Raw genomic sequence first — 288358 nt, 5'->3', positions numbered from 1 at the left:
GCTCTGCAGTTGTGGTCACTGGGGCTGTTCCCCAACTTTTTTCCTATTACAGGAGCAGGAGCTGTGTGGAAGCTCAGCAGTACAAGATGCTGTAATGTCACTTGTTTCTACCCACATGGATTTCATTGTAGCAGCTGCTCATTTATCAATGTGGATATCAAATAGTGCTTGGTAATACAGGCATAGCAAATTAGAAAAAAAAAGACAACTTTTTGAAAGGCTTTTATATTTAATCATTTTTCTATCTCTTTAAAGCCATATGAAAGTCAAGGTTCAATGGAAGTTTCCTCAAAATGTGATTTGCTCCTATAATAATATGGATCTACAAAAAAGTCAGACATGTTTGTTCCTTGGGTGTGAGTTAGCTCTGTGTCCAGTTCTGTGGCTTCCCTGATGAATTATCCTGGAGTGTTTGTTAAATAATAGGTTCCAAAAGACCTTTACAAGGTCACCCTGACAGATGAAGTCTAATTTCATGCATCACTGACTGATTAGTTCAACAGGAGTGGATACTTAGGATATAGAAAAATCTCTCTCCCCCCCAAAATAAAAGATTGCAGCATTTTTTGGAGGTAGGGTAATTTCCACAATTAGAAACACCTTATCAGCTTTCATGAAATATGTATTTCTCTTTGCAAATTAAGCTTTCCTTGCAATCAAGCCTTGTCTTAATTGCTCTACAGAAAATAACTGCCAATAAACAAAAAAAGAATAATATTTAAATACTTCTGTCAGTAATGCTTGCTGATCTTCAGAAAAGAGTAAACAGTTCCCTGTGAAGAGCTTGGTTTTGCCAGGAATTGCTCTATGAGAGTAACTAATTGTTGGTTTGGGGTTTTTTTTTCAAGATACATGCTAAAAGTTTCCTCTAATTCCGGGTACGTTCAGTTGCTTGTTTAATATATAATAAATCAGTTTATTACGTCAACTTAAACTTGGTTTGGAAGTGGCCGAACACATCCATGCCTGTGTACTCTGCTGGCTACAGAAGTTTAGTGAGGTTAAAATGGATTGTTCCCAATGGATTGAGAAGTGCCTTCTCAAGTCATGAATTATTTCTTTTTTTTTGGGGGGGAAGGAATGAAAAGGGATTAAATTAGTCTTGTTATGACCCAAGAAGAAAGTAATAGGTGGTATTCCTGATGTGTATCCTGCTTAGTTGTGCTTTGGAATAGCCGTGCTGGGTGGCAGCTGGGGAATTGTGGAACTGAGCACAGGAAAGGTTCAAAGCTCCAGGAACCACTGAGATAATTGATGTGTGTGACCTGCAGCCTGAAGTGCCTCTTTTTCAGGCACCTCTGGTAAGCAGATGTGTTCTTGATGCATGGAGTGTCTGTCCATGGAGACACTTCAAAGGAAAAGTGTCACTCAGTCACTGATCAGCCTTTGTTTGGCACTGCAGTTGCTGAAGGTAGGAGGATCCACCAGGATTATTCCTGGGAGGTGAAGCACAGCTCAGTTCCAGGGCAAGGACTGCCGCAGCTGTGGCTCCAGATGCTGTTCTGCAGAGGTTGGTTTGTGGCAGTTTTCTGCTGGGGGTCTGTGGCTCTGTGCTCTGGAGGTGGCGGAGCCGTGCCAGGGCAGCTGCCCGAGCAGGGACAGGGACACGGCGCTCCAGGGCTGCTCTGCACCTCCTGCCTTGCACTGGGCTGGCAGCTGCATCCTCTGTGAAAAAAGACATTTTTGAGATACAAAAATGCTGTGTTCTGCCTTTTCTTACAAGTTTATCTAAAGAGGCAGAATGGAGGTGAGGCAGGGACAAGGAACAGTGATGTATTCCTGCTAGCTGAGTGAAGATGTGGCTCAGCTGAGCTGTCCAAATAAACAGTTTCATGGGATCTCAGTAATTCCAGTCAGGAGGGAGGGGTAGGAAAAGTCCTTTGTGATGAACCTTCCAATCACCTCAATCTGTTCTTGCGTTCTGTGGCCTAGAAAAATAAGAAGTCGCTTGATTATATAAATTGCCAACATAGCAGGGAGAGAGAGATTAATGATAGCAGCTCTCTAATCTACCAAAAACCCCAGAAGCAGTAATGAGATCCAATTATGACAATTTGAAGTTGAATTAGAAATCGCAATGAGGGGATATTAGAAGCAGTTAATAGAATTAAGTGGACTCTTTCTAATGTAATGCTTTTCAGTGGACATGCCAAGCCAGCATCCTGTCGGGGTTTGTTCATACAAAAATGGGTTTCCTCCCTGGCTGACAGAGCTGGGCAGTCAAGGATTTTAGGTTCCTTTCTACTTTAAATTTGAAACTCTGAAACTGAAATAGTTAAAACAAGTACACACTTCAAATTTCAATATTGAACAGTTCAAGCTGAACTTTTATTTTATGGAATTCAGAGCTTTTTCTGTTCCTCTAAAAAGGATATTTCAGTTCTGGCTGTGATTGTTCCAGAATGGTAATTGTGAAAATGGTGAGTTTTTAACATGAAAAAAAGCACAATGAAATTTAGAGAAAGTTGTTAATTCTCCTTTTCTTCTTACACAGTTTATAATTTCAGTAGATCAGAAGTCATAAGATTAAAGGGTATATTAGAAAAAGAAAAAATAGTAATTCTGGCAGCTGGCTAAGAAAATATTGCAAAAGGTCATGGAGTTAAGTGCTCCTTTCTTTCAAAAGGTTGAAGAATTCCCTCAGAAAACTCCTTCCCACTGCCTGGAATCAGCTTCTAAGTGAGCAGCTGGATTTCAGTATGAAGTTACCAATGGTAAATACTAAGGGATTGTATTTGCAAGCACATTTTTCTCTTGACTAACAAACAGCTGAGCTATGTTATGTTGGCCATGAGGTTTTTCAGAAACCATGTTTGGGAGGGAAGGTTTCTGGTCTGTGTGGGATGGCTGCCATGTGAATTGAAGCATTTTGTGTGCCTAGATTTAAATGTGCTTTTAAACACAATATTTTCAAATCTACCTGCCTAGTGAGACATTGATGTTCTTTCCTTAGTCATGTAAATCTGTGGAAGATGCCAATAGTCTACATGGGAAGATTTCAAATTAATAATTAATGCAGGGCATAGTTTAGCACAGGCACCCGGTCTGTAGGATCTGAAAGCAAAATGTGTATTTGTGATTAACCATCTTATAAATCATCTTCAGTGTTACAACCATGGCACTTTTGGAACCCTTTTAAGCATTCTCTCCTGTTCTAACAGCAGCAGCAGCAACAACAACAACAACAAAAGTAAAAAAATCCCAAACAATTTATACTGTTCATTTCTGGTTTTCTGAACTTGCAAACCTGTCAAGGATTTCCCAAGTAGAATCTTTCTGTCCCAGCTCCCCGTCTAGAAGGTCTGCCCATCTCATGTTGCCATTTACACAATATGAGTCACAATGAGCAACTTTTTGTGTTCTCTGCTAGCAAAGCTGCTAAACTTCTTTTCATCAATGCCTTGTTCCATAGAAGATGAAAGCTGCTGAATAGGTTACTGTGTTTCCTACCTGAAACTACATTTAGCAAGTCAAATATATGCCAAAATGACCACTGTTATTTCCTAGTACTTGTTTTAAGAATTAGTAGAAGATTAGGAATTCTTCACCACTTAACAACATTGTTTAGATTATATCAAAGCTATACCAATCAAAATAAGAAATTAAAAAGTGATCCTGGCCTAAAAGGGCTGATGGAGGAGGGGACAATACAGGGTGAGGGACTTTGGCCATTGTGTTCTGGATGCCCCCTCATCCTGTCCCAGTTCTTCTGGCTCTGCTCATCAGGGGTTGCCTTGGTCCCAGGGGAGTTTTCTCTGCTGGGGTGATGGCAGAGGGGACAGGTAGGACAAGCGGGAGGGCAGTGCTGGGACCTCCTCCTGGATGGAACGCTGCCCAAATAGTCATCTGTCACTCAGGGCTCAATTACCTTCAGCATCTGCCCTTTTCAGCAGTGGGTACTAAGAGAACAAGGAACAATTCCTGATATGAAATTAAAACTAAATTTATTATTTAAAAAAATTCAGAAGAATTCAATGAGTAAAATGCTATTTCTACCTTTCTGAAATAATAAGTAGTTTGTATTTTGGTTTTGTCCTCCACAAAGCTGGTTGTATGCAATATCTTGGGGACCAGTTGCATGACATGAGTAATCAAAGTTCATATAACCGAACAAGTTTCCTGGCCTCAACAGTCCTCACTTTGCCACAGAAATATATATAGGGCCAAATTTTATTCTTGACAATTGGTGTCGTGTGGATTAGCAGCAGGAAAAGTCTTACAATTGATTAATTTGGCTGCTGTTTTATGTCTAACGTGTATTCTTAACTGAAGGGACTTGAATGGATCAAAGTAGGTTCTTGATCATAATTTGCATGTGAAATCCTAGGAGTTAAAAAATAGCTAATACAGTGTGTGCCTTTGACAAGTGCCCCCATTTGCTTTATAATATTTTACATCAGTGTTTGTGTGGTGACTTTGCCTATAAAAGTTCATTTTCCATCCACAGCTGATTTCTCACACAGTTAATCCTGGGAAGAGATGATCCCTCTGAGCCTTTGTTAGCACTGAAGCTTCCCCTTTTAGCTTTAGGCTGAATGTTTTTTCTCTTCTTTCCCTTGAAGTCTGCTCCCACTCCAGGCCTGGAGCTCAGGAGTGCATGTGAAACACAGCAGCCTGAGCTTCCCTGTTCACCTGGAGCTTCCTCTCCTTCCTTAGGGTAAATTTCTTGCTCTGTTCTGGAATGAGACTTTACAGGGTCACTCCAAAGACCTGGTGAGGTGGCATGTGCTTTGGGAAAAAATTTGGGAAAAACATGATTCTAGACCAATCACTTCCTCTGCTACATCCTTCCAGTTTCCCTGTCCTGATAATTGTTGTTATAATGTGTCAGTAAAAAATTAATGCAATCCAATGAGCAAGAGGAAACCCCCTCCAAATATTAGGAAAGACAGGATTACTGAAGGCACATAATTATTTTTACCCAAATTGATACTGTACATGCTTTTGATAGGACAAAAGTTGAAGACATCACATTTTATTCTTAAATAAATCTACTGCACAAACCTCTTGGTTCATGCCTGGCTTTAACTTCACAGATGATTTAGAAGAACTTTCCTCCTTTCAGACAGTGCATTTGTTATCCATTCATCTGACTGTACATTGAAGTGATGATAAATGTTGAAAAGTTTCATAGGCATTAATTATTCCATGAAAATGGAAATAATTTGCCTAGTTCCTAACTAATTCTTGGTGAGTTTTTTGGTAGAACTTGGAATAAATGTAATCATTATCTACATGCTTTGTGAAAATAACTTACTTTTTGGAACTGTATAACCTTTCAGATTCTTTATCATGCTGAAACCTTCATAATTAGTATATTATCAAAAAATATTTGCTTGGCTCCTTTCAAAGATGAACTAAGCAACCTACCTGGCTGCTAAGAGACTAAAGAGGTGGCCAAACAGAGACTAAATTGACACTGAGCAAAACTGACTTGTTTTTCCACTGATCCAAACTGTAAAATCTTTATCAAAGAAAACAACTCCATGATCTCTTTCTGACCAGCTCTTAATCTCCCTGATCAGTGTGTGTGTCAGTAGCGCTTATATCTAAATGTCCTGGAGGTGTGTGACACCTTATCCCTTACAGGAAATGGAGCTTTCACACCTCTGTGCTTTTCTCCTGCAGCCCAGGATCTCCTGACTTCCCAGCTCCCTGCCTTTGGCACTTGGGGTGTTTCAAATAGCCACCAGCAGCGAAGGACAAGTGGCTGTAAAACGGACAAACCTCAAAGGCTGGGCACTCCAAAAGGATGATATTCAACACCAGAACCATGTTAGGTTTCATTCCATGTTTTACTGAAGGAAAGTGGCCCGAGGCAGCTGCTCACACCTGAGCTGGTTATCTGAGAATCTAGGTGGAAAAAATCTCTTCAAAGGAGTGCAGGTTTTGGGTGAAATCTGAATGTTCATTTTCCTAGATAAGTGGACTTCCCTTTCCAGAAGGTTCAGCAATGGGATGCTCAGGCCGTGGGTGCACATCTAATTATTTCCAGTTGGTAAACATTGTTCTCCTGTGCAGGTACAAGCAAAGGTCTGCTGGACTGTCAGAGGCCCATTTCCATACCTGGTATTTTGGACTGGATGCAGTTAATTGATAGAAGTGTTGAATTAAGGCTACCTGCTCAAGCTGTGAGTTTGAAAATAAGCAGCATTTCTCTGAGAGTCTTCAAAATTCAAAGTCAGCTTGTATATTTCCCTTGTTAGTTAAGTATTGTTTTAAATTTTGAGAAAGGAATGCTTGAGGAGGTGTAGGACAGGGTCCCTTGCCTGTCCTGAGAGAGGCACATAGAGGGAAAATATAGTTGTTTTATTTGAGTACATAATAATAACAAGCCTTCCAGGTTTTTATTAATTATTATTTATTTGAAATTTGTGTTCTTACTTTCCATAAATAGCTATTCTACCATTATCAATACAACTTCCAGGTGATGTCTTGTCATTTGGTGACTCTTACCTGAGAAAGTAGATGCTTATTTTTTTTTTAATTTTATAAAAATTTTCACAGTGCAAACATATTTTATTGCCAACTAAATTATAGTGCTTTTAAAAAGAATGTTACCATCACAGACAAGTTAATATTTTACACTCTAGTAATTCAGGTCAATAAACCCAATTATTTAACTGGAGATACACAAGATCACACCAGAGAAAGGAAAAGCAATTTTTTAAATTTAAATTTTTAAAAATTTAAAGCCTAAATTTGGAATTTACTTCTTGAATCTGTAAAGGATTAATTGCTTTATTCGTTTTATACCTCAAATCAGTGAGACTGTTCACTTACACGGAAAAGGTGCTACATCTTTACAGCCTCTAACAGTGCAGGCTTTAAAAATAGAAATGGGTCAAATAGGTTGTTTGGAAGCACAGCTTGGTTAAGGCATTCTGTAATTTCAGACTTGCATCCTGATGAGCTGAATGACAAGACCTCCATGGCATTAATAGTAAATCAGATTTCATTTATATCTGCTTCCTGGCCTAATGAGCATGTTGCTGATCACAGCAGAAAATTCCAGCCCAGGGACTGAGACTGGGAATTCTGGGGGTGTATCCTGGGAGTGCCCTATTCCACCTCACGCTGGCACTGCTCTTGTCTGGCTGATGAGAAACGACCGCTCACTTAAAAAATTCTAAAAGGTTTATTAAACCTTAACAAAAAATACAACAAAAGGATTAAATAAGGAAAAATAGCAGTGCTGGGAGCACACCCCCCCACGCACGGCTGATATCCACGTGGCTGGCTCATCTACAGCATGGCTGCCCCACCTTTTCTAGCCGTGGTGTTGCACCAGGTTACCCTGGCCCCTCCTGAAGCCTGTCTGTTAGCTCTCCCTTGCTGTCCATGGTGTAGAGTGCTGTTTGTAACTTGTCTGGAGGTCAGGTGTTGCCATGCCATACCTCTAAGTGACCAGCTGCCCCTTTCCCAAAGGCCCGGACTACTCAGAGCATCCCGGGATAACAGTGCTGGGGGTGTGGGGGGGACACTTGGCAGTAACATCACTATACATATGTAAAACTTCTCTTGACATATATAAAATGTTCATCACTTAACTGTGACAGCCAACCATCTCATTACTCATCTATAACAGGCTCCTGGGAGGTGGCGTGAGAGCAGCCAGGCAGCACTGCCTGCAGCGATGCTCTGTTTTCTCCAGCTGCAGCAGAGAGAATCATCAGGGGACCTGGCCCACCCAGGGGTCACAGCCCGGTTCCTCCCCAGGCAGAGGGGATGTGACAGCTCACTGCTCCCCCTCAGCTTTTACTGGAATCACTTACTCCTCCCAGAGTGACACTTGGCTATAATTGCTCTAATTGCTGCAATAATTGAGGATGAGGTTTTATTATAAGTTCCTCTGTATTTCTGCTGGTTTTCCAGCAGCCTCTAAACATAGAGTAAATCCATTGGAGAAGGAGTAGCAAATTTAAGATGTAAAGTCCACTTAAAAGTCCGTCTTTGTTCACAGGATTAAAGAGAAGGAAAACTTAGTTATTGCTGCACCAGAAGTAAAAGTAACTTCAAAAAACTTTTATCCCCTTTTCTACTGCATTGTTCTTTTCCACATTTGTAAGTACATGGAAAATCTCTGCTTTTTTGTTGAATTTGCCTCTGATTCTCTACTAGTCTCAAAACCAGTCTTTTTGCTGCCTTTGATCTGTGAGTGTCTCAAGGCTGTGGGTGTGCTCTTGCTCTTATTCTCATCCAATACTTAGCAGCTTCAGTTTTGGAAAAGCAGATGACAGCTCACAGACAGAGTAAGGCAGTTTGGTGGGGTTTCATGGAAGTCTTCTGAGGTGCAGAATGAGGTGATTTCTCACTCCATAACTTTATCTGGAAGAAGGAATGTGTGTTCACAGCACAAATCTTGCAGTGACTGTAAACCAAAAGCTGTATGTGTGTTATAGGAGTAGAGATAAAAATTACTTGCTTCTTGGAAAAATATGGTACCAAATATATCTGTGGAAAATCTGAGGGGGAAGATGAGTGTTGGGTAAGTTCAAGGACTGAAGGGTACATGTGTGATGAGGTAAGACAGAAGAGAGGGAAAGGTGGAGGTTTCTAAAAGAAACATGGAAGAAAGCAGTAGGTGCAACACACTGTGAGTTTAGAGATGAGATTGTAGACAGTTCTGATTCCACAGGCAATGCTGCAGTCATTCCAGATCTACAGAGAAATTAATTGAAACATTACAGAAAATTGAATAAAGGAAGAGAAAAATTTTGAGGACTAGAGGGAAAGCAACACTGAAAATCAGAACATGTATCATATCATTAATCTAATTGTCAACATATGATTTCTATTTAAGCACAGATAAAAAACTCAATTTTTGTTTCATGTTCTGCAGTGAGTAGCGCAGTAAAGGAATATCCTTAATACAAGGGGAAAAAAGAGCAAAGAGTTGTAAATAGATGCTTTTAGTGCTGCTGAGTTTCTCAGGGGAGGTGTTACCACCTGAAACATTCCAGCTGAAGTTGGGAGAGCGCTGGGAAATGTGCTGTAAGAAGGGACCCTTTGTCCAGCAGATATAGCTGAACACTGTGGTGTGGGATGTCATCTAGACAGGATGGCAAGAAGGGAAAGGCAGTGGGGGGCCAAACTGGCTTATCTGAGTCTCTGATCATGCTGTGTTGATTTCAGACTCGCATTAGCCCAAGGCAGAGCAGCCTGTCCCAGTGCTGCTCATGGATGTGTCACTGAAGAGTGGTTTCCATGCTTTGCAAACCAGGCTGGCCACTGAGGTGATCTGGTTTGAGCTTGAGAAAAACAGAGTGCTTATCATGGTAGTGTCCAGTACAAACCAAAGGCAGCCCTCCAGGGGGCAAAAAGGCACTGAGCTTTTCCACACCTGCTCAGAAGAATAGGCAATATTGTGCTTTTCTTCCAGTCCTTTTTCAACACTGGGGTAACTGCTCAGTCTGCATGGTATAAATACTTTCAGTTTTCTGTTGGATTAGGGATTTAAAGGAGAAATATGATGGCTGTGGTGGGAAGTAATCAGATTATGGTACAATTGTGTGGGAAGAAACAGGATCAGTACTGGTCTAATTGAAGTCAGTGAAGAGGCTTTAATTGGATGAGGGCTTCAGTATGAGTTTGGGAATGATGAATTTCAAATTGAAAAAAAAAAATTGGCAGAACATTCATGTGACATTTCTGCTGTGGACTATGAATTTAGGGAAGTTAAATTCTGCTGAATGGTGACAAAAATACTTCCTTCTGCAAAGAGTATGAAAACAGCAATAGCAGCTCAAAACCAAACCATCACCCTTGGGGTGTGAGGGAGAATATAGACACAGAAGAGTTGGCAGGTGGGGGTGTTTGCGGGCTTCATTTTGGTGTTGGGTTTATGGAGGTTAAGTTTTTTGATTTTTTTTTTATTGGTTTTGTTTTTAGGATTGGAAGGAAGGAGTTTTTAGAAAACCCAAACTAAAACCAAAATTAAGGAGACGTCAAGCTATAATCTAACCTTGGAAGCAGGAAGAAAGGAAGGTGGTTGAGATGGATGTGAGGGTAGACATCCATCAGTCACAAACATCCCAGGTTGGAGGACTGATGAGCGACCCAGTCTCTGTGGGATCTCAGAGGGGATCGAGGAGAACCTGACCCTCCTCCCAGAGCAGCCCTTGGTGGTGGGGAAGGGATGAAGGAAGTGTCTGCAGCATTCCCTGAAATTCCGAGTCCTGTGACTTCACACATTTTGGGTGGCTGCAGCTAGAGGGTTGTTCTATACTGTGAGTTTTTCATGTATCACAAGGCATTTCCTTTAGACAAATTGTCAGGTTTTTAGACCTTGAAGGACCAGTAGTTTTATAATTACAAGTTTTTTAAGGTCAAGGTCTGAAGATCTGTCCAACACGGGTCACTAAAGCGCATCCTTTTTGAGAAAACAATACTGATTTTATGTTTCTGTGGATACCTGGGCTAAGTGCCCTTCATTAATGCAAATAAACCAAGCTTCACTTAGAAAAGCAGCAGAGGCCATCATGCTTTTCCTTCCCTTAGTCTGTAATTTGAATGCCAGTAGTTTCTAAGGTCCCTTTGATATTCAGAGGTCCCAGAAAACTTCAGGCTTGTTTTACTCAAATCTGTGTAACTGCAGCCACTCCTGAGATTTTGACTGGAGGTGACCAATGTAAGCAATGTAAGGAAAGTGTATTGAATGTGCTCTGCAGGATTTTGACTGGAGGTGACCAATGTAAGCAATGTAAAGAAAGTATTGAATGTGCTCTGCAAATACTGCTTGGACCAAGCTTTCAAAATTGCACCAAATCCCATCAAGAAGCTTCACAGCTATAAGTCTGTCAGAACTGCTGTGATTTGGGGCACATCCAGAGCAGACCTGAGGTCTACACTGATGTGGCTGTGGAATGTAGTAGGTACCCTGTATTAGGTAAAATCTGTTCAGGGGGAGATCTTTCCCCCAAACTCTGAAGGCCATTGGTTCTCTGGTAAACTCAGCACTTCCTATACAAGTGTAACAGTCTCCTACCAAGCTGGCACAATGCCCCCAGCAATCAGACCACTGAAGGGCTTTGCATTTGCGTTGTGGGTTCTTATTGTCACAATAAGAAATAAAGCCAGGCTTACATCAGACTCCAAAGTATTCCTGGGAAGGAAAATAAGCCAGTAATTACATTGTATTTTACTTTTTGGAGCACTCACAACCTTCCTCCTACTTATAATTATTGCAAGAAACTGGCAAAATAAATATTTTACCTCAGTGCACATAGCACTGTTTTCTATAAATTGTTTTTTCCTGTTAATTATTTGCAGTTCTTACTCAAAGGAAAGAAGAAGAGTAGTATGCCAAGGAAGCTGAGGAACCTCAGACAAAGTAGAGGAGGTTCAAGAGAAAGTGTAGCACCCACTATAACTTTCTTCTTCTTTTAAATGGATATTAACCTCTCCATGATCCTTATTAAATTAGCTGAAGTTTAGAACTAATTTTGCAGCTCAAATTTAGATACCAAATTTGCTGATATTAGGAAATTTGATGTAACACCTACTAGAAAATAAACTAGCAACACTGTTAATTTGACCTCGGTTTTAATTAACCCAAGTGTGTTTTGACATCCAAGCCTCCCAGGGCATCCCACAATCTAAAGGACACTGCATAAAAGCTGCTTGCCTTGCATTGCAACTCAGTGCAGATTTTGGAGCTGATCAGTTACTTTTACCTTAAGGCAACATTGATCTGCTTTGCACAAAGTTAGCAGCAATTGCTTAGTGTACTGAAATCATAATGCTTTGTAAAAGCTAATTAATGATGGAACTTGTACAGGCAACTTGTGCTTCTGTTTACTGTGCTTTTGTGAGAATAGCTGTCCTAAAACAATTTCAGAAATGGAAGATTAAAGATAAAAAAATAAATTGAAATTATCTAATTTTTCCCTAGAGAGGAATCTGGTACTGAGGTGGGTAAACTTCCCCATCCCTGTGAATACCCATATTCCATAAATCCTCCTTCCTTCTGTTCTTGGAGTTACATGCCTGAGATCCCTCACTTAGAATGCATTTGCTAATGATAACTCATTAGTGGTAATTACCCTGTACTAATAACTCTTCACAGGCTTCTTTATTCTTGTTATCCTTTTAAACTTTAATCAATATAAAAGGTTCTCTGATCTTGTGGTAACTTTCATTTCTGCCCACCTCCTCTTAAAATGGAGTAATCATTGTACATGCTGCTTTTTTTTTTTTTTTTTCTGTTTTTGAGCTGAGCCTCCTTTGCAAATCACAGACTAATTTTGTGACTGGCACACTGTGCATGGTTTGAATTGTAAAGGGTTAGAGATTTACAAGTGTGCATTTGGACTCCTTGGGAGTTAGAAACACAAAAAGAGAATGGGAGAAGACACTTGAATAACTGAGACTTTGAAGAACTAAAATTTGTATATTTTAAGTAAACATTAAATTCTAAACGCAAATTGTAGACCTATAAATATTAGTGTCTGAAATAAAACCCAGGCAATTTCAAGATAATAGGACTTAACTGTGACCTGCTCCCCAGTAGAGCAGGGGACTAAAACTCCTTGGTGGCAGGGGAATGTATTTGCAATTTAACTTCCCGGTCTGGCCCAGCTTGGTTTTGTTCCATCTGGGACTGAATTTGGCAGATTTAGGCCAGAACTTTGAGACTTGAGTGCTTTGAAATCCAAACCATCTCCTTTTGGTGGATTATGACTGCCTGGGGAAGTCAGGGCTGCAGAAGGTGAGCATGGTCCCTCTGCACCAGGTAGGATTAACTAAAAAAACACTTGAGGAACAGAAAGAGGCTTTTGAACAAGGACTTGCTCAAAGCAGTTGCATCTTCAGGTGGAGCTGCTGCTCAGGAGTAAACTCGTGCCAAGTGCTGAAGCAGTGATGTCAGCTTTGCAGAACGTTTCTAAGGTGATTGCCATTGCCAGGCAGTTTCACAGGAGGCAGAATCTTCCAGTGGCTGCTTTTCCCCTGGATGGTTGCAGGGTATGCAAAGGCCAACATCCTTCGTTTGATGAGGGTGGGATGCCTCCCACCTGCCTGGTGTCTTGGGGGAAGAGGCTCCTGAAGTTACGTGGCTGGGTAGGGATTTCCCCCTTTGTTTTTCCTTCTTACCATCTTCCCTTCAACGACACTCTAATACGTGAGAGGTGGTTGAGAATAAGTTGTTAGCGATTTGCATTTATTCTACCTGTTTCTTTCTGTGCCATGTGACTCAAATTTTTCTGTATTTCTTAGCTTCATTTGCTGGTTGGGATTACAGTTGGGGATGAGGTTAATTAATATGGAGAGGCGATGACGCTCTTGTAGAAAACAAAGGTATTTGACAGCCTTAATGTCTTAGTGTTTCATTGGTCAGGGCATTCAGAATGATCAAATTGATTCTTTGTCTTTCCAGAATAGAATGACTGGGGGTAGTGCAGAAGAAAAAGGAGGACTGGCAAGTACAAATCTACTGTTCCGCATTTGTGTCCTTCTATTTTCAGAGAAAAGAATACTTGGGTTTTTAAACCTTTTAAACCTTTTTGGCATAGCATGATCTGTGATCTATGATCTGCCCATCTTCTCTGAGTACGATATTGCAGAACCACCCTGTAAACAGGTAACGCATTCTGGAATTTTTGCAGATACCATCTGGATCGTTGCCGATGCTTTGTTTGTTGCTGGTGTTTGGATAGTGTGATGTTCCTGTTCCTGCACTGCTCAGTGGAGGGACAGCTCATGCATCTCGTGTTCCCTGTGACTGCTGCTCCCCAGCCCTGCCTGTGAGCAGTGGGATGTGATTCCTGCATTCTGCTGCCAGAGGAAGCTGGGCTGAGTTTGGAGAAATCTGCAGTAAGGGAGCTCGGTGAGAGCCGTGCTACCAGCTGCAGTGGTTGTGAAGAATGCTGGCAGTTATCATCCAGACAGAACTGATTAAAAATGAACTCCTCCTGTTGTTGTACCAGTTGTGTTTTCAGGGAAACAGTGTGATTTTGAAATGTTTGAACTTGCCAGTTTGGATCAAAAGCTCAAGCTTTCTACTAAAAGCTTTTAGTTGGGCTTTGTAGGCATCCTTGTAGAACACCACAGGATAAAAACCTGCTAATGTAGCTCTGTGTTGTTCTCTTTGAACTTCCCGCATGGATTAACTGTAGCACAGAGTAAATAATTTACAGATAATTGTGAACATAAGTTTTAAAAATTATTTTAATATGCTATTTTATACTGGTAGAGTACAGTCTGCTGAGAAATGATGTGCAGAAAGAGAATGGAACAGTTGCTTTTGGTTTTTCCAGTGATGCAGTTGACTCATCTGTACAGTTCTGTAATGGCAAATGCTGCTCCTTGTGCCTCACACAGAGCACATCAAGTTACTTTTCCTGACAAATTCAGGCTCATGTACTGGTAAAGCTGATATAGGGATGGAGAAAATTGCATTTTCTTGCATTACCAAAAGGTGACTTATCCAATTTAAGACAATCTTTGCTTTACTTCATTAAATACTTAATTTCTTGTTGAACCAATTGTTATTTCTGCTGTTAAATTTTTTTCTTTGGAAAAGGCTAAGGAGAAGCCTTGAAAGAGTATGAAGGGTTTGTTCTCTTGGCATAGTGAAGATGGGAGCATGAGTGGTGATGTGGAATCTGCTGCTCTGTAGACTCTTATTCTCTGTTGCATTTGCAGAAATAGCAGGCTCAGATTTTTGAATTCCTCTGTGATTTCACTTGTTGCAAGCTGAACTACAACACACTTTAGAAAGATGATTTAATATAGCAAAAAAACACATGCAATTCTTTCCTTTCCCAGTTATTAGTCATTTATGTATCTATAAAAGTGGCAGGCTTGCCCTTGGGTTTTGGTCATAGGTCATTATGATTTAAAATCCAGTATAGATTCTGTTGTGGCTTGATACAGGGCAGAAAAGGAGAGCCTGAGGTATGAATAAATCATTCAGTCCACTGTGGTAATGCACAGCAGTTTGTGTCACCACTGCTCTGAAAGGCCAACAGTCTGTCTTGCCAGAAGCAGAAAGTTTTAAAGAACACAGCATCCCTGCATTTTGGTCTGCAAAATGTAGCAATGATGGCTAAATGTCTGAAAGTTCTTTTTAAAGATAATGAGAGTGTGAAGTTTCGGGAGCCTTTCAGCAGTGGTTCAGCACATCAGCCTTTCAGATCATCAGTGAAACCAAGAACTAATCAGCAAACTGGACAATTCCTCTGATCAGCTTGACAGAGGCTCTTATATCTAAAATGTCAAGATTGCTATTGTGTCTACTGTAAAGGAAAAAAAGTATGCTTGAAAACCCCCACTATCTTATTTATCAGATAACAAGGAGACACCAGAGGGTTTTCAGAGTGGCATTTATACCTCTGTGCCATCTGTTGATACTGCTGAAACGACGGTGCTCATTGGACTTGTTCACTGGAATTAGTTTTGGAAAAAACCCTGGGTTGTAAACTACATTTCTCTGGTTTTTGCTTAGGCCAGGCTCTGTTTTAATTAACCTATGCACATTTTCAAAACTCAAGCTATCGATGCCTCCAGAGCAGAAATTTAGTGTTTCAGACTTGGAGCTTTCAAAGTTGTTTGAAGCAGTGTGGAAGCATCTTTTGTGGTATTTTTCCATTCTCTCCAATATTCAGTTCCTGACCTTATTATTCTGTAAAATTCATGGGAAATATGATTAGTTTTAGTTCAAATACAAAGAAGTAGGTCATGAGCAGACTGTGAAATGTGGATAAAATCCTTTAAATTAAATTGTTTTATTGAAGAAAATTATCTCAGTGCCTCTATGCTGGAAAGGCTGAACATGAAAGAGATGTTTACTGAACAAATGTATTGATAGCAGTTTAGTATTGTGGTAATGAAAATTATTTCAGTATATTCTGCATTGGCTATTGAAATCATAGCATTATTTTGATTTACACAGCAAAACTGATATAAGACAGACCTGTATCTTGAAATCTTTGAAATTACATCTGCTTTAAAATTAGATAAAATTTTTGTTAATCAGCATCCGATCATTTTATTCCAATTAATATATTTTGCTCTAGACCTTGTCCTTAAAAAGGGGAAAAAAAAAACTGTATAAGCAAAATTATCCATTTTCTGTATCTCAAAGTCTTATCTTGATAAGATCAGAGGTAAACCCTTATCCTCCTAGATCAGCTCTTGTGGAGTGTGCTCACCTGGCTGTTCAGGGTGCTGTGGGGAAGGCTGATACCACTGCACATCAGACAGTTCAGTTTAGCAGAAGAGGACATTGCTGCTGTTTGGTAAGTGGGGATCAAAAGCCATTTACGGGAGGCACGGGGATGGTGTTGTGCACAGTATGATAGAAGAAACAGAAGGATATCACTGGGTACAGCTCGTCCTGCCTGATGGATTTTGCACCCTCTGAGTCAGGCTTACACTTCTTCCAGTGGGCACACACAGAGCCTTGGCTTAGCTGTGGCTTCTGCTTAGGCTCCAAAGACCATGCAAAGTAAGGAAAGGTAATTCCAGCTGAGGCCAGAGCACGGAGTCTCTGGAGCAGATGTCACAACCACAGCCTGCTGTGCTGAGCTGCTGCTCACCCAGGCTGTTCGTGTCCAAGTGTCATCTCAGACACGAGACCAGGCAGCCCTAAATTCACCCCCAGCACAGTCCTGACAGCCCCACTCAGACAGAACTGATTTATGCCACCAGAGTCCATTCCTAACTCACATGGCTTTTGAGTCTGTATTTAACAGTGTTGACTTTTAATGGGTATGCTTGTCACATTTTTTTCCATGTTTAAAATAGTAGTAAAGCTTACTTAATTTTTTCAGTATAATAGGAAGATTAAAAGGTCTGGCCTTGCTATCATTGCTGTGATTCTGTGCAAAAAATGGCTTTTTTCAGTGGGCAATGGCAAGACTATGAGATAAAATTCAATTCTTATCATCTTCCTATATCTGGATCAACAGTGACCTAATTACTGGGCAACCCTCTATTGCAGCTGTGTGAGACACTGAGATTCTGTTGTCTATTAAAATTATGTTTTGGGTTACCATTAATAGCATTTTTCAGGGAATTTTGATTTTTTAAAATTACAAATTACAGTCAACTAGTTCTTTCATATGTGATGGTGAAATTCTTGTGCAGTTGATTCTGAGAAACATATTATTATTTCTAAGTTATATTTTTTTATTCTACTGAATGATGAAAACCATTACAATGTCCCTTTATCTATGTTGAGTTTAACATATAGAAAAAATCATGCTTAAAAACAAAAAGTGGGAGGCTGAAATAATTAGGTGTATCTTTATTGGAAGTTACAGTTGTACCTGAGTATTTGCTGCCTGTGCTAGCTGTGGTATTAAAATTATGACTTTTTCTGCAGTCTTGATTGAATTAGGAAAGGTCAAATGCCTGGAACATTCCAGTGCTGTACTCTGCAAGAACTGAGTAAAGGGGCTGTTTGAGGGAAGCGTGTCTGTATGTCTGTCTGCAAACCTTTCTTGTACGGTGAGGCAGCATCCTGCTGAATCAAAATATGCTGTTTGTACTAGGACAGAGTGCTGTGACCCTCATAATTTAAGCTGTGCTTCAGAATCCTGAAAGGTGAGGTATGGCCTTGGAGGGGAACAGGCAGGAAACGTGAGGTTGGATGGGATACAGGGGTGGGCTGGCAGAAAGCTGTGCTGCTGTTGCTGAGGAGGATGGGGATGGACTGGGAGCTGCTGAACAGGTTCCTGGACAGCAGGAAATGTGTCTGGGGCAGTGTCTGAAGGGAGGTGTGCCTAATTTGGGATGATGATCAGTGCACAGTTAAAGTGAATTTTGTTTGTCCTCATCCCAAGTCCTGCTTGATGAGGTTTCTGTTTTCTCTAGACAAGGAAACGAGGTGTAGCTGATCCAAGCAGCTTTGTTCTCCTCCTCCTTGGCTAAGTGTGTTACCTTACACCTGCCCACTGACTTTGGTACTGGCCCAGACTTCTCAGCTGTTCGATTTGTCTTTTCCTGCTGGGCTCTTGGCAGGTCCTCTGGGTGTGAGAGTGTGCTGCCAAAACTGATAGTTAATGAATTTGTGTGATTATTCTAACTTTCCTGTATGAGCTTTTTTTCCCAGACTGAGTTGACTGCTTAGAGGGCATGAAAATAGCCATTATGTAAATAAATACATTTCTAACAAAAATTATGCTGAAATTCCCTGTCCTATGAAAAATCACTAATACGGTAGTTAGTGAACAGTTTGCAGAGCAGTGGTCTCTAAACAGTTATGGGATTTTCTTTATGAATATCATTACTACTGTTCATTTCTGAATTCAGCACTCTTGAGGGAACAAGCAATTACCCACCACTGAAGGAATTCCATCTTGAGCTGCCATAAGTACATTCTGTAAAGTGATTCAAACACCTCAGAATTGTGAATCTTGTGTCTCTGTCACAGCAGTCTGTGTAATATATGTGTATGTAGAGAGACATATAGAGGTACATTTTTAATCTATTACTATAAATATTTTATTTAAGTGTGAGGGGAATTTACTATTCATAACTAAGACCTTCCTAACTGGGAGTAGGCCTACTGCAGACAAATGCTTTGCGAGCTCTTTTTGTCGTTCCAACAGTTCTTGATGATCTTACCTGTGTGATTTCTTGCTCTGCCTATTTTTCATCTCGCTTCTGTCATCTTTGTAAAAGTGATTTTCAGTCTGCATCACAAGATGCTTTGTATCATGTGGCTTAGTGATGAAATGTTGGGGGAAAGCACAGTCACTGAGTTCTGCCAATTCTTGGGAGTTAACAGAATGATTACCCAAGCTATTGGATTCCTGTGATTGATCTTGTCACACTAAAGCATTACTGGCATTGGCTTGATTATAGTCTAATATCTCTCTGTATAAAATGTTCTACATATAGAATAGCTTTAAAATGACAACAGAAATGCCATTATTGGTAGTAATTTTCTGCATTAATGCAGAGCATTTGGAATTGCTTTTTGTGAGTATATTGTTCCACTGAGAATTCTTACTTTCCATTGTGTTCTCTTCAGGATCCAACCTTCTTATGGCCTTGGAGTTTCAGCATGGTACAAATGCTGAATTTATATTTGCATCATCCCTCTGATAAGAAGAAACATTTTCTGATATGTAGATTCAAAACTGAGGGGGTGATTAGGGTGCCCAGTCTAAAGGGTCAAGAAAAAAGAGTGTCAGAGACAGGTGCCAAAATGTGGTTTGAATCTGAGATGTTTCTGAGAAAAAAAAAGGTGCTTTGGCGTGACTTGAAAGACAGGGATGCTATTAGGAGTTTGTTGACCCATACAAGGAAGATCAAACTGTGATGTGCTGTGTGCCAGCAGTCCCTGATCAGCAGGAGAAAGCTCCCTGCTGTGGTTGGCCCCCAACAGTACCAATTCCTTGCCTCGTTCTTCACCTGGGGATGGGAGCAGGATTCCTTTAGGGCCAGCTTCCTTCACAGGTGAGTGCCTGGACTTCCTAACTGTTGCTACATTTACAAACCTTGCAGAATTGCCATGCCACTTACCAGACAGCAGATGCTACCTTAAATTCATCATGACATAAAGGCTGGTCAGGTAATTGGTGGGGTTTTGTCTGGCAACTCACAGATTTATTGTTAAATTAATTATGTGTTTCTGAAAAGCACTACTTTTTTAACAGGTTTTGGTGTTTCATGCTGTTAAGGTATTTTTGAGAAACACAGCTCTTTGTTCTAACCAGATGAAATCTACTCTTTATTTCTTTATACCAATAGAATACACTGTGATCCACAGACTATCCTTATGGTTGAACTGACGGGGGCTCCCGGGGCAAGTGAAGAGACGTAAATCTTGACTCCATGCTTCAGAAGGCTGATTTATTATATTATGATATATATTATATTAAAACGATATACTAAAACTATACTAAAAGAATAGAGAGAAAAGGATTCATCAGAAGGGTAGAAAGAACAGGAATGGAATCAGGAATGATAACAAAACCTCATGACTCTCAGAGTCTGATGCAGCTGCATCTTTGATTGGTTATTAAGTAGAAGCAACTCACATTGACCAATCATAGATGCACCTGTTGGTAAACATTGTCCAGACCACATTCCACAGCCATCAGATAGTTAATTGTTTACATTTCTTTTCTGAGGCTTCTCAGCTAGAATAGAAAAATCCTAGCAAAGGATTTTTCATAAAATATCATGGCTACATATCCTGACACAACACTGCCTTATCGGAAAACTGTATTGTTCTTCTCTACTGCTGCATTTGATAACTGTCTCCACTGATACTGACAAAACTCTCAGGAGAAAAAACAAACTAAAAGAAAAGGAAAATCTAGTCCATACTATGTGCAAGCATACTGAATTGCCTGTGAAAGAGGAGAACTCTGTGGGAGTGATGAGCACCAAGTGTCCCTTTCTGAAAAGGTGGATGTGTGTCGTCTGGAGCTGTGTGCACTATCTTCACTGGAAATCTTTCTTCACTGGAAATTGAATGTCTGCATCTGACTGGATGTGCTTGAAATTTGGGCATTTTAATAGACCCAGGTGCTTTACATTTTAAATGGATCTGCTGTGCTGCCAGGCGTGGGCTGGATTCCACTCCTCCAGACAGGCAAATTCTGGGCAGCAGGAGTTTGAACCCACCTTCTGTCTTGCAAGACTCAGATCAGCTCTTTTTTTCCTTCTCCTATTTTCTTTTATTGTTAGCCAGCAAAAGCTTTAATCATCCCTTTCTATCCTTATCTGCCCTGCAAGAGAACAGTTGTGAAGATGACTCTGTGCTTCTAAACTGGTTTCTCACTCAAAGGGACCTAATAGTGGACAGATGGCCAAACCCTGGAAAATAGGAAATGACAGCAAAGAGAAAATTCCCTCTGCGAAATATCTCTGCAGCTCATTGGGTGAAGAGAGCAGAGGGGAATATTCTATTCCCATCTCTTAACGTGAATGAATCTGGCAGAATTTCATTTTGTTTGAGTCAGATTCTCTGCTCAGTGTAAGATTTGGAGCATTATCTTTTTTTATCTCTTTCATCTCTTGGATTGCTTAGCCAGGCATTTTGATGAAAATGTGCCCTAGGTGTTCTTTGAGTTCAGGCTGCAGCTACATGAACAAGAAGTGACAGATGGGGCCATTTGAGTGAAATCCATCTGCTATAATAAGAATCCTAAGGGCATCCTTTGAAGGCTTGTTGGAAGCACCCAAGCAGTCCAGAATTCCAGGAGGTTAATGCCTGCACCATTTTCCTGTTAATTCATTTGAGATTTAGAAAACTTCTGAAAGGAAATACTCCGCGATGAAACTCTTGCAACTCTGTGAGGGTGAGATATCCCTGCTATTTTGTGACTTAAACCACCCAGCAGCATTCCTTGAGATGAACTTTTTCTCATTTTCCAAGAGAAGCATTTCAAAATGTACTGTTTTAAAACAGCCCAAAGCTCCACATTTACAGAAATTTACCAAAAATATTTGTTGAAATTTTCATTAATGAACAACTCTGATATCATATGAGATCATTATGCCTGCACTTGATTTGGATGTCATTTTGAGATATGCTCATGAGATCAACAGAGGTGGTTTTTCCCCTATTTTTTCTATAGTTGAAAAAGAGAGAGGGAAGGATGGGAAGAAGACTTGCATCATGATTGGGAAATCAAACTTCCACACAAGTTAGAGGTGAGGACGCACTACTACACTATGTTCAATTGTTTAATACCTCCTGCCTCTACAGTGCTGAACGCCTTAGCTCAAGTGAAACATGCAGTTGTTGCCGCTTCTTCCGTATCCCTGTCCTCGTTTTGCTTGAAATTCAAATTTAAAGAAATCTCCAGAACTTAATAATGTGAATATTGATGTGTCATTGTCTAGGTTCAAGCATTTCTGTCTTTGTTTTGATCCCAGACGATTGATACCTAAAAGTAGAACAACTTGTTTCTTAGTGTGATGATGCATGAAGTCAAATGAACTTTCTTGTTCTGGTTTGTCTGGTGTTTTGATAGTTTACATGTGTGGATGAAACTGGTGGAAAAATGGTTGACTGGGATGTGAAGATAATGCCAGATCATTGTGGCAATGACGATAAGAATTTATTTGGGACTTATGCAGATCCACAGCAGGAGTTTACCTGCACCTGCCTTATGGAAGGAGAGCAACACAATTCTTGCACAAGAAATTCTCCTCAAAGTATTTAGCAATGAAAGTAACATAAAGTGAGCTGGCTAAAGAGCTATAATTTCACTCGCAGTTACTAATTTCTTTGTGTTAAATCTTAATTTGGCTCTATAAGAAATATTTTTTTCATTTTAGTGTATTTATTTAGAAAAAGCAAGAAGTTACTTAATATGCAGTTTCCATACATTGAAACGTTCTTTGCATTCCTCTTTGTTCCTTCAAGACTTGAAGTGTGTTTCAGCATAATCAGCCTCCCAGTGGATTTTAGCATGAAAACAAATCTCACTTTAATTTCACAAACTTCAGTTTACCAAGCAGCGCAAGGAAATTAAATTACCTGTTTGCAAACACAGCCTCCTTTCTTAGGAAACATTTTTACTATCACTTGCAATTTTCATGTAGCTCCTTTCATTGTGGGTTTTTAACTATTATGGTTGTGCCATTAATCAAGAGTACTGGCAGGGGAGCAATAAATGACAGGTTTTCTGCTTTGGGGCTTCATGGTGTATTGTGGGCTCAAGGAAAGGTGGGGTTGATGTCAAACGTGAGCTCAGTCACTGTAGGGTACATCTGCATAGTGCAGTGGTGGCAGTGGGGGATATAGCATGTTGATTTATACATTGTTGTGGGCCTTGAAAGCCATATTATCTCTATGTGTCATGTGCTTAAATAATTTCATATGTATTTTGGGTTTGAATACTCAGAATTTTGAATATGTTCTTTCTCAGTTCATGACCCTTAAGCTGTTTTGTGTTATGCCAGTGGTAGGCACATTACCTTATAGCTTTTTCACACCTTTCAGGCACTGGTGAAAACAATGTTTTAATGAAACTGCTCACCCTTTCAAAGCTAGCCCATTACTGTAGAAACAAATTACCCTTCAGAAGGATATAGGAGAAGGTGATAATTTTTTCAACACAGGATGCTTTATCAGAAATACTGATTTATTGACTGTGAAATTTCACAGGGATATATGCCAGCCTTGATGAGCCTTTTGTGGAGTATTTCTTCAGGTCTCTGATGAAAGTGATAACTTGAAAGAGAAATCCCCTAGAGAAATCCATAGACTAGAGATTAATATATTAGCCTCATATGTGGGATGTGGAGTCTCATGTGACTTGTTCCTTTCCCAGCTGATTATTTTGGAGGCGCCTTCATGCTAAAACTGTCTGCCTGGTGTCATCTGCACTGTTGTCTTGTTTTCTGGTTTTGTTTGGTGGTGTTTTTGTGGGGTTTTTTTTGTGTGTTTTTAACAAATCTTGAAATGCTTTGGCTTTCTAGTGATATAAAGTAGAAGATATTTTTTTCTCTTTTCCTTTACCTGTTAACTATTTCGTTGCCATCTTTATATGGCTCTTGTATCATTTGCTGCCTGGATTGTCCCCCTGCCCCCCCAGGGAAGGGGCTTGTCTGACACTCCAATCTCCACACAGGAAACAATCAAACAAGGATGCAAATAAGTCTTCATGGTAAACATGGCAAGCATGGGAAGAAGTGTCTCAAACATGAGGGGAGTAAATCTCTCTCCCCTCACATTAAGTGCTTCTCTGAATGACAGTTCTTTATAGATTTTTCATTGGGATGATGTACAGCATCCATTATTTTGAAGTACTGCTCTTAGACACAGGTAATCCACAGCACTGGATATTTGTGGCTTTGGTATGTATGCATTAGCAATATGAACACAGGCACAGAATTTTATGGGCTGTAGAGGTGTCTGGGATGGCAAATTACAACTCAGCCAGGCTGAGCAAGGTCATCATAGTAGATATTTTATAGAAAATTATTTGTTTACAGTAAGGGAGTGGGGTTTGGAAAGGGAGGTGTTTCCCCTCTGACTGATCAACCAAAGGCATTTTCATTAAATGCAGTTCCTGTAGGTAGGTGCATGTATAAGGTATTTATGAGGTGTGGGAGTCTCCAACTACAGACTTGGATCTCTGGCTCCTTTGACTAAAAACATCTCTTGCATGAAGTTAGTTATGAAATGGTAACTGATCAAGTTTATTATTACCTCACACTAATGCGTGGGGTGTATGTCGAAATTAGGAATTCTAGAATAATTTTTGGTTCTCTATTCTGGAGCTTACTCGTAACTGTAAAGTAGCTCTATATTTTCATTCTTTCTTTTTAAAGGAAGAAGGGAATCATGTCAGCAGCCTTCAGCAGGGTGCTGAAATAGGACTGCAAGAATGTGAAGATTTCTGTGTCTGTGTCAGTGCAGTGTCAGTGGTCCAGGCTGGGGTGTGCAAAGGAGGCACTGGGGCCCTTGTGGCACAGAGTCTTACAGCCAGGGTGAGCTTAAACAGCTTCAGGCTGTAGCAATTTACTGTTGTCAGACTGAATATAAAAGGGGCATTGGGGTGGGGGGAAAGGCCACGACAGACACTCTCCAGAAATAATTCTCTGTGTTTGTATCAGTAGGAAAGCTTAAAAAAGTTTTTGTTGTGAACATGTGCTTCCTGCCTCTGCATTTTCTTCCTGTAATGTCCTCATTTTGCTGTGCTGGTCTGGTTTTGAAATTTTTTCTGCCCAGCTTTGTTTAGTTTTAATTTTTCTTGAACTATCTAGTCTGTTTCACAATTTCCATGCATAAAATTGTACTGTATGATTTCAAAGTCCTGTGGGTAAAAAATAACACTTTTTCTCTCAGTCTTCTGTATTTTTTTTTTAAATGAAGAATTATTATGGTCCTGAAGAAATTTAAATTATCCTATTACAGTGTGACCTCACAGCACGATGCAGTGATGGTTCCCTGCAGGGGTAAGCAAGCAGTAAGTGCCATATGTACCCAGTTCTGTCCCTGTGGAAAATATGTGTGAATGTGGGGTAGATTTAGTAAAAGTTAACACCCTTCTGCTTGAGGAAAAATAGCAAAGTGTGACTGTGACTAACTGAATAATTGAATGGATAATTGAATTCATTTCTAAAGGTGACTGCTATGAGAGTTAGTGAAGAGAAAATATCTTTCCTCTTAAGATTAAGTCTTTTCTGTAAACCTACTTAGATAATAGTGCATGGAAATGGATTTTAATGTGGCAGTGGTCATTTTTTTGTATTGTTACATCATTAAAATCATGTCTAGTATGTTGAGATCAGAGCAGTTACTCTAATGCTAACAGGTGGAGAGGTCTGAAGACCTGTAGACTATATTGTGAGTTTTTATTTCTGGCTACTTTTTTTTTTGTTTGTTTTTATATGCTACTTGGCCAGCTGCAGATGTGTGGTGTGACTCTTCATAACTTAGCAGTTAAAGAAGAATTACTGAATTATTTTGATTTTTGCAGTTCCCTGCCTGCAGCTTAAATCTGAGCTCAGTGCCTCTGGATTTGTATGCAGCTTTCTTCTCCATTTGAGAGGTTATCCCAGCGTACTCTGTGCAGAGTTTTGGGTAGAAGCAAAGCAAGACACAATCCAGCACAAAGGGCAGCCAGTCTGAAGGACTCAGTACAAATGTTCCTCTGCATCTACTCTTGCTGTAAGAAGAGTTGCTTCTGACAGGCTTCTCTTCTGCATTTGGCACTTTGGCACTTGAGATGGCAGATAATCTATGCAGATACTGATCTGGTAGATTTCTCTGTCTCAATATGCTGAAAATACACAGGTGTATACCCCTAAGTTAATTAACTCACCTTGAAGACTTCAGACTGGAACTTTCACTGCTGAGTGTGTTCTGCCCTCTTTGACCAGCACTATTTAAACATGCTTCCTTTTATTAACTGTGTCTGATATTATTTTGATTTTACCTCTAACTATTGCTGTTTTGTCAGTTTCGTTGGGAATGTGCACCAGAGATGGAACCTGTCCTGTTGCCTTGCTATTACTCCATGTGGCATGGATCTAATTTCCAAAGTATTCGTTTTAAGCTAAAAAGCATCCCTAAATGATTAAAATGTCATTGCTTTTAGTAATTTTGAATGATTGGGACTGTTACATTTATTACATTAGTTCCAGTATATAGTAGATCCTGTGGTCATCTTTTCCTCTGGCTGAATTGTTTCCTCTGTTATAAAAGGGAAGTCAGATCTTTTTGTCAGATCAACATTTCATTCTACTTCAGTTCTATTTCCTAAAGAAAGATGTAGCTTCAAGGCTGATAAAACCTAACACTGACAGACTGATATCCTTACCCCTTAATTAAAAAGTTCCTGCAAGTGCAAGTTACTGCTTTTATTGATCATTCACCCATTCAAAAAATGTTAATATAATGAGACTAAAAGAGGTAATTGTATTTGTACACTTGTGGATTGCATAATCCTGTTAGTTTTGAAAGCACACTCTTACTGCCAGTACTTTCATGTGGCTGTCACTTTGCATATTTCAGCCAGAAATTATTACACCTGAGTCCTTAGTGTGTGGTGCTACCTACAATCATTTTCTTCTTCAGGGGGAATGTTTCTGCACTGCTCTATGAGCAAATGTCTGCTGTCTGTCTGGTTCCTCTGTGTTCCCCTGCCACAGAGGGAGTGGAAACATCCCCATCTTCAGTAGCAAATGGCCTGGGAAGCCAAAAGGCAGGTCTTCATCCATAGCAGAATGGAAGCAGGCAGATTCTTCATCTGCTGGCAAAGCAGTGGTCACAGAAGGGCCCCCGATCGTCTCTGGGTTTTGCCTGTCACACATGTACAGTCTCTGTCTATAGATGAGATTTCATCCCTCTGCTCTTTTGCATCTCCGCGTTCTTTCATTTCGTGCTAATTGCTATTCTGTATTTCACTTCTGTGACATGTCTGTGCCTTATCTGTCACTTTTGGAGCTTGCAGTTGCTACACATTATTAACGCAAATTGTGTCATAACTGACATCTTAATAGATATTTTCCTCATAGCGACACAACTCTACTCTTTCATGTTGGTAAAAAAAGCCATATGAGTGGACAAGTCTCTATACTTTTAATCTTCCGCTTCTCAGAAAAAGCAAATCAATGCCTCTGTTATAACAAATAGTAATAGAATTTGTTTTTCCTGCTTCTTCACGTAACAAAGCAGTCAGTTAAAAGAATAATTTATAAACACCATATATTTCCATAGAATTAAAACTTATGGGTCTTCTGAAGCTAACTGGCATTGTACTCCTAATTTTTATAAACCTCTTTTGTTAACACCTTCAGGCAAATCAAGGAGATGATACCCTAAAAGGCACAAAATTATGGCTACAAATAAAAGCTGTAAAAATATGCTGTCTGAATAAAATAATTTTGAAGGAATATTTGAGGGCTATTGAGTACACGCTTCACCATGTTGCTCAGCATTCTGTTTTCATTGTTGTAAGAGGTGTACAGAGTGTGATATTTAAATTATAAGGAGGTGAGGAGATCTGCAAATTTCTGAGGAGAATGGCAGGAGCTATGAACAGCTGCAAAGCTGTTTGTGCTGTCTTTGAACAAAAGAATAAGCACAATGTGTTTGTACTGAAGTAGGCTGGCTATACAGAGAGAGAATAATAAAAAATAGATTTATACTCTCAATTTGCTTATGTTAAACTTTTAAAATGATGAAACAAAGCTGTTACTCTGTCCAGCCATGGCCAAACACTCCCAAAGCCTACTAATACCTGCCTTTTTATCATTTATTTGTAATGGAAAAGGATCATTCAGCTTCCTCGGGGATTACAGTGGATGCACCTGCCAGTCAGGTTTGGAAAAACAGGAGTCTAAATTGGGAGAGAGAAGAGGAGGAAGAGCCTTTCCTCAGGGGAAAGAGAAGTTCACTTTTTGAAGGAAACAATGCAGTAATGAATTGCGATGGATTAATTTTAATTTAATCTTTTTCTTATTATACATTAAAGTGCTGCTGTGGAGGGTATTTCTTTAGAAGTTAAACATCAGCTGAGACTTGAAAGTGGAGCACACGGGGCAATGTGAGGAATGGGTTGGTTCTTGATGTTTGCTAAGTAAGTAGAAATTCCAAAGTTTAAAATCCAGTCACTGTTCAGCCAAAATATTTGTATCGTGCCACTGAAAGACTCGTACATTTTTCATGCTGCTTTGGAATTTGGAGCAATATGTTCTCAGGCTTTGAGTCCAGCTGTAAGTGATTAAATAGTTTTAAAAACAAGACCAAACCAAAGGCAGGCAGCTGGGCACCTGTGGGGGTGTGACAGCTGCCTCGGGCTGCCCTCAACTGATGGCTCTGGGCCACCTCTGCTTTGCTTTTCTTGCAGATTCTTTGTCTCTTGTCCAGATTTTACCTGTTTGGTAACAGAAATAGGTGAAATCTGCGGCCACATTACGAATTGCATTCGTGTTTCAGGGCTGGGGTTGGGCTGCCAAATTTTGTTCAGTGGTCAGATCCCCACATCAGGGTAGTCATTTGGTGTGGTCACTTTACACTGGTGTCTGCTGAGTTTGGACATATCACCTTGTCTGATGGGTTTGAGTCTGTGCTAGCTCTGTCAGCTGCCAGAACTGGGTTTCTGAAAGCTGGGATGTGGCTCAGACACTTCTGCCTTTCACTCATGGCTGCAGTTCCCTGCTGAGGCAGAAGTGACCCCCTGAACATTCGTGATTTCATAAAGCTTTGGCTCTGCACTGGAATGGCTTGGAGCATTCATAAATTCACACTCATAAATCACAGCTCAAGGGATTTCTTCAAAACACTGAGAATTGTGTATGGTGTTCTGAAGATTGCTATATACTCTTAATTTTCATAATTCAGAAGCTTTTCTATTCGTTAGTGCTCTGTTCACTTCAGCATTGCCGTGAGACTGCTTGGTGTGTTGGATCTGCAGTGCAAGCTTGATGTAATAGAGGTATGGTTATAATCCTGCCTTCTGAGAAATGTCCTAAAGGAAATGATGAGGGAAAGACCTGGAGAAAGGTCTGGTCTGTCTGCAGGTGGCCCCTTATAGTAACTGCTGGCTCAGATGAGGATTCATAAAAGGTATTTTAAAAGCTTAAATATGTACTCATAACTATTGCCCATCCATTTTCTTTTTCAGTGGACCCCTGCATATACTTTAGCCTTTGAATGTGCACCTTTCCCTTGGGAAGGAGAGATTTTTATTGTTATATTTTGTCCATTATATAAAAGGATGCTAAAACTGAAATGAAAAAAAGAAATAACTGAAAATATTGATGTAAAAAGGAAGAAAGAAAAAAAGTAAATACACTGTGATCAATACCAGAAACAGACAAGGATAAGTGAATCCAAACACTGACAGATGTTTGGATTAAAGTTTACTGTCTTTACCATCTAAAAGTTTAAGGCAACAGAAAAAAAAAAAAAAAAAAGAAACAAAGCAAAAAACACCCCAGCTTGTGAGCCTTACTAGTTTTTTAACTTGCTGTGGAATTGTTCTGTGTACACACTGAAGAGTAGCAAAGGTGCTTGTGGCTGTGCACTGCACACTCAGTCCTGCAAGGCTCACTGTGGGGGGGATATTCTCCTGTGTCCTGATCTCTCTGCTGGCATTGTTCTGTTCTAAGTGACATTGTGAACACTTGTGATGTTCCTTGGAGCTGAACCCTGTTGTGACCATGTGCCATCACCCATAATCTCTTGTGTAAAAAGAACTTTGATTTTAGCCTTGTTTGGTTCAGAAAGAAAATCAGTTACACGTTTTGTTAATGTTAATGCTGAGGCTGTCATTGGAGGAGCTTGAAAGCACTGCATTTGAAACTGATGATTAGAACCTTTGTTTTTCATAATGATCTTTCTATTGCAAACAGCACAAGATGACCATAGAATAAACCCAGAAGGTAGGATTAGGAGCTGGAAGAATACACATTGAAAAGCTAATTTATTTATACACTTTGGGTCTTACTGGGATTAATTCACCAAAGATTCTTCAATTCTTCTTCCTATCTTCTTTCTTCTTCAATTCTTCAATTCTTCTTCCTATCTCCAAGCTGTGTGCAAACATGACCAAGGCAGGTCATGTTTTATTGGCCTAAAACTGGAATAATATCATTGACGTCTGTGATACTATTTCAGATTGCTCTGCTACAGTTATGATGTGGGATTTTGTGACACTGTTGCACAGAAGCTTTCTGTATCTGCACAATTCACCAGGTATTTCTCACATCCTCCAAAAGAAATCAACTTCCTAACAGATGCCTTTGCAAGGGGAAGGTGTGTGGTGTGGGAGGATGGCACTATTGTACATTGTTTTGGGTATCTTGGTCTGGGGGTGATGCTGGTATGACATAGTGGCTACAGAAACCCAGGATCCAGTGAAGCTGTTGGAGTAGAGCAGACTTACATTGATTCCAGTGTCCATCAAATTATGACTTGTGTAGGTTGTTGTCCTGCTTCTGGTAAAAAAGCTTCAGTAATGAACATGGCCACAGCATTCCTCTATAGAATATGACTGATTAAAAAAACCCGAAACAAATGAAACAACTGACATGAGTATTTTTACAGACAAATACTTCCTCCCCTTCCTAAAATTCAATGGTTATAATATATTTGATGTGACATTTATTTTCTGTCTTTAAGGGGATTTTTTGGACAGTGTCCTTCATTCAGTGGCAAAGACTAGAAGCTACCAGGGCAGAGATGAGCTGCCTTTTCCCTCAGCCCTTTGTTCTCAGATTTTTCACATAACTGGCAGATCTGTCCCCCCAAAAAGACAGGACCTCTGCACCATGCTGTCTGCACATACAGATGCTGGCATTGCATTGTACTGTTACAAAAGCAGAAAACTTTCCTCTGGCAGTGCTTTTCCTGCAAAGCCTGGAGACTGCTCAAGTTGCTTCTGCTCTGCTAAGCTTTCTGAATAGGCTCTGTCCTAAAAGCTGTGTTCAACAAAACCAACCACTACAGCTTTGACCCATGGAGAAGGAGAAGAAAAAGTCTCAACCAGCTCCCTCCTTCTTCACGCCAGTGCTAGGCTGCAGAATGTTGGGGGGCTCTGGACTGTAGTCATGGGTTGTGGTCCAGGGCAGGAAATGAGTAAAGCAGCTGTGACTTTGTGGGGAGGTCTTGTCAAAACTGATGCACTGAGTTGAAGGTCTGGAGTAGTTCAGGAGCTGATTCCCAGTGGGATGCCAAGGCCCAGCCTCAGGGGAGCAGAGTTACTTGTCAAAAACGTGGGACAAAAGGAATGCAGAGGGCTTTCAGCCATGCAGTTCTACTCTAGCCCTGAAGTATGGCAAACTGTGGAGCTTGTAGTGATTATATACTTGTTACCTTTAAATCAGCTGCTTAAATTCTTGTTTGACTTGTTGCACCAGTGAAAATATGATCTGTGTGATAATCTTAACATTTTCTTTTTTATTCAGTTTTAATTTTATCAAGGAACAGTGAAAGGAAGACTTGTTGCTGGTGTGAGGGAGGAGGGAGCAGATAAATTATTTGGCTAGCATGACTCTTATTTGTGATGTTGCTTAACTAATAAGGGCTATACCAAGCAAATTCAGTGACGTTTTCCATGTTGCCCCTCACAATGATACAAGCATGTTTTTACACTTTGTTATGCAAATGTGCAGTGTAGTATCAATGCTAAGACTGATGAAAATATGTGCAGCATTTGTTAGGGCAGCTTGCTTGTCATCATTCCCCTCTGTCATATGCATCTCGTTAAAATATATGAACACATTAAACACATTGGGATAACGGTGTGTGATGTGTCTGGGAGGGGCAGTGCCTCCCAGGCCATGTTCTGCACAGCTCCATGTGTGTGGTGTGTGTGTGGCAGTGGCTCCCAGGCCACGTTCTGCACAGCTCCATGTGTGTGGTGTGTGTGTGGCAGTAGCTCCCAGGCCATGTTCTGCACAGCTCCATGTGTGTGGTGTGTGTGTGGCAGTGGCTCCCAGGCCACGTTCTGCACAGCTCCATGTGTGTGGTGTGTGTGTGGCAGTGGCTCCCAGGCCGTGTTCTGCACAGCTCCATGTGTGTGGTGTGTGTGTGGCAGTGGCTCCCAGGCCACGTTCTGCACAGCTCCATGTGTGTGGTGTGTGTGTGGCAGTAGCTCCCAGGCCATGTTCTGCACAGCTCCATGTGTGTGCTGTGTGTGTGGCAGTGGCTCCCAGGCCATGTTCTGCAGAACCTTTCAGCTCCCACATGTGTGGGCCCTGCTGTTCCCCGCCCCCGAGCTCGGATCAGGCCCGCAGGGGAATGGGGACGCAGAGCTGCTGCTGCTGTGGGAGCTTCAGAAGCATCCTTGATGTAAAGGCACTCAAAATACTGCTTTGAAAGGGAAGGTACTTTTGAAGGGTTGCCAAGCCCTGCTCAGTTCCATGTCCCTTCTGACAGCAGGGCTGTTCCTCCTTTGTATGTGGGGACTGCCCATATATGAGAGCACTCAAACACAATTGGCCCCCTCTGCCTGTTCCTGCTGAACCAGAGCAGGCCTCTGAATCTTGCCAGGCACGTGACTTTAGTTAATGGAGCTTGTAGATTTTATTACTGACACAAATAACAGAAAATACTTTTTTTTTTTTTTTCCCACCAAAGGCAAGTTAGTCTGGATTTTTAGTGTTTTGTTTTTTTGGGTTTTTTTTTGGCACCCCTGCCTTTTTAATCTCTGCCATAGCAGTAAAGGTTGATAAGCAGTGTTGAAGATGTGCTGATATAAATACAGGCAATTGCCAAATCCCTGCATCAGCCTTGTTAAATTCATGTCTACATGATTATGGGGTGTCATTTCTGCATTTATGTAGCTGCAGGCACTTTCCTGGGCTCCCAAGTGTGATCCAAACATTGAAGGAGCTCTGCTGTTTCTTGTTGCCTTTTAATATATAACAATTTTAGTGTTTTCAAGTGTGATCTTGAATGAATGAAATTTCAAAGTCACAAAAACCCTGGAATTGTGTGGGATTATTTGGGTTTTATCCAGGACAGGCTCTGGGCAGTTACAAATGTGCTTTTAGACTAGATAAAACTTGTGAATGTTGTACAGTTCAGATGAGGACATGACCAGTCCAGACCTTTTTGCTATTGCACAGAGTGACATAAATGCAGGGTGAGGTCTTTAGAACTTTAATTTATTTGCAAAATGAACAAAAAATAAATAAGCCTATAACTGTGATTTAATTCATTCTTTCTATTGTCCTTTCAAGCATTGGTCTCTCCAAATCAGGCAATAAGCAACTGTCAGTGTTGACCCCTGGAAAATACTTATTTTTTGCCTTACCACTTACAATATGGCGTAATTTCTACATTTAAATAGCTTCAGGCGGTTTCTTCTGCATCCTGGCTGACTTGTTTTGTGGAGATCTTGGCTCTTGTCAGGAAAGCCTGAGTGGTCTGGTGTGCCCCCACTGTTTGGGTTCTGCCACAGCTGCCAGGGCTGCACAGACTGATGGAGAAGGTTCTCACCAGGCTGGGGACTGAACACATTGTCTCATTTTGGTCCCTTTTGGTGTCACCCAGAATAAATGCTCAGTCACTGATGTGGTTCAGCTGTGGTCATCAAAGCTTCCTTTCATCCTCTCTTGGCTTGTATTAAGGTGTATCTGGTTTGGTGTTTCATGTGTGCTTGCTCTCCAACCGTACTCATTCCTTCCATGTATTTTCTATTTAACATGCCATATTTCTTCTATCATAACCTATTTTGGAGCCAGAACCTCTTCTTGGGGATGTCAAAAGGAAGAGCAGAACAATTTTCTATTAGCAACCTGTCATGGTTTGACGCTGGCACAATGCCAGTGCCCCCATGAAAATATGCTTTCCCCAGTGGCTACTGTGAGATGTGATCAGAAATAGAGCAAAGCAGGCTCCAACTTAGAATAGAAGAAAAAAAAAAAAACAAAACAACAACTTTATTAACTACAGTATCTAAAAAGAAACAGACACAGAAATCAGAATGAAAACTCTCCAAATACATTCCTGCTCTTCCCCCCCATTTCCTCCACAGCATGAAATAAAAACTTAGATTTTCACCCAGTCACCATCTCTCAGATAATCAACTTTCAGTCCATCACCACCCCTTAAATAATCAACCCTCAAGTCCATCAGGGAGAGAGGAGTCCCCCCTTGCACCACAGGCTTCCCCTGGAAACACAATTGAAACCTCTTGTGTTTCCGTGTCACTCGTGGCACTGCCCGGAGAACATCTGCCCTCGTGACTTCTTCCTTCCATGTTCAGTGCTCTCACCACTGCACATGGACCAGGACTGCTTTTAGGGTTCCCCCTTTAAGGATACCCCACCCAGTTCCAAAAGCAGCAGTCTCTCAGCTCCGGGACACCAGTGCCCCCCAAATTTACCCCCTGGGGCCGAGGGGCCTCGTGAACAGAGATCTTCCTGTCCACTGAGACAGAGAGCATCCCACACCCTCCTCAGCCTCTCTGTTCACACCACTGCTTCACCACACTCTCCTGGCTCCAAGGCACTGTCTCCCCCTAAATGCAGTCTCTGTGTCACAGGAAAAACATGGGTCTGTCCATGGCCATACAAGAAAAGAGTCCAGCCCAAGGCCACTCCATCATCTCCTCCCATCTGGGATTCTTCTCAACTCCACTGACATCTCTCACTTGCACCAACTTTCATCACACTTGCCCATTTCTCTCCTGTTTCATCTCTCTCTCTCTCTCCTCATTCAGATTCAGGAGGATCAGTATTTGTAAGGTTTCCATTATTCTAGAAAGGGGTTAAAATCTTTGCCTCTGTCTGCCCAGAACTCCCACGGGGAGGGTGCTGCATCCCGCACTTCTGGCCGGCCGTGCTGCCAGCACGATATCAAATTCCAAGGCAGCACAGGCACTGGCTCTCTCTCTCTATCTCTCCCCCAGGGGGTTGGGGCCCGATGCCTCTCAGGGCTCCTCCACCCTTCCATCTTGCCACGCCTTCCCCCCTCCTCTGCCCCAGGCTCCGGCCTGCCTCACCCGGCCGCATGGCTTCCCTCCCTCAGCCAGCCCGGCCGGGCAGGGCAGCTCTGAGCTCCTTCCCTGACCGAGACCAAGAGACAGTTCCTGGCAGTTCTTGCTTTTAGCCCCCCCGTGTTCTCAGAGGCAGTCCATACCTTCAGTGGCCAAACCAGGTGCCAATATTCAAATCCAAGCACTGATTGGTTTGACCACAACTTCCCAAAAAACTCACTTCCTTCTCAACCTAGGACACAACCCAAATTTTGTGAGGGCCAAACGTCCTTTGAATATACTATTGAATATATCCAGTGCAATCAATGCAGAAGAGATTCAGATTATCACCAATTGTTTCTGGTGAAAGGAGCCTCACAAACAGAGTATCCAGAGAGTTCTTACTTAAAATTGGAACATAGAAATTGGATGGAGTAGTTGCTTTAGGGAGCACAGAAAAAAGTTCTCCTTCATGTTACACATATTTTCAAGTAATCACTGGCTATCACCAGGGTGACTTTTTGCAATACAAAAAATAATGATTTCTTTGTGAGATCTGAAATACTAGGAAAAATTGAAGTCCAAGTTCATTTCTTGAAAATATGTCCAGGAGCTTTAACCTTTTCTTCAGATTTCATGGGAATGATTTATATAGTTTTATATTTTTATGCCCAAACCTAGATTTTTTAACCAGGTGTAAAAAATATCAGAAACGTGACTTCAGTCAGCTATTTCTTTGACAGCAGCCCTGAAAATTAATGTAACAAGCTAGAAGAGCCTTTTTGAATTTTAGTGTTTTTTTTTTTTTTTAATGGAAACTTGGTTGCAATCTCCTTTCAAAATTCTGTTGCTTGCTCAAATGCAGATATTGTGTTCATAATGAGGGGTAAAACTGACAGGACATGTCTGTCAGTGGAGTAATGAATATTAAATGATCAGTTTGAAATGAATGAACTGTAAAATATATAATTATCATTCAGTGTTCCATACCTTTCACAATAAAAAGCATGAAATGAAATTTGCAATAAAATGTGTCCTATCTGCAGTACTGTAGGACAAAAGCTGAGATGTCACAGGTCAAAATCATATTAGCAATTCATAGAGGTGGTTGGTAATTAGGGTCTGAGTGATGAGGGAAAATACGGTTTGATATTTAGTCATGAGACTTAACCAGTTAACTAAAAAAAACCCCAAATGGATGGAAAATGCTATTTCATTTTTCTTCCATCAGTCAGTCTTTTGTTTGACAGACAAGTTTTTCTGCACTTGCCGGAGCCCTGGAAACTCTTTTTACAGCACACAGCGGTGATTAGGAAATGATCTATTTAATTATCAGGGAATACTAATAAGCAATGAATGGAAGCTTAGCTATTTTTGAGATTAGACAGACAGAAAGGAATTAATTTATATACGTAAAGAATGTTTCTTATGCAAGTACTCTTATCTAGCTCTTGTGAGCAATTAATTATTCCAGTATTATATAGTACTTGTTTTGGAGGAAAACATACTGGTTGCATATAGTGTTCCAGTGTTTCTCAAAATCAGATGTTTTCTCCAAATGTGCATTTTCATTTTTGGAGAAGAAATGCTGCTAAGTTGTCACCTCCTAAGCAGTGAGCGTTCCTTGGGATTGTGCTGCCTGAGAGCAGGAGCTCCTGTCTGGTGGAGCAGCGATTCTGTCACTGTTGTGTGAGTTCCTGCTGGCCTGTAACACAGCAGAATGTTTTTCACCAAGACTCAGACCAGCCGTTCTCCATCATCTTATGATTTTCCTTCATTTCCCTTAGTGCTGTTTGGGCCCCAGTGGGTGCCCATACCTCGTGATCCACGTGTGACCTTGGTGGGCTCCGGGCCCCATTCCCAGGATGGCAGTGTCACCGGGCAGGCAGCAGGGCTGGGCCAGAAGGGAGGAGCTGGTGGATGCCCGTGCCTGCTGTTGGGGACAGCTGTCAAGCAGGAATTACTGCAGCAGATGTCCCTTGGTTGCCTCGCAAGCGAGTGAATATCCCATCCCACAAAACCAGCTGCCTCGTCACCTCCCACGGGTAACCCAGCTGTAGGCTTGATGAGGTTTTTAATGAGGAGGAGGTTTTACTGTGTGGTTTAGTACAGTCAGGAAGACTGGTCAGCCTTGCCCCAATTCTGTGTTTCCTGTGGGGTCCCCTGTACGGTGTGCCTCAATTCTAAATGTCTAAATTTTGGTATTGCCCAAGGAGGGCAGAAACGCAAGCAGGAACTACAAATTTTTGAAGAAGGGGGAACCCTAAAAGAAACCTTGGAATTATATTTATCTTGGCATCTGATGAAAGGCTGTGCAGACCCCAGAACACTGGCTTCAGTTATGTTTTAACTGAAACAGAGGGAGGGGAAAAGGTAAGCCACACATTCAAGTGATTTCTAGGTTTACCTTCCTCTACTTGGACATCTTCTTCCTCACCTGTTTATATGATCAGGCTAACATGAGAGGGACAGTTGTACAGGGAGGTTCTTTGGAGTCAAGATTCAGATTCAGAGTCAAGATTTAAGAGAGCTGGAAAGCTGTCTTACGTTGTTGTGGAATTTGATAGCTTGTTCTCATTCCTAAAGAGGCTATAATATAAAAAGCATCTTAGTGCTGTCACTGGATCCATATGGGGACAAGAATGTCTTAATTGTTGGGGCAAGGCCGTAGTCCAGCTCTGTCTTGGAGCTCTGGGAACTCTTGACTCCTAATGCAGGCAAATTGTGCCACACTTTCACCCCAAGCTCCACCTGTACTCAGCATTTGTTATTTAAATGCATAAATGTGGGTAGGAGGAAAGAGTACTTGCTAATGTAAGAATTGCATTTTAAAACTTGGCTGTTGGCAGTATAATTTCTATGTAAATAGACTGATATGTTTCAAAACATTCAGCAATTAGGAGACACTTGAGGATGTTGAGAGAAGAAAAATAAATAAAAGCCTGTTTCCAGGTTGAAATGAAAAAAAAATGGTGAGGGAGTTTTGAGGGAAGAGTAAACCATTCAAATAAGATCAGTGATAATTTTAGGTTTAAATCTGTAGAAAATGTACTGAGAGAAAAGACTGCCTTGGATAAAATAAAGACTGCATTGATAATGAGGAGGTGCATAAAAATAAATTAAATTAAGCATTTTGTTATAAAGTCAGAGCTATTTATAATCAGAAACAGCATCAAAGCTTAAAAATATATTTCTTTCAGGCAGTTCCTAGGTCTAGACTCAGCTGTTGAAAGAAAACAAATGCAGCAGAAAAAATTAAAGCGTAGCTAGAATATGTCTGAAGAATGCAAAATAGTTATGAAAAGCAGAGTGTCAATGTGTTCACTGTATGGATTCCGTAGCCCATGGAATTAAGACATTCTCTGCCTTGGAGAGATGAAACACAGAGGTCTTGACTCTTACAGTGTCTGGAACAGCCTCATTCCCACTGATTTTTGGGAGGTAGACAGATCATTATTTGTTTTGGAGTGTATAGAAACTTCAGTCAGGACCACCAACTAATAAGAGCTGTTGTACAAAAGTGCAAAGTTGGGCTCTGTTCCAAAACCCAGCAGTTCTTGAGGACACTACAGAGAGTCTGTCAGAAATTACCAGCGTGGATAGAACTGTACAGAATGGTACCAAAGCAGGAGACACTCCAGTGTTACCTTTGTCCTGCCTGTGTCATTTACTGCATTCCTGCCTTCTCCTGGGACTGAGAAGTACAACACCATCAACTGACACCTGCCTTGTGCACTGATGGTAGGAGAACTTAGGCAATCCTTGCTTTATTAATGTGTGGGACCATGTGACAAATGCCATTTAAAGTCATATTCTGAGAGGTTTGGAGTGAGGATGGAAAGTCAGTTAATGGATTAATTTTGAGGTACATTTTGACTTAAGACCTCTGAACACAAAATAAATAATTGCGAATGGACTTCCTGTTGTGTTTCTCTGTGGTGCCCTTCTGGCTGCATTACTGGGAGTTATTTTGACACTTTGTGGTTTATCTGTGGGTTTGGTCCATGGCTGTTGGACAGGTGGTGATGACCCTGTGCCTAGCACGGAACAGAGCTGTGCCACCCTACCTGTGAACAGCTTGCAGCAGAACAGTGGTTGTGGCACCTGCAGCCCCCCTGTGCTCTGCCCATGATGCACAAATGGTGCAAGACAATCAGAGGATATGTACTCAAAAGGGTTCTCATGCTCCCAGCTTTGGATTTCTGTGCATTTTCGCATGTCTCCTTTGACCTTTCAGCTTCATGAACCTTTGCCCACACAAACGTGTCTAGAATTTATCAATTTCTCTCAGTTTCTTGCACTCTTCCTACTATTCCCTCTTAAAGAATTGGAGTTTCTTGCTTTTCATCAGGGAATAAAGCATCTCTTCTGTAGTGCAGTCACAATTTCAAAACCAACATGATTCATTTGGAAGGAGTGGTGGCCATATGAAAGAAAAAGATGAGTAGCTTCTTTCAAGATATGCTGGATGAAGTAGAGGACAGGTAATTTGCAGCAATACCTGTCCTATACATGACCAGCATCTCTCCACTGCAATATCCTTCAGCCCCTGCTGTATGGAAATCTGTAATTTAAAATAATGAAAATATAAACATCAATACTTTCTTCTATTTATTTAAAAGAAACTACTTCTTTAAAATCTGTGGCATTAGGATTTATCTCAATTCCCAAGATTTCCAAATGTCTAGGCTCATATGTAGGAGCATAGGATTTCAATGAGATTAAACTTGTATACTGAGATAATGCTCAAATCTGTGCTATCAAAATAGCGTGGCATGAAATTTTATAAAGGCTACCATTTTTTAAGACTTTTTTTTTCATTTATTTTAGCCTCATAAGATAATAGGGGTTTTAACTTGGAATTTTTCAAAATACTGTTCTCAGCTACAGAGTATTGCTGAAACTCTTGAGACATAATTGCATAAAGCCCAAGATACCTTAATATCCTTTTTTAAAACTTCAACTCAAGGTACTATTTACAAAGGAAAATGTGCTAATCTGAATGATAAGGTGCTGAAAAACCTTTGAAAATCTGCTCAGCCAGTGTTAAGATGTCTCGAGTTCTGTAGTATCTGCAATGTTCACTTTAGAGATGTCATAATTGAGACATTCATAGGAGAAATAGCAGCAATTGGAAGCTCCTGGTGATGGTATTTCAGGCAGTAAGGGGGGTATTACAGATGCAAATTAGTTCTTGAGTTAAACAGGGCACCCTGTAGGCCTGCAGCTCCTCAGTGAGGTCTGTCTTTGGACTTCTAAGGGATTGCTCTTGCTTTTCTGCACAGCCACTGTATTTGATTTGTTTTGCTTCCATGAAAACACACTGTCATGATAGAAATGTTCACTGGGGATCTGTGTCTTCTTCAGAATTACGTGAAATATCTGGAGTATTTGCATGGTGTTGATGTTCAGACAGTGAAGCAGTGCTGGGAGCCCTGGTCAGCTCTGACAGAACCCTTCAGAGCTCACTGCATTCTTGTTTATTTAAGGAATAAGGACAAGAGTCAGGTTAAGTTAAAATGCTCATAATGGAAAAATAAATCCATGTTCTGAACAACTTTCAGCCCAAACGAAAGACATAACATTTGTAAGACTGGGGCAGCTTCATACAGTGAGTGTGGAGTTATTAAATTGTGAAGGAAGTTAAATTAAATTATAGAATGGTTAAATATTGGGCATCTCTTTTATGTCTTTTAAAATTAGAATGAAGCTGTTTATGAGTAATTAATGTTGAATTGAAGATTGGCATTGATAAGCAAGATAGGTGAAATGCTTTTTGAGTGCAGGTAAATACACAGGAAAACACCTCGTTTGTGACTTTTTTGTGCCCTTGAAACATCAATGATAACATTTTTAAGCCATTGGATACTTTCCCCAAGAATTTTAAGTGTGTAATTTTCATGTCTGAGGATTCAATCAGTAAGTGTTGTTAAAGTTCCTGTAGATAGCTGTGGGACACACTCATCCCCTAATTCTGATTTGTTCCTTAGATATGGGACCTGTGTAGCTTCCTGCTCTTAATGCTGAGGCATGGAAACTGGGAGCTCAGATTTCAGGTTTTCATTCTCTGAAGTGTGTCTGTTATGACAACTATCAGTAGATAAATTTATAAGGACATGTGGATGAAGGAGTTGAAATGTCTTTTGTGTTAATTAAAATAACTTTTAAGCGTAAAGGCACTCCAAGGCCCAGGGACCACAACTATGTGGTCCATTCCCTAAAAGAGGGCAATGAGACAGGGTGTAAAGACTAATTCCTGTATGCATATGAAAATTCAATATGTGCTTTTCTGAAATAAGGGTCAGAAGTAAAAAATGCTGCTGAAAGTTTTACATCTCAGTATTGTAAGTGGAGTTCTACAAAATCTGTGGCTAGATTGTTTTTCCTGAACAGCACAGGTTTGGGTTTGAAGTAAATAAATGGGGCAGGAGATCTTTCTCCTTTTTAATGCCTTTATTAAAAAGAATCAGCTCAGGTGGGGAGAAATCAACGGGTCGCGCCCACGCCGCCACTGCTCCCAGGAGTGGCACGAAGTAGGAGGAGGATGATGATGATGATGATGATGCATCTGTGTCCACTGGTCTGCAGGCAGAGCTAGAGCTTCCGTCCTCACGGGAGATTAGGAGATTCGGCTTTTTCGGTTTAACATTTCAGGTCCTTTCTCTAGTTAATATCTTTTAGGTTAGGGTGAGAAGTAAAAAGGATCTTAGCAGGTACTGGATTAAGTTCCTCTCCTTAGACATCACTTAGGTCTCTTAATTCTTTGTTGGCTCGTTGTTTTTAGGGGTTTTCCTGGAAAATTTGGTGCAAAATTTGGTGAAATGCATTCTCATCTGCATACCAGCTCTGATGCCACTCCCCTGCCCTGCTACCTGCAGGGTCTGGTGTCACTCCCTGGCGAGCATCAGGGGGACAATGGCTAATCACCAGCCATTAACAGGTAACTGAAGAATAACTCTCAACAATAGGTGGCTGCAACATGAAGCTAAATTAACAGCAACTGGTTCAACTTGTTTTAACTCTGCAACCTTAAAAAAAATAGATAACTTTTTATTCATGACAGGTTGAGCAAAGCATTCACAAAGTTCCTATTAAATGTGTAATATTAATTTAAAGTGTTAAGAAGTTTCTCTCCCCCACTCACAAAAAACCCCAAACAAACAGATTTACAAGAGAATTAATCATCTTTATGGCTGCATAAACATCTCAACATGTCAGAATAAGTATAGAGTATGCTATTTTACTTTAGAAATAGCCAACAACAGTGTAATTACTGATGTTATCAAGTCTATTAGGCAAGGCACTCGGTACTTTTAGTCAAATTAGTGTGTAATAAGAATTAGCTGCTAACAAAAGAATCTTCCTTTTCGAATGTTGTCCCTTTTTTAATATAAGAACAAATTTTGTTGATGGGAACTGTCATTATTGAAAGGCCTTCTCTCGGGGGCCAGAAAATGTGTTTATGGCAGAAAACTTAGTGCAGTGTGTTGGTGCAGAACAGGTTTTGCTGTGCAGCACAATCAAAGCAGTGCCAAGGTATCCACAGGAGCTCCACTGAGTAATTTAATGTTGCTGAGATGCACTGCCCATAATGTATTGCTCAGTTAAAGTGTTCTCCAAAGAGTTCACATCTCATAATCACACATCATAAATCATACAAATTCTGCTTTAACTGATCTTAATGTCAAAACTCCCATTGCCTTAATTGGGGCAGGAGTTTCATGTTATTATTTTATGTAAAAGCACATAAAGCATTATAGTTTAAAGTTGTCTGTCTAAAAATAAAACCAGAACATAACTACTGGAATTTCAGTAATTCAGGCAATGGCATCACAGGGAGAACAAAGTGTGTGGGACAGAATAAATTTCTTGTCTACAATTTGTCTTTGGCAAAGCATATAAAATGTGTTTTATATCTGAACCTTTCTGGAAAGTTTTCAGGTTTTTTGTAGGTAGGGAAACAGTTCCTCCCGATAAAGCTACTCAATTTTTTTTCCTAATGCTGAGAAAGATTTAATCCTGTAACATGCAAACATTTATTTATTTCTCCTACTTCACAGCCATTTTCAGTTTCCACTTTTTACTTAGCTTCTTTTTCCTCAAAAATGCATGTCCTTGTTTTCTCTGCCTTCCAGAGGAAGTCTTAAATTCTTTCTCAAGCTCCAATCCTCATTTCTTTAGTGACTTAAGCCCCCAAATCTGCCTATCTTCTGAACATTTTTGTTCTTAGCTGCTACTTTATGAGATCTGGGATTTTGCTGCTGTCTTTGGTTTCTATTCCAGGCTCATTCTGGAAATCCAGGTTTCCATCTCAAGACATACCTTGGAGAATTAAGGTCTCCTCTGTTATAAAGCTACACGTGCACAATACGGTCACACGTATGACCCATGTGATGAGGACTTGCTTAGTAAAACACAATCTCTGAAATACCTCTGTGTAGTGACATCTGGTTACCAGAAACTGGAGCTACTGGAGACTCCGGTGAATTTCTCTTCAAGGTTATGAGATTTCAAAACTTCTCCCTTGTTCATCAAAGAATGATCATAGCATGAGCCACACTTTTGAGTCAAAATCATCTTCTGACCTCACCATCTTTCAAGTTTCTCCTTCTTGGTCCAGAGCCAGGGCTGTTAAAGCTCTCCAGAGAGCAGCTCACAGAAACACAGTGGACAAATCATGGTTTTAGTTGCCATTTTCTTTGGAACGAGAAAACGAGCCCGAGCTGTGGCCATTGCAGACCCCACAGGTGTCACTGTGGTGTTTCCTCAGGAAAGCACTGTCGCCAGGGAGGAGTGACCGCCAGGTCAGTGCTGTCCAGGTCCAGGGGCTCTTCCAGCCAGGGGGATTGTGCCTTGCAGCTGTTCCTGTGGCAGCTGCATCCCTTGGGAATTGCTGTGCAGCATCCCCCAGCTGGGCTCGAGCAGCATGCCTTGCTGTTCAAGGGGAGGGCTTGCAGCATGCACAAGCAGGAGGTTCAGTCTGACATTCTGCAGGAGTTAATGGGATTTCCCGCGTGCCTCAAAGGCTTCCTGGGCATCCTCAGTTTGGGTGGTTCCGAGGGGAAGGCCTTTGACACCTCCACAGGATTCCAGCAGGCTGAGCTGAAGATCATTAAGTCAGCAGATGAAAAGGCTTAGAGCTGAAAGAGGTGGTAAGAAGGCTTAAATTTTCTGCCAATTTTTCTGGAATTGACAAGCTCTTTAAGCTAGAGATGAGAGAACATATTATCAACACAATTGAATGGAAAATAAATCCATTGTGCTATTTAGAGGAGAAAAAGAAAACATTTGCTTTCATAAAGTAATTATTAACCATTATAATTTGCTACCTTAGGTTTCAGCTGCCTGAAGTTTAGAAATCGTCAGTTAAATCAACTGACAGTATTGAATCTGCCCTGGTGTCAGGAGTTAAACCTTCTTAAAGTCACTTTTTTTCTTTTATAATTCTTTTATAATGTGTTATTTTTGGATCAGTGACATTTTCTAACTGATTTGAGTCAGAAACCATCTGAATTTTGCAAATACCATTGTAATGTGTCCCTTGTACACGTGCTGCTTCCCACCTACTCCCCCTCTCCCTGTGCCCTAAGAAGTGTCTGTCTCAGCTTAGAGAAAGATGGCTTTGCTCATAAGATGATGGCCTCATACATTTTGTCCTTATTGTACTCCTGTTATTATAATGCTCCTGCACTGACAAATCACAGCTGTGCTGCTCACAGGCTTTGGGACTTGGAAGATTTAATGCACAGCCTGTGATTGCCTTCAGGAAGTGCCGTGCATGTCTTGCAATCTTGAATACAGTGCACAAGGTCAGCAAGGTTTGCGGTTCTAAACATCATCTGGGCCTTTCTCTGTGTTCATCTCTGTGTTCATCTCTGTGTTCACCTCTGTGTTTCCTGTGGGGCTGTCCTTACGCTGACTTTCAGGACAGCAATCCTGGGCTGGTTCCCCAGACCCTCAGAAGGGGTCTGGTTTCCTCGGCCGTGTTCTGCTCGGGTGCTCTCGTGCCCGGAGCGCTTGCAGGGGGAGCACAGAGGGGCCCTTTCCTGACACGGTGCTTCCACTGCATCCCAAGGCTTGTGATCACAGCCTCGAGCAGGACAGACCGGGAAATGCCCTGTGGACAGCGCAGACAAATTGTAACGGATCAGCCTCGAGCTGTAATAAAGGAAGATTAATTGCCTGATCCTAGATTGTATCAATTATTTATAGTATGGGCTTATATGAATGACTAATAAATTGTAGGAAGGGAGGCAAGTTTGAAAAAGACAAACAATCCACAGCATGGGTATCTTTATGTCTTAACTAAATATGTTTGAATTCATGCAAGCCTTGTACTGATTCCAGCTTCTGATAAATGCTTCCAGAGAAGATCTTTTGTGAGGAAGACAAAACCTTTTTTTTTTTTTTTCCCCTAGGTTTAGAGTTAATATCAGTGTGCTACAATTTTATATGCCATAAGAGGGAAAAGTTTTTTTGTATAACTCTTACCTGCTGATTATCCAGCTTATTTGCTCATTTGAGCTTGACTGGCTGTGCAGTGCTCTGCCTTTTTAGTTCCTGAAACTGCACATACAAATCTGTGTATAGATCTCTTCCATCATCTTTACCAAATGCAAACCAAAGAAAAGTAGCTTGTCTATCACTTTGCTTTATAGAATGCTGTGAATTTGTAAGAAATTGTTGAGAAGCATTGACATATATTTTAACCATTCCTCCCTTTTCCCTTTTAAAGGAAAAAATTCCCATCTTATTTAAAGAGAATCCCAAAAAGGATACTTATTAATCTTTAAAATATCCTAATAAGTACTGTATATAATCAAAATTATGGAACTTTTTTCAATAATGTGAATTTTGTTTTTCTTTTCTAGTTAAACATACAGAGTTTCATATGGCCTGAAATAGACAGCATGGTAAAACATTTTTGTTGTGGTGTTTAAATAAATGCAGTGTGGCACTATTATGTTTTTGGAAACCTAAAATCCAACTGACATATCCCTAAGTAGAATCAGTAGCTCAAATAAGGCAAGACAAAACATTTCTGAATTTTAAAAATTCTCTTCTTTTGAAGACACTGCATAGGGATAGGAAAATATCAGAGATTTGAGAGCTGTGTTAACCTGTGGATAAACACTGGCTTGAACCGGTCTAATATTTTGTAGTTGTCCTTTGGTCTCTAAAGTATTCATTGATCATGTTATATGTGAAGGTTTTTCCTTCATAATATATTATTTTATGAAAGCCTGTAGAGTGGTTTCTCTTTTAGCAGGGAGAATATAAACAGCCCCCCAGCCAGAACACCAGCTGCTCATCTCAGGATTAGAGATTTGTTATTTTAAAGCAAGTATCCAAAACAGTGCAAAAGGATCAATAATTTTCATGATGTGAAAATATTTGAAGAGAGATCATCTGATGCAAAAGAATTGCTTTGCATTCCCAAAGAGCATGGATGTTTTCCATTATTTGTAAAATTTCCACACCACAGATCACACAAAGCTTATATAGCCATAGTTTTACATTTGTGGATGTATCTCCAAATGCATCTCCAAGATAAGAGCTTGCAGACAATTTGATATATTATTTTATTTTGCTTTTGCTTTATTGTTCTTTTCCTCTTCCCAATACCAGTCTCTAAGGTCTAAACTGTAGCATTTCTTCATAATGCACTTTTCTTTGCTTTCCCCAATATAATTTAAGGAATGATGTTGCTGCCACTCATTTGAGTGCTGTTATTGCTCATTGGACACCAACTGGAGAAAGCTAAGGCTGGTAGAATTGCACTCACTGTATTCTGAGAGTTCCTTAAGTAAAAGTGCCATCAAAAGTATTCCCTAGGAATCAGTAAGAGGAAAGTTTTGATGCTTTTTTGTTTATTTGCTTGTTTGGGTTTTTTGTTTGATTGTTTTTTTTTTAAGATCTCAGACCCTTAACAGAATCAGGAGGAATGAAAAGCATTTGGTACTTGAAATTTGAGTTGCATAAGGGATTCCCTTTTGATGTGAGCTCGTGTTTACTGTCTCATTATGGTTCAATTGCATCTGCCTGCAGTCAAGGGATGCCCTTTGGCTCAGTGCAGTCTGTGTCTCTCCTGTGAGCCACACCTGAGTGCCACTGGAGCACACTGCTGTGTCTGCATGCTCAGGCAATTCACGTATTCCATTAACAAATACAGAACACTTCAACTGCCCTGCAAACCAGAATCCCAAATGCCATAAAAAGCTCTGAAATTGCACCCATCACTTCTCATTTTTCAACATCGACAAGACTTTTGGCCTTCATCTATTACATAAACTCACCAATCTCTCCTCTGGCTGTACAGTCATTACAAGATAAAGAGATTTGAGATCCCTGTTTTCCATTTCACCTTTCCCTGACACATCCCCAGTTTAATCTTCCTGTTGCTTAGTTATTGCAAAAATGGGCAAAACCAACTACTGTGAAGATAAGTATGCTTTCTTCTGAAAGAAGATCTATTGCAATATAGGAATGAACTCAAAGCTCCGAGATTAGTGCTAGAATATAAAATAATTCAGCTTTAGAAGGATCAGCCTCCCAAGTCCACAGTTTCCTAATGGTTAAACAAAGAAGCAAGAAAGGAACAAAATGAACTTCAATTTGCCATAAATATATTTGTATGCTTTTCCCAAATAGCCAGTGAAAAAATAATTTGTTAATTGCCCACGTTTACCTGTGTCCGGAGCCCTCTGTGTTGTCTTGGTGATTATTGCTGCTTTCTTCACAAAGGGAGAAACTTGAATCTCATTGATGTCTGGGGGTTTTACAGAAGACAAGACATGAAAGAGTTTAGGGATTACATCTGTGGATTTTGTTTGGTTTCATAATTTTTTTATTTATTTATTTTTTAGTTTGGTTTTAGTCTAAGTGTCAACTCTCCATCTTAGAGGTGATTTCTGTTAACTCACCAGGTATTTTCCTCAGCATCTGATACACACAGCTATATAATAGGTATAGAAATTACCTTGCCATCTGAGTTTGCTGCAAGTGGGGTAGATATTCCTTGATGCAGAGCTCCGTCTTGCCTGGGGGAGTACATTCCTCAAACTGAAATTCATTTAGCTGTCACCATTGTATTCCTTATGTAGGAGTTGCAGTGACATAACATTCAGATTGTGCCTGCAGGAAGAAAGCTCAATTTATAACCAGAGCAAAGCTAAGCCTCTTACATTTCCCCCTTCTTTTTTATTTTGCGTCTTCATCCTTTCCAGTCAGTGGGAGATGGATGGTGAGAGGGGTGTAAATGGAGAGGGTTCAGCAATAAGACAATCTGATGGTGTAATGCAGCGTCTCCTTAAAGTGTCTTTTGTGTGATCTTCCTATGTGCTTCAAGATCAGATATCCAAATGTTCAACAGCTGGATTTGAAGGACAGTTTTTTTTCCAGAAAGGATTCAGATCCCCTGGTTAAATTGTGAAGAAGTGTAGACTTTTATCAGTAATTAAAATGCAGACATTTTCTCTATAATGTACAAAGCACAGAAGTAATTGTAGTATTGTTCCAAAAATACAAAGTGAGAAGGCAACCAAGAGTTGAGTGTTCTCACCTACCCTTCTGCTTTGTGTCTTGTCAAGTTGGGTTTCTCAGGATGCCCTTTCTCTTGTGCCTGGGCTTTGCAACTGAAAGTAATTCCTTCAAAACTGTCTCAACCTGTTAGGCTGACAACAGGTCACATTACAATAACACATTACAAATATTTTGCAAATTGCCTTTTTACTTCAGTGTCTTAATTGGAGGGATGTCTGCAAGTGTTGGTTTTCTCATCAGTGCAGTACAATGTGCATGTCATTTTTCTTTTATATCTGAAAGTTTATTGTAGGGATTTTGTTAGTGGCTTTTGAGTAATACCATAAATATTGGAAGTATGTTAAATAATTTCTTTTTGTAGATAAAATGAGCTGAATGGATATGAAACACAAACCAAATTAATTAGGCATGTTTTCTTCTTTTCTAGTGAATAAACACAAACCCTGGATTGAGACGTCGTACCATGGAATCATAACTGAAAACAATGACACTGTGATTTTGGACCCTCCCCTGGTTGCATTGGATAAAGATGCACCTGTTCCCTTTGCAGGTAGGAATGTACATGAGCAGCAGCATTTGAGCCTGTGGACTGCATTTTGAATTTATTGGCATTTGTAAGGAAGGAATTTCCAGTGTAATTTGAAGGGCACATGAAAAGGCTGTGTCTGAGTACTCAGGACCTGACTGTTGGCCCACAGATCCTGAAATGAGGTGTTTTCTACAGGGAATTTGTTGTGAAGCAGACCAGAATAAAGAGAATACAGACGGCACCCACTATCAATATATTTTTAATGAAAACACAATAATTACACAATTACATTTGAATTTGCTTTTATAGAAATTAATCATTGCAATTGCCTGAAGTAATAATACATAATTAATTTTGTTCACCAGTAACAGCCCCTGCTTTCTCTCTTCCTTTTCTGTTCCCTGGCTATGGACAAAATGTGCGACAAATACTTAAAGTTGCTCAAATCATATCTTACCATGTAAGCACTTTATAACTGTCAAGACTTTGACAGAAAATTTAAGGGTGGTTTTGAACATTTTTGCTCAGGTTGCTGTATGATAGATGTATGTCATATACAAGTTTGCATTTGTATTAAGTCTATTTTACCTGACATTTTTACTGTCCTGAGTCCCTTAAGCAGAATATGGGACTTCAGCATATTGAGCAAATTTTCTCTTAAATTCCCTCTTTCATTAAAAATACTTTTTGAAGAAAAGAGAGAATAGTAAAACTTGATAGCTGCTATGAAGATCTTAAGATGGTGCAGTTGTTAAAAAGATGGTATTGCTTAAGAATCTTCAGCTTTTCTAAGGAAAGGAACTGGTAAAGGTGAGTATCCTTGTTCTTGGGGAGTTGTCATGTTCAGGAAGCAGAAGTCCAAGTGCTTGTCTTAAATGGCATTTTACAGCATCCTGAAAGAATTGTTCTCAGTCCCTTTTCCCAAAAGCTTACACTGGCATCAGCTCCTACCCTGCCACACCAGGGCTCCCAAATGGTTTTTATATATTGACTCCCATTTTAATATCAAGATTGTTTGTCACTCGTGGTGCCCAGTGATTCTTGGCTGCATGAAGATCAATTCCTAGTGAAAAAATGCTCTTTTCATTTTATTCCTCTATCACTGTGGGTGTGCCATCTTAGATTTGGTTCTTTTTCCTGCATTCCCTTAGGATCCTTCCAGGGATGTTAATCAAGTGCTGTTGTAACTGACACTGCAAACTCTGCTGGACTGGGAGTTTGTTAGCCTAATTATTTTCTTCAGCTTTTACATTGGGTGAATCAACACATTTTTCATTAAATAGTGATTTACTTTTCCTGTAGAAAATCATCCTTTGAAATACTGAACTTACACAGACATACTGGCTTTTGTGATAAAGGTTACATTAGACAGTAGCTTTATTTTAGCTTCTTCATTTATTGATTTGAAGTATTTGTATTTTGAGAAGTGTCTACTTCTTACAAGGGTAAATACTTTCTGTGTATCTCTGATGTTAATAGTTCATTTCCAGATAATATTTGGCCTCATGATCTGCAGCCCAGGTATAATATTGTTCAGGGTTAGTACTGATTGAATAGTACTGATTCCCTTTATTCCCTTGAAGGGCCTGCATTCTTTATAATTTTGGAAGAACCTCTCTGCAATTTAAAAAAAAAACAAAAAAACAAACAACTCCCGTCTTTTTAAATTGTTGGAGGAATTTACTATTTCTGTTGTAGTTTTTGATTTAATATCATATACTTTTATTTGGTTTCATAATGTCATTACCTTATTAAAAGTTTTTATGGAAAATTAAATTTGCATCATGTGTTTAGTAGGAGAAAACTGAAACAGATACAAGTACAACATTAACAATATTCTGTAGCTGTACATGTAATAGTGTGGTAATGTGGAATGTCTTTTATGGCTATATTTTATTTAAATGTGGAAATTGCAGTTATATAATATATCAGTCTTCAATTGTAACAGAGAATCAGAGCTCCAACAGTTCCTTTATCATCAGGATAAAGGAATAGTTAATATTTTCAGTGTTTTGTGCAACTGTTGGAGAAGAAAGAAATTCTAGTGCTTGGAAAGTTCTCCATGTTTGGTTGGTTGGTTGTTTTTTTAATGGGCTCGGATTCAAGAATATATCAGGGCAGTTTCTGATCTGTACTGAAATGTCTGCTGAGATCTCCTTGAGCAAACTGTAGTAAGACTAACTTTTTGTGAATTCTTTCCCTGCAACAATAGTTGCAATAGACCCCTGCAATAGTTTTCAGGCAGATGATTGGCTCTTCCATCAGGATTTTTGTTACCTTATAAAAATAAACTTTTTTTCAGTAGTACCAGCGTGCATGTGACTTTAAAACACACACACAAAACCTACTGACAAAAGATCCCCTCCAACAAACCAAAAATAATGCCAAATCTCAAACCAAATAAAAAAGACAGCAACCCAGCTGCCATGTAGCCATTCACTGCAGATGGGCAGGAGTTCTACAGGACCAGAACTGGACCAAAACAGAAGGCACAGTGTCAGTTCCGCCCCCACCCCAAGGCTGATGTTCCCAGGGCACTCCTGTAGAGGGACATGGCTGGATGTTATCTGAACTGTGAAACGTCGCTCTTCTTTTCTAGTTTGAAAGCAAAACCAGAGACTCCAAGTCAGAAGTACAATTTATTAGGAAAAGGGAAAAGAAAACCAAAATACATGCAGTAATGCAAAAGAAAAAGCACTGATAAAGTCAGAATACAACCTGACTGACTCTGATAAAGTCAGAATACACCCTGTTGGTCAGGGTGTTGGTAGCAGTCCAGTTGGATTGGTAGCTGCAGTCCTCCTGGAGTGGCAAATGTGGTTCTGTTGGAGCAGTGATCCTGTAGAAAGGGTGTAGTTTTCCTCTGAAGATCGAGTGGAAAAGATGGCAATTCCTCTGGGAATCCAGTGGAAAGATGGTCTGCTCAGTCCCAAAACCCAGATTATATCCAGGTGGGGATGCTTAGCTCCTCCCCCCTGGGCGGAGCATCTCACAATGGGCTGGTATCATTCTCTGAGTCATGCCCTGGGTCCATTAAACAGAAAAGGCTCCTGGAGGGAGTTATGTCTGAGTCATGTGGCAAGACATTGATGGGCCCATTAACAAGAGATAAGGAAAAAATGGGCGGCCCTCCTGGTTTCAGCAATTCTTGAGGATGGGAATAGGAAACATTTTTATACTGTAACCTAGGACGTCTTCTTAATGGCTTCCCTTTGAAGTGTTTCAGTAACAAGTTTAGGGAAATGTACAGGATTTACCACTGTGACAGGTCATGGTAGGGGAAACGCCTATTTATTGAATAAAATTATCTACATTTATCTACTAACTTATACTTACTTATTCCATATTTATATGTTGCTAGTGAGGGTGTAGTTCTTTTGGACATGTGCTTAACTTAGTCCTTGTGTTTGCACCATGCTGGTGCACAGGTAGCTCATGCATTTCGAATTTTTCACCTGGGCAAATAATTTTTCACCAGGTAACTGCTTTGTTACTAAGAATAACCAAGCTGTTAAGAGGCATTTGCTATTCAGTGATTCTTACCTGCCCTTAGTGCTTTGACATGCTTTCTGTACCCATTCCTATGGTATCCGTTTTAGTTTAAATGTTACTTGTGGCACAGGCCTACTCCAAACTGCAAACAGTGTTTTGGTTTTCACTTATGGAAACTTAATTTTTTTTCCTCATACCTCTGCCTTTTTTCATCACCATGCCTACTAAGGTAAGTCTGTCAACCCCTTCTAGGAGTCCACACATTATGGTGCACGTCAAACCTGAGTGGTTACAGGAGAAAATTACTGTAATCTGCACCTTTTTGCACCTCCATCTAATGTTCAACATCAAGAGTGATGACAGGAGAAAAAGGAGTCTTCCATGCAGTTACCTTCCTGACAGGTCTGTGTTTCCAGGAAGGACTAAGGAGAGACTAACAGGACTAAATGTGCCTGTGAAAACGCTGGCTGTCAAATGTGATCAGCATTTTTCATAACTGGAGCACAAAGACTTTCACAAGATTGCAATGAATAGCTTTTCATGTCTCTTTATCTAATGAATTTATTGTGAATAATTGAAATATATGTAAAGTCCTGGTTCTTAAAATTATCATGGTATAAGCATACCTCACTCTCTCTTTTTTACGCAATTGTATTTTTTGTCTCCTAGTTTGGAAGGAAAGCTTGAAAATATCAGTATAAGCTTGTAAGTGTGAGAAGTTTCAGGATCAGCAGTTTACCATATTTCAGTTTTTTAGGTCCTGGCCCAAAAAGGATTTTCACAGACTGGTGTTGAAATACAACTGACCTTTAAAATAACTAAACTCACCATGGTGTCCTGGAGCCTTTTGCAGGATATCAGAGACATTCCCTGACCCTTCTCCCCTCCCCTTGGCCAAAAAATACCCCCAGAAAATGAACCCCTACAAAACCCACAAAGAAATTGTAACCATTCAGGCTTAGGGGTAGTTTGCCTAGAAACAAGGAGGGATCTGCTGAATCAGTTTGTCAGGATTCGGTCCGTAACAAAATGCTGTGAGAGGATGGAGGGCTTTTGGAAGAGACATCTACCTGCACTCCAACTACAGCAACTACGTTTCATCAGCAATGCTGTGCAAAATAGACCTGAAAGGAACTTCAGGATGTCATCAGTCCATGCTCCTGCCCAAGGCAGGCCCTTGTCATTCCTGAGAAACAGTTTTTTGTCCTAATCTTACAGATCTGGAGTGGCAGAGATGCAACAGCTTCCCTGGGCAATCTATTGCACACTTCACCATACTCCTGGTTTTTCATGAAGCTTGGTCTGAACTTTCTGTACAGTGGTTGCAGCCCATTAATTTTAGTCCTAACCACAAGGCAGAGCAGATTATTCGCACTCTTTTTGTGCAAAAGCCTTTTATGTTACTCCCTAAAAGCACTGTGAGCATCCTAAACAGTCTGGTGTGGAGGTGAGTCCTGCTGCTCGTGGTGTTTTCCGAAGCAGAAAAATAGGAGGTAACATTCAGGGCAGTGAGGTGATGGATGTCCCTTCTCACCCTGGAAGAGAAGATCCAGACTTGTCACTGTGCCCCATTTCTGGGCTAATAGTCACATTTGAGTGCCTTGTGTCCCAGCAAGGCTGAGCTGGGCAATTGTACCAGGGTGAGCTGTGCCCATCACGTCTTCAGCTACTTTTATGCTCTTGATAAAATTATAGAGAGCCTTTCTTAGCAAGATCAGAGTCTGGCTCCCTCCAGACAAGTAATCTGCATCTCAGAAGCAGTTCCACTTCACACCTCCTGGGCAGATGGAGTCCCAGTCTGACTGTGTTTTGGCTGTGCTAAAAGCACTGTAAAGAATAAGAAGACAACAAAACCAGCCAGGAAGGATGCCAAAATATTCACTAAACTACAAGATGCAACCACAAACTCTCCAAATCTTCTTTTTTATTTTAGTAGCTCAGAGGAGTGTGTGTTCTCAGCTACACCACAGCAAACTCAGCACTTGTCAGCCCACTTACACCCAGGGACTGAACACAAAGTCCCATTTTTCTGTATCAGACTGTGAAGCTGCCCAGCCTCCCTGTTTGTTTGTTTGTTTGTACTGAAAAACAGTGGCATTAATAACAGCAACTACCCTTTTGGTACAACATTGAAAGTACAGAGTTATTCTAAAATTGTCATTCGGAATATTATCATTTCTACTCACTGTCAGCGAGACTTAGAACATGAGTCAGTTTAGGATGCCCAGAATTCATTTGTGTGAATTATTTCTCTGTGAAAATGAGGTATGATCAAAACAATATGACGTGAAGGAAAAGCCATGGAGCGTTGCAGTTGTTTATAACAATTTTTTAATGATTTTTAATTTCTAGCTTTGAAGCTTACATTTATTACTGTAGCTTAATTAGTTAAGCCTTGAGCCTTCAAAGGCAAAAAAACCAATCTCTTCATGGTGATCCTAATCTAAGGTAAAATGAAAGACTGGTAATAGCACAGTTAATTCTGGGGATGCTGTTTTTGACTTAATGGATACTGCTTACTGTCCATTAAAGCTGAGAGCGATAAACATGCTCAGGTTTCAGATTTAGAATGCACTAAAAAACCAATCACTCTCACAGTGACCTCTGTTAGTCCCTGAAGCTCAGAGATGAGGGCTTTGAGGGCTTTTAAGTTTGGTTATTTTTTGTGATTGCCTTTCTTAGTCATTTTTACAGCTGTGAAGTAATAGTAGGTGACATCAGTGTGTCCAAAGAAGACTAAAGGGTCAGGGATTCAGGCTGCTCTGGTGGAGCTTTTAGTGGCTGCTAAGGGGCCTTCATTGCAGGAAAAAGGGGCTAGGGAGAAAATAAAAATTACATGTTTGAGTTGGGAGTGAATGCAAGTTCCTCCTGACAGATAAAATCAATAATGAATGGGAACGCTGAGATACTTCATTACACCTAAATATGCTAAATTACTTAAAGCTAGAAACAAGCAAGGAAAGTCATCAAGAAATTCCAGTCTGATAATATTTACTTGGACTTTTAAAACTACTTATGGAAAAGAGTGATTTGAGACACATTTGAACTGGCTTTGAGTAGTTTTCTTTATGTACAAGACCTGATCTTTAGAAAAATAGGGCAGGCTACTACAGTGGATTGCAACCCTAGACAATAAGACAGGGACAGAATCAGTCATTTTATAATCCTGAAGTGTACTAAATAACCATTTAAGTAAAAAATTGTTAAGTTAAAACAGATTGTCACTGAAGGTGCCAGGAAAATAGTGAGAGTTTTTAAACTTTTGGGCTATTCAGAACAGAAGAGAGAAACCTGAGTGGGAAGTACTGGAATTGCTAAGCCTATAGGTCCAAAAATTTCTTGCTGCTGTTATGCTTTGAGGATGGATGTAGATTTTGTGTCACACTCCTTTGAAACTAATGAAGCCTTGCTGTATGAGAGCCATTGCAGTGTGCCTGAATCTGCAGCTGAAATATGAAGTCATTTATTTCAATGAACTATAAACCCTTTTCAACAAAATATTTTAAAAGCTGGAGAAAGTATTTATTTTGTTGAGGTACTATTTTGACATTTTTTTCCTGCAATGAAACATTTTAGTGTGAATTAAGATGTAACTTGCTTTTGAGATGTGATTTTTGCTATGGAGTTAAGCATGATTTCTACACTTTTTAGACATTCTCTAAAATCAGAGGTGGTTCCTCAAGGATTTCAAATTCTGAAAGTCACAGGAAGGACAGCATAGGAAACTTACCTGTTTGGGGGTAAAAAAGGATGAGGACTTGTCATCTTCTTTTGGTTTGAGTGATACATGGAGGCTTACCTGAGGTCTGAACAGGCTCATATATTAAAAGAAGTGTTAGCAGCTGAAAAATGTAAAACTGCTCTAGTTATCCCTCATCATTAAAATTGCAGTGGGGATCATAACTGCTTAGCTTCTTACAATTTTAGGTAGAAATGAATGTTTTCTAACATGTATTGATATAAATGAAATTATTTCAAATAACTATGCTAGCAAACATAACTCCAAGCTATGAAGATTTACGGTGAGCCAGTTGAAGCAAACAAGAATGATACCCCGGGACATTTTCTCTTCTTCTGTAGTTTGATTCTCTTCACTATTTGATACTCAAGAAGTAGTAAACTTGAGCTGCTCACTTCTGCTCTCCAGTGTGTGAACCCGAGAACCCAAAATCTGCACCCATCTTTACTTCCAGTGCTGCAATAACAGGAGGGACCCTCAGAGGGAGGGCTGAAGGAACAGAGTGAGGACTCAAAAGGAAGGAACAAACTAAGTCAAATAATGGAAATTCCACTCCAATAACTTCCTTCACACTTTCATTCCATCTGTGGTCCACCCATTAATTCAATTACATCTCTCTCCTTTACATAAATAATCTCCTTTTATGTGTGAATTCCTGTGTTGTCATGTTCCTCGGTGAATGATGATGAAAACCAAAAAGGACTGCTTGTAAAAGCATTCAGCATTCTTTATACAGACTTAGAAAAATAATTTATAATGCCAGGAAGTGTTAGTAATGCAATAAGTGCAATTGGAATATTCACCACTTAAAAGTTTAGTGCAACAAAATTGGCACTGCAGGATTCCAGCTTGCTTTAAAAATAAAATCAAAAGGCTTTAAAATGTGTTCCTCAGAATGGAACTACCTGAGTTTGTGTAAAGCAGCAGGGACAAGCCTCTTGCTTGTAATGGTTTCTAAATATTAAAAACATTTTAAAAGAACAGCCTGAATAGGTAGTTATTTATTCTTTAGAGCTCATTGTGCTTATTGGTTAGCAATTCTCTTGTGGAAAGAATAGATAAGAGCCCCCACTTTTCTTTAAACCTGCTTCTTTCCACTCAGCTGAAAAAAAATTTATTTTCCTGGACAAGAACAAACACTCCACTCAACAGCCTGAAAGTGTTGTTGATCCCTTTTCTTGCTAGGGCCGCCTAAAAAATGGATGTGATGCTACTTTTATGAAGCAAGAAGGGGAAGGAGAATATAAAGAATTCAAACTCTGGACAGGTGGTTTAGGTCATTGATTTTCTGCTCAATTCCTCCTGTTTCTGGCTGTGTGAAATGGATCAAGCCAATTTGTTCTCCTGGCTTGTGGTTTCCTCCACTGTCTTTTTTTTCTGTGTGTTTAGATTATAAAAAACCTCTCCCAAGTGCTTTTATCTCAGTGACTGTGGAGCACTGAGCATCTCTGAGTGCAGCCCCAGCACAAGGAGGATTTGCTGTTCTCAGCTGTTTTCTGTTCCATAACCATTTATGGTACAGGTGTGTTTATAAGGGACATAACAGTGCCACCAGACTGGCACACAGAAATTCTGTTCAGTAATTTGGAAACAACCTCTCCCTTTATAAATGAACTCCAATGCTTCTGTATTAAATGGACCAAGTCTTTATATTATTTTAAATGGTGTCAGATGTCAGGGTGACTCTTGTTTCTCAGACTGAAAGGCAGTGTAGAAAGGACAGTGGAGGCAATATTAGATTTTTTTGTTGTTGTCTCTATTGTAGGGGTGGTGAACATAAACACAGTACTGAGTTCATAATGTTTTGAGAAAACTATATACAATTTGTATCAGATTTTTGCAGTATCACACACTCTGCCACTCCCAGGCTCAGCAGAGACTGTGCTCCTGCCCTGGTGGCAAGCACTGGAGCTGCCCAGTGAATAGGCTAAGGCCATGTTAATCCAGGAGGACATGCTGGGCTGATCAGGTGATGGAAAATGGGCACCCAATCCCATCCACACAGCTCCCATCATCTCTTGGGTGCTGTGATCCTTTCCTTGGAGAGCTGTGTGGTCCCACTCTGGGATTACTGCTCTTTGCCTCCCCCCCAGTGCCTTGTGTCACTCTCAAGGATTTCAGTGATTTGTTTGCCACCCCATGCCACAACCCTGAACCTGAGACATTCTGTGCTCAGTGAAAACACAGGAGGGCGTAAACAGACAAAATATTGGTAGGTATGAAGTATAGACAGATGTGTTACAGGCATTTATGATGCACATTATTGTAAAATTTCCCAGGTGTAACAGCAGCTTTTGGACACAATTAACCAGCATATGCACTTTGTATCCACACGCTTGCCTTACACTGAGTTTGAAATAAAGTATTTCAAATCATAGGTCAGTTTCCTTCACTTACAGCACTGTCTCTTATGTGAAAATTATACAAAGCTTGAGAGAAAAAGAACTAGTTCCTGGAAGTGATTGGTTTCTAGTTACTTCATGGACTGTGATTCCACTTAGTTAGTGTGCAATAACCATGGTGATATAAACAGACTGCAAAACAAACCTACATTACCTTTAAAAATGCAATTTTAAATTTTTTTGTTTGTTTGTTTTTTAAAAATCATTATGTACTCTAACTTACTTGCCCTTTATATAAAGTTTAAAAGAACAGAAAAATAATTTGGGTTAACAGGTGAGAGCAATTGCCAGCCTGTTATAGGAATCCATCTCCATAAAAAAGTGTATTTAAATTTAACTAATTTCCTTTAAAATTATTTCGTTAATTAAATTTTAATTCAGTTCAAGCACTTAAAATTTACATATTCCTGTCACATGACAAAGAAATTTAAGTAACTGTGATTCCGTGGCAGTGGATATGATAACCACAACATGTCAGGCCTAGTGTGTTTTGTTGTTGCTGAAAAGTTTTCAAGTCAGGGTCCCTTTTTAACCACCTGCTCAAAAAATTTCTGAAAGGCTCATTGGTACTTGATTGATTTCTTAGTGCCTGTGACAGATTTAATGGATATTTCTGACAAGACTTCTGCTCCTTACTGCTGCCTGCCTTGGAGAGCTTCCAGGTGTGCTAATGAAAAAAAGTCATGAATGAAGGCAGGAACAGTGAGCGTTGTATTTGGTGTGGCAGATCCAAAGGACAGAAATGAAATATAACACTGTAATTAATAGGCATGCTAGAATTGAAAGGATGACAGCAATTTAACCTCAGCTTTCAGATGCTTTTGGACTAGAATACATTATTTAGGACAGCAAAGCTTCTACATCCCCCCTAGCAGCTTTCCTGGAGCTGGGAGCTGTTCCTGCATGGCCTCTTCTCCCAGGGCTTCACCTCTGCAGCGCCTCACTGAAACTGGACAGAGCAAAGGGCAAATCCTGCAGCTCTGTTGGCTCAAATGGGTGTTTGCCCACTCCTTCCTCAGTGCTGTCCTTGTGTGTGGGAGCTGGGCTAGAACAGCAGCATGAAAGGCAGTGAGAATCGTGTGCAATGAAAGAGAAATCACGTGCAATAAAAAGCCCTGTACGCTTTGTATAAAATTTTTGATTAAAAAGTGTTTCCTTGAATGGAATTTGCCCCAGCTGTTGCCATCTGTCAGTTTTCCATTGCCCTTTAGAAACCACAGCAGTGTTGGTTTCGGTCCATCTCTCTGGGGGTGCTGCTATAGGATGTGCCACATATGGCAGATTATCAGCGGCACTGCAGGAGCCAAGGGCTGCTGGGTGTGGGGCTGAGCTGATGGACTGAAAACAAAACAGTCCTTTGCTTTAATCTGCAAGATTGAAGTAGCAGGCCCTGCCTACTGTTTACTGCAAAGTGCTTTTCTGTGCTGCATGTGAAAGCACAGCAGAGAAATCACAGCTTTGTCCAGAGTCCCCACGTAATTCGTTTGCTTGGTGTGCTTTTACATAGAGGGAAAAGTTAATTTGGTTAGAACGTTTCTTGCCAGTGACTGTGGCTTTATTGAGCAGAATTATATATAGAAATAACCCCCCCTTATGCTGATTTATTTTTAAGTTTTTTATTTCAGTATCATGTTATCTTCATAGAAGAGAGGGAACGAATGCTCAGGGACAAACACTTTCACATGTGTCTGTCCTGATGCTGTGACTGCAGGTGTAGAGGAGGTGGCCTGACTTCCTGAGAGGTGAAAAATAAACAAAAAGGACAATTTCTCAGACAGCAAGAGAATTGTTGGAGTAAAAAACTCCAAAATAAATAATACTGAAAATGTATTTAATGTATTTAAATGTATTAAATAAACTCTTAAGTCAGAAAGCTGTAGACCATCCTAAAATATGTTGTTGATTCTTTTGCCTTGTCTTAAGCTGCCTCAGCATATGGAGGTTTGCTGAGGTCTGAAGTAACACTGGAGGAGGGGCATTAGACAAATAGGTGAGGCATCTGGAGCCACAGGCTGGGTACATTTTGGAGTTTTCAGCATCACTTTCGGGAAGGACAACACTGTCATGGTGCAGCTAAGGTAGTGCTTAAATTTGCACTGTCATTAAACTTAATCTGAATTTTCAGTAACATTTTGCCCACAGTGCAATTTCTGTATGAATTGGCCTGAGACCCATAATAAGGGACTGAAGTACAGCTACTTTGCTTAAATAACATACATTGTTTAAAACAACCTGCAACGTCCTAGGAGTTTTTTGAATTGCTGTACTGAAGATGAAGTTAGTTCCTACACTCAGCCTTGAAACTGAGTCTTAATTGCAGAAGATACTGACTTCTCTTCAGATTGCAAGTTTAAATCATATATAAATAACATCAAATATTTATTAGATCATTCTGGGATACTTTTATTATGAAAATGGGAGATTTTTAACTCTGTTCCTACGATAAAGATGTAAAAATCCAGACATCAGAAGATAAGTGAATGTAGATTTAAAACATGAAAGTTCGGCCTTGAATGAAAAAAGAGAAATCTGAGTCGTTGTTTCCTAAAACTAATGAGAAGTAATTTAAGGTGCTGAAATAAGCAGCTGAAAAAAAGCAGATGTTGGCTTATAATTAACTTTTGAGATTGATAAATCAGAAGATAAACTCTAGGAAACAGAAGCCTGAATACACAGACAGAGAGACATGCTGAGCATTCCAGGTAGTTCTGTGATTGCTACAGTCATAATACTTATCCTGAGTTTGTGTTTGTCTCAGGAAATGTTCAGACTCAATAGTATTTTCCATATGAAGAAGGAACTGCTATCTTTCACCATGATTTATTGAAAACTCTGTTGGGTTTGTGATACTGCACTGTGGTTTTCTGCTTTCTGAGTGCACCAAAGCTGCTCTTGTTGTGCTGGCTCTTTAGTTGCCACTTGAGTAAAACCAGGCTTTTTAGGAGGTTTGCTCTGGTCAGAATCGATCAATTTTTTTTATCTGGAAACCAAAACAAGTAACTTATCACACTTCAGGAGCGTGCACAGAGCACAAAACTAGGGCATAGGAATTAATATTTCAGTGTTCTGCACTTCAGCCTCTACGTGCTGTTTTGCTGACGATAATGGAAGCAACTGAGAAAAGGAGGGAAAGAGAGGAGTGTTCCCTTTCTTCCATTAGTTGTCAGCAAATACCTGAATTGACTAAGGCTGTGATCTGATAGCTGGTGTTTTCACCTCACCTGGCAGCCAGTTTTCCCACACACTCAGTTTATTTTGTTCTTATTTAAGAATTATAAATTTGTATCATTTCTTCTTTGAGTCAGGGTATGTATCTGTAATTGTTCTTAGAAGGAATTAGAGCCCAGAGGACTTCAGAAATCAGAATTTAATACTTTCATCTGACATAGATTTTGGGCAGTCAGTTAAGAAGTGCCCAGGCTAATTGCCATTCATCATTGGGTGTCCATCATCAGTAAACATCACTGGAGAAATCTTGAAATAAATGGCTGATATTAATATAATTGCTGCTGTTCATGTTCCCTGTACAATCCTGATGACTGTAATGTGTACAATACTTCCTTTTTCATATTCCAACATCCAACTGCACTTCTTCTGCCTTGCATTTCCTTTTGGTTTGGAAAGGTGGCTTCTCCCATTTTCCAAAAGCAAGCTTGTTCCAGTTTCAGGGCCCTGTCCAAACTGGTCAAAGTACAGGATGTATGTGTATATTCATCTCCTTGAAGGAAAAATTCTTAGCAACTTAAAACCCTCAGAGAGTTTAATTTTATTTACAATGGACATTCAAAAGATGTAGGTCAGTCCTGAGAGAGAGCTGTTTGCCTCTTGAGGCTTATTGCAAATTCTTTAATTGTCTCACTTGATAAGCATTTAATTTTAGATTTCTTGCCATTTTGTTCATCACAGTCTGTACTTCAAATAGAACTTAAAGACAAAATTCTCATGTGCTTCTGTCTCTCAAATTATTCCAGATAATCAGTGCATTAGGTCAAGAAAATGCAAACTGCAGTGCTGGGCCTGAGCCCTTCCTACAGGGGACAGAGAGTTCTCAGCTATTCATTATCTTTGCACTTCATCAGAGATGTCCAAGAGATTTTACACAAAGGCTTTGTCTATCTCTCTCTCTGTTTCTAAGTGTTCTTAATCACAGGCAATAGAAATCTGATTTTAATTTATTTGTATGCTTTTAAAGTTAAATGGAGGTTGCCTTTTCTGCTGCACCACAAAAAAAATATGTGTGCATTTATGGTCTTGTTCCTGTCTCTTATTTCTCTTGCCACACAGTACTGCAGTTGTCACAGAAATTCTGATCTAATAATGATCTCATCACTAACATTTGCACCTCTGACTTGCACTGACACACATCTGAAGAGGATGACTTGTGTCAGGGCTGCACCTATTGGCAGCTTCTCCTTTCTGCTGCTTCCTTCTTCTGAATGTTTTTCAGAAGGGAAAAATAAAAAGCTTTTCATTAAGACACTCTATTTATTCTTGGCATTGGAACAGTCCAGCCACCATTTGTGCACTTAATAGATTAGCTCTGCTTTATTAAGAAAATGGACACCATCAGTTTGAAATAAGTCAGATTTTCATCTACAATGAACTATCACTGCTCTGCTAAAAGACTGAAGGCAGTATGAGTCTGGGCACACGTGGGTCTGGCACAACAATTATTTTCTCTCCTTCTAATCAGGAAAGTAGCTTTGTTTTTAAAAACCCTTTTGAAGGTATTTGTGAGAGTCAGAAAATTATTTAATGGCTTCATATTTACTATATGATTGACAAGTTTAATAGGCTACATTCTGTGATGTCAGTGAATCCTTTTTTTTCAGAGACAAGTGTAGAAAATGTGTATTTTTAAATTTATTCTTTTTAATAGATCTGATTGCTTGAAAGAGTTCACAGCTGCAATAGCTCAGTTCTGGGGCTAATTAAATAACGTGTCTCTTGGTTTCCAATGGGAATTAATTGCTTCCCTGATAAATAAAACAGTTTTCATGTTTTAGATACTAATGAGGAAAACCCGATAATGATAAAATATGTCAGTGTTCATTTTTGGTCTGTGTGAACTGTGTGACACAAAATATTGCTATTTGGGGAAAACTGACCATCCACCTGCTGTAGAGAGACAGAAAAAGCCAAGAATTCCATCTGAGCCAAAATCCCCAATCACCTTTCGTCCCTCTCTGCTTTTCTTGGAATAGCACTGCATCTTTTATTTCATTATTATGGCCATGTTATTGCAGCAGATAAATGACTGTTAGATCTGCAAATATCAAAAGTGTAATGGATTTAAAATTATACATACAGAATTAAATATTAAAGAGCTGTTTGAACCCACTGCTCTGTTAATGATGGCTCAAGTCCTGGATCTACTTTTCATTTCATTCCGTGAAATGCTGACAGCAGTTCCTTGGCTTTTTTCCCAGTGTCCCCTGTAAAAATGCTATAATTCTAATGCATACCCTTCCTGTGCTCAGCAAATAAGGACTAACCTTCCTGATGGGCCATATCTTCCTAATTTCTAGCCCTTGAGAAATTGAAAAATTGACTATCAAATAAAACCAAGTTACCTATAAAGTAAAATGAGTCAACTGCTGCAGAAAAACAGCCAATCTTTATCATTTCCAGGAGACCAGTATCTTCAGTGTGGCTGAAAATGAGCAAAAGTAAAACTAAAAGAGAAACAACCTCTTTTTTTTTTTTTTTTTTCCCTTCCCCCCCACTCTGTGTTTTCTTCTCATGACTAATTACTAATTCTAAGTGTGCAACCATCTGCTGCAGCCAGCAGTAATATCCAAGGAAGTCTGAGCTGGCATTTGCATCAGGATGAGTGGCAACTGTGTGGCATGGCAATCTTGGGCACTGTAAATGAAATAGTTCTCCTGGTTTGGAAATCTGTATTTAAGTGCTTAGCTCAGCCCTCTGGAGCACACAGGGACAGAGTTCCCAGCTATTCCCAAAGACTCAACTTGTACAGAAAGTTCATTTGTAAATCAGTGTCCTCCAAGATGCTTGGGCCTGAAATTTGCAGAAGGGGTAAATGCTCTTCCCTGCTGCTAAAGATTTACCCCACATGTTGAGGAATTGCTTTGAGTAGAAGCTCAAGATTAGAGTACCTAAGGGAATCAGAACAAATACTTATTCCAAGTTATGAAAATTGGGGAGGAACAGGAGAGGAAAGTCCTGTAGAACAGGTGTTTTCCCAGGGTTTTGAAGGGGGTGGGGTAGTGAAACTGCTGTTTTTTTGTTTTTTTTTTTTTTTTCCTTTTACAAATATCTTCTTGTAGACCTATTGAGCCAGCTGTAAGGGATTACTCAAGAGTCAAATAGTCCTTTACATGTATCCTGGGATGCTTCTGTGGGAGTTTGACTCATGTAAATTTAAGAAGCACATCTCTATTACATCCCTAAAGCAACTGTGTTTTCACTGTGGAAATGCCACGCCAGTGCTGGTTCTTTCTCTCGGATTCTTCTTGGTGCTGAAACCAGCTGTAATGATGTTTGATTGCTTTGGTGGTGGTGGTGATGATCCTTTTACCAATCCAAAAGGAAGTGATTTTGGAAGTGCTGTCCCTCCCAGCTCTCAGGCTGAGAACCTCCTTAGTGCTTGGGTGTGGAGGACAAGCAGGATTTCACTGCAGGGCAGTGGTTTGTGCCATGGGCGCTTGAGGAGTTCCCTTTTAGGACAAAAAGTTCCCTGAGTTCCTCATACCATATTTTTTAATTTCCTTCAACAGTCCTGTGAACTTGGATGTGAATCTGTAATGTCCAGGGTGCTTCCCATTCCTCCCACTGCTTCAAATAACCTATTTCTATTAGCTATTGTATCATTTCTGTCTGAACATAAAACCACTTACTTGGTTTGTAATGTTCTTTATCTCCCTTAGTTTTCATAAGTATAAAATATTTCCCCAAGCATTATGAAAAGATTAAAATTCAATTTGAGTGCTGAATTATGCATGGTTTTCAATTTAGCAATACTCTAAGAATTTTTTGTTTCCCAGCTTTCTAGTGTTATGAGAAAATATCTACTATCAAATGTATTTTTAATAGATATTTCCTGGTATTAGATGACACAGCTGACATTTAATCCATTGTACAAAGATGTCTAAATATTTAATTTTACAACTTATAGCGACCAATCTTTTTGATAAATGGAATGCTTTCATTTATGGCCGTGATTTGGGGGGAGCACGCATATAAACAAAATTACTTCCAGAGGGGAAGAAAATCAGTTCAGTTAATTATTTTACTTAACTGTGCATGGCAATATCTATCAAGCTTCCAGCCTAGGAAAATAACCATCAGCAGAATAAATGCTGAAAAGCACTAATCAAAATTCAGTATGATTAGCATTCTTAATTTGAATAAGGAGTAGGATCCTGAAGATATCCCATGCTGCTGGAAATAAGTGAATAATGGATAATAATAAAAGCCTTAAAACAGAAGAGAAGCTTTAAACACGCAGACTTTCCAAAGTCTACCATTTTTTATCTTTTAGTGTCTGAATTGAAATTACAGACATTTTGTATTTCTGCTTCATTGTAAGTTGGTCTTTCTTTTCTAAATATTCATGTAGATATATAAATGAATGTTCAGAACACAATGGAATCACTTTGCTGGAATTAAAAAATACCAAAGCTTAAGATGCTGATCTCTTTGCTTTTTTTCTTAGATCTTCATAGTTCTTTACATGGAGACCTTTCAGGGGTTGGCAAGGTGAGGTTCCTTATTTCTTGAATAGTACCAAGGAGAATTCTTTAAACATACAGCTTTTCTTTCTCTTTTGTTTTAAAGTGACATTTGCACACAGCCAATAAACTTTGTACCTTCATATAATCTTTTGTAATCTTATCTTGACCTTCTCAGGCTTGCAGAGAATCAAATGAATTTCACTTACTTGAACTTGGTTCTCTAGGTACTCTCAGCATCAGCTGTTTATATACCTATTTGCTTAAAATGCTTGCAGGAATTATTAGTGTTTAAATGTGTGTATTCTTTCTTGCTATAAATTTGACAGAGCAAATTTTATTGACTTTATTGGTTCATAATTTTTGCTTTATGTATGGAATGTGTGAAGCAGTACAGATGGATTTACAACTAAACACATTCATCTTCATGAAATGTGTAGCTGAGGTCCTTAACTCTACGATATTTCTGAACATTCACATAAATGCTTTCATTAAGTAATCAATAGCATTGAGTATTTTTACATAAACCATATGGATGAGAGATGTCAAAAAGTAATAGGGATTATAAATCCATTTTGTCAGTTCTCAGAGTATTAAGTGCCTCAATACAAAATAAAGGTATATAACTGTGCATCCATTTAAGAACTGATAGCTGTAATATTAATACACTCTAGACATGTTTTAGTAATACAGAAATAATTTTTTGGTTATTGAGTTTAGTTAGAAACCTGCAGATTTTGACCCACTGTTGGCAAATTCATATCATACCTAATAAAAATACTTTTAATCAGTCAACTCCTTTATACTTATACAACAATAATTTTTCCCTTTTGTATTAAATAAAGGTTTCCTTTTGTAATTGTTGTATTGTCTAAAGGTCTAAAACATTGAATTAACATGTTTAGTGTTGCAGATCAATCAAAAATGTGCTGGTTGCAAAGGATTTCAGAGTTGGCCACAAATGAGCAGGTATTAAAAGAATCAGTTACAGTAATCTGTGAAAATGGTACTTCATTGTTATTGGAAAATAAAATCCAACTCCAAATTTTATACAGTTCTTTCAGAGGTAATGTTTTTCCAACAGCTGCATAAATTAGGAATTGCTCAGCTGCTTAAGTTACAAGCAAAAGCCAGTGCATAAAAATCCTCCCTTAAACTTGTCTCTGAAATGAATTTGTGGGAGTGGAAAAGTAATGAAGTCAAGAGCAGGTGAGAGGATTGTGATCAGGATTGTTGTGTTGTTGTTATCACAAGGTTTTATTGATGAATACATCTTCCCACAAACAGTTCTGGGAGTGCAGTGAATTGGTCACAGGATAAAATGCTCACCAGAAGTGGCAAAGGTTCTCCTTTGTTGTGCCTGTCCTTGGTGGCACTTGGCTGAAATACCAATGTGTCCAAAGAAAACAGATTCCAGCACGTTCATGTTTGGAATCAGGGAAATCTTTTCATAAAGACAAGCAAATAGAACCAATCAAGAATTCCTGATTCCACCGATCTCATTTAATTACCAGGACTTTAATTGAGAGGAGTGTACAGAACACAGCCTGGAGGTGCAAGCATCCTGTTGAAATTCCCAGTGGCCTTGAATCTCAGGGATAACTTTGCTCCTTCTTGCCATACAACTCTTGTCTAACTTTCATATGCCTGAAAATTTACTCTGATTTCAAGATCATAAATTATCAAATGCCTGTACTGCTCCTCATGCAGGCCACTGATTCCACTGGCTGAACCTTCCTTGGCCCCATCCTTGCCTGTTATTAGATGATCTTAGGCCAAGAAAAAGTCCCTTGGCTGCTGTTCAAAGGGGCTTTAAATGAATTAAATGTGGCTTGGCTTGTAGGATCAAATCTTCTCACTTTTGACTCTCTCCAAATAATTTTCACAAAGAAGATAAAACATGAAAAGACTGCTTTTAATAATTGGATTTTACATCTGTTATACCTTCCTTGTGTGTTGTAAGCATGGGGATTCCTGACTTCTTGCTATGCCCATTATTTATTTGCAGCTCTTTTCTGTGTACACCCACAGAGTCATGCCACACTGTAGGAAGCTTGGGCAGAGATCCCAAGGAGGGACCTTAGAAGGAATTTGGGTTATTTGATCTTTTGATGAGAGGACTTCTGGAACAAAGGAGTTTTCAGGTGCATGAAAGGGTTGATAAGGGTTGTTCTAGTCCTTCTCTGCTTGTCAGAACTAGAACAAAGAATAGTACTTCAAAATTGCAGCAAGAGAACTTCTGATCCATTGCTATTTATTTTTATTTTATGATATCTTGTGGTGTGCTAACAATCATTAACTATTGGACTAGTGGAGTTTTGCACTTCTATCATTAGAAACTTCTAAACAGATGTTGAAAAAGGTTTGGGTTAAAAATATATTTGCTTAGAGATACAGTTGGAGTAAATAGTTCCTTATTACCTCTTTCAGCCAGCTTCTGGTTATTTTATGAAGGATTTGAAATCCACCCTGTTAAAGGGTTAAAAGCATATGGAAGGGAGTCTCCAGTGTGGTGTCAAGCAATGCAGTTTCCATGACAAGAACAGAAATAGCAGTTTGAAGTCTCGCTGTTTTAACAAGTTTTTTAATGGAAAATGTTGTCAGTACATCACAAGAATATAAATACTGCATCCTTCTCTCAGTTTTGTTTCCAGTTTCCCAGATAACACACAGCCTAAAACGTAAAGCATTAAGAAAGACTGTTTGGATATTTTAACATCTAATTGATTGTCCTTAAGATGGATAATATTCCTGTGGTTTAGAAGTGTATAAAATGTCACTCATGTCTCCACCTACACTGTTTTTCTCTGGTGGGTAATCAAATTTTAATGTAACTGTCTTCTGTTTTGGTTATTGTGTTGGCCCTGTTTTGTCATTTTGTAAGAGGAGCTGTTAATCTGTCTTTTTGAGGAGCCCATGTTTTGAAGACAAACTGCCCGGAATACTTTAGCCAAATAGAAATGTAAATAGGAAAGAAAATCCACATCAGTCTTTTCTTTGCAACTTAGAAATTAAAATCTCTTAACCTGCATAAGCATATTCAGTAACACAGTACATACCTTGAACATTAAGTTTTGCCTAGGTTTTCCAAAAGTAAATATTGTGCTTACAGGTATTTTGCTGTTAATTCCTTGATATTAAAACTATGGCTGGTGAGTGCTCTGTGGGCAAGGGAAAGCCCAGATATGCCCCCAAATTCTTGACTGTGACTGAGATATAGTTTTCTCTGGTAGCTTTGGGTCCTTCTTAGGCATAGTCAGTTAAATCTGCTGAGGTCTTTGCAGATGAGAAAGGTCTGGAGTTTATCAGTATTCAGAAAGAGGCTTCTGGCAGTAGAAATCTCTGACATGGTGTGCTCTTAGTGCCTTGTGCAACTGAGCACATCAACTTCACTGGGCTTATTTTCCAAGTGTCAGAATCTTTAAACGTCTTTATTTTTAGGTCTTCCAGAGTGAGAACACCTTGGTATCCTATTTCAAAGGCGTTGTATTTGCTGCTGGTCCACTGGGTCTCCACATGTTGTTTAGGATGAGTTTTTTCTGAGGGGTAGAATGATAGTTCTCTGCCAAAGGAGGCACTGGGTTACAGCACTGGATGTGAGCACTTCAGCTTGACAAGTCAATTCATGCTTGGCATTTATTCTGCAAATATTTATTCCCTTTCCTTTTTGTGCAATAAAGAATGATGCTCCATGTAAAGGCAAGAATTTCTGCCAATAGCAAAGAACTCCGCCTGACACCAGGGCATCTATATGTCTGCCTGAATTCTGATTTCCTCTTACATTTTCTCTCAATTTGAGCAGGGATTATAGTACAGGTATCTCTTGCCCTGGTGACCAAAGTGTCCATCATTTGATGACAAAATGGATTGCATTTGCAACTTCTGCTCTGAGAAGTAGAATTTTCAGGAAATGAGCGAGTGGGCAGGGAGGTGCAGGAAATGTCCAGCCACACATACGTGAGAATTTTGATCTCTCTCTACAGTATCAGTTTCCATTTCCATCAGCTCTTTTGAAAACAGGTAGTTGTTGAGGGATTTTTTTTTTCAAGACACAACCCAATTTTTGTGTGTTGTTGAAAATCTCTGTGCTGCAAAGAGGAGCAGCTCTGCTTGTCTTCTGTACCCAAGGACTAAGGGGGTTCTCAGCCTGAGAGCTGGGAGGGACAGCACTTCCAAAATCACTTCCTTTTGGATTGGTAGAAGGATCATCACCACCGCCAATCAAAGCAATTAGACAGCATTACAGTTGGTTTCAGCACCAAGAAGAATCCAAGAGAAAGAACCAGCACTGGCATGGCATTTCCACTCCTTCTGAGTATGTGCTGAGACTTGGTGAGGAGCAGAGCAAGGTTCAAACAGATCCTGCCAGAATCACAAGTGGTTACCGTGCAGGATTTAAGGAGTAATATGAAAAAATACTATAGGCTCTGTAACAGGGATGTTGTCCTTAAGGTGGCAGTTAGTACCTGGCAATTTCTGGAATTTCTCACATTTATCTGGACTTGAGAATGAGATTTGCATTACTGCATTTGAGTAGAAGAAGTTTCTGAATTATATGTTGTGTTTACTGTAGGCATGTTTCCCTAAGAGCCAGACCACGTGTAACTGGAGGTGGCTGAGAAAAGAGGAGAAATGCATAGGGAGTGATGAATGAGGGCTGGCTGGATGTTGCACCGAGCTGCTTTGGAAGGCAAACACTGAGCAGTTAAAGAGCTAATGCAGTGTGGTGAGAAACTGAGTCATTTTAAGGACAGGGCTCAGTGTAAGGCATGCAGAGGGAGCACAGCAGTGAATTGCTGGTGCCATGAGAAGCCCTGTAAAGCACTCCATGACACACAAACTTTCAGGTTCATGTCCAGGTTTAGAGCCCATCCAGGATATTTCCTGACCTTTTCAGTGGCTGTAGCTAAGTATCACAGTCTCAGGCTTTGGTAGTGTGACTTTAATATGTGTGCTTTATTCAGACATATAATTACCTCTTAACTGCAGCTAAAGTAATTTCCTATGAATAGACTGAACTAATTCCTTTCATAATGTTCTATTTTCTATTTTTATGTTGTCTTATACTTTAGATGTATTTTTTTTTTGCTAACCTTTACAGTTTTTCCTAACTCTTCCTGAACTTAATTGATACTAGTTGGGGAGTTGATTAGATTTTCATTATGATTATGCAAGTGTCTAATCTTTCTGACAGCTGTTAGCCAACCCAGTTGCTTGTAAATTATAATGCATTAGAAATCCCTGGCTCAGAAACCTTTACATATTTTATACAAGAGACAAAAAGAGCAGCATTTCTTCTGTATATAGTAAATAGAGAGGCTACTTTCCCCTGGGGGCTCCCACTTCCATGATGGTGGTTGGCTGAATATTCATATCTGATTTAGTAAATAGGTGGATGATAGCAATCAGGATGCTGCCTGCTTGAGTAATGAGATTCTGATGACAACCAGCTCCCTGATAAGAAATGCTTCAGAACTATTAAGTGCTGTAAGCTTCATGACATGGGAAGAGTGTAGCGAGCCCTTAGTATTTAAAGATTGTAGTAATTGTTTTTTATAGATTTTTTTAAAATTCAAATAAATAAATAAATATTTTCTTTGTCTGTAGTTGTGCAGTTTTTAAATTTCTGAGTTTAAGGATTGGCTGTGTTCTTCTTATCATTGGTAAGGACGTAAGCCACAGGGTTTCTGTATGGACACAGGGGGATCGTGGCAAGGGTATTTGGCAGCAGATCCACAGGCAGCCCACACACCACAGCAGCTTCAGCAGTTCCACACATTCCCTGAGAGTTTTGTTTCTCCTAGTGACCTTTCTGCAGAGAGTAGGTACATTCATATACACATTTCCATAGAGGCATACTTTACAATGTTACCAAAATCAAATATTTGATTCTGTGCAGCCAGCACTAGTGCCTGATTTAGCTGTTCCTTCGTCATCAAAGCTGTTTGTTCAATGAATACCCAGTTTTAAAATACCTTTTTAATGAATAAATGGCAGAGATTGTGATTGTTATATATTCTGCTTTTCTATAATTTATCATTAGAATGCCGTATTGTAACAACTACTGAGACCTAATCCTTTGTAATTTATTTTTTAGGTTTGCCACTGAATTTTTTACTACATTCTTCATATCTGCTAAGCCAAACATTTTAATATCACATCTCTTGGATGTCAGGATCCTCCTTAATTTTCTAGACACTCCGTAAGAACAGAAACAAGCTAAGCGAGAGAGTCCACTTGTAGAAAAAATGTTGGCATGATAATTCTGTTTAAATAATAACTTTTGTCATTAAAATTATTTCATGCTTCCTAATTTGCTGGAATAGAGAGCTTAATATGGTCTTATGAGGAACAGCTATTGTTTACAAGGACTATCAGCTGCTTTCATGAATTTTTGAAGCCTTGCTGATATGGCAGCAGATGAGTTCAGTGGGGTTTAATTAATTTGGGAAAAAGTATTAAATTCCTTTTATGAGATCATTAAATTAATATGAGTATTTAATTCATTTTAAATTCAAAAATTAATAAAAATACAAGTGAGAAGATTGGTGGATTCTGCCATATTTTTAGACTTCATGGCTTTACATTAGGCTGGGCAGTGGACACAGAATGATAGAATACTTGAAATTAAAGCAGGAAAAATGATGAACTACTCTGCTTTAGAACAATTAGGCATATCAGCCTTCCTTTATTTAGTGGAGACATTTTAGAGTCCCAGAAATAAGTTACATCACTGGAGTGCTCCCAGCTTTGGGGGCTCCTGCACTGGTATCTTGTTGTTTAGGTGAGAGATTTCTGTGTGACCTCAGCAAAATATTGTCCTGTGCTGCAGGAGGAGGAAGAGAAATGCTTCTGGGTTCTTTTCCCAGGGCTCTGATAAACATCACCATGGGTACAGCTCTAAATCTGCTGCAGTCTGCTGCTGGAGACATGAGCTGCAGTTAGTAACCTGGTGCTTTCCAGCCTGTCAGATGTTCCTGTACACAATCCAACTTCTTGGGCAGAGCTATTAGTTTGTGCTTCAGAGAAACGAAGAACCAGAACACAGCATCTTCATGCAGATGGCAATGACTCTGCCTGGATGCCCTATTCCTCTCCTTTTTGCAGAGACAAAATTATCTTTAAATAAAGCCACTGAAAAGCTCTCCAACTGCTTATACTTTCAGTGTTCTTTAAGCTGTGTTACTGAATGGATAATCCTTTATTATCAGAAAAATCAAGGGATGAAGGCCAAACACATTCAATATTATATTCAGGGATAAAAGTTTTCTGTATCCCACCTAAAGTCCATGGCAGGAGGCTTGGAACTATTGACTGGTTCAGCTCTGTTTGAAGCATTACAGGAGATGTTTCCTCACAGGAACATCTTTCAGAAAAGCTTCTGCTGGCAATGCCCTGTATCATTTGAGAGACTCAGAGACTTCACTCTTAAGTCTAACTTGTATGCTTTTTCTGTCCTATTTTGCATTGAATACAGAGGATAGAGTCAAAAAACCCTGTAAAAATAAAGAAAACTTGACTTGTCGGCTGCAAGTCTCAAGTAGCTCAGCTTATTTTCTGTCTGAATTCTGGTTTTTAGTGTATTTAGTGTGTTTTTAAGGACACTGTCCTATTTCCAGTTAGTTTAATCACCATATTAATATTGTCAATTATCACCTGTCATAATTTTTCTAATGTAACATTTAGAGCTCACTAAAACACAGACAGTGTTTCATACGTTTTCTTACAGGCTTTGACGTGGCCTTTTAGCCTAAAATGTTCATGGTAACATAATATTGTTATTATACTCCTTCACCCTTCTGTTATGATTTCTAATACTAAACCTGCCAGAAGAGAATAGAGAAAGGCAAAGAAATTGTGCTTCTGGAATGAAAGATTGTAAATTATATATGTAGCTGAAAGATAAAACAGAAAATAAATTTAATTGGAGAAAAAAATCAAGGAGAAAATAGAAAGATTCAATAAAATGGTGAATTGAAAATTATAGAGGGAAGAGATAAAACATTAATACCATTCTAATTAGAGTTGTGAAAACCACCATCTTCCTTTTTTTCCTGTTGATTTGAAGTGAGGGATTTTTTCCTGTTGTTTCTATTGATATAGAGCTCATTGAATATTACACTACTGTGCTCTTGTTCAGGCTGACATTTACAAGAGGACATTGTTGAAAGGAAGAAGAACAACAGAAGATGTAGGAACTTCAGTAGTAAGGCCATTTAAGAGGTATTAATGCTCTGACTAGTTTTCAGGCTGCTAAAAGGCTTTCAGGTAGACCACGAAATCTGAATCTAAATTCCCATTTGTTTTCATGCAGTGAAAGGTTTTAGTCTCCTAGTGGAGGAGCTGGAGTTTTTGTGAAGCAGCTTTTACCTGGCACTAGTACTTGCTTAATCTTTCACATGAAACAGATTTTTAGGATAAGCCATTGTTTTCTAACATGTGCCACTTCCCAGTGAAGATGTTTGAAATACACTGTAGAAAACTGGCTGCAGTACCACCCTCCCCCAAATAATAACAATAGCAACAACAATAATAAATTACTTTGGCAGAATAATAAGGAGATGGAATGAGAAAAGGTTTTAAAAATCTGGTAAGACCAACTGTTCCCCTTCCCCTTTTTCACGTGTGAAAAGCCTTCTAACATGCTATCATGAAGACACTTGGATTACAGAACACTGTCCCCACGGCCCTGCACCCCTCACTGACAAATGGCACTGTATTTTAAGAATACTATTTTCTCAAGTTTTGGCTACGCTACTTCTCTTCTGAGACAAACCACAGAATTGTCACAATTTCTAGGCTCCATCACTTTTTCCCAGGGAACAGCACAGGAAATAACAATGTCAGTGACTAAGCCCTCCCTGGAGCCTGTGACAAACAGCCAAATCACCTTAAACACCATCTTTTCCAAAACAGAGCATAACTGATGCACAGGTACAAACCAAGCAGAATCAGCAGATGACAAAACACAAGTCCCCATATCCAGGCCTCTCAGACAACATCTCCTGCTTCCTGTAGCATTTGCTCAGAGCTCCTGAAGGGATTAATTTCCAAGAATCTTTACCCCCTCATTCTGAGCTTACTCTACACAGGGATCTCTAGCAGATTTATGTTTGCTTTTATAAAGGTACAGCTCTGGGAAGAGTCCAGTTTTCTTCCTAAATAGGCAGTCCAATTAAACAAATTATCTGCCCTTATTTAAGGTACCACTATTTTAGTCTTGGGATTATTATTTGTATCTTCTAGCAGACCCTTTTGAATTAACTGTGCACTGACAGGCAGAACTGAAATGCACATTTAGGGTCATTAAAAATGCAGATATCTGCTTTCATTTCCTGAAACTTTAAAATCACAGTAATATGAAATATGTATAGCATTTAATGCATGATAAAAAGGCCAGTTAACCTACTCACTATGAATAGAACTACTAAAGGTTTTTAATGTTGGTGCCATCTTAGGTTATGTTTCTCGTCATGAAATCAAGTCATTGTCAGTATGACCATCTTAGGCCAGAAAACACAAAATCTTATGGGTTTAAATGAAATTTCACCATTTTAACTTGAAGGAGTAGTAACATAGCCAGAGGCAGTTAAGTGCATTAAAACTCTTGTTGGCTTCCTGAAAGAATTTTACCCTGAGGAGCAATAAGTAGCTTTAAAATATTCAATCCAGGTTTCTGTATGGCTTTGGAAATTTCAGCCTTTGTGTTTACAGTGATGTTTCTACCAAAACCATGCTTGACAGGCATCAAACTGAAAAGTTCCTCTAACTGGTCATAGGAATGAATCCAAGTTTAACAAATGCTACAAAAGATGGGCTGGACCTTTTGAAATTACTTTGTAGCATCCCTACTATGACTTTTGGAAACAGATTTGAAGAATGGGAGATTTTTCCCCCCATCTCTTTTTCAGTTTAAAGGTGTTAGTTTGGTTGCTTCAACCAAATTAAAATAATGAGAATGTTTATTTTAAGTTGTAAGTGCATGAAAAGGCAGGAGTCTTTAGGTACAGAGGAATCTCACATCACCTAGTTCTCCACAATACCTGTGTTTTTTTCCTCTACAATCCATAGCAGAAGGGAGATAGCCCTTAGCAAAGGGTGTGGAAAATCCTAAATTAGTGAAGTGTACTGGCATGGCATGATCTGTGTAACTGCCACAGTGCCCAGCACATTAATTTAGACAGGCAGAACCTAGAAAGGCAAAGTCTGGGGCACATGTTCAGCACAGCATTATTTCCCACTAAATGAACAGGAGTAAGGGTGAAAATAAAATCAATATTTTCCACTCGCATTGGGAGTATATATATATTTTATTAGACCAAGGTAGGGATAGAGCCCTGGTCAGAGTTGGACAGAGTGATGCAGTCACAAAAGCACTGTGTTAAGAGCTCAGAGTTGATGAATTGCTGTCAGATCATTCTGGCAATTTCCTCCTCGGAAGTCCTGGCAGCACCCTGCCACAGCCAAGCTCTGGTGATCCTTCAAATGCAAACGTGCTCAGGAAGGCAAAGCTCAGGCCTGGTGTGGAGAGAGCAGGGTCCAGTAACACACAGCTCCTGCAATGCTGCCATGAGGCCAGAGAAATACAGGAGTACTATTATTTATTTACTTATTTATTCCAGCTAGGAATTGGAGCCTTCTGTATCTTCCACAACATATGGAAATAATGACTGCCAACAAAGAATTGCTTAACTTTTCATGTTGGATGGCCAGGTTAGACTCCAGCACTCGGGTTCTGCTTGAGCACTCTGTCCTGTGTGCCAAAGCCTTCTGGGGTGTGGGAGGAAAGTTCTCCATCCTGCCCTGACACTCAACACCTGGCAGTCACTGATGACTTCACTGATGGAGCGAGTAATATTTTAAGGAGACTGCTAACAATCTTGTCAGCTTGTCTGTGATTTCATGTCTGAATTAAGGCAGGTGCAAAAGTGAGAACTTTTTCCATGCTGTGAATAGGCACCTGCCCTTTTTATGCTACACAGGAAAGAGCTACTTAGTCTTTGCATAAGAAATTGTGAGGAAGGACTGACTGTCCATACAGATGAGGTAATCTGGTGTCTTCAGATGTAAAAAAGCATGGGTTTTTTTCCCTCAGTAGAACATTGCTGAGTGTCAGATAAATCATTACTGTGAAATTGAGATAGCGGTAAGCAAAAGCAAGTTGAGCTCCATCAGAGACCAAGGCCTGTTCCTTCATACATGCCAGAACTGTCTGCTTTAGAGGCAATTCGTTGGAAATTGCTGCCTTTCTACACTGCTTTATTTGTCATCTGAAGGACACCATGTCCATTTTAGAGGTAATTTTTTTAACTTGGTATTCAAGCTAAATTCGTTTAGTCGGTGTACACAATGAATGCAAAGACAAGCATTTACCCACCTTCCTTTAAACCATCATTAAAGGTAGAGCTGCAGTGGGAGATACACATTGTATCAGTACAAAATTGCTCTCGATATAAAAGCACAGATTTGTTACACAAGAGTATTTTTTAGGGTACAAAAGTTTAGGAGAACTGTCTTTCCTGATTTTCCCTTGGCTGCATTCAGACTGGCACAAGGAGGAAGGGGTATGCAAGTGTTAACACATCTGTAGACATTGCTTTAATCATCAAAGAGCCTTTCCTACAAATGGCCCCTTGTTGCCTGCAGATAACCCTGTGTACATACTGGAGATTGCCCCAGCCTGCTCACAGAGGTGATTATGACTGTATGGAAGCTGGAGAGGGCTGTGAGGAATTTATTGCGGAGGCACTGCAGAACCTGTCCTGTGCCACAGCAACAAAACTGCACTTAGTCTGTGTGCTAAAGGGCAAGCATGCAGGAAGAGTAGATAAAAAAAGAACAACATCTACACTTCAGGATAATTTGTACAGCAATAGCAGTGCCTTGGCCGGCCAGCCATCTGAGCCCTCCTAATAGTACCCCACTGCTCACCTGATTCAGTGGCATTTAACAAAGTGTTGCTGGGACGATGTGAAATGATTTCAGCTGTGATCACTTTGTGGGGTTCTCGTCTCTTACACAATAAATTTCACTGAGGTGTAAAAATTTAAAAATACTAAACCCATGAAGACTATTTAGAATATTCATGCTTCTTTTCAATTTATGTTTGCTCACTGTAGTTCTAAAAATGAATTAAATATCCCAGTGTATGTCCTGTCTGGAAGCTGTAAGGTATACTTGGGTCTTTTCAGAGTAGACCAAAGGTAAGTGACACACAGATATTTGAGGAGTAAGAAATTAATTTTATCTTCCAGAGAGCTGTTAAGTATTTGTAGCAATATATAAAATCATTCTGACTTAAGAGTTGGAGAACCTCCACAAACTATGGAGAACATTCACAAACTATGTTGACCTCCTGATGGCAAAATCACTGTTTCAGAGGGCTCAAGACATATCTTCAGTTCTGATTTAATTCTGAAGCAAATGGAACCACTCTACTCGGTTCATCCATGCAGAAATATGTCAGTTAAAGAATCTTTATGTTACATTTCCATGACAGCACCTGTGACCTTTCAGAAGCTGGTGCGTGGCTGGCTGTGAGGACAGCGTCACACAGTGCTGGTGGCCTTGGGCCTGTCCTGCGTGACTCCCATCATGTGCAGCAGTGACATAAGGCACTCCTGCCTTGCCATTTCACGCTATCAAATCATGCTGTATAAATGATTGCAAAATGTACATGCTGAACTTTTAGTTCCCATTCATTTGGAAAAAAAAAAAAATAACCCCCTACCCACTTGGAAATGACAACCAGGTTCATGTCTGTAACCTGAAGAACCATCTTTGGCTTTGCTGTAAAGCACTGACATAGCACATGAAGCAAACAGAATTTTTATGCTAATTCAATTGACTTGCTTTCTGAGAATTTCTTCTCACCTGTTTTCTGGGTGGACTGTTATTAAGTCACAGGTGTTTGCAGTGGAAATAATTGAGCCACACATTGTTGGGTCTGGAGGTTTTGCAGGCAGGGGTACAGGTGTGACTGGGCAGTGCCAGCTGGTGGCAATTTTCCAATTACCCAATTACCCACAGCTGGGGCTCCAGTCCTTGGGTGGGGCAGGGTTTCCTTGTCACACATTGTATGAGGAACCTCAGGAACTTGGACTTCTCAGCATCTTGGGGGTAGGGGAGTTTATTTTCATGTTTATTTTCTAGACTCTTCTTCCTTTGGGGAGCAGCAGCCCCAGGCTGGGCTGTGGGGCAGAATTGGCCAAGCCACAGTGGCCAGGGGCTCCCTGGCTGCAGTTTGTGCCAGCAGCCCCAGTTCAGCCAGGCTGAGGGATGCTGGGGGGACTGGGCTGTGTGGGGAGCACCCAGGCTTTATCAGCTCAGGAGGAGTGTTTGCCCTCAGCTTTTCCCCTGAACGTTTCTTTTAATCTGCTCTCTTAGCAGATTGTTTCCCCCGTTAAAATGCAAGAGAAAATCAGATCTGCTGTATTACTTTAGTTGTACAAATGTAAAAGAAAATCTATCGTTTGGGGAGCTTTAAATATAACATAATTATTACACAGTCATTTTAAGGACAGGAGAATGCTGTTCCTAGATGAGAAAGTCGCCAGTAGTAATGTATTAAGCACAAAGGGAGTCAAAAGGTAAAAGTGAGGGAAATTTGACATGTGTCATTTTTCTATTTTCTTTTTCATCCTAATTTTTTGTTTTATTTAGGTTGATGAAATGGAGGAAAGGGAGTGGAAAAAGCAGCAAAGCTGTTTCATAGTAGTGTTTTGAAGGTTATGAGAGAGTTCAATTTTAAAAGTTGCACAGGGGTTTTTTTACATTTTCTTCAATTTCCTACAGCTGTTATTAAAATGGATGAAGTGCTATATTTGAACCTTTAAATGGCTGCACAGGAAATGTGTCATAACTTTGCACTTTCTTCAGGCTTTTCTTCATCTCACCAGCCCCAGGTTATAGATGAACACAGTTTAAGGAGAAGAGCAATGTGGTGGTATTAAAATACTTTCATCTTTAATGGAAGGAGGAGGGAGAACTGTTTAAAATTATCATAAAATTTTGAATGCAATTTGCAGACCATTTGGTATGTTGATTTAGGCAACAACAGAAGCAGAGATTCAGCTGTGCAGGGGTGCTAAGAGACTTGGAGTTTCCACACCGTGTTGAGCCCGAGGCCTTTTGTGCATGCTGGAAAATTTGGCTTTTACATCTACCATGAGAAATTCTGTCTGGGATTTCTTGTGACCCTAATTTTGGTGCTCTTGTGATACTAATAATGTGTAACAGAATTAACATTGAAATAATTCTATGCACTAGACAGGAAGGTACCCCGGAGTGCTCTGTAATAATTCTTGTGTATATATTGGATGTACGTATTGACTTCATGGGATGCTGCAATTGTTTGTGAGGAATGGATTGACAGCTTTGGACCTTGTTGGTATTTTTCTTCAATGATGAAATTCAAAGCTGGGAGGTTTATTTATGAACATTCTTTGTGTAAAGCATTCTTTGATCAATAATCAATGTACTTAACTGAAGTTCAGGTAAGTACATTTCACAGTCTGAACACTTAAACGTGTGCTGGGGGTGGTGGGGTTTTGTTTTTTGAGTTTTTTTCAGAATAAACTTGTAACCACCTGCAGTGATAGCATGAGTAACTACCAATATTTAATGTAACAGTAGAAAGTAGACAGGGATTTAATATTTCAGTCAGCAGTCCTTGTCTCTCTGCTAATTGCTGTGATTGTTGGACATCTCACATTCCCAGATCCACAGCTCAGTTTACATGACTGCATCTGACATTTCCTCTTCTGTCTCTCATCTCTCCACTTCAGTGATGAAAACTGATAACTTTAGAAGAGCAAGCTCTTGCTGCTTTGCTCTTTGATGTTCCTTTTGACTATTTGTTTCAGTCTTGCTTGTACTGAGATATTTTTGCTGGAATGTGATGGCCTGCTATGTCTGTGGAGGTTTAGGCAGAACAAATATAAAAGACATGCTCTGCTACATCCTCTGAATAATCTGACAACTTCTAGGATTTTTTGAACATTAGAAACTTTGCAGCCCATGGTATTGAACAGAAAATGTATGTGTTTATTTAAATGGAGTGTATCCAGTGCAGTGTTTCCCTTTGGAATCTGAAGTCAAACAGTACGAGAGTAGCTCATTGGTTTTTTCAAGATGTAGCATGGCTCAAGTTAGAGCCATCCAAGGATCCTTCAAAAATGTCACAAAATTGAATTTTGCAGCCTTTCTGAGGAGATTCCGCTTCTTTTGTTCTCTAGGATAAAGAAAGTCAGGACCATGGGAGAGTTTGGATGGTGTTATGCCCCCCTGCCCAGGACAGTGTAGCCTGTGTCCAAGGTGCTGGGTCCCAAACATTCCGCATGGCGAGTCTGCTGGTGCAGACCCCTCTTCCAGCTGGGAGACTGGGCTCTGGGAAGTCCAGCATGGGCTGAGCAAGCTCTGCTCAGCACCGCTTTGTTTTGCCTGTGTGTAAGATTTTACAGTTACAATCCACAACGTGCCCCTTAAAAACTTGTGTAAACATGAGTGAACCTGGCAGAGATCACTGCTGTTCCTTGGCACGCTCCTGGCTGTGTGGGCATTTGTAAGCTGAGCTGGTGGAGGACTTGGAAGAGTGGAGGCTTCCCTCTCCCCTAGTCACAGCAGCAAGAAGGGCAGGGAAGGAAAACAGGAAGAAAATATTTGCCTGTTGTCGTTTGACAATTAGGGAGATTTACATCAGCAGCACTTCCAGGGATGATATCTCACACGAGGCCCAAAGGCTTCCTCTAAGAAGCGTGAGTTTCAGCAGCATGTGGCTCATCATGTGACTGATTCCCAAAAAAACCCCTTCAGGTGCTGGCTGCAGGCAGCAGGTGAGGAGCTGCTTGGCTTCCTTGCCATGAGCTGGGTGTTGGGTGGACAGAACATCCCAGTGAGACAGGAGAGGCAGGAGCTCTGCAGCTGCAGCCACGAACACAGCAAATTTCCTGTACTGAGCAAGTGACTGCCTGGAGTGTGAGGTAAAGCTCAATAAAAGGCACTGAAAGGAAAACATACTCAGATTGCTATAAGCAAGTATATAAATTGAGCTGGGGAAGAATAAAAGTTGGAATTATTAGGATGAGAAGAAGAAAAACAACAAAAATATGAGGTTGCTGAGATTCTAGATCATACTTACTGGCAATTTTTTACTTTTATAATGCACGAAAATGGTAGTAATGATTGTAGTTGCAGGAGTTGTGGAGAATTTGAGCACATCAGGTGTGGGAACAAATGGGGGTGTCTTCAGCGGAGTCCTGTTCTGTAAATTAACTCTGGCACTAATTTAAGAAAAAAATCACCTGGAAAAATAGGAAGGTTAAAACAGAATGGAGTTTTAGGTTTAGTTCAGCTAAACCTATGTACAGTATGTACATGTGCTTTATGGAGTCCTAATGGAATATGTAACTGAACAATTAAAATTATTAATTGTAATTATTTTATTTGTAACCTACCCCTTTTAATACACTTCTCTGCTAAAAGTACACTGCTAATATCAGGAAGCAGTATAAGAGGTATTATTTATATATACATTTTTTTTTCATCCTATTGATTTTAATGCTCTTAATCTGAGAGAATAAATGTTGGACATGAGATTAAGATGCCCCTATGGCAGTTCAGAAAATACTTCATTAAAAAGAAAATACATCTGTTTGGGCAAATTATACATATCTTGGACACTTTAGGTTATTTTCCAAATAATGGATCATTAATTATTAATTTTGGACTTGTGAGAGCCATTACAAATGTTAAATATATAACAAAACAATTAACAAGGATCTTGGAATTGTAATAGTTTGTCTAGTGTATGTTTTAAATTAGGTGTAAAGGCAGTTCCTCAATAGTAGAAGTAGGTTCCCTGAAGCCTCTTTATGGGTTTAGTTATTATTCAAGCCTTATTGATCTGAACAGAATTATGTAAACATATTGTCTATTCTCCTTGAGCTATAGCCCAGATTTACCCATATAATTCATAGTGCTGCTGCCTGGTACTTTAAAATTAGGGAGGAACATTTACAAATGATCTTACAATTTGCATTCCTTGAATTTCTAATGAAGTTTTATATAAATATTTAGTGTGGTGGTGTGCCAGGAGTTGGGTGCTGGTGGTTTCTCAGTGTAACAGAGGAGAATGGGGTTACAAGGGCCTCTTTTGGGTTTTTGCTTGCTTTTAGGGTAATGATACAGGGGTCATACAATACCTATTTCCAGCTCTAGTATTTCTGCACATACCTCTGTACTTTTGTGCCCTGGACATGCTTCAGGTATCTGATGCAGACAATCATATATTCATTCTGTTCTAAAGTCCTGGGGCAAAGTTTCCCCAGGCAAACTACACACGACTGGTTGTGTGATCATCCCCTCACTGGGTGTGACCTGGAACGCCTGGGTGTGACAGCTGGGGGTGCTCAGGCTTTCAGTCCCTCCTGGTTTCAGAGATGTTCCTGTCCCCCTGCTTTGTGACACAGTCACAACTGAATCCCATAATTTAGTTCCTTTCTGCTGTCCCAGGAATGTGCCCAATAAACACAAATTTACCAAACTTAATCAGTGCTGAGGCTTGGCAAGGATGTAGATGGTAGGCCAAATAAGCTCAGTTTGCTGCTGTGTCCCTGCAAATTTGGAAACTTCTTTCAACTACTTTGCAGAGGACGTACTCTTTAAATTGATGTTTGTGTTTATCCCAGAGGTGACTGCGTTTCAGTGAAATGTAGCATGATGCTGACATAATCCTTAATGATCTCTTAGAAGTATTTTGCTGCAGAATCTTAACTTGTTTAAGATGATGTGAAAGGTGCCTTAGGTTAAAGCATCCTGTTGCCCTAACTTGTATTTACTTACTGTGTCCTTCTTCTGCATCTTAGTTTTACTGTTTCAAATTCTAAAGCTTAGTAGCTTAAAGAAAAAAACAAAAAACCCCAAGTATGCAAGCTTGGATTTTTGTATTCCTTTTAAAAATGTGTTGCTGTTTTCTTCAAAGACACTTTATTTCATGCTCTTGATGTTACGACTTAACAGTTGGGCTGTATGTTTTCAAAATAGCTAGGAAATTAAATATATACTGTTAATGTCAGGGAAAATAAGCAAGTGTTATGGACAGAGCTGTCTTCTAAAGTAGAAAGTATCTGAATGCTGTCCATCCAGCAAATACGATGCATCAGTGATGAGGTTGTTAAAATTCCTTCAGTATTTCTTGTAGATCTCTTCTGGTATAGACTTACTTGTGGGGCAAGCATTGGTAAACAAAGTTGAAATGGCAGTAAGTACTGTGAGTTTAGAAGCACAACAGAAATCCTAAGGAAAAAAGCTGTAGTTTGTAACTGTTTTGTAAATCTTATAAAGGATGTTCATATAGAAGAGCAGGTTTTGAAATGTCAGAATCTCCAGTGATTTTCTAGTGACATGGACGCTGCGTATTTCAGGACACGGAGCACAAGGTGTAGCCTCTCCTCTCCAGTTGGCTTGTCATGGAGCACTTGGAAAATCAGTTTGATCTTGGTGTTCTGTGCAGCAGCCCATTTTTTTGGTTTAGGCCTTTCTTTTCTTTTGACAACCTCAATACTTTGGGTGACGTTTTCTTATTTTTGCCAAACTATAATTCTTGAGGACTTCCCCTGCCAAATGCAGAAAGAGGAATATAAACATTTTCCTATGTGTCCAGAAACCTAGAAGTGGTTGCAAGTTTTATATTAACTTTAAAGAGATTCTGTGGAACTGAAAATACTTGCATGCACACATCAAATGAAATGTGTGTGTTTAAAATACTTTTAGGTCAGGCAAAAACCTTGATATTGCTTTCAGTGGCAGCATCTTTCCTAGTTTTATTCTGGTTTTCTTGTTTTGGTCCCCCCCCCCCCCCCCCCCCCCCCCTCCCCCCACTGGTCTTATGTGAATATGTAATTCACATTATTGTTTTATTTTTAATTGGAAATTAAAAATTTCCAATTTGTCCAGGTTGACTGTATTTGAAATGTATGAAACTAAGTGATTGGAAGCATCTAGAGACTGAAACTCCACTGGTGTAGGAGCTCCTGGTGAATGTCAGTTAAACCTTAAAAATAAAATCTTCACTATGGTATAGGTGTATTGTGGAATGCTTTACAAACCGAATTTTTCTACTAAGGAAGCTTCAACCCCAAAGTAGGACCAATCAGAGAAAAAAGGCTCAAAGTGGGTTTGAGAACTTGTTTGCAACTAAACCTAAAGAGAGAAGACACCTATTCTACACTTCCATGATACTGGATGTGAAAGAGTAGAATTTATAATGCAGAAAAGAATAGGGAAATTTCTCTGAGGTTCAAAACACTGGGAGATGAAGATATGTTTCCTAGGTATTCTCTGTTAGTATTTGATTTGTATGTTTCTAAATAGATGTCGACTCCCATGTCTAAATTTTACTAGTGACTTAGCTGGGAGCCTAATTTGTGTTTACTGTGTTTCCAAGTTCTGCATGAATTAATAAATCTGCATGGCTTCTGTGGTGAGAAAAACATGAAAAGGCAGTGCACACCTCAGATGCTGCCATGTCCTTTGTGTGACAAAAGCCATCCACTTTTATTCCTGATGCTATTTGATAAAAAGCCTTACAGAATCGACAGATTTCCTTCAAGGAGATGTAGCATATTTTTCTGGTGGAATAAAGGTTTTCTTTTGTCTTTTTTTTTTTTCCTGTCAATTGTATCTGTGTGACCCTGATCCTGCAGTCGGTCTGAATAGGTGGCGTTAGAAGAATGTTTAGGTCAATTTCTTTGGATCTGAAAGTGACAGGTATGAAAGGGAAGGTCAGAGGCCTTTTTTGAAGCTGAAATGCTGATGTTATTGTACACCCTGGGCACACTTTCAATATTCTGGGCTTAGTTGTATTCTCTGTCAGAGGAAAGCATTCAGCTAAATGCTTCATTCTACAAAAGGCTTGCATTTTTCCTCATATCTCTGCAGGTGGGAGCGCAATTATAAGTTCATAGAATGGTTTTCTGAGCTGAAATAACTAAAATCACTAAAATTAATAATTTTTTATGTTCAAGACCTTAAAGTGATCACAATCCTAAGCCTTCAAAAATCAAATTTACCAAACTGATTAAAAATTTGCTGTTGGCCCTTATTTGAACCAAACATTAAAAAACATAAGTGTGTCCCATTTATTTTTTTTCTTCACATTTGATACTGGCTAACCGTGGGAATAGATGGGACGGAGTGGGGCTGTGGGACGTGCCTGCGGACGCACGTGGCGGCACAGGGGGGCACACGGCGGCACAGAGCAATTGTCTCTGCCTGACCCTGTGAGCAGGAGGTGACACACGACAGAGCCCTGCAAAGAGGAGCCTGCCAGAAGCTGCCAGAGCCCTGAACAGCACGTGAAAAGGACTTTTACAAAGCGTGTTGTGACATGGTGACATGGGATGGATCGCATAGTGAGAATTACGATGTAAGGAAATCCTGTGCCTTGGAAAAGTGTACAAAATCCACTCGTTTCTTTGAATAAATGATTCCGATTCCCTGCTGGGCTCAGACAGTGTCTCAGAGCTAAGGACAGAAGGCCACAAAACAGTGAAACCTTTTTCAAGGTTCTCTGAAAGGCCCCATCATGGGAATATCTTCCAGGATTGATCCCAGTGTACACGGCACACATACAAAGATGAAGCTTTGTAGATCTGGGATGCTGATAACAGACCTTGGATTATTTAAGAGAGAATATCAGACCAGAACATTGCAATGGGATAATGTCCTCCCACTGCTGGATCAATGTCTCAGCATCCTTTGGCACTCATAGAAAATAAACACTGAGATAAAAAGGGGACATCCATTTTCAAAGTGAGAGTCATTTATCCTTCTAGAACATTGTATTTCAGGGACTCTGTTTCCAATATAACAAACAGTTGATAATGGAAGATGTTGTCATTTGATGGATGTTGATCTTGTAGAATGACAGGTGATCTTCCTGTGACTTTTATGCAAAATACACATAAGTAGTTAGAATAAGAGAAATGTTTCCTAATTGTCTTGGATGACAGGTTTGCATTTTGCTTTTAGTCATTCCAAAGGACCTTATCATAATACAGTCAATTTAAATTTTATATACTTGTCACATTGATTGGAGTATACAAGAATCAAAATTTTGTCATTCAGCTAAGAAAAATATTTAACGTAGCTGTAGCAGGTAATAGAGATGTCCTGTCACTTAATGCAGTAGCAGCTTTCATTAGTTCATGAATGGCTTGGGCACTGACTTCATCCAAAAGTGAACTTCAGCCTTTGTGACTTTTGAATCTGATTTCAGAGCTGGACAGGCCATGTTCAGCTATATTATATATATATATATATAATATATATATATATATATATATATATAATATATAGCATTAAATGATCTCCTAGGCAAAGTGTAGCCTAAGTGCTGGTGTCCTAGGGTAGCAGAAGGTAACTCCCTGCAGGGTCTGTCCCAGGTCAAATCATAAGCTGAGTCCTCTCGGAGCAGCATTTCTGGGCACTTGAAAGAGAAGAGGCAGTGGTGCACAGTCAGTGTGGGTTTACCGAGAGCAGCTCCTGCCTCGCCACCTTCCCTGGTGTGAAGTAACTTGGTTAGCGGGCAGGCAGAGACAGTGGCTGCCCTTTACCTGGCCTTGGCAGGGCGTGCCCCAGCCTTTCGCAGCACACGTGTGTGCAGGGTATGCGCAGGCTGGGCCAGGGGGCACTCAGTGCATATGGCCAGGTCAGGCATGTAGTGCCACGTGTGAGCTGGGACGTGTCCCCAGACCCGCAGCAGCACGGGGCAGTCCCTGGGGGCACTCACACGGCGTTTGCACAGGCACCCATACCGAGGGAGCAGCTCTGCTCGGGGCAAGGCTCTGTTTCAGAGCGATCGAGGCAGAATACATTTTCATGCAGGGATAACTCAAGATTTCAACACTTATTAAATATTGAGCCTGTAAAAATTCTTCTTTATATTTTAAAAAGCTTAAAATATTATGTCGTGCTGAACTCTCTGTGTTTGGAGACACAAGGTTTGACTCTATTTTCTCAGAAGGCTGATTTATTATGTTATATATTATATTAAAATACTACATTAAAACTATACTCAAAGAACAGAGAGGAAAGAAAGATCAGAAGGTTACAAAGAACAGGAATAGAACAGAATATATAATAAAATCCTGTCACTGCTCACAGGCTCGGCACAGGTGGATGTGATTGGTCTTCAGATGAAAGGAATCTACATGAATCAATGGAAGATGCACCTGTTGCATTCCACAGCAGCAGATAGTTATTGTTTACATTTCTTTCCTAGAGCTCCCAGCTCCTCAGGAGGGGAAAAAATCCTAGGAAAGGATTTTCAATAAAATATCATAACTATACATAAGTTTGATAGCATGCAAGTTGCTTTAGAAAGGCTACTTTTCAAGATTGTGTGTAATATGCTGAAGGCAAGATAACTTCACTAAATAATTTTTCACTGAAAGCTATGGTACTGCTTACCTTGTAATGTTCTCCTAATTAACATGACCATAAAAAGATGACTGTTGAAATTTAGACAGTAACTCTGATTGTTAAAATCCTAATTACAGTTCTTTTAACAACTGTAGTTTCAGTAATACTCTTTATTACTAATTCCACATCTGAGAATCAGAGAATCAGTTCATTCACATTAATTTCCATGAACTTTGGAAGTGAATGTGTGTATTGAACTAATGAGCCTGATAAAGCATTTTATGTAAGATAACTTGATATTGGACTATCCATTTCTGCTTTCAGTCTGTGGAATATGGTGAGTTTAGGAAAATAAACCAGGTTACCTGGTTTAAATGTGTAGATTTTGCAAATTAATTTACACAGTGTTGCATTAGAGAAACAGCATTGTTTTGGAGGGAGAAACACTGAGTACAAACACAGAGCAAGACAGCTGCAGGTAGCCTATGCCACTGGCCAGCGAAGCAGGGCTTGCAGTTTGAAGTGTGCAGTGGCCAGTTTAATCCCAAGGGCAGTGCGTGACTGCAGGTCTTTTAAATGTATTCCAAAGATGCAGGAGAAAAGGGAATTGCTGTTGCTAACAACAACTGACACAGTCTATTTTGAGATAACAAAAAATGTTCATTGTAGGGATGCTTGGCTAAGAGAGAGTTAATAGAGACAGTTATTTGAGAAGTTATTACTGAAGTCAAGCCTACTTCTTTTATGTGAAAAGGAGACAAATGCAGGAAAGAGGAGAGTAAACCAATAATAAAAGTGAAAAAAAGTCCTTTTTGTTTGTTTGTTTTTCATTCAGCCGTTTGCTATTGTACTGTCTCTGCAGAAACATGGGCTCAGCTCAAAGTCTTACCAGGAATTTTGTGACCTGACAAACTTGAATGAACGTTGAACTGTTTAGGTCAATGCTCTTGACTGCCTCATTGGTCACAAGCTCAGTGAAAAATGGTCTTGTCTGGATAAACCCAATACTTGCTAAGCAAAAGGCAACTAAAAAATAAAAGGAAAGAGAATAGGTAGAGAAAGAAAATTAGCAAAAAAGGGAAGGTAAACCAAACAGGTATTTTTAGGTCTGATTTAAAATTGTGGTGAATATCTAATATATTCATACAAGCGGTTTTGATCAGGGAAATAAAAATTCAGGGGCGTTATGAAGCACCCAACAAGACTAAGGGACTGTCAGCTATGCTGATAAGGGTTTCCAAATGATGCAGAAAGAATTAATGTGTAAATTGCTATATGCCATCTGTGCAGATTGTGGTCCAGTGTCAGGCCTAAATCATAGATACCAATTTGAGATTTCCTACTCTTTTGTTTAATATTGCTTTTGGGTTTCATCTATGCAATATGTTTTTTGCTTCCATTTGACATAGTAACATATGTGAATTTTGATAATTTTGAATATGTTTTTGTGGTAATTATTGTGATAAAGATTCCATAGTATAAGATACCAGAAAGAAGCATGACTGAATTGGTTGAAATGAAAATATCAGTTTGTATGTTTGCGGTTTCTTAAATTTGAAATTAAGCTACAGGTACATAGTGATGCTAGTGGAGGACAGCTGGCAGCAAAGATTAATTTTGCTTTGGAATTTTAGGTCATAAATTCCTATATTGTGTAAGGATCTGCATCGCTAGGATAGCACCTAGGTACTCAGCGGATATAATCAATAATATGGGATTTAAAAAGAGGATGTCCCTTTTGTAAATCTATTCAGTGCCCCCTCCTGAGCAGAAACTTTTCCTTTCTCTTCATCCTCTCAATCTCAGTGATTGTCATTTTGTAAGATCCTTTATTCTGGACTCCAGTGCCACTGAAAAGCAGACAGTATTTAATGACCTTCTGCATCAGTGGTTTCATCTCCTCAAAAATTAGAATTGATTTGTCTTTGATATTGAAAATCTAAAGCAGACCTTTTCTTCCTAACTTGTGTAATAGCTGCAGCTGTATTGAGGAAAGACTGGGGAAGAGGACAAAAGTTCATAAAATGTACATTGAGAATTAAGACTACTTTAAAATAAACTTTGTTAACTAACATGGTCTAAAAAAAAAAAAAAGAAGCCTTGTCACGAGGCAGTTTAACTTGTGTCCCTGAGAAGAATGAATGTTTTGCATGATCTCGGTATTATTACAGGGAGTTCAGTCTGTGTAAACTAAAAAAAAATGGCTTAATATGACCAATTGTTTCTTTGTCTATTCCATAGGACTATTTATTCTTCTCATCCTGTCTTGGAAAGCTGCCAAGTTAACCTATATATGGTTTAAGAAACCCTATACCCCCCTCCTTTAATAAGGATAAATTAGTGTTTGACCTAAAACACCTTACTCTTTTCTGTGACAGACTGTGAGTTTTGGTTTATTATTTTAACAGATCAATAGGTACATTAATTCTAACAGGAAGCTCAGACTCTGCCTGCAGTTAAATTTGCTGAGTTTTAAAATTACTTTTATTCTCCCACAAGGTTGAAATTTCTTTAGGAGAATCAAAGACAGGAAAGTAATTCACTGGAGAAACAGCAAATGATGCAGAAAATGCCAATATCAATTTCCTAAACAAGTCATAACTGGAATGCCAAGAGTCTTGTTTCTGGCTCTAACTCTAATCATATGAGTAATCTCCTTATTGGGAGGCACATTTGACAAACCTGTGATTTAACTTAAAAAGATGACTGAGATAAATTAAACCCTGCTGAGCTGTGTGAGGTAATGTCTTGGAGAGAACCCTAGAGGAACTAATGTTTGTTCTATCATGATTTATATTTTAAAGGTATTATCAACAAGTGTAGATGGCCAGGTGCTGAAGATTTGTTTAGGAACATTCCCAGTTGTATTTCTATACTGTGTAGTATATTTGAAATTGGTGGAATCTGAAAACAGGCCTTTAAAGGGAAGAAACCAGTTAGAATTCCTTTGTGTCTTTGACGTCAGTCAGTTCATACATTTTCCACCTTAGCATCACATTTTGCGGATCTACCTAGAAATTGGGTTGCTGTAATAACTTGTGGCTCAGTGGTAGAAGGAGTATAAAAATACTGGTTGGTGTTGATTTCCTCAAAGACACATGGGGACAGGACATGAAGACAAATGTAAGGTTCCAGGTTAGCCTAAACCAATTTTTTTTCTGCCTATCTTCCACACTCTTCACTTCTCTGTACCTTAGAAAGCATAGGAAATTAAACTTGTGTTCGGGGCTAATCTTGTGGAAAAGTGTGTCGGCAGTTCTTAGCCCGGACTGACTTCAGCTCAGAATGACCAGGGCCATCTTCTGAGGCTCTGTGACAACACTAAGTTGCATAATGTTCTGCTGGTGCTCTCTAAAGGGGTGACATGGCTTTGAGGAAGATTAAGATACCAACAGAAACAAACTGATGATGTAATTAATGAAAAGGAGGAATTTCCAAGTGTTAAAAGCAGTTGGGGGGAAAGTGATTTTCTTCCTGTTTTCTTCCTTGGAGCTTTAGTGCATTATCAGGGATGGATAAAACTTCCCACAGCACAACTTGTATGTGGTGCCTGCCTTTCTCCCACACTGAATTCCTGCACTGTTCAGTCCTACCCACAGCTTCCTGGGCTTCAGCTGAAAGCACATTAAGAGGTTGTTTCTTCTTTTAATTTTTTGATCACCACCTTCCACAAAGTGCAGTATTACTTCTTGTGTGTGGACAATGTCTAAGGGAAGACCAGTTGTCCCAGAAAGTCAGATGATTCTGATCCAGTCCAATTCTCATCCACACTGGTATTAGGGACTATGCTAAAGATAGATTGTTGTATTGTGCTTTTTGTTTTATCAGTGAGTCTATCGTTTGATTTGTGATTTAGTGCTTTTCCTGGTGCTGGTTTTTTCTTTTGTCTCCACCCTTTTCCCAGAGATGTCGTCAGCTAGTTTCCAGTTTCTATTTCTCCAAACTTTACCCATTTCCTAAAACTGTTTTTCTTCCTTGGAAGTTTATTGGTTCGCTCCTGTTATTCCCCGCCTAGGTTTTTACTCCCAACTCTCCTGATTTGTTGGAAGTTGGGTCTGCCCCTGCCTTTCCCCTGAGATATAAGTCTTTGTTGGCCCCTTAGTGGGGGCCCAGGAAGAAAGAGGGGAAGAAACACCATCAAATAAAGTTTCCCTGGGACCCCTGTGCGCTGCCTGTGTTTTATTCTGCGCCGAAACAACTGACAACTGGGATTCAAGGAGCTCCAGGGGGAAAACTGCCGCCCCCACTCTCAACATCAGCTAGCCGGGGAAGCGAAGCGGCAATAGATATATACTGAATAACAATTTCTAAGCTTTTTTCGTTGCTAGAGTGTGTTATCCTGGTCAGCTCCTTCAGTCTGGGCTGTATTTTGGCCAGAGTAGCTGCCTGGCTCCCTACCAGGAGAGGAGGTAGTCTAGAGCTGACTGCACCAGCTCTAGGAGAATAAACCTTTATTTCCTAAGACACATGGACATTGTGCAGTGCAAGTGTTTCATATGAGCAAACCTTGTTGCAATCTTAGGGTGACGTGCTGAAGAATGGTAGTTAATTTTTCTAGTACTTCATGTTTTAAGAGTGCACAACAGACATAGTAAGTAGAATGTGTAGATCAGCCTTTCCTGGATTAGCCATCCAGACGTTGTCTTCATTTCTCATTCCAATCACCCAGAGCAGAATTTAGGAGACATTGTGCTTACACTTGTAGTATTTCAGACTCAAGGGATTCTTCTGTGTTCTAGAAATGTCAACTTGCTATCAAAGGCTTGCTGGTTAGGTAATATTTTTCTAGAGTTGCTTTCCAATCAGTTTTTGTTTTCAATTCCTTCTTGATAGTTTTTCTCTCTCTAGCAGAGGGCCATCATATTCTGTAATACAAAGAGATGTTTAGAGCCTTCTGCTTTTAGAATACTTTTGTATTTCGATGTAGAGGATCTTTATTCTCTGATAAAAATGGCAAAGTCCTTTTTGGGTTATGTTAATCCTTAAGAGTGAGAGAAACAATCCTTTGCTATGAGAATCTGTTAAATACTGTTTTATTTTTCAGTCATGCTATCCTCTAGACACTTACAGTTTTTGGGCTTTTTGGCTCCCAAAACTGCTCACAGCACTAGAGGTGTGGCTTCAGCAATGCAGATTGTGGCAGTCGTGTCCCCTGCCCAGCTGGCAGGGCAAGATGGGTGGGCCCTTTTGTGTCAGGGTCCGCTGGTGACTTGTGTTCAACAGATCTTTTACATGGCACTGCTCTCCAGCAGTGTCCCCCAATTTGTGGTTTTATTTGATAGTATCCCATCCCAGGCAGAGAGGTCTGCATTTGCTCTTTTTAAATGTAATATGGTTGGTGATTGCCCAGCTCTGATCTAGCCAGATATGTGTCCACTAGTAACTTTCAAATTAATATTCTCCCTTTCTTCTATTTACCACAATTCTAATGGCATTAAATCAGTGCAATGACAGATGACAGTTGCTGCTGGAGAATATTCAGTGCAGTATCTAGAAGCACCCAGAAACCCTTTTAGGAATTTATCAGAGCTTAGTGAGGCACTGGATGCAGGCTGCTCATGATTTATTGTTGGAGACCTGACATAAAGAGTTCACAGCTGAAAATTACAAAGTTTTGTCCAGAACTGAGATACTGGCATAGTGAACATCCTTATTTTTCTCTGAAGAGAGTAGTCTCATCTGCTGCTTGTTTTCAAATCTTCCACTTACTTTTGAAGCATCTGATGTAGTTTATCAGAGGGAAACCTAAGTTCATTATAACCCTTTTTTTCCCCTTCAAGTTTGTAAATGCATCTGCTGTCCCCTCTGAGCTCAGTGTACAAACAGAACAGCAAGGTCTCCACCCTGCATGATTTTGCATCTGGAAGTTCATCTCTTTCTTGACCAAATATGGGCATTAGTACAATTTTCTGTCTATACAAATACCACGCACAGATAAATCTCTTGGAGTCACCTTCTGCCGTGATTGTACAAGGCAACATTTAACATGGCATCACAATGCTCCCCACCTAATGCAGTGAAACTAGAGCAAAACTAATGTCCAATAAAGTAGCTTTAAAATGCTTTCTGGTCTTTTCTTTCCTACTTTTTTCTGCTGGAAAATAATGCTTTTGATAGGCTTACTCTGCGTTCAGTAAATCCTGTCTTCTTTAGTAGCATTCCATAAAAAATATATTTTCAGAAGACTCGTAGCTAAAGACAGCAAATGAAGAAGGGAATGGGTCCAATGTGTTTATATTTACAGAAAAAGATATTTTACAAATTATTTTGCATGTCTTGTGCCACTGCAAGGTCTAACATGAGTGAAAAAAAAATCTGAAAAATCTAAAACCAAAAAGTGACTTTTTTTGTTATTAGCTTATAAATTTTGACTTCAGACTTCTGAATGTTTGCAATAAGGAAAAGAGAAACTGCCTTTGTTCTGTTTGCAGTTTTGGACTGTGTCTTAAAGTTTAATCATATTTCAATTTTAAAATATATTGTTTTGATATATTATGTTGAAGAGTCTGTATGTTGGATCTTTACTTTGAAGAGGAAACCATTTATAGATGGCTTCATTATTTTTTCATCCAAGCAAAATGCCTGTAGGTATCTAATGATAACTATTTATTTTTTGTTACATTCTAATTATTGCAAACTAAGTTTCATTACAAAATGGTGTTCAAGATGCTAATTGCTTAACATTATAAGGGCAGCCATCCTATTGGAAATAGATTAGGTGTGATTTATAAAAAGAAAACATTAATAGGCTTTTGGAAAATAATCCTGGTTATATATGTGCAGCAACAAATAAAGATCAGGACTGTAAGTATTCATCCCACAGGAATAAAACAGGACAAACAGCAGCTAATTGGAAGAATTTCTAAGGTGTGCTAGTGGAAATGAATTTTCATTATTTTACAGCTGAAATTCAAATCATGTTGACAGAAACTTCGGTTATTGACTTGCAGCTAATTAGCAGATAGCAGACTAGACAATTAGCTGGAACAGAATGGAGTTTGAGAAAAAAAAATGTAAAAGTTTATAGCACTTATTAAAAACAAGTTTCAGTTTCTAGAAATACACCACCTTAATTGCCAGCATGATGAGAGTGGTCTATGCATCTAGTCTGAAGTCTTTTTTATTAGGGGTATTTAAACCTGTGGTGCAGCTAAGATTTACAAAGCCTGCAACACACTTTCTACACATGCAGCAGAAAAAGTTAGAAGTAACAGAAGTATTCCTTGGGAGGCAGAAATGCAGGCAGTGTCAGAAAGGACAATCCTGGTTAGAACAGATGTGATAGCTTTTAAATAATTAGAACAAAGCCAATTAATAATATTTTTCCAAGGAGGTTTTGATTGTGTCCAGTGTGTGTAATGTTATGAAATGTTAGAGATTGTAGGAGAACTATTTTGTATTTTTTCTTAATGTTAAGCAGGATTTACTGTGAAGTTCAAAAAGTACTGTATTGACATGTATATTTTAAGTCATAGTGTTACAAAAATCTCTCTTTCCAGGTTCTGGTAAAGTCTTTGAGTCTGCCTGCTTGCAGTGAGAAACAGTTTTTCCAATTTTATTATACTTGGATGCAAAACATGTTGTTTTGTTACACTTAGAGCTTCCTGGATTTGCAGAATTTACCCAAACAGTTTTTCCCAGCATGCCTCTCATATGTACCACTGGGACCTTATCTCCATCTCTTGTTCCCAAGAGCTCAGATTGGGCAGGGCCTGCTCGGTTAGTGGAACCTCTGGTGTTTACTAACCATGTGGTCTTTACTAAATTAATCTCCCAGTTCTTGAAAGTCCCCCTACCCAGTGCCTTCAAGGTGGTTTTAAGGAGGCCATTGCGCCACTCAACCTTCCCAGCTGCTGGTGCATGATAAGGAATACGGTACCCCCACTCAATGCCATGTTCCCTAGCCCAGATGTTGGTAAGGTTGTTCTTGAAATGAGTCCCATTGTCTGACTCAATCCCCTCAGGGGTACCGTGCCTCCACAAGATTTGTTTTTCAGGATGGTCTTCTGGGCAGTAGCATGAGACACAGGGTAGGTTTCCAACCATCCCATGGTGCCTTCTACCATTGTGAGCACGTAGCACTTGCCTTGGTGTGTCTGGGGCAGTGTGATGTAGTCAATCTGCCAGGCCTCCCCATACTGGTACTTGGACCACCACCCACCATACCACAGGGGCTTCACCCTCTTGGCCAGTTTGATGGCAGCACACGTCTCACAGTCGTGGATAACCTGAGAAATACTGTCCATGGTTAAATCCACCCCTTGGTCTCGTGCCCACTTATACGTGGCATCTCTACCCTGATGACCCTGATGGGCATCATGGGCCCATCGAGCTAGGAAAAACTCCTCCTTGTGTTGTCAATCTAAGTCTATCTTTGACACCCCTATCTTTGCAGCCTGGTCTACCTGCTCATTGTTTTGGTGCTCCTCATTGGCTCTACTCTTGGGGACATGGGCATCTACATGGTGCACCTTCACAGGTAGCTTCTCTACCTGAATGGCAATGTCTTTCCACTCATCAGCAGCCCAGCTTGGTTTTCCTCTGCGCTGCCAGTTGGCCTTTTTCCACCTTTCCAGCCAACCCCACAGAGCATTGGCTACCATCCACAAATCAGTATAAAGGTAGAGCTTTGGCCACGTCTCTCTTTCTGCAATGTCCAGGGCCAGCTGAACAGCCTTGAGTTCAGCAAGTTGACTTGATCCACCTTCTCCTTTGGTAGCTTGTGCAACCTGTTGTGGGGGGCTCCATACGGCTGCTTTCCACTTCCGGTTCATCCCTGCAATGCGACAGGAACCGTCAGTGAAAAGAGCATAACGTGTTTCTTCTGCTGATAGATGGTTGTACGGTGGAGCTTCCTCAGCCCGTGTCACTTGTTCCTGCTCCTTTTCATCAGTGAGACCAAAGTTTTCACCTTCCAGCCAGTTTGTAATTATCTCCAAAATCCCAGGGCGATTCAGTTTACCAGTACGGGCATGCTGTGTGATGAGAGCAATCCATTTGCTCCATGTAGCACTGGTGGCATGGTGGGTAGAGGGAACCTTGCCTCTGAACATCCACCCCAGCACCGGTAGTCGCGGTACCAGGAGGAGTTGTTCTTCAGTGCCAGTCACCTCCGAGGTGGCTTGAACTCCTTCATAGGCAGCCAAGATTTCCTTCTCTGTGGGGCAGTTGGCTTTGGACTCTCTGTAGCTTTGGCTCCAAAATCCTAGTGTTTGCCCTCAAGTGTCCCCAGGCACATTCTGCCAAAGGCTCCAGGACAAGCCATTGTTCCTGGCTGCAGAGCAGAGCACATTCTTTACCTCTGGTCCCATCCTGACTGGTCCAAGGGCTACTGCATGAGCGATCTCCTGCTTGATGTGGGCAAAGGCTTGTTGCTGCTCAGGGCCCCAGTGGAAATTGTCCTTCTTACGGGTGACCAGGTAGAGAGGGCTCACAATCTGGCTGTACTTGGGAATGTGCATTCTCCAAAAAACTATGGCACCTAGGAAAGCTTGTGTTTCCTTCTTGCTGCATGGTGGAGACATAGTGGTGATCTTGTTGATGACCTCAGTGGGAATCTGATGCCATCCGTCTTGCCACTTTACTCCCAGGAACTGGATCTCTCAGGCAGGTCCCTTGACTTTGCTCTTCTTGATGGTGAAGCTGGCTTCTAGCAAAATCTGGATGATCTTCTCTCCTTTCTCAAACACTTCTGCTGCTGTGTTCCCCCACAAAATGATGTCACCGATGTACTGCAGATGTCCTGGAACTTCACCCTTTTCCAGTGCAGCCTGGATCAGTCCATGGCAGATGGTGGGGCTGTGCTTCTACCCCTGGGGCAGTTGGTGCTGAATGCCTCTCCAGGTGAAAGCAAACTGAGGCCTGCATTCTGCTGCCAGAGGAATGGAGAAAAATGTGTTAGCAATGTCAACAGTGGCATACCACTTTGCTGCCTTGGACTCCAGCTCATACTGGAGTTCCAGCATGTCCGGCACAGCAGCACTCAGTGGTGAAGTCACTTCATTCAGTGCACGGTAGTCCACAATCCATCTCCATTCTCTGTCAAACTTGTGCACAGGCCAGATGGGGCTGTTGAAGGGTGAGTGGGTTTTGCTGATAACCCTTTGGCTCTCCAGCTCACAGATCATTTTGTGGATGGGGATTACGGCATCCCGATTTGTTCAGTACTGCCAGAAGTGCCCTGTGGAGGTGGTAATTGGCATTGCTCTTCCACCCTCAGGAGTCCTACTGCAGATGGGTTTTATGATAGTCCAGGCAAGGTGTTCAATTGCTAAATGTTCTCTGCCTCTACAGCAGCTATGCCAAAAGGCCATCTGAGTCCTTTGGGTCTTTGTAATAGCCATTCTGGAGGAAGTCCATGCCCAGAATACAAGGGGCCTCTGGGCCGGTCACAATAGGATATTTCTGCCACTCCCTCCCAGTCAGGCTCACCTCGGCTCCCAACAGGGTCAACTGCTGTCATCCCCCCGTCACTCCAGCAATGGAAACAGGTTCTGACCCACATGTCCTGATTGTATCAGGGTACACTGCACACCAGTATCAACTAACACTTCAAATTTCTGTGGCTCTGATGTGCCAGATTGTCGGATCCACACCATCCAAAAGACCCAGTTTTCCCGTGCCTCTGAGACAGAGTGGAAATTATCCAGAGTAGAAATCCATTCTGATTTAGGTAAAAAGTACATCTTTGAATTAAGCCTGTAGCTTGTGAACATAGCTGTTTATTCTGACTGCCTGTTCTTGCAAAAAACCTATGTTTGAAGAAACTGCTTCAGCCGAAGGAAAGAGATAAGGGGAGACAGAGAGGCTGCGGGAGGCAGGGCAGGGTGACCCAGGAGTTCTTTCTGTACTTTTGTTAAAAAAATTAGCTGCATGTGTAATGCAAAATCAGTGAATGAATATGTATGAGCCTGTTGTGAAATTCCATGCATATGTATTAGTAAGGAAGATAAAAAGAGATCTGGAGTTCCCAGAAGTACGCATGTCTTTTTAAGGGGAGTGATCCCCACATGTGTCCAGCACTGTAATAAACATAGCAGCTTTACAACTTTCACAACAGTTGTGGAGTTTGTTTCCTTTTCCGCAATTCACCTCCCCAGGCTAGAGGCAGGGCCCCTCCAACCCTGGATGTTATTTCTTCCCTGGCATACATGGTAGAGGTACCTTCAAGGGGACCTGACAGATCATACTCAGCAGCTTGGTCATGGGAGGTTGAGGCTACCTTCACTTTAGTGGAACTCCCTTGGTTAGTGTTTCCCTCCTTGAGCTGATGCACCTGTGCTGCCAGGACAGAAGTGGGTTTTCCATCCCACCTTCCCATGTCTTCCCCATGGTCTGGCAGGAAGACCCACAGGTCAGCCCGTGGGGTGTACCCTCTCTCTCTAGCTGGGGGATGTTGGGCTCTGACTTTGGGGCCTGTGACTCGCACAGGTGCTGCACTGATCTTCCTCACCTCCTCCCTCATCTCGCTCATCTCCTCTTCAAATGTCTCTTTGAGTTCCTTAACCATGACAGAGACATGATTCTCCATCAGGCCATTGATCATACTCTCATAATTTCTAAGCTTGTTGCTGACAGAGCCCACTGTCTCTCGCTTGGTATCGGCATTAATCCTTGCAATGAAGGTGGTGTATTGAGATGGCCCCAGATTTGCCAGACTCCACAGCATTTGCCCTGTGCATCTGATCTTGTTGGAGTCATTGTCATGCTGTCCATCCCTCCCAAAGAGTACCTCCAATACTGCCACTTCTCTCAGCTATTGGATCCCATCCTTAAGGCTCTTCCAGTGCATTCTATGGTGGTGCTCCTGCATTCTCTCCCTGTGGACAAACCTCTCTCTTGCACTCATTAAAAGCCGCTCCCAGAGGGAAAGGAACCCTGGCTCCATTACAAAAATCTCATTCATACCTGAGTCCTGGGTCAACGGTCCCAGATTCCTTGCCTCACCACCATCTGGCTGGATGCTTGTACCCATCAGGTCCCAGACCTGAAGCAGCCAGGTTGTATAACGTCCCCGTTGTACAATGTCTTTGTGCAGATTATGGAGATTTTCATATGTCAGGGACTTGGAGATGATCTCAACCTCTGGCTTCCCTGCGGGTTGCGAGGGCCCTCCATTATTAACCTTATCTGGGTGCTTTGATTTCATCTCAGACTTCCTCATTTCCACAGGGGCGACTGCTGCTGGCTGTGACTGCCCTTGCTGTTCAGCTGGAACCTGGACAGTTGTAACATCTGTGGGTTCCACTGCTGCACTGTAGGACTCTCCCACTTCAAGGCAGAGGGAGGGCTTCTCACCAGCTGTGAAAATGTACTCCTTCAGCATCTGCCCCATCTCAAGCATCTCCTCCACCAGATCCCCTGCCCAGTCTGGGCGGTTAATTTCTGAGGTGGGCTGTGGGGCAGGGTCAGGCTCGGGGGCAGCAGCATTCCTAGGCTCTGGGATAGGTGTCAGGGTGGATATGCAGGTCAATCTCCCCTTACCTCTAAATGCTAAATAGAACAGGCTTATCAGCAACACCAGCCACTGTATGATATCATGAGTATTTAGAGTGGATCTGAACCCTTCGAAAACTGGTGGGGCAGACACATGGATGGTTGAAGGGTTGGGAGAAAACTTCCCTGGTGTAATTTCCTCACAGTAAGTACCCTTATTAAAGTAACCCCAAAAACATACAGTTAGTATGTGATAGCTCTGAATCCATGTGTCTGCCTTTCTGAGTAAGATAAAAATCTCTAGATTCTTCGCATTATTAACCTATAAAGCAAACTGGATAACAGCCACAGTAGCCTTGTTTATAGGACCCATCTTTAGATAAGGGCCTGCAAATGGGAGAAATAGTCACGACCACATGCCACCCAAACCAGGGTAAGGTAGACCACATGGAGATACCTAACGAGGCTTCTCTATCCAGCACACAAAAATGAAGTTACTCAGGAACTGTTATTCCTTTTCCCCTGTTTTTCTCTTGATGTCCTCAGGCCCCACCGTTGGGTGCCAAAATCTATCTTGGTATGAAAGACAGGTGTCTGCTAAGGAAGGCAGAAATTCTCCCTCATGCAGAATGTAAACCCCCTCCCTCTGAATTATTATAATTTTGAAATTAAGGGGCACTCCGGCAAAGATATGGGAATAGGAATAACAGTTCTTTACTAGTGTGTATAACACAGCGAACAAAAACCAGTAACTGTGGCACTAACAACAAACAGAACCAGGGGCCCGGTAACTCCTCTCGACTGCAGGCCCTTCCCCCTTTGGTGCAGTTCCCGTCCCAGCCGCAGGAATGAGCAGAATCCCGGGCTGGTGGGCGAGATGCAGCCGAGGTTTCACGGCGGTCGCTGGAGCTGCGGGACGGTGCCGGCTGCGGCGAGGAGAAACCCGGAGCAGGAGCGGAGAAACAGCGGGGGCGGGACAGCGGGGCCCGGCCCCGAGCAGGGCAGGGAGAGCCAGGGTCGGGACTGGGTCGGGATTGCCGGGCACAGCAGGTTCGGGATTGGGTCGGGATTCTCTGGGGCACAGCAGGTTCGGGATTCCCCGGGGCACACGAGGTTCGGGATTGCCGGGCACAGCAGGTTCGGGGTTGGTTCGGGATTCCCCGGGCACACGAGGTTCAGGATTGCCAAGGCACAGCAGGTTCGGGATTGCCGGGCACACGAGGTTTGGGATTGCTGGTGTTACAAATGAGAAGCTTGACGAGGCCAATACTCAAGCAGCAATTAATTTATTAATTAATCTGGTAAAGTATGAGCAATATAGCGCTGGGTACAGTGGGGGAAATTTTCCCTCCAACTGCACACCGATAGTTGGGGCTTACAGGTATTTATAGGGGTATTCATAAGCTTTCTCAGCAGTTTTTGTTTTTAATTTTTTTATGTCACAATTTTATACACTATTGTGATTTAGTTTTTCTCGGGATGTATCTCAGAAAGGAGTATCCCCAGATGGTGGGGTCCAGCTTCTGAAAGAAGAAAGAAGTCTCCCAGCTGGTGAGGTCCAGATTCCAGATGTGGGTCCACCTTTTAATTGCAAGGCCTATAAATCTCATAACAGTGATGTCCAGCTTCCCTTGGTGGAAACTATCAATCCTTGAGTTGGTGTTCATCTTCTTTTCTCAAGCTGCTTTTCAGTGTTTTGTTAAGGCATCGAGATAAGCATGTTTTCTTTTTATATATTCTAAAGCTATAATTTCAAAGATCTTTACTACAAGCAATATTCTAAAATTATACTTCAAAAGGTTATTATTGCAAAATTCTTTTTAGCTAGAAGCAGAAAGTTTCTGTCATACAGCAACATCCTTAAAGCTTTAATTCGAATGCTACTAAATCAACTTAAGACTTATAAAGGTTAATTGCAAAGAAAGGGTATGTTCAAAGGCTTTCTTCCATGCTTTACTTCCTCAGTTATTTATTAGAATTGTCTTTATAATTGTCCCATAGTCAGTTTGCACACATATCACAATCACAGGTACAGGCCGTGTCTGTATGTACCTGACACGAAACACAGCTTGGTATTTCACACCGGGCACATGAGGTTCGGGATTCCCCGGGGCACACGAGGTTCGGGATTGCCGGGCACACAGCAGATGGTGATCTGTCCCTCAGGGCTTGCCAGTGAACTGATTGTCCCTGCAGTAAGGGACATCCTGGCCGTCTTCCTCCGACAGAGCACCTGCCCCCATCCCTGTCTTTTTATCTACCCCCCATTCCCACAGTATCTGTGTTTCCCCCCTCCGAGAAATCTCCCAAAAACCAGAGGAGTTCCCCCTCCCCACCCTCTCAAGCACCCAGCCATCAGTGCTTCTTACCAACTCAGTGGGAAAAAGTTCCACAAGTAACAAGGAAAGAACAGAAAAAAATAAAGCCCCAACACCCAGCAATTTTAAAAACTACATTTCTCAGAGAGCTGCTATCAGAACTGTGCATTAATGAGCATCTAAATTACAGCTCTTGCCATGTAGAACAAATTAGATTTCTTTTCATTAATATCAAGGAAGCAGAAAACAAGCTGAATCCCAAGTGAATTAAATGAACATAATTATTTGCCATTTCTTTTTCTGCTACAAACCAGTCTTTATTCAATTAAACAACTCGTAATCATGTACCCACTTTTTCAGTGGAGTTCAAAACAGCTGGTGTCAAAATTAAGTATTTTTCCGATATATTGTATACAGGACTTTTGAACTCTGTTACCCTATTCGTGGCAAGTGCTCTAGTGCTTTGCTTTAAGCTAAACAAAACTGCTGGGGGCTCTGCAGAGTTTTTCTCCTACACAGGTCTTTGAAATGCTGTGGTAAAAATCTTTAAAATATGAGTGTTTCTGTGTTTTGTTGAACTTGATTCCAGTTCTAGATTAGGCTGCTAGGAAATAAATTATTTTTTCCCTGAATGTGTTTTGTGTGTGTGTGTGTTTGTTTTTGTTTGAGGAGCTTGATGGAGGAAAAAATATCTCCATCCCCAAAATCCTTAATTACTAACTGCCGATGTTTCATTCAGAGCTCTATTACTTCCATGGTGTCTTTATTGGTCCAATCAGGGCTGAAATTATGATGGTTTTATAAAATGCAGAGCCAAAACCCCTAATACTTAATCCTCGAAGGTGTTTTCTTCCTCTACTTCCAATGACATATTCCTCAGTGGGTGAAGTTCTATTTCATGGGAGACCAGAGAAAAACCTCTCGTTTCTGCTGCTTCTATCAACATAAATGGATTTGTTATTTTTTTGGGGGACTGTTCTCCCAGAACTTCTCATTTCTGCCTCATATCTAAATGTTTCTAGCTGGTAGTTAATTGTTTGTTCCTTTCAGTATCACTCCAGAGATCCCCAATGGATTAGAACTGCAGTGCAAAACATTAACATAATAAGATAATTCTCATAATGATACAAAAGAAAGTGCCCTGAAGTGATGAAAGCAGTTTTCCCTTAATGTTGTTATATTCAGAAGCAATTTATGTTATAGCTTTTTAAAACCATATTCTGCTACCTGTGCTGCAGAATCAGACTTAATTCAAAACGAGCAGACACAGCATTAGGTGAGAGTGAAGGCTTGAGCCACAAGGTGCAAGAGATGAGAAATCTTCCCGTGCCTGGGAGCCCTCCTGAGCAGCTGCGGCTGCAGCACAGCCATGCCCTGGGGAACAGAGATGCCAGAAATTCTGCCATTCTCTACCGGGGTAGATGGGAGGCTCCTCACTCTGGTTGTTCAGAAAGGAGAGAGAGCAAGCGGCTCAATCCTCTTACATAAAATCCCTGAACATTGCAGCATTTGGAAGGAATATAATTTCTTTTTCTTTACAAGCACAATTGGTGTAAAATATTATTGCTGTTGAGATGATGTTCATTGTTCTTGGAACTAGGTTATTGCCTCCACAACTGAATTCCTGGAATAATTCAAATAAGTTTGTTTGGATAGTCTTAGACTCTTGTACAGACCAGTGTTTGAGCTTGTTTTGTTTTGTTTTTACTTGTTTGGGTATTTTTGTTTGTTGGTTTTGGGGGTTTTTGTTTGTTTGTTTAGATGGGGTTTGTTTGTTTGTTTGTTTGTTTGTGGGGTTTGGGTTTTTGTTTTGTTTTGGTTGTGGTTTTTTTTTTTTTTTCCCTTTTGAAACAGTTTTTTTATTTAAGTGTATTGTCAAAGACTTTGGATATACTTCTGTGATGGTGACCTGGAAAGGACACTTGGAACAATATAAATTATATCTGTACATGTACCAGTTCATTAAAATCCAAACTTTAACAACTAAAGGGTTCCAGAGTAAAGCCAGACACTGATCTAGATTTTAACTTTTTAGTTCACATAATCTGCTTTACTGTCATCTGTTCTCTTTCCTAAATTCTTACTTTTTTGGACTTTTTTGTCTACTTCTCTGGCTTCCAGTTAGGTTCAGAAACAAAACAACATCCTGGGGCATGTGCCATCATCAATTTTTACCATCTACTATAAATTACCACTCTCTGAGATTTAGTATAGTGTCATATAATGAAGATCCTTTTTATGTGTGAAAGGATAATTAACTCTTGACTGGAATTGTTTTCTTACGTGGACAGAAATAGAATACAAGGCCATCACTGCAGGCTGGTTGTCTGCTCTTGCGTTCTGCTTTTTCCATAAGGGAAATGCATGTTATTTTTTAGGATGATAAAGGAAATTTTTTAGGAAAGATAAAATAACCTGAAACTGAGTGTGCAGCATTTGATGTGTTTTGCAGACAAGTGCTCTGGGATACACTTGTTTAATTTACAAGTAAAGCACCTCAGTATTTCTTGTTATTTTTTGGTCAGTGCTATAAACTCAGCCTGATGTAAATCAAGCTGTGTTCATCCTGGTTCATGCTCCATTGCCAATAAATTGGCTTGGGAAGTGAATCTGAGCTGGCATATCCTGGGTATTTGAATATGGAATCCAACTCACATTTCCACAGTAGTCCAGATTCTTCAGAGCTATTGCAGTACATGGTAAATATACTTTTTTTACTGTTTGTTCTCTTCTGAGGAGTTCGGGAGGACTCTTGGGCTGACTAATCAGTATTTTCAATATCAAAAAACAGTAAAAGTGCACACACATGAAACTATGCAACAATAGGGGCTAGTTTTATGAATCAAAATCACAAATTTATTAAAATAATAAATCTAATAAAAATAATAGATAGTTTTATGAAAGCATTTTATCAATAACTTAGTAGGTATATTTTTCATTAGCCAGAATAAACTAGTTTCTCCAGTGCATTTGGGAAATTCTGAAATGAACACTGTGTAGGATCCTCAGCATTAAACAGCATTTTGGTTTTTACTTTTTAAAATACCCATAATTTTATCTTTTGTCATTATTCATAAATTCAAAATTTAAAACTGTTTTAAAATCACTTGAAATTCTTGCATAAAGCTAAACACAAGTTTCTTGTAAGCTCATATCTGTGTTGGTTGAAAGAATTTTCTTCTATTTAAATTTAAATAGGGTGCTCCAGTGGCACCCTAGAATTTACTTTATTGTATGAAATTAAAGTGCCACTCAAACATCATCTCAGAGTACCTTTTCATTGAATGATGCTATAAATCAACATAATCAATGTTTTATAATATCAAGAAAACTGTACCATACTTATATGATGACAATTAATTTATATGTAATACGTAGACATTGCATTGAAATATTCAGATGAAAGCAGAATAAAGTTAACAGGAAGTAACAGGGATGGAAGGGTGGAAAATTTTTTCTCCTCTAAATAGAACATTAAAAGGGTAATTGAAATCTTGACTATTCCTGTTAGAGTTTTTCTTATATTCTCATGCTCAAGGGACGTAGAAGGCAAAAAGTCAGTCCTGCTAATGGGACAGAGATCTCGTGTTCTGTACAAATCTGAATGAATTCTCTTGGCACTCAATAGAAGAAGTATTAGTGCAGTGGGACTTGATCTTCTGCATAATTGATGGATTTCAGTAGTATTTTGTTAGTTCATAGGCTTACTTTAATTAATAGGGATATTTGAAAGTATTATGGGATGTTTGAATGAACAGTTCTCCCTTCAGTAGTAGAATGTGACCAGCAGCAGCCCCAGGTTATTATGAATGTAGCACTTGTGGAGTTTGTTCCTATGAACACAAATAGTTGTTTGACTCTGCTGAACTCCACTAATTTGAAGTCCATGGAGTAAATCAAGGTCCCCCCTGGAGTGAGCAAAACTTTGCAGGGCTGTTGCATTTGTTGTCCTGGGCTGTACCTGCCTCTGTTCAAAGCAGACAGGCTGATAAATGCCCTCTCCCATCAAACAGCAGTGCAGCTGGATCCATGCTTCACTTGTTGTTGCAGAATCAACCCCTAAATAATAGCCTGTCAGAAGAGGTTAATTTTCAGATCTGATACTCATGACTAGACTGTAAAGTATCAATTTAAATGTCCAAACATGTAAAACAGTTTGCCCTAGAAATTAAAATTAGTATGTAAACTGACAGAATATGTGCTGACATCTAATTATGGTGCATAATAGGGTTTTGTTCTGCTGTACTAACACCTCTCTTATTTTTTATTTTTTCTAATCTTATTAATCTGGACACGTAAGCTTTTTTTCTCTTTTGGGCTCTCATTTGCTAAGATTCTAATTCTGATTCAAAATCCCATTACGGTTGATTAGCAATTTTTGCTGAAAACAGTTTTCTAGTAGATTAAGTAAGAATGTTATTCAGATTCTGTCTTGTTTAAATTAATTTTAACATCAAAGCCTGAGAGAAATCTTGAAGCCAAGTCTTGGCCATATCCTGTCCTGTGACTCTTTAGCTGCTTTACTCTCTGCTATAATAAGCTTTCAACAATAAGAGATTTATGGTGTCATCTTTTGGTTCTGTTCTTTTCTGAATTTCTGATTGATGGCATTCATGGGAGTACTGACTGCATTTAGCAAGACATCTGCCGTGCTGCTGGGGGTATGGCAGTGTGCTGTGCAGTCTCATTGTCACCTGGGGAGTGTCTGAGCCCCAGTGACATAGGTGTGGTGTCCAGGAGAGCCTGATCTCCCAGAGGTGCCTGCTGCACAGCAGGGAGATGCTGGGGGACCTCATCTCCTAGCAGATGCTGGGGAGAGCTTTTGGGGAGAGGGAAGGGTTGCTGAGAAATCCAGGCTATCCTAAAGGTCTGTACCAATGTGTTTGTTTGCTTTTTACCCTGCTTGGCTAACAGAAACATTGTTGGGCACATGCAAATAACCACACCCATCATGATTCTGAGGACAGAGCAGGGGCCCAGCAGAGTCTTGGAATATGAACACCAGGGCAGAGGCTTCAAGGGAAGTAGAGTTTAATGCCCAGTGTGGTATATCACTTGATTCATCACTTGGTGTGCATGGCTTGAACACTGGAGGAGCTTGAACAGAGGGGCGAGCAACACCACACAGGTTGGGAATAAAATCTCAGGAAAACAACATAGACAGGAGGATATCTGATAGTTGCATTTTACAGATTACACAACAACAACCAAACAAAATACCAAACACAAAAGAAAGGCCAGTTCAGATATGAAAAATTAAATTGGCCATTCGAAAGTGACTCCAAGGAAGTTAAGTGCAGTTGGATATTGTTGGCCAACTGGGGCAGACTGGATTTGGCTTACACTTGGAAGTGGACACAGATTTCAGGTGCAGTTTGCTCTGTGTTCAAAGATGAGTAAAAGAGGGTGTTTCCAAATGTAGTTCAAGAGTTGTAATATGTCTGATTACCCACAGAAATGCAGGTTTGCCAAACTGATTCGAACATTAATGTTTATAGAGAAGCCTACCTTTATGAATGACAATATTTACTTATAAAGTTTGCAGACATTATAATTTAATCAGTGCATTTATTGTGGTCTACAACAGCAAATTAAATTTCCATGTTTTCTATTGACTTCAAGTAAAAGTGGGCTGACTTGTCATTGTGTTGGCTGAAATACTTGCAGTAACATGCCATACTGCTATCCATGCCTGGGGCAAAATAAATGCAAAAACAGTAAAGAAAAAGACCCAACCAGCATTTCAAAGACTATTAAGTTACTGTAGAAGGAACTTATTCTTCTACATATTATCCATAAAAGGAATATAGGGCCAGATTTTATAAAGTGTCTCCTAAAGCTTCGGAACTTGCATAGCTGTAAGTGTGTGTATTAGAGATGTTCCCATTGTGTTGGATATTTCTGGACTTCATTAAATACCAGCCACTCTGTAGCTGAGAACTTGTAAGGTAATTCAAGGTGTGAAATGTTTCTGAGGAACTGCTCCAAATTACAGGCAGTAAAACTGATGCTGGTTATTTGATAGCTGGAGTGAATCCTCTGCAGCCCCCGTCGTCCACATGACTGTTTATGGCTTTCATTTTCTGTTGGGATATAGTCCAGTGAACTCACATGCAACACCAGCTAGAAAAATCTACGTGTTCTTCAGCATGATACTGGGATGTATCAATACAGCTTCCCCATGCTGGGTCCTTAAAATTGCATTCATTGAACCACAAGTTTTATTTTGACCTTGGTCATTCTGTTCTTTATTTCTATTTTTGTTCAGTTTCTCCTAGGAAAATGTTATTAACAGCTCCTCCTTTTTTTTTTCTATTCTGTTGCTTCTTAGTGCTGTGTAGTAAATACAGATTAAATGACAATATTTACAGTTTCTGATGAGGCTTGTAAAGCTGAAGTTTATAATATTTTGTTAAGACTTCTGTTTATCAGTAAAACTGGAAAGAAAAGAGGAAAAATAGAAAAAGAAAATCTTCCCAGAATCCCACTTGGGGTCTCAGAATTTGCTTTCCTTTACGCTATTTTTAGCTGCTAACATTTATGCTTTTAACTCACTTGAAAAGGTCTGTCTTCTGTAGAAAGATTGTTATTAGGTTTACTTGGTTTTCTTATGTGGTTTTGTTAAAAAAAAAATAAATTAAAAAAAAAAAGAAAAGAAAAAAAAAATATAGGGAGACTAATGGTGGTCCAGATCTTTTTTGTTGATACAGAATTTTCTCATAGAATTTTCATTAATTTGAAAAATTAATGTATAAACCTGTTAACTGAAAATGAATATACATATCCATGTATTCTTGTATATATCCACATATTCTCTTCCTTTCTTGATTCAATGGGATTATACATTTTTTTGTGTTTTATATAATACAATGCAATTTTTCCTTTAATCTGTTGCACTTACAAAGGAAGTGCAGCACAGATGTGACCTGGAAGTATATAAAAGAGGATGTACAATAAATAAATAGAATAAATGAATGTTGCCTTGTCTTTTTCGAGGTGCCTGTAAAGTAGGCTCAGTGCAAGGAGGTGTTTGCATGGCAAAGTTCTGCTTTAATTATCCTTAGTCTTCACAGAGTGGCCTTTTCCAGTTCAGAACTGTCTCCCGACAGATCTGACTACTCTAGTTTTTATTATCTGTTTATTATTTTCTTTGTTTTGGTAATTTACATTCTCAAGGTATTTTACCAGATCTTGCCAAATGCTTAATGTTCATTAACATTTGGTTGTTTACCAGATGTTAATGAAATGGACAGAAACCGTTATTTTTTAAAATTATCCTATTCTGCCTACTTCTAGAAATAGTTTAGAGCAGACAGTCCAAGGCTGTTGTAGTTCAGTACTCAGACATCATTTGAGAATAGATAATAGCGTATATCCTGTATTTAGAATTTTTATACATGGGAACAGCAACAACAAAATCATTAGAATATTTTTTCAGTTCCTGTGAAAGGAGGTGTGTTCTGCACTATGGGTAAGAGGGGGAAAATAGCCTGTAGCTCTCTTGTCAGATTGAGGTTGATATGGTTGATATAGAAGCAAATCAATGTAGCCTACGGAATTCTACAGAGTTTTCCAGACTGTGGGAATGCTTTCTAAGTCTTATCCGTATGTATCTAATTGTTCAGTAGCTCTAGATTATTTTGTGCAGATTCATTCTGTGATGGCAGTTTTCTCCTTTAAATGCAATAGTTCCATCAATCTTGAGTTGTCCTTCCTGGTCCCTAGAGGACAAAGCTGTGACTTGAAGGACAGGGCAGAGATGAGCCCAGGCAGGCAGGAGGATCAGGATCAGGAGACTTCCTGGTACGGGAGGGCTCAGGTGAAGTCTGCAGTGTCCAAGACAAGCACACTGCTTGAAGAAGAGTTTTTTGATCACTTTCTTCCCTTCCTGTATTTTGTAAAAATATTGAAATAGTTGTTGGGATGGGAAATTGAACACCTCTCTTCTTCTATCCCAAATAAATGCCTTCACTGGTGGACTGTAGGGTGTGTTTATCTTTCTCTTTCCTGCAGAATCAGCCAAATAAAATTAATTTTAGCAGAAGAATTTATAAGAAAAAAAGAATTACACTGAGCCCAGTGTTGAGAGATTTCACTTGGAGTGCAGGAGGCAAAGTTCAAAGTTTTTCATCTGAGTCAGAAGTGAAATATGAGATTGAGTTATTTGTGCCCACAATTAATATTATGCTTTTTACTCATTCCCCTATCTCTGTGGGCTTTTTTTGTTTGTTTGTGTTTGTTTTTTTGTTTTTGTTTTCCAAAGCATCTTTTTGGTCACCATTTCATCCCTGTGCAAGATAAAGAAAAGTTTACAATGTCCAGGACTCCTTCCTCCTATAGCTCCCTCTGACAGGTTAATTGTTATTTTAATAGGCAGCACACATACAGCTGAGAGTTTTAGACAAATACAGATTTGCCAGAGGAAAGGCTGAAAACCAGGAAGTAGTATTGCAGCATCAGCTTGCTAGAATTTATTTAGTTGCACATGCTTAAAAATGGTTCTTTTTAGATTGAGCTGTGAGTGATATATGATGATTATTTGTGTCTCCATGGGATCTTTTAATTGCTGAGAACCTCAGCAGCTGGGAAAGTAGAAACTGGAGTACAGTTAATATTCCTTGTCATTCCATCCATTTACTCAAACTATGAGTAAAAAATATCCTGTGTGTACGATGTCAGTGTTCAGGTCTCAAAACAGTGCTTTATTTATAAAACACAGCAGAGTTCACATAATCTTTATTCACATTTTTCAGCCTGATTTGAAGAATTAAATGAAAGATGATAAGAAAGGAAGTTAATATTTTTAGAAGTAGCTGTTTCCTAGAGAAGTGTTTTCATTTCTGGATGGACTTTATAGTCTCATGTTCTGTTTCACAGAACTTCTGTTCCTGATGGATATATGCACCTTCCTTCTCTCCTGTGCTATCAGAGCTGTGATACTGAATTGGAAGAGCATTCTAGAACAGTATTTCCAGGTTTTACTCCTGCAGTCAGCTTTGAATTGAGTAAAAAGATGCCACAATATTTTGGAAATGAATGCTTAGCCTAGCCAATTTTTAAACCAGATATGATCACAAATGTCCCAGGAAATTAATAATTCCAGTATTATAGGGAATTAGTATATTGTAGAAAATCCTCGTGCTGCACAATAGTTTGTTTATTAAGCCATCTATTCTTTCTTTAGTATGAACACATTTTGGATAAGGACACTTTACTTGTCATTCCAGCATCCATCACTGTGGCTACTCCACTGCACTAATTCAAGATCAGCTTTATAAAATAAAAATATTTAACATACAAATCTGGAGCCCCCCCTCTCCCTTCACCATGAAGGACCACATGGCAAGAAATTTTTTCATGGATTTCAGTGCAGATTTTTCTTCCCACTTGTTCTTTAATGTGTCGAGGTTGTCATGGGTATAGGGTCTTCAAAGACACAAGAGCAGTTGTTGGTTGTAGTGAAGTTGTTTATTGCATGAAAACATCAGTCTTGAAGGCAAAGAGTTCACAGAATTAAAGTCCATGCTAAAAGCTTTCTGGCATTAAGTCCCAATGTTCTGAGTAACAGCAGCAGCAGCTCCTATACCTTCTTTCTTCTCCTTTTTTTTCCTCTTCTTTCTCCTTACACCCCAATACAGAGGGATTATATTTATAAATCATCCAATCAGCCAAAACTATGATTCTAAAACATTCTTCCTAAACCTATACTAGCTTAATTCTAATGTGTGAAAGTAGTGTCAGCTCTTACACAAACCCTACGTATATAATTGTATCTATTTACCAGATGGTTCTATCTATTCTATGTAGAAACACAAGCAATGTTCTGCTATGTTTTTGATATGTCTGGAGCTAAATTAATTTTTTGGAAGGGAACACTACTAACTTTAAACTAGGCTTTAGGACCTTTTACTAGCTAACACAGTCTCCTAGGGTACTTAATGTATTTCTACTTACTTAAAACTAAAACTTACACTCCTACTTCACATGTGTGTGGCTTAATATATTTTAATTTCTCTAAGGGCTCTGTTCAATCCCTACCTTCCTTTCTCTCTCTGAGGGCCTGAAAGAGGCTTCTACTTCATGCATTCCAACATTAATGTGAGGGTGATTTAAGGCAATGGCACATGCAGTACCATCAGCAGTCTGTTCTCTGATTATTTAATGCAGGCCAAGGCACACAAATTTCTGTGCAGCAGTACCTTGAGTGCCATCTGTGTCTCCTGGGGGTAAACTGGGAGCTGGGGGCACTTGGGATTGTGGCATTCCAACCTCCTGGATGCTGCGGCTGAGCTTTGTTTCCATCAGAGCCACACCTTGAGGCCTCAGGTGTTGTTTGTGCCACAGCAGCTTCTAATATTGAGTTAAAAATTTAACGAGTTTTAGTCCAGTCCTGGAGGTGTTCAGATTTCTGAACTCACTTGTGCAGTGACTACAGAGCTTATGCATCTGGAAATTTGAACTGCTGCAGAGGATCCACATCCTTAAGAAAGGAGCGGAGACCCTTTCTTAGTGGAGATGGGGAAGAAAACTTCAGCACCACCTTTTCACATCCAACCAGGCAGATTCTCATTAGGGTCCCCCTTTCTGTTTGAGCAGCAGATTCTCATTAGGGTCCCCCTTTCTGTTTGAGGAGCTTCCAGGTCTCCTGCCCGGGGCACTGTGCAGTGCTGCTGTTTGCTCCCTGGGACGCTGGGTGCTGCCTGTGGTGATCCCCCTCTAGGTGCCTTTGCTGTTCTGAACAGTATTTCTGTCCCAGCAGATCCACTCTGGGCTCCTTCTCCTCTCCCTCCATGGCACCACTGCTTTTGTGTGCCGGCCTTACGCAGAGTGTGAGGGGAAGGACTGCAGTGGGCTGAGATGGCCTCGTTCGAGGGGCTCAGAAAACATCCCCTGAGCAGGTGCCAGTAAGTTCTACAAGGAAAATCTTTTCCTGCTGCTAAAGTGCACTGATTCTGATGTTATTATTATTTGGAATTTGGTTCAGTCTGATTGTTCATTGAAAGGTTGATCATCTTGTAAGTGTATAAAAATTTTAATGCTGTGACATCACAGGCCTTGTAAAGCATGTTTAGCGATTTTTGCATACAGAAAGATCAGATGATGTTGATTTCTTTTGTTGTCTCACCTTTGCACTGTGAATGAAGGATCCTTGCCTCCCTGTAGAGAGGGAGGCAAGGATCCTGGTTCAGCATACCCTCAATGCACTTGGGGAAACAACCATGACTAAATGTTTTCCTGAATCAGAACCTTACTGAAATAATTACGAATTTTGTCTTACTGGAAGATAAATTATTTCCTGTTGTCTCTTCTCCATCCCTACAAGCTTGCCTCTTACCTCTAAACGTTGCCATCTGTCTTGCGTGTTTTCCTGAATTATGTTCACATTATCATTGATTTGCTCTTTGAGGCTAAACAAAGCAAAGTAGGGCAAATTGTATTGCTGCCTACATGCTTTAATCAATGGTTTTCTTCACATCCCTCAGCTCGTGAGGGACTGCAGTGGCTATGGATGAGCAGAGAATGGACCATTTTCAGTCATACAGATTTTGTGTTCAAAATGTTATGAGCCAGCACATGCCATCCCTGGGATGTGCTGTGTAGGGTGAGATCTTTAGCACAGAACTGCCTAGAAAATGTTAAGCCTTCTTCATGAGACTACACACTTTAGGATTAAAGGGTGAGTGCTCTGACATTCAGATATAAACCAGCTTTTCTTTTGAAGCAATATGTCTTTAACCCCCTCCCCCCATGTTTTAGTAGTAGACCAGTAATTGCAATGATTTTATTCTTTCTCACTACTCCCTCCAGTCATGCTCATTAAAATAAATTAATAAATTAGAAAAAGCAGAATGTAATGAAAAGAAAAAATGGCTTTGTAATTGTAGTGGTTTTGGTTCCCCAGTTTGAGATTTCCTGGCCAATGCACCAATGCATGTGGTGGGTTCAGTGCTGGCCAATCACCAGTGCACTCACTAAGATGTACTCACCCATTTCTTGCTGTGAGAGAGGACCAGGAGACAGGCAAAGCAGGCTCAAAACTTTAAAAGGGTATAAAGAAAAGTTTATTAACAGTAACTAACAGAAAGATTAGTAAGAATCAGAACAAAACCTTCAGGACACTTCTCCTCCCCCGACAACCTTTTCTTTCCCAATGACAATGTAAAGAAACAAAACCTAAAATTTGAGTCAGTTTACCACCTCTAGAAGAGTCTTCAGTTCACTTAAGGAGAGGAGTCCCTCTTGTAAATGTTATGGAGACTTCTCCACAAGAAACAGTTTTCTCGTGGCTCTCTTCACAAATAGCAGCTTCCTGGGGAAATCTGCAATTGTGAAATCCCTCCCATTTTCCACAAGCTTTTCCTGCAGATGTGTTTATCGGCCATGTCAACTTATGGGGTAGTGTTTTAAAAATGAGCTCTTCAAAGGCAAAGGTTCTCATTATCTATCTCTAAAATCATCTTTCATCTCTGGGAACAGAGGTCTTCTTGTCTCCCTGGGGGCACAGGGTCTTTGTCACTCTTCTCTCTCTCTGCTCAAACTTCCCATAGATCACAACTACTTTATCACCTGCTTACTTTGGCATGGAGGCATTTGCTTGATACCAGTTTGAATTTCTTTAACATGTGTTTTCCACAGAGGTGTGTACAGCTTTCCAGTGGCTGGAATCGTTGTATCACTTCTGTAAATGATACACATGCAAAACTGCCACAAAAATGAAGATCATTCTTCTTGGAATGACAGTTTAGTTTTGTATCCTTTGAGACTACACTAGTGAAAAAATGAGTCACCTGAGCTATCTCTGTTTTGCAGCTTTCTGGAATTAGAAGTGGTTCTGGACCTTGTGGTGTGCACGTTTGTGGGGCAGTCCTGAGCCCCAACACTGCAATTTTTTAGTTGCTGGTAAAAGAAATAATAAAAGAATTACAGTGAGAGTCCCAGAAGAAATGACAAAATGATTCTGAGGGGTGGGAAGTCGTACCATGGAACACAACTTGGCTTTTGGCACTTTCAAACCTGCTGTGTAATGGGAACTGAAGCATGAGGAGGATGGGAGCACTGGGAAATTTCTGTCTAACACAGGCTCCTGATGGGAAACAAAATGCTAATATGAACCTAAATTGTACATTTTGAAAAATAATTCCTGCAGCATAACATTCTTCTTTCTAGAATGTGCCAGGAAATTTATTAGAAAATTTTGGTTATTTAATGCTCTTAGGGTGAATTTTTACCTGTTAAGCTTTTCAGACACAGTTGACTAATTGATACTAAATCTTGCTAAAAGCCAAGATTTATCCTTATTTCCTGCTAATTTCAATTGAAAAGAGGCAGCTAAGTAGCTAAAGATAACAAACACCTTTTTCCATCTAGTATTCTGTGAAAATTACATGATAAAACCAAGGTTGTCATTGTTCTGGGAACTCTTCATAAGGTGTGCTTAAGAGACATATTTATTTTATTTTAAACTTCAAGCAAAATTAATTAAATTAACTGAAAAGCTTTGATAAAAAAAAATATCTCATTTTGATACCAGCAAAGTTACATGGAAGTATTGTAAAAATGCTAACATCAGAATGTTCATTGCATTAAAGGAAATTGATCATATATAGTGTGAATCCCATCTTTTGGCAGCTGTTACATTTTATTGGCTCAATGACCCTGAAGAATGTTTATTACTTAACTTCTCTTTTGCTGCCCCTCTTGTTCTTCCTGTTATTCTTCCACAAAGTGTTATTATCATGGTGCAGCAAAGACAGTTTCATGGCAGCAATGAAATTAATGTTATTCCTATTAATGAATGCTGTTTAAATCATTTTACTCAGTAATCGTTAGAACAGATGATTACATCATTCCACTTTGGAAAAATGTGGTAGGGCTCGCTGGTAAATGCAATAAGGTACCATCCATAAAATGGAAAAAGGCTTGTGCAGGGAGCTTGCAGGGAGCATACAGGGAGATTGTACAGTTCCCGCTGGATCTCGCCTGGCAGGATTTTACAAGGCTATGGAGGGGTTTGAGGTGTGGCATTCAGGATGATGTGTGTGTGCTGCTTGGTGTGGCTCAGGCTCACCAGAGTTACTGCTGGGAGAGAAGGGTTTGCTTTAACCAGAGGCATTCACTGGGAGCACTGCTCCAGCAGGGATAGTCCATATTCCCCTGGAAGCTGGACAGATTTACTTTTTTTTTGGGGGAAACTTTGCGGCACAAGGATGAACATCCAGTGGCACAGACAGGTGTAGGACTTTGCCACCTTTTCAACTTTAGCAGCAGAGCACTGACTGCAAAGAAACGTCATGCTCCCAGCACTTTGCTCTGATGTTCTATCCAATAATGCAGAGTTCTGGGGACAAAAGGAAGGCTCCCTTTCTCTGAACATCAGCTGTGTTGCCACCTTTTATTCCTGGCCCAGGAGTGTTCTGTGATGCAAAAGTATCCTCTAGTACAACCTGACCATTAGCAGTCATGGAAACCAAGCACTGAAGAGGGTCCAGCATTTGGGTATTCAGAAGGTACTGCTCAACTGCCACTGAACTACCACGAAACCAGTTTAATTAATGAGGATAATACAAGAAACTCAAATGAAGAGGCACAGCTAGGTGGAATACAGAGCGGCCTTAAATCAACAGCAGTCAGGCTGCATTATGAAGGAGTTGTGAGGTGCTGTTGTTCAAGGTCTGTCAAAGTTTCCTTAGCGAAATCCTGTTTTCAAGGATTTAAAACTAAGTGTAATAGCAACTTTAAAACTTGCAGCTTGAATATTGAGATTTAACCTACCATATCTGGGAAAATACAAGGATACTCAGGGAAGCAAGCATTTTTTTGAGATTTCATTTTATTTTGAGCTTGCCTCATTGTCTCTAGCCTTGATTTTGTAGGAAATGTAAGTCAACCAAGAGCTACAACTGAGAAAACATACCTCATAGTCTAAGAAAGAACTGATTTTCAGAATGAGATTTTGCAACTGACGTGCCTTATACAACTCTGTAAGAATTTGACTTCGTCTAAGTGGGAATATATAATCTTTAGTTAAGGGGCAAATAATTTTAAATAATTTATTACCAGCTTTTAAATGTCAAATTTTATAAGACCCCACAGAGATAAGGTCATGTACTCAGATATTTCCCAATCACTTGAAATATCAAATAATAAATCAGAGCATTTATTTTAAAAGATGGGGAAAATAAAAAAGAAACCCACCTGTTTTCAGTGGGGGTGTTTTGCTTTTGTTTGTTTGTTTTAAAGAAAAAACACATAATTTTTTTTGTTGAATTCATTAAGCATAAGCTTGAATTTCAGTTCAACTACTTATGCTTAGATTTGCATTCCAACTCCATACTTAGTATGAAACACACACTAGCACAAGATTTTTAGTGGGGCCTGTGTCACATATAGAAGTGTGTGCTCATTAAGGTGATCTGAAGGGGGCAGTGTCTGGAACTGCTTCTCTAATGAAATCCATAATGCTGTTTCAAGATTGATGTTACAGTGTCAGGATCACCTGAACAGTTGGAGTTCCTGGAGTTATGTGCTCTGAGTCCCCAGCTTTTGCCTTTATAGTAAGGACGAGCTAAAAGAAGTTAACAAGCACTAATATTAAAGTAATGTTTAAAGAATAGATTCCTTCATACTCTGTTTTACCACAGTGAACCCTGCTTTACTTGTTGGCTGCCTATTTATCAAGGTATTTATTTTAATAACACTAAATAAAATATGACAAAGGCTTATTTGTTTTGTAAACATTGGTAGAGCTTCAGAAGTCTGTCTGTAGTGTGAAGGAGTCCTGAGAGCAGTGCTGCTTAGGTTACGTTCATGTGAACTTCATGAATTGCAGTCTGGTTTCAAACAGATCCTACAGTGCACAGGATGGGAGGGCAGATCTGTGCTGTGGGGAGAAGAGTATCAGATTAAACATAAAGTGGCTTTTGTGATTTGTTTGAGCAAACTAGGTGACTCAAGCTAGTCACCTAGCTGATTCACAGAGGAAATTAAAAGTTTGTTCATATTTGCCCATCTGAGAGGAAGGTGACTGGGACAGAACATCTCTCCTATGCTTTCTTTGAGAACCCTTTTGCACTTCCTGGAAACCAGTGTCATACATTTCCCCTTGGAAAGGCACATTGGAATACACTGACATAGTAATGTTCATAAAGCAATATAAAGTTCTGACCTTAATAAACACCTCTAATTACTTATGGTTTTTGGACGGTTTTTTTGATCCTTATACTAAAAAATGAGGAGAAAAAAATGCATTTATGTTTTGTGGACTTATTAGGAACTTTGTGGCTTACTGGGCCAGGGAACAGCTCCCTAAATCCGCATCATGTCTGTCCACCCACAGTCTTCTGTCAGCCTGTAAACTGAAGCTGAAGGTCACATGTACGTGTTTCCATAGCCTCCCACTGGCCAGCAGACCTGGCAAAAATAATTCAGAGGGTTTTTGCAAGATCACTGCTTCGGGGTATAGAGAAATTGTACTAATCTGTTGAAACATTTCTTCTTATATAATTGCCTTTTTTTTTTCTTCCCTTTCTGAATTTGTCCCAGTAGAGAGCATGTGCTTTAGTCCCCCCTTGATTTTTCTTTTTATAGAAAAAATGTCAGCAGGACACCATTTGCAATTCCCCTTGGTGGCAAAGACAACTTCTGGGCATCAAAGTCATTTTCTTACACATGGATTAACAGGACATTGCGTTTCTGATGCATTTGCAATAGATTTTAATGTGTGGTGGCTCTTTGTGTTGAGATGGTTGTCTCTTCACATTTGTGTGTGTAACTGTGACCTCAGTGACAGCTCCTGGGTCCCCTGCTGTGGTAAATACTGGATCACAGAATGGACACAGCTTCCAATTTCCTGCATTCTGGATATTACCCTTGAAATTTCTAACAACTTTCAGATAAACAATGAATTAATTATTACACTGATCTACTTATCTGCTCTCAAGTATAACATATCCATTTGAATACTCCTCTGAACTTGAAAGGCAGCCAGTAGCTCTGTTTTCTGTCTCAGCTCATTAGTGACCTTGCTTGTTTACAGTTGCAGTTTAATTCCCCAGAACTCATTTAGGGTGCAGCCTGCTGTTAGTGCCCCTGTAGTTACTGGAGTTTGAAGTGTCTTTCAGACGTGGCATTTAAGATTTAACACCATGCTATATAAATATATATATATAAATATATAGAATAGCTTTCCCTATGGCAAATGATTGGAAGTCTGCCCTTGCTACACTGGCAACAACTGGGAAAATCTGATTGGGTTTATTAGAGGAAAGTCTAATGTTTCAAATTCCAAGAGGGCACTGTGCATGCTACAGAGCCTTTAGTGTTTGAGATCTGTCACAACCAGAGAGGATTACATCCTTTGTACCTCTACAGATTGATGGGACCTGGATAACCTAGATAAGATGTTCACCTTTTAATTTGGCTGAAAGGAATGATTTAGTTTGCATTTCTAGCTCCAGATTTTAAATCTGTCTCTCCTTTTTGATATAAAACAGAAGAATAAAGCAAACATATTTTTAATGGACCACATCCATAAGCTGCTTACTGCTCCAAGCTACAGAGATAAGCAAACTGCAGGGAATGCCAGCAAGATGACATTACATGAGGAATAATCCAAGTATATACCTCATTCTTCCATGCTGAGGGAAGCACCGTTGAAGCAACTGCATGTTAATTTGGTTAAATGTGGTGAATTCCACCTTTGTACTACGGTGTCTAACAAAAATTAGGCCTAACCTTTATTAATGGCAAATGTTTTCTTTTACAGACTTCCTAAATTAAGTAGGCCTTGCTGTGGAAATGAAGTACTCCGTAAGCAGAATGTATAAGCAGAGCAAAAAGATAGAGACCCTCATGGAAGCTGCTAAACAACTTTTCCATCCTGCATCAATGAGTGCTCTCATACACGAGTATTCTCTTTTTATTGTAGTAATCACTTATTGAACAAAACCCCTTTTTTCACAGGAACAGTTCTTTCTGCATTTTTCTCAATTTTGGTCTGTTTGCCACTAGTAATTTGTGATGCACAGGTTTGGGAAGAAATGGTACTCATCAGTTAGATTTTCTCAAAGTTCAAAACTAAAATGTTCAAAGCAGCTCCTTAGAATTACAAAGAAAAAAAATACCTTATTTTTTTCCTGCCATAAATGACAGGTTTTAACAGGTACTTTAAGAGTAAAAGTACACAATATTTTCTCTAGTAGAGCTTGGTTATTCCGTTGTCTTCAGCTGTGGGAAGTTGCCTTTTAGATAAAGAAATAAAACAATAAACTGAGACGTAGCAAATTAGCATTTGGAAGCCAAAACTCCATGTATTGTAACAGTGGTAGCAGAAAAAGATAAAAGCAAAATTTTTACTGAGAGGGTTTTGTAGTGGAGCCTCCATTTGTGAATCATTACAATCAGTACTGCTTGATGACTCCATGTATTCAGAACAGCAAAATCACACACACACACAAAAAACCCCAACACCAAACCAAACAGTTTGTTACAGCATTGTGATAGTTTATCCCTGTCAAGTCTCAGAATGTGACGGAATAAATGGATTTCAGATAACTCATGAAGCCTGCAGCATCCCAGGACAGTGGGCTAATTAGCTCGTGTGAGAGAATCCAAACTGACCAGACAAAAATATCTGTCGTTCATTCCTTATAATAACTTTGTTGTGTTTTGCCAGCCTGGCTTAACACCACAACACTGGTGAATTGCAGCTCAGCTAGGGAAAGGTGTTTCTGTTTGTTTTGTCCTCAAGCAGAGAAATCCCCAGTCCCTACTTGAATCACTCCAGAATTTGATGGCATTTCAGATGGCTGTGAGAAGGGGATGATGAAAGGCTGACAGAAGTATGTGGAGCATTCAGCTGTACAACACTCTGTGATAGGATGCATAAACAGACAGAAAGTGGTTTGGGAGAGTACAGTTCCCCAGAGGATTCTGTTTGGAACGTATCGCCTTATTCCAGCTCTCTTAGCGTTTACTTCTTTTCTGTCCAAATACACGTAAAAAATATCTGAAGCTCAGCTTCTGTTTTTCCTTCCTGTTCTTAGCATGTGCTGTGTAGCAGAGAGGGGCAGGCTGGGGAACAGCAGCAGGGTGTATTCCCCGAGAAAAGTGGAGACACATCCCATTGTTCTGGGCTCACACAGGCATGAGAGTCACTTCTGCTGTCATCCACTGTCCCAGGCAGCCCAGACACATTGGGCAGATGCAGGGTGGGAAGTCCAGAAAGCAGAACTGGGAGTATTGTTGCCATGGTACTTCTATTCTTCAATTTCTAGTATGAATCATTAAACTTAGGAATTGCACAAAATGGCAGAGGGATAAAAGGTTGATAGGGGCAATGTCTATTCTTGGGTTCCATTAGTATCTTCAGATAAATGGCCCTGGTCAGTAGGAAGTAAAGGACAGACTAATGCTGGGCACTTGTAAACACTGAGGGCTTCAAGGCAATTGCCTTTCTTTGTGATACCAAGTGTTGTCTGCTAAACTCTGCTGCTGAGGCTGTCTCTGCATGAAGAAGAGGGAAAAATTCTCCTCCAGACTCCCCTTTTCTTTTCAGATGCAGTAACTATTAGAATTCTGGTGGGGCTGGAGGAAACTCATTAATTTGGGTGTTCAGATGCCAGTTTGAGAGAGATACATCTTTCTATCTTTGAACCTCTTCATTCTCTGTGTTCCATGCAGCTGATTTTCCAGTTTTTGCTCTGGAAAATCCCTTTGTCAGCATTGTAGATCATCCTGCAGCTCATTAAATGCTTTACTCTGCAGTAACCCCAGCCTGGTCCAGATACCAAAATTTGACCAAACTCTGTAATCCAGATACATTCCTTGAACTACTGATAAACAGAACCCCAAGTGTAGAAAATTTGCATACAAAATCTGGTCTTCTGTCTCTGTAGCTAAGGCACCCATCAATCAGGATTTTCCTGCATGAATTAGGGCAGATCAGGAAACCTGAAATATTTAATGAAGAATTTACACTTTGAAAAAAAAAAAAAAGGCAAAATAAATACATTAATAGCACGGTGATCTACTGTACACCTGCTTGATACAAAAATGATGTCTAGTCTGGAGATGAAATATGATTGAATCTACCTAGTTTGTGGAAAATATCTGGCCTTATTTAAGAAGTTCTCTGAACTGTTGCTGCTTCTAACTGCACTATCAGACACTCTAATAGCCAATCACCCTCTCTCTTCAAGGGGGAATTCTGACAGTATTTGCTCCAGAAATAGCCTGTGAATATTCTATTCTCTGAATTCCTATGCCTGAAGGAACAGAAGTATTGTCTTGCCATTTTCAAACCTATTGCGGCATTTTTGATATTTGTTTTTCTCATGGACATATATTGCAAGCTTCCTGTTGTAAACAGTAATTTCAAAACTGCTTTGTTTGCTTTTAAGTGGGTTTGTCTGATCTCTACTGTGCCTGAAGGCTTGGAGGGCTTAGGATTCTTCTAATGTAATTTGTAGAAATAAAAGTGCTTCAGTCTCTATTCAATTAACACAGACTGGCTAAGACAGTTAAACTATTTTTTTCTTTTGAATTGAAAACCTCTAATTTCGTCCAAGAGTTTAAAAAATAGGTCCTGTTGTATTTTGGTGTGATTTACAGTAAGTTTATCCAGGCTGTAAAATATACCCTTCTATTCCCTCTATTGTGATGCTTTTTCTTCCCCTTAATGCAATATAAAAATTCTATTACTTTTCTCCGTGTCTATAAAACTCATAATCTGTGTAACCTTGCTGGTTTTTTGCCGTTTCATTCACAGCTCTTCCCCTTGTTCTGTTGTAGATTGTTTTCAGTCAAGGAAATGTCCTTTCTAAAATGGCCCTGGATTAAACCAGGCTTCAGCCATGCCAAAATATAAAGGAAAAGATGGATTTTATTCCCAGAAGCTTTTCAGCAGACCTGTACTTCTACACTGCATGATGTTAAAGACTGAAGGAACATCTCCTTTGGAATTAAAGGTCATCTGTTATTCTCACACTGCTGCCAGAATTTCCAAATGGTCAAAAGATCACAAGCTCTAGCTGAGCGTGGCTCCGTTGATTCTTTAAGTAATCTTGGTGTCAAAGAAATAAGATACATTTTGAGTCTCTAAATTCTCTGTTACCATCCTGGTTTTCTTTTCCCCTGAAATGCTGCCACCTTCTGTTTTGTGGTTTTGGGAGAGGGCATGTGAATAAATCAGACAAAATCCCTCACTATCTCAGGACGTAACTGAAAAGTAAAAATCTAAATGAACACCTACCCAAACATAGCCTAATTTTTTCCATTTGAATTCCATTCATCCAGCCTGACATGATTAAAATGGAAAACCATTTAGCACGTGGAAATTTCAAATGTTGAGGTTGTCTTTTCTTTCTGCAGTATATAATGAAATTAAGGGCTTGCATTTTGACAGTCTGTGTCAAAGCATACATCTATAGTCTGAATGAAAAGAAAAAATATTACAAAAGTTACTGAAAGAGAAAATACTGGTTTGTCTTAGGTATCAGGGATGAATGAGCAACGTCTAAAGTTATGCCTTTGAGGGAATACAGGTGGATGCTGTGAGGACATTTTTGGTGCTGATGTGTTGGGGGTTGGGGTTTTTTTCTGTTCTTTCCTTGTTACTTATGGAACTTTTTCCCATTGAGTTGGTAAGGGGAGGGGTTTTACATTCTGCATTCCAAGGGAGGCTTCTACCTTCCCTAGCAGACACCTGTTTTGTAAACTGAGACATGATGATAACATGGTTTAACATTTATTTACTCATTAATTAATTAATTAAATCATTCATTCATTCATTCATTGCTACAAACCCTACGCTGGATGTTTTTCTTTCCTAGTTTGAGGTTTGTTCCAACCTTCTCCTAATCTGCACCTTGAAGCCTTTGCAATCACAGTCTGAACTTGCTTGCTTTCACTTTTTTACTTCCTTCCTAATCACCTCTGCCTGGAGAAATAATTCTCTGCCTCATATCAAAGCTCCATTGTCTGTATTGCAGACTATGGTATTATATTGTATTTTATCTGCCTTTCTCATGCACAAAAAAAATTTTCTTTCTTGCTTTAGCACCATTCAGCTTTGCCTGTCAGGGATATGGATCAAGTGCTACTCAGATTAAATTTAGCGCTCTCAGGAATGAGTTGTCCTCTCAAATCTGCTGCCAGCAAAACATCTTGTGTTGCAATCCTACCATCCTGTTATTCAAGTATTGTTTTATTAGACATTAACACTTTTCAAGCAAGGCTGATTCATCAAGAGTTATCTCGAGCAAATACTGCAGAAGGCAAGCCTGTAGTAAATAATCATAGAGAAGAAAACTGTTCTCCAGTCAACACGATTAAAGTTACAAATAACTGTTACTGAGAATCCGTAACTCAGGATCTCTCCTCCTGTCCTCTGTCTCCTCCTGTCCATCATGTCTCTTCCTGTTCCAGTATATTCTTAAAGGAATGTGGCAATTTGGATCCACCTTCAGCACATAAATAAATATCTGAAGTACATCTCTGCTCACTATCGCCTACAGTCAATCACTGTATTCTGCATGTTCACCCGTTATTTAATTTAATTACCTTTTTAATAGCCTCTCTATGCAGAAAGAGGAAATTACACTATCAAAGGAAAAACAAAGCCTACTTGGACATAAGTTATTGTCTAATGAAGAAAAAAGCATCTCAAGCTGTAACAGAAGCAGTCTTAGACACGTGTGTTTGGGAGATGCAGGAGAAAATAAACCAAGTTTTGTGAAGACTTCCTCTGCTTACACTCCATCCACAATCAATGACAGCAACAACTGAGAAGGGAGCAAGCCAGTTTACCATGGAGTAAATAAAGCAAACAAATCGCTGATTTACTGAAAGACAAAGGGAACTAGAAATTGTGCATCTGAAACACTGATCTGAGGCAGGATGTAATCTCTTACTTCCAGGACTCCTATCAGCAGCAGAGAGTTCAAAGTCAAGTCCCTTCTCCATAATATTTAATATGGTCACATTCCAATTCCTCGTCCAGCTCATAATGGCCTGCAGGAAAGCTGTTTTGAGCTTTGCAAGCCCTGTGCAACATTAAAGGAGGAGCTATAACTTTCTCCCATCAAATGTCCAAGGGTTACATCTTGCATTTTCCAGGTCTAAGAGCTGAGATAGTTAGACAAACACCATTTTAAATGCTTGGGTCTATCTTCCTGCAAATGCCCAGTGTCAAATAAAGCCTTTTGTGTGCCTTTACTAACGATGGCAAAATCTGTCAGCTGTCTTCATTAACAGACTTATAAAATTTTTATCTTGAGCAAGAATCAAAAGATTATCTAGAAAGTGATGAGCATAAAATTTTTCTGAATGGAAATTCTTTCTTTATGAATCCATAGAATGTTCAGGCACTGGAGTGAAGCGATTGAGAGACAGCAGTGTCTTGCTTTGACACACTCGAACAGACCCCACTTGAAGCCAGAGTGGGAAGATAACATACTCATACAGCAGGAAACAGGATGTTCCAGGACAGATGAGTGAATAAAAGAGGGGAAAAGGCATGTACTGACAGCTGACCTCAGATACCATAATCTCAATAGGGTAATGAGTAAATGCTATGGTAGCAGATCAGTGGAGAGTCTGAAGGAATAAAACAAAATGAATCCAGCCTTGATGCCACCAACATGCTGTGGTTATTTTCTGAACAACCCAACCATCATTAAAGTGCTCTTCAGGACTCAGAGGTAAAAAGGGATGTTTTTTTTCTGACAGCAGCAGCAGCAGAGAAGCTAAAAGATGAACTGTTTATAAACACTGCTGCTTTCATGTCATGGCTTTCAACAGTATTTCACTGTTTTAGGCATGATTCCCCCTTGTGCAGTATGTTCCTGGAAGTGCATCACACTGTGCTCAGCTGGCAGGGGACTGTGATCTTGCTCAGGGATGGTACAGGACCAGCCTGGCACAGGTTAAGCTAGAGGTGAAAATCCACACACTCAGCTGTGCTATTTCTCCACACTCACTCCATTCTGAGGGCCTTTCCCTGACATCCTCAAGTGGATGGTTCTGTTGGGCAGAGGCCTCCTGGCAGGGAAATAAAGAGGGACCATGAAGCCAAACCCTAGAGGAAATAATGGCAGCTGGAGAGGAGCAATGCTCAGCTCATTCTTTGGGATTGTGTCACCTACCTGTACTCTGCAGGTGAATGCATCACACAGACCAAACACACCTTTACTCTAAATGGCATTATCACTTCTGTGGGGGACACAGCATTTGTGGCCCTTGGTTAAAAACAGAGTGAAAAGACTCTGGATTGGTAATTGGAAAGCTAAAACTCTGCAGACAGACATTGTACATAAAATAAAGCCTGAATAAGACAATAGACTAAAACCTATCAAAAGCTGTTAGAATAAACACACAAGCATTCTTTTGGTATTCCAAGACCCAAAAACTTTTTAATTTTTTTAATTTTAAAGACCCAAAAACTCCAGGAAAGAGGGGGTCTCCTGCACACAATCGCAGCACAACATTTATTTCTAAACCTGAGGATGAGAGCTGTATTCAGGGTTACTCAAAACGTGACAAATTAGAATTAGAAAGATAATGCATGTAATTCTTCCCACTGGAGTGGCAGTAACAGCTATATTTAAGGCTGAAGACTGAAATGTATACAGTAGCTGGAAAGTGCTTTTGTTGTGAATAGTGACTGCTGGGGAGAAAGACTTCAGGCTTAGTACCTATAATGCTGCAAAATTTATCATGAAAGGGTGTAGGTTCCTCCATAAAAGCTACATTTTCAGACTGATCAAAGTTTTTTACATAAGTTTTAGCTCATATATATAAGTAATCCAATAGCTGTCATTTATTTGAAAAGAGAATGAAAATAGTACTAGATTTTGTTCCTTTATAAATATTTTTTTAACATTTAAATGAAACAGAATCTTATCCTATTTCTCTACACAAAGGAATAGTGACACAATTTCCAAGCATGTATAAAGATGATTTCCAGCTGTTTCTCATCTGCTATTTGAAGTCAAACCACTAATTCCCTAGGTGCAAGATAAACTTAGTAAAAAAGGTTAAGGCTTGAAATCTTGGAGATGGTGCAATGCTAGAACTAGGTCTGAAAAAAAAGGCAGGTTTTCCATGTAAATCAAAAAGAAGAGAATCAAATATATTTAAAGGAAATGTATCAGATATGTAAATTCCCTGAAATTAGTGGAAAACTCAAATGAGCAGGAAATCAGTAGACTGCTTAGTGAATTAAGTTCTGTTTTCTTATTTACTTTTCCTAATTAAAGCTAAAATAGTAACTTGCATTCTGTGAATTTCTAGCTGTATAATTACTAGGAAATAATAATTGAATCTTTGAAAAAATTGTGGAATAAAGAATCTTTGAGAAAAAAAGTATCAATTTTTTAGTTATTCAAAATGAAAATCCCTTTCTATTAGAATTATCCTGCAATTACTTCTGAATCTTTCTTCCTTTCAAATGCCTAATAAACACAGAGTGAAGTACTCCAAAAGAATACATCCTTACCAAAACTATGTGCTATGTCCAAGATGATGAAAAAATTAGAGTGTTGCTACATTTATGTTCCACTTCAGTTCATCAGTAATTCAAATGCTTCCATCAATGTCAAAGGACCAATTAAGCCAGCTTCAGACAGTTTAATTGACCCCCTCACACACTCCTGTGAAAGAAAAGGACACATCCAAACATCTGAGCAGGAGTTAAGAAGCAGAGTCCCCAACGAGAGTGATGCCTTTGTGCTGAGGGACACCTAGTTAATGGTTCCAGGAGGGCAATAATTACGCTGTATTAACTTTGAGGAGAAATTGATGGTAAATCTATACATGGATGGGATAGGTGGGTCCAGCACACTCAGCGGGTGCAGTCGATAGCATCCAGCTCCTGGCTGACGGCTGCTTGTTGGAGCGTGAGGCCGCTCTGCCCATGAGTGGATAGATACACAACCAGCTTCTCCAAGCTGAAAATGGTGGAACTTCTGCTTTGGACGGGGAGGTTTGTGCAGGGATCCAGCTGCTACCATGTATTTCAGAGAACAGCTATTACCTCAGGCACCCCCAAATATGTCCAAATTGCACATACTGTCATCAGAGCTGCTTGTGACCGAGGCTGAGAGATGAATGGCAGCAAAGGTGCACAGCACAGGACAAAAAGACAATTATCTTCAGCAAAATTAGGGATGCACCCAAGCTTAGCAGTTATCAGTATAATCCTGCATGTAAATACACCAACTCTTCCACTGCATGCTGCTATAGGAATCAATAGAACCACTCTGGAAGTACTTTTTCATTCTTACTTGATGCTTATATGGACAAAAACTGGACTTCACTATTTCATTGCTACCGCCTTCATATTGTTTTTAAACATCCTCACTATAACTAATCACAAAGACCCTGAAACTCTTCAATTATTTAAACTATCAGAGAAGTGACCTTAAGCTGTAGTCCCAAAGTGAAACACTTGTTTTTTAAAGTCTATTTGTGTATCCACTGAAGTGAAGCACTTATTTTATAAAGTCTATGTATGTGCACCCACTAAAAAGTGTCTGATAACAAAAAAAATAAATTGATAAAAGGAGCAAGATAAAAGTGAAAAAAACCTTAACTGATTTTTATAATATTACAGTTTAGATTGAAATCCTCAATGTAAGGAAATTGATGGAAAAGATTGACATTGCTGCTTCAGATCTGCTGATTTGAATATTCTCTGTTTTTTTTTTTTTTTTTTGGGGGGGGTTTTTTTTTTTTGTTTTTTTTTTTTTTTTTTTTTGGTGGGGTTTTTTTTTTGTTGTTTGTTTGTTTTTTGTTTTTTGTGGGGGTTTTTGTTTGTTTGTTTGGTTGGTTTTTTTTTAAGGTATTGTGGGAATGCAGCCAGCTAGGATGAGCAGTGGTTTAGCCTCAGTAGCACATACAGGAGGCATCAACCTGAGACCACGGGAAGTGGGATGCTGAAAGGGAGATACCTGGTCGGGTCATGGCGAGAAGAGTGTGCTCATGGGAGTCAGTGTGTTAATGGATGTTGATGGAACTATTCTAAATTAGGTCATGTTTCTGGCTCTTGTTCTCAGTTCAGAACCTGTCACGTTCAAGGTCGTGTTCTGAGCTTGCGTTGGTGATTGGACCCTCACCCTCAGAATACCCCTGTATCTTGTTATGTTCCCCAGGCCCCCCTGTCTTTGGATCTTGCTCCTCAGATGATGAGGTTTCTATGTTTGTTATTTTGCTATTAAAGTTCTTTATTTTTGGGCAAGTTCATCACACCCATTCCTCTATCTTATGCTGTGCTTGCCCTGCCCGAGCTGGACTAGGGATCCCTGCAAGCCAGAATACAACAGGATATTTTTTACCTATTGGTGCAGACAAGATAAACCTCACATATTAGGTTCTTTTTTTGTTCTGATGCTTCAGGTCCCAGTACGAGTTAGGAAACCTGTGAGGTATTGATGTATGGCAATTTCTACCCTGTGTGAAATGTTACCAAGGATGTGGAGCTCTTGGATAGCATGGAATTCAGAAATGTGGCCTGAAAAGCAAATCTGAGCAAACTCCTATTGTTCTACCTTGTCTCGTCAGAGCACAGCATTTCTCACAGAATCCCATTAACAAAATCCCCATAACAGCATGAAACACAACATGCCACACTGCTGGGAATGCTCTTCCAGCTTCCTGCATGTACAGGCTGTAAAACTCCTTGGGTCCTTGCAACCAAACTCCTGCTTCATCTTTTCTGTGTGGATACCTGAAGATGAGAAGGATGACTGGCTACTTAGGACTGGGAATTCATTTTATTATTTTTTTTCCCCTACAGCTATTTCTTTTCAAGATTCTGCTCTTAATAAAAAGCCACCTCAGAGACACCTTACGCACTGTGAAGGCTCTAAAGAAAGTGAATGGAAAGGGATCAGGTGTGCAGAGGGCTGGGCAGCTCAGGGCTCCCATCCCAGGAAATCTGGCATTATTCTCTTGGGCAGCTCTGAAAGCATCCAGTGAGGGAACTGCACAGACTTCCTACAGGAGAAGTGTCAGGCATGTTTCAGTGTGTAGGCTATCCCAGATCCAACATTTCTGTGGCTGCTCTTTGCTTTGTCTGCAAGAATCAGTTTCAAAAGTCAAATATTTGAGCTTTGTGCAGGTAGTAATATTATTGTAGGTAATATGAATTTACACAACCTGCGTTATTATCAGGGTTTTAACTCCTACGTATTTTTAAAAAAACAGGACATAAAAATGCTATGCATCCAATAAAAATCAAGTCAGGCCAATTTTTAAGTAGTCTGGTGAAAATTGAGGCCAAGATGCCATCTGATAGCAATTTGTACATCTGATGGCAATTTATTTATTCTGCCTATTACCCTGATCATAATACATGGAATTCATTTTGCTTTCTACTATGAATTGGCCAGGGCAGGACCGACCAGAAGAGCAATTACAGTAACTTGTTATAATTAGTGCATTGAGGAAAGAAAACTAAGTCTAGAGGTTTGGTTCAGGCTAAAAGACAATACTTCCTTCTCTTGCCTGAAGGGGGAGGCATAATTGTCAGGAAAAGACAAAAATAAAAGACAAAAATAACAAGCCATCCTTTTGAAAAGCCCTGACAATAAAGCAAGTGAGAGTCCCACGGGGAGCTGTGCACCAAGAGAGAAGGGAAGATGCATGGCACTGTGCCCTGCTTTGCCCCCAGGGCATGAGGAGAACATTCTTCATCTTTTCTTTGCCCGCCTGAGACCAATGTCTCCTATAAGCTTCCAAATGAAGATGAATTAGATAGGTCCTGAGTCTATGAGTTTGTGTTCCAACAGTTTCTCTGTTCTTTCCTGTTCCAGTCAAAGCCCACCAGTTCTGTCCCTTCACCAATTCCTGTAACATTCCTACAGATTTTTGTGTGTTTGCAGACATTTCTTACAACTGTGTGTTTATACACCCCACCCATGGGCCAAAAGCAGCAATGCCATGGAGCTGCATCAATGAACTCCCCTTGGAATAATCCTGGTGTGTTTTCACAGATCAGACTGGACAAGAATTCACTTGCACTGGAAAGCAGGAACAGGTAATAAGGACTCAGCTGGACCCACCATGTGGCAGGGCTTCTAATCCAGCAAGCAGACCAGCACTCTGGAGTTAGTTACTTCTGCTTCTGAAGCTGAGTCTCCTCAAAAGCAATAAGGAAAAAATGCCCTGGAAGTGACTGAAGGATATTTATCAAGTTATTTATGAGCATGAGAGAAAGGTGCCTTGTTCCTGCTGCCTCTTCATTTGCCAGTGTCATTTTTGGAAGTGCTATAGGCCTTTGCAGCAACCTGGCTCAGAAGAAGTGGTTATACAAATATGGAGGGGCTCTCCCCATGTGTGAGAAGCTGCATGTCTTTGAAAGACACTGATATTTCAATATAATAAATTGCTGGTTCACATTTACAGAGTATTAATTACAGGTACCCTGTATTTGCTGACTGTGCATTACAGAAGTATCTAGGCTTGCAGATTTACAGCCTAGCAAACATATTCATGTCTAAGGGTAGGCAGAAAGGAGACACCTCTTTCGTGGCTGAAAACACGAAGGCTGTCCTCCATTTCCAAGCTCTCTAGAGAGGAAAGAGCAAGCCCATGTGTACACACCCTTGGCATAAAAAGTGTTAATTGCTGGCTCTGTGCCTTGAAGGGCAGAAGATTAAAAATGCATCACCATCACTGTTTTACTGGAGATAGCACACAGTAAAAGGTCAGAGAGAAAAAAGCTGGGAGTTTCCAGCAGCCAGTTGATTTTCCTGCATCCTAAAATATTTGCATACTGTAAAATACTATATGAAGAGACATAGCCTATGAACAAGTGCCACTTCTCTTTCCCTGGCTAGCTGATGTTGAGAGTGGGGGGCGGCAGTTTTTCCCCCTGGAGCTCCGTGGAATCCCAGTTGATTCGGCGCAGTATAAAACACAGGCAGCGCACAGGGGTCCCAGGGAAACTTTATTTGATGGTGTTTCTTCCCCTCTTTCTTCCTGGGCCCTGATTAAGGGGCCAACAAAGACTTATATCTCAGGGGAAAGGCAGGGGCAACCCAACTTCCAACAAATCAGGAGAGTTGGGAGTAAAAACCTAGGTGGGGAATACCAGTAGTGAACCAATAAACTTCCAAGGAAGAAAAACAGTTTTAGGAAACGGGTAAAGTTTGGAGAAATAGAAACTAGAAACTAGCTGACGACATCTCTGGGAAAAGGGTGGAGACAAAAGAAAAACCAGCACCAAGGAAAACTACTAAATCACAAATCAAACCATAGACCTACTAATAAAACAAAAAGCACGATACAACAAACAAGGTGAAGGAATTATTGAAATGTTCATAATACCACAGTAGAAACCTGTGTAATCTTTTTATAGTAGTTTTCATGGTGTATGTTAATTATTTAGGAGAATGAGTTCCCTGCCTAACAGAAATACTTAAATAAAGAGATGACAAAGAAAGAAGGAGCACAGCAGTATCTTCAAAATATTCTTTTGCAAAATGTTTTCTAAGCATATTTTTGATAGAAAAAAGTAAAAGCAGACCCTGTGTTTTTCCTACAGCATGTTTGGAAAAAAACACTTAAACTATATTCTTATATTCCAGCCTCTCTGCAGAAATCCAGGAGAGACAATTGGCAGATTGCTACAAACAATATCTTGTTCCATACACAGTTTTTCACCACTGCCGAACAGAGCGCTTTGAAATCCGTCATTAGCGGGGGGCCTCTGTTCTTTCTCAGTCTAATATCTGACTTGTTTTACACAAGCTTTTTCAGTGTCATTCCCAACGGCTTCTGACTCCCCAAAGCAGCGTCTCCAATACCCCTCCTTCTGGAAAATGAATGCTCTCCTACCTCAGAGAGCAGTAACAAAGAGACAAGAACATGCTTTCTTCAGGATTTTTGATAACTCCGTTCTGTAGTGTCTGCCTTCATTTTCTTTCATTATGGTATTCATCAGAGCTTTGGGAAACTACTCAAAATGATTCTTTGAGGCTTTTTCCCCCACAAAAATGGTTGCTATTTCACGCAATTTTACCTCTCCTCAGTTCCACTTTTCCCTAAGATTTGACAAAATTGCCTTCTTATTTTTTGTGACAAAACCAGCAAAATGGCAAAATCAGATTCTTTGTCTTGGTTTGGAATGAATAGATGTTGATCTAATTCTACTGGAAAGCAACCATTCTAGTAGTAACTTAACAATTTAAATATATAAAACCTCATAAAATTTCTTAATAACATGGAGATCCTTTGTCTTCTTGTACATCCTTTAAAACAGTAAATATTTTTGCCTCTTTAGGAAAATATTTTTGTGTTTTAAGAGTTATTGAGTCTCTCTGTGTTCACAGTTTTTTCTTAGTTTCAGAATATCTAGTTCCACATATTTTGTATAAGATATAAATTGCAGTGCAGCCTGGTATAATCCAAGTCCAGGAGGGCTCGTTGTGTATTTCAACTAAGATGTCTTTCCAAGAAATTATGTTTTTAAATAATGAACATGCTCACATCACACCTTGCTGCAGAACATTGCAATATTTATTTTCTCTGAATCTTTTGCTCAGCTCTGCATTATTCCCCCCCCCCCCCCAGTTTCCTGTTAATTATTTTATTTCTGCCCTGATAGTGAGGTGAGTCTTGTCAACACACCTAAAAATTTGATTATCCTCTCTCAGTTCTCAGTGCCTGTAAAGTGCCGTAATATTGCTTTTCTAAGTTGAGATGTTTCCTCCCAGCGATGTAGAATGTCAGCCAAATGTGCATGGAGGATGAATGCCAGGTTAAAAGTGACCACTTCAAGCATTCACATGTCAGGTGCTCTAATCTTAAGTTTTAATAGATCTTGCTGTCTGCTTACCTGGGCTGAACTTCCTCAGTCTGTCAGTGAGGATGATACAGAAACACTGTGGAAAACCTTCCTGAAGGCAAGAGGAACGATGTTCACCCCTCTCCTCTTGCCTGCACTTAGGGAATGAGAGAGGTGACCCTGCAGAGAAAGTTCAAGTGCCTTCTGTGACCAAGGAAATACCTCAAATCTTGAATATTGATTGGAATGTTCAATCAATCCTTCCTTTCTTCCTAAAATGAATTGCATCTAGCTAATGAATGGTGGTGGTGTTGTTTGTTTATTGAAATTAGTTCATTTTTCCCATGCAATGTTGATATTTTAAACCAAGGACTGATACTTAAAAGTCTGCCTTTAACCCAGCCCTAAATATTTTTATAGTGTAACCACTGTGTGTACAGTCTGTGTGAAAACTTGAGGCATTTTTTTAAGAAGGTGAAAAAAGGGGTTAAGAGAACCATATTTGGTTCATAATTTGAGTAAAATTCTGTGTAGTAAGTAGGATGAGAGACTAGATGAAAACCTAACAGCTGCTTTCTCTACTGTAGAACAACACTCGTGGCAAACTTTGGTCTGTATTTCTGTTAGCTTTTCCTTTCTCTCTTCATCTTTATTTTCTGTTGCCTTGCACAGCATATGACTGTGGCAGCCTTTTCTGTTCCACTTACCCTGAACATTTGCATCCTGCACAATCAGCAGGGGCAAGTTTTCTGCTCCGCAGTCTCAGTACATCCTCACTTGAATTGTGTGCCTTGCTGGGGTTACCATTACTGCATTCCAGGTGTGCAGACTGCACGCTTGTCTCTTGAAGGACGGTGAGGCTGTTTTGAGCAGGAGTCTGCACCCCCAGACCTGTCCCACTGCTCCCGCGGTGCCGCCGCAGTGTCGGGAGAGCAGTGGCAGGCTGGGATGGACACAGTCCTGCAGCTTCTCACAGGAGCAAGAGCTGCTTCTGTGGACTCGTGAACCTCACCTCTTTCCAGGCTGGCTCCAAAGTAGGCTGAGAATTGGATTGTCTTGCTTTCCCCCCACAAATCCACTTCCATTTACAGGTGCGACAGTGGTAACCAGAGGGGGAGCAACACAATGGAGAGCATGAAGAATGTTCTGGAGGCACTGGAGCCCCTTTGTGCTGCGCAGCTGGAAGGCTGGAACAGTGCCATGCTGTGACAAGCTCCTTTAATGCACAGCCACTTCAGCTGTGTTATTGAGTCCCTTCTTAATGTCCATGCTGCTTGCCTCAAAAAAGTAAAGTTTAATTGTCAGCTGGACCAGGGAGATTTTGCAGCCTTCAGACAAGACATAAAAATGAATTTTAAATATTTCATTTTTATTTTCATAAAAATGAAAATAATGCCACCTACATGTTTTTAGAGTGTTAGGGAAAATACATTTCATAAAAGTAACCAAAATGGAAAAGAATTTTGTAAGGTACCTTGCAAATATTGTCTCTCTTGATCATATCCCAGGCCCTGCCACACCCAAACTAAAAGTGTCCATTAGCTGAAATTTTGCCCTCTGTTGTTTTATCTTTAGTCTCATAGAGCAATCAGTATAATATTATGAAATAATACCTTAAACTGAGCTGAGTCCAAACAGCACATACTCAGTTTGTATTTAACTCTGAGGTGTTACAGAGCTAATGTATTCAGCACTCTTTGCATTGTGTAAAATATAGTTGAGGTTATTGATAATTATTTTATTGTTGCTTAATGAATTGTTTAAAAACCCTCAAAATGTTTTAGAAAATATTTATTATTTTTTAATGCCAAGTCACATTATCTGAATTTTTTTGGCCAGCTGTAAAAAAAAACGTAGTAGGGGTGTAATGTCTCAAACACAGGAAAAGATAGAGGTTTATGAAATGTGAATGTGTTGTAGTGTAAATTTTGTCCTTAGAGTTGAAAGCTTGAAGAATCTCAGACATGGATTGCACGAGGACTTGAGACCAAACGGTGGCATTCACATTCTCTGAAAACACTCCTTCAACCAGGATTTTTCTCCTGGGAAGCTGAGAAGCCTCAGAGAAAAGGAGAACAATTCTTCTCTCATTTGCTTCTCCTGTGTTTTGCTGCTTTGGAATGTGTTTGGAGATTGTTTACCCACAGGTGATTGTTCCATTGGATTCTGCTGTGAGTTGTTTTCACTCTTTGGCCAGTTGGGGCCAGGCTGTGTCAGGGCTCTGGAGAGAGTCACGAGTTTTCATTATTACCTTTTTAGCATTCTGTAAGTATCCTTTCTGTATTCTTTAGTATAGTATAGTATAGTATTCTTTAATATAATATAGTATTATAAAATAATAAATCAGCCTTCTGAGAACATGGAGTCAGATGCATCATTCCCCCCTGCCACGGGGGTCCCCTGCAAATACAATACCAAACCTTCCACATTTTAAATGGACAGGGATGTGTTGACTTTGGGAGATCAGAGTAAATTCTGGGAATAGATGGGGTGGAATTTTTTAGAAGAATTTTGGCTTTAACGAAAAACATGTGGAATCATCAGGGCCACCAAGCAGCCAGGGAAATGTGTGGACAGACAAGTGACAGAGAAGATGTGGATTGATTTGGTTTGGTTTGGTTTGGTTTGGTTTGGTTGGATCTTTTATGAGCCAAGGAAAGGTGATATGTCCCTACCCTGCAAGAGGAAAGATGGAGACTCCTCAGGCTGAGCAAGCAGTTTGCATCAAAGGACATGATGGGATGTGTTACTCAGGCTGATAAGAGGAGTGGATAAGGAGTACATCTTTGCTTTGTGATTTGTGATGAAAGGGGACAAGGACAGAAGAATAGCAGGGTAGAAAAAGCCTGTGAGATTTTCCTGATAATACAGGAGACAGAAGGGAAAATGTTGTTAGGTATTGTCAGGGTGTCAAAGGTGAGTCACAAAATTGGGACATTTGTCACAGAATTGACTGGTGTGAAAAATGAGAATGGCACAAAGTACTTTTTAAACTGAGCAGTGCACTTCCATTTTGCTGGTTGAATTGAGAAGACTTACCATTGATTCCGTCTATCACACACTGGGCAGCTGATATGTTAATATTGGGTTCTAAGTGCTAAAGGTTAGAAAGACAATGCAGGACCAAGTGATTGTAATATGACTTCCATTAAGAAGACACAACAGGAAAAAATATGTTTATAAAGAGCATAATAACTCCGCTTCAAAATATTACTGAACTTTTTCACTAAGGGAATGTTGGGTGACTTAACATTTAGAATCAAAATTATAAGCTTTTAGCCTATGCTTGTCTTTAGGGCCCCTGTTACTTATTTAGTCCCAAAATTACCCGTGATTGGCACATGGCATGTTATCATTCTGCAGTTCAAAATTGCAGGTGCTGGAAATGGGACTATTTGCACAGAGGAAGTGAATTGCCCATAATTTTGCAATTTCCTGCTTGTATATTACGAGCTTTATCACAGATTGTGTCCCATATCTGTGCCTTGGCAGGTAGGAGTGTGAGGTTGGAATAACTCTGGTTGCTAGGAGCTGATGTTATAAAAGTGGTTGAAAGGACTTCTTATTCCATCATCACAACCCAATTAAGCTTTTTAATACTTCCAAGAAATCATCCTTGATTTCTCTGTATATCAGATAAATCTTCGGCCTTTAGACAAGCCCTACTTTTGCTTGCAGAGTCACCATGATTAAATTTTGCTTTTACTTATGAGAGACAAAATACACACAGATATATTTTTGCACCTACTTGCCATTGCTTTTCTGTGGAGTCCATTGCTCTCTTAAATACTCTGTGGAAAACGCCAATCAGTTGTTTTAAAATTTTAAAAGTAAAATGGTTATAAAAATAGTAATACAAATTAGAGCAATAAGAATTTGGACACTCAGAGTTAGGACAATAAAGGACAACAAAAGCAAAGAATACAAACATTCAGATGCTTTCCTCAATAAAAGCATGACTCACTAACAAAGAATTAACCCTTAAAAGCAATAGCCTGTTGCATGATGCATACATTCCTTTCAAACTAGGGATTTCTCTAGTTATTGTCAACTTTCCTCCTTAATCCTGTTGGTGCTTCAAAGACGAGAAGGAGGTGGAATGAAGTTTGTCTTTTCTGACAAACTTGGCGATTTTGGTGTCTTGTTGCTGTTATCTCTGTGCAATGAATTTCTTGAACTAGTTAGAAAAAGTATCTTACATTGTATAGTTTTTATTTTAATATTATGTTATAGCCTAAAACTATATTTAACACACTACTGAAAATGATTAATACAGTATAACAAAAAAAAAAAAAAAAAAAAAAAAAAAAAAAAAAGGGATAAAAAAAATTAATGGGGTCAGTCTTTTGGGTTGATTGGCGTTTGCAAAGCCAGAGGAAGGTGCTGGAGCAGTGGACAGCTGGCATGGGTACCTCAGAGTGTGCCACAAGGACTCCCAGCCACAGGGCTCAGGATGGGCAAGGACCTGTTGGAGCTAACACCAGCTCACTGTAGCAGTCCACACAAGATGCCTCACAGCATTATTCTCTTCCTCTTTACCCGCCCCCCATTGTTGTTCCTGAGGAAATAGTTCTTGAATTACAATTTGTGGCTGCTTTAAATCCAAGGGCAGTTAGAAAAATAGCAACAAACAACGTGCTAAAGCTTTGTGTCTGTGCTATTTCATGCTTTGTTTCATTTTTAGTGCTTCTCTGAGTCTTTGAATGTTTTCAATGTTCTACACATGAATAACAGGACAAATTCTTGCCAAGCAGTATGACTTGTGTCACAGAGGGTGCATTATTGTAAGTCCTGTGAGGAGCAGCTGAGGGAGCTGGGGGGGCTTTAACTGGGTGTACTCAAGTAAAAGACTCAGGTTTGACAACAACAATATTTTCTGAGTTAGGTTTTGTCTGCCAGTCTCATTTCATGTGCGTGAATCCAGGTCATCTTGAACAACACTAACTGCCTGCTCTGAGTAGTGCTTTTCCTTCATGGATTATATTTCAGCTTCTTTTTTCCCACTATAATTGACTGTACAGTTTGTCGCTCTCCTCACCTGACTCTGCTCCCCAGAGAAGGGCTGCAGGATACTCTCTTTGCCTTTAGACCACCATTACAGAAAAAGCAGAGGAAAAAAATCTCGCCATTCCTTCAACAAGAGGGAGAAAGGGAAAACATAGATGTTACATTTGCTGGCTCATAAAATTATGTGACTATTCAATTGAAGTACCCAGGTTTTGTCTCTGGGGGAAGTGCATTTAAGCACATTTTTTCTTTGAAAAAAGGAGTCATGTTCCACAGGCACCAAGAGCAAATCTCAATTCCTTATTCCTCAAAAAAATGAGGAAACTTTTCTTCTTGTCTTCCAAATAAAAAGACATTAAAAAACCCCTAAACTTTTCTATGTAGACCTGGAAACTAAAAGTCAGTTTAGGTTAGCTCCTGAGATTTTCTGCCTTTAGTTATACATAGATTTAATCTCGGAATCATCAGTGAGATTACAAACCACAGTCATAGTTCTTTGTCTGTGAAACAGACACAGATGAGTGTAAGAGCAAAAGGCAAAGCCCAACCAGTATTTGCTTTTGCTTGGGTGGGTTGGTTGTGGATGTGAAAACAGTCTTAAAAAGGCTTTTCCAAGCCCCTGAGGGTTATGTCAAATTGTGAAGACTTGGCAGTGGTTTTAAGAATTATTTTTAACCCGGCTCAGCTCACAGTCTGTTTCCGAGCACGCTCCCATGTGTATTTTTCTGTGAGAAACTGAGGAAGGGGCACGGTGAGTGTGGGGAGAGAGTGAGTAGTGAGAATAGAGGCTGTGTGTCAGTGGCATCTCAGGGCCTTCCCACCTCACCTGGGCATGTCAGAGAGCAGTTCTGGCTCTTAAAATTTATTTGTCACAAATAAGATGGTGAAATGAGGGGTTGACTTCACTGATTTCACTGATCACATATGCTGGAGCAAGAAATACAGACCCATTAAAGAAATGCCTATACATTTGCTTATTGATTTAGATGCAGGAGAAGGAAAGGCAGAAAACAATAAAGGTAGTTCAGTCACATGATCCTACATGCATGGAACACTTTGAGAGGTAAATAAATAATGCTATTGATAATTTTGCATTTGTTTTCTCATAGTGTTTTGTGAGAGTGTTTTGCAGGTGTTTTTGACTGGTTCAAAAGGTTTTTTTCATCCTCTCTTTTAATTAAGTGCAAGAATGCCTGTTTTGGTTTTCTGCTGTAATAAAATAATGGAAAACTTACTGGCAAGGGAAGATTGCTCCTAATGGTGTTTCTTGCTTACACATTTAACTGAATGTATAATAAAAGAAGAGAAAGATTATTCCCTATCTGCCCCTTTTTATCAATCAGAAAATAGGAACTAAACTCAAAACTCCATCTCAGAATAATTTTCATTATTTCTTGGTATTTAAAAAAAAGTATAATATTACTGTGCTAGTGAGTTGACATTTGCCTGTGTACTCTATGTTTTGGAGTAGTAAATATTTCAGGAGGCTTTTGTGAAATGTATATATCATAAATTTCAAATAATTATTTCAGTTTCTATTTGCGAATTTTAAAAGGCATTTGCAGGAAAACACTGCTGGTCCAAAATGATCAAGTTACTGACATTAAATAATTTTTCCCTCTTACCTTTCATGTTTAATCTCAGCCAGCAACACAAGAGCCAATAAAAGTGTTCATGCTTTATTTCTGCAGATTTTACTTTGAGAAACTGGAGAGAGATGTAAATTATTAGACGAGAAGTATGTGTCAAGAGCTAATGAATTCCAGATGAAAAATATTTCTCCATAATTGGAGGCTGTATCTTAACATTTCTTTTCCAACAACCATACACTTTTTATTTCTGGGCATTGGGCACTCTCTTTTCGTTCACTGATTTTCAGACACCCCAGCAATATTTAAAATAGCCCTTACTTCCCATGGAGTTTTATTCAAGATAAATGGCCTCTTGATTATATTTTTCAACACGAAGGGAACATATCAGATTTGTCAGGGTTTAAAAACAAGTTATATTCCAATATGATTCATTATGTAGAGCCACTGGAAAAAAAACTTTTTCCATGAGTATCAGGTAGGTGTTTTCAGGCATTACACAGACACCTAAAAGTTCTCAGGGACATCAGATCACTGCAGCAGAAACCTTCATGAACCAAGCCACCAGTGTGGCTGGCTTTTGGGTTTTTTCTGGTCTGGGGGAGTCTGAATCAGGGGATTCTAACATATTCTATTAGAGAGCAGTGCCTTGGTGTGGGTTTAGAAAAGGTGAAGGGTGAAACCCAGACTCTCATAGGCTCTAATTAAAATTCATGGATGATTTTTATACTTCCAAATTACTTTTTCAGTAGTACAACAGTTAGAAATGGATTCTATTAAGAAATGAATATTCTGTTGTTGAATACTTTATTCACAAATTAATGTCTTTCTTTCTGGGATTTGAAGTTAATGTTCTCACATGTAAAGGCTTTACCTCTGGGTATTGCCTTTATCCATGCAAACACAAGTGGCAGGGGAAGTTGCATCATGTTGGGGTTTTTATTTTGCTGTTTCTGTTTACCTTTGGTCACCTGGATCCCCCAGCAAATGTCTTTGCTGTGGTGACTGACCCTCCTCCTTTTGCCTGCCCAGGTCTCCAGGGTCCAGGAGAGATGGAATAGTTCCTGTGTGTTCACAGATCGTGTGTGAACTGTGCAGTTCGAGATGAGTCCCTGTTCACAGAGCTGCCACTCCTGGTTGGTGGATAGGAGAAATAACTGTTGGTGCTACATTTAATGGAATGAGATCCCTATTTTTTTTTTTTTTTTTTGCATTTCTTCCTTCATAGGTGGAAGCTGCCATGGCAGAAATAGTAATAGTTTGAGCTGTGTCTTTAGAGACTCTGCCCCCAGAGTGCTCAAGTGACTGTGTTTGAAATCCCCTGGGGTCTTGGGCAGTATTAAGTCTTATCAAGTGTCTCATACAAAAAACACTGAAAGATTTTTCAGTGTTAGTAAAATGCAGTGATCTAGCCCCAGTTGCTGTCCACCAAGGCACAGTGGAGTGGAGTTATCAACAAATCCAGTTGTTTGGGAAAACTGTCTGAGTTTCTGCACCGTGATTTGGTTTGAAATGTCCGTGTGCTTCTGCTGCTTAACCTTTTCCTGCCTAATGGAAAACACCTCAAAGTCACTCTCCCTGTACTGAAGAACAGCCTGTCAATTAAATGAATGCATTGATGGCAACAAAAGCAGGGCCTGTCAATTACTAGGAGCATTAATTATTACATTAATTATGACATAATTTAAATTGTTCTAAAGATGTATTGGACATTGCAATTCATTAGTTTCATTTCAGGTTTCAGCCATGTGTGCTAATTGAATTATATATATTTTGGCATAGCAGAATTCCTATTGTGTTTCTATTCCACCTAGTTCTCATCTGTCTTTCCTGAAAAAAATTAAATGCTGCCATTAAGGACAATCCTTTGAAGCTGAATATTAAAATATGTATTACACTGCAAACTGAACTGCATAGTGATGGAAAAATTCTAATTTTTCCATATTGTAATTTTGAAACTCTGCATATTTTTCCCCTAGTGCCCTGAGTATCATGTCTTTTTTTCCCCATTGTGAAGCATCTAATTAAATAATAAATTAAAATACATTTTTATTTCTCTTTTCCTTTTTTCTATTCTTGTGTTTAATTTTCATAACTCCTCTTTGGAAATTCTGCTTCCTTTTTACAGTAATTTATTTTAAATAGTACCTTTAAATGTGTAATATATGGTCTATATATATAAAGGAGGCCACTGACATTACAGAAGTTTTGTGTTATGTATTAAACCTGTAAATGACTTTTTCCCTCATTTAATGAACTGTACAATTAGGAAAAGAGGTTTAGAATGCATTTAAAGTTTCAGTAAGTGAAAACAACTCCTCATCTGAAAAGGTACTTTTCTTCTCATCAAAGATTCTGTTTGACAAAGAATTCTTTACCATCCCTATTTCCTATTTTATCTAAATACATCTTAAACACCAAGAAGCATTTAAAAGTTAAACCATCTGCTAGACCAGGTTTCTGTCTTTCCAGCCAACATCCCAAGAGGCATCTAAGAAAGCCTGTTCATTAGGAAATAGTGTATCTTTCTCAGATGCTTTCTCTGGCCAGAGATTTTCATAGCACAGCAGGTGAGACCAAGACTTTTTGCCTTTTTTTTTTTTTTTTTTTTTAAAGCATTTGTTCTGAAATAACAACTATCCAACAGCTTTAAAATGCAGTTGTGGTGGCAGCTATTTGGGTAAAATTCACTGTTTCTCTTGTGGCTTCATTTAATTTCAAGTCACTGATGCTGTATTTTACTTCCTATTCTGCAAAATATTGCTGACAGTCTTTTATGGGGAATTGGTATGGGTAAATGGATTCAAAATTGTTTGCTAGGAAAACCTATAGAGAACCAGAAAATAAGTATCTCTATAAGCAGAAATGTATTCTGAAAAATGAATCCTGAGTAGCTGGACTGATCAGATGCATTTACTGCTACTTTAACTGTATTTAGAAGAAAGAATTGAATCATTCTTTGAAGAAGATGATTCTGTTCTATCTGAAGACAAACTCTCAATATATTTCATACTGTCTTGGGTACTATTGAAGAGAACATTAAATCCATACTGTTTGGAAGCTGAAAGTTGGTGAAAACGAAACCTTAAGAGGAATGCTCTTTCCTAGAGATGTGATTTGGTTTTTTCTTGGAAGATCTACACCTACATTCAGTCAAGAATTTCTGTGTACTCAATGAAAAAGGTTTTTAGTGACATTCCTATCTTAGGATTTTTTTTCTGGCTGTTTGGAGATGAAAAGCTTGTTTGGCAGAGTTTCCCATAAAGCAATTTTCATGAGTCATTAAAGGGCATTCTTGCAATAATCCTTTGAAAAGGGGAAACCTTTCTGGGGTCTGCAGATCTCCAATTCCCAGAAGGGGGAGGCTGGTCCAAAGCAGATGTATTGGGGCCCACCCAGCCTGGGAACTCAGTGGTGGCCTGTTGGACATAATGCAAATTCATAGCAAGTATTTAAAAATATTTGAAATATTTTTAAAGCCATGGCAACTATTAAAAAATAAAGGAGGAGGGTAGGGTGCAGCAAAAGAAATACTTTCAAAAAGAAAGTGTCATATAATTTATTTTTCATTTTATTTAAAACTCTTATCTCCACAGTAGATTTTGACTGTGAATGTTATGCACACTGTAATTTTTTTTCACTCTACATTCACATTTCCTTTCCTTTTCATTTTGTTTGTTGGTTGGTTTTGTTTGGTTGGTTTTTTAGGAGAGAAAAAACAACTGGTGTTTTTATTTTCAGAGCTATAATGTGCTTGAATTCTTATTCTGAGCAGGCTAGATTTGTTGAAGGAGAAAATTAGTAATCCAGGTCTTTGAGCTGTGACTGCTTTATATCCCGTGTGTTTTTTCACCCATTTTTGCTTCTTTATTAGCACCTTTCACTGTTGTCAACTCAAACAGATTGAAAAGTAATGGTGAGGTCCAGCTGCTAAGTTAATTCTGACAGAGAACAAAATCATTTTGGAGTAGATAGCTAAATTCTTCTGCAATCTGATTCAGTCTTCTGGCATGGGGGACATTGCTTCTGTTCAGTTCCAGCTGAACTCTGTGGTTTGAATATGAAATACTGAAATGAGTCAGCCTTTGAAGAATCAGCTCACTCCTGAATTAAACTACATCACCCCGTTATTTGTATTTACAGCTTTTAAATCAGCTCTCACAAAAACAGTTGGGGAAAGAAAGCTTCACAAGGTTATAAACAACAGCAGAGGGACTTGAATAATTTAAGCAAGCTGCATGGAATAATTGGATGCCATGCACTGCATATGATCAGCCACTGCAGTTTTTTCCCTTGTTGTCAGTCCTTTGATCCTTTGCCTGACATCAGACAAAGGAGTAACAGATACAGGAAACAAGGTAGCTGGAGCAAAGAGGAATGAGCTGACAAATCAAGCACCATATCAAACAAACTGCCAAAAAACAACAAATCGATGTGTGACTGCCTAATCTATCGTACAGGGAATCTGGGACTGAGTAGGTCCAGTGGGAATGATTAGTCTTTTCCTTCCTCTGTTTTTTAAAACTATTTTTCTGATCCTTCATCTCATCTGAAGGGCTTGTTTTGTTTTGTTTCTAAGGAAGAAACGACGCTCCTTATTAAAGCTTCACTGGCTAACAGGGAGTAGTGTTGCCAGGTCACTGTGACTGTCCCTCACCAGAGGAGAGAATCATGTCTGGGCCGTCCTTATCCTCTGCAAGACTGTAAGAGCAATCATTTATGTGCTCCCAAACTTGCCATAGGACAACATATACTTCCATGAGAGCCCTTAAAGGCAGCTCTGTATAAGGACTTGGGGATTAGTTCTGGCTCCTGACTTTTAAGGTCTTGGCTCTGGCTGCAGCCATGGCACAAACGCTGTGAGAAGTGCTGTGTTCTGCTCCAGCAGGAGAGTGAATATGTCCAGCAGACAGCTTAGATATTTTCACAATGCTCTCCTTTATGCAAAGTCATTTAAAGAAATTTAAGTGTGTCAGAATTAGAAAATGTCATGCAGGGAAGAAGCACTGAACTGTATTTCAGTTTTTGGGTCTAGAATGACCCTGAGGAATTCCTCAGACAAGCTAAGAAATTTCACAGAGCAACATAATTCATTTCACCTTTAATCATCCTGTTGTCACTGCAAGTTTAAACATGCAACAAAAATAACTGTTTAAGAAATACAATGGCTGTAACACTGATTTTTGTCATCAACCTAGATACTTCTTTAAGAGTATTTTAAAGAAAAGTCATAGTGTGAATAATGATGTTGTAAAACTGGAGATGTAGCTATAACGTTTATTGTGCCTAAGCAATTTCCAATCTGAATATGCTGAAGTTTGCAGGAAAAAAACCCAGTTTCTTTTTCTGAAGCAAAACATATAAAATTTGGGTGTCTCTTCTGTGGACAGAGTTTCTAACCTGACAGATTTTGCAGACCAGATGCTGATGTCTGTAGTACCTGCACAGTACTTTGGTCTATAAAATTCTTTTCAGTGTCTTGAGCATCTCAAGCATGTCAAGAGAGCCGTGATGCTCCCCAAGGAGACAGAGAGTTCTGGGTGGGGTACTGAGCTTCTGTAGGGCCTGTTCTGAAAACCTGTATCTCATTCAGAACAAAGCCTTGCATTCTGCCCCTTAGGAACCTCTTGGTGGGAGTGGTGGCAAATGGCCACCTTGCATTCAGGATGTGCAAGATCATTCCATGTGCCTCACATACCCCTATGGTTGCTAAAGTTATCAAAGTTAGAGAAAATACATATGTATATATAGGAGCTTCTAGTTCCAAAAATGTGTCTGTAATCAGGAAATCCTGATGGGTGTAGAATAAACTGTGCAACTTCTTCCATGGTGTATTCTGATAGTTTTGCTGGCTCTGACTATTGAAAATCTGGCTGCTTTATTTTCTTTAAAACAAAGTGATTGCTCAGAGATAAGCTGCACTCATGCCTTGTTTCCTAGCTCCTCTGTCAAAGATGCTTTTCAAGAGACAGGTCTGTCTAACAGCACTTAAACCTGGTGTTCAACCTAGGTGAGGTAGGACTGGCACCATAAACTGCAGATTTCTTCATTTCTGTGAGGTTTTGACAAGTCTGGTTTAGTCACTGTTCTCTCTTTGCTATCAGTCTCTTACAGTGTCTTGCTGGAGTCAAACCTGACTCTGTCTGACCCTTTGTCTTGGTGTGGAATTCCACAGATTAATTATTCCTATGTTACAAGAATAATCCTAGATTAGAATAATAATCCTTCTGGTCACTGGCCATGCTGGGTCTGTCCCCTGTGACAGGGACACCCCTTCTTGTTGCCCCCTGCCCTGCTCTCCATCAACCCCTGCTGCAACTGACCCCTCTGTTCTGGGGACAGGGACTTCTCTGTCACCTGAGGTTTGCTTCTAGGAGTTACAGGTTCATTGACCCTGGCTGGAAGCACAATCTCATTGATAACCTCTTTATTGTTCATCCACAGACACCTCCGGTGTTTCTTTGCAAGGCTTGCTTTCATCATTGTTTAGTTTCTTGTTTTACCTCATCCTGATGCAATTTCATGCCTCATAGAATGATTTTTAAAGAGATGGAGGGAGGAACTTGTAACATTCAGTTGAAATAAGTCCCCATTGTCAAGCATCAGTAGCATTTTCAGTATAGAAACCAGAAATCCTCACTGAATTGTTGAACATATATATTTTTAAAGCTGTATATTTTTACAGAACAGAGTTGAAAACACAGGGAAGATATCAGAATAATTGCTGCCATACTGTTCTCCACCTTAAGCCTGGTTTCTCATTCTACCACTGGTGCCATTCAGTAGAAGAAATCAAACGCATGAGAGTCATTGCAACCACATACTTTTGATACTCTAACAAAACACAGACTGGCTGGTGGCAGTGACCTCTCAGAGTTCTATTCTGGAGAGCAAGAAATTGATGGAATAATGAATATTGATTTTTCTGGCTCTTTCTAGTGTTTTATATGTTCTGTCATCAGTTTTGTGGAAACTTTGTTCTTGTCATTTTGAATTGGTGCTTTCACTGTTTCAAATCTAGCATCAACTAAAGAATTTCTAATTATTTTTGTTTGTTTTTCCTTTATGATCAGAGCAAAGGGATCTCTCATTCCTGGATAGCACAATCTGTCAAACATCCTTCCAAAGGTCCTGTCGGAGTAGTACTGTGGTTGTGTTTTCATATAATCCTTTCCACAGCCTTATTTTACTTCCATTTGCAGGCTAAGAGAATGTAATTCAGGACAGATGCCCTGGATACCATGTAAAAACACCTGTTTCTTCCTCTGTCATGGCCAATAAAATCACTTTCTGGGTGTGATCATATCCATGTATCCTTGATTTATAGGTCACAGTACTAGTGACTGCTAGCAATAAAAATAATTTTTAAATGATACTTTTGAGATCTCCAGTGAATTTACACAGACCCTTGCACAGTTTTTTACACGTACAGTGGATATGCACTATTGTAACAATAAATGTTGGTGTGTTGTTCACAGTGGAAAAGGCATTAATCTCTGGAATTCCTGCCCTCCCCCCCCCACCCCCCCAGAAATACCTCATTTGCAGCTGTCACCGGGCATTATTGTGCTTATTTTGTTCCATTCCAGCTGTAAAAACAGACAACATTTTGCTGAAGTCAGTGGAACAATGCTGTGAATGAACTTATATGAGAGAGATCTAATTCATCATCTAGTTCTTCACTAAAACCAAGAAAAAGGTCATGATCAGTCCTATTACCTGATTGCCTTCTACCCAGAATGTAAAAAAAATAGTGGGGAGAAGGGAATCTCCAAAATGACTGGAGCAGAGTGCAATGGTGTAAGCAGCTTTTGCACCCCAGGGTTCACACATTTGTTTCACTGTGGAAAGGAAAACAGAGGAAGCCACTTCAAAAGACCAAGCAAGCCTGGCACATGATTAGAGTTGTAGTCCTTGGTGTCACTGACTTTCCTGATGTGCAGGGGCAGATAGCAAGAGTTCATCTCCTTTCAAGCCAGGAAGTTTCTGTACGTTTGGGTTTTATTGGCATTTTCCCACCTGCTCTCTGCAGTGCACACATACCCACACACTCTCTTCTCAGAATTCCCTGAATTCCAGAGAAGAGAAGGAGCTGCTGCTCCACCTGAAATGGGCCAAATGTGTTCCTTTCAGACTTTATCACATACACTTTTACCAGTGCCACAGCTGGGAAGCTTTTTTTACTCCAACTTCAGAATGTGGTTTGTAGATGCAAAAGTTGGCACACTTGGTAATTTGAAAATTGCAACTTGTGAAAAATGAGAAGGGGGGTAACAGAACACACCAAATGAATCCTGCACCACAACAGTGCTTTAATAACTTTCCTTTCATTATCATCTAATTTATCAAACCTGTAATATTCAAAATTCTTCAAGGGTTCCTCAGCTGCATATCTCTGTGCAATTATGGCTCTTTAAGTAGTTATAATCTGCCAAGCGAGCTGTCATTGTATCTCATAAGTAATTTTGACAGCCATAATGTGCTGATTATGGAGCAACACTGGGAGGATGATGAGGATCGTTGCTGGGGTTTTGCCAGTTGAGGCTCCTTATTTGTTATTAACCACAGCACTGGTGTTAATGCTTCAGAGCGTTTGAAGAACTGCACTCAGGTGAGATTTACCTGCTTGAGAGCACCCTGTTTCTCTGGGTTCCTTCTGGTGCCCAGGAGAGCACCCTGCCCAGAGAGCCATGCCAGGAAACAAGTGCAAATGGGCAATTTTTGATCCTGAATCCCAGTTGTTCCCAGGTGTTTGCTGGGGTTTTGTGAGATGGCCCCCATCATCTCATGGTGTGCAGCTCTGCCCTACAGACAAGAGCCTTGGCACAACCGTGGGTTTGTCACTCTATTTTATTATTTCCTTTGTGCTCAGTTTGCAAAAATCACAAGCTTTTTTCAACTGTTACATCTATAACCCAGTCTTACAGAGACAAAATGCTCTAAGTATGTAATGAGAATAAAGATTTCTTGGGCTCTCCCTGACAACTGTTTGATCCCTCTGTGTTCAGAATATGCCCTTGAAGCCACTTGTACAATTCTGTCACTTAGCTCAAATATCATGATGACAGGCAGCCTGGTCTTTAGACGTTGTAATCACCTGCAATTTCCAGCGAATCCCCGAGGATCTGCATTTACTCAATACATCTGGAAATGAGGTTTCCAGTAAACAAGGCTGCTAATGCTGTAGCAAGAGAATGATGATGATCCTGGTCGCTTGGTGTGAGTTTGTGTGCTGCAGGGCTAAGAGGAGAGGATCCTCTCAGGGGCATTTGTGTCCTCAGAGCAAGCAGGGGTGACTTGGAGTGAAATAACCCAGGCAGTACAGACAACACTGCCATTATTTTTTTATAACCACTTCAAAATGAAATCAGAATGTTCAGAAATATATGGAATAAAAGCTAGCAGGGAAGCTGTTTTCAGCAAATGCCTTGACAAGCAGTTACTCAGTTCCTCCTTCCAAAAACATGTCAGGTCTGAAAATGGCTGTTTTAAAATCTGTGTCAACACAGAACTTGCTTTGCAGGGCTAGAGCTGAGCATTCATGAGGGAGTTCTGCCACAGCCAAATTCTCTTTGACCACTTATGAAGGTATAAATGCAAATGCCACTCAGTGTTGTTGAGTGGTAACTACAAAACTGGCTTTGAATTAACGATACCTCTTGATAAAATACATTGTGTTTCCTGATAATTTACTTCAGAAACTGCAAATACAATTTGTTTCTTTTCATTGTTGAGGAACAGTTAAACATAAACTACATAGATATTTATTTGCACTTTCTGAATCACTGGAGTGATTTATTATTGTAACTTACATGGTGGTACTTTTTTATTGCTTTATATTGCACATTTGGTTTTAATAGTTGCATCCTTCATTCTATTAATTTCAGATTAAAAATTAAATTGCAACTGAAGTTCAGCCATAGCTCCTAAAGCATAAAAAATAAGCTTTGGTCTTCACTTTCTAGAGTGAAAGTGGAGGTGGAATACAAACTAAGTAGAAAAATAATCTCTCAGCAAGAACTGTGCTTGATATTATTCATAACAGCTTCTGGTGAGATCTGTGTTTGTTTCTGCACTACAGCCTTCAGTTTTATTGCACTTTCGTTACCCAAGGTTAATTTAGACTTTAATTATGGATTTTACCAGCACTCAGGAAGGGGCTGTCTTTTGCCATTGATAGCAATGTAAAATTTGTAAATAATCAGTAAGATCCTGTACTTCAGCTCTGTTTTCAGGTAGTCTTTTTTTTTTTTTTTTTTTAATGTGGTATCTCATTTGCTCAAAAAATCGATACACAACTGTCCTTGGAAGTTCACATTATAAAACATTAAAAGAGTTTTCTATGCAAAGACTTATGCCTACACTTAAATCCAGACCTCTCAAAACTCCTGCAGCAGTCTTAATTCTTAAAGATGCAAAATATCCCAAAAGAAAGAAAGATTTTAAGTAATTTAAAGGAATAGGTTGTGAATCCACAAATATTTCAATGCAGAGGTGAAACTGAAATATGTATCCACAACATGGTTTGTTTCACATTGGATTCCACTGAATTCAGTCTCTTTTAGAGTTTTTTGTCATTCTCTGAGAACTTCAGTTTTGCACTTGCAGCAGGGACTTACTCAGAGGCTGATCTGAGGCAAAAAGTAAGGGAACAACGACCCTGGTACATCCCCAGACACTGAAATGTTTGCAAGATCATGCATGCTTTGAGGACAATAAATCCAGCGATTAGGAAATCCTAGAAAGGCCAAATTCACACAAAGCTGGAACTAAATCTGATGGTGAAGTCCCAGCCCCATTGCAGCGCTCCATGTTTTCAGGACTGGCAGCCCCAAGCTCCTACATGTGTGAAGAAGTAACTTTTTTCCTAAAAGTCACAGGCATCTCTCAGACTAACACAGCCCGACTTAGAGCAGGAGTCAGCAAAGCCATTGAATATTTATAGTGGAGCTGACATAAATGTGGTTTATCAAAAATGTAATTGTATTGAAGTAGAAGCATTTTGCGGATTTTTTGATGTTTTGATGTTTCTGCCATTTTGCAGTCCTGGGGGGGTTTTGAGAGGATTGGATTGAGAGTCTGACCTTTATCTTAAAACTATTTTGACACAGCTCAATTCCATGAAAAGTTTCAAATAGTTTTTCTTTTCACGTTGGGGAAAAAAGCTAACATCATCTTCAGACTGCTGAACAGCACCATTTCTGTCCTCTGTGCCCTTGCTCAAGAGGGCAAGAAATAGGATAACATCTAAGAGATATAGCAAATAAATAGGGGTTTTCAGTGGGTTAGATGATAAAAAGCACAAATCACAGCATGCTGAGCTCACTGTGGTTTTGAATTTACAGTTTAGAAAGCAAAGCTCTTTGCATTGCTGAATAATTAATATGGATAAGATACCCCAGTATCTTAGAAGGGACAGAGTCTCTGTTTTTACAATGGAGTTGTTAAGGGCTGTTCTGTATCATGAGGCTCAGCACAGCTGCAGTTAGTATATCCATTATAGTTATTTTGATTCCAGTGAGAGTATAAAAACCTTAATCCAAGTTTCCATACAGGAAAAGTTACTTTATTCTCCTACTGACCATACCATTCTATGAAAGAGCTGTGTTTGCAATCAGTCTGAGATTTACTGGAGCACAATCCCCCTGCCATTATAAATATTGTGTCATGGGACTGTGCTTCTGGAATTGTTTTGGTGGCTGTGAAATAAATAGGGCAGGAGATCTTTCTCCTTTTTTAATGCCTTTATTGAAAATCAGCTCAGGTGGGGAGAAACTACAGGTCGTGCCCACGCCATTGCTGCTCTCCAGGAGTGACACAGAGGAGGAGGATGATGCAGCTGTGTCCTCTGGCATGCAGGCAGAGGTGGGGCTTCCGTCCTCAAGAGAGCACCAGGAGATTCCAATTTTTCAGTTTGACATTCGAGGTCCTCTTTCTAGCCGGCATCCTTTCAGGTTAGGGTGAAGGGTAAAAAGGATCTTAGCAGATACTGGATTCAGTTCCTCACCTTTAGACATCACATAGATCTCTGAATTCCATGGTGGCGCATTGTTTTAGGGGTTTTTATTGCTACATTTGTTGGGGTGCTTCCTCATCTGCATAGCTGCTCTGACATCCCCTCCCCTCCCGAAGTCTCAGGTGTCATCCTCCGGGAAGCAGCAGGGGGACTGGAGAAGGATTAGCAACCATCAACAGGTAATTAAAGAAAAACCATTAACAACAGGCAACTACAACATGAAGCCATCAACAACAAACAGCCAAAACTCCAACCTAGCAGCAATTGGTTTAACCCACCAATTCTGCAACCCCAAAAAAATGGACAACTTTTCTATTCATAACAGCTGGAGTCCCACCTGAATCATGGAATATATCAGGATCTCTTCAAGCTTGCAGTCCTGCATTGAAAAACAAGGATCTTACTAAACTCTGAGTAGGAATTAGTTACTGTCTCAGAAAAAGCTGGGATTTTGCACTGCTTAACCATTTGTGCTGCTGTTAGGAGAATGAAAAGCTGGGAATAAGGAGCATGTCAAGTAGGGGTTGTCCACGGGCAGCTGGAAGTGCTGAGATAGCTCACACAGCTCAGGTTCTCACACCTCTTGTGTGTCAGACATTGAGCCTGAGCAGGTGAAGGTAGCTCTGCCCAAAGCTGTGCTGGGGAATCTTGGATTGCTGTGTCTGAAAATCTGTGTTCTCCTCAGCTGCCTGGGATTGACACATCACTGCAAGCCTGTTCTGCACAAAAACACCTACATTTGCTGGCTGCCTGAACTCTGGTCAATGGCTGGAGCTGTTTCCTGGAGTATTGGGCTGGTGGGGAGCAACCTTGCGCTTAAGACCAGCACAGTATAAAAAGGCACCAGCATTTCTCTTTACAAAGGTGCAGTAGGAAACATTAAACTCAGTAGAACAAAAGAGGAGGAGACTGTGAGGCTCAGTGGAATAGGATGAACTGAATATATTTTGTTAGAAATAGAATAAATAATTCTAAGTGTCCAAACAAATTAGACTACAACTGATCTTCCAGGGAGATGTGTATTTACTTTTTCTTTTGATGAATTTTGTTCACTACATGAGCTACTAAATCTTCACTACATGATTTCCATTCTGATAAAAAGCCAGATGCTATAATTTTGACTGTGTTGCTTTTCACTGGAGATGATGCTTTGTAGCAGAAGTATTTGTGTCCAAAGTAACTTACCCTGTCTAGAGATCCAGTCCAAATTATGACTTTACATCAGGAGCTGAGGATTTCAGATTGTTTAAAGACAGGTAAGTGAAAGTAAAGGCAAATGAAAAAAAAAAGCCATGATCAGGAGGAACCATATGGTACTCTTGTAACAATTAAACTCAGTGCTCTACTTTGCTGCTTGTCTGCAGGATGCCCAGACTAATCTCTTGTGTCCAGGCTCCATGCCAAGACTAAATTAATGTTCCTAAATTTTTTATTTAATCTGCTTCTGTGAGAAGAGGCCACAGCAGAGTAAATAGCTGAGTGAGAACTTGAGGATGTGTGAGCACATTATCCCTTTCCTAGTCGCTCACTCAGTGCCTTGCCTCTCACATGTGTTTTTGTGGGCAAAAGATAGAAGAGTCCTAAAACACCTAATGCATCTGTGAAAATTTACTCTGTGTGTTATCAAGAGTTTAGGAGCCACTGAAAAGATTCATACTTTCCCTTTGAACTCATTTCATAGGCTGTCAATGCCATGCAAGCTCCACAATTATTCAAAGGTAGAATATTGGAATTATTTAATGGTTGTTATTTTTGCAGGACAGCCCTAGCTCCTAGTACTTGGCTCTCCTCTGGTTTGGGTGGTTGAGTCTGGTGTTTAAATTACATGCTAGCCAGTCCAAAGTTCCTGATATAGCTCTCAAGTTAGAACTAACTCATGCATTTGATTCAAAAGAAACAGAAAAACTGATTGGTAAATCACTGTGTGCTTTGAATTAGCTAACTATACCCCAAAAGAATGCCTTTAAAATTATTCAGGGAAATAATCATTTAATAAATTCAACATTTTCCAAGCTGCTTTATCTCAAAAATTGTCTGCCTTGATATAAGGCCCTAGGGAAAGTAGTTTAATTAAAAAGTTAGGTTTTCTGTCAGTCTGCTGAGTCCTCTGTAGACTAAACAGCTGCTGATTTTCTACTCTGAGTGTAACATGGTGATGTTCATTTTCTTATTTATCTCTGTGTATCTCACAAGGGAGCCAAATCTAGCAGGTCATGCTGGAGCACCTATCCTGCTGAAGGAAATATTTGTGTTAGGTTTGCCTGTTGGACTGTAGGAATTCTGTAAGCAATATATATTCACTAACCAATATTCCTAATTCTAGGCCTCTATTTAATTTGAAAATCTGAGGAACATTATACATCATAGCTACTTTCACATAGTTTATTAGCATTTGTTCTTTAACTGTTCAGTAATACTTAGTGGCAGGAAATTATTGCAAGCATTGTAATAACCTTTATAATTTTACGTGCAGATGCCTCTAGGTCACTCTTTTAAAAATAGGTTCACCTTTTTTTAAATGATATACACACTAAATGGGGTCAGGTCATAAGGCAAGTTATCTCCTATTTTTCTGTGTTTAGACCTCACTAATCTGGAGGAGAAATAGCTTTGTGACCCATCTTTCAGGCACGAACATGGAATTAGGGCAGTGGGAGCATCTGGGCCCCTGTGTTTCCTGGAAGAGGAGTGTCTGAAGAAATGTGCTTTTTGATCTGCTGCAGCAGCAGCAGCAGCAAAGCTGCAACCACAGCTGCAGCCTTGAAGCCCTGTGTTTCCTGGAAGAGGAGTGTCTGAAGAAATGTGCTTTTTGATCTGCTGCTGCAGCTCAACCACAGCTGCAGCCTTGAATGAGCACTGCCCAAAGAATGCAGGTAATGTGTGTGAAGACAAGGACCCAGAGGTGTTTGTGATTGTTATTGACACCGGTACAAAAGGAGAGCAGAAAATGACTCAGCTGGGAACTGTAATTCACAGCTTCACTTGGCTCCTGGAAGATAAAGTTCCTTTTATTAATGTGCCTTTTGCACAGTCTTAACTACATGGTTGCAGGATTAATTTTTCAAATTGTTCCTTATAATGTGGCATTGTAAAAAATGCCAAGGCAAATATTTCTCAGTGATGCTCGTGTAACTGTCAGAGACACCGTGCTGTGCCCTACAGCGCTGTAACTAACTGGGACAGCAGTTCCTGTGTGCTGAGTGTGTGGCTGTGTGGCACTGGATGCACTCCTGAATCCACGGGATACTTCCAAAAATGAAACTTGAGGCTGACAAAGCCTTCCATTGGTGCAGTGGGCATGGAGCTCCACACATTGATTAGAAAATTATACTTTTTTGCTACTGTTCTTAAAATCACACTTTTTTCCTTTTTTGACTCTCTTGAATCTGTCAGATTTTAGAAAGAATAAAAGATTAAGAAATGTTTCAAATTGTTTGCAATAGAGTGTTAATTTGGTAAGGGTTTGATTGATGAGAGGAAAGAAAGAAAATATTTTATATTTCTATGCTTTTAGAGTAGAGGGTGTTCGCAAAAGGCAGAGTCAGTAATTAATTAAGCACATCTTTATGTGCACAAACATTTATCTCCTTGTTACTTATTTTTATAATCCACCTCAATGTTTATTGCAGTATTCAAATAAACATCTATCAGCTCTCCACATTTGAGCTGGAGTGCAGACCTGAGTGGGATGTGTTGTGCATCTCAGCAGTGGGGGATTCCAACAGAGCAGTGTGGTCAGATATCTCACTAACATCACAGTTTGTCCAGAAAAATCACACTTTTTAAGCAACATTTATGTAAACAAAATTGTAGAGTAGGGAAATTTATTGTGGAGCCAGGAGGAAACCCAGATATCACTGCTGCTTTTATGCTGCCTGCAGAACTATCTTTTTATCTTGAGCAGCTGTCCCTGCTTCAGCAGAAGGATGAAGTCTGGTTCATTTGGTGTGAACTTATCGCATCAATGAATTACTTGAAGTGCAAGTGCAGTTTCCCCCTCTTCCAGTTTCAAATCCATGGAACAGGAAGTGTAGCAGTGGATTTATGCTCTTTCTTTGCAGAGTGTGTTGCCCATAAAATTAGATATGAGGAAATAATAATTTTTGGTATTCAGGCATGAATACCTCCCTCTATTCATATTTCAGTATTGCTTCCTGGAATTTAGTATTGCAGTGTGAGTTTAATAGCATTGACTTAAATGAGCTGGAAAAGCATATACAGTAGTTACTACCTTATTTTTTTCCTATCCTTACAGATAGGAATAATCTCTAATTATTATTTTGCCTCATTTTCCCAAACAACTGCCCTTTCTTTCTTCAAAACTTAACCTTATGCATTCAGTAATTATTTAAACAGTAGCAACATCCTGTGATAGAAAAACTTGTCAAAGCTGTAAACCTTCCCAGTGGCATGGAGACACTCAAAAGGTCACCAGCTTTGCACTGCAGGAGGTGTTTGCAGGATGCCAGCAGAGAAACTTGTATACAGCTGTTACTGTGGAAAGCTGGATTATAAAAAAGCCTTAAAGATGTGAATTTGATTCATACTGAGAGTGCCTCAATTTTGTTGACAAACTTTTAGTTAGAGCAAGAGGAAATTCATGCTGCAAGCAAATCCACACGTTATGTAAAATCCCTGGAAGCCTACTGGTGGCATGCAGTGTACGGAGATTCTTCTTTAGCGGTGGAGTCAGATACCTCTGTTAGGACTTGGTGGATCCATGGAGCTGAATTAGGTACTTGAAGGACTGACCTATGGAAACAGCAGTGTTATTGTCATTATTGTGCAAAGCTTTGGGGGTCACTGTAACACCTTGATCATGGCATTTGTCTGTTGTTTGCATCAAAACTTGATAAGCATCTGTCCTGGACAGGGGTTTTGTCTCCTTCAAGGTGGGAGTGGATTTGCCATGCGATCCTGGGGCTTTGATTCTTAGGCACTTTGGGATCTTTCAGGGCCTCTGTGCTTACCTCAGAAAGTATAAAACTGCAACCTTAATTTTAAATAAAGGATTATCTATGTTGATTGTATGTTGGAGAAAAACACACAAGGAAGTGTAATAAAAGTCTAGAGAGTAATAAAATTAGAACAGGATATGAATGTAAATGAGTAGTTTTGCCAGCAGCAAACTAATGAAGCCTGGTTTCCCAGAGATTTGAGCTTCACATTTGATTTACTGCTACCTAAAAGTATAAGAGAGAATTGAAGCTGTTCCTCTTGTTGAGCTTTTAGAACACTTTTGTGTGCTCTCTCTGCCGTTTAGTGAGATGTGACCTCTTTGTCACCCAATGCTTTTTCTGTGGCATCTCTGTATTGTCGAGCTGCATAATTTCATAGCACTTGAGGGAAACAATTAATCTCTTTAAAACATAGTTGAAGTTAACAGATGTTTTCAGGAACAAATCCATGTGTGTAGTCACACATCCAGACATGTCCTGGACACAGCAGTGTGATCTCCATTCGGTAAGGAATCACGAGTTTGCCTGAGCATGCAGTTGTCACTGAGGTTGGAAAGACCTGTAAAATTATTCAGTCCAGCAATAACCCAGCAGTTCCAAGCCCACCACTAAGCCATGTCCCCGAGTGCCACATTTACATGTCTTTTGAACCCCTCCAAGGATGGTGATGCCACTGCTGCCCTGAGCACTCTGTGCCAGTGCCTGACCCACACTTCTGGTGGAAACATTTTTTTCCTAACATCCAATCTAAACCTACCCTGGTGCAACTTGAGGCCATTTACTCACCCTATCAGTCATTACCTTGGAGAAGAGACTGACTCCCATCCCACGAGAGCCTCCTCTCAGAGAGCAATGGGTCTCCTCTGCGCCTCCATTTCTGCAGGCTGAGCCCCCCTCCCGCTCCCTCAGCTGCTCCTCACCAGCCTGGTGCTCCAGCCCTTCCCCAGCTCCTTTCCTCTCTCTGGATTCACTCAGAAAGCCCCTCAGGGTCTTTCTTGCAGTGAGGGACCCAGAACTGGGCACGGGGTTTGGTGTGTGGCTCCCCAGTGCTGTCCCTCGGGGGACAGTCACTGGTGCTGCTGGCCACGCTGCTCCAGGCCAGCTGCCTTTGTCCTTTTGAGCCACCCGGGCAAACCTGGCTCCTGCTCAGCGCTGCTGACCTGTTCTGGGTCCTGTTCTGGGAGGCACTGTCAGCCCCGGTGCCCAGCCTGGAGCGCTGCAGGCTTGGGGTGGCCCAGTGCTTGGCCTTGCTGAACCTCAGCCAGCCCCTGAAACAGCACTTGCTGATTCCTGATTCACATACAGCTGGTGCCTGTTGTAACTATTGATGCCAACGATGGAATGTCAGAGATCCCAGCTTCCACCTGAAGGCTTCAGTATTCTTGGTGTAGTGAAGGCTAAGGAAGTAGCAAAGGGAGATGTGAAAGGCTAAATAATCCAGTGTTTCTTAATAACTTCTGAAATTGAATTCAAGTGAATGAGGCTGTGTAGTTACTAAAGGAGTAACATTGGGGATTATTATTTTACTTCAAGAAGTATGAATCTGGTGTTTCATATAAAAGAGTAATTTGTAATACAATTGTATTGATCAAGGCTTATAATTACTAAATCTTGCATGCAAATGTGACTGAATGTGGAGCATTGTCTTTATCAATTTCCAAACAGTGGAAATTTTTTGGTTATGTTTCAGTAATTATGAATCATCAGTAGCTTTTTTTCAGGCTATTATAATTTTTACAGAGGAAATAATATCCTTATTCCCCCCGGAGTAGTAACATATGGATCTATCAAGGCTTTAAAACTTAAAAGAATGTAAACTTCAAAATTAATAGATGCTTCTGGCTAATGATAGTGTGAATGATTTGAAGAAAGAACATGTCCAGAGTTTAGTTAAAACATGTACTAAAGTGAAACTCTCAGCAGAGTTCAGCCCTGTAACCAGAAGGTTTTATAGGAAGAAACTGGAAGCCCTCAGAGTGTGCCTCCTGGCCTGGGAGAAATTTTTCCTCTGCCTTGGCAATTGCTGTAGGATTTCATGAGCATGCTTCTACCTTTACATAGTGTCACCAGCTTATCCTTTTTTTAGCAGTTCAGTGCTACCACGATTTCTGTGATCACAAAATCCTATATCCACCTGCTCACAAACCCATTCAAATGAAATTAAGAACAAAGCACAGAATTTTGCTGGGTTGTCTGTTAGGAGAAAAACAATGTCCCAATTTGCACTCTCATTATTTCAGCCTTGCAAAGGGGAAGGGAAGAAGGTGGTGCAAAGGTCTTGCAACTTCAGAGGTGAGTCTGAGTAGGAGAGAAATCCTGCTTCCCTTTCCTCCAGTAATTTGCAAACCCATACTTACCTGAGACCCCAGTAAGTAAGATAAGCTTGCCAAAATTCCCACTGACATCATGTATGTCTGGTGCAAGGATTGACTGCCACGGACTCCACTTATGCCAGCAAAGCAAAGCCATTTATCACACAGTTTACCAGAATTCGACCCCTTTGTCCTGGTCCCCTTTAGAAACACAATCTTCTGATTATTCTTCTTGTGCTAGTAATGTCCTTTGTTATCTCTTTTGCCATAAAGTCCTTTTTGCATCTCCCCTTGCCAGAACAGTCAGTGTCAGAGGGTCAGAGTGACCAGACATGATGTCTTCACTTCTGTTCTTGCCTGAAGTTTATCTCTCCCTTGGCTCTCACTGTACCGGGGCCAAAAGTTCTGTGATGCTGCCCAGCTCAGCTTCTGTAGCTGTCTGATCTCTGACAGTCTGGGGTTAACTTAGCTGGATTGAAATAAAGCCCTGTAGCTCTATTTAATAATGAGAAATAGTATCTGTTATGTTTTAAAGACATTGTTTGTAATGCTTAATAGGAGTATATATATATATATATATATATATATATATATATATATATATATATATATATATATATATATATATATATATATATATATATATATATATATCTGTCAATGTCTGTGTGTCTGGCAGTGGACCTTAGTTAATTTTCTGCTTTGTTACAGCTCTTACAACTCTGTTATCATTTCCATTTGAGATACAGCCATTAAGACACCTTTTTAGAAAGTCGTGAGCCTATACATTTAAATTGTTTGACAGTGTTAGTTCATTTCTTTGGAAACAGCAGTAGAGCCCTTCTTTTGAAAAAAACATCTTACCCAATTTTTAACAACATTTCCAGTTGTTTTCAAATAAGCAGGTTTCTGTAGCCACGTTCTGGAAGTGCATGTGGGTTTTTTGCAGTGTATTTACAAATATCTCATCATATCCAGACAGCTGTCATTATTTTATCTTTGGAGAATTGAAATATGGAGGCAAAATTAGAGTTATATTTAAAGCTGGAGTATCTTGCATAGGAGAGGGATATAGAGACTTCTAAAATATTTGATGAGAACTAATTGGAACATGTGCTGCTTCTGTGATTGCTTTGCCTTAAGGCTCTGCCTTTGGAGAGGGAAAAATGATTAATATTTAGATTAGGGCTGAGAGAACTTTTATCTGCCCAGAGCTATTTCTGTTTTTTATGAACTGGAGCTTGGACGTCTGCAAATACTGTCTTGTTTGTGATCAAACAGTGGATCAATAAAATAATAAACACAAACCACTGAAGTTAGGATTTCTGTTGATGGATTGTGCATCTGAGGAAAACTTTATTAAGAAACTATGAGGGCCAGTCTTTATAAAACACAACAAACAGTATTTGCCATTAGATTTCCCATGTTTGCACTGGTTTATTTTGTTTTCAATTAAAATAAAACTAAAATCCACAATATCATTTTAGATGAATGGTTTTTTTTGAAGTTACAAGGAAATGCAGACCATTTTTTTCAAAGGTGTGTGACAGCAGTGGGATACAAACTCAGTGATCAGTGCCTGTGGTTCAAGCTGAACAGGCTGCTTCCTTTCAGCCCTTCTCTTCATCTCATGCTTTGGCCCCTGTGCACGGTTCATTATCACTGTGCAGCCTGCTTTTGTGGATGTGCAAGGTGTTAGTCCTGTTGAAAATCTGATTCTCAGGCTGAAGTCCATTGCTTCTTCTGTAGCCCAAATATTTGAGCTCACTGAGGGTGAGCAGCAGAGAGCCTGGAAATGTCCTGAGAAACTCCACAGCCCTTTCACACCCCTGGAGGGAGAGGGGGCAGCAGGAAAATGTTTAAGCAATGCTTAATGTTTTCAGTGCCTCATAATTACCGAAACAACTGTGTGCTGATCCTTTAAAGGCATTCACAGGACTGATTGAAATTATTAAGTGTGGGATTCATCTGCCTGAATGTCAGTAGATGTAGCTGAGCAAAGCTTCAGCTCCTGTGGTCATAAAGGGAAACCAGTGTGATGATAGTTGAGGAAATATTCTAAAAATTCTGTGCTCATACCTCCATACCTAATCCCCACCCTCCCTGCACATACGCCCTTGCAATTTTTTATTTTTCACACATAATAGGATTTATGAACTTCACTACTTGTACAAAGTCACTGTCTGTTCTCTTTTGCAAAAATAAACAATATGTTGTAATAGAGCAACAGGAATCAGGCCTGAATTAGACGTCATAGATTCAGAATTAATTTAGAATTTGGCACTTGGCTCAAATATGATTGGCAAGGAGCTTTTCAAAAGCAACTGTAAATTGGAAATAAATGGAAAAGGATTATGTGAGTGGGAGATGGCTTTGAATCTATAATGCATGTCCTGAGACTGACTTGCTCATAAAAGAGCATGTTTTTAATATGTCATAAAAATATTTAAGTCATATTGATCTTTATATAAATATTTCATTTTTAAAGTTGGATTCTGGAGTATCTTGCATAGGAGCAGGTTATAGAGACTGAACTAAAAATAAAATTAACTCCGTGTGCATATCCTTCCTCTCATTATGAAGGATAAAAAAAGGAACACCAGAAATTGGGTCTTTTTTCCTTTCCAGTCTCATATTCTCACAAGATCCTTTATGCTGTCTTTTGTGACCAAATCAATTTTATTAGTCCTTGCTATATCATCTGTTCTGTTCTCTAGTACTCCTCTGAGAGATGCTATGGATCTATTATATCAGGAAACAGTTTGGAGGCAGAGTGAGCTGCTGCCACGAAAGCACTCATACATGAGTGAGAATATGGGTGGGTAACGGAGATGTCCAAAAGGGACACTTTTCTGTGTGCCTTCAACTGCTTCTGATCCAAAGATGATGTATGTCTGTAAATAAAGCGGGATGTATTTTGAATGTGCCCATGTTCTGCACCATTAGTTTTTCCAGTGTTGGGAAACTAAACTGCAAGAATCTGCATATCTGCTACCACCTGGCAGCTCAAGTGGCTCAAGGAGTGACAGCAGTTAAAAAAAAGACCACCTCTGAAGTATTATCTATTTTTCTTTGTGCTATTTTCTTTAAATAAATACAGTCTCCTAATTTAGCTCAAATATAATTTAGCTCACCACTGCTGTTGGTACCATATGGAATGGCCTCTGGGGCTTTCAGAAACCATTTAGTACTGACAGAGGAAGAGGCAGGAATGTGCCTAGAGCTGCACTCAGCGCTTCCCACTGCACAACACCTGCTTAAAGGCCCTTTTGGATACACAATGACCTGGTGCCTGAGTCTGTATTTCCCTCCTCTGGAAATGCAGGAGAAATACAAATGAACTTTGTAGGTGTCTCTCCAGTGCATAGGACTCAGACCCACTCCTACCCCCCCACCCTAGTTATGATTGTTTTGTGCTGTTCCTCACAGGTGAAATTTGTGCTTTTAAAATCCATGGGCAAGAAATGCCCTTCGAGGCAGTTGTGCTGAACAAGACATCTGGAGAAGGTTGGCTTCGAGCAAAGAGTCCCATTGACTGTGAGCTGCAGAAGGAATACACATTCATCATCCAGGCCTATGACTGTGGATCAGGACCAGGTGGAACAAACTGGAAGAAATCTCACAAGTGAGTGAAAATGAGAAGAAATATTTTTTTGCTTTAGCATACATTTGCTCCACAGTCTATGTTATTTCAGGTAGAAAGCAAATAAAGATAAATCACAGTTGCAATATTCCTCCCATTTTTTCATTCCTTTTTTCTATTAGAAAATATATTCCTTTTTGTTTGCTTCAGTTAAGGCTTTGGACAGGATCCCCGTTCAAGTGGATAAATGCATCTCAGTTTTGGTTTATATTTTCCATTTGTGCTTTCATGCTAAGTACATCCAAGTCATAGGAACTGGCTTTCAATTGATATTTGCAATTTTTAAATAGGTTTTCTCTCTGTTCATCTCATTTCAAATGGTAAGAAAAGAGGGATCACCCCAATTTATTAGTACATCTATGCCATAAGCTGAGCAGTGTCATGTTCGAATGGTGTCTGACCTCAGCTTTTGTCCAGCAAGTCTCAGAGAAAGTGAAGTCCTCTGAAGAGGAGTGTATTGAAGGTCAGTAGGTGGCACTTTTTACTGTGGAGCCAATTCCCTGAATAAGCTTAGGTGGCACAGTGCATTTTTTTCCCTTAGAATTCATGACACTAAGCTCTAGATCATTTGTCATTAAAGATGAATTTAGCTCACGTAGATATATAAGTGCTGTACAAATAGTTCATTTTGCGGAGAGACATTATAATAAATGATTTATAGTAATCATTCTTCCTTTTGCTCATCCAGGACATATGACAATTAAAAGTTTAATCAGATCTGTAATGCAAGCTGAAGTTTTCAAGATATTTAAAAAGAATACAGAATTAGGAGGAAGCCTGCAATAGCAGATAACATCAAATCGCAGACACAGGTTTTGCTTCACAATATCAGGTTTTTTATGTTTCCCCCTCTAACATCAGTAATAATCTGGTAGAATTTCAGTTGTGGAAAATTTTGGTCTAATCTTGACTAAATGAAGTCTGGCCCACTGCCACCAGACTTTGTCTAGTAGCAAACCCTCAGCCATGCTGCCTGAGGTCCCAGACATTATTGCAACTCTGCCGTTGCTCCAGAGCATCCCTTTTGTGTCCCTCTGTCACCCTGCCTATCAAACCAGAAAGCAAAGCCTTCCAAAGCAAGGCTTTTGGGCTTTACTCACTAAATACCAAAGGCCTTGGTGGGCTACATGTGCAATGTTGTAACTAGTTGAAGGATTAGGTAATTGTCATCAGCAGAAGGTGAGAGCCTTTCTTAATATGGAAGAATGCTTGTAAACTGCCCATTTTTAGGTAGTGGGTATGGAAGACGACTGTGTCTTATTTTACCGTGTAATTATATCATTGGCTTTCTGCTGGGGTTCCTTTTTAAAGGCAGATTTTAATAGGGAACACCGCAAAACTCTCTCCCTACAAGCCATGGCAATGGACTTTTACCTAGTGCCACATTAAGACACTAAATTGGGCAAATGAAACATAAAAATTCTAATATCTCATTTTAATAGGGGCTTACATAGTTTTCTAGATATGTCTTGTTAGTCTTATTAAGTGTTTTGAAAATAAACTGTTAGTAAGGTGTCACAATAAATTAACTTTTCTCTTTGACATTTTCTGTGCCTGTTTTAGGGCAGTAGTCCATATCCAGGTAAAGGATGTCAATGAGTTCTCCCCCGCATTCAAGGAGAGCATGTACAAGGCCTCAGTGACAGAGGGGAAGATCTATGACAGCATCCTGCAGGTGGAAGCCACAGACGAGGACTGCTCCCCCCAGTACAGCCAGATCTGCAACTACGAGATTGTCACCGCAGATGTTCCCTTTGCCATCGACAGGAATGGTGAGTGCTGCCACAGCAGGGCTGTCCGCAGGGCTGGCAGTGCTTGGGGGCACGAGCTGATCACCTGCCTGGAGAGGGAACTCCAGAGAGAAATCCTGTTCTCATCTCTGAGAACAGAGGAATCCTCACACTGAGCAATTCCATCCCTTTTGTGTACCACTGGGGCAGAAAGCGATGCAGTAATCTCCTGTGGAAATTAAACCACCAGATTTAGGTGAGCAACATGATTCTTCGTCAGTCGGTCCATTCTCCTAATTGTCTCAGATCCTGTTTCCCATCCAAGTGATGGCATTCCCCAAGGCAGCATGTATTCCCAAGGCAGGGCTTATTTACTGGATTACAGCCAGTCCCATTCCCCTGAATTTCCTGAAGCAGAACCCAAATATGGCAATATTCTGCATGTATTTATTGATTGTTTTAGGATCACAGGTCCACAGACCTGTCCAACTGTGGTGCTTCCTGAAGTGGATCCATTATTCTGCATCATGGAAGAAAATGTACTTTGGAGAATAAGTACCATTTCTTAAGTTTTTGTTGGTTTGTTTTAGTTGTTTTTCTGAGGTACATATTTTATATTTTAGTGAAAATAAGAAACCATATTAAGTTTTTATTTTTTGATAAAACAGCAGTTTTTATAAAAACTCTTTGCCAGTTTAAAAATTATTCATGTGTATTTGTTCAGTTCTTGCACAATGCACAGCTTCCTGGATCAGCAAAGAACATGGGAGTTTGGGAATGGTGACTGAGCAGCATGAAAAGTGTGTGGAAGGTCCTTCCTCCCATTCTCTGCTTGCTTCAGATGATACAAAATAGTTTCCCTTGAAGAAACACCCTGTGAGCATACCCAGCAATGCTCTGATTTATCTCTCCTAGCAGAAGCATTTAATCCATGTTTGTAGGAGGAGAGTACAGTTTGGAAGTTAAATCTGATTTTTGGCCAAATTGTAAATTGAAAGCATGCATGGAGCTACTGTTTTCTCTAAGCAGTCATTTTCATATTCGGATGTTTTATAAAAACTCTTTACCTGTTCAAAAATTATTCATCTGTATTGGTTCAGTTCTTGCACAATGCATAGATGAGCATCAGAAGACAATAACCTGTTACATCAATAAATTTTAATGACTTTGGGGAAAAATCCATCTTGTTATCACACACTGGGAAGCAAGTGTATGGTATGGGAAGTGCAATCATGAGAAATATGTTTGTGTTTGAGTAAATAAGGGCAGCTGGCACTGTAACCCTGAGGATTCTTGAGAATCTAGAGAACTGTACAAAGGATTTTTTACAGCAAGTGGGCATTTGGAAGGACATATTTGGAAGCAATTCCCTAGAAGATTTTCCTCTCCATGGCTTTTTTTTCCTAACTGCTAGATTTCCCATGTTGTCATAAAAGAAAGTTCTCTATGTCTCTGAATCCATTTTTTTCCAAGGCTCCACGTGACTTGTCTGTGTGCAGGGTGGGTACTTAGAGAAGTCACACATTGTCTCGCAGTTTCCTGCAGGGTTTGTGGCAGATATAAGGGACAGAGAATACCCTGAAATCGGTGTGATACACAGCAGTCATTTCTACTACTCATGCCTTTTCAGCTCCTATCACACAGAGCAGCTGCCTCAGGAGTGCTCATGTCTTTTTCTAGTCAGAGATATGATCAAAAGGATAGGAAATGTCAGGAGTGCTTGGTTACATCTTTGTCCTCATGTGGCTGGGACCTGCTTTTCAGCAAAGGCAATGAGAAAATCATTGATTTAAATGTGACTTTAAAGCCTGCAGTGAATAATTCGTATAAGGTTGTAATACTTGCAGTTTCTTGGTCATGAGTTCAATTAATATTTTTGATCTATTTGTTCACTAAAAGAACAGTGCTGCCAAAACCAACAGTAATTGCAGTCTAATTTGCAATTTTTTAAGACAATGGTAATTGCTTAAGCCCACTGGGATTAGAGACAAAGTTTGAATAGATGACTATAATTTTATTTTATGAAAAAAATATGTTGCTTGGTTCCAACATATTTCACTGCGGAGAATGCCTCTCTATGGCAGCTGATAGAAACTTTCTCTGGTGCAAATTCTTTGGAAACATGCCCATTTTTGTTCCCAATAGGGTGGTTAAAATAGATGTATGAGATGCCTGGGACTATCTGGTAATTCTGTGCTAATTAGGATTTTGTTAACAGGGGTATTTTTAGCCATTGTGAAATACAAATCTAGGTTCTTGTGTCTTCTGCAGGTTATTATTTTTTAAAGCTTTTCAGTCACCTGCATGTGGAGCTTCATTGCTCAGAAAGAGGATAAGCAAATAACCTTAAAATCAAATCTAAATATTGCAGGGGGCCCCAAATGATGGAGGTGGGGGTGAATTGTGAGGAAAACATGCCATTGTCTGCCCCAGATGGTGGACTTTTTTCATCACAACATATGAAAACCCTAAATGTAGGTCTGTAAAAAGATGAAGCTATACAATCAGCTCTTTTTCTTTTGGCAGGTCAGTGTCTTGTTAGGTAAAACTTACTTCTTGTCCCTAGATCCATGCATGGAACATTTTTTTTGGCCTTAAAAAATTGTATGACACCTGGGGAAAGGTTTGCAGAGCAGCAGAGAGAGCCCTGCAGGCTGTGTTGGTGCCCAGGCTACCTCATTCCCACTCCATGGGAGGCAGGAGCGGGTGGACACAGGAAGAAGCATCAGCCTGGGGGTATTTTCTACAGGTCCTTGTAGCTTAGGCACTTTGGAAAGGTAATATAAAACTTCCCAGTTACATTTGGGAACTCTGGCCCTTGGTATGTGATTTCCTTGTGGATAAAATTACTTTGTGTTCTGAAACTATAGCACTAGTAAAATTCGGTCTTCTATATGATGAGCCAACTCAGAGGGCAATGAACTCTGAGTCATACAATACAGTCTTGTAAAGGCAGAGCACAAATCTATGCTTTGCAAAGGATCTGTGTCTCGGGATCTCCTTGGTCAGGATGACCCCGAGACGTATTAAAAGTCTCTTTTCCCCAATCCAGCTGTTGAAGAAGGAGTCAGAAGTCTTCGGCTGTAGTTCTCAACGTTGTTTATTATTTCTTATCTAAAACATTTTCTGTCTGGCCTGCCAAGGTCTCTTCTGCAGGTCAGTCTGAGGCACACCGCCCTCCCACGGGGCCGGTGTTATCTTTTATACTATAAACTACGTATTCGATATTTACAGTTATGTTCCAATACCTATCACCTGTGTTAGACAGTGACTTTCTACTCGACACCAATCCCAAAGCGCCACCATCACCAAGAAGATGGAGGCTAGGAAGAAGGACAGGACAACGCCCAAATCCCTCCATCTTGTCCCCCTAGACCCCCATAGTGAAATTCTTCAAAATTCCACTTTTCACCCGGTGACAACTACTATTATGCTACTTAAACTTTTGTGACTTGTAATTCTTCATGTAAAGTTGGTAATTTGCTCCATGGGTTGAGATCAAATTCCCAAGAGTCTTTGGCTTCCTGCCAGGGTCTCCGAGCCCCTGCCAGGATCTTGAGCCATCCAGGGCACCCAGAGGGATGTCCTGGGTTCCGACATCTGTGCACAGTGCAAAGAACTGTGATAAAGGTATACAGCATAATATGTTTTAAAGTAGTATTGCATGTAGATTAATCTCATTTTTTCCTTAGCAGAGAATCCAAATCAAGTCAGTTACTGCAGCAATATTGTGTAGGCTTTTTTCAGGTGACAGAAAAATTAAACCACAATGCACAGATCTGTCGGAATGCCAGCAAAACCCATTTTTATTCACATACCTTGTGCTTTATTTGCCAGGGATTATGGTCCAATGATCTGGGAACTCAGGTATAAATACAAATTCTGTCACAGCTCTGACCTAGACTCACCTTAAAAATGGGGATGATTCTTATGTGCCACCCAGCTCTGGGAATCATTCACAAATGCATGTTCAAACTGTTCAATGTGAAGATGAGACAGGGACCTGTCCAGTCCATACAGATTTTATCAGGTTACAAATCCTAGACAGGACAGGACCTCACAAGATCCCCCTTTACAGCACCCAGAGCTGCAGTAGGAGCTGTGCACACTTCATATTGCCAGAAAAGTCAAGCCAAACTTTGTAGCTGAGCATCTGCATTTGATATTTATATATTTATTAAATGACAGAATATTTCCATTATAATTTAAAAATTAACCTTTTGACAAGAAGATCAATTGATTTAGTAACAGTGGAATTTAGGAGGGAATTGCAATACTAAATCAGTCAACTTTTTCCCCATTCTCATGTGTGCTCCAGAGTAAGGTGGAAAAGCCATAAAAGAGGGATGTCTATATCCATCTATCCCAAAAACTGAACTTGAAGAAACAGAGGTGTAAATGTCTGTGTCCTTAGGAAGGTCTTTTTATATTCCTCTAGTCACTGATCTGCTTTTTGTTGTTTGAAAACTGGTTATAGCTCTGGGTATTTCCAGGAAAAGGCAGATATTTAGGAAGACTGAATAAAAAATGCATGACCTAATTTTGAATTGTGTAGAAATGTACTTACTTCTCCATTAAAATTTTCTCCTTTTAATGTTATTAATTACTTTTTTGTCTGTGGGTGAGATGTAAACAGAAACTTTCAGACTATCATCTCTAAAACTTTAGTTGGTCTGTGTTTATAGTGCTTTCCTTCTGTGTCTGTTTTTTAATTGTATTGATTAAATTATAAAAACCCAAAGAATCATAAAGCATCAGAGGTAAGAGAAAAAATATTAGGAAATCAACAAACTGTTGGATAACATCTGCAAGTCATCCAAATGACCTTCCATAACAACACCTAAGAGTCAGAATCTTTGTAGTCCAAATTTGAAATGGCCATAATGAAATACAGATCTTGGAAGGTAGACTCAATGAAATGTAAATATGTTGTAATGATTTATAAATCCTGTAGGACAGTGAATGTGCCACACAATTTTTTGCAACCTGCTAATGGAAATTTGGACAGTTTTGGTTTCTTGAGAATTTTCTTTGCTGATCACAGACTAAAATAATACCAAGAAGAACCAAATAGGGAAATATAAAGATTCATGTACGAAATACTATAATGCAGAAAGGACAGAAGAACTGAGCAGATGTAAAGTTAGTAATTAAGTATACACATACAGTGGCAGTTTTTCATTAAATCCTCTTAGGCAGCCACTAATTAGGCAACTCAAGATAGTAAAATGGGTGATTAGATTGTTTTGTCAATCGCTAACTCAAAGCTCAATGCAGTAGTTGATGTGATTGTTGCCGTTCTTGTGGGGAGCAAGGAGCTGTGCCCATGGCAGGCCTAAAATGCCTGGTGACATGAGATACCCCAGAGAGAGAACCCCAGAGTCTGCAGGACACTGCCCTGTGTTCACATCAGCCTTCAGCAGCTCATTCATTTCTCCTTTCAAGACATTAAATATGAGAAGGGCTTGTCCTCCTGTGTGCCCTGCTCACAAAGGGAGCGGGAGAGACTTGGACTCAGCAGTAAAGGGGGTACTGAGCCTGACTTGTAACTGCAGATGCAAGCGTCTGTTTAAACTACAGGTTTTGAACTTGAAGGTGGTGATAAATGCAAACAGCCTTTCTTCAGGCCTGACCTGGAAAGTTTTGCATCCATTTCAATAAACTCCTAAAGTTGGCTTTAATGTAGTTGTGGTAGTCAAAAGCAAAGTGGTGGGCTCTGACAAGATAAGGAGTGTGAAGCAGAGAGACACCTGCTGAAAGTCTTCACTTGTCAAATTAATGGAGCTTCAGTGAAAGACTTCTTTTTAGAAGCTGCATTTGTCTGCTTTCTCCTGTCTCTCACTCACTTGAATGAAAAGAAAAAAGAAAATGAAACGCAAATGCTCAAACCAAACCTAATGTTTTGTGCCTAACAAAAGAGATCCCATCTTTGGCCAGCACCTGTAGGGACCAGCTCCCTGCATCTGACTAAATTCCAGGATATGGGGGGCTGCCCATTTCAATTTTAGCACAAACAACTGGATTTTGCTGATCCTTGCTTGCAAGCAGATGTTACGTGTAGCACTGCTGCAGAGTAAGTTTGTTCTTTGAACTCTAGAACAAAAATCCTCATTCAAAGAGATGGTAAAACAAACAGCCCTGAGCAAAAGCATGAAATTAATTAAACAGGATGAAGTTTCAACTTGTGCAAAAGGTAAACTTCAGTGGAAATGGACAGAATTAAAATGCAGAACTTGTTAATAGAAAGTCCATATGTTTTGGCTGGTGCTGTCCCAGTCCTCCAGGAACTATTCAAAGATCTTTCCCTTTCTTTCTGAAAGTTCATCAGAACTTTCAAGTTCATCAGAACTGCTTTGTTCCCAAAGCAGGTAATTTGTTACCATTATATGTGTGTCAGGTTCAGCAGATAAACTCTGCTGTTGCTGGGTTTTATTTTGCATGTGATAACTCTGTGCTGTCCTATCAAATACTGCTAAACACTGTAATGCAGGAGGTGATTCTAGGGCTTTTCCTATTTTTAAAATGTCTCTCACCTACAGGGTAATAGCTTTTGAGAGAACAGGAAGATACTTGGGTTCAGTAGTGGATCTCAGGAACGTGGCTGTTAAAGGCAGGTATTGTGGCAAATGTGGAAAAGGAGGGTGCACTTACTCATAGCTCACATGTCAAGATGTAACTGCTAATTACTTTTACCATCTTACTTTAGAAATTGTTGTTGAGCAGATGTTTTCTGATAGACCCGTGCCCACATTATACCACTCCCATCTTATATTTTCCTGCAAGCTTCTTATTTCTCTGCTGGGTTGAAAGAAAATCTTTCCAATTCCTCAGAACCTCCTGCCTCTGCAAATCCTGTATGCTTCAAAGAGCTCAAAGTCACAAAGCACTTGATGAACCACAACCCAAATGCTGCAGTCTGTGGGTGCTCAACCAAGAATGAATCTCTGAATGTTTTCTTGTGTTGAACCTCTAGGTAACATCAGGAACACCGAGAAACTGAGCTATGATAAACAGCACCAGTACGAGATAATGGTCACAGCTTTTGACTGTGGGCAAAAGCATGCAACACAAGATGTCTTGGTACGAGTGAATGTCAAACCCGTGTGCAAACCAGGCTGGCAAGGTAAGGTTGAATAGCTTTTCTATTTTAATTCTTTATTTAAATCTCTTTCCTTTGGTGTTTTCCTTTTACCTTGCAGTAAGGAAAGTAGAACAACAGTGCTTGTTGCACTGGTGTGGAAAACTGCTGCTATTTCTTCTACCTCATTCCAAGCCTGCTAACAAAGTGGATGATAATCCCATCTTTGCTTACATTTGCCATGTTTCTTCTCTAGGCAGAACAAAGAGCAGACCAGAAAAAAAGAAGTAAGACAAATTTCTGCTCCAATAAGTTATCTTATGAGTCTAAGTTATCTTATGAGAATATTCTGGAAGGTTTAAAAAAATGATGCTGTTTTGCCATTGTCCTACTATTCCTTAAAAGAGTGTTTTTAAAGCCACCATGGCAAGGTATTTCTGCCATGTGAGCTGTAATTGTTCAGGTTATCTTGTTTGAGGTTCAGGATTGGCTTTTGTGGCATGCAGGAGCCAAGGCACCCTCAGTGGGAGTGAAAAGCATCTTTAAAGCTGATTCCTGTCTTGATATTGAGACATTTTTGGTAGGAATCAATTTGATTTTCTAAAAAGGCTGTAAGGATCTATACCCTGTCTGGAATGGAGAAAACTGCAGCTGACAACATACAGGGAAGATAGAAATGCTACTAATTATTAGGAATTAAGATGGAAATGAGGGCGGGATTACAGACAAACTGGATGTGACCACGTTTTGCAGGTGTCATTCAGGACTAACTTGACCTCCATAACTGTAATTTTTAAACATAATGATTGAAAAGGATAAAATCAGTTTGGCTGTTGTACTTAAAGATAAATTTGCAGGTTGACATTTAGAAGAAAAAAAGGCTTTCTTTGGGAAATGAAAAGCTCTTGTCTAGAGGAGCTAGTAATGAAATGTTTGCAATAGCAGGATTCCATTTCCACAGCCCTCACGTGGAGCAGAGCTACGTTTCAGTTTTTTGGGATGTACTAGTACCCAAGTATTTGAAGAACATTTTTGTTGAAAAAAACCACAATACCTATGAACTATTTCCACATTTTCTAACTGATATTACTGTTCAAATGATTTATTCTATAAAACTATTATGGTCTCTTTACACTGGAGAAATGTTCTGTTTCCATTTTATGGAGTTATCTCAGATAAATTAAGTATCTCCAAATTAGCTTGAGATTTGTATTAAAATGGGTGTAATGGATGAATAGTTTTTTCATTTCTATATTTTTTTATTCAGGTATTTTATTTGTTGAATATGTTTTGCAAAGGTGGTAATGGTGTATTTCTATTGCCCAGTATTATTTCACAGTTCATGTGGTTGTTATGCTTGTTACTGGTTCCATCAGGTGGGTTTAGACATTAGGCAGCCAATAAAAGGAAAAGGAACAACCTCAAACAGGTTTGGTTGGGGTTTGGGGTTTTTTTTTTGATGCTTTGTTCGTGTTATTTGTACCTTTCCATCTGTCAAATACATGACTCTTCACCTCCGAGGCACATCCCCAGGTCAAGGAGCACAAAATGCAAGGGGATGTGTCCTACTCAGGGTAGAAGGTCTTTAAGTGAACAATTGGGTAGATAGGGCTTCAGTGCTTAATTATTATTAACTCATTAATTGTAATTTGAAAATAAACTACAACATAAACATTCCAGGAATTTATACATTTTTCTTAAAGAGGTTTTTTTAGACCTGTTTATTTTTAAAGGTGAAGAAATTCATGTAGGTGATAGTGTTTGCCAGTTTGAGCCAATAAAAATCACCTGTTTCTAGGGAAAAAAAATAAGATCAAATAAGCAAAACTTTCCAAGAGTATTTCTAGTAGTTAAAGAGGATATCTGGAGACTAGAAATGGAAGATATTTATAGTGTTCTTTCTTCCCTGTGTCTCTTGCTCTGTGACCTCCCCACAAAGGGGCAGCCAGCAGGTTTACTCCATCTTCTTTGAAATAATACTATATTTGTAAAGATTAGATGACTTCAGGAAGTAAAATAATGGGAGGTTTTTGACAGAAAAGAGGAATGTTCTGAGTCTTGGGTTATAATAGAGATGTTGCTAAAATACGTGATTTTTTTCTTGTTCCTGAGTGTTATCCTGAACAAATAAATACTCGGATTTTCAATTTATGGCATTGGCACTTAGTTCCTAAAAGTTAATGGCTTTCGTAATTTGAAATACTGTGCACTTGTTTGTGTAACTATAATGAGTAGAGATTGGAGTAGTCTAATGCAACTTCAGTATTAAAAATTTTATTGCAGCCAATTTCAGTGTAGATGCCCTTCAGATAACCTCCACTGTGCAGGGCTGGGATGGGGAAGAACAGACTGATGTAAAACAATTCAAAATTATTCCTTTTTCTTGAGGACAACAGCATGTGACTGATGTGTGGCAGAGCAAATAAGGCTCCACAAGCCAAGGTGCTTTCCTAATCAATAGTTCCTTGGGCTACCAGCATTGAAGTCTTCATTAAATCCAGGAGCTGCTTGCCTGCTCTCTGATGATGGGCATTAATACCCCAGTGGCCAGATCCCCACACAGACATTTTCAGCAAAAAAAACCTCCTCTCTATTCAGAGGCTGCTCTAGAAACAAACTTGACCCAAGCTGGCATCTGCTTTCTGAGCAGACCCCTCTAGAGTGTTATTCGTATACTAAGCAAGCTAAAAATGTAAATCAATGGGCTGAATTAATTTCTAATCAGTTATTTTAATTGGAAATTCTCATTAGTGAGTTTTGTCAAGCGACTTCTAGAGCTGTGCTACAAAATCTCTTCATGCCAGTTGTGTTTTCATATCCATGATTTCCAAACAGTGGAGTGACCATGTCCTGCCAGATAGGTAAAGGACTGCATTACCAAGAAAAGCTGGATGATGACAGTACTCCTGACGTCATAATGGCTCAATCTGCAGTCGAAGATACTTGGATTTTTGGTTTAAAATATTTTTAAACACAATTATGAGGTTTCTGTCCCAAGCAAAAACCTGTTATCTTCAACACCTTCCCCAGGTTCTGTCCTTCCCTGCAGGCTCTACCTGGTCTCAGTTGTGCAGGCACAAAACTCACACTACACTTCTTCCTGGGCATTCACTTTCAGTGGGGTTCCTTTCACTGCAGTTGTTTTAATGTCACAAATACTGATTTCTCTAAAGTTATATCTTCCTTATTCAAAGCAGGGTGGACAGACTTGTCGCACCCCAGTACTAAATATCCATAAAGTATATTCAATAAATAACAAAGTCCTGTAATCTAGACCAGGTTTCCTTTAGCTTATTTATGATATTCTAATATTTGTCACATTTCTGTTACTTTCAGGAACAGTTTTCATGAAACTGTTATTGTCCCCCCATAGTGGGATTACAAATGGAAATTAAATATAACCCAATGTGCTGAAAGATGCAAGATAGCAAAAAATTGAAAACAATTATTCCTGTACCAGGATCTCTGGTGACCAATGTACTGTGTGGGGAGAAAAAGAGATTAGCCTCCAAAAAAAAAAAAAAAAAAAGGCAGAATCATGGACGAAAAAACTTGAAATATATGTTTTAAGACTGTCAGAGGTCTGCTCAGTTATTGACAATTAAACCACAAGTGAGATTGCTCCCTAAAATGCAATTGATTTCAGACAGAAAATAGTTCTTAGAAGAAAAAAACTTCTCTAAAGCAACCAACTGAATAACCTGGGAAGACTGGCTGTGTTTCCTGCGGAGATGAGTGTGGAGCAAAGACAACAGCCCAAAACTCAAAGTCACTTTGTTTCCCCTCATGAAGGGAGACTTTTTCCATGCCCAATTTCATATGGCCTTGCACAGGCAATGGTGGCTAACCTGCAGTGGAACAGACAGTAAGGACTCCAAATAGAAGACAGGATTTCACAGCATCCAGCCTCAAGTGTTTTACCAGTCTGAAAAGATTTCTTGCATTTATCTTCCAAGGTCTGTGAACCTTGGAAGGTTCACAGACCTTGGAAGATAAATGCAAGAAATGTGATATGCATCCACATATGCATCCACACCCAGCTACCCAAGCAAGAGAATAAGGTTGAAGTTCTTTAAAAATTAATCTTAAAAGAGATAGTCCTGAAAAATTCAATTACTTTTACATAGTGTTGGCTTAAAAATAGTTTTGAAATAAAAGCTTCTCTTTGTTTATTCACCCAATAGATTATAAAAATACTCTAAAAAGGTTGTTAGTGTATCAAAGATAGTGCATATAATTTCCTTCCTAAGGCATGTTGGGCTCACTAAGGTGACCTAGGCCCTTGCTACTACCGAAAGGCACATTCCTAGCACCTCTTTAAGGCTGAATAGGCATTCAGAGGCCATGTGCAGTCAGATCAGCTTGCTCTTCCTGCTGAAATAAAATCCTTCTTTTGTATAAAGAAGGGCAGGACCTTCCATTTCACTAGCAGAGTGATCTGACATTACTTCTGAGTCAACATTCCTCAGAGATGTTGTTTGCAGTAGCTGCTGAGTGACTTCAGAATGGTTTTCATGGGGGCTTTCTAGTAAGATCCAGTTACTGAGGAAAACCAAAACCGTATTGGCTTTCATTTTGCCAATGCTTTTAACAAGGAGGAATATGATTACTAAGGCAATTGATTATTTGGAGGAGGCTGGTCAAGTGCAGAAACCTTGCTGATGAGAGTAATATTCTCAGTCTTCCAGAGCAATTTAAAAGGACCAAGTAATTTCTGCACTAAACATAAATCAATTTGCATTACTCTTGTGCACACACCTAGCAGCTCAAAACACCATCCTTGTGTTGTCTCAGCCATAAGATATTTACCTATATTTTTATAAATGAAATTTATCGTGAATCAGGGAGTCTTTATGCCAGTCTAGGCTTGGCACCACTGTGCATGCATTAGCCACACATCCTTCAACCAGGGTAATCAGGATGAAATACTTACATTCAGCTCTTAACTTGAATGGCACCATTTTAGTAAAATACCCACTCTAAATAACTACTGCAGACATTTGAAAATTAACTAAATTCCTGAGTACTACCAAGTTTTGAGCTTAAAATTTACATTACTTGTATCTATGTCGCTTTTACTTTGCTTTGACTACCAGACATAATCAGAGAAAGCAGTCATACCTGTTCCAATCCAATTTTTCAGATGTGCTCTCTTTAGTAAGTTCTGTCTGCATTATAGTTAAAGACATCTTCCCTGAGCACTCCTGGCCCTCCCACGTTTCTTTAACCATGGCCTCTTTCTGAAAACAGTGCTTTAGATATTCCAGGACTGCCTTGCTTTCGCCTGGCAGTATCAGACTGGTGGCCCGTGGAAATGGTTTCTTGTCTTAATGAAATCAGCTCTTTTTCATTTGTTGTTTTTCAGTGATTTCTCAGAAGTTTGCTGAACTTCCTGAGCACTTTGTATCATTACTAAGCACTATTTCTGTAACACCAGCTCTCAAGGTCATCTTATTCTGTGTTTAGAGTATCTTCTTTCTAGACTGACTTCTAGTGTGGCACTGCCTTCCTTTCCCTTCACTGGCAGCAGTAACTAATACGGTCCTGGTCTTGTGCCAGGACTGCAAATGGAAATATCAAATAACACTCCCAAGGCAGACTCACAGGGATCATTACCAGTTAGTTCCCTGTGTACCATGAGCTTCACATTTGCAGAGTAGTCCATAATTGCCCCCTGTGCAGGTTGTTCTGCTTATCTGTGAGGACTGAAATACTGAAGCCAGTCTTTTCCATCTTAAGTGATAAAAAACCTCCATTCATTTTAGACCTATTTAACTAGATTTTTATTTCCATATAACTCTGCGGAAGATAACTCCTTTGTTCACATTTCTGTATTTGCAACTACAAAACTAGTAATTTCTTTTTTGAATTTTCACTGCAAGATCCTCCTGAGCTTTACTGGGGCAACTATCATTTCATCGAGAAATTTCTTATCTCTGAGATGAAGCTGACAGCATTAACATTTCCTCTGCCCAAAAGTTAAAGCACTGCGGGGTATCCAGTTAGGTTTAGTTAGGTTTGAAGCTTTTCCTCATGATTATTTTTTTCTCTGCATGTAAATAGTACCACATATGCTTAGATCTTGGGCTGAAAAATGTAAGGCTTTCCACAAGAGTTATGATACTCATCAATTCATTGATTTGGGTAACTATTCCAGGCAGTGTTTCAGAGTCTGTCTTTGAGAATCTCAGAAGCACTTTGCGGACCCTCGAGCAGAGACATTAGAAGCCTGTGACCAACTCAAACATGGCAAGAAGGTTATTTCCCCAAGGAAAGCAAGCAGAGAACCAATTGCAGTAACAGAGCTGGCAGGGTGGGGTGATGTATTTGTCACCCAGGGCCACTGACCCTGCTGAGGGGAGCAGGGCAGACCCAGAGAAGGGGCCAGGCTCAGCCAAGATGCCAGACCCACCCCCTGTCCCGGGGAGGAGGCAGGTCCCCGGAGGGGGGATCTATTTTGTGAGGGGCTACTTGTTCTGTGGGGTCTGTGGTCAGAGACAGGAACGACACACACACACCTCAGAGCTTCACGTGACAACCGCGAGCCTTATTGTTCAAACCTAGTTCATATAGTTCAACCCGGGTGTTTGAATCACCCCGGGCTCGGCTGCTGATTGCTCTGACCCCACACAGCCCAGCTCCTGACCAGTGAGATGTCTGCAGCTCAGGATGGAACATCATAGGTGGAGTCCCAGTGTAGATTTGACTACAACCTATCGCTGCCTCATCTGAGGATCTGCTTTATCTCTAGGCTGGCCGAGGCTGAAGGTCTGATTTGACCAAATTTATTTGGCAGCTACAAGCTAACAGCAAACCATGACAGGGATCCATGGATGAGGGTTGGGATCCACGGATGAGGGACCCATGGATGAGTGCTGGAATCAGGCCACTGGGCCGGTCCACAGTGCTGAGGCTCTGTCAAGCCAGAGCAGCAAGCGCTGGGATGGCTCCTGGATCCAGAGAAGCTGTGGCTGAGACAGACCAACACCTGCAGCCCAGTCTGATGGGGCTGAGCTTAAATGGAACGCCAGGCCCATACAGGGCAAATGGAGGCCCCAAGTGAAGCTTGTGGAGGTTCATTAGGGCTTATTAGTGCCCTTGGGGCTCTGACACTGTGGGAAATACATGATTCAAATGAAATCTTACAACAAATAATAGCTTAAGCCATGCCATTTCATGGTTTTTAGATTCTTATACGTTCGTTTCACATAATTAAGCTCCATTCGATCTGGGAACTTCATTGCTTGTTGGAATATTCAGTGTCAGTAGGTCAGGCACAACAGTTACTCCATTGGGTTCACCAGCTTCTGCAGCACCAGCCTTTCCACTGTCCTGTACTAAGCACAAATTTCTATCTTTTTTTTTGTCTTTTTAAAACTATCAACATGTTGCACGAGGAAAACGTGTATATGAATGTTTGTTTATGCTTTGAGATGTGCACTTAAATCTCTTAGCAAACCAGCAGAGTTTTGGACATTAGTTTGAGTTTTCTCTTTGCTGTGGAAACCCTTTAACTGAGTCAGACCTGATTATCATTTCCTTTACAAGTCACTCATCTTATTTCACATAAGAAAAGGCACCAGAGTAACCTTTAGCCAAGTCTCTAGCCCACATAAACAGCACAGATGTGAGAATGTTGCAGAGGAAACAGAAGAGATACCAATTACACTGCTCTGGGAACCTTCTGTTCCAGCAATTATGTAGGGATGCTGCAGAGACTTACTAATGGCACCACATAAATTTTATCTTACATTTATCTGCCAAGATGCTTATCTTCAGTGCAACAGGAGAGAAGTCTTGTATTTCATTGTGTTACAATTATCTTTAATTACATCACCATAATTTTTAACACCGTGAAATGGAATCAAAATTTATGACCACACACATGTAGGAGACATGAACCACGTCATACCTCCGCTGCATTATCTCCTTCAAGGAAAGAAAAATCAGATTAAATCCCTCAGTGTCAGCTAGCATTAGAAATTAATTAAAATATAAAACATGGACCACAAAGACAGTACAGAAAACCTTAAGTTTAGAGATCAAGGAACATCTTTACATTATCCATCTGTTGTTAAAAGGAAAATTTGTTTAGTGCATTGGGATTTACTTTTAAAGGCTCAAACTGTCACTGAAGTTTGATCCATTTTGATCTTGGGATCGTTTGAGTATCTCAGCGATCAAGATGCATGTTTACATAGTTGCTTTATAATTGATGAAATCTGAGCCACAAGCTTGACATGGTGATATTTACACTCTAATTGTAGGGGTAACCCAGCTGGGGCTGTCTTACATTGTCTGGAGCAGTTTTATGCTACAAGTGGCAAGAAAGTAAAAGCCTGCTGAATTATAAAATCAAAGCAGTGGCTGCAGGACTAAACAGTGCTAATTTTATTCAGACTTCCCCCCTGGGATCAGTATTCTACCCTGACAACATTTACTTTCCTAAGTTTGCCATGTAACGTGGTGTTGTAGCAGGACTTGGGTCAGGTTTGTGTCAAAGCAGGACCTGTGTTGGTTGGGTTTAGTTAATCTACGTGCAGCCTGCCAGTTCAGGTGGGGTTTGTATCTGAACATATCTAGAAGATACCTAAATTCAGAGTCAGAGGTATTTTCAGACTCATGTTACATAAGACTTTTCCTGTGAGTCACTCCAGAGGAAATGAAAAAGTGCCACTACATTCCTGAAGGGAACGTGCTGATCTTTTGAGTAAGTCCAATGTGGGATGTTATTCTGAGACAAAGCAAAATAATGATATTCACACCATTCAAAATTAAATTAAGGACTTGAGTTACTGTCACAATAATTTCTTCATACTGTTACTACCACTTATTGTTCCAGCTCTGTGCACTTCCCAGCGTTGCTGCCTGCACTGGTGGCAAGATGCAGAGGGTGCTGGGCTCAGCTTCACAGCTCTGGGAGCTAAGTGCTTGGGGCGCAGGTTCTATGGAAACAAGCCAGTTGTTTTTTATCAGAGCTGTTGCTGCCTTTAGCGGCGGTTCTCCCATCACAGGATTGTAACCTCCTCCAGTATTGCCCTCATGCCTGCCTGGGAATGCCTTTGGCATGGAGAGGGACTTCTTGGTGGAATTCCTAAATCTGCGCTAAGTCAGTGAAGGAAGTGCTGGTGTGGTTTAGGATGAGGATTGGTCTGTGGTGATGCAGTGGACCAAGGCACAAAGACACTGGTTCAAGTATAGTTGATGTTTTACAATTTAGAACTGAGATAAGTGTGAGTGGTTTAGGGAGGTGCAAGGTTTATGATCTCTGGGTACAAATTCTCACTTCTGCCAAGCTGAAAACAAGCATGAAACAAAATACCTCTTCCAGTTCTTGTGGCAGAAACAGACGCCTCCCATCATTCTTCCTCGTGAGCAGTGGAATTTTATATGATGTGAGTTTTATAGGACACTCCTTGTATAGCTGGAGGTGAGTGTGCAGCTTCAGGCACCTTGCAGTTTATAATTCTGTCACATCTCCCATCCACTAATGAATATTTTGCATGAGTACTGGTCCATTTGGTATAGCTGAGAAATGAAAATGTGGCTGAAAGCTGCTGAAATAGTCAGAAAGGTTCCAGACATATATGAGACTTTATTTTTCTTTTGGGGTAGAGGAATACAATGCCTGAACTGGTGAATAAGAGATTAAAAAGATCAATAATTCATATATTATTAGTTCGCATAAAACCAGCAAATTACTTTCTTTTTACCTGGAGTACTTCAAAGAATTTTCTGCTTTTGTTCTATTGGAAACCTCAAATTTCTGCAATGGAGAGGGAACAGAAACCTATTATTGTAATGATGTCCCATATATGGTACTTGAAATTCTAATGGAACTGTTTAAACCAACACCTGAAGTGAAATTATGCAATACTGTAGATCAAGTCTAGCTTAACATGGAACAAATGGAGTGAATTACATGAAAATTACAACTGAAATAGTAACTCAGTTATATGTGTACAGGCAGTCATGGTTGTCTTAGTCATGATGTACTAGTCCTAAAAATTTTAGTAAAAACCAATTGGGTTATGTCAGTAAGAAGATCAGAGAATTCTGAAATGCAGACCAGTGGTTGTAGCATTGTTGCCTGGAGTCTGGACTAACGACTTCCTCACACTTCAAAGTGTTTGCTTGGATGTTCAGAATTTCTTGTAAATGTTTAATTTAATGCAGTTTAAGACCTGAGAAAAAGCACCATTTTTCAAGCTTTCTGAAATGAGATCTGTTGAAGAACACAAACTCCTTGACCTACTAAATGCATACATACATATTTGTATCCAGTATTAGTTTTCCCTTCCACTGATATGTAGAACGAATCTCTGTCCATTTGCTTTCAGGGATTTTGTTGACTGCCAAGACCTAGAACTTTTCCATTTTTGAAGTCTTCTTTTACCTAGAAAGATTTGAACTTGTTAAAGCAATGAGGGGAAGAGCCATGAACATGGCCAGAAGGCTTGAGCATCTGTCCTTTAAGGACAGACTGAGAATTGGGGTTGTTCAGTGTTGAGAAGGCTCCATGGAGATCTTGCCGAGGCCTTTCAGTGCTTGAAGGGGACTTATAAGAAAGATGGATGTAAAGATTTTACTGAGGCCTGTAGTGACAGGACAAGAGGCAACGGCATTAAGTTGGATTTAGATTGGATATATGATTTTTTTTTTTTTTTCCTATAAGGATGTTGAGGCATGGCACAGGTTGCCCAGAGAAGCTGTGGATGCCCTATCCCTCAACCTGAGATCAGGCTGGATGGGACTTTGAGGAACCTGATTTAGTGGCAGGTGTCCCTGCCCATGGCATGGGGATGGAGTAAGTGAGCTTTGAGGTTCTCTTCCTACTCCAGCCATTCTGTGACTTGATGAAAATATGAGCTGTAAGGACAGCTAAAATACATGCTTGTAATTACTGCTGCTTTTTTGGGTTTTCTCTGAAGCGTGTTGCAAACACCATAATTAATTGGATTTCAAATGTTAAAATGCTTCAGTTGAGCAGCACGGGGGGGGGGGGTATGTGTGGCACAAACAGGTGGCTGCCTGAGGCAGGGGATTGTTTAAATGTTGTGGGCTGTGAGACATCTGCATAAACACAGATTATTCATATCTGGCTGGAAGCAGGAGTCATCCTTTCAGCTGGAACTGCCTGTCATCAGTGCTTCACAAAATTAGGAAGATGTTCAAAGACAAGAAGTAGCACTACAGCGGTGTTATATTAGAGTGACGTGTGTAGCCTGGTCTTTGGAGATATTTGTTCTTATCACAGCACTGTGAAATCTGACCAAATTGGGTGCAGCCGACAACCTCCTCCCTGCAGAGTCAACTTGTAGTCTGTCACGGAACGTGGGCACTGCAGCTCCAGACTGGCACCAATTAGCAGTTCTTGTCAGGAGATGTGTGTAGCCCCTGCTTGTGTGACTCAACCAGCAATAGTGTTACTTAAGTGAGCCTGACACTCTTAGAAAAACAGGGCCAAAATCCAATTTTTTTAGGACAGTAGCTTATTGATGCCAACTTCAGAGACTCTTATTTTTGCCTTAGACAGTGTCCTTTCAGAACAATATGTAATTTGAAATTATATAACTCCCTTCACTTTTTTACTCACCACTGGATCTTGGTTTTGATTTGTTTGTTTTTCCAGACTGGAACAAACGGATTGAATACAGGCCTGGCTCTGGCAGCATACCCTTGTTTCCCAGCATCCACCTAGAAACGTGTGATGGACCAGTGTCCTCAATCCACACTACCATTGAGCTGCAGACCAACTACATCGGGAAGGGCTGTGATCGTGAAACCTACTCTGAAAAATCTCTGCAGAAATTATGTGGTATGAATATGGATTTCAGTTGACATAATAATGTTTTTGCAAACAAGGCACCAGCTCCTTGTGACCTGTAAGCATGCAGGACTTGGATTTAGATCAGCTGGCTCACTTTGGACTGTAGTAATGAAAATAGAGAGGGTGATGATATTTGACAGCTGCTCCATCCTTCTTTTCCATTTGTTTTCACTCTACTTCATACTTTCTCCTTGTCTTCTTTTAATTTTTTTTCTCTCCTGCTCTGATTCCCCTCTCAATTTTTCCTTCTTCCTCATTCCATCTCTTTCTCCTTCTTTCTTCCCTCTGCTACAAATAGTGGTGTGACAGTGTAGTGAGATTTCCAGTGTAGATTTGCCATCACAGGAAGACCACAGGATTTGAAGGGGATTGAATCTCTCTGTTGTGTTTCAGTCCTCCTGACTCAGTTTTCTGTTCTGCTGCTCAGTGCTGTGCCAGACAACAAACAAACAAAAAGTAAAATAATATTCTGGGCAAAAATGTTTAAGAAACATGAACTTCAGATAAGAGCTGACGTGGTGGATAAATATTTCCTGATTTTTTTCTCCCTTTTTGTGCTTTTCAATAACTTTGTGTAAAATGCAGAAGTCAATTTTGAAAGGCAGGTTAAATACTTGAAGATACTGCTGTATTTTTTTCAGACTTTAAGATTCTGTATCTAGCAAAGCAATGGCCATGCAATAATCCCTTCATCTTTTGAGATCAGATGTCTCTCCTGCTGTAATATCCTGTCTTTAGCGTCCTCCTCTGAAGCCCTGATGGTGTAGACATGAATTCTCATCTTCTCTGTCCCTTTGCCTGGTTTCTGTCAGAGCTACAGTAGCAATTGTGCAATTTTTTCCATTTCAATGCGTGGATTTTGGTTCTGGGTGCTCTGGTGTAGGGCTTGCTCTGATAACCACCCAGCAGTGCTGCAGATATGTCAGGATCAATACGCTAACCTTTAGGAAATAATTTTTATAAATGAAAAATTTCAGCCAGTGTTACTATATTATTAAAAATGGAGAAGCAATTTCCAGGGAAAAATGGTTGGCAGTTGCAATTGCAATTATCAGTTATCAGTGGAGATGAAGAAAGGGAGGTAAAGGTGAGTGGGAGTAGTAGCATTGTCATCAAATCTGAATGTTTTCAACTTCAAAATTGCTTAGTTAAGATCACAGAAACAGTCATGACTTTGATTCTTTGTCTTTATCCAACTGGCTGGGCTCTAGAAGAGCAAATGAAAATCCATCTGCCCCAATATGCATCTTCATCATGGTAATGATATTAAATCTGAGAGGCAGACCAAGGCTTGATTTCATAAAATACTAAAATTGTAATAAAAATAAATGTTAAATATTTATATAATAGCTAAATATATACAACATTATATAAATATTATATAAAAATTGTATAGAAATAATATTTATAGAATAGCTAAAGTCAAATACTTTTAACTCCTCTAAGAAGCTGTATTGGCAGCCAAAATAACTTTGCTTTGTGCTGTTACAGACCTGAACTGCAAATGGCACAGTCACTCAGTGCAGACCACTAGGAACAAGACCCAAACCACTAAATTATTACCTTGAAATCAAACAATGATAGCAGCTATATCCAACAATATTATCATTTCAAGTGTAGGGCTGAAAGGAAGTACCTTCAGCTGATGTAAAAGTCCTTAGTTGAAGAAGGTTGTACAAACTCTAAGGGGCTCAGTTTGCAGAGTGTTGCTTGACTGCCTCACCTGCTGACACTGGAGTAGAAAAGAGAATTACAGGCATCTCTTGGGTCTGCCAGGGCCATTGTGGTGGCTGCAGGCAGCTCTGAGCAGTGGACAGACATCCCTGCTGAACTTCAGCTCTGGCTCAGCACATCCGTGAAGGAAGAGAATGGAAAACACTTGAGAAAACAAGCAAGAGTGTAAGAGTGTTTGTAAATAGGAGGAAAATTCTCACTGCTGAAAGAATTTTTCTTTTGGTCCAGGTTTTCCATATCTTCATAGAGAGCAGACATGGTAGAAACTTATAACAGGACTTTGATGAAAAGGCTGTAAGTGACAATGTGCTTTACATGAGAATTGCATTTAGCCTGGCCTGCACTTTGTTATTTAGTATTTATTACCATCCTCAATGTAGAGAAAAGTCTTATGAAAGCAGCTTAAATTATTTCTGGAAATCAGTTTTCTCCCAGAAATTACCTTATTGTAACTAATGGTTGGATGATAAAATCCTTTGAAAAGGATGAAAACCCTAATTTTTTTTTTTATACAGTGAAGCATGATGTGATTGCAGAGAGTGCAGAACTGAGCACTCAGACAGCTCTGCATCATGTACAATGCAAGGCTCTCTCTGTATAAGTAAGATACAGTATACAAATACCGTGCTTATTTCTTCATTTATCTGTTGGAAATCTGGAGAAGGCAGATGTTAAGGAGGGTGAATTAAAATTCATTATTTATTTGATGGAAGGTACAAGTCTGCTTTTCAATAACCCAGGGATTTGCACTCCTCTGGACGGTCAAGGTGGGCAGCTTAGATGACTAAATTATGCTTTAGTCATTTTAAAGTCAAGGAATTATTAGTGTTGTGCCTCAAAGCATTTTAGAAAGCATTCTTTCACCTTGTTACCTGACAGTAATAAAAAGTACAGACTGTCTAAAAGACACCATTTGGCAAAAACATATCACAAAAAATCACACTAAAATAAACATAGGTTAAGGAGACTAAAATATAGTGGAAAGATGGCTCTGGTGCTGTATCCTTTCCCTCTAAATGTAGATAAAAGAAAATAATGTGATTGCTAATTCTCACATGTGGCAGATGGGAAACTAAGACAGGGAAACACTATCAACCTCAAGGTCCTGCTCCAGCCACGATCCTGCTCTCTCTCCATTTTCCTGGGTGGTGTAGCATTGCAAGAGGCCCACAGAAAGTTGTTGATCTGATCACAAAGAACAGTTTGAACTGGGTGGTATTTGGATCATTTCTTTCCAGCTAAGCCAGCAGTCTGGTCCAGCGAGAAGCATCACTGTGTGCTTATCCTGGCACACAAAGTTTGGAGCCCAAATGTGCAGGATTGAGAGAGAAGGTGGGGCCAGCTGCATAAATCACTTGTGAAAATAAGCACTTTTATATGCAAGAGGTGCCTCAGGGGTCTTAGCCCAAAACTGAGCTTCATGCAGCAGTTCCTGCATTGTTCTGGAAGCATTTTGGGAGAAAAGGGCATCAGGCACTACATTTTGGAAGAGCATTGATCCCATGATAAGGCTGTTCTGGGAACAGCTCCAGAGAGAGATCCTGTTCACATTGCTCCAGGTTTGTCTCTGTGCATGGCTGAGCAGCCTGGGACTCTGGCTGCATTTATTAGGATAGGAAAAGCATGACTTATTCCAGCCAAATCTCCCAAGTACATAATCCAGTGAACTTTCTCAGGGCAGGATTAAAACACGTAACAGGATGAGATTCCAAATTTAGCCACAAATCTCCATACAAATATGGGCAGATAAAGTAGAACCTGTTGAGCTTGGTGCTGGTTACACAAACGGAGTGTCCTGTATTATCCAGAATTACAGTTTGTAAAATAAATACACTTTGTCTCCATGCTCAAACTATGAACTATGTAGGTGTTAGGTTTGGTATTCAAAATATCACTTCAAAATAGCCTCATTTTACAGCAGTAAATTTTGGAGAAGAACCCAAGACATTCAGTTACAGAATAAAGTAAATATTTCCAAATCATTGCTATAACGTATATTTTTTTTAAGGCCTGTATGAAACAATTCTACACACTTTTGGCTTAAAATTTTTTTGCACTCCTTCAGAGATTTGGGATTTTTTATCTCTTCTTGGATGGTGAAGGAGGGCAGAACACCTTAGCAGGGGATTTTTCATGCCATCACAGTTTGCTCACCATATTGTTACTTGACAAAGCAGCAACAGGAATACAAAATTGTTTGTGCTTTTTACTCTTGGAATGATATTTCCTGCTACAGGCTGTCTTCCACCAGTAGGTAAATGCTCTGGGTAGCTCCTTGCATGGTTTTCATAGTGCCTGGCAGTTGTTGAGCTGTAAGCAAACACAAAGCTGTGAAGAACTGTGCTATTTTATCAGATCTTGGTACCACGGTGTTTTCCATCTCGGTCTGTCATTAAAGAACACACGGAACTCCAACCATCAAATATGTACCAGAAAGCAGCACTGGAGAGATATGACCTGGTTGGGGTGAATCCCTGCTGTGAATGGGCATTCCTCCCAGAATTACTGGGATATCTACGGCTGGCTGCTGGACACTGTGGGACCTGTCCTGCATCATCCCCACTGTGCTGTATGTTACAGCACATCATCCCCACAAACCTTCATGGTGTCAGGGAGGGAAGAAAAATGCAAACAATTTGTTTTGACTTAGCAGATCTTGAAATAGCTGAAGAAATGTCATTAATGAATTTCAGAAAATAATGAACATTTCTGAGAAAGGTAACTCTACATTATTTGCTATAGTTTTCTGTACAGTACATTTAATCTAGAAAACTCTTGCTGGGTCATGATGGTGGGTATTTTACAATGTTTCAGTGATTTGGCATTGAGGCTAGTAGGACCATTTGGGTAGTAAAATAGTCTAAAGAGTGTGAATCAGAACCCTGGCCTATGTTAATCTTCAGAGCTTTTTCAGTGGTCTCTCATTGTGTTATTCATTATGTGATTTGCAGGAGCTTCCTCAGGTGCCATTGACCTGTTACCATCTCCCAGTATAACAACCAACTGGACAGCTGGGCTCCTCATGGATAGCAATGACATGATTTTTAAATTTGATGGAAAGCAAGGAGCCAAAATCCCAGATGGAATAGTCCCAAAAAATTTAACTGATCAATTCACCATCACTCTGTGGATGAAACATGGACCTAGTCCTGGATTAAGAGCTGAGAAGGAGACTATTCTCTGCAACTCTGATAAAACAGGTGAGTCTGTGTATGGAAAAAATGTTATGCAAAGGGGATATCAACAGCTGTAGAGTGTTGCCATGTCTCCTCATTTAATTTGGTCTGAGAAAAAACTAATCTCAGATGTAGCCACTCCAAACATTGCTGATTTAAGAGATTATTGAGGGGCCTGATGACTACCTAAATTTCAAACACAGCTGGGATAACACAGCTAGAGATTTCACAGGAATTGACTGATAACATAACTAAATTATGTTTAATTTCTTTTCATTATTTATATTGAAACAGTTCTAATTCTTCACTGAAACAAGTTAGATAAAATATGCATTTGGATTTCATTTATTAGCTAGGACAGGATGATTCCGTGAACAAAGCTGATACAGCATAATTGAAGAAGAGTCATACCAATCCATGAGAAAGCTCCGTTCTTTGGGGTTTCTCTGATATGGCTGGGTGCTGACAGGGTGTGAGGCTCCCAGACACCAAGGGCTGTGCATGGCTGAGCCAGGTGTGTCCCCCCGCAGAGATGAACCGGCACCACTACGCGCTCTACGTGCACAACTGCCGCCTCGTGTTCCTGCTGCGCAAGGACTTCGACCAGGCCGACACCTTCCGCCCCGCTGAATTCCACTGGAAGCTCGACCAGGTACCTCTCTCATGATTCCCAGGGTCATCCAGGACCCTTCCTCCTTCTCAGGCCGTTAGGCAGCACAGGGAACCACCCAGATCCCAGACCCCAGACCCCAGGTCTGTCCTCCTCAGGCCTTTAGACAGCACAAGGAACCACTCAGACCCCAGACCCCCGGTCCGTCCTCCTCAGGCCTTTAGGCAGCACAAGGAGCCACCCAGATCCCAGAGCAGCTGTCCAGAGTCTGTCCAGAGTCTGTCTGCAGTCTGTCCGAAATCTCTTGCAATTACACTGCAACTTGCAGCTGTTAAAACTCTAATTAGGATCCACATAAAAAGAGACAAGTAAGTTAACTTTGTCAAGTAATTTTATGCACTAGTTTTTGTTGTTTATTTTAATCGAGCCACTTTAAATGGTAGGTAGAGGTTTATATCCTTTGGCAGTGGAGAGAGATATGACATTGCATTTAGTTCCCTAAATGTTTTCCATTTATCATTTTTTAAAAATTGCTTTATCATCACAATTGGAGTGATGGAAACCTTTTCGGTAAAGAGTATGCTGATACACAGAAAGGTACTTCTGTTATAGTGTAAATCCAATCTGCAGACCTTTTCTTTTATCTTCTGTGCTGTATGTAATTTTGCCTTATTATTAAGTGTATATTGCAAGAAAATTATTATTAAAGAGATAAGAGTTGCCTTGTTTATTCTAGGCAGGATAAGCATCATTTGGATGAAAGAAGACAGACTTTAGCAAAGTGCTATTTTTTCCAAAGCAAGTTTCTTCTTATCTTTGAGCCCAACGTATGCTATGGAAAATGTAGCTATAGGAATGTTTACTTTTCTAATTCACCTTCTAAATGTATATAAAAATGAGATCTCCATCGTGTTTATCAGATGAGTGTGGTAAGAAAGCCTGTGGTGGTCATGGCACTCACTTTGCATTTACACTAAGCAGTCTGGAATCAGTTTGTGCTGTACTCAATATGAAATCTTAGTGTCTCAAAATAAATTGAAATGAAATCATATTGAAGATTGCAAGTCAGGAGTAACTGATATCATCTCAGATAAGGCTGTTGTGAGTGCTGAAGATGGACTTGTATTTCTAAACTTGGTACTAAGCATCTAATTAATGAAAATGCAAAGGTTTTGGGAAGTATTTTGATTTTGAAAATTGAGTGCAGTTAACTTCTATATTCTTAAAATGAGAGAGAACCAGTGTCCTCTCAATAAATGAAATTTGTGTGTGACTCTTGTAACGTGGCCATGAACCTTCCTAACTACTACGAAAAACTCCTACATGATGTAAACTAGAGACAGAAAATATTTTTTAGGTCACTTGATTAATTTCCTTTCATTTGGCTGCTGTCAATTGATTTCCACAGTATATTTTCAGCTGTTGTTTATAGATGAAAAAGAAAGTGAGATTAAAGTATAAATAAAATTTGTTATAGGTTGTGTGCCCAGACTTCCATGAAGATAGATTTATATTGCCAAGGTGATAGTGTTGTAAGTTTTGTCATGAAGGGACCTCATAAAAATTGCTGCTTTATCTCTTCTTCATACTCCATCTGGCCTATATGGTAGAGTAAATTAAAAGAAACTGAAAATAAAACATATGTGAATAATGGGCCAGGAAGGAACTTGCATGGTTTTGAAGACAAGGCAGTGAGAAATTGTCACTATAATGTAGTAAAATGATGCCTTCTTCTAACTGTGTACCCAGAGTGGTCTATCTTAGAAAGCACAGGATATTTTAAAACCACATCATAAAACAAGTTAGGGTCCTACTCAATATGAAAACAAGCTGGACTAGACTTCCAGGAGTAGATTAATTTGATTATTTGCATATTCAGACACTGACATACCTCTGGAAATCTCACCTTGAGAACAGTTCATTCTGTAGTGGCAAACCCTCCGATTCCCTGATGTTGTTGTTGTTTTGTTAAGAAAATCCTGGTAATGGAACTGTGCCCAGCTGCTCTCCCTGTTCCCCCACCTGCCCTGTGAGACAGGGCTCTGCAGACAGGACAGGGCAGAAATGACTCTGCAAGACCCTCCAGGACTTGATCCCAGCCACAGCCAGAGCAGAGGAAAATGTGGCAGAGCACTTTATCGCTGAGCTCACTTTATGAGTGCAACAATCCAGAGACTGCTTTTGCTGAGAGGTATCCAGTGACCTTGGAAGAGGATGAAGCTTGAACTGGTGAAATCATTTATCACTCTCACTGCAGAACAGTAAAATTTATGATACCAGCTGCTCTGGGCTCTATCTACTCCACGAGACTCCTCATTCTTTCAGGGCACTGACTAGGTTTAATTTAATTGTCTAGATCTCATTTCTGTGGTGGGTGAGTTTGGCATACACCTTAGCTGCAGGCTCTGTCCTTGTCTGGATACAGGGATCCATGGAACATTTTACACAGCTGCACCTGAGCAGTGCATCTGGAGCCTCTCGACACCATGACAGCCTTGCACAAGAAGTGTCTGGAAGCTCCAAATGACAGTGTCTGCCAGGCTAGCTCTGGGAAGACTGTGTCTTTAAGTCAGTTCATAAACCTAAGGATTTTTTTCCAGTACGGCTTTCAGTTTAATTGGCCCTATTTGTTCCATAAATGGCCTTTGCTAGGTGAATTTTTCACTTACTGCACTGATCCATGACCTGAGAGTGCCACAGCCCTGGGCAGACGTGCCTTTACCAGTGACCTGCTGACACAGGACCTCTGCAAAAGGTGCTGATAATCAGAGGTATCAGATTTTTTACTGAGGGTGTCCTTGCTATTTATAAGAAACATGGGGGGAAAAAAATAAATGTAGATAGTTTGGAATTTTCCCCACTTTCATCCTTTTGAAAATTAAGTATTTTAGTTTTGAGAAAATCCATTAGCAGTAATCTGGAAGAAAAGGTATGGAAAGAGCAATGTTAAAGAAAATCAGTGTCAGGTCTGTAACATTGGCAATAAAAACTGCAATAGATGCCCAGGTAGAGGAGGTTCTTTCATTTTATTTTCATTTCCTTGTAAGCCCAAATGTTTCCTTTGTCTTAGGATAAGGACCTTTTTTCTGAGTTTCCCATTCAAAAGTTTAAATTGAATATCATTATGTGTTTGTCAACATTTATGTAATTTATTTTCTCATACTTTAATTATTGGACACTTTTTGAACCCAAAAACTTATTACAAAAAGGTCAGAAATTACTTTTAACAAAAAAAAAAATATTTTGTTACCAAAGGCAGTAAAAGGCATCTAAATTATTATCTAATTATCTCAAATGGATAGGAATATAGGTTTTATTTTAAGTGAATTATTTAGGCAGCCAAATATTCATTTGGACCATCTAAGAATAACATATAAAATATTAAAACTGTTTCTTTGACTTTCATAAAAATCTGTGGACCAAACCAGAATTGTAGTTTGAATGATTAACCAAGTCACTCAAGCCTTTGGTGACAGTGGACTAAACAGGATGGTGTATTTCACACTGTTCAGAACAGGTATTACACTTTTCATACAAATATGAGGACAGCCAAAATGTATTTTTTCTTCTCCTAAATCAATAGGATAACAACACTTTTTTTTAGTGGGAGAAGGTATCTGAAACAGAGATTAACAATTTTTTCATGTACTTTATTCACAGTGCAACACTATTTTCAGGATGTTATCATTCTGCAAACAGTCTTCACCCTACAGGCAAAATTTATGTTGATCCCATTAAAAACAGGGAATCTATTGCATGATGTGGAGTCATTCTAAGTCAGTCTATCTAAAACCAGATAAATGTGCAGAAACTAAGATGAGATAAATTGTTTGAATAATCCAGAATTAACCTGCGGTGCTTTTCATCATGAAAAACCCCCAAAACAATTCCTTTTCTAACAGGAACTACAGGAGACAGTTTAGCTAAGTCTAAATGTGGTGCAGTTTGTCTGTGCTGGCATGGAGCTGCTGAAGGATCAAGGCAAAGCCTTGGTTTGCACTTCACCACTTCAGTGGGCACACACACACCTGGGGCTTCCCCTGGAAGAAGCAACCGTGACAGTCAAGCGCTTCACTCCCAGCTCCGTTTTTAAAATCAGCACCTGCTCAAGCACATGGTAGAGCAGGAACTAACTTTCGAAGGAATTTATGTTACATGATAAGAGGGTAAAGTAAAATTGATTTGTTATTTGGACTCTTTTTTTTTTAATATAGTTAAATTGGATATTTCCATCAAATAACAGGATTTATGCCTGGAAGTTGTTCTTTTATGCTGGATTGTTAAACATTGTTTAGAATTGTTATTGATGTGCATTCAGTTTTAAGACCACCCTTCATATAATGAAAGCTGTGTGTGGCCTCCCTCTTGAGAGACTGGAGAGAGAGAAAACGAGTGAATACTTATGGAAGGCACACAATAATCTCAGTCCAGGAGGGGTAAGGAGGGTACACAGAGAGACAGGATGCTGCAAGTTTCCATCATTTCTGTGCATGAGCTCTATCCTCTAGGTAAAAGCCATCAGGCTTGGCAGTCTCATCCTTTCCAACATGATGCTCTATTTGAAGTATAATTTTTTTTTTTTTTTTTTTTTTTTTTTTTTTTTTTTTTTTTTTTTTTTTTTTTTTTTTTTTATGGTGGAGTTTAGTTGTTTATTACTTGAACCTCAGAAGAGTTTCTTATGCTCTTAAACACTTACTTTAGAATCTGGTATGAAGGCCTGCACTGCTTTATGCATACAGCTTTGATAAAACTGCAGAAACAAATCAGTGAGGTGTTTGCCTACAAAGCCAGTAAGAGAGAAATGATAAATTAATGACTAATTCTGCAACAGAGATGAAATAATTCCAGGACTTAAAAAGTCTTTGTGGCATTCCTGGCACCTTAAGTGCCCTCCATTACAGCCTTGTCTATTCTGAGACGCTTTGTTGCTATTTTCCATCTTTGAATGCTATTTTGACAAATACTTATTCAGTGTCTTGCTTCAAATCAGGTTTTGGTAGCACAAGGATAAGTCACCAGTGATGATAAACGGTGAAAATACTCTTTGAGATCCCAACTGAAAGAAGCTTGTTTAATATAAGTTTTTAATGCAACTGCTCTATCACTGATAACAACAAAATCTTGACAAACCACTCACAGTTGCTGTCCAACTTGCTTTATGATATACAGAAGTCCCCTTGAGCCCTCTCAAGGTGCTCATATTCCCTACAAACTGGTGTGCCTTTGTGCATTTCTGATTTCTGTAGTACAGCCCGGTGTGAAATGCAGTGACTGCTCTGTGCTTCTGTAAAACTTCTATGACCTTAAGGAACAACCAAGCTCAATATTTTATCATTTCTCTACTTGCTTTTGCTTGAAGTTATTTGGACATTTTTCTGCATATTTCTGTTCTACGTTTTGCAATTTTCTGACCTGTTTTATTACAGCTTTATTATACTGGTATGGGAGTTTCACAGCTGTTCATCTCAGCTACTTTGAATGAGCTGGGTCGACCCTTCTGAAAATGATCCCTGTTATGTGCCGTCCTTTGGGTCTTACATGCACAAGTGTTTTTCCCATATGTAGTTATGGTCATTCCCAAGGGAAGGTAGAACTGTTGCAAACATTCTTTAGACCCTAAGACACTAATTTCTCAATGAAAGCAGGAAAAAGAAAAGGAAGGAAACTCTGCATGGAATAAAAGGAAGTTAAAATTGTCTATAGCACCATGAAATAATAAAAAGTATTACATTCTTAAAACATCCTGTAGGAAGACCATCCAACTAATTTCATTTCTTAGAGAAAATCTTGATATGGAGTTACTAGTAAATCTAAACAAGCTGGATTAAAGTGTCTGTTAGTGCCCTGATTTTACACTACTCTGGGAACTTGAGAAATTTAAAGCCTAGAATGGAAATTCCCAATCAAACTATTATGTGAAGGTGAACAGTCACATTTACTCTCTTATTTGTCAGATATTTCTAATACTTCTCTTTTACATTGTATGTGATTTATCACTTGTGCACCAGAATTTGTACAACACGTGCAGAAAGTGGTTTGGAAATGTTCAAGATCAGTTACTTGGGCAATTTCCTGAGGCCCATCAGAAAATTTAGTTTGAAGGAAAAGCAGGTTGGCTTTCAGGTGGTGTCTGAAGCATTCCACAAAGATAGGGCAGATATCTTTATCCTTGCAAAGGCAGGTTAGGAGACAAAGAGGCTGTCTTACTAATAAATATAAATTCATTTATCCATGTTCCTGAACTGTTTATTCCGACCTTAGAGCCAGGGTTTCTGGATGTCTGCAGATGAGGAATAAAGTATGGTGGTGTTTTTCCATGGACTTACTTTAACATCTGGGTAGTCTCTTGACAATGTCAAAGCCTAGAAAGGCATATTTTCAAGCATATGATGAAAAATTATGTAAAAATGCAAATCTGAGCAGCTTTCTAGTTCTACATTTAAAAACAAAACACAGGTGCTGCCTAACTACAGTCAGAAGTGTTACTGAACTGACGTATTTCCTTGATGCAATTTAGGAACAAGAAAGGTGAGTTATAATAGAATTATTTCATCATGAATGAACTAGTGATCTAATTTACTAAGACACCTGGAAGTTACAGCATGACAGCACAAAGACATGCTGCAGCTACTGTACACAATCAGGCTTTTCAGGTGCTTTATCTGTCAGCATGATTAAACAATTTCATTATTTAAAGTTGTAATTAAGCCATCCATATTTTTGAAACCCATTGTGAAAATCATATTACACATTACTTGTTTCAAGGCTACAAAAGCAGCTCACAGCTTGCATGCAAATCAGTTTGCAAACTCTTCCTGTCACTGCAGTGAAGTGTCCTGTGTCAGCACCACAAGTGAATGTACCTTAAATAGAAAGGTTCTTATTTGAAAGCTGAATTTTCTTATGCAGTTATTTACTTGCGCCAAATAAGAACTTGATACCCTAATCTTCCCTTTCTATACTTTACCCACTAAATGTTTCTTTTGTTATATCTATTATTGAAATTGTAGTGCATGTACATTATGCAGCCTTGGCACAGAGAAAGGTGCACTTTATATATCCTCTTAAAATTCCTTCCAGCTCTAAGTAATGTCTAATATTCTAAAAATATCATTATGGTTGCTAGTGGGTATAATAAAACTTATATCAGGCATTTGTCATGTGAAAGTAGCCATATAAACAACTCCCCACCTAAGATTGCAGGAGTCATTTAGCTGTACTATGGATTTGTCAGTTCTCACTGCACCACCTCCCTAGGTCATCAAAATCAATATTCTTATTTACAGAACTCCTGGGATGTATTAGGAATGACTGTGGTGGGTAAACTAAATGCATGATTTACATGAATTTGAAGAAAGATCAATTTCACTTTTCATAAAGAGCTCTACTTTTCTAAAGATATTGACTGTCTTAAGACATAGATTTAAAAAACCACATTTTTGCATTCACCATTGCAGAAGAATTTATATCTATTGTCCATATTGAACTTTGCTGCTATTACTGTGTTTATGTGCTGCAGGAAGTAAAGAATTCCCGAGGGCTGCACTAGGCATCTGCAGAGCTTATGAGCCAGTGTGAAGTACTGGTGTGAATCTGCACTGGCCAAGATTCCAAACCTCTGCTTCCTTACCAATGAATATTCACTGTGTAAGGATAAAGGAGAATCAGCAGCTGTTAAATAAGGAATAAGGTCAGGGTAACTGCAGGTTTTCAGTTCAATGCCACCAATTAAAAATGTACGCTTCAAGCTGTGCCTGGATCCATGAGCTTTGCCAGAGCATGGCAGAGCCAGGCTAACTTCAAAAATTTGTATTAACCATTCTCACATTAGCAATTACGACCTGATTAGGTTACAAATAATTGTGAATCCACTTATAGTTTTGTAGCAGTACTAGTGCTGGCTAGGAGATGGAAATCCTTATGAATAATTTCATGTCTTGAAAGCTTTTTCTATTTCAGAGTTGTATATTCTTTATAAGCAGACAATGAACCCTACAGAAACTTCCTAGGCAGGCAAAAGCAGTATCCTCACTAGAATCTTCCATTAGCAGAAGTTGTTTTCAAATTAAATTCTAAGTGCAACTTTAATGTTAGAAATGGCAAGTTTATTGAATCATAATTTCAGGAAAGTTCCTGGCATTCTTTGGTATTATTGATAGCTGTGATGTTTTGTAGGGGTTTTTAAAGTAATTGCATATTAAAGTCATAACAAACCTCTATCAGCAAGAAAATTTCTCAAAAAAAGCATCACTATGCCATAGAAGTTGCACAAAGTTCTGGTAAAGTATTATAACCAACCTTCCAATTTTAAAATATCCTCACAGCAGCCAGTGAAGTTCCTATTTCTAATTTACTCACAACTGCTTGAAAACAGACAAAAAAACTGCAGACTGATATTGTACAGATCTTCCTACCCCTGTTTTAGTGTTCTTTAGAATGGACAATGGTATTCCAGACACTCCAGAATTTTACTGCATTTTTTCAAGCAGTTACGCAGAGTCCAGGATCTCACTAAGTTCTCACTTTTCCTATCTTACTGTGATCCTTTCATTACTGATTCAATCTTTTCCCTTCCAGTTTTTTCACTCCAATTAACTTGTGGACTCAAACCTGTTCAAAGGAATTTACTGTTGCTAATAATTGCATGCATGGCCTGCGTGGCATTTTTTATTCTTTCCTAAATGGCCTCATGTGCTCTCTCCCTGAGACACCTCTACCACCATTCCTGGATTTGGATGCACTCCTGAATAAGGATTTGCTGTAATTCCATGGCCAGCACAGAGACCCTGATTTCAAATTCAGCCTTCTTTTTCCATATGATGAATGTTTAACCAAATGTGGCTGATTTAATGAAAATTCTTGCAGTAACTTATCACCCAGTGCTTGGCTAAAGTAAATAGAAGGAGAACTGAGATAACAGTTAAATGTATTAAAATTCAAACATAAATGATGGTATTAATGTGACTCTGAAGTGTGTGCAATAGGAGGCCATAGGTAGTCCTGTGTGTGCAGAGGTGACAGGACATGCCCAGTGGCTTTCAGGTAATAAGAGACACTGCTGAATGTCACACTTTGATTCCTTCCTGCAAAGGCAGAGCTCCTGTTGCTCTCTTTGAATGTCACTTCTTAGCCTAATGGACTAATTGTTTGTATTTCAGAAATACACAGCTCTCAGCTGGCAGACAATACACCTATTGTCTTTATTTCTGCAGTTACATTTCTTTTATGTCATGTAAGTTTTCCATATGACTTGGTATGGGTCTGTTATTACATACTTTAGGGGAACATGTTGAAATTTTTGTCCTTAATATCCAGATTTTTTAAGTAATTTACAATTTTGAAAGCAAACACCTGACCTATTTGGCAAAACTAAAAAGGAATATTTATCAGGGTTGTTTTTTTTTACCTGAAGAACTTGTTTTCCCATTTCTAACAATGGTATGGGTCTGTTATTACATACTTTAGGGGAACATGTTGAAATTTTTGTCCTTAATATCCAGATTTTTAAAGTAATTTACAATTTTGAAAGCAAACACCTGACCTATTTGGCAAAACTAAAAAGGAATATTTTTCAGGGTTGTTTTTTTTACCTGAAGAACCTGTTTTCCCATTTCTAACAACAGTCATTTCACCACCCATTTACCAATCAGCGAAACAGCATTTCACTGGGAAAATTTCAGACAGCTCAATTGTGGATAAATGTTTGAACCTTTAAACAATTACTTTAATGAGATCCATGAAACTTTAAGGGCTTGTGCAACACTGATCTTGAAAATGTCTTGCCACAGTCTATTTGTTTCAATAACGTCAACCCAGAACTACTCTAGGATTCAGGCCGCCAATGCTGACTTGTTTCCTCCCATAAAAGCACTAAGAACATGATCATGATTAGTACAAGAAGCAAGCTGCATATTGACAGAAGAACAGCATTCTCTGTCAAAGTCACACATACAGCTGATAACTAACTACCTTCCTACGGTATATAACATATAATCAGTCTGTCTGCAAAATGCCAGCAGTCCCCATTTCACTAAAGAGACTATGCATAATATTTGGGTTGTATCATTTCCTGACTTATATCTATGCATAAATATAGCAGCATGGACACACAACCATTCTTCACTTTACAGAAATTATTAAGTGAGCCAAGTGTGACTCATTGCCGCCTTTTGGCTGCATTAAAAACAAAATAGCATTTGCTTTTCCCTGCATTATGTCCTAATTGTCTGCTGGAACAGAAGTAAATCCCAGACGAATCTGTATGCTATTCTGTATGCTTCTATTTCTGCTGTGTCTTTGTGCTGCTGTAGCTGCCCTCAGCCCAGACTGCTGCAGTATCCACACCTGCCAGAGTAGTGGGCTGTGGGCTGCACGAGATTCCCTCCATGTTGCCCTGGAGAGATCCTCTCAGTTCAGTGTGAGACTTGTGTGAAAGCAGGGATTCTTTCATCTCCGATTTGCACTGTGCACTTTCAACAGAGCAAATAATCTTTCAAGTAAATAACTTCTCCCAAAATGTGGAAATTGTGAGAGGTGTTTAACACCCGTGTCAGCTGCATCTGCCTTTGCTGAGCATGTTTAAAGCAACCCTTGCAAGCAGTCTCAGCACTTCCTTAGAGATCAGAGCCTTTGAAGAGGGATTTGCCTAGTGATGGGGGCCTTCAAAGGGCCAGCAAAAGACAGGTCTGCAGCCACAGGCAGGATCCAGGTGGGCTTTCTTCTGGGTGCAGACCAGCCTGGGAACACCAGCGTTTCTCAGATGGGAGCTGAGAGCTTAGGCATCAAGTCTGGATGTTTATTTAATGAATCAATGCCAGCATATAACTTCCTGTGGGAAGCGCATTCATAAGGGAGTGTAGTCCTTTGGTCTGACAAATTGAGTGATGCGTGTAGGTGGGACTGTGTGAGAGACAGGGGACAGGAGCTCTCTTCAGGAGGTGTTTTTAGAGCTGAGCACAAGTGTTTGCCCTCTAAAGCAAACAAGCCCCAGCTACCCTGTTTTCTTTGTCTCCGGGGTCAAGTTTGCATTAATCCCACTCTTTGTACCTTTATAACATCTTAAAAGCTGCCTGAACCAAGTGTTTTATTTGTTCAGCAGCAAGGGAAGGATGTATCATCCTGCTTTCAACAGGGACAGCCTCCTTTTTCTTCATGCAACCTCCTGATGCTCAGAGAGACAAAAATCTTCAGTTCCTGAGTGTGGCCACACCTCTCAATTGTCTCAGTCCTTGAAGCAGCAGGCAGTCAAGATGCCTAACTCAAACATAACCTTTAAACATTTGAGTATTAGCATTTCAGCCAGATTTCTAGAAAGCAAACTGAATAAAAACTGTGTATATTAATATTTGAGAGGTAATGGCAAAGAATAGCAGGGTTTGTTTTGTATTACCACTCACAGCTTTTGGGTTTTTTTAATTAAATCTATGTTTTGATTAAGTATTATTAATAAACTGAAAATTATTTGCTTGGTTTTCTTACAAATAATGTGTTTTTCAGGAGGTGTGTTAAATGGGCATTTCATTTAGTTTATAACCACAATTCCATTTGCAGACAGAGTCCTCCAAAGAGTGAAAAGTAGGTTTGTTGCAAATCTCTTCATAGAAATATCTGACAGACAGAATTCCTGCATGTGTCATCCAAGAAGGCAGATTTTGGAGATGAGAGAAAGTGATTTAAATTCCAGATAAGATTCAAAGATGAGGCCTCATGAGTGATGAGGCCTCATGAGTGAAATGAAGTAGAATTCTATGTTTCCTGTCTTGAGGAGGGAACAAACTCACAGACCAAAAGCTCACTTCAGCTCCCTTTGAAGTCAGGTTGTTCAAAAGCCCACATCTTCTCAGTTTTGGAAAGGACATTAATAATGCAAGAAAATAAGACTGACACAATTTGTGCCTCAATGTACATTAAAACATCCCTGATCTCTGTGCTCCCTTCCCAGTGATGCCATAAGGAAGATAATGGGTACCATTAGGAAATAAAACATGCTTTAATGCAATAAACACTTTATAAATGCATTAATAGGCGAAATTGAAAAAATTATTTGAGCACTTCAATAATGTCAACCAAATATCAGGTCTCAGATTAGGAAACAAAGGAGGTATTTGTGCTGTTTCAGTTAGGTAGGAGCTCAAAGGATCTATTGGGTTTCATAGTTCTCCTTAATATTATTCTAATTTGTTAAGTGGTAAATGTGTTCAGTTTGTGAATAATTCCCAAACACATGATCTCCCCAATTTTTGCATTTTTTTCATTTCTGATCATATATATACACATTTGGGTATATAACATTTATAGTGGTTTCTTTAGTTGAGAGAGATATTTAACAGAAAATTTATACAGACAAATCACAGTGCAGATCCATATCTGGCATATAAATGAAACAATCATAGAAGCCCTTTGAATTGGGAGGCAGGAAATTAAACTTCTAGTGTTTATTCTTGCTAAGACTTTGGTTGATCTTTTTTATTCCTCAGATTCAGTTGATTCAAGTTGATCTTAAAAAATCTCCCCATATTTCATTACTTAGTAAAAAGTGAACACATCTCTGAGTATTGACCGTTCTTTCCATTTAGATAGGAGCAGTTTTCCACCCTGATAGGAGCAAGGCAATATTTTATTGAGCCTGACATGCTGTAGCATCCCTGCTGGGAAGTACAGTGCCTCTCTTCCCTTGCTTTTCCTCAGCTGTAGATTTCCAAGGGCAAATCCAAGCTGGCAGTGGCCATGCTGCATCTCTGAAGCAAAATTCTTTATATTATCCTTAATGGCTTTACTTATTCTTTTTATACCCTGACATCAGGGGACTTTTCTGCCTTTTTTAAAATTCCTGATTGATTGGTATTAATAGAAAAATAAAGGGGATTTTAGATAAAAAGGAAAAAAGGGAAATAATACACCAGGATGAGTTACTATTCAGTAAAGCTTCCTGTTAAAAGTAGTGAAATATTATAAGAACAAAGAACAGATAAAATAGAAATAATTTTATTTTTTAATTTACTTTTTTAAATAACAATAGAGGAACCTGAAAAACACTTTAAGTGGTCTGTTCCCCATCCTGGCTGTCTCACTCTTGCTGGCAGCAGTGCTGCTCCCTTCACTGGGTACCGGTTTCTGACAGCTTCAGAAGGGAATATTGCTTCTGAAAGAGGCCACTGCCCTGCTCCCATTCTGACTCTTCTTTGGAGACCAACCCTTAGCCCAGAAAGCCTGGAAAGAGGGATGGTCCAATCCAGAGCACCACAGTCAAATCATGTTAACTGGATTTATTTACATGAGGCAGTGAGAGCAAGAGAGAGATTAATAGCCAGAAAAAAATTCCTTACTGGTGAAGAAGAACTAACATTCAAGCTAATCCAATGGAAATTTCTTTATGGGACAATTATAACAGTTTATAGAAATTATTTTCCCTTCTATTACCTACCAAGACTGTTATTTGGTAGCTTAAAGAATATCAACAATAACTTTAATAATAGAATTAACAGGGATCAGTTTTCATTAGCTGTGTATCACTTCAATAGTTTAGTTTCAATTTCAATCCAACTTAGTTATTAAATACTTAGTTTCTAAAAATGTTTTTTCATCTTTGTATGCTCTGATAATTTCTCTTTAATAGTTTTTAAATCAATTTATTCTGATATGAGCTGTTGCAAGTACCCTGCCTGAAATCATGACAACTAGAACATTTACAACTAGAATACTATAAATTGGTCTAAGAAAATATTCACATTGATATGAGCTGTTTGGAGTTTATTTATGTCAGTGATTGTACCGTGTTGACTTTCTAAAAACAGTGTTCCCTTTTTACTTTAAAGCTTTAGAAATACTTAACTATTCTACAATGCTGTTTTCAAATGTTTCACTCTAGTTTGCAATTAAAATGCCAAAGTTTTGTGTGTATGTATGCATATGCATATTTATATATCTCATACATTCATATGTATATATGTACCATTAAAAGCTGTAAAGGACTGCACCAGTGAATTGTTTTTATCATCTCTCCATCTTAGACTAATGTGAAAGTCTTCTGGTAGGACAGAGTTATCAAGTCTCTTCTAAGAGTAAGACAGAAGACAAATCTGTGCAGGTGAACAGCCAGATAAATTTCAAATGAGGGTGGTTTCTGATGTTAAAGGGCCAGCGCTGTGGTCATGCACGATCTCATCACGGGACCGCAGAACACGAAACTAAGACATATCTTTGGTTATTATTTTGTTCCCTGTCCTTTCTTTTTCTGCAGTTAGTGAATAGAGGTTTACCCTGAGTTTTCTTAAATCCTTTATGTTTTTTCACACTGAAGGTTCATTTGCAGAGGACTCAAATGTCACGTATGGTTGGATTGAAGCTGGCTTCATTAAGTGCTGGAATACTAGAGTGGCTGTTGTGATTCCAGAAGGGGCAGGGGATGCTGAGGTGCAAGGCAGTGATCTGCTCTGCCTGGCAGAATGCCAGCAGCCCCGGGAGGGAAGGCACTGGCTATCAGTGAGGTCAGTGCCACAATTAACATCCTCTCTCCAGCATATGGGGCAGGGAGCTCAGACAAACCAGATAATAAATCTTGGAAAACTCACAGTCAGATTTGTATACTTAGCTCTTTTACACCAATAATGACACACAAACCAGAATAAAACTAACTCACAGTAACGAGAAATTTGCCCCAGTTGCTACAGAGTGACTTGCAGTGTCTGTGCTCACCTTCTTTCTTGAGATGAAAGACATTGGCTGCGTCAGTCAACCCCCAAATAAAACACACTGCAGAGTTCTGCAAGATTCAGGTTTTTAATTGCAGGAAAATCAAAGACCAAAACATGGTCTGGTGCTAAACACAGACTCACCTGTTTTAGGTGCTTGCTCTTCCTTCTGTATTCATTTAAATGGACATGGAGGGGAAATGGGCTGAGGAGGGAAAAAAATAATTACTTTTATTTGTCCCTAAAGGGTAAAGAAGAATTTCTGATAAAACACAATAAGGCATTTCCTAAGGGAACATCCGTAGCTATAAAGAAAGATAACTGGCAAACTTGCTATATAAATGTATTTCAGGAATTAGTTTGGATGAATTGGTATTGTTGGGATACTTCTCAAGAGGAAAAAAATGGTTAAAAGATTGAACTTTCCTCCCCAAATTTTCTGAGTCATTTAGTGGACATCCACACTTTTCTGTGACGTGTTAAATTAACAGTATTTTATAATAAATGGTGGGGCTCAAGGTATTCTAACAAAATATTCTATCCATATTTTCTAAATAATGTAAAATCTTAGGGATGTTTCCTAAACAGTCTTTGAAAATCTAGGGTTTTTTTAAGTGAAAGAAAATGTCTAAGTCATATAAACATTAAGCAGAAGAAAAGAATATGTACTAGACAGTGAGTAAATAGTTGAAAATATGAGTTTAGAAAGACTGTGATTAGATACATGCTTATGTGCATAAAGCATTTACTTGAGCACAAGCACACAAGAAATTCCAGCAGGTTTTTCTAAGGGACAGTTTTCTTAACTATACAACTGAATAGTTCATATTGAAGAAACAATTGTTTTATAAGGTACAAAAATTCTCATTTTAAATCAATCAGCATGAGGCTGCATTATACTTTCAATTAGTGAGATTGTAAGGGCAAGGTAGTGCTTCCCAGTTCTTCACCTCCAGTTTGTTTCAAAGTACAGAACTCTGGGAAAACCCTTCTGCTTTGTTCAGCTTTCTGAAGGTGTCAGTGCTGGGTCTCACAGTGTCTGTGGAATGCCACCAGTGCCTCCTTCAGCAGTTTGGGCATGAGGCACTGCCAGCAGAGCCCTGAGAATGACAACCCTGTGGCTCTGCCTACCTCAGTATCTTTCTTTTATCCATTCAGCCAGGGTAGGAAATACAAACTCTTTCCAGATTCCTCACCAAAACTCCTATGAGGAAGCAATACCTTGTTTGAGACTTCCATAGGGAGCATGGAAATCTCTTCTGCTCCCTTCTCTGGATAATGTTCTTCTGATATTGAGCTGAGGTTCTAGAAAAATGGGATTAATTTGCACAGTGTTCACTGTTTTTATTCTATGACTGATCACACACAGTCCTTTACAAATGCAGCTATAGAACAATGGTTAATTATTTTTCCAAATTAACTCCCTGTACACAGAGCTGTAACATCACATCAGCATCTATACCAGAGACATCCAAGTTCTAATACAGCTCTGGCAGCTGTGGAATAGCTTTCTCACTAAGGAGTACAAATTACTCCATCCTACAGCCACTCCTGCTGACACTTGGAAGAGTGGTGATGCTCCAGTCTCAAAAGCAGAAAATCTGGTCCAGAGCAAAGCAGTCTGTCTGGTTGGGTTTTTCCTTCACTGCCAGCCACCAGCTGTCAGAATTCTGCAGCTTACTCAGGGAGACTCTGAGATCACTTTTGAGCAGGGCTGTGCAGGCTGAGATTCAAGGTACAAGATTTATGTGGCAGTTGCATGTGCAGCAGTATTCTTATGGACAAAACACTGCTTTGTGTTAGGTGAAGTAAGTGGTCAGAGACACCGATGACCCGCTCTTCAGATTTACCCCTGGCAATAGACCGCGCTTTATTGTCTTACTTTACACAGGGGTTTGAAATGCCCCGGCCTAAAATGCTCATTGGTCTGATCTTAGCACCTCCCAGTTCTCTGACCAGTGAGGTGTCTGCAGCTTAGGATGAACATGATTAAATCAAGTCTCTGTATGTCAACCCAGGGGCCGATTTATGGAAGTGGGCTGAGTTTCTTATTTATAACTGAATTAATTGCTCAGCCACAGACCAGCTGTGACAGCTTGGTAGATTACGATGACGCTTTGCAGTGTATCACCTGTGAATTTAACTGTGGGAGCGTGTATCAATGCCTCCTTTTCCCACATGCAGTGTGTTTTCCTTCCATCCTGCCTTAATTACTACTTCCATACTGTATCTATTGGCACTGCAGAGACAGGGTGTATTGATTTTACAGATGGGGGAAAAGATGTCATGTGAAGGAACTGCTGAAGGATAAATGTAGAACACGAAACACAGAGTATCTTTTAAAAAAGCCCTCATACATAGTAGGAATATTTTAGAGCTTGATTTAAAGTTTTCTGAAGAGGTTGTGGAGATATTGGAGACCAATCAGCAATCTGCACACCTTCACTTAGTGTTTAGGGATATCAAACCCTTTCCCAGAGATGTTTTAATCATTTCCAGTGAAGCAATGCTGAGGCTGAATAAAGCCAACACGTGTGGTAAATACGTCCTAATGCAAAATCTATTACTGAGGCAGAACAAATAATGCTACAAGATACAGCAATTCACATGACTGAATGGATTTGATTAGTCAGTGTTTGCGCTTCACTTTTGTTTATTTCCAAAAGCTGTTCCCCAAAATGAATATGCTGACAGTCAATTTCAAGTGCATATCTGTTGACTCCCACAAAAGCAGACTTTTACCATAAACCCACATATTCAGGACAGAAACAGATTTTTGTTCATTGTATTAGAAAACAGAAAGGCACCAGGTAACCCAGGTACCCCCAGTGAAGCAATGCCATCCTTCAGACTGAATATCTGCATGCTGAATTACACACTTGAGATCTTCACCAGGATATTTTTAGCAGTATTTTCTTCTGTTCCTGGTGGCATAGGGATAATAATAAAAAAAAAAAAAAAAAAAAAAAAAAAAAAAAAAAAAAAAAAGAAAAAGAAAGAAATCAGAAGTGTTTATAGACAATGATAAAAAGAGCTCAAAAAGTCAGCTGTGTAACTTTTTTTCCTATACCACTTAATCAGCTTTGCAGGTAGCTCAGCTACTGAAATTTGAGGCAAAGATTTATTAGAAGAAACCAAAAGCAAGCAGCAGTCATAGCAACAGCAATGCCCCAAGGTATCTCCTTTTCTTCCTTTAAACTAACGTGCCTTAATTGCAGACGTCTGTGGATGAGAACTGACATTAGGAAAACAATTAGGGTAATGAATGAGATTCTAAAGTAACAGATAAAAGCTCATTCAGTGCCTTTAAAGATCCCATTTCAGAGACAACCAGGGTTTATCCCAGAGTGAGAGAGGAGAAAGGCTCACCTGTGAATTGCCTCCATGCAAAACTCACTCTGGCAGAATGGCTCAACTGCCTAAAATGCTTAATTTTTTTTTTTAATTTACATATGTAAATACACACCTTTCTCTGAATAATTGCAAACATATGTAACTTTTTTAATTTTATATGAAATCCACTGCCAACCAATTAAAAATTATCTTTTTTAGGCTTTCTTCTTGCAGAGGCATTACTGCTTAGTTCCTGATTCAAAGTATAATGAAACAGTCTTTCAGAACCTTCATTTTAGCTCCCTGTTTGTAAGCAGTGCAGTGTTTTCTCTCAATACTATAAAAAAAAAATGTTCAAAATACATAATATTTATAAATATTTAAAAATGTATTAAAAACCTATCAAAATTATTGCAATCAACAGAAAAAAGAGCAATTCCAAGCCTTGTAATTTTTACAAAAAAAAAAAAAAAAACTCTTTCAGGAGGATTTTTTTTAGCGATAGAGAGAAAAATGTGGTGTTTTTTAAACTCAAATCAATACCCCTCTCCCCATCCAATCATAATCTATTTTCAGTGCTCTGAACTGGGGTAGTGGGGGCCAGGCTTTGAAGCAGAGCCACAAAGCATTTGGCTGCTTTCAGAACAAGGCAGGAGGGTTGACCAGGGGACTGTGGCTGCGGGAATAATGCTAATGCCATTAGATTCCCTGCATTTTTTGCCTTCTTTAGTGATGGGATATAAAAACGCAGAGTCGTCCATTTCGAAAAGCCTATCCATGGTAATTTCTCCATTGGCACTGCAGGGCTGCTGGTTTTCCCTAAGGCTGCCTCCCCCCAGGCCAAACAAGCCCAGCTCCCTCAGCCACTCCTCATGCAGCCAGAGCTGGCACTTCTGCTGGTTCTCCACTGAATTCACTCCAGTTTATAGAAATACTCCATGTATTTAGGGTCCCACAGCAGGCCCAGTGTTTTAAGTGTGCTCTAATAAATGATGGCTAAGGATGGGGGTTAAAATGCTTTCTTCAAACAGATGGTTCAGTCAGACCACATCAACTGCATGAGTGGTTCAGACCACTCAGGCAGAAGGATTTTTGTTTCATAGCTGCAGTAAGTGGTGCTATTTGCAGTGAGCAGAGTGCTTTCTTTGCTTTCCTTTCCTTCTTTCTGTTTTTGTTGAGGATGTTTGAGTATGTTCTGAGAGCGCTTCCTCAGCAAAGTCCCAGGAAGCAGAAGATGGAAGCCACAGGTGTCTCTCCAAGCACTGAGTGTGTGCTCTGAGCAGCAGAGAGGGGATGTGCAGAGCTGCTTCCCTGCTCGGGCTCCCTGGGCTGTGCAGAGCTGTTCCCCTGCTCGGGCTCCCTGGGCTGTGCAGAGCTGCTTCCCTGCTCGGGCTCCCTGGGCTCTGCAGACTGGGCTGTGCAGAGCTGTTTCCCTGCTCGGGCTCCCCAGGCTGCTGAGGGGTACCAGAGGGATGCACAGGGAGCTCAGCAGAGGTGAGCAGGTGGTGAGCATGAGCAGCTCTTCTCTGGGCACTTCGGGAGCACAAGCTGCCTTGGTGTTGCAGCCAAGCAGGTCAATCACCCCCATTCCAGAAGCAGCCCCAGCTGACCTGAGGGAGGCTCCAAGAGCTGGAAATTGCAGATTCTCCTAGGTGCATGCCAGGCCTGTTGGACAAAGCTGAAAAATGGGGCATTTTGCAGACCACCAAAGTCTGGTTGTAAGCACCACATGCTTCTCAGGCCAATAACTTTGGTTTCAGTCTTTTCCTGAGCATTCCAATATAAAGCACAAAAATCTGATGTTTTTCCTTAGAAGATGCCAAGAGCCTAGGTCACATACGCCATAAGATTTATATGGAGGCTGTGTTCAGCTATTTCATAAAATCATATTCCAATGCAATGGCTTGTAATCAGCACCAGGACTTCAGGCTGTTTCATTCACTGTGATTTGATTAATACTTTTTAGAGACAGACTGGCATGATAGAGTGATTAGACCAAGCCATCCAGCAGTTTTGGAAAGCCTAACTCCTTCATCTATGATTTTATCTCATTACGATGGCTTTATAAATTAGATTTTTAAAATAAATTTCCAACTTGACAGTATTAAAATTTCTTTATTTGCCATTGTAGTATATTTTATAATTTTTTTTTCCTGGCTTCACTTCTTCATATTGCATTCCATTGCCACAGTGGAATACATGCAGGGAAAAAATTGTTTTCCTGTATTAAGAAGGCAAAGAAGGTGTCTGAAGTAGCAGCATAACAAATTACACAGGACAATTACTTATTTCATTATTTTGTTGCTTGTGAAATGACCAGCCATGAAGTACTACCTGCTGCTGAAGGACTGGGATGTATTCCAGAGTTTGGAAGTAATTTTTTGCTTCCTTGTAGAATATTTGTTTTTACACTGGAGCCCAGTACAGATACTGAAAGATGGTTTAGAGGAATAGATGTGTCTGTGTCCCTAAGCCGAATTGAAATCGGGTGACAATTAAGATGACCAACAAGCGCTGTTTAAATCTCAGGAACAACCAAGCTGAGACTGTAAGTCTCATCCTTCAAAACAACACTTGATGTGTTTATGTGTTAAAATTTAAAGAAATGCAGGTAAGTGAGGGTTTGAGGACATCACCAAGCTGTCTTTACTTGCATTATCTTATGTTCCAGAATGTATAAGAAAAAATAAAAGTTACTGATTACTTTGTGTGGACATCCACAGTTGGACATCTATATTTTCTGTATTTTTCTTGGAAGCACTTGAGCCCAGTTGCAGGAGCCTTGAATTGTGGAATTTATGAAATGTTGTGTTTGCAGGAAGAATTTTCTTTGAAAAATGTAACTGCCTAATGGAGTAATTACGCTGGCTACATATTATTGTGCTCTTTGTGTGTATAATGCCCCAAAATGTTTTGGTTTGCTCTGTCAAAGTGCCCTTGCTTTAGTTAAACATGAGGATTACTCATTCATTGGGGTGCATGTGGGGCACCCACGTGATGCAGGTCAGGGCTGCAAAACAGAAACAGCGTGGAACAGTTCTCCACAAAGTGACAGGTATTCATCCTGTAGGTTTGGCCATGCAAGGTCTCTCAAAACCAGGTTTTGTTTTCTATGAAATGTCAGCTGCATGTGGCTGTGATGCATCACGTGCTAATGAGGTCAGGGGCTTGGCAAGCTGTTTTTTTCTTGGAAGGCAGGGCTGCATAATACTGTTGGTGTTTGTTCAATAACATTTTCAGTCTTCCAATTTGTTTACTTTCAATTTTGGTTTCAGTTCATTTAACCTTCAGAAAACATTTGTGCTGTCTGCTGCTTACAAACGGAAGGCTCCCCCTAGCAGCCCCTTGCTGCATTTATCTCACTGCGGAGCTACAATGTCTGCAGTAATAAATGTATCTGTTTGAAATGGAAGTAATTCAGTTCTTGTTGAAATGTCTTCTGGAACAAAATATTAGCTTTTGCTCTCAAAGGGCAGATATTGCCCCAGATAGCACTTCACCCGGCCAAGGACAAAATGTTAAGTTTAAACATCACTTTCTGCTTGCTTCTGTGAAACAGCAAGCATATCTGCATTCAAGCACTTCCATTTCTTAATGCATCAAAACAAGGATCTCCCCAGAACTGAAAGTACCATTGTTGTAACTATTCTTTTATTTTTAAAACAGCCCACTCATCCTACCAGTTTGCGGTGATTTATTCCTTTGAACTTTTAAATTGAAAGCTACAGCAACAGAAAAAAAAATTGGGCAGACATTGATATTTACACACCAGACTTCTGTCTCTAGAGGCATGGGTTCATCCAGCTGTACATTTCTAAACTAAAGCTGAATTTGGCCATCCTGCAGTAATCCCTGGTTGTCCAGCTCAGAAATTCATATGTGATTTGACACTAATGTTGTCATCCTGAAAGTATGTTGTAACTGTGGCTGTTGCTTTTCAAAGCTGGTGGGTATCAGGGAAATCATAAAGATCCTCCTTTTCCCACCATCTGGGAAAAAGCTCAAGGCCAAAAGATGAAGGGTGGAGAAGTGGTGAGTTCCCTGCCCAAACCTGTAGATTGCTGGACCCTCTGTGGTCCCTCTGTGTTGCACCGGGCACGGCCCAGGTCCTTTTAGCACAGTCAAGGTCCTGGCAGGTTGCACAGGACTTTCTAAGTACTGATGGGATAAGTTAGGGATGCTCATTAACTATGCCAGTACATCCTCTGTGTATCTTACATGAAGTGTTCTGTTTTCAACACTAGATACAAGCATTAAGAAACTAATATTATTATCTTTGTTTGAAAAGACAGATGTCTGCTAAGGAAGGCAGGAGCCTCTCTTGAAATGAAAAATGTAAAGCTGTAAAGCCCCTCCCTCTGAATTATTTTAATTTTGAAATTAAGAGGCTCTCAGGCAAAGATATGGGAGGAGGAATAACAGTTCCTTATTAGGGAAAAAAAAATGCAGTAGTATGAAACAACACTGCCAGAGCCAGAACATGCCCTGACCCCTGTGGGTCAGGGTGGCGGCACAGTCCCATCCCATGGGGGCTCAGCCCTCCTGCAGTGCCAGCTGTGGTTCTGCTGGAGCAGGGATCCTGCACAAGGCTGCAGTTTTCCTCTGGAGCTCCAGGGCTGCTGGAGATGGGCCTGATCCTCCTCTGGGAATCTAGTGGAAAAGAAAGCTGCTCCTCTGGGAATCCAGTGGGAAAAAGCTGACTATGGTGTTCCAAAAGCTCAGATTATATCCAGGTAGGAATGCTTGGTTCCTCCCCCTGGGCGGAGCATCTCCCAATGGGAATTTTATCAGTCATCGAGGAACACTCACTGGCCATGAATAGAAGAGATCTCCTGGAGGGACGATTGGTTGTGGAAGAGATAAAGAAAACTGCCCAATTAACAGAAGATAACTGCCCCACCTCTAACCAATGGCAATAGAATACACACCCCCAGCCACATCTTGCATTTGTAACCTAAGACAATTATGTATTAGGAAATGTGAAAATACAGATGAAATACCAAATTGTCTGATTTTTCTATTTTCTATCCATGTCTTGTTTTCAGAGTGTGTTTTAAGATGCCTCTATTTATCACATATATTTTGCAAATATATATTTTGCCAAGAGTATTTATCAACATTGTTTTGGCTTTTATTAATGTTAGAGACATAGAAATTACAGTAACATTATTTCCCATAACTGAAATTTGGAAACACAATTTAAAAACCATATGGGATATAAAAGCCAGTCACTGTAAGAGCTAACTAACACTTTGCTGTGTCTCCCAGATCTGTGACAAGGAGTGGCACTACTACGTGGTCAACGTGGAGTTCCCCGTGGTGACACTGTACATGGATGGGACAACGTACGAGCCGTACCTGGTGACCAACGACTGGCCCATCCACCCCTCCCACATCGCCATGCAGCTCACAGTGGGGGCTTGCTGGCAAGGTAAAATCACACCAGCTAACAGACAACACTATGAGCAGTTCAGGCCAAGAAAGAATCTTGCTGGTCTCGCTGATTGTATAAGAAGTAAACTGCTAAAAGATTGATGGTATAAAATCAGGTGTAAATCCAGAGTTGTTAATGAATCAAGTCCAAGGATAAAATGGACAGAACATTAACAGGCTTTGTATTTTTATCACCTGAAGAAATATTGGATACAGTTTGTCTATTCAGTGTGAAAGATTGTCTTCTTCATCTTTTGTCTTCACTTCTTTTAATTGTTTCCCTTGTTCTCCAGTCTTAAGCAAACTATCTAGGTACTAAAGAACTCCAGCTATCTCTTTTCAGTCCCTGCCTCAGATTTCTTTTACAACTCATGGCCCAGTCCTGGGCTCTTCACATGGGATGTATCTCACCAGCAATTCCAGTAATTCACTTGATTCACCCTGTTGTACACCAGATGTAAAAGTGAGAGTAAAATAAATCCAAAAGTCCAAACCCCTGAGCCGTATGGGCATTTGCTTAAATATTACCTTTCTCTGTTTTCTACCCTTTATAATCCAATTCTTCTCATTCTTTTTACCTGGTCCTTACACCACTTTCTTTCTCTGTTCTCTGCCTTATACTTGAAGTGCTCCTTTTTCTCTGCTTGTCTGTTTTTGTAAAGTTGTCTCCATTACATTTCTATGTTGATTTTCTATTTACACTGTCTTTTTTCCACTTAAAGTATGGAGGAAACTGTAATTAGGAAAAAATGCTTTAACATAGATTGTGTCTCTTCCCCCCTCTTTCATGTAGTCTCACTCTCTCCATTATCACCTTGTTTACCAATTTCAACTCTGCTTATTTGCAAAATTTGGACATCTTATGCGTGGCAGGGCTTTTCAGTGTTAACAGTACTCAAAGCAAATTCAGCTGTTAGATTATGAGTAGGGTAAAGATCCAATCTTTACTTTGATTACAATATGCAGAATGAAACTGCACTAATCCTAAAACCAAAATTTCATTAAATTGACAATATTGGTAATTATTGGAGGTGTGATAAGCTCGTCGACATTCACTAATCCCATATACTTGGAAAAGTATAGACTGTTTCTTGTCTAGCTGGTGGTTGCATGTGTTGATTTTTTTTGTTATTTAATACTGGTGCAGTACTTTTAAATCAAAGTTCTGGAGTTAGAAAATGCAAATGTTATTTGTAAATTCAATTATTTCCAGACATGAGCAAATGCCATAGAGGCTGTGAATAATCATGGAGCACTGCCTTCTGAAAAGTCACCATTTCTCTGTAGCTATGCTAAAAAAACCTCATTTTAATCCCTTACTTCATATTTATACAAGGTTCTTCTGCATAGGTCAACATAAATGCTTTTGTGCATTATTTGTATTACTTCTGCCCCTTGTCCTCTTTCATCCACACTCAGCGTTTTTGTTACTCTCTAAAAGCAATCTTTAGTGTTTTGGGTTTTTTTTCCTAGAAGTCTTGGTATTGCTGGGAATCCAATCCCTTCAGCCCTCACCTGAATCTCACATTAATCATGCTGCAGGTGCCACATCTGGGGCCTGTGGAGCAGTTCAAGTATCTGTGCAACAAACCCTGCCTAAGCAAAAGCTGTGCCAACTTTGCCACAGCCCTGCATCCATGGGGTTCATCTGCCCCCAAGGCAGCTGAGAACAAAAACAATAATCTTGCTCCCTTTGCACCTCTGTCTCCTTGTCTCACATTGGGAAGAGAAGGAATTAAGGCAAAACTGCTCACATAGGTTCCCAATACATTCAGGCCATTTAATATTTAAATTATTTCATATTTAAGCTGTTAAAAAATAAAAAGTGGCAATTATTTTCAAACATTTTTATTTTTGTCTGGGATAATTTGATGGCTTAATTAATAACCATTCAGGATAAGATTCTTCTTCCTTTTTGGTGAAACACCTGATATAAACTACTGAAATCATACCTATATCTGCCATTAATATTTACTGCAATATTTATGTTATTGCTCTTTTCATAGTGAGAGAATTTGAGCTCCTCAAAAGTGGAAACAAATTTTCCACCTCATGAAAATGCTGAGATTTAGTAACACAGTGTGCTGAAGATTCTGATAAACTATCATGTGTGAGGCAAAAAGATAAACTTCTAATGGTTATGTAAAATAAGATTTCAAGATACTGCTTCTGACAAAGCTTATCATTTGGTACATTTGTTTTGATCACCTCAAACTATTTTAAACGAATGGTGTGGAAAGTCACTTTGTTAATAAGATTCAGCACTGTATTTCAGTCTGTGAAATAGTACTTAATTAACATAGAAAACCAATCTATTCTAGTCAAAACAATAATTTTCAAAGTTTATATATTTCAAGAAAAAGGGGCTCTATCAAATAAATATTTTAACTATACTTTCTATGAAACTATTATTAAATCTACTTAGGCTTATACATTTTAGTCAATAACAATAGTCTAAACCTTTACATTTTCACAACATTATAAAGCTGTTTTACAGCATTCTGTGGTTTATTTCAGTAAAATATATGGTGGTTTTGGTGTCATAAACCATTCAGGAGTCTTCTTGTTAAGAGGATATGAAGAATTTCCAGCTCTGGTTTGCTAAGACTACTTCCTTTCTTTTCATTAAAGCACTGGCAGAAAGGAACACTGATCTAACCTCTTCCTTCAGAAAGGGCAAGGCCTTCTTTCCTGTCTTTACTAAACCACTTTATGGTTCTGACTACACAGCATCCGTTTGTCAAAGTCAAATTAATTGAAAAACAGTCTCAACTCAGACAAGTAAATGAATCAGAAGAAATAACATTCCTTTCTTCTTCCCACACTGACTCTGATTTGCTGACAGCCAAAAGTCATTGAAGCTGTGGGGCAGCTGAAGGACTGGCAGGGAGACGGAGGAATGTATTTAGAGGACAATGAAAAATCAAGGACAAAAATTACAATTTGCTCTGTTAGCACTAATAGGAAAATCTGCTACTGCTATGAGGGATTTACCCCCTTGCAGATGAAAATGTTCAGTTCTGGTCTGGAAACAGAGAATTGTTCTGTTTGCTTCTTTAGGAGCCTGAGTGTCCTCTAGGATACGAGTGACTCTTTGCGCTCTGATCTTCCCATCACTTACACTGGTCCTCATCCTGGGGCTCTGTAGCAAGCACCATGCCTCCACCTCCTCCTTGTCTTTCTCAGAGTTATAGCCTGAAGGAATCTTGGACATAGAAAATTCTTTTCTTTAAGATTATTATTGCCTATTATTAGTATTTCAATGCCTAAGTAACTGTTTTCTGACTTTTATAGTCTTGTTTATAACATCCATTATGAAAAGTTAGGTTTTTTTTTTTTTATTTCTACCTTCAACTTCTCAAGTGAAATACAAGAGCAGTTTAAGATCAGTGCTGTTCTGACCATAACATGAAAACAAACCGAATGTGCAATTCCTCAGGCTTATGTGACAAATTCAAACTTTAGCCTATGGTGTGCTCACTTAGTTTGTCTGTGTCATAAGCAAATCTCTCCTACATCTTTACCCTTTCCCTGGCAATGTAAAAATGTTGCCTGATTTGTTCCTGATTTTATGCAAAATTTCTTTAAATAATGTGAGTTAAGTGCTAGCACTCTCCAAAAAGTAGGGAAAATTAGCTTTCTCCTGAAGGGCATATTCTTGGAGACAAGCAGGGGCTGAAGATGGTTGAAAGAGCAGAAAGCCAACCTTTAAAAGTGATGGAAAAGACCCTTCCTAGGGTCTGTCAGGCACTGGGTCAAGTTTACTGCAGTCCAGGAAATGGCCCAATTACTTAAAACCAAGCCTGGGGGATGGTTCCCAGTTCTAATGGCACTGCACATGAGGAAAGCTGCATGATTTGTTCTGGCATAGTCAATATGAATTTTATCTATTAAAAATTAGGTATACTGTATGTTATTGTGGTATAATTTTCCTTTTTTAATCTAAAACCCTTGGTTCTTTCTTCAGGGACCTTACTAAACAGAAGATCTAAGCAGAGCTACCTCATTGATCCTTCACTATGGTTAGCCCAGAGTGAATTCTTTTTTGTGCAGTTGATGACTGCTATACTTGAGTGGGGGTGGTTTATTTGAGGATAGGAGTTTAAGCATTATCTTTAGGCTAAAGTGTTGATGTTGGTTTGGTTACATGTCACCCAGGAGCAGTGACAGGTAGCACCTAACCACAGCAAAGTGCCAGCCTTCACACATGGCAAATCCCAACTTACTCCTTAGCCAGGATTTCAGTGCTGTGAGGTCTGGGAAAAGGTAAGGCTGACCACAGAGCTAAGCAAACTGGGCTCCCAGTGAGGGCAGAAACAAACAGCTGGTACAGCTGTTCCTGGAATTAGCCCTTTCTGTACCCTCATGAACTTTGACAGCTTTCTTTGCAGGTACATATGGTTTATTATATAACTTAACATTAAACTTTTGTTCACATCACTTATCACTGATGATTGTCAAGGGTGTGATTTTGATGTAGGTCAGGTTATTTAAGGCCAAAGTGCTGCTCTTTCTCTAATGGTGAAAGAAATTTTCAGGCAGAATTACTCTCTCAGCATATCTAAAGGACAGAATTGACTTGCTTGCACATCTGCCTCCTAGAGCAAAAGAGACAACAAAGAGCACAGGAGGGAAGTGACCCTGTGTCTGAACTGCTTCTTTCCTGAATGGGTATTAAAGCAGACATGGTCCATTGGGAACTCCCCAAGGTTCTCATTACTACTCTTTTTCTTCTTTAGTAAAAAAATACTTTAAGATTTGCCCTTTTACCTTAAGAGTCTCAAGATCTTTTCAAATAATAAAAAAGTGCAGCAAGGCAGGAGAGTCACCCATACTCTGTGGGGATAAAGTGCAGTAGATGATTTTTCCATGGGTCACTTTAAAAAAATCTGCATCACATCAAGAACAGAATCAGAATTCACGATCTTCTGTTCTTATTCTCTCTTTTAGGTCTTAACATCCTGTTTCATTCTCCTGAGCAATGCAAACAAATTGTTAGCTTGTCCTGGAGCACACTTTACAAGAGCTCATCCCCTGAAGTTCTCCTCTGAGTTCATTGTTTCTGATTCAGTTTATCTGAGGACACAGCACATAGCGTGGACCCTTTCACAGAGTGAGAAACTTCTTCCATTAAACCAAGATTTATACATTCCCACTCTTATCCCTTTATTCCCATATATTCAGGGGCAAAAACAGAGGAAGGAAGCAAGTTATGTGATTTGGTAGTCTGATAATTTTTTGTACCAGAGGCAGAAAACAGACTTCCTCATGGTTTCTCTGAAAAGATAAGATCCGGAGTTCATACAAGGCATTTTGGGAGGCAAGGAGTTTGTGTATGGTTCTTAAAGCTCTGTCAGGAAAGTAGTGACACAAGGGAATGACTTGTCACAAGGTTATGCTGTAGCTTACCATGGCTGTAAGTCACTGTTTTCACTGTAATTCACTGTAATTCACTATCAGTGCCACCACTTCAGCAGTGCTGGAGCTTCACAGTGTAATACTGCTGGACACTGCATAGAGAGGGTATTTAGGAGAAGCCTGTCAACAGCTACTTTACTATCACAGATACAGCAGAAGGCTATTGTAGGTCCTGTTTTCTATTTTTCTTTTGTATTCTCCTGACATTTTCCTCTTTCCTTAACCTATGCTGGAAAGATCAGGTTTTCTGTAAAGGCCTTCTGTGGAATAACCTTATTATCCTCACATGCCAGCCCTTGGTGGACACAGAAATCATCCAGGGCAGTCAGAGAACTGACTAATGATTCAAGGCAAGAAGCACCATAAGAGTTAAAAGTTGGAGAGGGGTCAGAAAAAGGAGAGCCAGTGTGGGCAGTGTAGCAGCAGGCTGTGTCACTCAACCTTGGACTTCCTGCAGAAATTAAGGTATTCAACAGATAAAGATCCCCCCTACTGTGCATCCAACACAACTGGATCAGGCCAAGGGCGCTGACCTAGCTTGCACAAACCTGACACCTCAGAGGAGTGGTACAAGCACAGCTTAATGCAAGAGCACCAGGGCAGATCTCAGCACAGTGAGATGCTGAGTAGCTGTGTCCCAGTGCCTCCATGGGTACAGCAGTGCTCTTGCTGCATTGTCCTCACCCAGAGAAAGATGGGGCAGATTTCAGTGCACTTCAGAGACCTTTGCTGAGTTTCAGCTGTAACAGAAATATAAACACATGTGGAAGGTTTAGTTTAGGAGGGTGTTTTCTTGGAGAGCTGAATTTGCATTGAAATATGTTACCCTAGATATATGCCCCATTTTTAACTGGATTTCTGCAGGGAGAACCACTTATCAGCACAAAAATATTTTTTTGGAGAAGAGGGATATAGGTTTTTTGAGCAACATTTGTCTATTGACTGAATTGTGAAAACTTGTATAGTGTTTTTATTGTCCTGAGAAAAATCATCGTCAATAGTGTAAGTTATACCCATTTTGGATTTAAGGATGTATTGCACAGAGATCAGTTGGCATTTAGACATGTAAGAGCAGGGAACCCTTAGTGTTCTCTGAACTTGTCCTACTTCAGATAAAGCTTTAAAGCCTACAGCTGTTGGAGTGAGGTTGTTGGGTTATGATCTCTACCCAGAGCAGGGACAGACTTAACATGGGCCATGTTTGATGACCAATTTATGATTAATTTTTATCTGAGTGATATAGAAAACCCCACTAAAAGTTTTCTGTGCTGAGAAGCTCTGGGAATATAAAATGTCATGTCACTTATTTGGGCTACTCCTGAAATCTGTGTTAAGTTTCATCCTGTTTTACAGCCAATCTACTTGTAAGAGAATTAAACCCAGCTCCCTAAACTGCTGTAATAAAAAGATGGGATAAGTTTAGAGGCTTGGACCTGAGGACTTCAGAACCAGAATGTCTTGTGCCTGCTCCAAGATTCATTCAATCTCTATGCTGGAACCCTAAATACTCAATTGTTCTTTAATTATCTGGCTCAGTATAACCAGAGTCTAGAATATCTTTAAAAATTGCATCTCAGTTGGAAATTCTCTTGATTTCACCATTTCCCATGAAAACTTCATTGCCTGGATAATTACTTGCTCATTATTAGGATAGAGCAAAAAGCCTGCAAAATCTGTGAGCTCAATGAAGTCACTTGTGTTGATGTGCCTGATTGTTCTTTGGAGATTGGTAAGGAAGGCAAACAGCACTTTACATCTGTGTAGTCAAACCTACAATTGCAAAATTCAATGTTAATCAAATTCTGTCACACTTCATATCAACTCAATGCAAAATGAAAAACAAATGTGTCATGGAAACAGGCTCTGCTTCTTTAGTGAATACATTTTAACCCCATGAAGTCCAAACCCTGGGACTCTTCAGTTCCCTCTGGACTCACCAATGCTATATCTAACAGATATAGTGTTATATCTAGCAGAACCTCTCTGCGGCTGCAGTGAGCGGTGATTGCCAGGTAACAGTTCTTAACCCCTCTAAATTGTTGTTCATGTGGCAGTCTTTAACTGTTTATAACAAAACATTTGTTTTCCTCTATGTGTTTAAGGAGTACATCCCCACTGAACTGCCTCCAAGACAGACAGACATCTGCAACATACTCAGCTAAAATTAAGTATGTTTGTCTTCTCCATTTGATCTGGTGTGTTTGCAATTTCAGGCAGCAGCTGTAACTGTGCCTGTGCCTACTTATGTCTGTGCCAAGAACCGATATTGTAAAGTCTTGCTTTCATTGGCAGTGTGATCATCCCCACTGAGGGGCCTGGGGGGGTCTCCTGCATGTGCTGCTGGGTGACTCCATCCCTGGCTGTGCCACCTGCTGGGCTTGCTGTGAGCTCAGCCCCAGCTGTGAATGGCACAGGAGGGAACCAACAGCCACAAGGGCTCAGAGGCTTTTAGGTTCTTGTGGGAGGGGAACACCCTGGCCCCAGTGTAGGAGATGCCTCTAGGCTGTACCTAATATCATGGGACACTACCTGTCAGCATACCCTGATTGCTCTAGTTATCTAGATAATTCCAGCAGCAAAAGAGATCAGAACCAGCACAGAAGAATCTCAGTCCAGAAAACAGTTATTATTTTAGCAAGTGAAAGGTATCATGCATGCTACTTTGACAATGACTAAGGAGTGAACAGTATTATAGTGAATAATTATGGATGTCACGGTTCCTCTAGATGCCTCAACAGTCTGTTGACACCATCTTCCCTTTACAAGGGTTGAATGAATGCCAAAAGCCACCATCCATCCTCCTGTATCTGCCAGACTTCAGGAGTGTTGGTGCGTGCTGGGTCAGGTGTGAAAAGCAATGCACAGTTTTATCAACAAGATCTGAACAACCCTGTGGCCTGTGCTCCCTCACAACTGTGATGACAACCACAACATTTACATTCAAGGAAGAGAAAAAAAAATCAGTAGCTTCAAAAATTTTTCATTAAAGGAATTGTGGTAAGAATAGTTGATGACTAAACTATAGTATAGTTTCCGTCTTTTTTGTGTTACAGACATTAACTTAATTCCCTGACAGCAGGGAAGCTTCTGTTTTTCTCTCTTGGTCCTATCATTCATCAGCCTTAACTACTTAACCATCCCCCAAGAATTAACATTCACAGCATATTAATCCATAGCAATCAATAAACATAGTGCTGAGTGAAACACAAGACACAACACAGGTGAGGACTAGGTTTTTGCATTCTTTCAGAACTCACCAACATCTTCTTGGACATGAGCTGTATCTGAGCAGTGTTTCACTTGTAGGAAAGGGCAAAAAGACCCTGACAGCAAAGAAATCCCATGAACCTTGCTGAGGCAATCCAAGTTAACTGGTTATCCTGAGCTTTGAAGAGAAACTGGAGATGCTGTGTTACAGAGCTATTACAAATTTTCATATACTTGACTATCATCACTGGAACTCCACTTCGTTCTCTGTGTAATCTACTTAGGTCTTCTTCATTATCCCAAAAAAGGTTGTTGCTTAGGCTCACTTTGGTGCCAGAACCAAGAACTCAAAATGCCTTAAAGCAGTAAGGGCTGCTGGGAGCAGCTCATGTCTTTTCTCAGTTGTTTCTTAGTAGGTGGTAACACCAGTGCTGAGTCAAGTCCAGGCAGTGGAACTGAGCATCCTCCTGCCCAGCAAAGCCACTGACTCTGAGCTGCCTGTCAGCTGCATGGGGAGCATGAAATGAATCCTGCTGAGGGTCAAAGGATCTCTATTTTAAAAATCAGTATTTAGAAGAATTTGGATAATATTCTATAAAATGTTACTATCAGCATTAGGTACAGTTATCCATTGTGCTTAAACATGCAATGGAATTACCATGTTCATTCTGGATTAAATATATTTATACTCATCTAGTCTTGGGAGCTCAGAATTTTAGAGTGACTAGGATTTGGAGATTGGCCATCCTGGGCTAAATTTCCACCCACTGAGAAGCTGAAGTCAAATACTCAAAGAATATGAAATTGCAGAAGGAAACAGCTTTCAAACACACCAATAGAGTTGACCCAAATATGAATAAAGTATTTCATTAAAGCTAGAAAGCAGGATTTGTAGGAAACTGGCTTTAGGCCATTTCTTTAATTTTAGTGAGAGTTTTGGGTTTTGCTTCCCAGTTTTATGGCATTTGATTTTGTCTATTTGCAATCTAATAATTTCTGGCAATGGGAACATCAGCAGCTAACATATCCCACTGAGCTTAGAAGATTCTGAAATGCTGAGACAGAAGAATATCAAAATGACAGCATATTTCAATTACAAGCAATTGTAAGAAGAGTCAGATAAAATTACTTCTGTTCACCTTCAAGTTCAGAATTGGGAGGTATATAATTTTGTCTTTAACACTAGTAAAAGTTGCTTATGGAAGGCTTATTTAGCAATCTGGTATAAGATAGTATTCTCTCTTTAAGCGTTCTTGTTTTTTCATGTGATTAAAAGTGTTGGTGCTGGTGTTCTCAGTGCCCTGGATGAACAGGCGCATCCTATTTTACACATACGGTGACAAGGACACTACAGTAGGGTTAGTACTTCAGCAAGATAAGTTGCAGGAAGGACAACAGGGATGTTAATAGTCTGCAGTGTTAGGTGGAAGATGTAAAGAGAAGTTCTTGTTTAGGCTAGCAAAGGAAAATTACACAGATGTATTTTGACTGCTCACGCTTCCAGGTGGGAATAAACATCCCCCTCAAGGGTAAGTGGTCGATGGAGGGGATTGCTTTGGGAGCCTCTATCTTCAGAAGTGTTTAGAAAGCTCAGGCAATATTCTCAAGAATAGATTAGGTACAGCTGTATTTATCCTGGGGCTGTGGACAGAGTGCCTCACCCCTCCATGTCCCTGCAGAGTCTGCTCTTAGTTGTGCACATGCATTGTCTCAGCCTGGATCACCCTGTCATCACCATGGCCATGATTCTGCAGATTTTCTCTACTCACAAAGTATGACACTGGCTACACCCAGCTATTTTTCACTCACAGTTTCTTTAAATACTTGGGGATTTTTGTTTAAATAACACTTGATAGCCTCTCCCATGCAAATATTACATTGTAGCAGCGGGGTTTTGTGGGGGTTTGTGAAGCTGTTTGGGGCTCCTTTGTAGTGGGCTTTGGGTGTGTTTGGTCTCTGGCTGTCTGGTTGGGATGGCAGTTTGAAGATGTTTAGTCTGTGTTTGCCTCTTGTCTAGCCTGTGGCACTTGGAGTAATTTCTGTCTGTCTGTCCCCAAAAATCCTGCCCCTAGCCTAGAGAATTCTCTGTTAGTTATAGTCTTTTCTCTTTACTATTGATTTGTCTTTCCCGCCTTGGCTTCTGACCTCCTCCCCGATTTCCCGCGCAATCCTTGAGTTGATGTTCAACTTCCTTTCTCAAGCTGCTTTTTACTGTTTTGCTAAGGTGTTGAGATAAGCATATTTACATATATTCTAAAACTATATTTTTAAAGCTCCTTATTACAAGCAATGTTCTAAAATTATATTTCAAAAGGTTATTATTACAAAGCTGTTTAAATGCTTAGCTACGTGCAGAAAGTTCCTGTCCAGCAGCAACATCCTTAAAGCTTTAATTCAAAGGATGAGTTCCAAGACCTTTTTCCATGCTTTACTCCCGCAGTTATTTTTTAGAATTCATCTTTTAATTGTCCCATGATCAGTTTCCACACAAATCACAATCACAAGTACACACACTACTTGTATGTACCTGACACGAAACACAACTTTGTATCTCACAGTTCGGAAAAGCAAGCACCGGGCCCTTCTTTATTTCCTTGGCCACCGATCCTTTAGGCGCTGAACCCGCGTTCTGAGCCGAACCGTGCCGCTGCCTGCCGATGGCAGAGACAGGGCACGGCCGCTCCCGACGCGTGCCCCGACCGCCTCCCGCGACCGGGGCGCAAGGTCATTACATTACCTCCTTTACAGTCCAGTCTCGGTCTCTGCACCTGCACAAACACCTCCTTGTTCCTGTGAAGAAGGTGTGTAAGCCTTGTTCTTTAAATGCTCAATGTTTTTGTAGTGTCTGTACTTTCAGAATATTTTAAAAGCTTATTCCTGGAAACATTCATATTCCCTTCCATGCTTTTATGTTGGTGGCTGGACAGATGACTTTAAACAAGAATTATACACCTCCAAGATGGTAATACCTGCTCGTGAACCTGCATTTTTTAAAAGTGTGGCTTGGGCATAGTGAACACCCTGCATATTTAATGGTTTATAGGCAAATACTGTATCACTGCTAATGAGCTAGCAATGTAAGTGCTTTGTCAAGAATACCAGAGAAGAACTAGTCCAAAGTGGAAGAACATCCAGTATCTGTTCATGGATGCTGTGGTTAATTCTGCTTGTTTCTGTCAGGCAAAGCCACAGCACTGAATTCTTTGTTCTGGCTTCCTGTCTGATCTTTTATATACATTTTAATAAGTGCATTTCACATTAAAGTACATTCACTGATCTGAGCCTGCTTCTTATTTTGCATCTCCTCAGAATTATTAAGACCTGCTGGCAGACTTTCTATACATTTCTAAATTTCAAAGCCCCAGGATTAATGTTGGTATTTTAGCCTTGGAACTTGCTGTCTTCACAGTTCTATAGTGATATAAGAACGTGAAGCCTCAAACAAAATGTGATTCCTTCTTCTGTAAGCTCTTAAATGATTTTGTCTCCTTTTGAAGGAGATGTTTGCTTTTTTCTTTCTTTTTTTTTTTTTTTTTAATTCAGCATACCTTTTTCTGTCCAGTTACATTACTCTTGTATATGTACTTTTAAAGACAATGTAAGCAGATAAATATAACAGCATTTTGGCTGAAAAGCCAATGTCCCCATAATGCACTATTGAGTTACCAAATAATTACCAAATAATTGTCTTAGTAAGTATCAGAAAGGTTTAACTTTAGCTGCTGTATATGTGAAAGTTTCTAGGAAATCTCAAAAAAAATCTGCCCAGAGGAAATTTCCTGTGTAATGAACAAATGAGTAAGAGTGGACAAGAATAATGTCCCCTTGGGAACTTTTCTTTGGGTTAATAATATGAGAGGAAGTGTGTGCTGTAATGTTTAAAAAACAAACAAACAAACAAACAAACACCCAAAAAAAACCCCCAACAAAACCACAAATAAACCAAACCAAACCAACAAACAATAAAAACCTTCCTACTTTCTGAAGAAACAGCTTGGACATCCCCTTCCTGCCAGTACACCAGTATGTATTTTCTTCACTATATAAAATAGCTTGAGACTTCTTCATAATGCTCATCCTGGAGAGACTGGAAGTGAGGGTTTTCAGGGTTTTAGGTAACAACAGCAGCCTAAAGAAAATCTGCCACTTCGTCCCTATCCAGCTCCAATCCACACACAAGTTAAAGTTCAAATTTGCGCTATCTTGCCTGCCAAAACCAAGTTGTTTGCCACTAAAGCTACAAACACTGTAGAGATGAGTTATCTACCAATTACAACACCTTATCAACAGCTTATCAACTGCTAATCCAATTAGTGTGCCTGGCTCCCTGCTGTGTGGCTTCCTTGGTCCTCGAAGGCTCCAGGTAGGCCGTAATTCACATGCGCTGAGAGAGGTAATGCTGCAGGAAAGACAAGTTCTAAAAATTCTCCTAAAGGAGGATGAGTAAATCACTAACTGTCCCAAGAGTAATTGAGATGCCATGATCACTGGAGCAGGCAGTCTGTAATCACGTTTTATTGACAGCTCCTAAAGATCAGTCTTCCTTTGGAGCTGCCTAGAGTGAAATCAAATCGAGTGAGCGTGTCTGCAGGGCCTGGGGCAACACAGAGGACCAGACCTGGCACCAAATGATGCACCTTGGGTCAAGGAGAGCACTCCCAGCCTCCCAGAAAGGGGCTGTGCACAGGTTCCTGCTCACTGCAGGAATTCCCAGCGTGTCCTCAGACACAGCCCAGAGAATGTGGCAGATGGTATACACAGAGCCACCACTCTCAGCTCATCTGGTACTGTGTTCTTGGGAGGACAAAGGCAGAGGTAGCTGATCTTGTCATGGAACACTTGCAAATACTGTTTTTTTATAAATAAATATTAGACTTTAACATTTATTAAATTAGTGTTTGAGTACTTGAGTAAGATCATTTTTTTAAATCATCTGCTTCCTTGTATTTGGGAAGCCATGTTTCATCTCTGGGTTTGCTGTCTCAGCTTTATAAACACCTGAATACAATTCTGGAAAATCAAGAATCTTAAAGACAGCCTGCTACCAGACACCACCCAACAACCCACAAAGATACTCCACTGTACCACACTAAATGGGATCTTAAATACACTTGGCTGAGATGGATAGAGATCCTTTAAACGTGTTAAAACATGAAGTGATTTATTACTTATGCAGCTTATGTGTTGGTACCAATAACCATTTTGCATCCTCTTTTTTGCAGGAGGTGAAGTCACCAAGCCCAGGTTTGCTCAGTATTTCCATGGCAGCCTGGCCAGTCTGACAATACGGCCAGGGAAAATTGAGAGTCAGAAAGTGATTTCCTGTTTGCAGGCCTGCAAGGAAGGTCTCGATATTAATTCTCTTGAGAGTCTTGGCCAAGGAATAAAGGTGAGGGATGAACTGACATCATCTTTGATAAAAATTTAGATCTGATTTATGAAATGGGGAGCCCAAGGTAGAGTACACACAGTGCAAATGTACTCCCAGAAGAAATGTAATTTCCCGTAAAATCATGCAAAGAAAAAACAGGACAGTAAAAGAGCTGTGACGCTGCAAAGAAAAATGTTTCCATTATTGCAGAGCTAGATGATCAGAAAGGCACTGCTGATACTTCAGAGTCTGTATGAATTGCCAGTTTGTATTTTCATGCTTATTTTGTTACTTCTACAGAAACAGACATAATTCCAAAGATTTATTGAATTTTGATCTCAAGTAGCTTTAAAACAGTGGAATACATAAATACTAATGCATTACCATTCTAAAAGTCAGTGTGTTCAAAGGAGAAAACTTCATGGTACATGAAAATTAAACACAAAAAAACCCTAAAGTCAAGAAATTAAATTTTTAGATTTGAATATAAGTCATTATCCATCTTCATATGACTGCTGGTGATGTTGAGCTTTTTCTAAGATTGGAGAACAACAGACAGGGAAATCCTGTTTCAGTTGACCTAGTGGCTAGATGGGTTTGCATTCATTCAGATAATTCTGAAATTCTTTAGATAGATATGTAGGATCTTGGCTATTCCAGTGCTCACATGAGCTGCATTGTCAGTTTTCCTTTACTGGCACCATTATTTGGTGGCAGAGTTCCTGTGCTCAGTGTAAATGAATTTGTGAAGCTGTTTCCCAGCACACAAATACCACTTCCAAAGGAGCTGAGCTTCCATTCCAGCCCAGGAAGTTCCTGTGGGCGCAGGCAATGCATCCTGAGAAACTGAAAAGGGGTGTTTTGTTCTGGGGTTTTCAGAGGGGCAGGAGGACGGTGCTGTAACACTTCATCTGGAATAAGCATGGGAGTGTCATGGACAGTATTTTATTAGCCAAACCTTTCTGTTGTACAGGCTGACCTGAAATGCACCCAATGCCTGTCTGGGTGATGATAGGCTGCAGTGGTGTAGTATAACTAACACATTTTGTGAAAACAAGTGTAAAAATGAAAACTGAAAGTGCAAAGGTAAGGAGGAATTTTGCTAGCTCTAACTTTTACATATGAGGAAAGACCCCAAAGAATTATTTTATCATCCTACCAAGGACATCATTAAGAATTTCATATTGCTGCTTCTCACAGCAACGGGACACAGGGGTCAGTTAAAGCTGTTTTTAAAAGGTAGTGTACACAAGGAGCAGATAGGGATTTCTGGAACCCACATGTGTATGTCTAATAGTAAGTTTTTTGCTGGGATTTTCCATTAACTAAAGTACGGTGTACTTGGTCCATGGTGCCTAAGAGCATAGCAATTCCTCCCATGTTGTTGCCCTCTTAAACCTGAAAACATTTGAGCCACCCGTTTCATGCGCTTGGGAAAATCCCTCTTCAACCACACACTGCTGCTTCAGCATTTGTCACTGTCTTCCCCACTGTACTGGCAGTGCAGAAGGAAAAAGGAAGACAAGAGATTGTTTTCTGCCTCTTCATGCTTTTGCAAACCTTCAAAACATCTTCATTTTCTGAAATACAGATGAGACGTAGTGGGGTTTTTTAAGTTACTGATGTTGCTTTTACTGCCTCAGCAAGCCAACAGTGAGAGCAACAGAAGGAGGCAAAAATGAAAGGAGCAACCAGAGAGAGATTGTGGAAGGGTTTCTTTGGGAAAGAAGGAAGCTCAGCTGAAAGCAGAACAGTTGCCTGACCTTGAAGAGAAAATGAGAGAGAGAGGTCTTGTGGTGTCAAAACCAAACACACCTGATCCCAGCATAGATGATGGGTTGCATGGGACTGTTTATGTGGCACTCTGCCGATTCAGTGTTGGCAGACTGATACTGGAAGGTGTTGTGGGCACTTTGGACCATGGAGATCCATGCTTTAACCACCTAGGAAAGAGCAGTGTAGCAGCAGTTTCTGAGATGATAGCATTGGACTGTTTTTGGGCTGCAGCCTAATTTTCAGTATCTGTAACAGCTCTCTGAGACACTGTCTAAACTGTTGCTAATTTTAGCTTTTTTTAATGAGAAAGACAAAAATGGTTCAGACTGGGCCTTTCTCTGGTCCCTTTGGCAGCATTCCAGCTGTTTTGGCAGCTGAGCTATTAACTGGCTGGCTGGTCTCCTTTTGCTAATTTTATTCTCTACTGTTGCTAGCTTAAAGAGAGGAAAAAGAAGCATGTGCAGGCTGAGATTCATGTTAGTCCTCCTCTTTGTTAAAAAATACCCTTCAGTGCGTTGTGACCTTCCTGCACAAGCTTTAAACCCTGTCCTCCATGTTCTGTTTGACAAAGGACCCTGCACTTCCTCCTGTTCTTCACAGTCTGATGTGTTTTGCTTTTTAACCTTTCTGGCTGTAAGGAAGTGTAGGCAGCCACGGTCTGTATTTTAACAGAACATCACATAATCAATGCCCAGCTTTGGGGAAAGCCTATCCAGGAGAGAAAGGTGCATTTTTGTTCGTTGCTTGCAACAGGAGGGTACAATGTCAAGTGGGTGATGCTGGTTTCCTCAGCAATGCAGATGGTTTACTGAAACAATTTACAGATAAAACATGGAATTAGGATTAATTATGGTGAAGGTAAAAATCAGTCATTGGTTATGTCACAACAGTGACAAAATTTTTTGGTCAGCAAGACAGATCTGTGTTCAGTGCAATGGAGTACAGAAGGCTCGGGGCTGCAAGAGCAGGCAGTGATTTTGCAGGGTTTGCTGGCCCAAGTGAGCAGCTCCATCTTAAATCATGACACCCCTATTGATCATCAGACAGGATGGAGAGTCCCCTTTAGTGTGTCTGACGTTAATGAAGATGTAGGAGGCAAATGTTGTAACTGTTTTGTTCATTCATGTTGAAATATATCTCAGAAAGGTAGCCCAGGATAAAACCACAACAGAAAGTAGCCAAAAAATATGCTTCTGCACACTAGGCTGGCTCAAAAGGCAATGCTTTTATATGGGGAATGTGTTTAACCTAAAAAGATTACATAGACATAATAATCGTGGTGGTAAGCTAAGGTTTTGAACCTCTACAGAGTTCAAAAATAAATAGCATTGGAAATTGCTGCAGAAATTGTATCAGCAAGGTTGATAAGGCTGGGAAAAGAACAGCAAATCTGGATTAATTTACTACAAAATTAATTATAACAATAGTCATTTAGGTGACTGATAGAAGCACACATTATAGAGAACAACATGTGGATTCAGTCAATGATAGCTACTGAGATTTTTTTTTCTTAAATCATTAAAATTTTTACTTACGTCTGTGCAACATTCCTTGAAAATATGTATTATATTGTACTCTGTACCTGGTCCCTTAAATACTAATTATTTGTATTTCTTCTAGTATCACTTCAACCCTTCCCAGTCAGTCGTTGTCATGGAAGGAGATGACATTGAGAATATAAATCAAGCCCTCCAAAAGGTCTCATACATCAACTCCAGACAGTTTCCTACTGCAGGCGTACGACGTCTCAAAGTCTCATCTAAAGTCCAGTAAGTTATACTTCAGCTGAATTGAACAGATTAGGAACATTTTTAATGAATTACTTTTCTCTTTGGCCATGTAAAAAGAATAATTTTGGCTAAATTAAATTGATAAATCATACTGCTTTGTTATTGAACTTTAAAGGACTAATTTAATTTACTTTTATGCCAATTTACATGGTGGATTACTCTTGATGTTACCTTCTTAAAAAGCGTTTCTTATTAGTGTAATGTACTTGCATTCTCTTTATAGTTTTGGGGCATACAGTCTGGACTGAACAGTGCATTTACTGCAATCTTCCTTACTTTTAATTTTAAACATTTGTGGCTCCTTCTGAGATAGCCAGAGCCATGACTTTTTAATGCAAGGCTGTTCCATCAATCAGAGGACATATCTGCAAGAGCAGTATCTGTAGGTGTGCCTGAAGCAGCCTGTGTGTGTCTGTCCCTGCTGTCTGTGCTGTCCCTGGAGCACTGGTGGAGGCTGAACAGGGTCTGTGTCCGTAAAGGGGTACATCATCTGGGGAGAATAAGGGGGTACAAAATCCAACTATTACAAAGTATAAAAACGCGCTGCAACACCTCTCCATGCAGCACGGTGACAGCAGCTGCACAGTGATGTTCAGAGCTGCCCACAGCCTCTCCTGGGCTTCCCTGGGCACTGCTCTGTCCAGAGAAGGGAAAGCAGGGCTTTGGAGGGAAAACAAAGCCAATTCTAACACTCTCACCTGCTGGGGGCACAGCTGTTCCCAAGTGCCCGGGCCATGCTGTGGGTGAGCTCCTGGCTGCAGAGCAGCTCCAAAGGTGGTCCCACTGGAACCAGCCCACCTTGCACATCCCAGGGCTGGCCCAGCTCGTGTGCCAGCATGAAATGAGGAAGAGCTTGTCAGGAGATTCACTTCCTGCACACTGCTGATTCGGGTGAAAATGGAAGTACAGGCACCTTTTGTCCACTGCAAATATTGGAGGGTCCCAAAAAGAGTTCATAATGGGACCAATTTAAATGGAAATTTAGGCCTTTTTAATCACACATGACAGAATAACTGTGTTGTATTCATTGGCTATATGCATGCTATTCATGCATACCACTTTCTGAATTTAATGTTAGGTTTGCTAAAGTTAGTTCTTATCTAGTTAACTTTTTTAAACCTTTACTGCTCTGTTAAATGTCAGTTAAAACATTAAAATTTTCTGATAGTGACCTTAGGAAAGACTGAGTTTGTCTCTCAGAATGAGTACCTGTGAAGGTGGGAAGGGAGGGGAGGGCCAGAGCTGGCCTGTTTGCACAGTGGGACGGGAGTATGTCCTCACATGTGGCAGTGCCTGAGGATGAACTGGACCGACCCGAGAGCCATGGGCTTGGTTTGGGGCACTGCCAGTGCCACGCTCCTCTCATGTACAATGTGTTACATGCAGTTAATGACCGATGTATCTTTTCAGATGTTTTGGTGAAGATGTCTGCATTAGTATCCCAGATATAGATGCCTATGTAATGGTATTTCAGGCCAATGAGCCCAAGATTACCATAACTGGGATGGACCATTTTGCTAGACCAGCTGCACAGTTTGAAAGTGAAAGAGGTGTTATTTTGTTACCTGACATCAGGATTGTCAGCACAGTCACTAAAATGGAGCATTCAGTGGACTTAAGAGAACATGACAGAGGTTTGTGTCTTTCTTTTAAATATTATTACTAATATTGTAATGTTTCCTCATATTTTTAAAGGATGGTGCAAACAAATAATGCAAAGGAAGTCACTTCACCCAGATTAATTAGGCCACAGTAATGCTGTACTGAAGAAATTCAATTCAACACATTGAAAAATGTGTTAAATGGTGGCAGATCAGAAGGTGCTTAAAAAAAAGCAGATTTTCCATGTGGTATCCCTTTAGTATACTTTAGAATAATTCCTTTCTACTCTTCCTTTCATATTCTGTTGTGTAGGGCATTTTCATTAGAATGCCTCTACTTGTAACAGAATTTTGTTAATTGTGCTGATAGGTAGAAAAGCAGTAATTGAACAAAAGTTGAAGTTTTAGTCTGCTCTTATGTTTCCAGCTCTCATACTAGCTTGTGAGTGATTCTTGAGAAAGTAATCTCATGCCTCAGTTTCCCTCCTATAAAATGTATATGTAATCCTTTTAAAATATTTATTTGCAATGATGGCTGTTTATTCTAGTGCTAAGCAATGTGTGTATTATTATTCAACACTGTGAATGTTCAAAAGTATAAATCAATTTTAAAATTACTGTCTATAAAGGAATCTTCCTTTTGAATGTTTTTGTGCAAGGCAGATGAAATGTCTAGTAATTTGAGGAATCATTCTAAACACTGTTTGTTGGACTAGAATAAGCAGCAACTAGATGTATATCTCTGAAGAAGAGAAAATAGGTAATGGTGTGCAAATTTACGGGCATGGATTATCTGAAGACCACAAATTTGACTTGGTCTGCATTTTTGCCTATGTTACAGCTGTAACTTAGAGCTTAGGTACCCAAATTCACTACACCAGGAGTTGGCAATCTAGGGTGTAAGGCTTTCCTGGCTGTACCCTCCTTCCCAATACGCCCTCTAACATCAAGTTTGCAAAATGGGCAGGAAGTTCCAGACTTGCAGTGTCTGTGCCCTCAGGGAGCTGCTTAAGCAGGTTTGCCACACACTCTGTGCTAAGTTGATCAGAGAATTTAAATATTAATTTGATATGCTACTCTTTTTCCAGTAACAGAATTATTTTTTCACTTGTACATGTTGAAGGACAGTCAGTTTATAACTTAATTTCTTTAAGTCACACAGCACAGGATCTTGCTGTTTATAATAATGCCCTGCTCTTGGATAGATGGCCAGGTCTTTGTAATGTAAATTGTTTATGGGGCATAGAGTAACTGAGAGAATCATCCAACCATAGATATGTTGGATGTGTATTTTTCCAGTCTGGTTTTCCTTGAGAAAGCAGGTATCAATTCAGCACTGAAACCCGGAATTTTTTACATTAATTTATTTCCAAGATCATATTTCAGTTTTCTACTTCCAGTAATGTTCTTGGGTGCTTTATGCTACAGGGCAATATATTTTCTGTTTATCTCACTGGGTGTTTGTAGGCTTTCATCATCACTGCACGTGTGCAGACTGGACACTTCTCTTGATTTGCTTCAAGTGTGCTGGATTTAATATCAGCAAAAACAGTTCAGCCATCTTGGCAAAAATTGAAAGCCCTAATGCAAAGCACATAAAATGACTGAGCTGTTCTGTGATCATTTATCTTCATTTCCATCTTTTTTTTCATGCCCCATGCCATGGGTTCACAGCCAATAAACAAGTGGTAGTAGAGGAAATGCTCCACAACTTGGATTTCTGTGATGTTTTGGTCATTGGTGCAGAACTAGACCCTGAACAAGAGTGTTTAGAACTAGATCATGGGGAGCTTCAAGGAAAACATCTAGATGCCACAAATTCTACTGCGGGATATTCAATCTATGGTAAGTTCAGGAAATTTGTTTTCCCGTATTTTGTCACATCAGTTATATATTGGAACGAAAGCTCAAATATGTAAGAAAGTGGATAGGAATCTGTGATTTTCTAGCCATGAAAATATCCCAAGGGTGACTGTATCTTAAAAAACACAGCTGCTTCTTGATCTCTGGATGTGCTGTGTTTGCCCTTTGGATTCTCAGCATCCCTCCTGCTACTCCCTGAGTAAGGAAAATGGCATCACTGCTTTCTTTAAATGTTGGGTTCTTGTGGACCATCACAGTGGAACGTGGGAGTGAGGGGGTTCCTCAGTGTTCCTGTACAATGCTGGGACATTGGCCATCTTTTTCTCATCACTAAGTAATATATTCTGAACCACTGTTGTTGTATTTACCGTCTCCATTAGGGACCTACATTCATTTCTGAAAACTACCCTCACACAGTCGAGTGTCAGGGAACATTTGATGCCCTGCCATTTCCAGACCATTCTGCCAAGTTCCGTGTGTTCTGTGAGCAGTTGATTTGTTGTGTATTGCCAGAGCAGTGTTCCCTTGCCTGTCCCAGAGCTGTCCCTGCCCTCCCACTCTGCAGGTGTGGACAGCATGTTCAGCTACGAGCAGGTGCTGCGGCAGCTCCGCTACCGCAACTGGGGCACCTCGGCCACCTCAGGCAGGAAGTTCAGGGTCAAGTGCTCCGAGCTCAACGGGCGTTACACCAGCAATGAATTCAACCTGGAGGTGAGCAGTGAGTTCAGCTTGGAGGTGAGCAATGACTGAGTCATATTTTCCAACCCAGCACCGAGGCTTAGAGCCCAGGTAACAACTCCAGGAAACTGCAGGACCTACTTAGCAATATGGTCAAAATTAGTAAGTGTTTACAAAGACAACTAACAACTTAATAATTGTTAATAAAATTAACAGTTATTTCATAATGTTTAGGTAACTCCTAAAAGCTGATTAATATAGAGAGAAGAAAAAGTCACTACTTATCCAAACAGGTAAATTAAAAGAGTCCTGTTCTGTGCCACTTCAGAGTCAACAGCCAGAAAGGTTAGAATGCATTTTTCATGCTACAAATTAGAAATATATTAAGCTGTGTATTTTCCACTGGCATGAAAAAAAAGAGTTAATTTGGTCTTTACTATCTATGAAGTAGTGTCCCTATCTGCTAATCAGCTTCATAGTTCAATGTAATATATGGACTGGAGTGTAAAACACTTTTTAGTATCTGGTCTCTTATTTTTCTCTTCTCCCAGGTTAATATTCTACACAGTTCCAACTCAAACTTCATGGACCATGTAAATCACATGATATTCCAGCCCCAATTTCTCCAATCTGTTCAGCACCCTGAGGGGAGTGTAAGTGCAGTTCACAGCTCAGGTATGTGACACCTTCCCAGAGACTGCTCACAATGATTCCGGTGTGTCAGTGTTTCCCTTGTGGGTCAACCTACTCCACAGACTAAAGCCCCGAGGTCCATTGTTTCAGCTTCTAAGACCTCTCAGAGATCACAGGTGTGAAAGAAGGTAACTCTGAATTCTATTATGTCCAAGAATGTAATTTTAAATTAAAACATGGTATCCTTTTTTAAAGTCTTCATTAATGGTTTTGTGTTCTGACTCCCACAGTTAAAAAAAAATTTAGGATATATTTTAATTTAATTTTTAGGCTATATGAGTTAAAATATATACCCACATCTGAAACCCTTTCAGTGAAGTTAAATGCAGGGCAAAGATACATTTGAAAGTTGAATTCTGAAATCCTTTTAGTTGAATGACACATATGTAAAGAAGTTAAAGCTGATGTAAAGTGTAGGCAGTTGTAAGTAGCTACCTACAGAAATACTTAGAAAATTACTGTATTTTTCATTACATTGTAGAGACACTTCACTAAAATGAAACTGAACGTTTAATGGATAAACTATTGCAAACTAGGTTTTTTTGTTCCTAAATACTGTTTGGATTTCAGACTTACATTCTTATAGGCAGGGCAAGGCAACAAAATGGGTAATCGACTGGGTTATCCCATGCTCCTGGAACTGCAGCACCTTGAGGTACATAGAAAGTGGCAGCATTTCTCCACTAACCTAATTATGGAGCTGATTACATGTGGTCGTTTAGGGAGACTTCTTCCTGTGACTAAGTGGAGACAGGGGCCTCTCAGAGGGGGAACATTTCCCCCAAACAATGGGGGAAATGTCTTGAGTCCTCAAGAGTCTCCCAGGAAGGCTGTAACACAGACAAATAGGGTGGCAATGCATTGATTTCTGGGAGCTTGAGATTCAAATCACAAGCATCTGAAACCTTTGAAAATATAAGCTTTGAGATGTACATTTTGTCTCAAGTAAGGTTGAGGCCTCAGCTGTGATCAGAAGGGGTCAACATGCAAGTGAGATAACAGAATTTTACTGCAAAAACTATTTGATTCTGCACTTATTAACTACCTGTCTTCTGTAGTTAAGTGGCTCAAAAAGCAAAGGTGAGCATGCTCACTTTTTAGTTAGGATTTATCGTACTTGGGATTAGATATCTGTGAACACCATTTGTGTGTGCTCCACCTTAGGATGGGCACTGGTCAACACCTTCCATCATCCCAGGCACATGGCACATGGAAAGTATCTGTCCTGCTTCTCAGTCCAAAGGAGGGGGTGCTGTGGGTTGAAAATGAACAAGGTTAGTGGGGTTCAGATTACTTGTTCCACAAATGTAACTGCATTCCCTTTGCCGCCCTTTGTCCTAGTGGTTCCCAGCGTGGCCACGATCGTTATCATCATCTGTGTGAGCATCCTGGTGTTGGTGGTGACGCTGGGTGTGTTCCGGCTCCACTCAGCCCGTCAGCACGGCTCCCTGGGGCACGAGGGAACCAAGGAGAATGAGATGGACTGGGATGACTCTGCTCTCACCATCACTGTCAACCCCATGGAGGTACTTAACCGGGGTACAGCACTGCACCCTGGCACTGCCAGGAGCCACTGCCTGGGCTGGCAGGGGTTTGAGCAGCTTTCGGGGTGCAGTTGTTCAGCTTTGTCTGAGTACACTCAAGACCCCAGGCCACTTCTCAGCTCTGCACACCTTGATCAGATATAATTGAGAACTTCAGATTTGTTGTCATGTATAATTACTAAAGAGGATGGTGAAGAACTTCAGGTACAGCATCACTCACTTCCACTTCATCCATGTCTGTTTGTAGGTACCCAAGATGATATAGTTGCTTTGATTTTAACTTTTTCATGTAAGCATTTATACACTAAAAGGAGGGGAAATCATCAGCAGTTTAAAGAAGCTGATGTTGAAGGTTTAAATTTTGGCAGTGTGGCTAACAAAGAGATTGCTTATTGATATTCCATTCTTGCAGTAGTTTTTGAATGTTTGCTACCAACTTGTATGAATTTGATGCTTAATAATCACATAATGATGGAAAGCAGATTTGCCCAGCATGTTAGCATTTCTAAATGCTCATTTGAGACAGCTCTGGCTGTCAAGAAGGCACCTTTCTGCTACTGTCTCATTTCTTTAAATGTATTGTAGAAATATGAAAAGCCACACCAGACAGAAGAGGAGAGTGAGGAAGAAGACAGAGATGATGAAGAGGAAGACACAACCAGTGCTGAATCAGATGATAGTGAAGAGGAGGAAGAGGAGGAAGGGGAGGGGCTTAGGAAGGGGGGAAGGGCGGGTTGGGAAGTGGGAGGGGCCAAAGGATTGGGGGAGGGGCTTGGTGATTATGGGCGGGGCTTATGGGATGGTGGGCGTGGCCTGCGGATGTGGGAGGTGCCTGGATCATTGTGGGCGGGGCTTGTGAGCGCGTGAAGGCGGCCGGGGGCCGGGTGGGCGTGGCTTAGGCGAAGGCGGGCGTGGCCTACGAGGATGTGGGCGTGTCCCGGGCCGGCAGGGCGTGGCCATGATGGCGGCGGGGCGGGGCCCGGGCAGCGAGGACGGAGCCTTCGATGAGGAGGAGGAGGAGGAGGAGGAGGAAGAGGAAGAGGAAGAGGAGGAAGAGGAGGAAGAGGACGAGGAGGAAGTGATTGTCCAAAAGGGAGACAAACAGAATGCCACTAGGCAAGAGCAGTTGGAGTGGGATGATTCAACACTCCCCTACTAACAAAGAGCCCTCCAGCCACAGCTCTTTTGTAACAACCAATACAATGTTTTTTCAGAGTCTATGAATTCATTAACAGGATTTGAACTTCTGCTTGCATATAACTGTTTTGCCTAAAATGATCTTCTTGTAGTAATTGATAATGATAGAACTGACCCTTTTCTTACAAAGCCTGGAGGAAAGGTGGTACAAACCTCCTGGCACATGCAGTAATAAAGTAATCCAGAACCTGATCTGTTAGCAAGCATAATTCTCAATTTCCTGTTTCTACCCTGCAGATGTGTGACAAAAGTCCTGTCACTCGATCCATACACGTTTTTGCCTTTGCTACTTTTTTCACACAGGAGAGATTTCAGCTTGTTATGTAGAATAACTTCTGTGGGTCCGAATACCAGTTGCCATACAGCTTCACATTTTTACAGGTGTAAAAAAACAATCCACCTTCAAATTGGGGCAGGGCTTTAGTGCTACAGGGGCTAAATTCCATCTATCATCTCGTCCTGCCTTTTGGATATTAACTGTCTTCTGCAAGGAAATATTTAGGACTTGACAGGGGATGCATGTGTGCTTATGTAGATGTGGATGGTGTATTTTTTCAGGCATGCTGTCAGACCCTCAAGAGAGGGATTTTTATCCAATCTACCAATAGAAATTAAAAACAAGATTAAGAAAAACAGCAACAAGAAAGGGCTGCTGAAGGTTATTAAAAAAACCCCAGTCTGTGTCCACAGATTGAGTAATATGGTCTTAGGTAAACTGTAAATTCTGATGGGATTGATTCACTGAAAATCTGTAGAGCTGCTCATTAGTTATGGATTGAGCAATTTGCAGAAAATCAATGCTTTAAACTGTCTGTCTCATGGAACCATTAGCTTGCTGCAGCATCTTACTGAACTAGTGGAAAATAAGTGACCCCATTATTCCATAGCTATGTATGGCTGGGATTTAAACAATTATTTTAGATGAGGAAAACATTCCCTTTTGCTTAGTGAGTGCCAGCTGGAATTCCTGTCTGACTATATTCTACAAAAACATGATGCCCTGTTTCTTCTGTACCCCTGCCTGCCTGTAGTGCACAAGAGAAAGGAACAACACTGTAAGCCCTCTTCTGTGCTCATAATTCTCCCTTATTTCTTCTGCCTGAAGCCATTAATGTTGACAGAAGGTTTTATAAAGTAGACAAGGAAAAATAAAACCTACTTGGAACCAAAATAGTTGAAAACAAAAACTAAAATCTTAAGAGATTTAGAGAGTATTTTAGTTTGTTATGGTAACAGCATATTTTTCTTAAACATTGTTTAAAAAGGGGAAAAAAAAGCAGAGCTACATATACAATGTGTTGATTAGTCTGTGTGGTGGGTTTTTGGTCCCCTTTTCCGTAAGTACCTTTCAACTGCTCTGCTTACCAAATGCTGCAGCACTTGCTGGGGTAGCTGCTCCAATGCACAGAAACAAAATGGCAGGGAAGAGAATGATGCTTAGTGGCTTGTCTGGGTTGTTTTCCTGAGTACTTCGTTTTCTTTACAATTTCATCTTTGGCTTTTGCTTTTTTGATCTGCTGTTTGAAATGAGCTGCTCCCTCTTCTCCACGCTCCCAGTCAGTCTTGCCACAGCAGGATCTTCCTGAGCACCCTGAATGGTGGTCAGTGTTGCAAAGGGTACTTGGAGCAGTCTTGAGGGTACCCACCTCCCTCAGTACCGGATTATTAACAGCTCCGGAATGTTGTGGGATATAGGGAATATATAGTGTGCTTGGGGGTTCTTGTAATTCCAGTTTCTGCATTTGGTAGCTGAAGGGAAATACTGACAGGAACTAGGCCCTTTAGGTGAATATCTAGAAAGTAAATGAAAGAAAAATCTATATAAATTTTAAAATTAGAGATATTCATGCTTTTATTTGTTGTGCCAAAAATCACATTGTCACATGGTTGTTAAGACTGGCAATACAGCAGTTTTCTTTTGTTATCATTTCTGTTTCATTTTATTCTCTCACACATATTAAACTTAGAAGAATATTTGCAGAATCAAGGCCACATCTTATCTGGAGGAATAACAACTGTAAAAATGTCCACAATTTCTGTTTAATACAAAATAAATATTAATATTTCTGATTATCTTGAACAAAAGGTTATGTTAGATCAGTTGCTACCATCCTAGTATCCTAGATAATTTCCCAGTTTTAATTTTTTAGTGACATGAAGCAGGCTCTTCATGATGCTTGTTATCAGCACATATCAGCAAATATTTCCCCTCAGGAAAAAAAAGATTCAAAATTAAATGTAGATATCTAACAGTCAATTTCAGATTTAAAACTGGACTAAAATTATTTTAAAGTTTCTGTTATTATTGTTGTTGTTGCTGGGCAACATCAGGGCAACCTGAAAACAGCAATTTACAACCTTATTGACAACCTTTAATTCTTTTATATGTTTGTGAATTCATCAGTGTGTTTCTTCATCTAATAGACTTTTGTCTTTTTGCTACTGGAAGCAGATCTTTTCAGGTTGTACTCATACATTACGCAAAAAGGAAACAAAGTATTTTCTCTACTGTAAATAAACCTACATTTTTAAACCTAAACAAAGTCATACAGGCATGTGTGTTATCACTAAAACTTGGTTTGCAGTAAGATACTCAGCAAACTCAAATGTATCACTGTACTTATTTTAGATTACTCATTGGAGTGCATTATGCAGCATTTTTCTTTCAAATAAATAGAAACATCCTTTTCACAGAATGGCAGTGAGAATGAGGTACTTCTTCACAAAATGGGCCCTAGAATATTTGTATAGCGCTGAGAGCAGTGGTTTCCTGAGCAAAACTACAACTAGAAAATCACAGAAATACCAATTTTTCTAAAACAATTCTAAAAATATTGCCTCTCCTCCAGAAATTATTTTTTTATATAACCTACTGGCTTAAAAGCCATGCATACACGCATACATACATAAAGACACACATGTGGGGGTTTTTGCCTAATCAAAACCCAAAATTCTCTCCTTTTCTCCCTGAAAAAAGTGTTTAGAAAGTGTTTAGCATGGTGTAAAACCATTCAGGTTGGAAAAGATCTCTAAGATCATTTAGCACTGCCAAGCCCACTCCTAACACGTGCCCAGGTCCCCCATTCACGTGCGTTGGAATTCCCCCAGGGGTGGTGAATGTGCACTGCCTTGGACAGCCTCTTCCAATACCTGACCATCCTTTCAATGAGGAAATTTTCCCCAGTATTCAATCTAAACTTCCCCAGCACATTTCAAGGCTGTTAGCCCTTGTCCTATCTCTTACTTGAGAGGAGAAAGTAACCGCAGCTGGCTGCAGACTGCTCTCAGGGAATGGGAGAGAGTGAAAAGGCCCCTCCTGAGCCTCCTTTTCTGCAGGCTGAGCCCCCCCAGCTCCCTCAGCTGCTCTTCATCAGCCTGGTGCTCCAACCCTTCCCCAGCTCTGTTCTTTTCCAAGGACTCGAGGACTCACTGCAGCTCCTCAGGGTCTGTCTTGTGGTGAGGTGGCTTTTTTTTTTTTTTTGTTTGTTTGGTTTTTTTTTGTTTGTTTTGTTTTGTTTTGTTTTGTTTTGTTACACTAGCAACAAACAGGTGTATCCAATGAAAGCAGTTCTGAAGAGGTCACCACAATCCATGGCATCAGGAATGCAGAGGTGACAACAAAGGTCTAAAATGACATCACATCAATGATCCCTTAAATTTCTGGAGTTCTAATCTAAGGCTGGGAAAAGCTGTAAAATGTACAAATGCAAATTGAAGATGTTTCTAAATTAATATAACTGTCTAGGTGGCCATTTGTGATTAATAGCTCCCATTTCTCTTTCATTTCTACCCCCTCCATAGGTGTTTTATCTTTTTCAAGTAAACCTTAAAATGCACAGTTGAGATTATTATCAATATTTACTGCATTGGCTGACACATCTAGAAATAGAAGTAGGGTTTGTGGCATCTTTAATACTAATTAGAATAAACAGTTGCTATTTTTTCATTCCAACAGGTAATACCTTGCAGTGGTGGTGGGACTGCTTTTTACCTCACCAGAGGCTAATGGGAGGGAGCAGTTTATTTTTCTGTCTGGCATGTGGTGGTGCTGAGCTTGCTGAGCACCATCCTTACTCCATTCTGGAACAAAGTAAGGCTCAGAAAGGATCAGAGAGTTCTAAAGTTCCTTCTGTGATTGAAATCCACACTCTCCATTGCAGGAGTTGTCCCTGCCTGACTCTAAACTGAAAATAATGCCATGGGAAATCAGTAGCCCCACGTGAAGGATGGGCAGAGGGTAATGCAGCGGCAGCCCTTACTTCACTGTGGCAAAGCCTTTTGAGCTTTGATAAAATATGAATAATAAATAATTTGTGTCTCAGCTGTCCCTTTCCCCAGCTGTAACCTCAGAGGGAGCTTTACTTGTCTCCCTGGTAGGGGTCCGAGTGCACTGGGACACAACACTGCCTCTCCTCAAAGCTCTGGTGCCAGCACACACAGCTCTCCACAGAGCAGCACAGGAAAGACTTTACTGGGGTGACAGAAGGTAAAGGTCTGGTGGGATGGAGCTGCTCATAGTATACTGGAATAGAAATTATAACACAAAAATTAAGGATGTTTGCAAAAACATACGGATACTGAGAGAGGGAGACAAAACTGAGTGTGTCTCCTCTAAGGGGCTTCCCCTTCCCTTAATTCACACATGCTGACCAGAATAAGTATCTCAAAACTAGTATAACCCCAGTCTCAGGGGGGATATCAGATTTTAACAGGTTCTGCCTTAAGAACTGCTTTCTGCCTTTAAGCAATTGCTTAAAGTAATTCTACACCAAGTGAGTAAATCTAAGGAGATAGGAGAAAAAAACCCCAAATGACAAAACATAAATATCAAAAAGATTGCTGAAGAAATGAAACCATCTTCTAAGTCACTAAGTTCATTCTTGTTGGTTGTACATAATCCTGTGCTGTATAATCTCCCTCATGTCCCAGCATCACCAATGGCATTAGGTTTTCCCTCTCAGCACAGCAGAGGAAGCTGCCAGGCCTTGTTCCTGCACAGCCTCGCTGCCCCCAGAGCCTGGGGAGCTCACAGCATTCCAGTGCCACTGCAAACGGCCATGGGAACAGCAGCCAGCCCATCCCTCAAAGACCTTGGTGTTCCCAAAGAAACCCACACTCCCATGCACCATTACACTCTGTAATATTTTCTGCAGCACCCAGAAGCTGCGATCTTGTACAGTCTTTGTACACTGGGGTCAAATGGGTTTTTTTTTAAAATAAAGAAAGGCATAACAAGCAATGTGTGAGAAGTGATGTAAACTGAAATGGATCAGGTTCCCTAAAGCTGCATGTCTCAGATTGTGTATCCAATGATCAGACTTCTGGTTGCTGGACTGTCCTGGAATCCAACTTCATTTTTGTTAGCATGGAGAATAAAGATACAAAGAATAGAGATAACCACTAAAGCTACAGCAGAGCAAAATTCATACTCTCATACGCAATCTCAAGAAATATTTCTGCTAAATATATTAGGATAATTTCTCCAGTGATATCTCATAAAGTAATTATAATTCACCACCTTTATAGGATTAGCAAGGTTCAAGCCTGATATGTTCTTTTTGGTTTTGGTTTTCTCTGAAAAAGACATGGTCATAAATTAAAAATGCACAACACTTGAACAGTGCAAAAATGAAAGGGACACAAGGGCTTTAATTTCATAAGCCTCTGTCTAAAATAGGGGTTTAAAGTAATAAACAACTGTAGCCCTCATTATTGAAACCTAGCATAATAAAATGAACCCAGGAAGTTTTGTATGTTCATACCTTCATTCCTGGTGATGAAAAGGCAGGCACCAGAGCAGGTACCCTTTCTCCCTAGAGACGTTTTACTGCCTTTGGAGTAGGTATTGCCAGCGGTTTTCTCATTATGGTTTCTGTGTCTCTGCTGGAACAGGAACAGTGCTGCTAGCATCCTTTGGAACAGCCCTGTTAAAGAGCCTGGTGGTGAACCAAAATTCAATAATTCTCCTGCAGCTCTGCTGTCAGCCCTCTGTGGTGGAGCACTCCAAACACGTGCAGAGGGAAAGACACAATGGTTACAGCGGAGAGCTCTGGGCTGGTTCTTCCTTAGTTACTGCCTATAAAGAAACACACTCAGCAGCATGAAGCACTGCAAATGTGTGAAACTGAGTTCAGGAAAAGCCCTCATTCTTATTTTCAGTACTAGCTCATGGGGAAGGTGTGCATTCATCAGCTGCTGAAGCAATACGCCCATGTATTGTCACTATGTCTGTGCTGAGAACGAAGGAGCAGCAGAATGTTTTTTTCCAGTTAAGTACATTGTACAATAAAGGAGTACTGCTTTCCCTGGGCAATGTGCACAAAGCTTGCCAAATGCAAAGAGAAGCTGTCCCCAAACAGGGAACAAAGATTTTACAATGGTATTCCATCCTTATACTTCAGACACCCAGAAAACTTCATGGGAGTAAAATGCTTTTCTGCAGCCCTACCTATTCCTTTTGTATAAATCTGGATACAGTTTTGGGTTTTCAGAGTCATTTAACTTCCCAGCTGGGTATAAACTTCCCCGCTTTCAAGTGTCCTTTGGTGTACTAAACCATAAAACTATTTTTGGCTGAAAGTTTCAGGATATACTTGGGGGGCGGGGAGCAAAAAGTTATGAAAATTACAATGCCTTTTTTTTCTACTCCTGCCTCCCCTAAATATTTAAACAGGTACAAAAGACTTGATCAGACAACCCTGACCAAGTCTGTGACTACAATGACATTTCAAACCTGTACTGAAATTGGCAACAAATCTTTGTCTACAAACTGCTTCATGTGCAGTAGAGGAGAAGGTGGGTGGTTGTTTTAGCTGGGCATGGTCTTTAGAATGTGGAACGGATCAACCACAGTCAGTTTCATTAGAAAACCAAATTGTTGTCTAAGGAAGACTGAACAGGAAAGTAGAAGACAATACTGCATGAATAACAGAAAGAGTTAAGGTTTACAGTGATGTGAAAAAAGTAGAAATTTGATCTTGTAGAAAAGAAAGACATAAAAGCGTCAGTGTCAAATAGTAGGAAAATGGAAACAGTTTCTGTTTCCGTGCTAGAACTGACACTGTCACAATGAACAAGAAAGATAATTAATGTAGGATGTTGAAGGGTTCCGGACCAGACACAGATGCAAAACACACATATGTATGTTGCATACATATACATGTGTGTGTACAAGAAAATCACAGAAGGGTGCCCATGGGGAGGGGGTGGCTGTGGTGATGAAGGAGAACTTGCAGGGTTTTGGCCTGGTTGATGATGAAGTTGCCTTCTTGAGTTCCAGTTACAGCACCTCCAGCAGAGCTGGGAAGGGAGCAGGCCATGAGAGGTGTTGCTACACTCTTTGTGCATTAGGTAGGAAAATTTAGAACCAAGGCCAGCCCAGGGGGCTTGGGGCAAACATTCTGTCTGCTATGACTGGAGTCTGAGGGTACAGTTACTACACAGTTTAATCTGAGGTAAGAAATGGAACTTTCCCCACAGACACTTGTTGATTAGTTTTAGAGATTTTCTACAACAAACATACTTCATGGGTTGATGACAAGCTGGAGATACCTAAGGCAGACTATATTCCGTATTGAAAAGGCCCTCAAGTAATTTTTTTTTTGTAGTGATACAATCTCTTAAGTGGCCACACAGTTAGGAATACTGATTTTTGAAAATATACATAATAGAAAACTTTTTCAGGACAACAACCATCCCTGTGCCAATCTGAGAGCTGAAGCTATTGCCTCCATTCTCAGAATCAACTACTGGCACATTTATTTTTGGCCTCTCCACAAACTGATGTAAAAGTATGAGGTACATCTGAAAAGAGATGGGGTTTTTGTTACAAATACTGCATCACCAGTTGAGTAAAATTTTGATTACCCTTAACAGGCAATTCTGTTCAAAGGATCATCATGACAGGGATGGGAAGATAAACCAGAGTGGATTATTGCTGAGCAGGGTAATACACATTGTGGGTGAGCTTCCTGAGAACTGTTTAATCTCAACTTCAGTGTGTTTCAAAGTTCATAGTAGACTTATCAAATCCTAGAAATAAAGATTAGTAGACAAAAGGAAAAAGTAGTGCGAGTAGAGTATTATGCTTACAGTGCAGAATTATTTCCTAGAATATATTTTTTAGTGTTAGGGGTGGGGGTGCTTCAACCTACTCAAATCTTTCTAAGCCTAAGGCTTCTACTGTTTCCCCTGGGAGATTGTTCTAGAGTCTATTTGAATTCACTATTAGAAAGTTTTTCCTGAAAATGAATTTAAATAATCCTTTTTGTAATTTTTATCTCATTAGTCCTAGTTATACCCTTTTGCACCATTAAATAGTTCCTCTAACCATGGTTTACATCCTTTGAATATTTTTAGATAGTTACCAAGTTCATTGCCTTTGGTAAATTACTAGAGAAGCTGTAATCCCTCCTCATCCCAATTAATTCCTTCAGTTTTGTATTTCTTACCTTTTTATGAAATGTCCTTAATGCACATACTAAATCCCTTAGTATTCTTTAAATGAGTCACGGTCAGTTCACTCTGTTAAGGTGTTCTGTGTTGCTGGTGTCACTGCATAAGTTGTCAAAGTTTAAACAATAAATTTAAATTGAAACTTGATTTTAAAAAAACGTTTTCTGTAATCCACGGGTAAGTTCTCATATGATAGGAATTTGTCAGCATCTTTTATATGGGTATGATTTAACAAAGCCAACCAATAAATGCTGCAGCCAATCAAACAATAATACAAAGTATAATTTCTTAAAACTTAGGTTGCTGTCATTAATGTGAAAACAGACATTGTCATTCATGAGTCCATGTTTTTAAGTGTCCCTACACTAAACAGCAGCTATTAACCAGTACTTTCACTTAAGACAGATAATACTGCTTCTCCTCAAACGTCAACAGAATGCACATACTTTCTAAAACGAATGCTCAAGATTTCTAGGTAGGCACTAACTGCTGCAAGGAAATAGAAGTGTGCCAACTCTTCTGGTTACTGCCATGCCTCCCCTTATATTGCAAATTTGTGATCAGTTTCTGGTCTCTGGCTAGCATGACGACCACGTGGTTTGTTTTCAAGCATGTCCCAAGCAAACCTGTGTCCGCTGGCTCTGAAGCCACACTGGCAGACAGGGAGGATGTGCAAAGGCAGCTTGGATATTTTCATTGATGTATTTCTTTCATCTGCTCCTGCCTCCTGTACCTGAACTCCAAACCAGAACTGAAATCCTTGTGTTTGAAGAGCCACTGCATCACTTAAGATCCAAGGGAAATAGAATTTGCTTTCTTCTTCATTTGGGCTGTCTGCAAGGATTGGTGTAAAGGGGAGAGCAGGAACACTGAGGGTTCCAGGAGTGACTCTGCTTCCCTCAGCACATCTCCGTCCCTAGTGGGTGTAAATTGTGCAAACCATATTGTAGGAAATGAATTACCAGGAGTGGGTTTAGGTCACTTGAGCAAACAATGACTTCCTTGGCATTGTCTGTGTGCTGTCACTGCTCTGCCCACCTTCCCCAAATGAGGAGTACCCAAAGTCTGATTGTGGGAGGGGGAGGGGGAAGATGAATGAGCCTGTTCCTGAGCAAGGAGCTGTAAAGCACAACTTGTGAGGAGCCACAGGGCAGGAATCAGACATGCACCCTGAATATTGCTGCAGTTTGGTGAAAGGGGTTGTTCTAGTTAGATTTAACTATACAGTTATTAAACATTTAAATGTTACTGAGAGCGTAGGATTTTGAAGAGCTGAGAAATTATCTCATCATGTTGAGCATAACAGCTGTGTTCTAATTGGCTAGGACAGTTCTATTTCATATTTCATCATCTCTTGACAGTAAAAATGGTATTTCATCTGCCTGCAAAAATGTACAATTTTTCCCACACAGTCCATCATTTCCCAGATTGTTTCCATGTCAGTGCATTGGTTCTTGTTGAGGAGCAGTAACTGCAGTTGGTAGCATGTATTTTGTGGCTTGGGATTGCTTCCTAGCTGTCCAAATTCTGTGTAGTTGTGGCCACTTCTATGGATAATAAAAGCTATACCAGAGAAGGGATTAAATAAATATATGCTGTATGGTTGTACATACAATGGTTGTACTCCGTAAATGTGTCTCAAACCAACAGACTATTCAGCCCAGGAAAAATGCCCTTACATGAAATATCTTGTTGTTGATGTGAAACAACCATAAACCATATCTTGAAATGTCTTGTTGCAGATGTTAAATGCATTTCTGAAAGCATGAATCTACACAATTTATGCAGTACAATGAATTAAATGACTATATGCAATTGAAAAGATTAATATGAAATGATTTTTTTAATATAGATGAATCAGCTGTTTAAAAAAAAAAAAAGAAAACCCAACCCTTTCTTAATGAAAATGTACAGCAAATTTTGACAGACAGTATAGTACACAAACCCTAACTTTACATAGAGTAAGAAGTTGTACAAAAGCTCCTCCATGCCATAGTGGTGTATTTCATAAAAGCTGTTTCAATTTGCACAGTCATTTATGAATTCAGCATTGTTAGTACCCATATGTTTTCCGCAGGACTGATTAAATGCATATTCCAAATAGATCTGTTATTTTAAAATTTGTTCTGTACATCTGTACATGTATAAAGCCAGAGTAATTTTTGTGGTCACTACAGCACTTTCTGTGAATTGGCCAATAAATATAATTTTAGAATTTCACATAAAAGGTACTGTTCTGTAATCTTTATTTCACAGATTATTGGGATGTTCTCATTTCCTGAAACATAACCCTTAAACACTCAGGTGGCAAAGGTTAAATATCTGGCCTTCATCTACTATCTCTCTTGCTAATTCCTAAGGAGGAAAATGCCACATGTCAAAAGACTCAGTCCAGTTTTAGAGCATCTACACAACTTTTCATCCTGCTGCTGAGAAAGGGAAGCAAGGGAAAGGGAACCTTTGGAAGAGCTGCTGGTATTTATATTTAATATCCATCTATTTTCCCCCTTCATTTTGGTGTGATAAAAGATGATAAAATATTAAAGAGAAGGATGAATATACCTCATATTGCACACATAAAATGTGAAATAGTACAAGGGGGAAAAACCTAATTCTGGGTCACCAGCCTGTGAATTACATTAGCGCATGTAAGTGATGTGATCTCATCACACACAGGAATGTGCCTGGCTTCTCTTTGCCTTCTGCTCTGTCTGGAGCTCCCCTCCTTGCCAGCTCCTCAGGCTCGATCTCATTCTTTTCCAAGATCTTCCACTGATTACCTCAGGTCTGGTCTGCACATCACAAATTCACCATGTACACTTTTTTACCACACACAGTTAAATACGGTCTAAGATGCAATTCAGTCCCTTCCAATTTTCAGAGGGAAATCTCCCACTTCACCAGCCCCAGTGACAAGCAAAAGCCAAACCTGAACATCCAAATCTCTGCCTCCAACCCCTGCTGCACCAGGCTGAACACAGCAAGTGCTGGAGGTAGCATCAGCCTTCACAGCCCTGTTTCAGTGGCACAGCCTCCCGTGGCTGGCTGGAGTTTGGGAAAGTCAGGGAAAATGCATATCCTACACAGGGACAGTGAGCCCAGTCCTGGGTCGTTGTAGGTACAGACTGGTGTTAGAGTTCACAGATTCCAAACAGAAGTCCCTGTTTACTGCATCTCACGTCCAGAGAGTGAGGCAGCCTTAGCAATTCCCTTTGGCATAAAATTTGGGATAAAATACAGCCACTTTTACTTTTTAATAACAAAATCTTCCTGAGGGTGTGAAATATTAGTTAAGAGTAGCTGTGCTGAGTGTGCTCCCAGCAAGGCTGGGCCCATCATCAGTCTGCATGGCTGCAAGGCCTGTTTTCTTAATAGAAAAAAAAGTTCCTAAATCTAGTTATGGTTCTCTTCTTGGAGAGCAATTCCTGCCTCTCCTCTCCTCTCCTCTCCTCTCCTCTCCTCTCCTCCCTCAAAGAAATTTTTGTGTCATTAGTTAACAAAATAAAAGATGAAGAAAGAAAATTGTATCCCACATTAGTCCCCACCACAGTAACCATTAAGTCCTGGCACACTCTCTTAATAGAAAATATACATCTAATATGCAATCACCTGAGAAGACATGCAAGTCACTGCAGGCTTGGACAGTGCACTATCTTTCTAGCTATTTAATAGTCTTTAGAACCTATTCAGAATTTAGGGTGAGCTTTTTAAAACTCCTGAGTCTAAACCTAATGACTTACAATGAAATTGCAGTGATTCAAAGAAACAAAACAAGTTACAGGCTTTTAGAGAGAGTCTAAAGTTTTCCCCGCCCTGTAATTTTTCTCCTTTTGTGACGATTCATAAATATATGGAAGAAACCTATTTTGGCTAATAACTAAGTCATAATGTGGTAATATATTTAATTTAGAGACCTCTTGAAGAGCTCCTGAAAAATCAGAAATATGAGCTAGGGCATCTTTTCCACAACCCTCTGCAAAGAATTATTTCTTGTTACAGAAAATACAATAATTTTTACTTATTATGTTATTAATAAAAATAATTTCTCTTTGTAATTTCATTCTATTCCTAATTCCAAACTGTTGTTACCTTTGCAGGTTTTCTAATAACCTCTGTGACCTTTGTTCCTGAATTTAGAGAACCTACAATAATCATGGTGGCTTAGTCTATTTAAAAATATGTCTCAAGTAGTGCTACACCTTCCCCAGTTACTGAAAGCCTCCTAACATAGATGCACAAAACTGACAGGATTTTTTCTTAGTTACACACAAGATACACTAGGAATAAAAAATTGAAAATTAAAGTTTAACTGATACAAATGTTTTTTCCACTTATTTGCTTATTTACAGTATATTGATTATACTATGACAATTTTTAATCCATCTTCTACCGCACTGAAAAAAAGGAAATGAGCAGCTGGTGCTAGTGCCAAAAACAAGTGCAAGGAAAGATATTACAGCCAGAAAGAGAAAGTAGGATTTAGTTCTTCCCTGCCATATGGCTTCAAACTGAAAGAGAGTAGGTTTAGATTAGACATCAGGAAAAAATCTTTCCTGTGAGGGTGGGGAGGCCCTGCCCAAAGCAAGCAAGCCAGCCAAGCCAAGCAGCCCCAAAGCAAAAACCAAGGTGCCTGGTCGCACTCACACCCCTCCCTCCCCGCCCCGCCGCGGCAAGACGTCCGGGGGAGGAAAAGGCGCAGTTGCCAGACACAACACACGATATTGGGATAAAGGCTGTCACCCCACGACACCAGAGAAGCTGTGGCTGCCCCTGGATCCCTGGAAGTGTCCAAGGCTGGATGAGGCTTGGAGCATCCTGGGATAGTGGAAGGTGTAGGGGGTGGAACAAGGTGGTCTCTAAGGTACCTTCCAACCCAAACCATTCTATGATATATTGATGGATCACATATAGACAAATGCTCACAGATATCTATGTTTTAAAAAGTTGTAGTTGATCTAGTGATTACATACATGAGATGCAAAGACAAGCAGAAACAGATCCAGCAGCAACAGGTTTCTGTTTGCCTTCCTTATGTGAAGAAGTTTTTTTCTGCAGAATACAGGACCCAGCAAATGGCTTAATGGTCTAAAAATTCTGATTTACAGTTATTCTAGTTTGACTCCAACAAATGCACTGACTGTAGTCTGGCAGTAGAGATTGGAGCCTGTGAGGGCTGCTGCCTTTACCACACACACTGGCTGTGGCAGTGACCAAGTATTTCCTTCTGGCTTCAGCACTGTGCCCTGACCACATCAGTAGCTCTCCCTCACAGCCCTCCCGTCTCACTGTCCCCAAGTTAGAAGTTACAGTCTGATGTTTCTCAACAAAAATGGGACAGACTAGCAAATAAGACCACAGGCAGTTTTTACATTTCCCTGGCTGCTTCTGCATGAAAGGGCTTCAAGGAAAGCTCACCAAGGGAATCAAAGTGTGCCTTCCAGCAGGGAAGCTCCTGAGAGACTGAATTTTTCAGTGTGACTTCTGCAAATCCCAATAACTTTTCAATCAGAAATGCCTGCTCAAATGAAAACACCACTGAAAAAAGATTCACAAACGTATATGAGAAAAATTGCTGCAGGGGCTAAAAGAGAAAAATAAGTCTGTGTAGAAGATTTTAGTAAAATAAAATTAACACGTAGCTGTCCCCCAAGACCACCCAAGACCACAGCTGTCTCCCAAGACCAAATTTCCCAAGACCATGTAAGATGCCATGTGCTATAGAGTTAATGGTGCTACAAAGAGACATTGACAGTCGTGTATTACACACAAAAATCACTAGAGACCTTGGAGTGAGGAAAAACATGGAGCTGTTTTTCCTGTGTTTTAAATTAAAGGGTTTGAAATGTCTTTCTAGTTTGAACTTAAAAAAAGAAAAGAAGAAAAAATTGTAACTTCCCTGAACATAATCATAGATAAAGGGAGGAAAATATTATTTAGGCATGTTATTGCAAACATCATCCTTAAAACAGAGTTCACACAGAAATATAAGCAAAACCTTTAGAAATTTAGCACTTAGTGAAAGAGTTCAGCTGTGTCTCTGACATTAGTAAAACTAATGACATTGGTAAGCAGGGCTCTTTTTTAGATCTTTCTATCTCTACCAGCAGCTTTTTCCAAGGAAAAAGAAGGATTCTCTGTGCTCTTGCTCTCTTTCAGTGCAGTGGTCAAGAAAGAGAGCAGAAGCTGTGGATTTGTTTGTGAAGCTTGTATCTTCACAGAAGATAGTCAGGAATAAGACGTTGTGAATTCCAAAGTGATGAGTCAAGCTCAGTTATGTCTTTAGAACAGCAAGGTATTTTTGTGTTGAAGAGATGGTCTATTTAGTTTATGGAGAGGATTGGTTGTGCTTCCTCATTTTACATCCATTCCTGTATCTGAGATCTTTCTACATTTAACTGCAGTACATTTCTGTCTCATCCCTTCAAGCAGATATCTATGACAGAAGGAATCACCATCTAAATTAGTTATACTATTAGCAACTCCAGCAAGAATCAAATAATTAATCTCTCTGTAGATGAAATATTTGTAAGAGCTCTCAGGAGTGACATCCAATGTCTGCCTTTCTGTGGGTCTGAATTTTTCTTCTGTGCCACTCATGAGTAAAAATATTATTCAAGGTAGAAACAACCTTTCTTTAGGGAATAACATTTCCAAAAAGGCATTGCTTCTTATCAGGCTGCTCAGCTTTGTCTCATTGTTCTCCACTGTCTGAGATTTAGCTGTTTGTTGTGGCCTGTTAAAATTTACCTTGTAAGGTTTTGGGAATAGTCTTTTCTACTGCATGTTTTATAGAGTTTAGCATGGAGGACACTTGGATTTATTCACATGAATAATACCACAAAAATATTATTGTTATACTTGGAATGTGAGAGGGCAGAACAGGTAGAGATGAACCTTAAATATGCCAATCTAGACTCTATTTCCTATTTTTTGTGCCTGTCATCTTCATAAAATTCTGCATCCTCCTTTGCATTGCAGTTTTTCCACTTATGAAGGGGATCTAAAAAAACTTTTCTGGTTATCTTTTCTCATGTATGATGTGAACTCTGCCCATGCCCCACCCAACATAACACCTTAAAGGGCAAGATAACCAACCAAATACAAGTACTGCAGATCGTAAATATTGCCATTACAAGCAAACCTTGTTCTCCTACAGCTCCTTTACAGACTGAAACAGAGGGTGGCATCCAACTGCCCATGAGTGAAAGGCTCTGTCCAGAGAAAGAAGATAATTGCAACAGTGACAACCACGTCCTAATGAAATTCATTACTTACACTGAATATAATTTTCTCCTTAAATACATGACAAGTACATATAGATATGGCCATGTCTACTTATTAGGGAAAGTTTAATACTAAAAATATTGTTTATCAAAGGCTGTAGAAGTCCCTAATTTTATGAACATTGGGACCAGCCCTTACAGTGGTCTAAGAGACCTTTAGAAATTCATTAGAATAAACAGTTACACAATTGTTGGATATTAATGTAAGTATTGATAAAGTGATTCAGACACAGAATGTTTTTTCATATTAAGAAATACAACATAAAAAAATACTTGAGGAACTAGAAATACCTTCCACCTTATTATCCATTAAATCTAATGGTCCAAAATTCCACAGTATATGCTGGGGATCTCAGTTTTACTCAAGCAAGAATTGAAAAGTACATAATGCTGGTGGGGGATGTCTCCTGCGAGGACAGAATCAAGCCTAGTAAGAAGCAATGTGGTGCAGGCAGGACAACAAGAGGAGTTCTGAAATGCATAGGTCCCAGGGCTTCTCCTTCTAGCACACTGTCTTTTAAAAAGTAAAATCTAAATGCTGATGCCTGCTTTAACTCTGACAGGTGATCTTCCTGCAAGGACGATCCAACAACAAGACAAGGCCTCGTGTCAGGGATTGCTGGAATGCAACATTTTTATTTACTTTTTTGAACTTACAATACTTCTGAGGCAGTTAAAAGGTAAGAGCTACAGTTTATGTCTAAGGATAAAATTGTCATCCACCAGCATTGCATTCCCATAGTACGTATGTTTGGAAGACAACAATAACCACAGAGCTGGGGAGAGACTTGAAACTGGGAAGGTAGTGTAGAAATTCTGAAATTATTATGCCCAGAAGTTTGACTTCAAAGCCTGTATCCCATATATTTCTTCAGTTTCATGGCAGCATTGTTGTTTTAGGTTTCTTTTTACAATAAATAAATGCCATTTTTCCCAAAGTGCTGGGTTTCAGTCACATTTAGGGTAGCTAAGAGAACTCCTTCAGAGACTACAGCATTGTTGCAGAATACGTTCCTCTGCTGTCTAAGTAATGCTAAGGCAAAACTGAGGCATTTAGCTGTTGTGGTGCACCAGTTTAGTTGTTCCCTTGCACTGGGTGATTGGGAATTTGCACAGAATAGTTTTATACTGCACTGTCTAGCTTATATAATGTGGTTTGTTACCCCTTTCCCCCCATCACATGGTCATTCCCTCACCTGTCCAGGTACCACCTGGTGGTCTCTCCCCTGGGTTACCCCTCCCCTCACACTCCTCACAGGTGTCCCACTGGCTATGGACCTCTCCCTCTGTCCCCATCCCGGGGGTATAAAAGCTCCCTGCCACCAGGGAACCCTCTTTTCTCCCATGGGTTTGTCCACCTGATGTGTGTCTTGGAATAAAGGACAACGTTTCCCACGTGGAGGAGAGCGCTTCTCAGTATTTCACATTCGTCTATGAAGTATCGTGTGGGCAAGGGTCTATAGCTAGCTGCAGTGGACCCCAACAGCCCAGGTAACACGATTCTTCATTTAGTCAAAATAATTGTTAATGCATAAGGCCTATTAAAGTAGGAAGCATCAATTTTATTTATGCTGTCTCAAAAGTCTAGAGGACATGCAAGTTGTTTTGCTTGTTGATTTTCACAGAAGACAGGTTTTTTTTGGTACTATTTTGTAAATACCTCCATTCTAAGTGGAATAATTATCACAGGGAAAATTCATCTTAATTTCCATCTTCATTTAAGTGTGACAGAGCAAGAAATTAGCTAGGATTTTGTACCATATCTACTTAGTCTACTTAGGAAGTGGTTGCATTTTGGGGCACTTCAGTGTAGGTTGATTTTCACACGATATTGAACAATCACCTTGTGAAGATATTTTGGCTATGACTCTCTCACCCAGAAACATTATCCTTGTTCCCCAGCTGATTCAGAGACCCTGTGTGATGAAACCAATTCCCACTGGACAGGCACACACCCTGGCCCGTGGAATGACAGAAGACCTATTCCTGGGAAGTTCCCTAGTACTAGAGGTAAAAAAAAGAATGAGCACTCAGACAGCTTCACCACAGCCATCCCAGCACTGGCAGCAGTATGAGCTGAGGAGGAGGGTTCAAGACCAATGAAAACATGCCTGCAATGTAGAGATGGATAAGGGAGAACTAAGGAAGAAAGCAAAAATGAGTCAGTCAGAGTCTTGAGGGGGAAAGAAAAGGAATTACCACTGGAGTGCTACAGAACAAGATTCAGCTTTGCTTTGGACAGTGGACATGACTTAATAAAGGTCTTAAAAACAATAAAGGTTAAAGAGTAACTTTGCTAGTTGGCCTCTGTATTGGGAAATTCTCCAATTCTCTGGCCTCTGAGGAATCACAGAGAAAAAAAAGCTCCTAAGTACAGGGACTGCTGTATTCTTTTGTACTTATTTTTGTGGAGATCAGGTTACAATAACAAAGTTTTCTAAAATTTAAAACACAATTATTCAGCATTCAGTTGCAGTCCTCAAATGTAGCATTCAAGTAAACTCTTTTTTCTTGTATGCACAGTCAAGGCAATTGTGTGTCCAATTACACTGGGAAAATTGGCACTTGCAGCACAAACCCATGGACCAAGAGATGTGGTTGGTTTATGTTAGTGCAGCAACATTAAAGCCACAAGTATGGCAATTCACACCACTCTATGTGACATTTCTACACAGAAAAGCACTACATTCATCACAGATTTTGTTTTTACAACACTGGTTTTTTTCCTTTAAAAAATAAATGCCAGGGTGGTTTCTTTGGGAAAAACAGATTTTGTTATTTCTTAAAGGCAACATTTAACTTGCAGTAATATTGAGACATGTGGTATGGGCATCAGTGGAGATCAGGAATCATCTTGATCACTGATTAAAACAGTTTATAATCCAAGGAAGCCTGAAAATTATAGACCAAACTACACCAGGAGATTCATGGCATAGCTGGGAATTTGAGAGACACAAAGATTCCTCAAGACCCACAACGATTACTGCTTACTACCTCAGGTGAGACACTGCAGCTTGAAAGCGAAATCTTTTTACTCTTGGCCTGGTACAGTGGAGGTGGTGCTGTGTCACAGAATCGCAGAATGGCTGAGCCTGGAAGGGACCTCTGGGGCTCTGTTTGACCAAGCCCCCGCTCCAGCAGGGTCCCTACAGCTCGAGCGGGCTGCCAAGAGCCCCGTTCAGATGCTCTGGGAACACATCCAAGAATACAGACTCCACAACCTCTCTGGGTAGCCGTTGCCACTGTTCAACACCCTCACAGTAAAAAAAGTGCTCCCAGAAGTTCAAGGGGAACCTCCTGTGTTTCACATTTTACCCCTTGCCTGTTGTCCTGTCACTGGCACTGCTGCAAAGACCCAGTACTCCTCTATACCATCTCTCAGGATACTTACACACTTTGGTAAGATCCCTCATAACCGTTTCAAATTACAGAATTCACACTGCTTCCCTGGTGTCTAAATTTAACCTATTAAAACCCGGAGGACCCAAATTAAGCACTGTATCAGATTTACCTGCCTTAGTAGAATTTATATCTCTTTATATACTGTTTGTCCCTTCTTCTCCCATATTTCTCAGTAAGCAACTAGTTTTCTACTGAGGCTCTCATTCAGTCAACAAGCAAAGATCAATAACTAGATGAAACAAAACACGCGTTGCTTGTCTAATGCACTTTATTATTGATTAGTTAACTCTGTAAAGTGCTTTGTTTCTTCTGGAACAGAGGATGAGATGGGAATGTAAGGCACTCAGCCTGTCTGAGTGACAAGAACAATCAACTCAGATTAACACTTTAGCAGTTTATCTGTGGGTAAACAGGTGAAGGAGCTCCCAAGATACAAAGGCAGATGGATTGGGAAGGGCTGAGCACCTCGGGTGTGCTGCCAAAAAAATGCAGAGGCACTGCCTCCCTGCAGTGCCAGGAAACCCAGCAGATGTGTTTGCAGAGCACAAAACAGGATGGTCAAGGCTGCTGGGCCTGAGCTGGTGGAGCTGGAAAGTCAGGTTGAGCATCTCTGTGCAAAGCTCCACACGGTCACCTTGTATTTCACACAGCTTGTTAGCTCAGGCTTACTGCTGCCTACTAAAAGCCTCTGGATAAGCCAGATATCAAAAGTCCCTCTAATATCTTCACAAAGGAAAAGCTGACTATTAAAAATATCCTCCTAGCTTTCCAAACCTGTCAGGTTGATTTTTAATACTGGATTTTTTTTTTCAATTTTCTGTAGCATGCTTGTCTGTAAGTATTTGTGCACTGTACCTCATTGATACTGTTGTTAAGACATCCTTTGGCTCATATAAAGGGGCTTTATCCAGAAACAGGCTTCTCTTTACGTGGGCAGTGATTCACGGGCACTGTCATTAGGAAGTGAATTGAAATCTCTGGAGTGCATCACAAGTGGGCTTTGCCAGTCGTTGCTACTTGGGTCAGATTCTGTGTCCAGCTGAAATTTCTATTACGCTATCTAGATTGCATAGCTGCTATTAATACAAGTCATGCTTCATTAAGTATGAATTTGAAGCTAACAGGGCTCTGAAGTTCAATAAAGTGCTGAAGGACAAACAGAACAAATGCTTTTATTCCTAGAAGTGTCAGCAAGACAGAGAAGAACATTTGTTTCCACTGTATATCCACCTCAGAAACACGTGGCTCTTTCAGAATGCTAATTTCCTCATGGATTTGATTTTTTCCCTTTAAATAAAACTTGTCTTGTTTCAGGCTTAGATAAAAGGTGGATGAATACTGCTCTGAAATACACGTTTATTCTCAGACTCAGTTTTTTTTACAAGTCCATTGTTGCACATGGGTAAAACCTTACAAAAGGAAGGCCTTGTAAAACCATGGCTCAGTCCTGTTACTTTGGCTAAGTAGAAAGGGAATATGGGAAAGTGATGCAGCTGAATTAGAGGTAGATAAACAAGTTCTATAACCATGGCGTGTTCACAGCATGGTGTATGATGGCTGGTTGAATTATATTTGCTATGATTTAAAGCTATGTAACTGATAAAGGCCTGACTGCTTCAAAAGGCCTGGTTTTTGCAATAAAGCAGCTCTCCTTTGCCCCTACCTGGGGACTCTGCAGCACTATGGAGCCTCACTCACAGGCCACAGCATACATTTTAACTTGCTGGTTAAAAGAAGTTGTTCCAACCTGCCATGCACTGGCAGGAGCAGCTGAGGTATCTTCACTGCAGCTGGGCAGCTCTGCCCATTGCCAAGCACCCCATGCTCTCCTGCAGTCTGTTAGGACTCCTGGTGTTAGCCAGACAGCCTGAAGAGCTCTGTCCTGCCCAAGCAGCACTCACTGTAAGCAGCTGTGCTGCCACATTCCCTGGCTGGCAGCTGCACAGCCACAGGGCAGCGGGCAGGCTGCCACTGGCGCAGCCTGCTCCCTCAAGGACACTGCAGGTGGCACATGCGCTCACAAACACGCTCATTGTGAACGCTACACATTGACAAGCAATTAAGTTACAGATAGGGAAGCAGCTCTGGTTCATTAAGTCCTTGATAGTGATTGCTTTTGTAAAGCAAAGAGAAGGTTTGGCTTGAACTGAGAGCAGCCATGTGCTTGTCACAGGGATAAGGTTCGCAGCAAGACCCAGGACAAAGTGTGAGCCTTGATTTTGGCTTCACATCTCCCCTTCCAAAGCAAAACCAAATGGGGTTAGATCTATGTCTCTATAAGGGCATGTGATGTGCTTACAAGGTGCCACTCTTTGGAAGTTACCACAGAATGGCTCCTTGCCTTGAAGTGATTTGGTTCTGAGCCCACATGTCCAGTGGGACAAGGGGAACACCTCCCCCCAGCATCCCTGGATCCATAAGAGCGTACGAAGCAGGAGGCTTGAGAGAAAAGGTGGCACTCTACAGAATGACAGAGATCTGAGACAAAAGCAGTTTGGATACTGAGGGAGAGCAGGGACAGGGAGAAGTTGGGTGAAAGGAGATTATTCAAGCAGGGTCTGGGAGGCTACAAGCAAGGAGTGGGTGTGTAACTGTAATAGTTAGTGCGGTGTAAGATTCCCTTCCATGGGGCTTGATTAGGATTGGCAGGCACCAGCAATTGTTGACGTGCATTCATTTTGTGCAACTCCAGTCTACAGGAGTTGTGATTGACTTTTAAGGAGTTACAAGAAGAGGCTATTCAAATGCTAGGTCTGCTTCTAGTTACTCAGATTTCACAAATGTGAGAAAAAGGTGCTCTGACTCATAGCTAGCTTCGTCCTTCTTGAAAGCCAAGAAAATATGTATTTTCTATTTTAATAGAATACTTACAGCATTCCTACTTTATTGTGTCTGTAAAGGGATTGTTGCCCCTCAACGGCTCAAAGCCCAGTATCCCCTGACTCATTCTGGGTGTACTTTGCTTCCAAACAGCTCCATTTTTGTGTACCAGATCCTAACACCTGAGGCTAATTTTGCCTTCCTTCTATCACACATTTCTTATGATCATGACCGCTTAAATTCTCCATTTCTGATTAGACAAATGCCATCTGTATTTGCAGTCATGCTCCTTGGCTACATAAGTACTTTAAGAAGAAGCAGCCTATTCTGCCCATTGTGCAGCAGCAGTGCAGCTAGTCCAGAAATATCTCAAGTTTAAATTGTTTGAGTCTTGTAATGATAGTATTTTATTCATCCCAGAAGCTCCTCATTCTATTAAGCCTTCCATTCATCTACTTCTTTCCAGAGCCCTCCAGTGTTAAATCCAGAGTCATTGTAGCATGGTTCCCTGCCAGGTAATAATTAGCCTTGACTCCATGATTCCAGAAAGCTGATCAATCGCTTTTATTATACTATATTATACTCATGAAGAAACTCATCGTCCTTTACAGACAGTCTGATACAGACAGACCAGACTGGTCAATTGAATCCAAACACCATCACCAATGGCCAATCAAGAAATCACCCTTTGGTAAACAAATCTCCATAACACATTCCACATGTTCACAACAACAGGTGCAGCAAGTGAAGATAAGAATTGTTTATCATTCTTTTCTCTGATCTTCTCATAATCTTTCCCAGCACAATGCCTGGGAAAGTTGTGCCTGCTGCTCTCTGTGGAGAGAGCTGCAGCAACACACAGTTACTTAGGCTTTCCAAATAAGTAAACTGAAACAGAACATGATTACAAAGGTTGGTCAAAGTCCCAGTTATTCTGTGGCAAAACCTGTCAGAAGTCCCCTGTCGAAGAAGGGAGAGGCAACACCAGATGGCCATCAGCAAACTCTCAATTTATTGATAATCATACACTTGGTTAAATACAATACTTAATTCGCTCATACATAGTGCAAAACTGTAGCTCATCATTGGTTAATGTGTTATTTGCATCATTACATCATCTGAAGGTCTCTTCTGCATTTTTGCGGTTTTAGAGCTAACTCTCAGTCCCTAATTCTGCAACTTATTGATACAGTCTTACTGAGACTTTCCCTCCTGAAGGACACCCTATCCTTCAAGATAGCATTAGCCTCCTTCCCCATCTAGTTTTATCAGGCCAATTTGACTATGTCCTTTCTCATCAAGCCATTCCTGCACAAAACTCTCCACAGTTCCCTAATAGTGTATTTATTCAAATCAGGTTATATCAAGAACAGATTTTACAAGAAACATGGAAATTATTGTTAACAGCAACTGGAACTCATAAGCTGCAAACATTAAAAGATCTACAGAATACAAAGAAATAGAATCAGTTGGGAAAATATGCAGGAATTGATGGTAGAAGAGACCCTGTCCTCCTAAAAGACAGCTTGCCTCAGGAAAGCCCCCTTTCTCCTCCCCAGGGAGCTACTAGGACTTAAACAACTGATTCCAACTGCTGAATTTCAAGACAGAAGATATTAACCTTCAGAGAAACATCTAATCCTTTTACCCTATAAAACCATTTTTTCCATAAGGAGCACAGAATTATTAGACAGAGCACAGGGACTTTTGTTCTGTATAGTTTAAAACCAAAATTTTCTTTAAAATGTAGCTATTCATCTTTCTGGGTCTGGCCTCCACTTTGCCCTCTGACACTATTTTAGAAGAAGTAGGTGCCTTTAGTTACCAGCCAAGTCCATGCTACCCACATGTGATCCCAGGGCTCAGCTCCCTGGCTGTGTCTCCATGGCACAGCACAGTGGGGAGGAACAAACCAGGTTATCTCCACAACACTCCCAACACAAAGCTGATTAACACATCTCTCTTACTTGTGCACAGATTTGAACTGCACTGGGCAAAATTCTGATAAAAGAGCAGACAGAGAACACTGGTTATATCAGAAAACTAAGGAGGACAACTACAAATAAATGTTGGAATATTCTGGATAGTCTTAGCAATTGAAGAAAAATTGTAACCCATTACCATCATGTCTATTAACCAGGAAACTCTTCGGCTACATTATAGTAGAGGGGATTTTTCGAGTGTTAAACATAAAGGGGATTTCTAAAGGAACCAAAATATGGCTCCTCTACCTCAGGGCTTGGTGAGCCTCTGCAAAAATACTCAATCCTCAAAAGTATCACAAAAGAAATGAGTAATTGTCCTAAAGAATATGATCTTACTGACAAAAACAATTAATTCCTCTGGGAAATTCTTGCAGATTTTTAAAACCAGCCTCTGAGATTTGCTAGCAGAGGTATAATTATCAATGATCTTCTGAAGGATGATTAAAGAAAGAAAATCCTACAAAAAGAGCAATTGCTCTTTATTGCATAAAGTATCTCTTTGAAACAAATTCAATAGAATCCTCTTGGGTTTGTTGCTAATTGGTTTCATAGGATGCTCCCAAAAGGGAAGCATTTTTGAACAGAATTCCGCTGGGATCTTTTCATCATCTTTGCATAATTCTGATCATATATCATTACTGAAAGCCTGTTATATTTCTAGCCCCAAGCTTAATGTAAAGCATTTTTTCTTCTGACATTTCTTGTGTTAAGCCTCAGATGCAGAAAAGACCACAGGCAGCTTGTGGGCACATTATGTATGGTACTTGATAAGCTACTTGTGCTTGAATAAGAGACTATTTAACAAACATCCTGTGATTTATAAGTGAAAGGATGAAATCATGAAAGAAACAAATTTACAAGCAAAGCATATTCAGCAGTGGTCTCATCGCTTTCACTGCTCACACTTATATTTATTATACATTACTTGGAGCTACTTATTTTGAGATGGCAAATTGCACCTTGCAGACAACTTCACAAGATTACTAAGTACCAAAATCTTATTTTTCCTTCCTACTTATCTCTGGAATGAAAATGAAATTTCATCATCTTTGCATAATTCTGATCATATATCATTACTGAAAGCCTGTTATATTTCTAGCCCCAAGCTTAATGTAAAGCATTTTTTCTTCTGACATTTCTTGTGTTAAGCCTCAGATGCAGAAAAGACCACAGGCAGCTTGTGGGCACATTATGTATGGTACTTGATAAGCTACTTGTGCTTGAATAAGAGACTATTTAACAAACATCCTGTGATTTATAAGTGAAAGGATGAAATCATGAAAGAAACAAATTTACAAGCAAAGCATATTCAGCAGTGGTCTCATCGCTTTCACTGCTCACACTTATATTTATTATACATTACTTGGAGCTACTTATTTTGAGATGGCAAATTGCACCTTGCAGACAACTTCACAAGATTACTAAGTACCAAAATCTTATTTTTCCTTCCTACTTATCTCTGGAATGAAAATGAAATTTTTTTTTTTTTTTTTTTTTTTTTTTTTTTTTTTGCGTTTTCCCATGACAACCGAATATTAAGATTGGTCAGAAGTTGTTTGAAGACACTGCAGCTAATCCACACTATTTAATTCACATGACAGACAGTCTCAGTCAGCAGATCCATGAAGCCTGGTGGGTCCATAGAAGGACAAGATTCTCCTTAAGGGGCTCTGAAGTTCTGGATCTAAACAAAATGTCCAGATAGCCCAGCTGCCAGCTGGAATATTTCCTGGTTGTAAGTCTTGGTACAGAAGCATGTTAGGAAAAAAACCAGAGGTTAATAAGCAACAAACATTTCATAGGTCAATAACACAGTTTGTTGGTGGAGAGCTTGACAAATCTGCAAATATAAATTCAAAAGGTGCCCAGTTCCTCCTGCTTTCTTTAAAGTTCTAAAGCCTTCAGAAACATGGTGATTAATACTCAACTGTAAAAGTCTTTTCTTAGGGTTAAGCCAGTGATCCAAAGTGATAGAACAAGCAGTAAATTGCCGCTTGTCATCTGCAGAATAAAATAATCAGAATGCTAGAGCTAAAAACGTGCACATGGATATAGGAACATGCCTTATAGAACACATGGACTTTTTAAAGCATTGATGATTGAACTGCTTGTTCAGACCCTAATGCTGAGATTAATATTTGCTTCAGATTGTGAAGAGAAGGAGTAAACAAATGAACAAAAACAAAAAATCAAGAATATCCCGTCAGCGATATTCTCATGAAGAGATGGCAATTATTCTGTCCTCAAACTGATCAAAAATGGAAATGCAATGCAGAACAACTGGAACCAATGGACAAAGTGCCTTGATCAAGAATAATCTTTCAATCCAAATGACACCACTTGACATGATGGTGTCACCAGCAGAGCTAAAAAACTGAAAGAGCAGATATTAAAAAAAAAAAAAAAGATCCTCCTCAGTAATGGGAACTTAATAGAGGTTCAAGCACATTGACCTGAAGGGACAGCAACAGTGTGAGAGCATCACTCTTTAGCTGCCAATACAAAACTGATACAAAGGGCAGAGAATAAGGACCAGTACATACAGACCATATCTGAAATGATCACTTCCTACGCAGAATACTAAAACTGCACACCATATGTGTGCATGACCACCCCCAGAAAAATCCAACCTATTTATTCTTTCTTAATTCAGGAGGGAGAGCATAAGAAAAAAAAAATCCTGCTTGCAACTTACCACATTGTTTAAGACCTGATTTAAAAACCAAAAAGAATTAATGTATTACAAGATCACTAAGTGCAAAGTGCAGAGAAGCACACATGATCGTCTTTATTTTGTATTTGAACTTCATTTTTCTAATCCCTAAGGCACTCATAAAAGATTTTCTAATAGGAAAAGTTTTGTTCTCTGGGGTAAAAGTTTTCAATTGCTGTGATTTTTCTCTCACTACCTCAAGGATAATTATCTTCTCTAACCACTGACACATCGTCTGCTTTGAATCTTTAACTTCTTTGACCAAGAAGTTCAATATAATAGAAAAAGTTGAATCGTCCCTTCCAGGGAGTTTCAATAGTGTTTTAATTTCATTTGTCTGGAAGGTGATCAAGCCTAGCACTTTTACAGAATCTGCTTTCAGTAGCTTCCACAGAGATCAGCCTGTGGGAGATTATCTCTGACCACGGCGTGGGACAGGGGTCTGTTCAGGCTGGCAGGAATAGCACAAATCTGTGGCAAGCAAAAAGAAAACATCCATCCAGAGCCATTAAGCAAAAAAGTATTGTCTGCAGTTCAAGAATCCCTACATTTGCACATTTCTGAAGGGTGGAGGAATACTCAGATGAATGGATACCTTTGCATTATTCCCTCTTCCTTAGGGCTATGGTGCTATCTGGTGTCCAAGGCAGACAACATCCAGCATGAGACCAGGCTCCAGCTAACACCACAACTCTGTGTGAGCTTACAAGTGCTTATTTCAACACTCATTTCTCATGAACTTCAGCAATGTCAGTAAGCATTTAGCTCATGAAGTAAAGAAGGTTGCTGGAATCACCATGTCACCCTCAGAGCTCAGAGGGAGTTAAGCCTTTGTGCCCCAGCCACTGCTTTGCCCACAAATGTCTGCCCACAAGTGTCTGCTATGCCCACAAATGTCTGTCCACAAGTGTGTGCCCACAAGGGTCTGCTATGCCCACAAACGTCTGCTGCAGCCTGAAGCCTGCCTGGCATCCAGAGGTGCTGCTGGATTGCTATGGATTAGGATAATTTTAACCCAGTGTTTCACTGCTGCAGCTAAACAGACTTGAACAAGTTTAAAAGCCAGAGGAGACTCTGCAAATTCTCAATTTATATTGTCCAGGTAAAAACCCCAGCTAAACTGATGATGCAGGACACCTTGGGATTTGTAGTCCCAGAGTGCTGTTATGGATTTTCCTTTTCTCCTTTTCATTCCCACTGTATTTTTGTGTCATCTAAGTTGCATATGTTCTGTGCTTGATGCAAATCAGCCAAACCTTTCTTGGTTTCATCAAACTTCACAGATTTGGCATGTAAAAGTCTTGTCTGTTTTCTTTAATGAATACAGACAAGTATCTTTAAAGATCATGAAGAAAGAAAATTCAATGTACAGTAAGAAAGTTAATAAAATATTACAATTAAAACCCCATCTTAGTACCGGAACAGCTTGAAAATCCATGTTCCTTTTGTGCTCATTCATTATGTTTTCTCCTGAGCTCCAATCTATTTTACTGCACTATTTCTAACTGGTTTTGAAAACTTCCAGCCTAAGGCAGTCAGACAGTCTCTGCAGGGACTCCATGTACAAGGAGTCTTGATCGTCTCTTGATGACATGTACTCTAATTAGAAAATCAGGTAAGGGTGGGCAAGGCAGCAGGAGCAAAACCCATTAAAAGCAACCAGGACTTTCTTGGGAATTTTTTTTTCTTTTTCACAAATAGTCTGCTTCATCAGAAGTCTTGTGCCCTGAACCGTTAATTAATTAAACGTCTGGTTTCAGCCAGTTCTCAGAGTAACCTGCTTAATCCTGACTGTGAGAAAACTCCCCAGCAATTTTGTACTTCCTTGACTTTCAGCTTTGCAACTGTTTTAAAACCAGGAAATTTGGAATCTAATTGTGCAATAGCATGGTTTTTAGGATTATTGTTACTAACAGTATTAATGTGTTTTGTACTAAGACAGACTATCATATTTTATTTTAGAAACTGATTTTCTCACTCTGTTGTATTCAAAATAGAATTTCCCTGAAGTCAAACAGAATAAAATGTCAGTGGTATGAACAATCACAAACCCCAAAGTTTAGACTTCCATAAGCATAGATTAGCTGTAGGAATGCTTTCATCCTATGCATAAAAAGTCCATTCAAAATAAAACACAAGAAAAAAAAGCTTTAGCATTGAGATTGCTTCAAACAACTCAGTAGTGAAGGAGAAGGGCAGAACTCTAAGCCCAGAAAACTAAAATAATGGAGCAAACAAATGCAAGGGAATTGAGGCTACTGAAAGGTAGTGCTTATGTACAGTAAAACAGAATGTGTGGACTTTGTAGATTCCTTTAGCACATTATTCCCTAAGACTTAGTGACAACATGCTTGTGTTTTCTTGTATGGTGGCTTTGGATGACAATGACCTCTCAGGAAGGTTTTAGCAAGGGCTGAATAATCACTCTTGATATTTTGCATGATGTTGACATGAATGAGGACAAACCTCTACTAAAATATTAGAAACTCCCATAAATGTAATTCTATGTAAGTGTATTTAAAAAAAGCTGTCAAAGCAGGTTAACTCAGTAGTGAGTCCTGCTCCGGACAACACTGTAGAGGCCGCTGGGCCTACACAAAAAGGGTCCATTATGGTTCCTTGGAGGGACAGACCCCAAGTTGGAAACAATCTACCTTGTCCAAGGCCACTGAGCAGAGCCTTTCCCAGGATGCTTTGTTGTGTATGCAAATGAACCCGGTTGGCCCATTTACCTCTCCAACCTCTCCAACCCTTTTTCCTTATATGTATAACCCCTAGAATGTTCTCCCTTCCCTGCTTATCCAGTGGCCCCATATTGCCAGTGTCTCACCCCCTTTACCCTACTGGCTGCCACCCCTTGTCCCGCCTCTCTGCCACCCTGAGCCTGCAGCCCATTGGATGCTCTGATCCATGTCCTTTGTGCTCTGTATTTAAACCTGGACCCTCCACTGTTATTTTGTCTTTGTTCCTTCATATGTGGATGGAATAAACCTCCTCCTTTGGAACGCCATACAAAGCCCCTTCCCACTTCTTTCTCGTTGATGAATTCTACAAGGGCTACCTGAAGTGTGTGTTGGAGTGATTGTGTGTGTGTGTGTGTGTGCCTGTGCCACCAAGCAGCTAAATTACTGGAGACGCTTCTGGAAGGTTCGCGGCACCTCTGCCTCTTGCTCCACCGCCAATGGGCTAGCGGCTTGTGACACATCATGGTCCTAATTTTTGTATACACTCAAGAACAAAAATTCAACAATGTAAAGTAATGCAGATTAACTACAATCAGTATTTTTCACCCCGCAAATGTTTGCATTAACCCAAGGAAGTTTAACAAAAGCTGTATTGCAATGGATGGCTGAACAAGATGAAGAAATACCGATATTACCTGTCTCCAAGAGGAGAAAACTCCAAACTTTATGTAAGATGAGACCCTGCAGAGTATGTGGGCCAGATAAGAAGAGAAACTAGCGAAGTCCTTCTCCATAGAGCTGCATTTTAACTCTCCTTTTCTTTGCTTGGGCCTGGGAAAGCAGTGTGGTGCAGCCAGGGACACAAGCCTATTTCATAGCTATTAGAATTGTTAGTTGTGATGAACTAGATTCCTGAGAAGGTGTGAGGGATGCCTGTTTGTGGACTCACACTCCTCAGAACAAGGATCTGTCTCACATTCTTCTACCCTGGAGCACAGGCAGAGCTGGAACCTCTCAAGCTGTGCCTTATCGAGTACTGAAGAGGACCACGCTGTGCTCCTCAATGCCAGAGATTCTGAGCACTTTGCTCTGAAAAAAGAGGATGAGAACTTGCACAACCAGGAAGTATTGGATATCAACAGAGCTGTCAAATGAAGCAGATAAGACAGGACATGGGGCAAAGCTGAAGTAATAATGTAACAGGGGGAAATTCAGAAATCACATGTCCAACAGGGAAATTCGGAAGTCACATGTCCTGCAGCTGTTCTCAGGTGGCTTAAAAGCTTGTGCACCCTTGGAACTGGGCAGTTACCACCCCTCATGGAGAGGAGACAGAGCTTCTGGAACAGACACCCGTCAACACTGCACTGCTGTGCTACTGTGCTCTCTGTCTGTTCCATGCCTGAAAGCTGGAGGAACAATAGCTATTCAAGAGATGGTTTTAAAGAATCAGGGGAAAAAAAAATCTGAAAGAATTAGATTTGGTCAGGTCAGCCAGCAGAAGTAATACTGCATTTCCTTCTCCTCTCCCATTCTTGAGATTCTAAAAAGCAAAGACAATGTTCAGCTGATTTATTTCCCCAAAGACAGGGAGCTAAAATTGTCAGAGAGAAAAGGAAATAAAAGTTATGCCTGCATATGACAACTATGGCTGGAAAAAGCAATAATAAAGAAATGAATGTTTCTTGTATATAGTTGTTCAATTCAATTAGAACACAAGATGTTTGTTTCTTGTAAAGTTAAATTCTGCTCCGTATAACAGACACATAAAGGTACAATAACGCTGTTTGCATCAGACCAAAACCAACAATAATGTCCTATAAAATTAATTTCCAGCTTCTTCTGAAAACAAGTCACTTTTTAATAATGTGTCATGACATTATTTATTTGCTATTATTTTAATAACAAATGAATTTTGAAAATAAGGAATATATTTGAAGAAAGCATACAGTCTCATTTTTGGAATGACATTTGCAAGAATAACTTCATGCTGCTCTTTATGCGACAATTTTGAGTTACTATGCAGGTCTTTTAGCTTTTATTGCTGTGATCCTGACAGGTCTCTTCCAGCTCAGCACATTCTATGAAAAGACTAAAAAAACATGGGAGAGAATGCTTTCCTTTGGCTGAAGGGGAGACAAATTTTGAAAATTTGCATTGTGTGTATGTTACTCATCACATCTAATGAAGAGGCATCTCAGCATTTTTGCTGACAGTGGAACTTTGTTAAAGACCGTCCCTGCCACAAGAACTAATTCAAAATCTGGGTTAGAAAAACCATCATTAACCCCATCAGACATAATTAAAGCCCAAAGGATTATAGGGCCATTAGAGGAGTTTTGCAATCACAAAGCAGCTCTAGATTTAGGGGTCCTAAATTTTCAATGGTGAGCCTGTCTACACAGCACACTGAGGCTGGGCTGCACCAGTGGATTGTGTGCTGATGGATGATTGTGCCAATGGATTTTGCCAATGGATAACTGTGCTGATGGATTGTGCCAATGGATTGTGCCAGTGGATTGTGTCAAAGGATGAATGCACTGATCGGTGATTGTGGTGATAGGTTGGGTTGATGCATTGTGCTGATGGATTTTGCCACGGGGTTGTGCCGATGGATTGTGTCCATGGATGATTGTGCCAATGGATTGTGCCAGTGTATTGTACCGATGAATCATGCCAGTGTATTTTGACAATGGATCGTGCCAGTGGATTGTGCCGTGTGGCTGTGGGTGCTGCACCTGTCTGTGTATGAGAGGGTGGCAGTGAACACAAGCAGGCAGAAGGGATTGACAAGTACAGACTGTGGAGAACAGGGTTTTCTATGTAACTGCTGCCATACACCAGAATTGTCCCTCCCTTACATCTCAGCATCCTGATACTACTGCCCATCCTGGCTCATTTTCATTACCCAGTCATTTCCCCATTTCAGTTTGGAAGTGTATATTCTGCAAACTCCAGGTTTTCAGAAGCCCCAGAGGCATTATGTGCAGCTTCCTTTCACAGCTGCAAAACCAGACACATTGAAATAAAGAAACTGTTAAACCACAGAGGAACAAAGTGCTCCTCTTCACTTCTGCAGTAGAAGACTTAGAATTATTGCATGTATAATACAACTCAGTAAAGTTTAATCAGTTTCTGAAAAAGTAATCCTGCATTATTATCCTAAATTTGTAGGCTAGACGAATATGTAAGTGATTTAATAACAGCACACACAGCTTCACTAACACTTTTATGGACAGTTCAATGCGAAAAGTAGACAAAACTTATTGCTAACATCCATTTTAATACATTCCTTCTGACTTTATGGCATGAAGGTAAAAAGTGTACATGTAGGCTCAACAAGAGACAGACAGAAGATAACTGACACTATTTTCTTTATTGCCAAAGAAAAAATACATGGAAATATTGCCTTTGCAACTACATGTAAATTTTGAATTCTAGATGAGAAATTGTTGATCTACTTATGCGATACAAAATTGTTGCCAAGCCCAACAACTGTAAACAGGTGTCCCCCAGAAGCTCTACCCCCTTTACGTTTCCTGTTCATTCCTGCAGAGGCCAAAAGACCATGGTAACTTGAATTTTCATTTAATTTCATGTAGTATGTGCAACTTCTCACAACTTGAGCAAGAAACAGACCATCATGGTGCAGACACAATTTTTTTAATCTAAATAACAAATAAAATATCCATTAGTCAGGGTGCTGAATATCCATAAGCTGGTGCTGAAGGATGAAAAAGGTACTGCACCAGTACTGAAATCACATTTGTGGGGTTTGGGCCAAAGTATCCCTTGTGAGCTGTATTTTAATTGGAGCTGCATAAAACCTGGTGGTATTAATTCCCAAGGACACGACCAAGTATTTTATTTTGTTCAGATTCAGACATGTCTCACACAATGCAGAATTCGTTGCAATTTCTTTTGACAAGAAGTTGACAGAGAATTATATTTTGAAGATGTCTGCCTGGGTCCTCTGTTATTTGCCATTTTTAATACTTCCTACAGTTAATGAGATTGGTGTATATATATTAATTTTGTTTGAGTAAGAGCCCACCCTCTTCTGCCCACCTGCAGAAAAAAAAAGTAAAAAACTCTCCATATCTCTGAGAGTTGTTTTCTACTACAGAACAAAAGTGCAGCCTGGAGATAATAGATGCCAACAAAGCCAAAATTCCAGGGCTGTTTAGAAGATTTCTGACTACACGACAAGACTGAGGCTCAATGAAGCCTTTCTCATTTTACAGAGAACCAGAGAGACAGAAACTGACACCAGGACATCTACAGTGGGATAAGATAATGGCAAATATATCTTATACATATCCTCAGACGTGTATTTCCACAGCAGACAAGCTATGTATGAGAAATACACAAGAATCTGAATACAACAGGGATGCAAAAGAACTTCTGACCCAAATTTATCCCATCATCTAGTTATTAATCTGTTCAGTTACACCACCGATTTGGTACATCTTCATCTTGGAATTCCTGAGGCAAAGAATGTTCTGAGTGTAATTGAGTAATAACTAAGTGGCTCACAGAGACACCTCTGGGAGTGGCTCCTGAGCAGTCCTTGCCATGCACACAGCCCATTTCCCAGATTCTTTCAGACTGGCAAAACATAGAGCATTCATCAAAATAGACACTGAAAGCCGTTCCTGACTTTGGACCATACAGCTAATTTAAAGATGCACATAAAAAGCTACCAGTGAGGACCATATGTATGGTCCCCTATGACTCCTTTGGAGTCACCTTATAGATAGACAAACAACCTGATTGTATTCCTCCAGCTATATAGATATTATGTATTTCTCTCTGAACAAAATCCTGACATTAACAGTCAAAACAGAGAAGCAGCCTTAACATGTGTTTGGTGGGCTCTAGAATAATATAAGAAAACCTCTAAGAACTAAAGTACAGTTTCCTTCTTTTCTCCTTTGCAAAGAAACACATTCAAACAGTAATTGCTTGCACAAAGTGCAAAAAAATTTTGAAATAATTTGCGCTGTGTGACACTTCACTTATGAAGTGAGACACATGTAAGATTCTGAGTGTTATTTTTTAATTAAAGCCAAAGAGCAATCCGGATAGATTTTTTTTCTTCCAAGAACATACAAGTCATTGTGATCAACACAATGCTATGAACTATTTATATGAACTATTTACCTCTTAATAGCAAGGAACTGCAAATCATGAACACATTATGTACTTCTTCACTGCAAAACCTGAATAGAATATGATTGATGGAAAAATCTCCTAAGACAAGTTCTTTTCTTTTTTTTTTTTTTTTTTTTTTTTTTTTTTTTTTTTTTTTTTTTTTTTTTTAAGCTATTTTTGAAGTTATGCTGCTGGAAGTCTATGATGTGAAGGAAATATTACTTAGGGGTTCCTGTACTGTGTGCAAAATGAAAATCCTAGAAGGAGGTTTATAATTTTAAAGTTCTGCTTGGCTTATTAGGATTGCTCTCATCATAGTCCTGGGTAAAAGGAACAAGGAACTCTGTTGTGGTTAGCTAAAAAAAAACCACTATAGTGAAATAAAAGCCCTAATTACTGTAACCCACATTTACACATGGTTTGGACTGCGGCTCACACTGTGGTCACAGGAGCTGGCTAGCAGCACCTCGTGCGACCCGAGGGTGCCATGAGAGTTGCCACTCCCAGGCTCTCACAGAGACCGCCCAGGTAGTGGTGAGTGCCACAGCGTGGAGATGCTGTCATGTACAGGCTACAAGGATCCAAGACAGACGAACCAGGGAACAGACACACGTGTGGATATCAAGGACGCTTTATTCCTCAGTGGGACGAGAGACAAATGCCAAATTAAAAGTACCCAGACAGCTCTTATAAAAGCAGCGGGGTGTAAAGGGTGGAAGCATAAAGCAACCAATAGGGGAAAGCAAGGGGAGGAGTACGGGACTTAACAGAACCAATAGGGATCACACAGAGGAGGGAAGAAGCCCTGGAGACATATCATCTGCTAAACAGGGAATGATTGACACAGAACTTTCTTGAAGAAGATGGGGGTGGTTATAGTGACTGACAGGGAAGGTGGGAGGCACAACTGAGATTGACATGGCCACTTAAGGACATGCAGGGAGGAACAGGGGGATTGTCATTTTGAGGGACGGCCAAGTGCTGGGAAAAGTAGGGAGTAAACAACTTAGGAGAAACCATTCTGAAAGGATGAAATGGGGGTGCAAAGGATCAAACCATTTCTCTAACTAACAGAAAATAGCTATCGTTTGTAATAGAAACTGCAATAAAACTTGTAAAAACACGCAGTGCCACATCGGACTACAAAACTTGCCAGCATGGATAAGAGCACACTAGAATCACATCAGCACAGAAATTTTGGTAAAATGAAAGTTGGCCCACTTTTTACAGCTTTGATGGATTGGAAACTATATATAACATTTAGTTTAACAGTCAACTCTTTTCTTTCATTTTGACTTCCGGATACCATTTGAGCTGTAAATCAGAACACACATGAATACAAAGCAAAAGTAGCTCATTAGCTTTGTGACTTGTTTTTTTCTCTGTGGAGCTAGTCCAGAGCTTTTATTGTGTATATACTGTACTGAATTAGGACAACAATAAAGTCTGTATAAAGTTTCAGAAAGCACATATTATGGGAAGAGAATTCCTGATGAGTAAACTAACCTTAAGGTAGATTTTCATTAGGATCTGAGTAGATACTGAGCCAAGTCTTGATTTTTTTCTAAACTTTGCCTTACAGAATTTCTCCCCAGCTAAGAGGGAAACTGCAGAACAAAAGACAGTGATAGACACAGTGAGAGCAATGCCTGATTTTTACTGGTTGAAGGCAATATCTTATTCTTGAAGCCAAAGTCAAGGTACCTGTGCTGCTGTGCACCTGGAATCCTTTTTTTCATCAACTTTCAACCTTGAATATGACTCCAAAGAATGATACCTCCTATGATATCAAAGGAGGCAAATTGGGAAAAATGCTTTGTTTGATCACATGGCCAAGAAATACCCAAGGGACATCATGATGCATTATGATGAGCCAACATTACCATGTGCTGGAATTTTATAATGAAAATGCTTCTGCCAGACATTGATAAACAGCCACTGAAAAGAAAGGCAAAAGCAGTCATTTTGCAAAAAGGGTTTATATTCAGGAAAAGCTGATTTAAAGATGCACATAAAAAGCTACCAGTGAGGACTATATGTATGGTCCTATGACTCCTTTGGAGTCACTGAAAAGGGCTTTCATCAATAGCTTTGATTCTTTTCTTTTAAGGTTTTACTTTAATAATCGATGTTTTTAGGACCAATGTGGCTCAATGTGCAAGGACAAAAAGTCCTTGTGCAGGTTTTGTGAGTTGGAAAAACCATTTCCTTTTTGATACCTGTGACTTATATCACTGGAGGATTTTACACAAATATAACTGAGACCAGGTTTCAGTCTTTCAAGGGTTATTTTTGGGCGTCATATATAATAGTGCTCATCTACTATCAGGATTTAAGCCAGTTGCTGTTATCTAGTGAGTTACAAGAACTGCACATTATTTGTACTATCAGACAGCCAGGCAGCCACCAGCACAGAACCCTGATGATGCTTCAGCTCTGAGGAGGTGGGAAGAGAACCTTTAGCCAGGGTCCGTACACCACACTATCCCTACCTTGCTCTGGGATGCAAAGATGCTGGACTGATGTGTTGTTTGTTTATGTTGTCTCCTCAAATGGCAAGAACCACTTGTCACTTCCATTCCCTGCATCCACAGCAGCGCCTGTTGCATAGGGGGCTTCGAAACAGCCAGGGGTAACACCAAATGGCCAAGACATCACCCCTTTCTACAAAGGAAATCCATTAATTTCTCACTTGTTCACTTGTAGCAAATAAATTTCCCCCATTTCCTTAACAATAGAGGTATTTAAAAGCACCAAACAATCCAACACAAACAGACAATTTCAGTATCCTCTGGGAATTCTCAGTTCAGTGTTCTTGTTCTCATGTCACAGATTTAATGCACAGAAGCAGACAGAAATTATGAATTTTTTCCAAATGAAATCTCTCACATTCCATATACAGTCAAAATCAGCAAAACAGTAAGACATACAACAGAACTTATTTCCATCTTAGCTACGAGGAATATATATCAGGAATATTTAAATTTTTTTGCAGCACAACACACACTGTTGTAGTTTCTGCACACTTTATGGCAATTTAGCAAGTTACAAATCCATGAGTGTTCCTAATCTACCCGTAAAAATTTTGATTTTGCATGAACTTAATATATCATCACAGGCTTTCCATATATCCAGATGAAACCTCCCACTTTCATCCTTCTTGCAGGTAAGAAGTTTTTATGAAAGATAAATATTAATATCCTTCTTTTGATCAGCACCTTGTTTAAAACCCCACAAATCCAGATGTTCTAGTAGAGTCTCTACCATACTGATGACTTTCCACAAGTTTGTTGTGGCAGACATCATATAGATACTGCCCAGCTGTCACTTGAGTTAGACTTGAAGATTGCCTTCCCTCAGACTGTCTGCTGCTTTTGGTCTTTTTTTCCCAAATTCCTTCAAAATCTCTATTGCCTCCAGAGCTTTCCTCAGTTTTGAGCACATTCTGCAGGACCAGGTGACACCCCAGACCCTTTGCAGCAGTACCCACATAGGCCTAACAAACACACAGTCCCAGCAGAGCAGAATTTCCTCAGATTTCCTGTCAGAAATTTCAGCAAAGACTCACCAGGAATGTGTTTGCCTTCACCAGAGAGCAGTGACTGATTCCTGGCATTCAGAATATCCCACCTGCCAGCTCCATGTCCACCATGCCCCCACTGCAGAGGATGTCGTTCTGATTACAGGCACTTTTCTCCAGTATCTCACAAACCTTCTAGTTCATCTTGAAACGTGCATGCCAAATTGTCTTTTTGTTTATGTTTTAATCTTCTTGTTGTTCTTTTCTGTAGCTCTTGCAACAGGCTTTGATTTGAAGTGGTAATTGTTCTGAGTTTTATGAATTATCACACTCTGCTTTATCTCCAAACACATGGCTCATAAGGAGAACTATCTACAGATTCCAGGTGCTTCCAGCACTGAACAGCAGCTAAGGGAAGACATAAAATGTCTCTTTATTTTACTGCTTTAGACTGTCACCATGCAGCATGGGAAGTTTTTCACTTTGTTCTCTAGGCTGTTCTGCTGATTGAAGCCAACAAAAGGAGACAATTCTTGCAGCTACAGCTGTAGGGGTTTTATGTCTATGTCTAACTTCCACTGAATTGGCCACCCTGGGGATTTGAGATGTATACACAGCTCTCTGACTACCACAGCAGAAAAAAACCCCTACATGTTAATAGTTATAGACAGCTTAAGGATTTATATGCTGAAAGGTTCTTTTGACCATCATGCCAGAAGAAAACACTTGGAACAGATTTCCTCCAGACACCTGAATGATAAAAAGAAGGTAAAGAATAACAGAGGAAAAAATAAAGGAGAACAAAGGAAAAAACCCATTACTTGTAAGAAAATCACTAGAACTTGGGTGTATTTCCTGAAATCAAAGTAGCTGTGTTTCATTTATACACTAGAAATCCCTCTTTTTGACACTTCATTATTGGCAGTGTGACAATATTCACTTGCTCTTTCCATGCACCCTGATAAAGGCTGATTGTTTGCCTTCAATAAATCATGCCAACTGCCAAGGCGATGCTGATTGTCACCTGTGATCCAGCAGTTCAGTATCACAGGACTGTTGTCCTCTAATCCCTCTCTCTGAAATGTACCAATAAAATTACAGAACAGATTAAAAATTAAACAAAAGGCTTACTGCCCCCTAGTAATATTTTGTCTAACAAATAATATTTTTCCAAGTGTAGATGGTTTGGGGTTAGAGCAGGCTGATGGCAAAATAATCTGGGTCTATTATAAACCACCAAAATAATCTGGGTCTATTATAAACCACCTCTCATAAGACCATCAGAGGTTTTTTCTCTATAGCAAAGGGATTTGCTTAGAGATAACAGAGGTATTTTACAAATGCAGTTATCCTATTTACAAAGAATAATAAAAGCTTGCTTCATGCAGAAATATAGTCTGTTGTTTATTCAATGGGCCACCAGTGTTTTCTAAAAAAAATATATATGTATAATTTCTCTTGCTGCAGCAGCAGCATGGGTTTCTCTTTGTCAGCTATTTGCAGTCCTTTCACTGACATCTGGAGAACTTTATCAGCTTATGTTTTTGACCTGGTTACAAATCTTAGCATTTGAATAAAATTAATTGCTTGCAAGAAAACAAGAAACAAAAAGTTTTACCATACTAAGGGACACACGTATTTTAGAATATCAGTACTTAAAAAAAGGAAAGGGGGAGAGAGAGAGAAAAAAAGCTATGATGTTCTAAGAACTATTAAAACTATAATGATTGAAGAATTAACCAAGGATGATAACAAATTGCTCTGCTAGATGAATGAACAAGCACTCAGTAAACCATGCAAAATTGTTGAATAAAGACTGAAAACATATCTCTGTTGCATCACTGAGTGAGTTTACATTTCAAGTAACAGCTGCAGTTAAGAACTCCACGGTACAGAAAGCACTTTTGTGTCACAATAGGACACAAAAAACCACAACGTGAACATGCTGCTGTTCTCAAGGTAAACTCCAGCTTTTGTAGATTTTCAAAGGTGACAGTGGATTGGAGGGTGAAAGTGCCACCTCTCCAATGACACTGGACAAACCAGCAGTCCATCAAATTTTCTCCTCCTCCATAAAAGAATGCAAAACAATGTTATTTACAAAAAGTGTGTGAGAAAGTTTGCTACAAGAATATAAACATCAGAAGACTTAGAAAAATCTTAAAAAATCAGGGTGACACTTTTGGGTAAAGGTTTAACAGCAGGGTGATCTGTCAACTGGTATAAGTGAGTATGGCCTTACTGACAAAAAAATGACAAAGTCTGACTTACTAGTAAGACATTTGGTGCAAGTCACAGAAAAATTATGAACTGTGCTGCTTTACAGCACAAGCCATAAATAACTGTTTCAATTTTTTCTTACAGATTTCTAACTTCCATCCAGAAACCTGTGTGCTTCTGCAGATACGTCAGACGTGTTCCATTGGTCAGCACTGAGGGCTGAAGTCCTCAGGGGCAGAGAGAGGGAGAAAGGACTATCCAGACCCCAGCACAAGGAATGGCAGTGCTGGAACAGAGGTGTCTCAGTGTTATGTTTTACCTTGCACAAATTTAGGCGACAAGTACTAAAATCTACCCAGTCAGCAGCAGCTGCTGGAACTGCCTGCTTGCACTGGGAAACTTCTGATCTCTTATAATCTCTAACGTCTTCTATGTCTTCTCTAACGACCTTTTCCACAGACTGATATGAATTTTCCAGAAGCCATTTGACTCTCTGCTTGCTCCACGGGAAGGCTAAAAAAGCCACAGGAGGCAGTTTGCCCAAATATAAATGGCCAAATGTGTTCAGCTGTGCTCATTTTATGGCTGCATAGAACCCACTGGTTTATGGGAGTCTCTCACAGTTTACAGGTTTTTCTGGAATCCCTTCAGAACCTGGAAAGGACATTCTAGCATAAATATGGGTTGTAAAATCTAAGTAGAATTGCTTTTAAAAATCCTTGAAGCCTTGCTAGTGGAACACCATTACATTGTATAGACATTTTCAAGAACTATTAAAAATTTTTAAAGTGAAATCTGGAGCTACTTCTTCAACAGGAAACAACAAAGTTGTGTAACAAATGCCTTAAAACTACAGCTTTTGATTGGACATTTTGGGCTAATTCACAATGAAAATAACTTTATCTTATAGCTTAATTTGTCACAGAAATTCTTGGTTGAGTATGTAAACACAGGTGACAAAGGAACATCATTAAAATGGGTACAAATTAAGGAGACAGAATCTCAGCTCAGATGAGGTAAAATATCAATTATCAGAATGAAAGTACAGAGATCATGGGAATAAATGTCAGAACCAGAAGACAAAATGAAAACCAAAACAGTCCCTGCTCCTCAAGAAAAAATACCCAAAAATTGCATCAGACCTACTGTGAAGTCAAGTATGAAGTTATGTAAATACAGAAGCACAAGAAGGGAGCATTTTATTGTGAATGAGTTGAGCAAAATGAAATTTGGAAGACAGAGTGGGAATTTTTAAATCATTCCATAGGTAACTTTTCAAACTCATCTGCTTTTCCCAGGTGAAAAGGATGTACATCTCTCTCCCTGGGCTGCGCACACGTCTTTATTTCATGTACCAGTTGACCTGGATGTGCAAGAACTATGCAGCTTCTGCTGCTTAAAATTGAACTACATACCACAATATCTGCCTGATGGGAGAATGGCAGCAGGAGACAGGGCAAAGAGACATGAAGAGGATTCAAGTCCTCTGGCAGCATTGTGTTAAACATGCTTCTGCCTTTTTCAAAGAGGGAACATAAGGTGTGTTCTCAGAAATTTCCCAGTGCCCCCACCTGAGGCACTGGGAAAGGGGACTGCACTTTCTAGTAGGAAAGGTCAATATGAATGTGTCTGAAGATGAAAAGTGACAGGTGTGATCACTCAGTGTCCAGACATTCCCACGCAGCACCTCACATGGAATTATCTGCAGCAGCCCATGCATGCCCAGCACACTGCACGTCAAGGATACAGAAACCAGGGCAGCTCAGGAGCACAAGTTTGTCCCTTCTTGTGCCACCATGTGGCAGAGCACAGCTGCTCTCACCCTGCCCAGAGAATGGGTATTAAACTCCAGTGCTCCTAATTAAATTACTGCATTCCCTGTCATGCTAAAGAGCTGCTGCTGGAACTAGAACAATCTCTTTCTTACGGGCTAAGATGGCTTTGGCTTTGTGGCTGCAAAATGAAAATCTATGCTTTAGGAATGGGAAAAGCACAATGAAGAGAGAAAAGGAGAGTCCTCCTGCCTGTTTAGGAACAGTGGGCATGAATGTACATATAATTATATGATCATGCTCTGTTTCTAAAAAGGACTGCCTCTATCTGCAGTTCCAGCACTGAGTGTCACACTGCAATGAATGGTTCCAGCCTGTAGGGGGACCGGAGATGAAAGCCCCTGCACCTGCAAAGTGCAGAAGTTATTAAAGGAATAACTATAATCCTTCCAACTCACAAGTCTGTCATATTTCTTGGAAACGATAAGCAGAAAATGATGTTACCTTAATTTTTTCCTGTTTTAAAGAAGATGAAAACAATATTTAAGTGCTCAACTACCACTAAAATTATTTTTTTGTCTGAAGAGTCTTGTGGATTTCCTCTGCAGTGTATTATATCCTCAGTCTAAGTGTCTAAATCAGGGACTGGGTGGAGATCGCAGTTCCCTCATGGCCATTCCCTGGGGAAACTGTGATGTGCTCAGGACATTATGCCTGCATGTGGCAGAACCAGCCATAAAATAAAGAACAGAGGGGATTATGTATTCAAGTTTCACATAGTAAGTGAGACATACAGCTACTTCTCCCAAGATGAGGTCCCAAACATAATGTAAATTATTATGGAATATCTATGACTTCAGTTCAGTACCATGACTTGTTTATCAGTGGCATGCTTTGCAAAACATTCTTGAAAAATAGATTTGCCTAATCTACCTCCCTTTCCCTAGATTTTAGCAATATTTCTTCTCCATATCTGTCTAATCTGTTTTTCTTAACTTCACCTGTTCTTCTTAACTTCACCTGAAAGGTGACTTCTTTGGAGGGATGAATGATGAGATCTGTGCAGTGTCTGAAGACAATTCTGGATGAAAGATGCTGCCAGAATGCAAGTTATTACCAGTACTGTATTTCTCTGTGTTATGATTGGTTTAGCTTTATTATATTATCTTTTTTCTTTGCCAGCTATTTGCACATGTGAGCACTTCTTTCAATCCTATCCCTTCTCTCTGCTTGTGTTTGCCCTGAGATCTTTTCAATCAATCAATCAATCAATCAGTCAATCAATCTCTTCACTATTCATTACCTACCGAAAAATTGACTGAATTTCATTGTGATTTAAAGTGGTATTAGTAAAGACAACTCTCTGTGGTCTACAAGAAAAAAATCTTCTGATATTTATCTACATGTGGAATCCCAGGATTGGTTACAGCAAAGAACAGTGAAATGTCAGCATCATACAGATGGAATGAGGATGCCACCTACAATCAGAGTCTCCATATTGATATTTGGCTTTATTTTAAAATTTTCCAGCTGACTAAAGATCGTTGTTGCTGTTGAATCTCCAGTTCTGTACCCAACACAAATGTAATGGGCAGCATACAGAACAGTGGTTCTCAACCCAATTTCTAAGGATCCTCATTTGAAAAGAAGGCAGCTTGGTCAGTTCTCCCCATAACAGTTAGAATTATTTCTGCATCCCAGTCCAATGATGGAGATGTGTTAGCACCAAACTAATAAATTCACTATTAGTTACTACCACTATTCAGTTTAAAACAAGATCCATGGTAGCCACCAAACCCACTCTCTATTCCTTCCCAGAGGAATTTATTAAACACTTTTTTCCAATCTCCCATAACCATAAATCAGTCTTGTGAGACTTTTCCTTGACAAATGTGCTATTTTTTCCTGTTTTGGCACTTAGGCTCAATGCAGAGATCTTAATTACCTTCTCTCGATAGTTTGTTTAGTATTGTAAAAAACTTGTAAATACGATAATGAAGGCTTGGAGTCGAGGGAAGTAAAAAATATGTAAGAGAAATAAATTTTTCTTCAAATCTAAGTGTTTTTTCATCATCGACTTTCAATATGTAGCGCAGCACTGTTGATGGAAAACCTCTGAATTACTCTGTTGGTTCTGCACCACAAGATGTGTTTAGTGTATTTATGGCTACACGCAGCTCCTTATATTTGCCCTAAATTTGGGCAAATCACCAAGCATTCCTGGAGGTACCTCCCTTTGGAAAGGTGGGGGAAGCAGAATCTAACTTTGCCTTTAAAGAACATGGAAGCACACACACATTTACCAATCATGGAGGAGGTAAATGGAAGGGGCAAGCTGGAGGGCAGGAGGTAAATGCAGCAATACACACATCTTGTTCTGCTGAAGAGAAATGTTTTTTCTCTTAGAAAAACTGGATTAGATGTAGTTTTTAGTGCAGCTGGATCCCTTTTCCCCCTTGCCTTCTTATTAAGCAGTTTGTTTAGTTTTTGGTGAATTATCAAAAGGGAGAACTTAAAACACCATCACAGATGATGGCTTTGGAGCTTTCTTTCAATCCTTTTCATCTAGACAAAACCAAAACAAAAGCAGGAGGGAAAAGAAGCCACTTTCCTCAGGATCAGTGCTCTCCACTCTCCCTCCTCCCAGGTTTCCTGGCCTTTTCCAGAATGTTTCACAGCGGTCACCGCTGGAAAGGTTGTACTGTAACAGACAAATGACTGGCTGGATGCACTATGGCAGCTCCCATGCTCCCAAGTGATACAGTCAGAAAAAGAGCAGGAACTCTTGCACTCGCAAATAAGACTTTAGACCAATTAAAAAAAAAAAAAAAACAAAAAAAAAACCAAACAACCAAACAAACAAACAAATAAAAAAACCCCCATTTTAATCCTACTGCCTATTTCTCTTTGGTAAAAAAACACTTCTTCCCCTCAATCTGCCCTGAAAAGTTACATATTTATCAAGACTTTAATAATTCTTTTTGTATTAAAAAGCTTCAATTGTACTAGATGCCTTTAAATGGAGCTGTGTGCCTCATAAATTAGCAAATACTGCTGTTTGAGGAGAGGGATGAGCCCCACAAATAATCCCAGGATCACTTTAGGCCCAGTGTGCAGTACAATTAGCAGTTTCCATGTAGCTGCGCACAGGTGTGTTCCCTCACCCTGCTGAACGCTGCAGCTCCTGGGAGAGTCCACAAACCACTCTCCTGGATCCTGCTGCACACAACCTATCTTCTGCAGATCACCACAGGCTCAGCTTTCCTTGTGCAGGTTCGGGTTTCATCCAACATCAGGAATAAATCCCTGCCCCACATAGGAAGGAGAGAGCAGGGATGGAGGTAAGCCAGGAGAAGAGGACACACAGGAAGATGGAGCAGCTGCTGAGCTCTAGATGCAAGAGAGCTTAACTGGAAAAGCACAGGAGAACCTCTTGATAGTCCCCTGTAGTGTGCTGCTGTCACCTGGAACCAGAATTTCTTACTCTGCCAAGTCCCTGCTGTAAGATGGGAATTTTATCCCAGTCTTCACTGCAATTACACCAAAGTTTCCCTGACAGAGAAAGGCTTTTAGAACACCAACTGGTATGGGAGTCAGTGCTGGGGACAGCACTCCTGGGATGCCATGGGAAGATTCCTACATCTAAGGGTGAGAGAGTGGCTCACTTTCCCATGATCCCTCACTCCCACAAGCAAATGAGCATGTGTCAGTCATCCCCACTTTCTAGAAAGTTCTATGCCCTCAGCTTTGTTATTGGTCTCCCCAGTTCTTGTCACTCTCCTCCTGCTTCTCATTGGTTTGTTCTACATTACACCATCCCAACTCCTCCCCTGTCCTACCTTCCCTTTGGTTGAATTGTACCCTGACTCCTCCTACCCCTCCCCAGTTTATATAGGTAGTGTCCACCCCCTCCAGGGGGCTTTTTGCCACAGCTCTCAGGCTTGCTAGTCGGCTGCTGTGTCATCAAGCTTCTCGTTTGCTGTTCCTGATTGCCTCACCAGCAGTTTCACCCCAGTTCTTTCCCACTGAAGTAACCGGGACAGGTGAGGGAAAGACCATGTGAGGGGGAAAGGGGGTAGCAAACCACATTATATAACATATGCTACACAGTCCCGTACAAAACTGTTCTGTGCAAATTCCCAATCACCCAGTGCAAGAGAACAACTAAGCTGGTGCACCACAACATCCCACCTCCTCCTTCCATCACCGGATCTTTCCCACCTCTCTCCACAATGTACCCTCGGATTCTCCTGCAATAAACTCTGGTGAACTATCATACAGCAAGCGCTCCTGTCTCTCACGGGTGAGGACAGTTTATTATGACATCTGGGCACGGGCAGAAGGTTGGCTGTGGGAACTGGACACGGCGTCTGGGGAAACCCGCTGGGATTTGCAGACACCCCGTCAGGACCGGCCCGGGTAGCCCGCAGACTGGGACTTGGTTTCAACTGTCCAAAGCAATACAGAGCTCATCAAAACAAAAACCCCAAAGTTCTGCAAACCTCTCATCTGAAAGATTTCATCCTAATAATTACAATTGGAACTAATGCTTAACAAAGGATAATTTTGGCAGGATTTTCCTTTTCTGCACTCTCTGCGGGAAATCAATTAGAGGTTTTATCTGCCTTTTGAAAGAACAAAAATTCAAAGAATAAGTAGTCTCTGTTTTGGTCAGTACTACCCTTCTGAGAAAGATTTGTAACACAGATAAAAATAGATCCAGAAGCCACTGACATTGGAATAAAATACCACAACAACTGTTTCCTTTCAAAATACTGAATAAACCTTGTATTGCCTCTACATAATAGTCTTCAAAGTCAGGACAGCTCTTAAATATTGCTTTTCCCCTTACTTAAATGGAGTAATAAACCTTTCTCCCTTTCATTTCTTGCTTAGGTTATGAACTCGTCAGAACTGGCCCAGGTTGTACATTTCTAAAGTGCTTATTCGATGTGCACATTTTCTTCTCCTAACTTTGGGAGCAGCAACCAAGTACAGAAGAACAACTCCAAAGAATCTAAACAGTCTAATAATAGTCTAATAATCTCCTAATACTCTAATAAACTAATCCTAATAGTCTAATAATCTAATCATCTAATAGACTAATAATCTACCTTCTGTTAAATGGAATTTTTAAACCACTTTCGTGTGGCTTCTTTTGAGCACAGTAGCTGCAGAAAATGTTGATTTTTAGAATTAAACAAGAATAGTCAGGCAGTAGGACAAAGTGATTGTGTAGGTTATATCCAACTGAACTGCTCTAATCAACTGGAATAATAAATTTGAGTAAAAATTAGATGGGGTCTAATTACAGGGATCTTCTAATTTCTTATGAGCAGGTAGGATACCTGAATAGCAATACATTTGTATTGGACAAAACAATGTACTAGAATTTTGTTTCACACATGTAATGTAAACAAAGGCAGACATATAGAAAGATAAAAATATGTTACTTTTGTATTACAGTTCTGCTTTCCAACAGAGAACTCACAGAAATGGATTTACAAAGCCCCTAGGAAATTATGTACAAAACAGACACAGGATATTTAGATTTTGATGCACAAATATAGTTTCAATGCATGTGTACAGCACATCTGCCATAAAAAATACCTTTCTTCAGCTTTGACTGCAGAAGCATCATATTTTGCCAAAAATTAAATACTCTCGTTCTTGCACTTCTATGTCATTGATCAAATAAATGAAAGTGCCCACTGATCGTTTTGAAGAACAATAATAGAGACCACAGTAATATTTCCAGAGGCTTTGAACAAAAGCCGACACATCTGGTATCGCAGTCTTCTCTCACTGTGACCCCTTGTTTGGCTTGGCCGGGGGGTGTTGTGATGGGCGTCATTTGTTGCAGTTTGTTTGAGGGGGCTCCCCGGGGAGTCCCCAGAGGGCCCCTAAGCTGAGTGTTGGCTGATAGCAGCGGGCAGGCAAGGAGACGCCACACACCTTCCGAGGGTGCTGACTGATAAGGGTTTATTGGGGGTCCCACCCCCGGGAGCAGCATGCTTACTGAGGGAAGAGGGGGGAAGGGGAGGGAGGGGGAGAGAGGGAGAGCCCAGGGGGAGAAGGACCAAGAGGGAGTCTGGTCTCCCTCGCACAGCTTAAGAGAGAAATTGAAAGTGGGTGTGGAATAAGACTTGGGACAATGGGACCACAGATACATGAGACTTCAGGGCAGGACCACAGGCTTGGAATAAACTGTACATTTTCGAGGGATGAGACAGAGCATACCATTTAACTAAAATGTAACACCACAGGGAGGAACTGGCGAAATAAGGGACAGGAATGATGGTCTTGTCTGAAAAATAAAGACTTTAATAACAAAATAACAAATGTGGAAAACCACAGAGCTCAGGGGCAAAATCCAAAGCCCCGGGGGGTGTCGCACTGCAACAAGGTGTAGGGGTCTTTTGAGGGCATGGGTCCAATCACCAATGCGAACTTAGAACATGACCTTATTTGTATCAGGTACCGAACCAACTGACAACAAGAACCAGAAACCTGACCAAATATAGGACAGTTCTATCAGCACACTGACTCCCATGACCCCACTCTTTGCACCATGACCTGGCTAGGTGTCCCTTTTTCAGTGTCCTGTTTCCCAAGGTCTCAGGTTGATACCTTCTGTATATGCTACTGAAGCAAAACTCCTCTTTATCCTGGCTGGACACGATTCCAGAATCTGGGGCTTGAAACACATTCACTTTGTGCGCCTCAGTCCTGTGTGCCATGAATTATGATACAAGTGCTTTTTAAAATACATTATTTACTATCCACAAGCAGATTAAATATACTAAAAACTTGCTCTTTCTGGAAATACAGTTCTTGCAATTGACTTCCAAATCTCATCTACTAC

The 288358-nt window shown here is 40.0% G+C and overlaps 1 protein-coding gene across 1 annotated transcript; it reads left to right on the top strand.

The window, feature by feature from the left end:
* Positions 1–48824: 48824 nt before the first annotated feature.
* On the top strand, positions 48825–242064 carry CLSTN2 (calsyntenin 2). Its single transcript, XM_041416257.1, has 17 exons — positions 48825–48942; positions 164521–164716; positions 166298–166506; positions 173438–173587; positions 185175–185360; positions 190058–190306; positions 190813–190934; positions 214184–214346; positions 228196–228362; positions 231741–231889; positions 233321–233544; positions 235186–235356; positions 235940–236085; positions 236604–236727; positions 238087–238271; positions 238875–239018; positions 239395–242064. Exons 2-17 carry the CDS (start codon positions 164556–164558, stop codon positions 239446–239448), a joined length of 2604 nt encoding a protein of 867 aa, XP_041272191.1. The 5' UTR covers positions 48825–48942; positions 164521–164555; the 3' UTR covers positions 239449–242064.
* Positions 242065–288358: the final 46294 nt, after the last annotated feature.

The sequence above is a fragment of the Onychostruthus taczanowskii genome, unplaced genomic scaffold (genome assembly GCF_017590055.1).
Source record: "Onychostruthus taczanowskii isolate IOZ18803 unplaced genomic scaffold, ASM1759005v1 scaffold51, whole genome shotgun sequence".
Lineage (NCBI taxonomy): Eukaryota > Metazoa > Chordata > Aves > Passeriformes > Passeridae > Onychostruthus > Onychostruthus taczanowskii.
This window is presented reverse-complemented; position numbering and strand designations above follow the sequence as displayed.

What these genes read in the sequence shown, in the direction of transcription:
- CLSTN2 (XM_041416257.1), top strand. Translation starts at nt 164,556, where the DNA reads ATGCCCTTCGAGGCAGTTGTGCTGAACAAGACATCTGGAGAAGGTTGG. An exon ending in AGTGGGGGCTTGCTGGCAAG is followed by an intron (nt 214,347 to 228,195) that starts GTAAAATCACAC and finishes TCTTTTTTGCAG; the next exon opens with GAGGTGAAGTCACCAAGCCC. An exon ending in CTTAAGAGAACATGACAGAG is followed by an intron (nt 233,545 to 235,185) that starts GTTTGTGTCTTT and finishes ATGGGTTCACAG; the next exon opens with CCAATAAACAAGTGGTAGTA.